The sequence below is a fragment of the Pleurodeles waltl genome, chromosome 6 (assembly GCF_031143425.1).
Source record: "Pleurodeles waltl isolate 20211129_DDA chromosome 6, aPleWal1.hap1.20221129, whole genome shotgun sequence".
NCBI classification, from domain to species: domain Eukaryota; kingdom Metazoa; phylum Chordata; class Amphibia; order Caudata; family Salamandridae; genus Pleurodeles; species Pleurodeles waltl.
The window spans coordinates 80235965-80520689 of NC_090445.1; the positions used below are offsets into that span (position 1 = coordinate 80235965).

At 51.2% G+C, this 284725-nt stretch overlaps 47 non-coding genes across 47 annotated transcripts; all 47 read left to right on the forward strand.

The window, feature by feature from the left end:
* Positions 1 to 29651: 29651 nt before the first annotated feature.
* On the forward strand, positions 29652 to 29724 carry TRNAK-CUU (transfer RNA lysine (anticodon CUU)). Its single transcript has one exon. It is a non-coding gene; the product is annotated as a tRNA-Lys (tRNA).
* Positions 29725 to 45314: 15590 nt separating this feature from the next.
* Positions 45315 to 45387, forward strand: TRNAK-CUU (transfer RNA lysine (anticodon CUU)). The gene has a single exon. It is a non-coding gene; the product is annotated as a tRNA-Lys (tRNA).
* A 1559-nt stretch (positions 45388 to 46946) lies between these two features.
* TRNAK-CUU (transfer RNA lysine (anticodon CUU)) lies at positions 46947 to 47019 on the forward strand. The gene has a single exon. It is a non-coding gene; the product is annotated as a tRNA-Lys (tRNA).
* Positions 47020 to 51020: 4001 nt separating this feature from the next.
* TRNAK-CUU (transfer RNA lysine (anticodon CUU)) lies at positions 51021 to 51093 on the forward strand. The gene has a single exon. It is a non-coding gene; the product is annotated as a tRNA-Lys (tRNA).
* Positions 51094 to 57515: 6422 nt separating this feature from the next.
* Positions 57516 to 57588, forward strand: TRNAK-UUU (transfer RNA lysine (anticodon UUU)). Its single transcript has one exon. It is a non-coding gene; the product is annotated as a tRNA-Lys (tRNA).
* Positions 57589 to 60777: 3189 nt separating this feature from the next.
* On the forward strand, positions 60778 to 60850 carry TRNAK-UUU (transfer RNA lysine (anticodon UUU)). The gene has a single exon. It is a non-coding gene; the product is annotated as a tRNA-Lys (tRNA).
* A 745-nt stretch (positions 60851 to 61595) lies between these two features.
* On the forward strand, positions 61596 to 61668 carry TRNAK-UUU (transfer RNA lysine (anticodon UUU)). Its single transcript has one exon. It is a non-coding gene; the product is annotated as a tRNA-Lys (tRNA).
* A 1558-nt stretch (positions 61669 to 63226) lies between these two features.
* Positions 63227 to 63299, forward strand: TRNAK-UUU (transfer RNA lysine (anticodon UUU)). The gene has a single exon. It is a non-coding gene; the product is annotated as a tRNA-Lys (tRNA).
* Positions 63300 to 68115: 4816 nt separating this feature from the next.
* On the forward strand, positions 68116 to 68188 carry TRNAK-CUU (transfer RNA lysine (anticodon CUU)). Its single transcript has one exon. It is a non-coding gene; the product is annotated as a tRNA-Lys (tRNA).
* A 741-nt stretch (positions 68189 to 68929) lies between these two features.
* Positions 68930 to 69002, forward strand: TRNAK-CUU (transfer RNA lysine (anticodon CUU)). The gene has a single exon. It is a non-coding gene; the product is annotated as a tRNA-Lys (tRNA).
* Positions 69003 to 69745: 743 nt separating this feature from the next.
* On the forward strand, positions 69746 to 69818 carry TRNAK-CUU (transfer RNA lysine (anticodon CUU)). Its single transcript has one exon. It is a non-coding gene; the product is annotated as a tRNA-Lys (tRNA).
* Positions 69819 to 73006: 3188 nt separating this feature from the next.
* Positions 73007 to 73079, forward strand: TRNAK-CUU (transfer RNA lysine (anticodon CUU)). The gene has a single exon. It is a non-coding gene; the product is annotated as a tRNA-Lys (tRNA).
* A 1558-nt stretch (positions 73080 to 74637) lies between these two features.
* On the forward strand, positions 74638 to 74710 carry TRNAK-CUU (transfer RNA lysine (anticodon CUU)). The gene has a single exon. It is a non-coding gene; the product is annotated as a tRNA-Lys (tRNA).
* A 741-nt stretch (positions 74711 to 75451) lies between these two features.
* Positions 75452 to 75524, forward strand: TRNAK-UUU (transfer RNA lysine (anticodon UUU)). Its single transcript has one exon. It is a non-coding gene; the product is annotated as a tRNA-Lys (tRNA).
* Positions 75525 to 78716: 3192 nt separating this feature from the next.
* Positions 78717 to 78789, forward strand: TRNAK-UUU (transfer RNA lysine (anticodon UUU)). The gene has a single exon. It is a non-coding gene; the product is annotated as a tRNA-Lys (tRNA).
* A 4814-nt stretch (positions 78790 to 83603) lies between these two features.
* On the forward strand, positions 83604 to 83676 carry TRNAK-CUU (transfer RNA lysine (anticodon CUU)). Its single transcript has one exon. It is a non-coding gene; the product is annotated as a tRNA-Lys (tRNA).
* A 741-nt stretch (positions 83677 to 84417) lies between these two features.
* Positions 84418 to 84490, forward strand: TRNAK-CUU (transfer RNA lysine (anticodon CUU)). Its single transcript has one exon. It is a non-coding gene; the product is annotated as a tRNA-Lys (tRNA).
* Positions 84491 to 85233: 743 nt separating this feature from the next.
* On the forward strand, positions 85234 to 85306 carry TRNAK-CUU (transfer RNA lysine (anticodon CUU)). Its single transcript has one exon. It is a non-coding gene; the product is annotated as a tRNA-Lys (tRNA).
* A 4109-nt stretch (positions 85307 to 89415) lies between these two features.
* Positions 89416 to 89488, forward strand: TRNAK-UUU (transfer RNA lysine (anticodon UUU)). The gene has a single exon. It is a non-coding gene; the product is annotated as a tRNA-Lys (tRNA).
* Positions 89489 to 92350: 2862 nt separating this feature from the next.
* Positions 92351 to 92423, forward strand: TRNAK-CUU (transfer RNA lysine (anticodon CUU)). Its single transcript has one exon. It is a non-coding gene; the product is annotated as a tRNA-Lys (tRNA).
* Positions 92424 to 95610: 3187 nt separating this feature from the next.
* Positions 95611 to 95683, forward strand: TRNAK-CUU (transfer RNA lysine (anticodon CUU)). Its single transcript has one exon. It is a non-coding gene; the product is annotated as a tRNA-Lys (tRNA).
* Positions 95684 to 97243: 1560 nt separating this feature from the next.
* TRNAK-CUU (transfer RNA lysine (anticodon CUU)) lies at positions 97244 to 97316 on the forward strand. The gene has a single exon. It is a non-coding gene; the product is annotated as a tRNA-Lys (tRNA).
* A 4005-nt stretch (positions 97317 to 101321) lies between these two features.
* TRNAE-CUC (transfer RNA glutamic acid (anticodon CUC)) lies at positions 101322 to 101394 on the forward strand. The gene has a single exon. It is a non-coding gene; the product is annotated as a tRNA-Glu (tRNA).
* Positions 101395 to 111089: 9695 nt separating this feature from the next.
* TRNAK-UUU (transfer RNA lysine (anticodon UUU)) lies at positions 111090 to 111169 on the forward strand. The gene has a single exon. It is a non-coding gene; the product is annotated as a tRNA-Lys (tRNA).
* A 3173-nt stretch (positions 111170 to 114342) lies between these two features.
* On the forward strand, positions 114343 to 114415 carry TRNAR-CCU (transfer RNA arginine (anticodon CCU)). Its single transcript has one exon. It is a non-coding gene; the product is annotated as a tRNA-Arg (tRNA).
* A 3187-nt stretch (positions 114416 to 117602) lies between these two features.
* TRNAK-UUU (transfer RNA lysine (anticodon UUU)) lies at positions 117603 to 117682 on the forward strand. The gene has a single exon. It is a non-coding gene; the product is annotated as a tRNA-Lys (tRNA).
* Positions 117683 to 119229: 1547 nt separating this feature from the next.
* TRNAK-UUU (transfer RNA lysine (anticodon UUU)) lies at positions 119230 to 119302 on the forward strand. The gene has a single exon. It is a non-coding gene; the product is annotated as a tRNA-Lys (tRNA).
* Positions 119303 to 120042: 740 nt separating this feature from the next.
* On the forward strand, positions 120043 to 120115 carry TRNAQ-CUG (transfer RNA glutamine (anticodon CUG)). Its single transcript has one exon. It is a non-coding gene; the product is annotated as a tRNA-Gln (tRNA).
* Positions 120116 to 127108: 6993 nt separating this feature from the next.
* Positions 127109 to 127181, forward strand: TRNAK-CUU (transfer RNA lysine (anticodon CUU)). The gene has a single exon. It is a non-coding gene; the product is annotated as a tRNA-Lys (tRNA).
* Positions 127182 to 128696: 1515 nt separating this feature from the next.
* Positions 128697 to 128769, forward strand: TRNAK-UUU (transfer RNA lysine (anticodon UUU)). Its single transcript has one exon. It is a non-coding gene; the product is annotated as a tRNA-Lys (tRNA).
* Positions 128770 to 133590: 4821 nt separating this feature from the next.
* On the forward strand, positions 133591 to 133663 carry TRNAR-CCU (transfer RNA arginine (anticodon CCU)). Its single transcript has one exon. It is a non-coding gene; the product is annotated as a tRNA-Arg (tRNA).
* Positions 133664 to 136032: 2369 nt separating this feature from the next.
* Positions 136033 to 136105, forward strand: TRNAK-CUU (transfer RNA lysine (anticodon CUU)). The gene has a single exon. It is a non-coding gene; the product is annotated as a tRNA-Lys (tRNA).
* Positions 136106 to 161269: 25164 nt separating this feature from the next.
* Positions 161270 to 161349, forward strand: TRNAK-UUU (transfer RNA lysine (anticodon UUU)). Its single transcript has one exon. It is a non-coding gene; the product is annotated as a tRNA-Lys (tRNA).
* A 3173-nt stretch (positions 161350 to 164522) lies between these two features.
* TRNAR-CCU (transfer RNA arginine (anticodon CCU)) lies at positions 164523 to 164595 on the forward strand. The gene has a single exon. It is a non-coding gene; the product is annotated as a tRNA-Arg (tRNA).
* Positions 164596 to 167782: 3187 nt separating this feature from the next.
* TRNAK-UUU (transfer RNA lysine (anticodon UUU)) lies at positions 167783 to 167862 on the forward strand. Its single transcript has one exon. It is a non-coding gene; the product is annotated as a tRNA-Lys (tRNA).
* Positions 167863 to 169409: 1547 nt separating this feature from the next.
* Positions 169410 to 169482, forward strand: TRNAK-UUU (transfer RNA lysine (anticodon UUU)). Its single transcript has one exon. It is a non-coding gene; the product is annotated as a tRNA-Lys (tRNA).
* A 740-nt stretch (positions 169483 to 170222) lies between these two features.
* Positions 170223 to 170295, forward strand: TRNAQ-CUG (transfer RNA glutamine (anticodon CUG)). Its single transcript has one exon. It is a non-coding gene; the product is annotated as a tRNA-Gln (tRNA).
* A 6993-nt stretch (positions 170296 to 177288) lies between these two features.
* TRNAK-CUU (transfer RNA lysine (anticodon CUU)) lies at positions 177289 to 177361 on the forward strand. Its single transcript has one exon. It is a non-coding gene; the product is annotated as a tRNA-Lys (tRNA).
* A 1515-nt stretch (positions 177362 to 178876) lies between these two features.
* On the forward strand, positions 178877 to 178949 carry TRNAK-UUU (transfer RNA lysine (anticodon UUU)). The gene has a single exon. It is a non-coding gene; the product is annotated as a tRNA-Lys (tRNA).
* Positions 178950 to 183770: 4821 nt separating this feature from the next.
* On the forward strand, positions 183771 to 183843 carry TRNAR-CCU (transfer RNA arginine (anticodon CCU)). The gene has a single exon. It is a non-coding gene; the product is annotated as a tRNA-Arg (tRNA).
* A 2369-nt stretch (positions 183844 to 186212) lies between these two features.
* Positions 186213 to 186285, forward strand: TRNAK-CUU (transfer RNA lysine (anticodon CUU)). Its single transcript has one exon. It is a non-coding gene; the product is annotated as a tRNA-Lys (tRNA).
* A 62098-nt stretch (positions 186286 to 248383) lies between these two features.
* TRNAS-ACU (transfer RNA serine (anticodon ACU)) lies at positions 248384 to 248456 on the forward strand. The gene has a single exon. It is a non-coding gene; the product is annotated as a tRNA-Ser (tRNA).
* A 7692-nt stretch (positions 248457 to 256148) lies between these two features.
* Positions 256149 to 256221, forward strand: TRNAK-CUU (transfer RNA lysine (anticodon CUU)). Its single transcript has one exon. It is a non-coding gene; the product is annotated as a tRNA-Lys (tRNA).
* Positions 256222 to 262715: 6494 nt separating this feature from the next.
* TRNAK-CUU (transfer RNA lysine (anticodon CUU)) lies at positions 262716 to 262788 on the forward strand. The gene has a single exon. It is a non-coding gene; the product is annotated as a tRNA-Lys (tRNA).
* Positions 262789 to 264347: 1559 nt separating this feature from the next.
* On the forward strand, positions 264348 to 264420 carry TRNAK-CUU (transfer RNA lysine (anticodon CUU)). The gene has a single exon. It is a non-coding gene; the product is annotated as a tRNA-Lys (tRNA).
* Positions 264421 to 267617: 3197 nt separating this feature from the next.
* On the forward strand, positions 267618 to 267690 carry TRNAK-CUU (transfer RNA lysine (anticodon CUU)). The gene has a single exon. It is a non-coding gene; the product is annotated as a tRNA-Lys (tRNA).
* Positions 267691 to 280126: 12436 nt separating this feature from the next.
* Positions 280127 to 280199, forward strand: TRNAK-UUU (transfer RNA lysine (anticodon UUU)). Its single transcript has one exon. It is a non-coding gene; the product is annotated as a tRNA-Lys (tRNA).
* Positions 280200 to 284725: the final 4526 nt, after the last annotated feature.

Consider the following 284725-nt stretch of genomic DNA (forward strand, 5'->3'; position numbering starts at 1 on the left):
CCACATTGGGCGTGATGCTTTTTAAAGGCTTCTCCATTTTCGGGTTTAACATTAACTCTCACCTTTTTCAGATATTTCGCTGAGGCTTAAAACTACACACACACACACACATCCTGCAGTTTGCCTCACGATTCCCACAGGACTCCACACAACGCAGCACTTCCCTTCCTGGGAGGCGCGCTGGGAGCGGTCCTAGGCCGAGCCTTTCCTGCGCCCTTTCCTAGCCTGAGCCGCCCGTGCTTACAGCGAGCTCGGAGTCCGCTGCAGTCCGTCCTGTCCCCCCACATCCTTTCAAAAAGAGGAGTTTAAGGTCTCATCCCCCCTGGTGTTATGATTAAAGTAGGTATGAAAACTACTTTACGTCGGCAGCGCTATTTGATCACGGGACTGGGGAAGATACTGCTCTTGAATGTGGCGCCTTACACCGCTCAGCCATTCCGGCAGCCTCCGAAACACGGCTCTGGAGGCTGACTGCCACCTCGCGAAACAGGGAGAGGTCACACTGTTCTCTACTGGACACTTAAGTATGTGCCCAGAGACAGGTTGAGAGGACAGATGCATGTATGTACCAGAGTGAGCTCCAGAGAGACTGAAGGGGACATAAGACTGGGGTAGAGCGAGAGATGGAGAAAGAGAAAGGTGCCTGTGTCGAGTCAGCAGCAGAGAAAATGAAACAAAGGGGCCTCCTGGGATAACCACACACTACTTCCTCACAAAGAACACACAGAGGGTGTGTGAAATGACATAGGCACAGCACCCTGGCTAGCTCAATCAGTAGAGCATGAGACTCTTAATCTCAGGGGTGTGGTTTCGAGCCCCACGTTGGGGGTGATGCTTTTCAAAGGCTTCTCCATTTTCGGGTTTAACTTTAACTCTCACCTTTTTCAGATATTTCGCTGAGGCTTGAATCTACACACACACACACACATCCTGCAGTTTGCCTCACGATTCCCACAGGACTCCACACAACGCAGCACTTCCCGCCCTGGGAGGCGCCGCTTGGAGCGGTCCTAGGCCGAGCCTTTCCTGCGCCCTTTCCTAGCCTGAGCCGCCCGTGCTTACAGCGAGCTCGGAGTCCGGTCCGGTCTGTCCTGCCACCCCCCCCCCCTCCCATCCTTTCAAAAAGGAGTAGTTTGAGGTCTCATCCCCGCTGGTGTTATGAATTAAGTAGACATGAAAACTACTTTATGTCAGCAGCGGGATTTGATCACGGGATTGGGGAAGATACTGCTCTTAAATGTGGCACCTTACACCGCTCGGCCATTACGGCAGCCTCCGGAACACGGCTCTGGAGGCTGACTGCCACCTCGCAAGACAGGGAGAGTTCACACTGTTCTCTACTGGCCATTTAAGTATGTGCCCAGAGAAAGGTTGAGAGGACAGATGCATGTATGTACCAGAGTGAGCTCCAGAGAGACTGATGAGGACATAAGACTGGGGTAGAGCGAGAGATGGAGAAAGAGAAAGGTGCCTGTGTCGAGTCAGCAGCAGAGAAAATGAAACAAAGGGGCCTCCTGGGATAACCACACACTACTTCCTCACAAAGAACACACAGAGGGTGTGTGAAATGACATAGGCACAGCAGTCTGGCTAGCTCAGTCGGTAGAGCATGGGACTCTTAATCTCAGGGTTGTGGGCTCGAGCCCCATGTTGGGCGCAATGCTTTTTAAAGGCTTCTCCATTTTCGGGTTTAACATTAACTCTCACCTTTTTCAGATATTTCGCTGAGGCTTAAAACTACACACACACACATCCTGCAGTTTGCCTCACGATTCCCACAGGACTCCACACAACGCAGCACTTCCCTCCCTGGGAGGCGCGCTGGGAGCGGTCCTAGACTGAGCCTTTCCTGCTCCCTTTCCTAGCCTGAGCCGCCTGTGCTTACAGCGAGCTCGGAGTCCGCTCTAGTCCGTCCTGTCACCCCCCATCCTTTCAAAAAGAGGAGTTTAAGGTCTCATCCCCGCTGGTGTTATGATTGAAGTAGGTATGAAACGTACTTTACGTCGGCAGCGCTATTTGATCACGGGACTGGGGAAGATACTGCTCTTGAATGTGGCGCCTTACACCGCTCGGCCATTCCGGCAGCCTCCAGAACACGGCTCTGGAGGCTGACTGCCACCTCGCGAAACAGGGAGAGTTCACACTGTTCTCTATTGGACATTTAAGTATGTGCCCTGAGAAAGGTTAAGATGACAGATGCATGTATGTACCAGAGTGAGCTCAAGAGAGACTGATGGGGACATAAGACTGGGGTAGAGCGAGAGATGGAGAAAGAGAAAGGTGCCTGATGGGGAGACTGATGGGGCATAAGACTAGGGTAGAGCGAGAGATGGAGAAAGAGAAAGGTGCCTGTGTCGAATCAGCAGCAGAGAAAATTAAACAAAGGGGCCTCCTGGGATAACCACACACTACTTCCTCACAAAGAACACATAGAGGGTGTGTCAAATGACATATGCACAGCAGCCTGGCTAGCTCAGTTGGTAGAGCATAAGGCTCTTAATCTCAGGGTTGTGGGCTCGAGCCCCATGTTTGGCGTGATGCTTTTTAAAGGCTTCTCCATTTTCGGGTTTTACATTAACTCTCACCTTTTTCAGATATTTCGCTGAGGCTTAAAACTACACACACACACACACATCCTGCAGTTTGCCTTACGATTCCCACAGGACTCCACACAACGCAGCACTTCCCGCCCTGGAAGGCGCCACTGGGAGCGGTCCTAGGCCGAGTCTTTCCTGCGCCCTTTCCTAGCCTGAGCCGCCCGTGCTTACAGCGAGTTCGGAGTCCGCTCCGGTCCGTCCTGTCCCCCCCCATCCTTTCAAAAAGAGGAGTTTAAGGTCTCATCCCCGCTGGTGTTATGATTAAAGTAGGTATGAAAACTACTTTATGTCGGTAGCAGGATTTGATCACAGGACTGGGCAAAACACTGCTCTTGAATGTGGCGCCATTTCACCGCTCGGCCATTCCGGCAGCCTCCGGAACACAGCTCTGGAGGCTGACTGCCACCTCGCGAAACAGGGAGAGTTCACACTGTTCTCTACTGGGCATTACGTATGTGCCCAGAGACAGGTTGAGATGACAGATGCATGTATGTACCAGAGTGAGCTCCAGAGAAACTGATGGGGACATAAGACTGGGGTAGAGCGAGAGATGGAGAAAGAGAAAGGTGCCTGTGTCGAATCAGCAGCAGACAAAATGAAACAAAGGGGCCTCCTGGGATAACCACACACTACTTCCTCACAAAGAACACACAGAGGGTGTGTGAAATTACTTAGGCACAGCAGTCTGGCTAGCTCAGTCGGTAGAGCATGGGACTCTTAATCTCAGGGTTGTGGGCTCGAGCCCAATGTTGGGCGCGGTGCTTTTTAAAGGCTTCTCCATTTTCGGGTTTAACATTAACTCTCACCTTTTTCAGATATTTCGCTGAGGCTTAAAACTACACACACACACATCCTGCAGTTTGCCTCACGATTCCCACAGGACTCCACACAACGCAGCACTTCCCTCCCTGGGAGGCGCGCTGGGAGCGGTCCTAGGCCGAGCCTTTCCTGCGCCCTTTCCTAGCCTGAGCCGCCCGTGCTTACAGCGAGCTCGGAGTCCGCTCCAGTCCCCCCTGTCCCCCCCCATCCTTTCAAAAAGAGGAGTTTAAGGTCTCATCCCCGCTGGTGTTATGATTAAAGTAGGTATGAAAAGTACTTTACGTCGGCAGCGCTATTTGATCACGGGACTGGGGAAGATACTGCTCTTGAATGTGGCGCCTTACACCGCTCGGCCATTCCGGCAGCCTCCGGAACACGTCTCTGGAGGCTGACTGCCACCTCGCGAAACAGGGAGAGTTCACACTGTTCTCTATTGGACATTTAAGTATGTGCCCTGAGAAAGGTTAAGATGACAGATGCATGTATGTACCAGAGTGAGCTCCAGAGAGACTGATGGGGCATAAGACTGGGGTAGAGCGAGAGATGGAGAAAGAGAAAGGTGCCTGTGTCGAATCAGCAGCAGAGAAAATGAAACAAAGGGGCCTCCTGGGATAACCACACACTACTTCCTCACAAAGAACACATAGAGGGTGTGTCAAATGACATAGGCACAGCAGCCTGGCTATCTCAGTTGGTAGAGCATGAGCCTCTTAATCTCAGGGTTGTGGGCTCAAGCCCCACGTTGGGCGTGATGCTTTTTAAAGGCTTCTCCATTTTCGGGTTTAACATTAACTCTCACCTTTTTCAGATATTTCGCTGAGGCTTAAAACTACACACACACACACACACACACAGGCACACACATCCTGCAGTTTGCTTTACGATTCCCGCAGGACTCCACACAACGCAGCACTTCCCGCCCTGGAAGGCGCCACTGGGAGCGGTCCTAGGCCGAGCCTTTCCTGCGCCCTTTCCTAGCCTGAGCCGCCCGTGCTTACAGCGAGTTCGGAGTCCGCTCCGGTCCGTCCTGTCCCCCCCCATCCTTTCAAAAAGAGGAGTTTAAGGTATCATCCCCACTGGTGTTATGATTAAAGTAGGTATGAAAACTACTTTATGTCAGCTGCAGAATTTGATCACAGGACTGGGCAAGATACTGCTCTTGAATGTGGCGCCTTACACCGCTCGGCCATTCCGGCAGCCTCCGGAACACACCTCTGGAGGCTGACTGCCACCTCGCGAAACAGGGAGAGTTCACACTGTTCTCTACTGGACATTTAAGTATGTGCCCAGAGACAGGTTGAGATGACAGATGCATGTATGTACCAGAGTGAGCTCCAGAGAGACTGATGGGGACATAAGACTGGGGTAGAGCGAGAGATGGAGAAAGAGAAAGGTGCCTGCGTCGAATCAGCAGCAGAGAAAATGAAACAAATGGGCCTCCTGAGATAACCACACACTACTTCCTCACAAAGAACACACAGAGGGTGTGTGAAATGACATAGGCACAGCAGCCTGGCTAGCTCAGTCGGTAGAGCATGAGACTCTTAATCTCAGGGTTGTGGGCTCGAGCCCCACGTTGGGCATGATGCTTTTTAAAGGCTTCTCCTTTTTCGGGTTTAACATTAACTCTCACCTTTTTCAGATATTTCGCTGAGGCTTAAAACTACACACACACACACACATCCTGCAGTTTGCCTCACGATTCCCACAGGACTCCACACAACGCAGCACTTCCCGCCCTGGGAGGTGCCGATGGGAGCGGTCCTAGGCCGAGCCTTTCCTGCGCCCTTTCCTAGCCTGAGCCACCAGTGCTTACAGCAAGTTAGGAGTCCGCTCCGGTCCGTCCTGTCCCCCCCCCATCCTTTCAAAAAGAGCAGTTTAAAGTCTCATCCCCGCTGGTGTTATGATTAAAGTAGGTATGAAAACTACTTCATGTCAGCAGCGGGATTTGATCACGGGACTGGGGAAGATACGGCTCTTGAATGTGGCACCTTTACACCGCTCGCCATTCCGGCAGCATCCAGAGCACGGCTCTGGAGGCTGACTGCCACCTCGGGAAACAGGGAGAGTTCACACTCTTCTCTACTGGTCATTTAAGTATGTGCCCAGAGACAGGTTGAGAGGACAGATGCATGTATGTACCAGAGTGAGCTCCAGAGAGACTGATGGGGACATAAGACTGGGGAAGAGCGAGAGATGGAGAAAGACAAAGGTGCCTGTGTCGAATCAGCAGCAGAGAAAATGAAACAAAGGGGCCTCCTGGGATAACCACACACTACTTCCTCACAAAGAACACACAGAGGGTGTGTGAAATGACATAGGCACAGCAGCCTGGCTAGCTCAGTCGGTAGAGCATGAGACTCCAAATCTCAGGGTTGTGGGCTGGAGCCCCACGTTGGGCGTGATGCTTTTCAAAGGCTTCTCCATTTTCGGGTTTAACATTAACTCTCACCTTTTTCAGATATTTCGCTGAGGCTTAAAACTACACACACACACATCCTGCAGTTTGCCTCACGATTCCCACAGGACTCCACACAATGCAGCACTTCCCGCCCTGGGAGGCGCCGCTGGGAGCGGTCCTAGGCCGAGCCTTTCCTGCGCCCTTTCCTAGCCTGAGCCGCCCGTGCTTACAGCGAGCTCGGAGTACGCTCCGGTCCGTCCTGTCCCCCCCATCCTTTCAAAAAGAGGAGTTTAAGGTCTCATCCCCGCTGGTGTTATGATTAAAGTAGGTATGAAAACTACTTTATGTCGGCAGCGGGATTTAATCACAGGACTGGGGAAGATACTGCTCTTGAATGTGGTGCCTTACACCGCTCGGCCATTGCGGCAGCCTCTGGAACACGGCTCTGGAAGCTGACTGCCACCTCGCAAAACAGGGAGAGTTCACACTGTTCTCTACTGGACATTTAAGTATGTGCCCAGAGACAGGTTGAGAGGACAGATGCATGTATGTACCAGAGTGAGCTCCAGAGAGACTGATGGGGACATAAGACTGGAGTAGAGCGAGAGATGGAGAAAGAGAAAGGTGCCTGTGTCGAGTCAGCAGCAGAGAAAATGAAACAAAGGGGCCTCCTGGGATAACCACACACTACTTCCTCACAAAGAACACACAGAGGGTGTGTGAAATGACATAAGCACAGCAGCCCGGCTAGCTCAGTTGGTAGAGCATGAGACTCTTAATCTCAGGGTCGAGGGTTCGACTCCCACGTTGGGTGTGATGATTTTTAAAGGCTACTCCATTTTTGAGTTTAACATTAACTCTCACCTTTTTCAGATATTTCGCTGAGGCTTAAAACTATCACACACACACACATCCTGCAGTTTACCTCACGATTCCCACAGGACTCCACACAACGCAGCACTTCCCGCCCTGGGAGGTTCCGCTAGGAGGGGTCCTAGGCCGAGCCTTTCCTGCGCCCTTTCCTAGCCTGAGCCGCCAGTGCTTACAGCGAGCTCGGAGTCCGCTCCGGTCCATCCTGTCCCCCCCCATCCTTTCAAAAAGAGGAGTTTAAAGTCTCATCCCCGCTGGTGTTATGATTAAAGTACGTATGAAAACTACTTTATGTCGGCAGCGGGATTTGATCAAGGGACTGGGGAAGATACTGTTCTTGAATGTGGCGCCTTACACCACTCGGCCATTCCGGCAGCCTATGGAACACCACTCTGGAGGTTGACTGCCACCTCGCGAAACAAAGGAGAGTTCACTTTGTTCTCTACTGGCCATTTAAGTATGTGCCCAGAGACAGGTTGAGAAGACAAATACATGTATGTACCAGAGTGAGCTCCAGAGAGACTGATGGGGACATAAGACTGGGGTAGAGCGAGAGATGGACACAGAAAAAGGTGCCTGTGTCGAGTCAGCAGCAGAGAAAATGAAACAAAGGGGCCTCCTGGGATAACCACACACTACTTCCTCACAAAGAACACACAGAGGGTGTGTGAAATGACATAGGCACAGCAGCCCGGCTAGCTCCGTCGGTAGAGCATGAGACTCCTAATATCAGGCTTGTGTGTTTGAGCCCCATGTTGGGCGTGATGCTTTTTAAAGGCTTCTCCATTTTTAGGTTTAACATTAACTCTCACCTTTTTCAGATATTTCGCTGAGGCTTAAAACTACACACACACACATCCTGCAGTTTGCCTCACGATTCCCACAGGACTCCACACAACGCAGCACTTCCCACCCTGGGAGGCGCCGCTGGGAGCGGTCCTAGGACGAGCCTTTCCTTCGCTCTTTCCTAGCCTGAGCCGCCCGTGCTTACAGCGAGCTCGGAGTCCGCTCCGGTCCGTCCTGTCCCCCCCTCATCCTTTCAAAAAGAGGAGTTTAAGGTCTCATCCCCGCTGGTGTTATGATTAAAGTAGGTATGAAAACTACTTTATGTCAGCACCGGGATTTGCTCACAGGACTGGGGAAGATACTGCTCTTGAAAGTGGCCCCTTACACCACTCGGCCATTCCGGCAGCCTCCGGAACACTTTTCTGGATGCTGACTGCCACCTCGCGAAACAGGGAGAGTTCACACTGTTCTCTACTGGACATTTAATTATGTGCCCAGAGACAGGTTGAGAGGACAGATGCATGTATGTACCAGAGTGAGCTCCAGAGAGACTGATGGGGACATAAGACTGGGGTAGAGCGAGAGATGGAGAAAGAGAAAGGTGCCTGTGTCGAGTCAGCAGCAGAGAAAATGAAAAAAGGGGCCTCCTGGGATAACCACACACTACTTCCTCACGAAGAATACACAGAGGGTGTGTGAAATGACATAGGCACAGCAGACCGGCTAGCTCAGTCGGTAGAACATGAGACTCTTAATCTCAGGGTCGTGGGTTTGAACCCCACGTTGGGTGTGATGCTTTTTAAAGGCTTCTCCATTTTCGGGTTTAACATTAACTCTCACCTTTTTCAGATATTTCGCTGAGGCTTAAAACTACACACACACACATCCTGCAGTTTGCCTCACGATTCCCACAGGACTCCACACAACGCAGCACTTCCCGCCCTGGGAGGCGCCACTGGGAGCGGTCCTAGGCCGAGCCTTACCTGCGCCCTTTCCTAGCCTGAGCCGCCCGTGCTTACAGCGAGCTCGGAGTCCGCTCCAGTCCGTCCTGTCCCCCCTCCCCCATCCTTTCAAAAAGAGGAGTTTAAGGTCTTATCCCTGCTAGTGTTATGATTAAAGTAGGTATGAAAACTACTTTATGTCAGCAGGGGGATTTGATTACAGGACTGAGGAAGATATTGCTCTTGAATGTGGCACTTCACACCGCTCGACCATTCCGGCAGCCTCAGGAACACGGCTCTGGAGGCTGACTGCCACCTCGCGAAACAGAGAGAGTTCACACTGTTCTCTACTGGACATTTAAGTATGTGCCCAGAGACAGGTTGAGAGGACAGATGCATGTATGTACCAGAGTGAGCTTCAGAGAGACTGATGGGGACATAAGACTGGGGTAGAGCGAGAGATGGAGAAAGAGAAAGGTGCCTGTGTCGAGTCAGCAGCAGAGAAAATGAAAAAAGGGGCCTCCTGGGATAACCACACACTACTTCCTCACAAAGAACACACAGAGGGTGTGTGAAATGACATAGGCACAGCAGACCGGATATCTCAGTCGGTAGAGCATGAGACTCTTAAACTCAGGGGCTTGGGTTTGAGCCCCACGTTGGGCGTGATGCTTTTTAAAGGCTTCTCCATTTTCGGGTTTAACATTAACTCTCACCTTTTTCAGATATTTCACTGACTCTTAAAACTACACACTCACACATCCTGCAGTTTGCCTCACGATTCCCACAGGACTCCACACAACGCAGCACTTCCCGCCCTGGGAGGCGCCGCTGGGAGCGGTGCTAGGCCGAGCCTTTCCTGCGCCCTTTCCAAGCCTGAACCGCACGTGCTTACAGCGAGCTCGGAGTCCACTCCGGTCTGTCCTGTCCCCCCCCATCCTTTCAAAAAGAGGAGTTTAAGGTCTTATCCCCGCTGGTGTTATGATTAAAGTAGGTATGAAAACTACTTTATGTCAGCAGCAGGATTTGACCTCGGGACTAGGGAAGATACTACTCTTGAATGTGGCGCCTTACACCGCTCGGCCATTCCGGCAGCCTCCGGAACACGGCTCTGGAGGCTGACTCCCACCTCGCGAAACAGGGAGAGTTCACACTGTTCTCTACTGGACATTTAAGCATGTGCCCAGAGACAGGTTGAAAGGACAGATGCATGTATGTACCAGAGTGAGCTCCCGAAAGACTGATGTGGACATAAGACTGGGGTAGAGCGAGAGATGGAGAAAGAGAAAGGTGCCTGTGTCCAGTCAGCAGCAGAGAAAATGAAACAAAGGGGCCTCCTGGGATAACCACACACTACTTCCTCACAAAGAACACACAGAGGGTATGTGAAATGACACAGGCACAGCAGGCCGGCTAGCTCAGTCGATAGAGCATGAGACTCTTAATCTCAGGGTCGTGGGTTTGAGCCCCACGTTGGACGTGATGCTTTTTAAAGGCTTCTCCATTTTCGGATTTAACATTAACTCTCACCTTTTTCAGATATTTCGCTGAGGCTTAAAACTACACACACACACACATCCTGCAGTTTGCCTCACGATTCCCACAGGAATCCACACAACGCAGCACTTCCCGCCCTGGGATGCGCCACTGGGAGCGGTCCTAGGCCAAGCCTTTCCTGCGCCCTTTCCTAGCCTGAGCCACCCGTGCTTACAGCGAGCTCGGAGTTCGCTCCGCTCTGTCCTGTCCCCCCCCATCCTTTCAAAAAGAGGAGTTTAAGGTCTCATCCCCGCTGGTGTTATGATTAAAGTAGGTATGAAAACTACTTTTTGTCAGCAGCAGGATTTGACTACGGGACTGGGGAAGATACTGCTCTTGAATGTGGCGCCTTACACCGCTCGGCCATTCCGGCAGCCTCCGGACACATCTCTGGAGGCTGACTGCCACCTCGCGAAACAGGGAGTGTTCACACTATTCTCTACTGGACATTTAAGTATGTTCCCAGAGTCAGGTTGAGAGGACAGATGCATTTATTCACCAGAGTGAGCTCCATAGAGACTGATGGGGACATAAGACTGGGGTAGAGCGAGAGATAGAGAAATAGAAAGGTGCCTGGGTTGAGTCAGCAGCAGAGAAAATGAAACAAAGGGGCCTCCTGGGATAACCACACACTACTTCCTCACAAAGAACACACAGAGGGTGTGTGAAATGACATAGGCACAGCAGCCCGGCTAGCTCAGTCGGTAGAGCATGCGACTCTTAATCTCAGGGTCGTGGGTTCGACCCCCCACGTTGGGCGTGATGCTTTTTAAAGGCTTCTCCATTTTCGGGTTTAACATTAACTCTCACCTTTTTCAGATATTTTGCTGAGGCTTAAAAATACACAAACACACATCCTGCAGTTTGCCTCACGATTCCCACAGGACTCCACACAACGCAGCACTTCCCGCCCTGGGAGGCGCCGCTGGGAGAGGTCCTAGGCCGAGCCTTTCCTGCGCCCTTTCCTAGCCTGAGCCGCCCATGCTTACAGCGAACTCGGAGTTCCCTCCGGTACGTCCTGTCCCCCCCCATCCTTTCAAAAAGAGGAGTTTAAGGTCTCATCCGAGCTGGTGTTATGATTAAAGTAGGTATGAAAACTACTTTATGTCAGCAGCGGGATTTGACCACGGGACTGGGGAAGATACTGCTCTTGAATGCGGCGCCTTAAACCGCTCGGCCATTCCGGCAGCCTGCGGATCACGCCTCTGGAGGCTGACTGCCACCTCGCGACACAGGGAGAGATCACACTGTTCTCTACTGGACATTTAAGTATGTGCCCAGAGACAGGTTGAGAGGACAGATGCATGTATGTACCAGAGTAAGCTCCAGAGAGACTGATGGGGAGATAAGACTGGGGTAGAGCGAGAGATGGAGAAAGAGAAAGGTGCCTGTGTCGAGTCAGCAGCAAAGAAAATTAAACAAAGGGGCCTCCTGGGATAACCACACACTACTTCCTCACAAAGAACACACAGAGGGTGTGTGAAATGACTTTGGAACAGCAGCCCGGCTAGCTCAGTCGGTAGAGCATGAGACTCTTACTCTCAGGGTTGTGGGTTCGAGCCCCACGTTGGGTGTGATGCTTTTTAAAGGCTTCTCCATTTTCGGGTTTAACATTAACTCTCACCTTTTTCAGATATTTCGCTGAGACTTAAAACTACACACACACACACATCCTGCAGTTTGCCTCACGATTCCCACAGGACTCCACACAACACAGCACTTCCCGCCCTGTGAGGCGCCGCTGGGAGTGGTCCTAGGCCGAGCCTTTCCTGCGCCCTTTCCTAGCCTGAGCCGCCCTTGCTTACAGCGAGCTCGGAGTCCGCTCCGGTCCGTCCTGTCCCCCCCCATCCTTTCAAAAAGAGGAGTTTAAGGTCTCATCTCCCCTGGTGTTATGATTAAAGTAGGTATGAAAACTACTTTATGTCAGCAGCGGGATTTGACCACGGGACTGGGGAAGATACTGCTCTTGAAGGTGGCACCTTACACCGCTCGGCCATTCCGGCAGCCTCCGGAACACGGCTCTGGAGGCTGACTGCCACCTCGCGATACAGGGAGAGTTCCCACTGTTCTCTACTGGACATTTAAGTATATGCCCAGAGACAGGTTGAGAGGACAGATGCATGTATGTACCAGAGTGAGCTCCAGAGAGACTGATGGGGACATAAGACTGGGGTAGAGCGAGAGATGGAGAAAGAGAAAGGTGCCTGTGTCGAGTCAGCAGCAGAGAAAATGAAACAAAGGGGCCTCCTGGGATAACCACACACTACTTCCTCACAAAGAACACAAAGAGGGTGTGTGAAATGACATAGGCACAGCAGCCCGGCTAGCTCAGTCGATAGCGCATGAGACTCTTAATCTCAGGGTCGTGGGTTCGAGCCCCATGTTGGGTGTGATGCTTTTTAAAGGCTTCTCCATTTTTGAGTTTAACATAAAATCTCACCTTTTTCAGATATTTCGCTGAGGCTTAAAAATACACAAACACACATCCTGCAGTTTGCCTCACGATTCACACAGGACTCCACACAACGCAGCACTTCCCGCCCTGGGAGGCGCCGCTGGGAGCGGTCCTAGGCCAAACCTTTCCTGCGCCCTTTCCTAGCCTGAGCCGCCCGTGCTTACAGCGAGCTCGGAGTCCGCTCCGGTCCGTCCTGTCCCCCCCCATCCTTTCAAAAAGAGGAGTTTAAGGTCTCATCCCGCTGGTGTTATGAATAAAGTAGGTATGAAAACTACTTTATGTCAGCAGCGGGATTTGACCACGGGACTGGGGAAGATACTGCTCTTGAATGTGGCGCCTTACACCGCTCAGCCATTCCGACAGCCTCCAGATATGGCTCTGGAGGCTGACTGCCACCTCGCGAAACAGGGGGAGTTCACACTGTTCTCTACTGGACATTTAAGTATGTGCCCAGAGACAGGTTGAGAGGACAGATGCATGTATGTACCACAGTGAGCTCCAGAGAGACTGAAGGGGACATAAGACTGGGGTAGAGCGAGAGATGGAGAAAGAGAAAGGTGCCTGTGTCGAGTCAGCAGCAGAGAAAATGAAACAAAGGGGCCTCCTGGGATAACCACACACTACTTCCTCACAAAGAACACAAAGAGGGTGTGTGAAATAACATAGGCACAGCAGCCCGGCTAGCTCAGTCGATAGCGCATGAGACTCTTAATCTCAGGGTCGTGGGTTTGAGCCCCACGTTGGGCGTGATGCTTTTTAAAGGCTTCTCCATTTTCGGGTTTAACATTAACTCTCACCTTTTTCAGATATTTCGCTGCGGCTTAAAACTACACACACATCCTGCGGTTTGCCTCACGATTCCTACAGGACTCCACACAACGCAGCACTTCCCGCCCTGGGAGGCGCCGCTGGGAGCGGTCCTAGGCCAAACCTTTCCTGCGCCCTTTCCTAGCCTGAGCCGCCCGTGCTTACAGCGAGCTCGGAGTCCGCTCTGGTCCGTCCTGTCCCCCCCATCCTTTAAAAAAGAGGAGTTTAAGGTCTCATCCCCGCTGGTGTTATGATTAAAGTAGGTATGAAAACTACTTTGTCAGCAGCGGGATTTGACCACGGGACTGGGGAAGATACTGCTTTTGAATGTGGCGCCTTACACCACTCGACCATTCCGGCAGCCTCCGGACACAACTCTGGAGGCTGACTGCCACCTCGCGAAACAGGGAGAGTTCACACTGTTCTCTACTGGCCATTTAAGTATGTGCCCAGAGACAGGTTGAGAGGACAGATGCATGTATGTACCAGAGTGAGCTCCAGAGAGACTGATGGGGACATAAGACTGGGGTAGAGCGGGAGATGGAGAAAGAGAAAGGTGCCTGTGTCGAATCAGCAGCAGAGAAAATGAAACAAAGGGGCCTCCTGGAATAACCACACTACTTCCTTACAAAGAACACACAGAGGGTGTGTGAAACGCCATAGGCACAACAGCCTGGCTAGCTCAGTTGGTAGAGCATGAGTCTCTTAATCTCAGGGTTGTGGGTTCGAGCCCCACGTTGGGTGTGATGCTTTTTAACGGCTTCTCCATTTTCGGGTTTAACATCAACTCTCACCTTTTTCAGATATTTTGCTGAGGCTTAAAACTACACACACACCCATCCTGCAGTTTGACTCACGATTCCCACAGGACTCCACACAACACAGCACTTCACGCCCTGGGAGGCGCCGCTGGGAGCGGTCCTAGGCCGAGCCTTTCCTGCGCCCTTTCCTAGCCTGAGCCGCCCGTGCTTACAGCGAGCTCGGAGTCCGCTCCGGTCTCTCCTGTCCCCCCCCCATCCTTTAAAAAAGAGGAGTTTAAGGTCTCATCCCTGCTGGTGTTATGATTAAAGTAGGTATGAAAACTACTTTTTGTCAGCAGCAGGATTTGACTACGGGACTGGGGAAGATACTGCTCTTGAATGTGGCGCCTTACACCGCTCGGCCATTCCGGCAGCCTCCGGAACACGGCTCTGGAGGCTGACTGCCACCTCGCGAAACAGGGAGAGTTCACACTATTCTCTACTGGACATTTAAGTATGTTCCCAGAGTCAGGTTGAGAGGACAGATACATGTATGCACCAAAGTGAGCTCCATAGAGACTGATGGGGACATAAGACTGGGGTAGAGCGAGAGATAGAGAAATAGAAAGGTGCCTGGGTTGAGTCAGCAGCAGAGAAAATAAAACAAAGGGGCCTCCTGGGATAACCACACACTACTTCCTCACAAAGAACACACAGAGGGTGTGTGAAATGACATAGACACAGCAGCCTGCCTATCTCAGTCAGTAGAGCATGAGACTCTTAATTTCAGGGTCGTGGGTTCGAGCCCCACGTTGGGCCTGATGCTTTTTAAAGGCTTCTCAATTTTCGGGTTTAACATTAACTCTCACCTTTTTCAGATATTTCGCTGAGGCTTAAAAATACACAAACACACATCCTGCAGTTTGCCTCACGATTCCCACAGGACTCCACACAACGCAGCACTTCCCGCCCTGGGAGGCGCCGCTGGGAGTGGTCCTATGCGAGCCTTTCCTGCGCCCTTTCCTAGCCTGATCCGCCCGTGCTTACAGCGAGCTCTGAGTCCGCTCCGGTCCGTCCTGTCCCCCCCCATCCTTAAAAAAAGAGGAGTTTAAGGTCTCATCCCTGCTGGTGTTATGATTAAAGTAGGTATGAAAACTACTTTGTCAGCAGCGGGATTTGACCACAGGACTGGGGAAGATACTGCTCTTGAATGTGGCACCTTACACCGCTCGACCATTCCGGCAGCCTCCGGACACAGCTCTGGAGGATGACTGCCACCTCGCGAAACAGGGAGAGTTCACACTGTTCTCTACTGGACATTTAAGTATGTGCCCAGAGACAGGTTGAGAGGACAGATGCATTTATTCACCAGAGTGAGCTCCAGAGAGACTGAAGGGGACATAAGATTGGGGTAGAGCGAGAGATGGAGAAAGAGAAAGGTGCCTGTGTCGAGTCAGCAGCAGAGAAAATGAAACAAAGGGGCCTCCTGGGATAACCACACACTACTTCCTCACAAAGAACACACAGAGGGTGTGTGAAATGACATAGGCACAGCAGCCCGGCTAGCTCAGTCGGTAGAGCATGAGACTCTTAATCTCAGGGTTGTGGATTCGAGCCCCACGTTGGGCGTGATGCTTTTTAAAGGCTTCTCCATTTTCGGGTTTAACATTAACTCTAACCTTTTTCAGATATTTTGCTGAGGCTTAAAAATACACAAACAGACATCCTGCAGTTTGCCTCACAATTCCCACAGGACTCCACACAACGCAGCACATCCCGCCCTGGGAGACGCCGCTGGGAGCGGTCCTAGGCCGAGCCTTTCCTGCGCCCTTTCCTAGCCTGAGCCGCCCGTGCTTACAGCGAACTCGGAGTCCGCTCCGGTACGTCCTGTCCCCCCCCATCCTTTCAAAAAGAGGAGTTTAAGGTCTCATCCGAGCTTTTGTTATGATTAAAGTAGGTATGAAAACTACTTTATGTCAGCAGCAGGATTTGACCACAGGACTGGGGAAGATACTGCTCCTGAATGTGGCGCCTTACACCTCTCGGCCATTCCGGCAGCCTCCGGAACACGGCTCTGGAGGCTGACTGCCACCTCGCGACACAGGGAGAGTTCCCACTGTTCTCTACTGGACATTTAAGTATATGCCCAGAGACAGGTTGAGAGGACAGATGCATGTATGTACCACAGTGAGCTCCAGAGAGACTGATGGGGACATAAGACTGGAGTAGAGCGAGAGATGGAGAAAGAGAAAGGTGCCTGGGTCGAGTCAGCAGCAGAGAAAATGAAACAAAGGGGCCTCCTGGGATAACCACACACTACTTCCTCACAAAAAACACACAGAGGGTGTGCGAAACGACATAGGCACAGCAGCCCGGCTAGCTCAGTCGGTAGAGCATGAGACTCTTAATCTCAGGGTCGTGGGTTCGGGCCCCACGTTGGGAGTGATGCTTTTTTAAAGCTTCTCCAATTTCGGGTTTAAGATTAACTCTCACCTTTTTCAGATATTTCGCTGAGGCTTAAAAATACACAAACACACATCCTGCAGTTTGCCTCACGATTCCCACAGGACTCCACACAACGCAGCACTTCCCGCCCTGGGAGGCGCCGCTGGGAGTGGTCCTAGGCCTTAGCCTTTCCTGCGCCCTTTCCTAGCCTGAGCCGCCCGTGCTTACAGCGAGCTCGGAGTCCGCTCCGGTCCGTCCTGTCCCCCCCCATCCTTAAAAAAAGAGGAGTTTAAGGTCTCATCCCCGCTGGTGTTATGATTAAAGTAGGTATGAAAACTACTTTGTTAGCAGCGGGATTTGACCACAGGACTGGGGAAGATACTGCTCTTGAATGTGGCGCCTTACACCGCGCGACCATTCCGGCAGCCTCCGGACACAGCTCTGGAGGCTGACTGCCACCTCGCGAAACAGGGAGAGTGTAGGAGGCTGGACTGGTTTGTAGTGAGTACCAAGGGGTACTTGCACCTTGCACCAGGCCCAGTTATCCCTTATTAGTGTATAGGGTGTCTAGCAGCTTAGGCTGATAGATAATGGTAGCTTAGCAGAGCAGCTTAGGCTGAACTAGGAGACGTGTGAAGCTACTACAGTACCACTTAGTGTCATATGCACAATATCATAAGAAAACACAATACACAGTTATACTAAAAATAAAGGTACTTTATTTTTATGACAATATGCCAAAGTATCTTAGAGTGTACCCTCAGTGAGAGGATAGGAAATATACACAAGATATATATACACAATAGCAAAAATATGCAGTATAGTCTTAGAAAACAGTGCAAACAATGTATAGTTACAATAGGATGCAATGGGGAAACATAGGGATAGGGGCAACACAAACCATATACTCCAAAAGTGGAATGCGAACCACGAATGGACCCCAAACCTATGTGACCTTGTAGAGGGTCGCTGGGACTATTAGAAAATAGTGAGAGTTAGAAAAATAACCCTCCCCAAGACCCTGAAAAGTGAGTGCAAAGTGCACCAAAGTTCCCCTAAGGACAAAATAGTTGTGTTAGAGGGAAAATGCAAGGAAAACACAAATCAGCAATGCAACAACGATGGATTCCTGACTGAGGGTACCTGTGGAACAAGGGGACCAAGTCCAAAAGTCACAAGCAGCTCGGAGATGGGCAGATGCCCAAGAAATGCCAGCGGTTGGTGCAAAGAAGCTCTTACTAGGCTGAAGAACTGTGAATACTGCAGGAACGACCAGGGCTAGAGACTTCCCCTTTGGAGGATGGATCTCCCACGCATTGGAGAGTCGTGCAGAAGTGTTTTCCCGCCAGATGGACGCCAACAAGCCTTGCTACACGCAAATCGTGCGTTCGGCGTTTTTGGACGCTGCTGGGGCCCAGGAGAGACCAGGAGGTCGCAAATTGGACCTGCAGAGAGAGGGGACGTCGAGCAAGACAAAGAGCCCTCACTGAAGCAGGTAGCACCCGGAGAAGTGCCAGAAACAGGCACTACGAGGATGCGTGAAACGGTGCTCGCCGAAGTTGCACAAAGGAGTCCCACGTCGCCGGAGACCAACTTAGAAAGTCGTGCTATGCAGGTTAGAGTGCCGTGGACCCAGGCTTGGCTGTGCACAAAGGATTTCCGCCGGAAGTGCACAGGGGCCGGAGTAGCTTGCAAAGTCGCGGTTCCCAGCAATGCAGCCCAGCGAGGTGAGGCAAGGACTTACCTCCACCAAACTTGGGCTGAAGAGTCACTGGACTGTGGGGGTCACTTGGACAGCGTTGCTGGATTCGAGGGACCTCGCTCGTCGTGCTGAGAGGAGACCCAAGGGACCGGAAATGCAGCTTTTTGGTGCCTGCGGTTGCAGGGGGAAGATTCCGTCGACCCACGGGAGATTTCTTCGGAGCTTCTGGTGCAGAGAGGAGGCAGGCTACCCCCACAGCATGCACAAGCAGGAAAACAGTCGAGAAGGCGGCAGGATCAGCGTTACAGAGTTGCAGTAGTCGTCTTTGCTACTATGTTGCAGGTTTGCAGGCTTCCAGCGCGGTCAGCGGTCGATTCCTTATCAGAAGGTGAAGAGGGAGATGCAGAGGAACTCGGCTGAGCTCATGCATTCGTTATCTGAAGTTTCCCCAGAGACAGAGACCCTAAATAGCCAGAAAAGAGGGTTTGGCTACCTAGGAGAGAGGAAAGGCTACTAACACCTGAAGGAGCCTATCACAAGGAGTCTCTGACGTCACCTGGTGGCACTGGCCACTCAGAGCAGTCCAGTGTGCCAGCAGCACCTCTGTTTCCAAGATGGCAGAGGTCTGGAGCACACTGGAGGAGCTCTGGACACCTCCCAGGGGAGGTGCAGGTCAGGGGAGTGGTCACTCCCCTTTCCTTTGTCCAGTTTCGCGCCAGAGCAGGGGCTAAGGGGTCCCTGAACCGGTGTAGACTGGCTTATGCAGAATTGGGCACATCTGTGCCCAACAAAGCATTTCCAGAGGCTGGGGGAGGCTACTCCTCCCCTGCCTTCACACCATTTTCCAAAGGGAGAGGGTGTCACACCCTCTCTCAGAGGAAGTTCTTTGTTCTGCCATCCTGGGCCAGGCCTGGCTGGACCCCAGGAGGGCAGCTGCCTGTCTGAGGGGTTGGTAGCAGCAGCAGCTGCAGTGAAACCCCAGGAAGGGCAGTCTGGCAGTACCAGGGTCTGTGCTACAGACCACTGGGATCATGGAATTGTACCAACAATGCCAGGATGGCATAGAGGGGTCAATTCCATGATCATAGACATGTTACATGGCCATATTCGGAGTTACCATGGTGAAGCTACATATAGGTAGTGACCTATATGTAGTGCACGCGTGTAATGGTGTCCCCGCACTCACAAAGTTCAGTGAATTGGCTCTGAACAATGTGGGGGCACCTTGGCTAGTGCCAGGGTGCCCTCACACTAAGTAACTTTGCACCTAACCTTTACCAGGTAAAGGTTAGACATATAGGTGACTTATAAGTTACTTAAGTGCAGTGTAAAATGGCTGTGAAATAACGTGGACGTTATTTCACTCAGGCTGCAGTGGCAGGCCTGTGTAAGAATTGTCAGAGCTCCCTATGGGTGGCAAAAGAAATGCTGCAGCCCATAGGGATCTCCTGGAACCCCAATACCCTGGGTACCTCAGTACCATATACTAGGGAATTATAAGGGTGTTCCAGTAAGCCAATGTAAATTGGTAAAATTGGTCACTAGCCTGTTAGTGACAATTTGAAAGTAATGAGAGAGCATAACCACTGAGGTTCTGGTTAGCAGAGCCTCAGTGAGACAGTTAGGCACCACACAGGGAACATATACATGCACACCTATGAGCACTGGGGCCCTGTGTGACAGGGTCCCAGTGACACATACATATAGGCCACAAACCTATGAGCACTGGGGTCCTGACCAGCAGGATCCCAGTGACACATAACAACCATACTGAAAACATGGTGTTTTCACTATGAGCACTGAGGCCTGGCTATCAGGATCCCAGTGAGACAGTGAAAACAGTGACAAACACCCTGACATACACTCACAAACAGGCCAAAAGTGGGGGTAACAAGGCTAGAAAGAGGCTACCTTCTCACACAACCCCCCCCCAAACGAAGGACAATAAGGCTAACCTTGGCCAGTTGAGACTTTATTGTCTAAGTGGTGATAAGTAGAGAGTAGCTCTGCAATAGACTGGTTACTCCCTTTATCATCCACTATATGGTTACTTCCCTGTGGGGATGTAAACCACCCTGTTTGAAGTTTTTTAGCTAAGTAACAATGTGAAGATGTATTTTCAGAGTTTCTATCAGTAAGTTTTAGTTTAGAGCAGTGGGAATTGTCCACTGAACCTATTTGTAGTGATGGAAATGCCAGACAGGGATGCTGTCTCAGAAAAGCCATAGCTGGGCAAAAACTTTGTCCATATGGCTGGAAGAGAGAACATGGATGCTGTTTCTCTTGGGTTGGAGCAGGGCAGGGATGCTGTCCTATCCGCTCCACACTAGGGCAGGGATGCTGTCCTAAGTGTTGTGAGGCAGTGCAGAGTTTCTGCACTAAAGTTTCTCTGGGAGGGTTGGAGGGATGCTCCTTGTTAACTAAAATGGTGCTCTTTTTGTCACCAATGTTAGTTATCCCACAGAGAGGTACTTCTACCTCAGGGAGTCCAGCTATGCCAGCTGATGATTCCCTTGGAACAGGTGCCACCCCAGGAGAGGTTTCTCCCACCACAGGAATGGTATCCTGAATGGTAGGGTGGTTAGGGGATACTGTGATACCCTTTTTACCTGTTGATGGAGAGGGATCCTGAGTTTTCAGGCCTTCTCTCCTTTGCTTTTTCATTTCAGTAGAAATGAGAGGGAACAATTCCTCAGGGATGCCCAGCATGGCTGCATGGGCATAAAACTCTACATCAGCCCAACCTGAGGCCTCTAGGTCATTACCTAAGAGACAGTCTACAGGTAAGCTAGGTGATACCACCACCTGCTTAGGGCCAGTAACTCCACCCCAACTAAACTGAATTATAGCTAAGGGAAGAAACTTAGTGGAGTTATGGACATCAATAATCTTATACTGTTGTCCAATGATGTGTTGTTCAGGAGGCACTAGGTTTTCAGTCACCAAAGTGAAACTGGCACCTGTGTCCCTGTAGGCCAAGGCCTCAACACCATTTATTGAAACTGTCTGCCTGTACTTATCCATTGTAAGGGGACAAGCAGCCAGTGTGGCAAGGCCAATGCCACTAGGTGTGACAGAAACTGTCTTGGGACTGATTACATCAGTTTCCACTATGGACCCATAAGTGAACCCAACTACACCCTTTGCTTGACTGTTGCCAGCAGTCCCACCACTAGTACCACTACTGCTAGGGGCACTAGAGCTTGATGTATTAGTGGTGGTAGGCTCAGGAGGTTTACCTGGACAGGACTTATCCCCTGGCCTATGGCCTCTGTTTTTACACACAAAGCACCAAGGCTTTTTAATGTGTGCAGGTTGGGAAGAAGAGGAAGAATTTGTTTTATCCCCACCCTCTGAAGAGTGTTTAAGATTTGAAGTGGGATCTTTGGTTTTACCCTTATCCCCATGCTTATCTTGAGATTTTTCACCATCTTTCTTCTTATTGCCATCTTTGTCACCCCCTGTATGAACTTTTCTGTTCACCCTTGTTCTGACCCATTTGTCTGCCTTCTTTCCCAATTCTTGGGGAGAGGTCAGATCAGAGTCTACCAGGTACTGGTGCAACAAATCAGACACACAATTATTAAGTATATGCTCTCTCAGGATTGTGTTATACAGGCTTTCATAATCAGTAACTTTACTGCCATGTAACCACCCCTCCAAGGCCTTCACTGAATGGTCAATGAAATCAACCCAGTCTTGTGAAGACTCCTTTTTGGTCTCTCTGAACTTTATCCTGTACTGTTCAGTGGTTAAGCCATAACCATCCAGGAGTGCATTCTTAAGAACTGTAAAATTATTGGCATCACTTTCTTTCACAGTAAGGAGTCTATCCCTACCCTTTCCAGTAAATGATAGCCATAGGATAGCAGCCCACTGCTTTTGAGGGACATCCTGTACAGCACAGGCCCTCTCAAGTGCAGCAAACCACTTGTTAATGTCATCCCCCTCCTTGTAAGGGGGAACTATCTTATGCAGATTCCTGGAATCATGCTCTTTTGCAGGATGACTATGGGGAATACTGCTGCTGCCACCATGGGTATCTAAACCCATCTTCTGTCTTTCCCTCTCTATTTCTAAAGACTGTCTATCCAAATCCAGCTGTTGCTTCTTGAGCTTCAGTCTGGTTTGCTCCACTCTCAATCTATTGAGCTCCCTTTCTAACAATCTGTCATCAGGGTGGGTGGGAGGGACATTTCTAGATACAGAGGTATGATGGGAATGAACAGAAGGAGACCTGTCCCTTACCAAGGGCACCCTAACAGCTTGGCTACCAGCATAATGTGAGAGCACATCATCAGTATGATGTGATTCAACCTCTGTACCAACTATGCTAGACTGTCTAGTAATGGGCAGGCTGAGAAGTTTCTTTCCTGAACCTTTTCCTGGGGGAGTCCCTGGATCAGATTGAGAACCATTAGCTACTTTTTCTACAGATTGGGCACTTATGGCCTTATCCTGTACTCTAAGCATATTAATTAACAGTTCTAAGGAAGGATTCTTCCCTACACTCAAACCTCTCTCTATGCAGAGACTCCTTGCTCCTTTCCAGCTAAGGTGATCATATGCAAGTTTGGACAGTTCAACTTTTTGGCCTGTGCCAGACATTTTTTAGAGAGAGTTAAAGTGATAGACAAAGAGAAAAAAGTTTTCAGAACTTTTTGGAAAGACAGAAAAAACTTTTTAAACTTTTAAGAACTTTTTGAAAGTTTAGAAGTACTTTTCAGCACTTAGAAAAGAGTGAAAAGAGGAAATGCAAAACTTTTTGGCTATGTGTATATACACTGACCTTGTTTTGTATATTTTTCTCTTATGAAAAGTACAATGACAAGAGTGGTAAGTAGTCTCAAAGCACTTATCCCACCGCTGCACAACCAATGTAGGAGGCTGGACTGGTTTGTAGTGAGTACCAAGGGGTACTTGCACCTTGCACCAGGCCCAGTTATCCCTTATTAGTGTATAGGGTGTCTAGCAGCTTAGGCTGATAGATAATGGTAGCTTAGCAGAGCAGCTTAGGCTGAACTAGGAGACGTGTGAAGCTACTACAGTACCACTTAGTGTCATATGCACAATATCATAAGAAAACACAATACACAGTTATACTAAAAATAAAGGTACTTTATTTTTATGACAATATGCCAAAGTATCTTAGAGTGTACCCTCAGTGAGAGGATATGAAATATACACAAGATATATATACACAATAGCAAAAATATGCAGTATAGTCTTAGAAAACAGTGCAAACAATGTATAGTTACAATAGGATGCAATGGGGAAACATAGGGATAGGGGCAACACAAACCATATACTCCAAAAGTGGAATGCGAACCACGAATGGACCCCAAACCTATGTGACCTTGTAGAGGGTCGCTGGGACTATTAGAAAATAGTGAGAGTTAGAAAAATAACCCTCCCCAAGACCCTGAAAAGTGAGTGCAAAGTGCACCAAAGTTCCCCTAAGGACAAAATAGTTGTGTTAGAGGGAAAATGCAAGGAAAACACAAATCAGCAATGCAACAACGATGGATTCCTGACTGAGGGTACCTGTGGAACAAGGGGACCAAGTCCAAAAGTCACAAGCAGCTCGGAGATGGGCAGATGCCCAAGAAATGCCAGCGGTTGGTGCAAAGAAGCTCTTACTAGGCTGAAGAACTGTGAATACTGCAGGAACGACCAGGGCTAGAGACTTCCCCTTTGGAGGATGGATCTCCCACGCATTGGAGAGTCGTGCAGAAGTGTTTTCCCGCCAGATGGACGCCAACAAGCCTTGCTACACGCAAATCGTGCGTTTGGCGTTTTTGGACGCTGCTGGGGCCCAGGAGAGACCAGGAGGTCGCAAATTGGACCTGCAGAGAGAGGGGACGTCGAGCAAGACAAAGAGCCCTCACTGAAGCAGGTAGCACCCGGAGAAGTGCCAGAAACAGGCACTACGAGGATGCGTGAAACGGTGCTCGCCGAAGTTGCACAAAGGAGTCCCACGTCGCCGGAGACCAACTTAGAAAGTCGTGCAATGCAGGTTAGAGTGCCGTGGACCCAGGCTTGGCTGTGCACAAAGGATTTCCGCCGGAAGTGCACAGGGGCCGGAGTAGCTTGCAAAGTCGCGGTTCCCAGCAATGCAGCCCAGCGAGGTGAGGCAAGGACTTACCTCCACCAAACTTGGGCTGAAGAGTCACTGGACTGTGGGGTCACTTGGACAGCGTCGCTGGATTCGAGGGACCTCGCTCGTCGTGCTGAGAGGAGACCCAAGGGACCGGAAATGCAGCTTTTTGGTGCCTGCGGTTGCAGGGGGAAGATTCCGTCGACCCACGGGAGATTTCTTCGGAGCTTCTGGTGCAGAGAGGAGGCAGGCTACCCCCACAGCATGCACAAGCAGGAAAACAGTCGAGAAGGCGGCAGGATCAGCGTTACAGAGTTGCAGTAGTCGTCTTTGCTACTATGTTGCAGGTTTGCAGGCTTCCAGCGCGGTCAGCGGTCGATTCCTTATCAGAAGGTGAAGAGGGAGATGCAGAGGAACTCGGCTGAGCTCATGCATTCGTTATCTGAAGTTTCCCCAGAGACAGAGACCCTAAATAGCCAGAAAAGAGGGTTTGGCTACCTAGGAGAGAGGAAAGGCTACTAACACCTGAAGGAGCCTATCACAAGGAGTCTCTGACGTCACCTGGTGGCACTGGCCACTCAGAGCAGTCCAGTGTGCCAGCAGCACCTCTGTTTCCAAGATGGCAGAGGTCTGGAGCACACTGGAGGAGCTCTGGACACCTCCCAGGGGAGGTGCAGGTCAGGGGAGTGGTCACTCCCCTTTCCTTTGTCCAGTTTCGCGCCAGAGCAGGGGCTAAGGGGTCCCTGAACCGGTGTAGACTGGCTTATGCAGAATTGGGCACATCTGTGCCCAACAAAGCATTTCCAGAGGCTGGGGGAGGCTACTCCTCCCCTGCCTTCACACCATTTTCCAAAGGGAGAGGGTGTCACACCCTCTCTCAGAGGAAGTTCTTTGTTCTGCCATCCTGGGCCAGGCCTGGCTGGACCCCAGGAGGGCAGCTGCCTGTCTGAGGGGTTGGTAGCAGCAGCAGCTGCAGTGAAACCCCAGGAAGGGCAGTCTGGCAGTACCAGGGTCTGTGCTACAGACCACTGGGATCATGGAATTGTACCAACAATGCCAGGATGGCATAGAGGGGTCAATTCCATGATCATAGACATGTTACATGGCCATATTCGGAGTTACCATGGTGAAGCTACATATAGGTAGTGACCTATATGTAGTGCACGCGTGTAATGGTGTCCCCGCACTCACAAAGTTCAGTGAATTGGCTCTGAACAATGTGGGGGCACCTTGGCTAGTGCCAGGGTGCCCTCACACTAAGTAACTTTGCACCTAACCTTTACCAGGTAAAGGTTAGACATATAGGTGACTTATAAGTTACTTAAGTGCAGTGTAAAATGGCTGTGAAATAACGTGGACGTTATTTCACTCAGGCTGCAGTGGCAGGCCTGTGTAAGAATTGTCAGAGCTCCCTATGGGTGGCAAAAGAAATGCTGCAGCCCATAGGGATCTCCTGGAACCCCAATACCCTGGGTACCTCAGTACCATATACTAGGGAATTATAAGGGTGTTCCAGTAAGCCAATGTAAATTGGTAAAATTGGTCACTAGCCTGTTAGTGACAATTTGAAAGTAATGAGAGAGCATAACCACTGAGGTTCTGGTTAGCAGAGCCTCAGTGAGACAGTTAGGCACCACACAGGGAACATATACATGCACACCTATGAGCACTGGGGCCCTGTGTGACAGGGTCCCAGTGACACATACATATAGGCCACAAACCTATGAGCACTGGGGTCCTGACCAGCAGGATCCCAGTGACACATAACAACCATACTGAAAACATGGTGTTTTCACTATGAGCACTGAGGCCTGGCTATCAGGATCCCAGTGAGACAGTGAAAACAGTGACAAACACCCTGACATACACTCACAAACAGGCCAAAAGTGGGGGTAACAAGGCTAGAAAGAGGCTACCTTCTCACAGAGAGTTCACACTGTTCTCTACTGGACATTTAAGTATGTGCCCAGAGACAGGTTGAGAGGACAGATGCATTTATTCACCAGAGTGAGCTCCAGAGAGACTGATGGGGACATAAGACTGGGGTAGAGCGAGAGATGGAGAAAGAGAAAGGTGCCTGTGTCGAGTCAGCAGCAGAGAAAATGAAACAAAGGGGCCTCCTGGGATAACCACACACTACTTCCTCACAAAGAACACACAGAGGGTGTGTGAAATGACTTAGGCACAGCAGCCCGGCTAGATCAGTCGGTAGAGCAAGAGACTCTTAATCTCAGGGTCGTGGGTTCAAGCCCCACGTTGGGCGTGATGCTTTTTAAAGGCTTCTCCATTTTCGGGTTTAACATTAACTGTCACCTTTTTCAGATATTTCGCTGAGGCTTAAAAATACACAAACACACATCCTGCAGTTTGCCTCACGATTCCCACAGGACTCCAAACAACGCAGCACTTCCCGCCCTGGGAGGCGCCGCTGGGAGCGGTCCTAGGCCGAGCCTTTCCTGCGCCCTTTCCTAGCCTGAGCCGCCCGTGCTTACAGCGAGCTCGGAGTCCGCTCCGGTACGTCCTGTCCCACCCCATCCTTTCAAAAAGAGGAGTTTAAGGTCTCATCCCCGCTGGTGTTATGATTAAAGTAGGTATGAAAACTACTATATGTCAGCAGCGGGATTTGACCACGGGACTGGGGAAGATACTGCTCTTGAATGTGGCGCCTTACACCGCTCGGCCATTCCGGCAGCCTGCGGATCACGCCTCTGGAGGCTGACTGCCACCTCGCGACACAGGGAGAGATCACACTGTTCTCTACTGGACATTTAAGTATGTGCCCAGAGACAGGTTGAGAGGACAGATGCATGTACTGTATGTACCAGAGTGAGCTCCAGAGAGACTGATGGGGAGATAAGACTGGGGTAGAGAGAGAGATGGAGAAAGAGAAAGGTGCCTGTGTCGAGTCAGCAGCAAAGAAAATGAAACAAAGGGGCCTCCTGGGATAACCACACACTACTTCCTCACAAAGAACACACAGAGGGTGTGTGAAATGACATTGGCACAGCAGCCCGGCTAGCTCAGTCGGTAGAGCATGTGACTCTTAATCTCAGGGTCGTGGGTTCGAGCCCCACAGTGGGTGTGATGCTTTTTAAAGGCTTCTCCATTTTCGGGTTTAACATTAACTCTCACCTTTTTCAGATATTTCGCTGAGACTTAAAACTACACACACACACACATCCTGCAGTTTGCCTCACGATTCCCACAGGACTCCACACAACGCACCACTTCCCGCCCTGTGAGGCGCCGCTGGGAGTGGTCCTAGGCCGAGCCTTTCCTGCGCCCTTTCCTAGCCTGAGCCGCCCGTGCTTACAGCGAGCTCGGAGTCCGCTCCGGTCCGTCCTGTCCCCCCCCATCCTTTCAAAAAGAGGAGTTTAAGGTCTCATCCGCCCTGGTGTTATGATTAAAGTAGGTATGAAAACTACTTTATGTCAGCAGCGGGATTTGACCACGGGACTTGGGAAAATACTGCTCTTGAAGGTGGCGCCTTACACCGCTCGGCCATTCCGGCAGCCTCCGGGACACCGCTCTGGAGGCTGACTGCCACCTCGCGACACAGAGAGAGTTCCCACTGTTCTCTACTGGACATTTAAGTATATGCCCAGAGACAGGTTGAGAGGACAGATGCATGTATGTACCAGAGTGAGCTCCAGAGAGACTGATGGGGACATAAGACTGGGGTAGAGCGAGAGATGGAGAAAGAGAAAGGTGCCTGTGTCGAGTCAGCAGCAGAGAAAATGAAACAAAGGGGCCTCCTGGGATAACCACACACTACTTCCTCAGAAAGAACACAAAGAGGGTGTGTGAAATGACATAGGCACAGCAGCCCGGCTAGCTCTGTTGGTAGCACATGAGACTCTTAATCTCAGGGTCGTGGGTTCGAGCCCCACATTGGGCGTGATGCTTTTTAAAGGCTTCTCCATTTTCGGGTTTAACATTAACTCTCACTTTTTCAGATATTTTGCTGAGGCTTAAAACTACACACACACATACACATCCTGCAGTTTGCCTCACGATTCCCACAGAACTCCACACAACTCAGCACTTCCCGCCCTGGGAGGCGCCGCTGGGAGCGGTCCTATGCGAGCCTTTCCTGCGCCCTTTCCTAGCCTGAGCCGCCCGTGCTTACAGCGAGCTCGGAGTCCGCTCCGGTCCGTCCTGTCCCCACCCATCCTTTCAAAAAGAGGAGATTAAAGTCTCATTCCCGCTGGTGTTATGATTAAAGTAGGTATGAAAACTACTTTATGTCAGCAGCAGGATTTGATCACAGGACTGGGGAATATACTGCTCTTGAATGTGGTGCCTTACACCGCTCGGCCATTCCGGCGACCTGCGGAACATGGCTTTGGAGGCTGACTGCCACCTCGCGACACAGGGAGAGTTCACACTGTTCTCTACTGGACATTTAAGTATGTGCCCAGAGACAGGTTGAGAGGACAGATGCATGTATGTACCAGAGCGAGCTCCAGAGAGACTGATGGGGACATAAGACTGGGGTAGAGCGAGAGATGGAGAAAGAGAAAGGTGCCTGTGTCGAGTCAGCAGCAGAGAAAATGAAACAAAGGGGCCTCCTGGGATAACCACACACTACTTCCTCGTAAAGAACACACAGAGGGTGTGTGAAATGACAGAGGCACAGCATCCTGGCTAGCTCAGTTGGTAGAGCATGAGACTCTTAATCTCAGGGTTGTGGGATTGAGCCCCACGTTGGGCGTGATGCTTTTTAAAGGCTTCTCCATTTTCGGGTTGAACATTAACTCTCACCTTTTTCAGATATTTTGCTGAGGCTTAAAACTACACACACACACATCCTGCAGTTTGCCTCACGATTCCCACAGGACTCCACACAACGCAGCACTTCCCGCCCTGGGTGGCGCCGCTGGGAGCGGTCCTAGGCCGAGCCTTTCCTGCGCCCTTTCCTAGCCTGAGCCGCCCGTGCTTACAGCGAGCTCGGAGTCCGCTCCGGTTCGTCCTGTCCCCCCCCATCCTTTCAAAAAGAGGAGTTTAAAGTCTCATCCCCGCTGGTGTTATGATTAAAGTAGGTATGAAAACTACTTTATGTCAGCATCAGGATTTGACCACGGGACTGGGGAAGATACTGCTCTTGAATGTGGCGCCTTACACCGCTCAGCCATTCCGGCAGCATGCAGAACACAGCTCTGGAGGCTGACTGCCACCTCGCGACACAGGGAGAGTTCACACTGTTCTCTACTGGACATTTAAGTATGTGCCCAGAGACAGGTTGAGAGGACAGATGCATGTATGTACCAGAGTGAGCTCCAGAGAGACTGATGGGGACAAAAGACTGGGGTAGAGCGAGAGACGGAGAAAGAGAAAGGTGCCTGTGTCGAGTCAACAGCAAAGACAATGAAACAAAGGGGCCTCCTGGGATAACCACACACTACTTCCTCACAAAGAACACACAGAGGGTGTGTGAAATAACATAGGCACGTCAGCCCGGCTGGCTCAGTCGGTAGAGCATGAGACTCTTAATCTCAGGGTCGTGGGTTCGAGCCCCACGTTGGGTGTGATGCTTTTTAAAGGCTTCTCCATTTTCGGGTTTAACATTAACTCTCACCTTTTTCAGATATTTCGCTGAGACTTAAAACTACAGACACACACACATCCTGCAGTTTGCCTCACGATTCCCACAGGACTCCACACAACGCAGCACTTCCCGTCCTGGGAGGCGCCGCTGGGAGCGGTCCTAGGCCAAGCCTTTCCTGCGCCCTTTCCTAGCTTGAGCCGCCCGTGCTTACAGCGAGCTCGGAGTCCGCTCCGGTCCGTCCTGTCCCCCCCATCCTTTAAAAAAGAGGAGTTTAAGGTCTCATCCCCGCTGGTGTTATGATTAAAGTAGGTATGAAAACTACTTTGTCAGCAGCGGGATTTGACCACAGGACTGGGGAAGATACTGCTCTTGAATGTGGCACCTTACACCGCTCAACCATTCCGGCAGCCTCCGAAACACCGCTCTGGAGGCTGACTGCCACCTCGCGAAACAGGGAGAGTTCACACTGTTCTCTACTGGACATTTAAGTATGTGCCCAGAGTCAGGTTGAGAGGACAGATGCATGTATGTACCAAAGTGAGCTCCAGAGAGACTGATGGGGACATAAGACTGGGATAGTGTAGGAGGCTGGACTGGCTTGTTGTGAGTACCAAGGGGTACTTGCACCTTGCACCAGGCCCAGTTATCACTTATTAGTGTATAGGGTGTCTAGCAGCTTAGGCTGATAGATAATGGTAGCTTAGCAGAGCAGCTTAGGCTGAACTAGGAGACGTGTGAAGCTACTACAGTACCACTTAGTGTCATATGCACAATATCATAAGAAAACACAATACACAGTTATACTAAAAATAAAGGTACTTTATTTTTATGACAATATGCCAAAGTATCTTAGAGTGTACCCTCAGTGAGAGGATAGGAAATATACACAAGATATATATACACAATAGCAAAAATATGCAGTATAGTCTTAGAAAACAGTGCAAACAATGTATAGTTACAATAGGATGCAATGGGGAAACATAGGGATAGGGGCAACACAAACCATATACTCCAAAAGTGGAATGTGAACCACGAATGGACCCCAAACCTATGTGACCTTGTAGAGGGTCGCTGGGACTATTAGAAAATAGTGAGAGTTAGAAAAATAACCCTCCCCAAGACCCTGAAAAGTGAGTGCAAAGTGCACTAAAGTTCCCCTAAGGACAAAGAAGTCGTGTTAGAGGAATAATGCAGGAAAGACACAAACCAGCAATGCAACAACTGTGGATTTCCAATCTAGGGTACCTGTGGAACAAGGGGACCAAGTCCAAAAGTCACAAGCAAGTCGGAGATGGGCAGATGCCCAGGAAATGCCAGCTGCGGGTGCAAAGAAGCTTCTACTGGACAGAAGAAGCTGAGGTTTCTGCAGGAACAAAAAGGGCTAGAGACTTCCCCTTTGGTGGACGGATCCCACTCGCCTTGGAAAGTCGTGCAGAAGTGTTTTCCCGCCGAAAGGACGCCAACAAGCCTTGCTAGTCGCATATCGTGCGTTTGGCGTTTTTGGACGCTGCTGGGGCCCAGGAGGGACCAGGAGGTCGCAAATTGGACCTGAAGAGAGAGGGGACGTCGCGCAAGACAAAGAGCCCTCACTGAAGCAGGTAGCACCCGGAGAAGTGCCAGAGACAGGCACTACAAGGATGCGTGAAACGGTGCTCGCCGAAGTTGCACAAAGGAGTCCCACGTCGCCGGAGACCAACTTAGAAAGTCGTGCAATGCAGGTTAGAGTGCCGTGGACCCAGGCTTGGCTGTGCACAAAGGATTTCCGCCGGAAGTGCACAGGGGCCGGAGTAGCTGCAAAGTCGCGGTTCCCAGCAATGCAGCCCAGCGGGGTGAGGCAAGGACTTACCTCCACCAAACTTGGACTGAAGAGTCACTGGACTGTGGGGGTCACTTGGACAGAGTCGCTGGATTCGAGGGACCTCGCTCGTCGTGCTGAGAGGAGACCCAAGGGACCGGTAATGCAGCTTTTTGGTGCCTGCGGTTGCAGGGGGAAGATTCCGTCGACCCACGGGAGATTTCTTCGGAGCTTCTGGTGCAGAGAGGAGGCAGACTACCCCCACAGCATGCACAAGCAGGAAAACAGTCGAGAAGGCGGCAGGATCAGCGTTACAGAGTTGCAGTAGTCGTCTTTGCTACTATGTTGCAGGTTTGCAGGCTTCCAGCGCGGTCAGCAGTCGATTCCTTATCAGAAGGTGAAGAGAGAGATGCAGAGGAACTCGGCTGAGCTCATGCATTCGTTATCTAAAGTTTCCCCAGAGACAGAGACCCTAAATAGCCAGAAAAGAGGGTTTGGCTACCTAGGAGAGAGGATAGGCTACTAACACCTGAAGGAGCCTATCAGCAGGAGTCTCTGACGTCACCTGGTGGCACTGGCCACTCAGAGCAGTCCAGTGTGCCAGCAGCACCTCTGTTTCCAAGATGGCAGAGGTCTGGAGCACACTGGAGGAGCTCTGGACACCTCCCAGGGGAGGTGCAGGTCAGGGGAGTGGTCACTCCCCTTTCCTTTGTCCAGTTTCGCGCCAGAGCAGGGGCTAAGGGGTCCCTGAACCGGTGTAGAGTGGCTTATGCAGAATTGGGCACCTCTGTGCCCAACAAAGCATTTCCAGAGGCCGGGGGAGGCTACTCCTCCCCTGCCTTCACACCATTTTCCAAAGGGACAGGGTGTCACACCCTCTCTCAGAGGAAGTTCTTTGTTCTGCCATCCTGGGCCAGGCCTGGCTGCACCCCAGGAGGGCATCTGCCTGTCTGAGGGGTTGGCAGCAGCAGCAGCTGCAGTGAAACCCCAGGAAGGGCAGTTTGGCAGTACCAGGGTCTGTGCTACAGACCACTGGGATCATGGGATTGTGCCAACTATGCCAGGATGGCATAGAGGGGGCAATTCCATGATCATAGACATGTTACATGGCCATATTCGGAGTTACCATTGTGAAGCTACATATAGGTAGTGACCTATATGTAGTGCATGCGTGTAATGGTGTCCCCGCACTCACAAAGTTCAGGGAATTGGCTCTGAACAATGTGGGGGCACCTTGGCTAGTGTCAGGGTGCCCTCACACTAAGTAACTTTGCACTTAACCTTTACCAGGTAAAGGTTAGACATATAGGTGACTTATAAGTTACTTAAGTGCAGTGTAAAATGGCTGTGAAATAACGTGGACGTTATTTCACTCAGGCTGCAGTGGCAGACCTGTGTAAGAATTGTCAGAGCTCCCTATGGGTGGCAAAAGAAATGCTGCAGCCCATAGGGATCTCCTGGAACCCCAATACCCTGGGTACCTCAGTACCATATACTAGGGAATTATAAGGGTGTTCCAGTAAGCCAATGTAAATTGGTAAAATTGGTCACTAGCCTGTTAGTGACAATTTGAATGAAATGAGAGAGCATAACCACTGAGGTTCTGGTTAGCAGAGCCTCAGTGAGACAGTTAGGCACCACACAGGGAACACATACATATAGGCCACAACCTTATGAGCACTGGGGTCCTGACTAGCAGGGTCCCAGTGACACATAACAAACATACTTAAAACATAGGGTCTTCACTATGAGCACTGGGCCCTGGCTAGCAGGATCCCAGTGAGACAGTGAAAACACCCTGACATACACTCACAAACAGGCCAAAAGTGGGGGTAACAAGGCTAGAAAGAGGCTACTTTCTCACACAACCCCCCCCCCAAACGAAGGACAATAAGGCTAACCTTGGCCAGTTGAGACTTTATTGTCTAAGTGGTGATAAGTAGAGAGTAGCTCTGCAATAGACTGGTTACTCCCTTTATCATCCACTATATGGTTACTTCCCTGTGGGGATGTAAACCACCCTGTTTGAAGTTTTTTAGCTAAGCAACAATGTAAAGATGTATTTTCAGAGTTTCTATCAGTAAGTTTTAGTTTAGAGCAGTGGGAATTGTCCACTGAACCTATTTGTAGTGATGGAAATGCCAGACAGGGATGCTGTCTCAGAAAAGCCATAGCTGGGCAAAAACTTTGTCCATATGGCTGGAAGAGAGAACAGGGATGCTGTTTCTCTTGGGTTGGAGCAGGGCAGGGATGCTGTCCTATGAGCTCCACACTAGGGCAGGGATGCTGTCCTAAGTGTTGTGAGGCAGTGCAGAGTTTCTGCACTAAAGTTTCTCTGGGAGGGTTGGAGAGATGCTCCATGTTAACTAAAACGGTGCTCTTTTTCTCACCAATGTTAGTTATCCCACAGAGAGGTACTTCTACCTCAGGGAGTACAGCTTTGCCAGCTGATGTTTCCCTTGGAACAGGTGCCACCCCAGGAGAGGTTTCTCCCACCACAGGAATGCTATCCTGAATGGTAGGGTGGTTAGGGGATACTGTGATACCCTTTTTACCTGTTGATGGAGAGGGATCCTGAGTTTTCAGGCCTTCTCTCCTTTGCTTTTTCATTTCAGTAGAAATGAGAGGGAACAATTCCTCAGGGATGCCCAGCATGGCTGCATGGGCATAAAACTCTACATCAGCCCAACCTGAGGCCTCTAGGTCATTACCTAAGAGACAGTCTACAGGTAAGCTAGGTGATACCACCACCTGCTTAGGGCCAGTAACTCCACCCCAACTAAACAGAATTATAGCTAAGGGAAGAAACTTAGTGGAGTTATGGACATCAATAATCTTATACTGTTGTCCAATGATGTGTTGATCAAGGTGCACTAGGTTTTCAGTCACCAAAGTGATACTGGCACCTGTGTCCCTGTAGGCCAAGGCCTCAACACCATTTATTGAAACTGTCTGCCTGTACTTATCCATTGTAAGGGGACAAGCAGCCAGTGTGGCAAGGCCAATGCCACTAGGTGTGACAGAAACTGTCTGGGGACTGACTACCCCAGTTTCTATGATGGACCCATAAGTGAACCCAACTACACCCTTTGCTTGACTGTTGCCAGCAGTCCCACCACTAGTACCACTACTGCTAGGGGCACTAGAGCTTGATGTATTAGTGGTGGTAGGCTCAGGGGGTTTACCTGGTCAGGACTTATCCCCTGGCCTATGGCCTCTATTTTTACACACAAAGCACCAAGGCTTTTTAAATTGTGTAGGTTGAGAAGAAGAGGAAGAATTTGTTTTATCCCCACCCTCTGGAGAGTGTTTAAGATTTGAAGTGGGATCTTTGGTTTTACCCTTATCCCCATGCTTATCTTGAGATTTTTCACCATCTTTCTTCTTATTGCCATCTTTGTCACCCCCTGTATGAACTTTTCTGTTCACCCTTGTTCTGACCCATTTGTCTGCCTTCTTTCCCAATTCTTGGGGAGAGGTCAGATCAGAGTCTACCAGGTACTGGTGCAACAAATCAGACACACAATTATTAAGAATATGCTCTCTCAGGATCAAGTTATACTGGCTGTCATAATCAGTAACTTTACTGCCATGTAACCACCCCTCCAAGGCTTTCACTGAATGGTCAATCTAATCAACCCAGTCTTGTGAAGGCTCCTTTTTGGTCTCTCTGAACTTTATCCTGTACTGTTCAGTGGTTAAGCCATAACCATCCAGGAGTGCATTCTTAAGAACTTGGAAATTATTAGCATCATTTTCTTTTACAGTAAGGAGCCTATCCCTACCTTTTCCACTAAATGATAGCCATAGGATAGCAGCCCACTGCCTTTGAGGGACATCCTGTACAACACAGGCCCTCTCAAGTGCAGCAAACCACTTGTTAATGTCATCCCCCTCCTTATAAGGGGGAACTATCTTGTGCAGATTCCTGGAATCATGCTCTTTTGCAGGATGACTATGGGGAATACTGCTGCTGCCACCATGGGTATCTAAACCCAACTTCTGTCTTTCCTTCTCTAATTCAAAAGACTGTCTATCCAAATCCAGCTGTTGCTTTTTAAGCTTCAGTCTGGTTTGTTCCACCCTCAACTTATTGAGTTCCCTCTCTAACATTCTGTCATCAGGGTTGGTGGGAGGGACATTCCTAGAAACAGAGGTATGATGGGAATGAACAGAAGGAGACCTATCCCTTACAGGAGCCACCCTAACAGCTTGGTTAACAGAAACATTACTACCAGTATGGTGAGAATAAATGCTTTTGCTATGATGTGAGACAACACTATTTGTATGGTGTGGCTCATCATCATTCCCAACTATGCTAGACTGTCTAGTAATGGGCAGGCTAGGGAGTTTCTTTCCTGAATCTTTTCCTGGGGGAGTCCCTGAATCAGATTGGGAACTATTAGGTACTTTTTCAATAGATGAGGCACCTATGGCCTTATCCTGTTCTCTAAGCATGTTAAGTAACAGTTCCAAGGAAGGATTTTTCCCTACACTCAAACCTCTCTCTATACAGAGACTCCTTGCTCTTTTCCAGCTAAGGTTGTCATATGCAAGTTTGGACAGATCAACATTTTGGCCTGTGCCAGACATTTTTTTAGAGAGAGTTAAAGTGATAGAAAAAGAGAAAAAAGTTTTCAGAACTTTTTGGAAAGACAGAAAAAAACTTTTTAAACTTTTAAGAACTTTTTGAAAGTTTAGAAGTACTTTTCAGCACTTAGAAAAGAGTGAAAAGAGGAAATGCAAAACTTTTTGGCTATGTGTATATACACTGACCTTGTTTTGTATATTTTTCTCTCATGAAAAGTACAATGACAAGAGTGGTAAGTAGTCTCAAGCACTTATCCCACCGCTGCACAACCAATGTAGGAGGCTGGACTGGCTTGTAGTGAGTACCAAGGGGTACTTGCACCTTGCACCAGGCCCAGTTATCCCTTATTAGTGTATAGGGTGTCTAGCAGCTTAGGCTGATAGATAATGGTAGCTTAGCAGAGCAGCTTAGGCTGAACTAGGAGACGTGTGAAGCTACTACAGTACCACTTAGTGTCATATGCACAATATCATAAGAAAACACAATACACAGTTATACTAAAAATAAAGGTACTTTATTTTTATGACAATATGCCAAAGTATCTTAGAGTGTACCCTCAGTGAGAGGATAGGAAATATACACAAGATATATATACACAATAGCAAAAATATGCAGTATAGTCTTAGAAAACAGTGCAAACAATGTATAGTTACAATAGGATGCAATGGGGAAACATAGGGATAGTGGCAACACAAACCATATACTCCAAAAGTGGAATGTGAACCACGAATGGACCCCAAACCTATGTGACCTTGTAGAGGGTCGCTGGGACTATTAGAAAATAGTGAGAGTTAGAAAAATAACCCTCCCCAAGACCCTGAAAAGTGAGTGCAAAGTGCACTAAAGTTCCCCTAAGGACAAAGAAGTTGTGTTAGAGGAATAATGCAGGAAAGACACAAACCAGCAATGCAACAACTGTGGATTTCCAATCTAGGGTACCTGTGGAACAAGGGGACCAAGTCCAAAAGTCACAAGCAAGTCGGAGATGGGCAGATGCCCAGGAAATGCCAGCTGCGGGTGCAAAGAAGCTTCTACTGGACAGAAGAAGCTGAGGTTTCTGCAGGAACGAAAAGGGCTAGAGACTTCCCCTTTGGTGGACGGATCCCTCTCTCCTTGGAGAGTCGTGCAGAAGTGTTTTCCCGCCGAAAGGATGCCAACAACAATTGCTAGTCGCAAATCGTGCGTTTGGCGTTTTTGGACGCTGCTGGGGCCCAGGAGGGACCGGGAGGTCGCAAATTGGACCTGAAGAGAGAGGGGACATCGAGCAAGAAAAAGAGCCCTCACTGAAGCAGGTAGCACCCGGAGAAGTGCCAGAAACAGGCACGACAAGGATGCGTGAAACGGTGCTTGCCGAAGTTGCACAAAGGAGTCTCACGTCGCCGGAGACCAACTTAGAAAGTCGTGCAATGCAGGTTAGAGTGCCGTGGACCCAGGCTTGGCTGTGCACAAAGGATTTCCGCCGGAAGTGCACAGGGGCCGGAGTAGCTGCAAAGTCGCAGTTCCTAGCAATGCAGCCCAGCGAGGTGAGGCAAGGACTTACCTCCACCAAACTTGGACTGAAGAGTCACTGGACTGTGGGGGTCACTTGGACAGAGTCGCTGGATTCGAGGGACCTCGCTCGTCGTGCTGAGAGGAGACCCAAGGGACCGGTAATGCAGCTTTTTGGTGCCTGCGGTTGCAGAGGGAAGATTCCGTCGACCCACGGGAGATTTCTTGAGAGCTTCTGGTGCAGAGAGGAGGCAGACTACCCCCACAGCATGCACAAGCAGGAAAACAGTCGAGAAGGCGGCAGGATCAGCGTTACAGAGTTGCAGTAGTCGTCTTTGCTACTATGTTGCAGGTTTGCAGGCTTCCAGCGCGGTCAGCAGTCGATTCCTTATCAGAAGGTGAAGAGAGAGATGCAGAGGAACTCGGCTGAGCTCATGCATTCGTTATCTAAAGTTTCCCCAGAGACAGAGACCCTAAATAGCCAGAAAAGAGGGTTTGGCTACCTAGGAGAGAGGATAGGCTACTAACACCTGAAGGAGCCTATCAGCAGGAGTCTCTGACGTCACCTGGTGGCACTGGCCACTCAGAGCAGTCCAGTGTGCCAGCAGCACCTCTGTTTCCAAGATGGCAGAGGTCTGGAGCACACTGGAGGAGCTCTGGACACCTCCCAGGGGAGGTGCAGGTCAGGGGAGTGGTCACTCCCCTTTCCTTTGTCCAGTTTTGCGCCAGAGCAGGGGCTAAGGGGTCCCTGAACCGGTGTAGAGTGGCTTATGCAGAATTGGGCACCTCTGTGCCCAACAAAGCATTTCCAGAGGCTGGGGGAGGCTACTCCTCCCCTGCCTTCACACCATTTTCCAAAGGGAGAGGGTGTCACACCCTCTCTCAGAGGAAGTTCTTTGTTCTGCCATCCTGGGCCAGGCCTGGCTGGACCCCAGGAGGGCAGCTGCCTGTCTGAGGGGTTGGCAGCAGCAGCAGCTGCAGTGAAACCCCAGGAAGGGCAGTTTGGCAGTACCAGGGTCTGTGCTACAGACCACTGGGATCATGGGATTGTGCCAACTATGCCAGGATGGCATAGAGGGGGCAATTCCATGATCATAGACATGTTACATGGCCATATTCGGAGTTACCATTGTGAAGCTACATATAGGTAGTGACCTATATGTAGTGCACGCGTGTAATGGTGTCCCCGCACTCACAAAGTTCAGGGAATTGGCTCTGAACAATGTGGGGGCACCTTAGCTAGTGTCAGGGTGCCCTCACACTAAGTAACTTTGCACCTAACCTTTACCAGGTAAAGGTTAGACATATAGGTGACTTATAAGTTACTTAAGTGCAGTGTAAAATGGCTGTGAAATAACGTGGACGTTATTTCACTCAGGCTGCAGTGGCAGGCCTGTGTAAGAATTGTCAGAGCTCCCTATGGGTGGCAAAAGAAATGCTGCAGCCCATAGGGATCTCCTGGAACCCCAATACCCTGGGTACCTCAGTACCATATACTAGGGAATTATAAGGGTGTTCCAGTAAGCCAATGTAAATTGGTAAAATTGGTCACTAGCCTGTTAGTGACAATTTGAATGAAATGAGAGAGCATAACCACTGAGGTTCTGGTTAGCAGAGCCTCAGTGAGACAGTTAGGCACCACACAGGGAACACATACATATAGCCCACAACCTTATGAGCACTGGGGTCCTGACTAGCAGGGTCCCAGTGACACATAACAAACATACTGAAAACATAGGGTCTTCACTATGAGCACTGGGCCCTGGCTAGCAGGATCCCAGTGAGACAGTGAAAACACCCTGACATACACTCACAAACAGGCCAAAAGTGGGGGTAATAAGGCTAGAAAGACGCTACTTTCTCACAGATAGAGCGAGAGATGGAGAAATAGAAAGGTGCCTGGGTCGAGTCAGCAGCAGAGAAAATGAAACAAAGGGGCCTCCTTGGATAACCACACACTACTTCCTCACAAAGAACACACAGAGGGTGTGTGAAATGATATAGGCACAGCAACCAGCCTAGCTCAGTCGGTAGAGCATGAGACTCTTCCTCAGGGTTGTAGGTTCGAGCCCCACGTTGGGTGTGATGCTTTTTAAAGGCTGCTCCATTTTCGGGTTGAACATGAATTCTCACCTTTTTCAGATATTTTGCTGAGGCTTAAAACTACACACACACACACACATCCTGCAGTTTGCCTCACGATTCCCACAGGACTCCACACAACTCAGCACTTCCCGCCCTGGGAGGCGCCGCTGGGAGCGGTCCTATGCGAGCCTTTCCTGCGCCCTTTCCTAGCCTGAGCCGCCCGTGCTTACAGCGAGCTCGGAGTCCGCTCCGGTCCGTCCTGTCCCCACCCATCCTTTCAAAAAGAGGAGATTAAAGACTCATCCCCGCTGGTGTTCTGATTAAAGTAGGTATGAAAACTACTTTATGTCAGCAGCGGGATTTGATCACAGGACTGGGGAAGATACTGCTCTTGAATGTGGTGCCTTACACCGCTCGGCCATTCCGGCAACCTGCGAAACATTGCTCTGGAGGCTGACTGCCACCTCGCGACACAGGGAGAGTTCACACTGTTCTCTACTGGACATTTAAGTATGTACCCAGAGACAGGTTGAGAGGACAGATGCATGTATGTACCAGAGTGAGCTCCAGAGAGACTGATGGGGACATAAGACTGGGGTAGAGCGAGAGACGGAGAAAGAGAAAGGTGCCTGTGTCGAGTCAGCAGCAAAGACAATGAAACAAAGGGGCCTCCTGGGATAACCACACACTACTTCCTCACAAAGAACACACAGAGGGTGTGTGAAATAACATAGGCACGTCAGCCTGGCTAGCTCAGTCGATAGAGCATGAGATTCTTAATCTCAGGGTCGTGGGTTTGAGCCCCACGTTGGGTGTGATGCTTTTTAAAGGCTTCACCATTTTCGGTTTTAACATTAACTCTCACCTTTTTCAGATATTTCACTGAGACTTAAAACTACACACACACACACATCCTGCAGTTTGCCTCACGATTCCCACACGACTCCACACAACGCAGCACTTCCCGCCCTGGGAGGTGCCGCTGGGAGTGGTCCTAGGCCGAGCCTTTCCTGCGCCCTTTCCTAGCCTGGGCCGCCCGTGCTTACAGCGAGCTCGGAGTCCGCTCCGGTCCGTCCTGTCCCCCCCCCATCCTTTCAAAAAGAGGAGTTTAAGGTCTCATTCCCCCTGGTGTTATGATTAAAGTAGGTATGAAAACTAATGTCAGCAGCGGGATTTGACCACAGGACTGGGGAAAATACTGCCCTTGAATGTGGCGCCTTACACCGCTTGGCCATTCCGGCAGCCTCTGGAACACGGCTCTGGAGGCTGACTGCCACCTCGCGACACAGGGAGAGTTCACACTGTTCTCTACTGGACATTTAAGTATATGCCCAGAGACAGGTTGAGAGGACAGAGGCATGTATGTACACAGTGAGCTCCAGAGAGACTGATGGGGACATAAGACTGGAGTAGAGCGAGAGATGGAGAAAGAGAAAGGTGCCTGGGTCGAGTCAGCAGCAGAGAAAATGAAACAAAGGGGCCTCCTGGGATAACCACACACTACTTCCTCACAAAGAACACACAGAGGGTGTGTGAAATGATATAGGCACAGCAGCCCGCCTAGCTCAGTCGGTAGAGCATGAGACTCTTAATCTCAGGGTTGTGTGTTCGAGCCCCACGTTGGGTGTGATGCTTTTTAAAGGCTTCTCCATTTTCGGGTTTAACATAAACTCTCACCTTTTTCAGATATTTTGCTGAGGCTTAAAAATACACAAACACACATCCTGCAGTTTGCCTCACGATTCCCACAGGACTCCACACAACGCAGCACTTCCCGTCCTGGGAGGCGCTGCTGGGAGCGGTCCTAGGCCAAGCCTTTCCTGCGCCCTTTCCTAGCTTGAGCCGCCCGTGCTTACAGCGAGCTCGGAGTCCGCTCCGGTCCGTCCTGTCCCCCCCATCCTTTAAAAAAGAGGAGTTTAAGGTCTCATCCCCGCTGGTGTTATGATTAAAGTAGGTATGAAAACTACTTTGTCAGCAGCAGGATTTGACCACAGGACTGGGGAAGATACTGCTCTTGAATGTGGCGCCTTACACCGCTCGACCATTCCGGCAGCCTCCAGACACAACTCTGGAGGCTGACTGCCACCTCGCGACACAGGGAGAGTTAACACTGTTCTCTACTGGACATTTAAGTATATGCCCAGAGACAGGTTGAGAGGACAGATGCATGTATGTACCACAGTGAGCTCCAGAGAGACTGATGGGGACATAAGACTGGAGTAGAGCGAGAGATGGAGAAAGAGAAAGGTGCCTGGGTCGAGTCAGCAGCAGAGAAAATGAAACAAAGGGGCCTCCTGGGATAACCACACACTACTTCCTCACAAAGAACACACAGAGGGTGTGTGAAATGATACAGGCACAGCAGCCCGCCTAGCTCAGTCTGTAGAGCACGAGACTCTTAATCTCAGGGTCGTGGGTTCGAGCCCCACGTTGGGTGTGATGCTTTTTAAAGGCTACTCCATTTTCGCGTTTAACATAAACTCTCACCTTTTTCAGATATTTCGCTGAGGCTTAAAAATACACAAACATACAGCCTGCAGTTTGCCTCACGATTCCCACAGGACTCCACACAACGCAGCACTTCCCGTCCTGGGAGGCGCCGCTGGGAGCGGTCCTAGGCCAAACCTTTCCTGCGCCCTTTCCTAGCTTGAGCCGACCGTGCTTACAGCGAGCTCGGAGTCCGCTCCGGTCCGTCCTGTCCCCCCCATCCTTTAAAAAAGAGGAGTTTAAGGTCTCATCCCCGCTGGTGTTATGATTAAAGTAGGTATGAAAACTACTTTGTCAGCAGCAGGATTTGACCACAGGACTGGGGAAGATACTGCTCTTGAATGTGGCGCCTTACACCGCTCGACCATTCCGGCAGCCTCCGGACACAACTCTGGAGGCTGACTGCCACCTCGCGAAACAGGGAGAGTTCACACTGTTCTCTACTGGACATTTAAGTATGTGCCCAGAGACAGGTTGAGAGGACAGATGCATGTATGTACCAGAGTGAGCTCCAGAGAGACTGAAGGGGACATAAGACTGGGGTAGAGCGAGAGATGGAGAAAGAGAAAGGTGCCTGTGTCGAGTCAGCAGCAGAGAAAATGAAACAAAGGGGCCTCCTGGGATAACCACACACTACTTCCTCACAAAGAACACACAGAGGGTGTGTGAAATGACATAGCCACAGCAGCCTGGCTAGCTTAGTCGGTAGAGCATAAGACTCTTAATCTCAGGGTTCATGGGTTCGAGCCCCACGTTGGGCGTGATGCTTTTTAAAGTCTTCTCCATTTTCGGGTTTAACATTAACTCTCACCTTATTCATATATTTCGCTGAGGCTTAAAAATACACAAACACACATCCTGCAGTTTGCCTCACGATTCCCACAGGACTCCACACAACGCAGCACTTCGCGCCCTGGGAGGCGCCGCTGGGAGCGGTCCTAGGCCGAGCCTTTCCTGCGCCCTTTCCTAGCTTGAGCCGCCAGTGCTTACAGCTAGGTCGGAGTCTGCTCCGGTACGTCCTGTCCCCCCCATCCTTTCAAAAAGAGGAGTTTAAGGTCTCATCCCCGCTGGTGTTATGATTAAAGTAGGTATGAAAAATACTTTGTCAGCAGTGGGATTTGACCACGGGACTGAGTAAGATACTGCTCTTGAATGTGGCGCCTTACACCGCTCGGCCATTCCGGCAGCCTCTGGACACAGCTCTGGAGGCTGACTGCCACCTCGCGAAACAGGGAGAGTTCACACTGTTCTCTACTGGACATTTAAGTATGTGCACAGAGACAGGTTGAGAGGACAGATGCATGTATGTACCAGAGTGAGCTCCAGAGAGACTGAAGGGGACATAAGACTGGGGTAGAGCGAGAGATGGAGAAAGAGAAAGGTGCCTGTGTCGAGTCAGCAGCAGAGAAAATGAAACAAAGGGGCCTCCTGGGATAACCACACACTACTTCCTCACAAAGAACACACAGAGGGTGTGTGAAATAACATTGGCACAGCAGCCTGACTAGCTCAGTCCGTGGAGCATGAGACTCTTAATCTCAGGGTCGTGGGTTCGAGCCCTACGTTGGGCGTGATGCTTTTTAAAGGCTTCCCCATTTTCGGGTTTAACATTAACTCTCACCTTTTTCAGATATTTTGCTGAGGCTTAAAACTACACACACACACACACATCCTGCAGTTTGCCTTACGATTCCCACAGGACTCCACACAACTCAGCACTTCCCGCCCTGGGAGGCGCCGCTGGGAGCGGTCTTATGCGAGCCTTTCCTGCGCCCTTTCCTAGCCTGAGCCGCCCTTGCTTACAGCGAGCTCGGAGACCGCTCCGGTCCATCCTGTCCCCACCCATCCTTTCAAAAAGAGGAGTTTAAAGTCTCATCCCCGCTGGTGTTATGATTAAAGTAGGTATGAAAACTACTTTATGTCAGCAGCGGGATTTGATCACAGGACTGGGGAAGATACTGCTCTTGAATGTGGCGCCTTACACCGCTCGGCCATTCCGGCTGCCTGCGGAACACGGCTCTGGAGGCTGACTGCCACCTCGCGACACAGGGAGAGTTGACACTGTTCTCTACTGGACATTTAAGTATGTGCCCAGAGACAGGTTGAGAGGACAGATGCATGTATGTACCAGAGTGAGCTCCAGAGAGACTGACGGGACATAAGACTGGGGTAGAGCGAGAGATGGAGAAAGAGAAAGGTGCCTGTGTCGAGTCAGCAGCAGAGAAAATGAAACAAAGGGGCCTCCTGGGATAACCACACACTACTTCCTCACAAAGAACACACAGAGGGTGTGCGAAAGGAGATAGGCACCGCAGCCCGGCTAGCTCAGTCGGTAGAACATGAGACACTTAATCTCAGGGTCGTGGGTTCGAGCCCCACGTTGGGAGTGATGCTTTTTTAAGGCTTCTCCAATTTCGGGTTTAACATTAACTCTCACCTTTTTCAGATATTTTGCTGAGGCTTAAAACTAACACACACACATCCTGCAGTTTGCCTCACGATTCCCACAGGACTCGACACAACGCAGCACTTCCCGCCAGGGTGGCGCCGCTGGGAGCGGTCCTAGGACGAGCCTTTCCTGCGCCCTTTCCTAGCCTGAGCCGCAGGTGCTTACAGCGAGCTCGGAGTCCGCTCCGGTCCGTCCGTCCCCCCCATCCTTTCAAAAAGAGGAGTTTAAAGTCTCATCCCCGCTGGTGTTATGATTAAAGTAGGTATGAAAACTACTTTATGTCAGCAGCGGGATTTGACCACGGGACTGGGGGAGATACTGCTCTTGAATGTGGCACCTTACACCGCTCTGCCATTCCGGCAGCCTGCGGAACACGGCTCTGGAGGCTGACTGCCACCTCGCAACACAGGGAGAGTTCACACTGTTCTCTACTGGACATTTAAGTATGTGCCCAGAGACAGGTTGAGAGGACAGATGCATGTATGTACCAGAGTGAGCTCCAGAGAGACTGATGGGGACATAAGACTGGGGTAGAGCGAGAGATGGAGAAAGAGAAAGGTGCCTGTGTCGAGTCAGCAGCAAAGAAAATGAAACAAAGGGGCCTCCTGGGATAACCACACACTACTTCTTCACAAAGAACACACAGAGGGTGTGTGAAATGACATAGGCACGTCAGCCCGGCTAGCTCAGTCGGTAGAGCATGAGACTCTTAATCTCAGGGTCGTGGGTTCGAGCCCCACGTTGGGTGTGATGCTTTTTAAAGGCTTCTCCATTTTCGGGTTTAACATTAACTCTCACCTTTTTCAGATATTTTGCTGAGAATTAAAACTACACACACACACACATCCTGCAGTTTGCCTCACGATTCCCACAGGACTCCACACAACGCAGCACTTCCCACCCTGGGAGGCGCCGCTGGGAGTGGTCCTAGGCCGAGCCTTTCCTGCGCCCTTTCCTAGCCTGAGCCGCCCGTGCTTACAGCGAGCTCGGAGTCCGCTCCGGTCCGTCCTGTCCCCCCCTCATCCTTTCAAAAAGAGGAGTTTAAGGTCTCATCCCCCCTGGTGTTATGATTAAAGTAGGTATGAAAGCTACTTTATGTCAGCAGTGGGATTTGACCACGGGACTAGGGAAGATACTGCTCTTGAATGTGGCGCCTTACACCGCTTGGCCATTCCGGCAGCCTTCAGAACACGGCTCTGGAGGCTGACTGCCACCTCGCGACACAGGGAGAGTTCACACTGTTCTCTACTGGACATTTAAGTATATCCCCAGAGACAGGTTGAGAGGACAGATGCATGTATGTACCACAGTGAGCTCCAGAGAGACTGATGGGGACATAAGACTGGAGTAGAGCGAGAGATGGAGAAAGAGAAAGGTGCCTGTGTCGAGTCAGCAGCAGAGAAAATGAAACAAAGGGGCCTCCTGGGATAACTACACACTACTTCCTCACAAAGCACACACAGAGGGTGTGTGAAATGACATAGACACAGCAGCCTGGCTAGCTCAGTCGGTAGTGCATGAGACTCTTAATCTCAGGGTCGTGGGTTCGAGCCCCACGTTGGGCGTGATGCTTTTTAAAGGATTCTCCATTTTCCGGTTTAACATTAACTCTCACCTTTTTCAGATATTTTTCTGAGGCTTAAAACTACACACACACACATCCTGTAGTTTGCCTCACGATTCCCACAGGACTCAACACAACGCAGCACTTCCCGCCCTGGGTGGCGCCGCTGGGAGCGGTCCTAGGCCGAGCCTTTCCTGCGCCCTTTCCTAGCCTGAGCCGCCCGTGCTTACAGCGAGCTCGGAGTCCGCTCCGGTCCGTCCTGTCCCCCCCCCATCCTTTCAAAAAGAGGAGTTTAAAGTCTCATCCCCGCTGGTGTTATGATTAAAGTAGGTATGAAAACTACTTTATGTCAGCAGCGGGATTTGACCATGGGACTGGGGAAGATACTGCTCTTGAATGTGGCACATTACACCGCTCGGCCATTACGGCAGCCTGCGGAACACGTCTCTGGAGGCTGACTGCCACCTCGCGACACAGGGAGAGTTCACACTGTTCTCTACTGGACATTTAAGTATGTGCCCAGAGACAGGTTGAGAGGACAGATGCATGTATGTACCAGAGTGAGCTCCAGAGAGACTGATGGGGACATAAGACTGTGGTAGAGCGAGAGATGGAGAAAGAGAAAGGTGCCTGTGTCGAGTCAGCAGCAAAGAAAATGAAACAAAGGGGCCTCCTGGGATAACCACACACTACTTCCTCACAAAGAACACACAGAGGGTGTGTGAAATGACATAGGCACGTCAGCCCGGCTAGCTCAGTTGGTAGAGCATGAGACTCTTAATCTCAGGGTCGTGGGTTCGAGCCCCACGTTGGGTGTGATGCTTTTTAAAGGCTTCTCCATTTTCGGGTTTAACATTAACTCTCACCTTTTTCAGATATTTCGCTGAGAATTAAAACTACACACACACACACATCCTGCAGTTTGCCTAACGATTCCCACAGGACTCCACACAACGCAGCCCTTCCCGCCCTGGGAGGCGCCGCTGGGAGTGGTCCTAGGCCGATCCTTTCCTGCGCCCTTTCCTAGCCTGAGCCGCCCGTGCTTACAGCGAGCTCGGAGTCCTCTCCGGTCCGTCCTGTCCCCCCCCCCATCCTTTCAAAAAGAGGAGTTTAAGGTCTCATCCCCCCTGGTGTTATGATGAAAGTAGGTATGAAAGCTACTTTATGTCAGCAGCGGGATTTGACCACGGCACTAGAGAAGATACAGCTCTTGAATGTGGCGCCTTACACCGCTCGGCCATTCCGGCAGCCTCCAGAGCACGGCTCTGGAGGATGACTGCCACCTCGCGAAACAGGGAGAGTTCACACTGTTCTCTACTGGACATTTAAGTATGTGCCCAGAGACAGGTTGAGAGGACAGATGCATGTATGTACCAGAGTGAGCTCCAGAGAGACTAAAGGGGACATAAGTCTGGGGTAGAGCGAGAGATGGAGAAAGAGAGAGGTGCCTGTGTCGAGTCAGCTGCAGAGAAAATGAAACAAAGGGGCCTCCTGGGATAACCACACACTACTTCCTCACAAAGAACACACAGAGGGTGTGTGAAATGACATAGGCACAGCAGCCTGGCTAGCTCAGTCGGTAGAGCATGAGACTCTTAATCTCAGGGTTGTGGGTTCGAGCCCCACGTTGGGTGTGATGCTTTTTAAAGGCTTCTCCATTTTCGGGTTTAACATTAACTCTCACCTTTTTCAGATATTTTGCTGAGGCTTTAAACTACACACACACACACATCCTGCAGTTTGCCTCACGATTCCCACAGGACTCCACACAACGCAGCACTTCCCGCCCTGGGAGGCGCCGCTGGGAGCGGTCCTATGCCGAGCCTTTCCTGCGCCCTTTCCTAGCCTGAGCCGCCCGTGCTTACAGCGAGCTCGGAGTCCGCTCCGGTCCGTCCTGTCCCCCCCATCCTTTCAAAAAGAGGAGTTTAAAGTCTCATCCCCGCCGGTGTTTTGATTAAGGTAGGTATGAAAACTACTTTATATTGGCAGCGGTATTTGATCACAGGACTGGGGAAAATACTGCTCTTGAATGTGGCACCTCACACCGCTCGGCCATTCGGGCAGCTTCCGAAACACGGCTCTGGAGGCTGACTGCCACCTCGCGAAACAGGGAGAGTTCACACTGTTCTCTACTGGACATTTAAGTATGTGCCCAGAGACAGGTTGAGAGGACAGATGCATGCATGTACCAGAGTGAGCTCCAGAGAGACTGATGGGGACATAAGACTAGGGTAGAGCGAGAGATGGAGAAAGAGAAAGGTGCCTGGGTCGAGTCAGCAGCAGAGAAAATGAAACAAAAGGGCCTCCTGGGATAACCACACACTACTTCCTCACAAAGAACACACAGAGGGTGTGTGAAATGACATAGGCACAGCAGCCCGGCTAGCTCAGTTGGTAGAGCATAAGACTCTTAATCTCAGGGTTGTGGGTTCGAGCCACATGTTGGCTTGATGCTTTTTAAAGGCTTCTCCCTTTTTGGGTTTAATATTAAATCTCACCTTTTTCAGATATTTTGCTGAGGCTTAAAAATACACAAACACACATCCTGCAGTTTGCCTCACGATTCCCCCAGGACTCCACACAACGCAGCACTTCCCGCCTGGGAGGCGCCGCTGGGAGCGGTCCTAGGCCGAGCCTGTCCTGCGCCCTTTCCTAGCCTGAGCCGCCCGTGCTTACAGCGAGCTCGGAGTCCGCTCCGGTCCGTCCTGTCCCCCCCCATCCTTTCAAAAAGAGGAGTTTAAGGTCTCATCCCCGCTGGTGTTATGAATAAAGTAGGTATGAAAACTACTTTATGTCAGCAGCGGGATTTGACCACAGGACTGGGGAAGATACTGCTCTTGAATGTGGCACCTTACACCGCTCGGCCATTCCGGCAGCCTCTGGATACGGCTCTGGAGGCTGACTGCCACCTCGCGAAACAGGGAGAGTTCACACTGTTCTCTACTGGACATTTAAGTATGTGCCCAGAGACAGGTTGAGACGACAGATGCATGTATGTACCACAGTGAGCTCCAGAGAGACTGAAGGGGACATAAGACTGGGGTAGAGCGAGAGATGGAGAAAGAGAAAGGTAACTGTGTCGAGTCAGCAGCAGAGAAAATGAAACAAAGGGGCCTCCTGGGATAACCACACACTACTTCCTTACAAAGAACACACAGAGGGTGTGTGAAATGACATAGGCATAGCAGGCCGGCTAGCTCAGTCGGTAGAGCATGAGACTCTTAATCTCAGGGTCGTGGGTTCGAGCCACACGTTGGGTGTGACGCTTTTTAAAGACTTCTCCATTTTCGGGTTTAACATTAACTCTCACCTTTTTCAGATATTTCGCTGCGGCTTACAACTACACACACACACACATCCTGCAGTTTGCCTCACGATTCCCACAGGACTCCCCCCAAAGCAGCACTTCCCGCTCTGGGAGGCGCCGCTGGGACCGGTCCTAGGCCAAGCCTTTCCTGCGCCCTTTCCTAGCCTGAGCCGCCCGTGCTTACAGCGAGCTCGGAGTCCGCTCCGCTCCGTCCTGTCCCCCCCAATCCTTTCAAAAAGAGGATTTTAAGGTCTCATCCCCGCTGGTGTTATGATTAAAGTAGGTATGAAAACTACTTTATGTTTGCAGCGGGATTTAATTACGGGACTGGGGAAGATACTGCTCTTGAATGTGGCGCCTTACACCGCTCGGCCATTCTGGCAGCCTCCGGAACACGGCTCTGGAGGCTGACTGCCCCCTTGCAAAACAGGGAGAGTTCACACTGTTCTCTACTAGACATTTAAGTATGTGCCCAGAGACAGGTTGAGAGGACAGATGCATGTATGTACCAGAGTGAGCTCCAGAGAGACTGATGGGGACATAAGACTGGGGTAGAGCGAGAGATGGAGAAAGAGAAAGGTGCCTGTGTCGAGTCAGCAGCAGAGAAAATGAAACAAGGGGGCCTCCTGGGATAACCACACACTACTTCCTCACAAAGAACACAAAGAGGGTGTGTGAAATGATATAGGCACAGCAGCCCGGCTAGTTCAGTCGGTAGCGCGAGACTCTTAATCTCAGGGTCGTGGGTTCAAGCCCCACGTTGGGCGTGATGCTTTTTAAAGGCTTCTCCATTTTCGGGTTTAAAATTAACTCTCACCTTTTTCAGATATTTCGCTGCGGCTTAAAACTACACACACACACACATCCTGCAGTTTGGATCACGATTCCCACAGGACTCCACACAACGCAGCACTTCCCGCCCTGGGAGGCGCCGCTGGGAGCGGTCCTAGGCCAAGCCTTTCCTGCGCCCTTTCCTAGCCTGAGCCGCCCTTGCTTACAGCGAGCTCGGAGTCCGCTCCGCTCCGTCCTGTCCAACCCCATCCTTTCAAAAAGAGGATTTTAAGGTCTCATCCCCGCTGGTGTTATGATTAAAGTAGGTATGAAAACTACTTTATGTTGGCAGCGGTATTTGATCACAGGACTGGGGAAGATACTGCTCTTGAATGTGGCGCCTCACACCTCTCGGCCATTCCGGCAGCCTCTGAAACACCCCTCTGGAGGCTAACTGCCACCTCGCGAAACAGGGAGAGTTCACACTGTTCTCTACTGGACATTTAAGTATGTGCCCAGAGTCAGGTTGAGAGGACAGATGCATGTATGTACCAAAGTGAGCTCCAGAGAGACTGATGGGGACATAAGACTGGGGTAGAGCGAGAGATGGAGAAAGAGAAAGGTGCCTGTGTCGAGTCAGCTGCAGAGAAAATGAAACAAAGGGGCCTCCTGGGATAACCACACACTACTTCCTCACAAAGAACACACAGAGGGTGTGTGAAATGACATAGGCACAGCAGCCCGGCTAGCTCAGTTGGTAGAGCATGAGACTCTTAATCTCAGGGTCGTGGGTTCGAGCCCCACGTTGGGTGTGATGCTTTTTAAAGGCTTCTCCATTTTCGGGTTTAACATTAACTCTCACCTTTTTCAGATATTTTGCTGAGGCTTTAAACTACACACACACACACACACATCCTGCAGTTTGCCTCACGATTCCCACAGGACTCCCCACACGCAGCACTTCCCGCCCTGGGAGGTGCCGCTGGGAGCGGTCCTATGCCGAGCCTTTCCTGCGCCCTTTCCTAGCCTGAGCTGCCCGTGCTTACAGCGAGCTCGGAGTCCGCTCCGGTCCGTCCTGTCCCCCCCATCCTTTCAAAACGAGGAGTTTAAAGTCTCATCCCCGCCGGTGTTTTGATTAAGGTAGGTATGAAAACTACTTTATATTGGCAGCGGTATTTGATCACAGGACTGGGGAAGATACTGCTCTTGAATGTGGCACCTCACACCGCTCGGCCATTCCGGCAGCTTCCGAAACGCGGCTCTGGAGGCTGACTGCTCCTCGCGAAACAGGGAGAGTTCACACTGTTCTCTTCTGGACATTTAAGTATGTGCCCAGAGTCAGGTTGAGAGGACAGATGCATGTATGTACCAAAGTGAGCTCCAGAGAGACTGATGGGGACATAAGACTGGGTTAGAGCGAGAGATGGAGAAAGAGAAAGGTGCCTGTGTCGAGTCAGCAGCAGAGAAAATGAAACAAAGGGGCCTCCTGGGATAACCACACTCTACTTCCTCACAAAGAACACACAGAGGGTGTGTGAAATGACACAGGCACAGCAGCGTGACTAGCTCAGTTGATTGAGCATGAGACTCTTAATCTCAGAGTCGTGGGTTCGAGCCCCATGTTGGGCGTGGTGCTTTTTAAAGGCTTCTCCATTTTCAGGTTTAACATTAACTCTCACCTTTTTCAGATATTTTCCTGATGCTTAAAACTACACACACACACACACATCCTGCAGTTTGCCTCACGATTCCCACAAGACTCCACACAACGCAGCACTTCCCGCCCTGGGAGGCGCCACTGGGAGCGGTCCTATGCCGAGCCTTTCCTGTGCCCTTTCCTATCCTGAGCCGCCCGTGCTTACAGTGAGCTCGGAGTCCGCTCCGGTCCGTCCTGTCCCCCCCATCCTTTCAAAAAGAGGAGTTTAAAGTCTCATCCCCGCTGGTGTTATGATTAAAGTAGGTATGAAAACTACTTTATGTTTGCAGCGGTATTTGATCACAGGACTGGGGAAGATACTGCTCTTGAATGTGGCGCCTCACACCGCTCGGACATTCCGGCAGCCTCCGAAACACGGCTCTGGAGGCTGACTGCCACCTCGCGAAACAGGGAGAGTTCACACTGTTCTCTACTGGACATTTAAGTATGTGCCCAGAGACAGGTTGAGAGGACAGATGCATGTATGTACCAGAGTGAGCTCCAGAGAGACTGATGGGGACATAAGACTGGGGTAGAGCGAGAGATGGAGAAAGAGAAAGGTGCCTGTGTCGAGTCAGCAGCAGAGAAAATGAAACAAGGGGGCCTCCTGGGATAACCACACACTACTTCCTCACAAAGAACACAAAGAGGGTGTGTGAAATGACATAGGCACAGCAACACGGCTAGCTCAGTCGGTAGCGCATGAGACTCTTAATCTCAGGGTTGTGGGTTCGAGCCCCACGTTGGGCGTGATGCTTTTTTAAGGCTTCTCCATTTTCGGGTTTAACATTAACTCTCACCTTTTTCAGATATTTTGCTGCGGCTTAAAACTACACACACACACACATCCTGCAGTTTGCCTCACGATTCCCACAGGACTCCACACAACGCAGCACTTCCCGGCCTGGGAGGCACCGCTGGGAGCGGTCCTAGGCCAAGCCTTTCCTGCGCCCTTTCCTAGCCTGAGCCGCCCTTGCTTACAGCGAGCTCGGAGTCCGCTCCGCTCCGTCCTGTCCCCCCCATCCTTTCAAAAAGAGGATTTTAAGGTCTCATCCCCGCTGGTGTTATGATTAAAGTAGGTATGAAAACTACTTTATGTTGGCAGCGGTATTTGATCACAGGACTGGGGAAGATACTGCTCTTGAATGTGGTGCCTCACACCTCTCGGCCATTCCGGCAGCCTCCGAAACACCACTCTGGAGGCTGACTGCCACCTCGCGAAACAGGGAGAGTTCACACTGTTCTCTACTGGACATTTAAGTATGTGCCCAGAGTCAGGTTGAGAGGACAGATGCATGTATGTACCAAAGTGAGCTCCAGAGAGACTGATGGGGACATAAGACTGGGGTAGAACGAAAGATGGAGAAAGAGAAAGGTGCCTGTGTCGAGTCAGCAGCAGAGAAAATGAAACAAAGGGGCCTCCTGGGATAACCACACACTACTTCCTCACAAAGAACACACAGAGGGTGTGTGAAATGATATAGTCACAGCAACCCGGCTAGCTCAGTGGGTAGTGCATGAGACTCTTAATCTGAGGGTTGTGGGTTCGAGCCTCATGTTGGGTGTGATGCTTTTTAAAGGCTTCTCCTTTTTCGGGTTTAACATTAACTCTCACCTTTTTCAGATATTTCGCTGAGGCTTAAAACTACACACACAAACATCCTGCAGTTTGCCTCACGATTCCCACAGGACTCCACACAACGCAGCACTTCCCGCTCTGGAAGGCGCCGCTGGGAGTGGTCCTAGGCCGAGCCTTTCCTGCGCCCTTTCCTAGCCTGAGCCGCCCGCGCTTACAGCGAGCTCGGAGCCCGCTCCGGTCCATCCTGTCCCCCCCAGCCTTTCAAAAAGAGGAGTTTAAGGTCTCATCCCCGCTGGTGTTATGATTAAAGTAGGTATGAAAACTACTTTATGTCAGCAGCGGGATTTGATCACGGGACTGGGGAAAATACTGCTCTTGAATGTGGGACCTTACACCGCTCGGCCATTCCGGCAGCCTCCGGAACACGGCTCTGGAGGCTGACTGCCACCTCGCGAAACAGGGAGAGTTCACACTGTTCTCTACTGGACATTTAAGTATGTGCCCAGAGACAGGTTGAGAGGACCGATGCATGTATGTACCAGAGTGAGCTCCAGAGAGACTGATGGGGACATAAGACTGGGGTAGAGCGAGAAAGAGAAAGGTGCCTGTGTCGAGTCAGCAGCAGAGAAAATGAAACAAAGGGGCCTCCTTGGATAACCACACACTACTTCCTCACAAAGAACACACAGAGGGTGTGTGAAATGACGCAGCAACAACAGCCTAGCTAGCTCAGTCAGTTGAGCATGAGACTCTTAATCTCAGGGTCGTGGGTTCGAGCCCCACGTTGGGCGTGATGCTTTTTAAAGGCTTCTCCATTTTCGGGTTTAACATTAACTCTCACCTTTTTCAGATATTTCGCTGAGGCTTAAAACTACACACACACACACATCCTGCAGTTTGCCTCACGATTCCCACAGGACTCCACACAACGCAGCACTTCCAACCCTGGGAGGCGCCGCTGGGAGCGATCCTAGGACGGGCCTTTCCTGCGCCCTTTCCTAGCCTGAGCCGCCCGTGCTTACAGCGAGCACGGAGTCCGCTCCGGTCCGTCCTGTCCCCCCCCATCCTTTCAAAAAGAGGAGTTTAAGGTCTCATCCCCACTGGTGTTATGATTAAAGTAGGTATGAAAACTACTTTATGTCGGCAGCAGGATTTGATCACAGGATTGGGTAAGATACTGCTCTTGAATGTGGCACCTTACACCGCTCGGCCATTCCGGCAGCCTACGGAACACGGCTCTGGAGGCTGACTGCCACCTCGCGAAACAGGGAGAGTTCACACTGTTCTCTACTGGACATTTAAGTATGTGCCCAGAGACAGGTTGAGAGGACAGATGCATGTATGTACCAGAGTGAGCTCCAGAGAGACTGATGGGGACATAAGACTGGGGTAGAGAGAGAAAGAGAAAGGTGCCTGTGTCGAGTCAGCAGCAGAGAAAATGAAACAAAGGGGCCTCCTTGGATAACCACACACTACTTCCTCACAAAGAACACACAGAGGGTGTGTGAAATGACATAGGCAATGCATCCCGGCTAGCTCAGTCGGTAGAGCATGAGACTCTTAATCTCAGGGTTGTGGGTTCGAGCCCCACGTAGGGCGTGATGCTTTTTTAAAGGCTTCTCCATTTTCGGGTTTAACACTAACTCTCACCTTTTTCAGATATTTAGCTGAGGCTTACAACTACACACACACACACATCCTGCAGTTTGCCTCACGATTCCCACAGGACTCTACACAACGCAGCACTTCCCGCCCTGGGAGGCGCCGCTGGGAGCGGTCCTAGGCCGAGCCATTCCTGTGCCCTTTCCTAGCCTGATCCGCCCGTGCTTACAGCGAGCTCGGAGTCCGCTCCGGTCCGTCCTGTCCCCCCCATCCTTTCAAAAAGAGGAGTTTAAGGTCTCATACCCGCTGGTGTTATTATTAAAGTAGGTATGAAAACTACTTTATGTCGACAGCAGGATTTGATCACAGGACTGGGGAAGATACTGCTCTTGAAGGTGGCACCTTACACCGCTTGGCGATTCCGGCAGCCTCCGGAACACGCCTCTGGAGGCTGACTGCCACCTCGCGAAACAGGGAGAGTTCACACTGTTCTCTACTGGACATTTAAGTATGTGCCCAGAGACAGGTTGAGAGGACAGATGCATGTATGTACCAGACTGAGCTCCAGAGAGACTGATGGGGACATAAGACTGGGGTAGAGCGAAAGATGGAGAAAGAGAAAGGTGCCTGTGTCGAGTCAGCAGCAGAGAAAATGAAACAAAGGGGCCTCCTGGGATAACCACACACTACTTCCTCACAAAGAACATACAGAGGGTGTGTGAAATGATATAAACACAGCAACCTGGCTAGCTCAGTGGGTTGCGCATGAGACTCTTAATCTCAGGGTTGTGGGTTAGAGCCCCATGATGGGCGTGATGCTTTTTAAAGGCTTCTCCTTTTTCGGGTTTAACATTAACTCTCACCTTTTTCAGATATTTCGCTGAGGCTTAAAACTACACACACAAACATCCTGCAGTTTGCCTCACGATTCCCACAGGACTCCACACAACGCAGCACTTCCCGCTCTGGAAGTCGCCGCTGGGAGTGGTCCTAGGCCGATACTTTCCTGCGCCCTTTCCTAGCCTGAGCCGCCCGTGCATACAGCGAGCTCGGAGTCCGCTCGGGTCCGTCCTGTCCCCTCCCATCCTTTCAAAAAGAGGAGTTTAAAGTCTCATCCCTGCTGGTGTTATGATTAAAGTAGGTATGAAAACTACTTTATGTCAGCAGCGGGATTTGATCACAGGACTGGGGAAGATACTGTTCTTGAATGTGGGACCTTACACCGCTCGGCCATTCCGGCAGCCTACGGAACACGGCTCTGGAGGCTGACTGCCACCTCGCGACACAGGGAGAGTTCACACTGTTCTCTACTGGACATTTAAGTATGTGCCCAGAGACAGGTTAAGAGGACAGATGCATGTATGTACCAGACTGAGCTCCAGAGAGACTGATGGAGACATAAGACTGGGGTAGAGCGAAAGATGGAGAAAGAGAAAGGTGCCTGTGTCGAGTCAGCAGCAGAGAAAATGAAACAAAGGGGCCTCCTGGGATAACCACACACTACTTCCTCACAAAGAACACACAGAGGGTGTGTGAAATGACATAGGCACAGCAGCCTGACTAGCTCAGTCGGTTGAGCATGAGACTCTTAATCTCAGGGTCGTGGGTTTGAGCCCCATGTTGGGCGTGATGCCTTTTAAAGGCTTCTCCATTTTCGGGTTTAACATTAACTCTCACCTTTTTCAGATATTTTCCTGATGCTTAAAACTACACACACACACACATCCTGCAGTTTACCTCACGATTCCCACAGGACTCCACACAACGCAGCACTTCCCGCCCTGGGAGGCGCCGCTGGGAGCGGTCCTATGCCGAGCCTTTCCTGCGCCCTTTCCTAGCCTGAGCCGCCCGTGCTTACAGCGAGCTCGGAGTCCGCTCCGGTCTGTCCTGTCCCCCCCCATCCTTTCAAAAAGAGGAGTTTAAAGTCTCATCCCTGCTGGTGTTATGATAAAAGTAGGTATGAAAACTACTTTGTGTCAGCAGCGGGATTTGATCACAGGACTGGGGAAGATACTGCTCTTGAATGTGGAGCCTTACACCGCTCGGCCATTCCGGCAGCCTCTGGAGCCTGACTGCCACCTCACAAAACAGTGAGAGTTCACACTGTTCTCTACTGGACATTCAAGTATGTGCCCAGAGACAGGTTGAGAGGACAGATGCATGTATGTACCAGAGTGAGCTCCAGAGAGACTGATGGGGACATAAGACTGGGGTAGAGCGAGAGATGGAGAAAGAGAAAGGTGCCTGTGTCGAGTCAGCAGCAGAGAAAATGAAACAAAGGGGCCTCCTGGGATAACCACACACTACTTCCTCACAAAGAACACACAGAGGGTTTGTGAAATACCAAAGACACAGCAGCCCGGCTAGCTCAGTCGGTAGAGCATGAGACTTTTAATCTCAGGGTCGTGGGTTCGAGCCCCACGTTGGGTGTGATGCTTTTTAAAGGCTTCTCCATTTTCGGGTTTAACACTAACTCTCACCTTTTTCAGATATTTCGCTGAGGCTTAAAACTACACAAACACACATCCTGCAGTTTGCCTCATGATTCCCACAGGACTGCGCACAACGCAGCACTTCCAGCCCTGGGAGGCGCAGCTGGTAGCGGTCCTAGGCCGAGCCTTTCCTGCGCCCTTTCCTAGCCTGAGCCGCCCGTGCTTACAGCGAGCTCGGAGTCCGCTCCGGTCCGTCCTGTCCCCCCCCATCCTTTCAAAAAGAGGAGTTTAAGGTCTCATCCCCAGTGGTGTTATGATTAAAGTAGGTATGAAAACTACTTTATTTCGGTAGCGGGATTTGATCACCGGACTGGGGAAGATACTGCTCTTGAATGTGGCGCCTTACACCGCTCAGCCATTCTGGCAGCCTCCGAAACATTCCTCTGGAGGCTGACTGCCACCTCGCGAAACAGGGAGAGGTCACACTGTTCTCTACTGGACATTTAAGTATGTGCCCAGAGACAGGTTGAGAGGACAGATGCATGTATTTACCAGAGTGAGCTCCAGAGAGACTGATGGGGACATAAGACTGGGGTAGAGCGAGAGATGGAGAAAGAGAAAGGTGCCTGTGTCGAGTCAGCAGCAGAGAAAATGAAACAAGGGGGCCTCCTGGGATAACCACACACTACTTCCTCACAAAGAACACACAGAGGGTGTGTGAAATGACATAGGCATAGCAGCCTGGCTAGCTCAGTCGGTAGAGCATGAGACTCTTAATCTCGGGGTCGTGGGTTTGAGCCCCACGTTCGGGGTGATGCTTTTTAAAGGCTTCTCCATTTTCGGGTTTAACATTAACTCTCACCTTTTTCAGATATTTCGCTGAGGCTTAAAACGACACACACACACACATCCTGCCGTTTGCCTCACGATTCCCACAGGACTCCACACAACGCAGCACTTCCCGCCCTGGGAGGCGCCGCTGGGAGCGGTCCTAGGCCCAGCCTTTCCTGCGCTCTTTCCTAGCCTGAGCCGCTAGTGCTTACAGCGAGCTCGGAGTCCGCTCCGGTCCGTCCTGTCCCCCCCCATCCTTTCAAAAAGAGGAGTTTAAGGTCTCATCCCCACTGGTGTTATGATTAAAGTATGTATGAAAACTACTTTATGTCGCCAGCGGGAATTGATCACGGGAGTGGGGAAGATACTGCTCTTGAATGTGGCGCCTTACACCGCTCGGAAATTCCGGCAACCTCCCGAACACGGCTCTGGAGGCTGACTGACACCTCGCGAAACAGGGAGAGTTCACACTGTTCTCTACTGGACATTCAAGTATGTGCCCAGAGACAGGTTGAGAGGACAGATGCATGTATGTACCAGAGTGAGCTCCAGAGAGACTGATGGGGACATAAGACTGGGGTAGAGCGAGAGATGGAGAAAGAGAAAGGTGCCTGTATCGAGTCAGCAGCAGAGAAAATGAAACAAAGGGGCCTCCTGGGATAACCACACACTACTTCCTCACAAAGAACACACAGAGGGTGTGTGAAATGACATAGGCTCAGCAGCCTGGCTAGCTACGTCGGTAGAGCATGAGACTCTTAATCTCAGGGTTGTGGGTTCGAGCCCCACGTTGGGCGTGACGCTTTTTAAAAGCTTGTCCATTTTCGGGTTTAACATTAACTCTCACCTTTTTCAGATATTTCGCGGAGGCTTAAAACGACACACACACACACATCCTGCAGTTTGATTCACGATTCCCACAGGACTCCACACAACGCAGAACTTCCCTCCCTGGGAGGCGCCGCTGGGAGCGGTCCTAGGCCCAGCCTTTCCTGCGCCCTTTCCTAGCCTGAGCCGCCCGTGCTTACAGCGAGCTCGGAGTCCGCTCCGGTCCGTCCTGTCCCCCCCCCATCCTTTCAAAAAGAGGAGTTTAAGGTCTCATCCCCACTGGTGTTATGATTAAAGTAGGTATGAAAACTACTTTATTTCTGTAGCGGGATTTGATCACGGGACTGGGGAAGATACTGCTCTTGAATGTGGCGCCTTACACCGCTCAGCCATTCCGGCAGCCTCCGAAACACGCCTCTGGAGGCTGACTGCCACCTCACGAAACAGGGAGAGGTCACACTGTTCTCTACTGGACATTTAAGTATGTGCCCAGAGACAGGTTTAGAGGACAGATGCATGGATGTACCAGAGTGAGCTCCAGAGAGACTGATGGAGACATAAAACTGGGGTAGAGCGAGAGATGGAGAAAGAGAAAGATGCCTGTGTCGAGTCAGCAGCAGAGAAAATGAAACAAAGGGGCCTCCTTGGATAACCACACACTACTTCCTCACAAAGAACACACAGAGGGTGTGTGAAAAGACATAGGCACAGTAGCCTGGCTAGCTCAGTTGGTAGAGCATTAGACTCTTAATCTCAGGGTTGTGGGTTTGAGCCCCATGTTGGGCGTGATGCTTTTTAAAGGCTTCTCCATTTTTGGGTTTAACATCAACTCTCACCTTTTTCAGATATTTCGTTGAGGCTTAAAACTACACACACACACATCCTGCAGTTTGCCTCACAATTCCCACAGGACTCCACACAACGCAGCACTTCACACCCTGGGAGGCGCCGCTGGGAGCGGTCCTAGGCCGAGCCTTTCCTGCGCCCTTTTCTAGCCTGAGCCGCCCGTGCTTACAGCGAGCTCGGAGTCTGCTCCGGTCCGTCCTGTCTCCCCCCCATCCTTTCAAAAAGAGGAGTTTAAGGTCTCAACCCCGCTGGTGTTATGATTAAAGTAGGTATGAAAACTACTTTATGTCGGCAGCGGGAATTGATAACGGGACTGGGGAAGATACTGCTCTTGAATGTGGCACCTTACACCGCTCGGCCATTCCGGCAGCCTCTGGAACATGTCTCTGGAAGCTGACTGCCACCTCACAAAACAGTGAGAGTTCACACTGTTCTCTACTGGACATTCAAGTATGTGCCCAGAGACAGGTTGAGAGGACAGATGCATGTATGTACCAGAGTGAGCTCCAGAGAGACTGATGGGGACATAAGACTGGGGTAGAGCGAGAGATGGAGAAAGAGAAAGGTGCCTGTGTCGAGTCAGCAGCAGAGAAAATGAAACAAAGGGGCCTCCTGGGATAACCACACACTACTTCCTCACAAAGAACACACAGAGGGTTTGTGAAATACCAAAAGCACAGCAGCCCGGCTAGCTCAGTCGGTAGAGCATGAGACTTTTAATCTCAGGGTCGTGGGTTCGAGCCCAATGTTGGGCGTGATGCTTTTTAAAGGCTTCTCCATTTTCGGGTTTAACATTAACTCTCACCTTTTTCAGATATATCGCTGAGGCTTAAAACGACACACACACACACACATCTTGCCGTTTGCCTCACGATTCCCACAGGACTCCACACAACGCAGCGCTTCCCGCCCTGGGAGGCGCCGCTGGGAGCGGTCCTATGCCGAGCCTTTCCTGCGCCCTTTCCTAGCCTGAGCCGCCCGTGCTTACAGCGAGCTCGGAGTCCGCTCCGGTCCGTCCTGTCCCCCCCCATCCTTTCAAAAAGAGGAGTTTAAAGTCTCATCCCTGCTGGTGTTATGATAAAAGTAGGTATGAAAACTACTTTGTGTCAGCAGCAGGATTTGATCACAGGACTGGGGAAGATACTGCTCTTGAATGTGGAGCCTTACACCGCTCGGCCATTCCGGCAGCCTCTGGAACATGGCTCTGGAAGCTGACTGCCACCTCACAAAACAGTGAGAGTTCACACTGTTCTCTACTGGACATTCAAGTATGTGCCCAGAGACAGGTTGAGAGGACAGATGCATGTATGTACCAGAGTGAGCTCCAGAGAGACTGATGGGGACATAAGACTGGGGAAGAGCGAGAGATGGAGAAAGAGAAAGGTGCCTGTGTCGAGTCAGCAGCAGAGAAAATGAAACAAAGGGGCCTCCTGGGATAACCACACACTACTTCCTCACAAAGAACACACAGAGGGTTTGTGAAATACCAAAGGCACAGCAGCCCGGCTAGCTCAGTCGGTAGAGCATGAGACTTTTAATCTCAGGGTCGTGGGTTCGAGCCCCACGTTGGGTGTGATGCTTTTTAAAGGCTTCTCCATTTTCGGGTTTAACACTAACTCTCACTTTTTTCAGATATTTCGCTGAGGCTTAAAACTACACAAACACACATCCTGCAGTTTGCCTCATGATTCCCACAGGACTGCGTACAACGCAGCACTTCCAGCCCTGGGAGGCGCAGCTGGTAGCGGTCCTAGGCCGAGCCTTTCCTGCGCCCTTTCCTAGCCTGAGCCGCCCGTGCTTACAGCGAGCTCGGAGTCCGCTCCGGTCCGTCCTGTCCCCCCCCATCCTTTCAAAAAGAGGAGTTTAAGGTCTCATCCCCAGTGGTGTTATGATTAAAGTAGGTATGAAAACTACTTTATTTCGGAAGCGGGATTTGATCACCGGACTGGGGAAGATACTGCTCTTGAATGTGGCGCCTTACACCGCTCAGCCATTCCGGCAGCCTCCGGACACATGCCTCTGGAGGCTGACTGCCACCTCGCGAAACAGGGAGAGGTCACACTGTTCTCTACTGGACACTTAAGTATGTGCCCAGAGACAGGTTGAGAGGACAGATGCATGTATGTACCAGAGTGAGCTCCAGAGAGACTGAAGGGGACATAAGACTGGGGTAGAGCGAGAGATGGAGAAAGAGAAAGGTGCCTGTGTCGAGACAGCAGCAGAGAAAATGAAACAAAGGGGCCTCCTGGGATAACCACACACTACTTCCTCACAAAGAACACACAGAGGGAGTGTGAAATGACATAGGCACAGCAGCCTGACTAGCTCAGTCGGTTGAGCATGAGACTCTTAATCTCAGGGTCGTGGGTTCGAGCCCCATGTTGGGCGTGATGCCTTTTAAAGGCTTCTCCATTTTCGGGTTTAACATTAACTCTCACCTTTTTCAGATATTTTCCTGATGCTTAAAACTACACACACACACACATCCTGCAGTTTGCCTCACGATTCCCACAGGACTCCACACAACGGAGCACTTCCCGCCCTGGGAGGCGCCGCTGGGAGCGGTCCTATGCCGAGCCTTTCCTGCGCCCTTTCCTAGCCTGAGCCGCCCGTGCTTACAGCGAGCTCGGAGTCCGCTCCGGTCCGTCCTGTCCCCCCCCATCCTTTCAAAAAGAGGAGTTTAAAGTCTCATCCCTGCTGGTGTTATGATAAAAGTAGGTATGAAAACTACTTTGTGTCAGCAGCGGGATTTGATCACAGGACTGGGGAAGATAGTGCTCTTGAATGTGGAGCCTTACACCGCTCGGCCATTCCGGCAGCCTCTGAAACATGGCTCTGGAAGCTGACTGCCACCTCACAAAACAGTGAGAGTTCACACTGTTCTCTACTGGACATTCAAGTATGTGCCCAGAGACAGGTTGAGAGGACAGATGCATGTATGTACCAGAGTGAGCTCCAGAGAGACTGATGGGGACATAAGACTGGGGTAGAGCGAGAGATGGAGAAAGAGAAAGGTGCCTGTGTCGAGTCAGCAGCAGAGAAAATGAAACAAAGGGGCCTCCTGGGATAACCACACACTACTTCCTCACAAAGAACACACAGAGGGTTTGTGAAATACCAAAGGCACAGCAGCCCGGCTAGCTCAGTCGGTAGAGCATGAGACTTTTAATCTCAGGGTCGTGGGTTCGAGCCCAATGTTGGGCGTGATGCTTTTTAAAGGCTTCTCCATTTTCGGGTTTAACATTAACTCTCACCTTTTTCAGATATTTCGCTGAGGCTTAAAACGACACACACACACACATCCTGCCGTTTGCCTCACGATTCCCACAGGACTCCACACAACGCAGCACTTCCCGCCCTGGGAGGCGCCGCTGGGAGCGGTCCTAGGCCCAGCCTTTCCTGCGCTCTTTCCTAGCCTGAGCCGCTCGTGCTTACAGCGAGCTCGGAGTCCGCTCCGGTCCGTCCTGCCCCCCCCATCCTTTCAAAAAGAGGAGTTTAAGGTCTCATCCCCACTGGTGTTATGATTAAAGTAGGTATGAAAACTACTTTATGTCGGCAGCGGGAATTGATCACGGGAGTGGGGAAGATACTGCTCTTGAATGTGGCGCCTTACACCGCTCGGAAATTCCGGCAGCCTCCCGAACACGGCTCTGGAGGCTGACTGCCACCTCGCGAAACAGGGAGAGTTCACACTGTTCTCTACTGGACATTCAAGTATGTGCCCAGAGACAGGTTGAGAGGACAGATGCATGTATGTACCAGAGTGAGCTCCAGAGAGACTGATGGGGACATAAGACTGGGGTAGAGCGAGAGATGGAGAAAGAGAAAGGTGCCTGTATCGAGTCAGCAGCAGAGAAAATGAAACAAAGGGGCCTCCTGGGATAACCACACACTACTTCCTCACAAAGAACACACAGAGGGTGTGTAAAATGACATAGGCACAGCAGCCTGGCTAGCTACATCGGTAGAGCATGAGACTCTTAATCTCAGGGTTGTGGGTTCGAGCCCCACATTGGGCGTGACGCTTTTTAAAAGCTTCTCCATTTTCGGGTTTAACATTAACTCTCACCTTTTTCAGATATTTCGCTGAGGCTTAAAACGACACACACACACACATCCTGCAGTTTGATTCACGATTCCCACAGGACTCCACACAACGCAGAACTTCCCTCCCTGGGAGGCGCCGCTGGGAGCGGTCCTAGGCCCAGCCTTTCCTGCGCCCTTTCCTAGCCTGAGCCGCCCGTGCTTACAGCGAGCTCGGAGTCCGCTCCGGTCCGTCCTGTCCCCCCCCATCCTTTCAAAAAGAGGAGTTTAAAGTCTCATCCCCCCAGGTGTTATGATTAAAGTAGGTATGAAAACTACTTTATGTCGGCAGCGGGATTTCATTACGGGACTGGGGAAGATACTGCTCTTGAATGTGGCAGCTTACACCACTCAGCCATTCCGGCAGCCTCCGGAACACGGCTCTGGAGGCTGACTTCCACCTCGCGAAACAGGGAGAGTTCACACTGTTTTCTACTGGACATTTAAGTATGTGCCCAGAGACAGGTTGAGAGGACAGATGCATGTATGTACCAGAGTGAGCTCCAGAGAGACTGATGGGGACATAAGACTGGGGTAGAGCGAGAGATGGAGAAAGAGAAAGGTGCCTGTGTCGAGTCAGCAGAAGAGAAAATGAAACAAAGGGGCCTCCTGGGATATCCACACACTACTTCCTCACAAAGAACACACAGAGGGTGTGTGAAATGAAATACGCACTGCAGCCCAGCTAGCTCAGTAGGTAGAGCATGAGGCTCTTAATCTCAGGGTTGTGCATTCGAGCCACACTTTGGTCGTGATGCTTTTTAAAGGCTTCTCCATTTTCGGGTTTAACATTAACTCTCACGTTTTTCAGATATTTTGCTGAGGCTTAAAACTACACACACACACATCCTGCAGTTTGCCTCACAATTCCCACAGGACTCCACACAACGCAGCACTTCCCACTCTGGGAGGCGCCGCTGGGAGCGGTCCTAGGCCGAGCCTTTCCTGCGCCCTTTCCTAGCCTGAGCCGCCCGTGCTTACAGCGAGCTCGGAGTCCGCTCCGGTCCGTCCCCCCCCCCCATCTTTTCAAAAAGAGGAGTTTAAGGTCTCATCCCCGCTGGTGTTATGATTAAAGTAGGTATGAAAACTACTTTATGTCGGCAGTGGGATTTGATCACAGGACTGGGGAAGATACTGCTCTTAAATGTGGCACCTTATACTGCTCGGCCATTCCGGCAGCCTCCAGGATATGGCTGTGGAAGCTGACTGCCACCTCGCGAAACAGGGAGAGTTCACACTGTTCTCTACTGGACATTTAAGTATGTGCCCAGAGACAGGTTGAGAGGACAGATGCATGTAAGTACCAGAGTGAGCTCCAGAGAGACCGATGGGGACATTAGACTGGGGTAGAGCGAGAGATGGAGAAAGAGAAAGGTGCCTGTGTCGAGTCAGCAGCAGAGAAAATGAAACAAAGGGGCCTCCTGGAATAACCACACACTACTTCCTCACAAAGAACACACAGAGGATGAGTGAAATGACATAGGCACAGCAGCCCGGCTAGCTCAGTCGCTAGAGCATGAGACTCTTAATCTCAGGGTCGTGGGTTCGAGCCCCACGTTGGGTGTGATTTCTTTTAAAGGCTTATCCATTTTGGGGTTTAACATTAACTCTCACCTTTTTCAGATATTTCGCTGAAGCTTAAAACTACACACACACACATCCTGCAGTTTGCCTCATGATTCCCACAGGACTCCACACAACGCAGCACTTCCCACCCTGGGAGGCGCCGCTGGGAGCGGTCCTAGGCCGAGCCTTTCCTGCGCCCTTTCCTAGCCTGAGCCGCCCGTGCTTACAGCGAGCTTGGAGTCCGCTCCGGTCCGTCCTGTCTCCCCCCCATCCTTTCAAAAAGAGGAGTTTAAGGTCTCAACCCCGCTGGTGTTATGATTAAAATAGGTATGAAAACTACTTTATGTCGGCAGCGGGAATTGATCACGGGACTGGGGAAGATACTGCTCTTGAATGTGGCGCCTTACACCGCTCGGAAATTCCGGCAGCCTCCCGAACACGGCTCTGGAGGCTGACTGCCACCTCGCGAAACAGGGAGAGTTCACACTGTTCTCTACTGGACATTGAAGTATGTGCCCAGAGACAGGTTGAGAGGACAGATGCATGTATGTACCAGAGTGAGCTCCAGAGAGACTGATGGGGACATAAGACTGGGGTAGAGCGAGAGATGGAAAAAGAGAAAGGTGCCTGTGTCGAATCAGCAGCAGAGAAAATGAAACAAAGGGTCCTCCTGGGATAACCACACACTACTTCCTCACAAAGAACACACAGAGGGTGTGTGAAATGACATAGGGACAGCAGCCCGGCTATCTCAGTCGGTAGAGCATGAGACTCTTAAGGTCAGGGTCGTGGGTTTGAGCCCCCTGTTGGGCGTGATGCTTTTTAAAGGCTTCTCCATTTTCGGGTTTAACATTAACTCTCACCTTTTTCAGATATTTTCCTGATGCTTAAAACTACACACACACACACATCCTGCAGTTTGCCTCACGATTCCCACAGGACTCCACACAACGGAGCACTTCCCGCCCTGGGAGGCGCCGCTGGGAGCGGTCCTAGGCCGAGCCTTTCCTGCGCCCTTTCCTAGCCTGAGCCGCCCGTGTTTACAGCGAGGTCGGAGTCCGCTCCGGTCCGTCCTGTCCCCCCCCATCCTTTCAAAAAGAGGAGTTTAAGGTCTCATCCCCGCTGGTGTTATGATTAAAGTTGGTATAAAAACTACTTTATGTCGACAGTGGGATTTGATCACGGGACTGGGGAAGATACTGCTCTTGAATGTGGCACCTTACACCGCTCGGCCATTCCGGCAGCCTCTGGAACATGGCTCTGGAAGCTGACTGCCACCTCGCAAAACAGGGAGAGTTCACACTGTTCTCTAATGGACATTCAAGTATGTGCCCAGAGACAGGTTGAGAGGACAGATGCATGGATGTACCAGAGTGAGCTCCAGAGAGTCTGATGGAGACATAAGACTGGGGTAGAGCGAGAGATGGAGAAAGAGAAAGATGCCTGTGTCGAGTCAGCAGCAGAGAAAATGAAACAAAGGGGCCTCCTGGGATAACCACACACTACTTCCTCACAAAGAACACACAGAGGGTGTGTGAAAAGACATAGGCACAGTAGCCTGGCTAGCTCAGTCGGTAGAGCATGAGACTCTTAATCTCAGGGTCGTGGGTCCGAGCCCCATGTTCGGCGTGATGCTTTTTAAAGGCTTCTCCATTTTCGGGTTTAACATCAACTCTCACCTTTTTCAGATATTTCGCTGAGGCTTAAAACGACACACACACACACATCCTGCCGTTTGCCTCACGATTCCCACAGGACTCCACACAACGCAGCACTTCCCGCCCTGGGAGGCGCCGCTGGGAGCGGTCCTAGGCCCAGCCTTTCCTGCGCTCTTTCCTAGCCTGAGCCGCTCGTGCTTACAGCGAGCTCGGAGTCCGCTCCGGTCCGTCCTGCCCCCCCCATCCTTTCAAAAAGAGGAGTTTAAGGTCTCATCCCCACTGGTGTTATGATTAAAGTAGGTATGAAAACTACTTTATGTCGGCAGCGGGAATTGATCACGGGAGTGGGGAAGATACTGCTCTTGAATGTGGCGCCTTACACCGCTCGGAAATTCCGGCAGCCTCCCGAACACGGCTCTGGAGGCTGACTGCCACCTCGCGAAACAGGGAGAGTTCACACTGTTCTCTACTGGACATTCAAGTATGTGCCCAGAGACAGGTTGAGAGGACAGATGCATGTATTTACCAGAGTGAGCTCCAGACAGACTGATGGGGACATAAGACTGGGGTAGAGCGAGAGATAGAGAAAGAGAAAGGTGCCTGTGTCGAGTCAGCAGCAGAGAAAATGAAACAAAGGGGCCTCCTGGGATAACCACACACTACTTCCTCACAAAGAACACACAGAGGGTGTGTGAAATGACATAGACATAGCAGCCTGGCTAGCTCAGTCGGTAGAGCATGAGACTCTTAATCTCAGGGTCGTGGGTTCGAGCCCCACATTGGGCATGATGCTTTTTAAAGGCTTCTCCATTTTCGGGTTTAAAATTAACTCTCACTTTTTTCAGATATTTCGCTGAGGCTTAAAACTACACAAACACACATCCTGCAGTTTGCCTCACGATTCCCACAGGACTCCACACAACGCAGCACTTCCCGCCCTGGGAGGCGCCACTGGGAGTGGTCCTAGGCTGAGCCTTTCCTGCGTCCTTTCCTAGCCTGAGCCGCCCGTGCTTACAGCGAGCTCGGAGTCCGCTCCGGTCCGTCCTGTCCCCCCCCATCCTTTCGAAAAGAGGAGTTTAATGTCTCATCCCCGCTGGGGTTATGATTAAAGTAGGTATAAAAACTGCTTTATGTCGTCAGCGGGATTTGATCACAGGACTGGGGAAGATACTGCTCTTGAATGTGGCGCCTTACACCGCTCGGCCATTCCGGCAGCCTTTGGAACACAGCTCTAGAGGCTGACTGCCACCTCGCGAAACAGGGAGAGTTCACACTGTTCTCTACTGGACATTTAAGTATGTGCCCAGAGACAGGTTGAGAGGACAGATGCGTGTATGTACCAGAGTGAGCTCCAGAGAGACTGATGGGGACGTAAGACTGGGGTAGAGCGAGAGATGGAGAAAGAGAAAGGTGCCTGTGTCGAGTCAGCAGCAGAGAAAATGACCCAAAGGGGCCTCCTGGGATAACCACACACTACTTCCTCACAAAGAACACACAGAGGATGTGTCAAATGACATAGACACACCAGCCCGGCTAGCTCAGTCGGTAGAGCATGAGACTCTTAATCTCATGGTCGTGGGTTCGAGCCCCACGTTGAGCGTGATGCTTTTTAAAGGCTTATCCATTTTTGGGTTTAACATTAACTCTCACCTTTTTCAGATATTTTGCTGAGGCTTAAAGCTACACACACACACACACATCCTGCAGTTTCCCTCACGATTCCCACAGGACTCCACACAACGCAGCACTTCCCACCCTGGGAGGCACCGCTGGGAGCGGTCCTAGGCCGAGCCATTCCTGCGCCCTTTCCTAGCCTGAGCCGGCCGTGCTTACAGCGAGCTCGGAGTCCGCTCCGGTCCGTCCTGTCCCCCCCATCCTTTCAAAAAGAGGAGTTTAAGGTCTAATCCCCGCTGGTGTTATGATTAAAGTAGGTATGAAAACTACTTTATGTCGGCAGCGGGAATTGATTACGGGATTGGGGAAGATACTGCTCTTGAATGTGGCGCCTTACACCGCTCGGAAATTCCGGCAGCCTCCCAAACACGGCTCTGGAGGCTGACTGCCACCTCGCGAAACAGGGAGAGTTCACCTGTTCTCTACTGGACATTCAAGTATGTGCCCAGAGACAGGTTGAGAGGACAGATGCATGTATGTACCAGAGTGAGCTCCAGAGAGACTGATGGGGACATAAGACTGGGGTAGAGCGAGAGATGGAGAAAGAGAAAGATGCCTGTGTCGAGTCAGCCTCAGAGAAAATGAAACAAAGGGGCCTCCTGGGATAACCACACACTACTTCCTCACAAAGAACACACAGAGGGTGTGTGAAATGACATAGGCACAGCAGCCCGGCTCGCTCAGTTGGTAGAGCATGAGACTCTTAATCTCAGGGTCGTGGGTTCGAGCCCCACGTTGGGCGTGATGCTTTTTAAAGGCTTCTCCATTTTCGGGTTTAACATTAACTCTCACCTTTTTCAGATATTTCGCTGAGGCATAAAACTACACAAACACACATCCTGCAGTTTGCCTCACGATTCCCACAGGACTCCACACAACGCAGCACTTCCAGCCCTGGGAGGCGCCGCTGGGAGCGGTCCTAGGCCGAGCCTTTCCTGCGCCCTTTCCTAGCCTGAGCCGCCCGTGCTTACAGCGAGGTCGGAGTCCACTCCGGTCCGTCCTGTCCCCCACCCATCCTTTCAAAAAGAGGAGTTTAATGTCTCATCCCCGCTGGTGTTATGATTAAAGTAGGTATGAAAACTACTTTATGTCGGCAGCGGGATTTTATCACAGGACTGGGGAAGATACTGCTCTTGAATGCGGCGGCTTACACCGCTCAGCCATTCCGGCAGCCTCCAAAACACGGCTCTGGAGGCTGACTGCCACCTCGCGAAACAGGGAGAGTTCACACTGTTCTCTACTGGACATTTAAGTATGTGCCCAGAGACAGGTTGAGACGACAGATGCATGTATGTACTAGAGTGAGCTCCAGAGAGACTGATGGGGACATAAGACTGGAGTAGAGCGAGAGATGGAGAAAGAGAAAGGTGCCTGTATCGAGTCAGCAGCAGAGAAAATGAAACCTAGGGGCCTCCTGGGATAACCACACACTACTTCCTCACAAAGAACACACAGAGGGTGTGTGAAACGACATAGCCACAGCAGCCCGGCTAGCTCAGTCGGTAGAGCATGAGACTCTTAATCTCAGGGTTGTGGGTTTGAGCCCCACGTTGGGCGTGATGCTTTTTAAAGGCTTCTCCATTTTCGGGTTTAACATTAACTCTCACCTTTTTTAGATATATTTCGCTGGGGCTTAAAACTACACACACACACATCCTGCAGTTTGCCTCACGATTCCCACAGGACTCCACACAACGCAGCACTTCCTGCCCTGGGAGGCGCCGCTGGGAGCGGTCCTAGGCTGAGCCTTTCCTGCGTCCTTTCCTAGCCTGAGCCGCCCGTGCTTACAGCGAGCTCGGAGTCCGCTTCGGTCCGTCCTGTCCCCCCCATCCTTTCAAAAAGAGGAGTTTAAGGTCTAATCCCCGCTGGTGTTATGATTAAAGTATGTATGAAAACTACTTTATGTCAACAGCGGGATTTGATCAGGGTACTGGGGAAGATACTGCTCTTGAACGTGGCACCTTACACCGCTCGGCCATTCCAGCAGCCTACGGAACACGGCTCTGGAGGCTGACTGCCTCCTCGCGAAACAGGGAGAGTTCACACTGTTCTCTACTGGACATTTAAGTATGTGCCCAGAGACAGGTTGAGAGGACAGATGCATGTATGTACCAGAGTAAGCTCCAGAGAGACTGACGGGGACATAAGACTGGGGTAGAGCGAGAGATGGAGAAAGAGAAAGGTGCCTGTGTCGAGTCAGCAGCAGAGAAAATGAAACAAAGGGGCCTCCTGGGATAACCACACACTAATCCTCACAAAGAACACACAGAGGGTGTGTGAAATGACATAGGCACAGCAGCCCGGCTAGCTCAGTTGGTAGAGCATGAGACTCTTAATCTCAGAGTCGTGGGTTTGAGCCCCATGTTGGGCGTGATGCTTTTTAAAGGCTTCTCCATTTTCGGGTTTAACATTAACTCTCTCCTTTTCAGATATTTCGCTGAGGCTTAAAACTAAACACACACACATCCTGCAGTTTGCCTCACAATTCCCACAGGACTCCACACAACGCAGCACTTCCTGCCCTGGGAGGCGCCGCTGGGAGCTGTCCTAGGCCGAGCCTTTCCTGCACCCTTTCCTAGCCTGAGCCGCCCGTACTTACAGCGAGCTCGGAGTCCGATCCGGTCCGTCCTGTCCCCCCCCCCCATCCTTTAAAAAAGAGGAGTTTAAGGTCTCATCCCCTCTGGTGTTATGATTAAAGTAGGTATGAAAACTACTTTATGTCAGCAGCAGGATTTGATCATGGTACTGGGGAAGATACTGCTCTTGAATGTGGCGCCTTACACCGCTCGGCCATTCCGGCAGCCTACGGAACACGGCTCTGGAGGCTGACTGCCACCTCGCGAAACAGGGAGAGTTCACACTGTTCTCTACTGGACATTTAAGTATGTGCCCAGAGACAGGTTGAGACGACAGATGCATGTATGTACCAGAGTGAGCTCCAGAGAGACTGATGGGGACATAAGACTGGAGTAGAGCGAGAGATGGAGAAAGAGAAAGGTGCCTGTGTCGAGTCAGCAGCAGAGAAAATGAAACAAAGGGGCTTCCTGGGATAACCACACACTACTTCCTCACAAAGAACACACAGAGGGTGTGTGAAATGACATAGGCATAGCAGCCTGGCTAGCTCAGTCGGTAGAGCATGAGACTCTTAATCTCGGGGTCGTGGGTTTGAGCCCCACGTTCGGGGTGATGCTTTTTAAAGGCTTCTCCATTTTCGGGTTTAACATTAACTCTCACCTTTTTCAGATATTTCGCTGAGGCTTAAAACGACACACACACACACATCCTGCCGTTTGCCTCACGATTCCCACAGGACTCCACACAACGCAGCACTTCCCGCCCTGGGAGGCGCCGCTGGGAGCGGTCCTAGGCCCAGCCTTTCCTGCGCTCTTTCCTAGCCTGAGCCGCTAGTGCTTACAGCGAGCTCGGAGTCCGCTCCGGTCCGTCCTGTCCCCCCCCATCCTTTCAAAAAGAGGAGTTTAAGGTCTCATCCCCACTGGTGTTATGATTAAAGTAGGTATGAAAACTACTTTATGTCGCCAGCGGGAATTGATCACGGGAGTGGGGAAGATACTGCTCTTGAATGTGGCGCCTTACACCGCTCGGAAATTCCGGCAACCTCCCGAACACCGCTCTGGAGGCTGACTGCCACCTCGCGAAACAGGGAGAGTTCACACTGTTCTCTACTGGACATTCAAGTATGTGCCCAGAGACAGGTTGAGAGGACAGATGCATGTATGTACCAGAGTGAGCTCCAGAGAGACTGATGGGGACATAAGACTGGGGTAGAGCGAGAGATGGAGAAAGAGAAAGGTGCCTGTGTCGAGTCAGCAGCAGAGAAAATGAAACAAAGGGGCCTCCTGGGATATCCACACACTACTTCCTCACAAAGAACACACAGAGGGTGTGTGAAAAGACATAGGCACAGTAGCCTGGCTAGCTCAGTTGGTAGAGCATGAGACTCTTAATCTCAGGGTCGTGGGTTCGAGCCCCATGTTGGGCGTGATGCCTTTTAAAGGCTTCTCCATTTTCGGGTTTAACATTAACTCTCACCTTTTTCAGATATTTTCCTGATGCTTAAAACTACACACACACACACATCCTGCAGTTTGCCTCACGATTCCCACAGGACTCCACACAACGGAGCACTTCCCGCCCTGGGAGGCGCCGCTGGGAGCGGTCCTAGGCCGAGCCTTTCCTGCGCCCTTTCCTAGCCTGAGCCGCCCGTGTTTACAGCGAGGTCGGAGTCCGCTCCGGTCCGTCCTGTCCCCCCCCATCCTTTCAAAAAGAGGAGTTTAAGGTCTCATCCCCGCTGGTGTTATGATTAAAGTTGGTATAAAAACTACTTTATGTCGGCAGTGGGATTTGATAACGGGACTGGGGAAGATACTGCTCTTGAATGTGGCACCTTACACCGCTCGGCCATTCCGGCAGCCTCTGGAACATGGCTCTGGAAGCTGACTGCCACCTCGCAAAACAGGGAGAGTTCACACTGTTCTCTAATGGACATTCAAGTATGTGCCCAGAGACAGGTTGAGAGGACAGATGCATGGATGTACCAGAGTGAGCTCCAGAGAGTCTGATGGAGACATAAGACTGGGGTAGAGCGAGAGATGGAGAAAGAGAAAGATGCCTGTGTCGAGTCAGCAGCAGAGAAAATGAAACAAAGGGGCCTCCTGGGATACCCACACACTACTTCCTCACAAAGAACACACAGAGGGTGTGTGAAAAGACATAGGCACAGTAGCCTGGCTAGCTCAGTCGGTAGAGCATGAGACTCTTAATCTCAGGGTCGTGGGTCCGAGCCCCATGTTCGGCGTGATGCTTTTTAAAGGCTTCTCCATTTTCGGGTTTAACATCAACTCTCACCTTTTTCAGATATTTCGCTGAGGCTTAAAACTACACACACACACATCCTGCAGTTTGCCTCACAATTCCCACAGGACTCCACACAACGCAGCACTTCCCACCCTGGGAGGCGCCGCTGGGAGCGATCCTAGGCCGACCCTTTCCTGCGCCCTTTTCTAGCCTGAGCCGCCCGTGCTTACAGCGAGCTCGGAGTCCGCTCCGGTCCGTCACCCCCCCCCCCCATCCTTTCAAAAAGAGGAGTTTAAGGTCTCATCCCCACTGGTGTTATGATTTAAGTAGGTATGAAAACTACTTTATGTCGGCAGCGGGATTTGATCACGGGACCGGGGAAAATACTGCTCTTGAATGTGGCGCCTTACACCGCTCAGCCATTCCGGCAGCCGCTGAAACACAGCTCTGGAGGCTGACTGCCACCTCGCGAAACAGGGAGAGGTCACACTGTTCTCTACTGGATATTTAAGTATGTGCCCAGAGACAGGTTGAGAGGACAGATGCATGTATTTACCAGAGTGAGCTCCAGACAGACTGATGGGGACATAAGACTGGGGTAGAGCGAGAGATAGAGAAAGAGAAAGGTGCCTGTGTCGAGTCAGCAGCAGAGAAAATGAAACAAAGGGGCCTCCTGGGATAACCACACACTACTTCCTCACAAAGAACACACAGAGGGTGTGTGAAATGACATAGACATAGCAGCCTGGCTAGCTCAGTCGGTAGAGCATGAGACTCTTAATCTCAGGGTCGTGGGTTCGAGCCCCACATTGGGCATGATGCTTTTTAAAGGCTTCTCCATTTTCGGGTTTAACATTAACTCTCACCTTTTTCAGATATTTCGTTGAGGCTTAAAACTACACACACACACATCCTGCAGTTTGCCTCACAATTCCCACAGGACTCCACACAACGCAGCACTTCACACCCTGGGAGGCGCCGCTGGGAGCGGTCCTAGGCCGAGCCTTTCCTGCGCCCTTTTCTAGCCTGAGCCACCCGTGCTTACAGCGAGCTCGGAGTCTGCTCCGGTCCGTCCTGTCTCCCCCCCATCCTTTCAAAAAGAGGAGTTTAAGGTCTCAACCCCGCTGGTGTTATGATTAAAGTAATGTGAAAACTTCTTAATGTCAGCAGCGGGAATTGATCACGGGACTGGGGAAGATACTGCTCTTGAATGTGGCACCTTACACCGCTCGGCCATTCCGGCAGCCTCTGGAACATGGCTCTGGAAGCTGACTGCCACCTCACAAAACAGTGAGAGTTCACACTGTTCTCTACTGGACATTCAAGTATGTGCCCAGAGACAGGTTGAGAGGACAGATGCATGTATGTACCAGAGTGAGCTCCAGAGAGACTGATGGGGACATAAGACTGGGGTAGAGCGAGAGATGGAGAAAGAGAAAGGTGCCTGTGTCGAGTCAGCAGCAGAGAAAATGAAACAAAGGGGCCTCCTGGGATAACCACACACTACTTCCTCACAAAGAACACACAGAGGGTTTGTGAAATACCAAAGGCACAGCAGCCCGGCTAGCTCAGTCGGTAGAGCATGAGACTTTTAATCTCAGGGTCGTGGGTTCGAGCCCAATGTTGGGCGTGATGCTTTTTAAAGGCTTCTCCATTTTCGGGTTTAACATTAACTCTCACCTTTTTCAGATATATCGCTGAGGCTTAAAACGACACACACACACACATCTTGCCGTTTGCCTCACGATTCCCACAGGACTCCACACAACGCAGCACTTCCCGCCCTGGGAGGCGCCGCTGGGAGCGGTCCTAGGCCAAGCCTTCCTGCGCCCTTTCCTTGCCTGAGCCGCCCGTGCTTACAGCGAGCTCGGAGTCCGCTCCGGTCCGTCCTGTCCCCCCCCCCATCCTTTCAAAAAGAGGAGTTTAAGGTCTCATCCCCGCTGGTGTTATGATTAAAGTAGATATGAAAACTACTTTATGTCAGCAGCGGGATTTGACCACGGGACTGGGGAAGATACTGCTCTAGAATGTGGCACCTTACACCGCTCGGCCATTCCGGCAGCCTCCGGACACATCTCTGGAGGCTGACTGCCACCTCGCGAAACAGGGAGAGTTCACACTGTTCTCTACTGGACACTTAAGTATGTGCCCAGAGACAGGTTGAGAGGACAGATGCATGTATGTACCAGAGTGAGCTCCAGAGAGACTGAAGGGGACATAAGACTGGGGTAGAGCGAGAGATGGAGAAAGAGAAAGGTGCCTGTGTCGAGACAGCAGCAGAGAAAATGAAACAAAGGGGCCTCCTGGGATAACCACACACTACTTCCTCACAAAGAACACACAGAGGGTGTGTGAAATGACATAGGCACAGCAGCCTGACTAGCTCAGTCGGTTGAGCATGAGACTCTTAATCTCAGGGTCGTGGGTTCGAGCCCCATGTTGGGCGTGATTCCTTTTAAAGGCTTCTCCATTTTCGGGTTTAACATTAACTCTCACCTTTTTCAGATATTTTCCTGATGCTTAAAACTACACACACACACACATCCTGCAGTTTGCCTCACGATTCCCACAGGACTCCACACAACGGAGCACTTCCCGCCCTGGGAGGCGCCGCTGGGAGCGGTCCTATGCCGAGCCTTTCCTGCGCCCTTTCCTAGCCTGAGCCGCCCGTGCTTACAGCGAGCTCGGAGTCCGCTCCGGTCCGTCCTGTCCCCCCCCATTCCTTTCAAAAAGAGGAGTTTAAAGTCTCATCCCTGCTGGTGTTATGATAAAAGTAGGTATGAAAACTACTTTGTGTCAGCAGCGGGATTTGATCACAGGACTGGGGAAGATACTGCTCTTGAATGTGGAGCCTTACACCGCTCGGCCATTCCGGCAGACTCTGCAACATGGCTCTGGAAGCTGACTGCCACCTCACAAAACAGTGAGAGTTCACACTGTTCTCTACTGGACATTCAAGTATGTGCCCAGAGACAGGTTGAGAGGACAGATGCATTTATTCACCAGAGTGAGCTCCAGAGAGACTGAAGGGGACATAAGATTGGGGTAGAGCGAGAGATGGAGAAAGAGAAAGGTGCCTGTGTCGAGTCAGCAGCAGAGAAAATGAAACAAAGGGGCCTCCTGGGATAACCACACACTACTTCCTCACAAAGAACACATAGAGGGTGTGTGAATTGACATAGGCACAGCAGCCTGGCTAGCTACGTCGGTAGAGCATGAGACTCTTAATCTCAGGGTTGTGGGTTCGAGCCCCACGTTGGGCGTGATGCTTTTTAAAAGCTTCTCCATTTTCGGGTTTAACATTAACTCTCACCTTTTTCAGATATTTCGTGGAGGCTTAAAACGACACACACACACACATCCTGCAGTTTGATTCACGATTCCCACAGGACTCCACACAACGCAGAACTTCCCTCCCTGGGAGGCGCCGCTGGGAGCGGTCCTAGGCCCAGCCTTTCCTGCGCCCTTTCCTAGCCTGAGCCGCCCGTGCTTACAGCGAGCTCGGAGTCCGCTCCGGTCTGTCCTGTCCCCCCCCCATCCTTTCAAAAAGAGGAGTTTAAGGTCTCATCCCCACTGGTGTTATGATTAAAGTAGGTATGAAAACTACTTTATTTCTGTAGCGGGATTTGATCACAGGACTGGGGAAGATACTGCTCTTGAATGTGGCGCCTTACACCGCTCAGCCATTCCGGCAGCCTCCGAAATACGCCTCTGGAGGCTGACTGCCACCTCACGAAACAGTGAGAGGTCACACTGTTCTCTACTGGACATTTAAGTATGTGCCCAGAGACAGGTTGAGAGGACAGATGCATGGATGTACCAGAGTGAGCTCCAGAGAGACTGATGGAGACATAAGACTGGGGTAGAGCGAGAGATGGAGAAAGAGAAAGATGCCTGTGTCGAGTCAGCAGCAGAGAAAATGAAACAAAGGGGCCTCCTGGGATAACCACACACTACTTCCTCACAAAGAACACACAGAGGGTGTGTGAAAAGATATAGGCACAGTAGCCTGGCTAGCTCAGTTGGTAGAGCATTAGACTCTTAATCTCAGGGTTGTGGGTTTGAGCCCCATGTTGGGCGTGATGCTTTTTAAAGGATTCTCCATTCTTGGGTTTAACATCAACTCTCACCTTTTTCAGATATTTCGCTGAGGCTTAAAACTACACACACACACATCCTGCAGTTTGCCTCACAATTCCCTCAGGACTCCACACAACGCAGCACTTCACACCCTGGGAGGCGCCGCTGGGAGCGGTCCTAGGCCGAGCCTTTCCTGCGCCCTTTTCTAGCCTGAGCCGCCCGTGCTTACAGTGAGCTCGGAGTCTGCTCCGGTCCGTCCTGTCTCCCCCCCATCCTTTCAAAAAGAGGAGTTTAAGGTCTCAACCCCGCTGGTGTTATGATTAAAGTAGGTATGAAAACTACTTTATGTCGGCAGCGGGAATTGATCACGGGACTGGGGAAGATACTGCTCTTGAATGGGGCACCTTACACCGCTCAGCCATTTCGGCAGCCTCTGGAACATGGCTCTGGAAGCTGACTGCCACCTCACAAAACAGTGAGAGTTCACACTGTTCTCTACTGGACATTCAAGTATGTGCCCAGAGACAGGTTGAGAGGACAGATGCATGTATGTACCAGAGTGAGCTCCAGAGAGACTGATGGGGACATAAGACTGGGGTAGAGCGAGAGATGGAGAAAGAGAAAGGTGCCTGTGTCGAGTCAGCAGCAGAGAAAATGAAACAAAGGGGCCTCCTGGGATAACCACACACTACTTCCTCACAAAGAACACACAGAGGGTTTGTGAAATACCAAAGGCACAGCAGCCCGGCTAGCTCAGTCGGTAGAGCATGAGACTTTTAATCTCAGGGTCGTGGGTTCGAGCCCAATGTTGGGCGTGATGCTTTTTAAAGGCTTCTCCATTTTCGGGTTTAACATTAACTCTCACCTTTTTCAGATATTTCGCTGAGGCTTAAAACGACACACACACACACATCCTGCCGTTTGCCTCACGATTCCCACAGGACTCCACACAACGCAGCACTTCCCGCCCTGGGAGGCGCCGCTGGGAGCGGTCCTAGGCCCAGCCTTTCCTGCGCTCTTTCCTAGCCTGAGCCGCTCGTGCTTACAGCGAGCTCGGAGTCCGCTCCGGTCCGTTCTGCCCCCCCCATCCTTTCAAAAAGAGGAGTTTAAGGTCTCATCCCCACTGGTGTTATGATTAAAGTAGGTATGAAAACTACTTTATGTCGGCAGCGGGAATTGATCACGGGAGTGGGGAAGATACTGCTCTTGAATGTGGCGCCTTACACCGCTCGGAAATTCCGGCAGCCTCCCGAACACGGCTCTGGAGGCTGACTGCCACCTCGCGAAACAGGGAGAGTTCACACTGTTCTCTACTGGACATTCAAGTATGTGCCCAGAGACAGGTTGAGAGGACAGATGCATGTATGTACCAGAGTGAGCTCCAGAGAGACTGATGGGGACATAAGACTGGGGTAGAGCGAGAGATGGAGAAAGAGAAAGGTGCCTGTATCGAGTCAGCAGCAGAGAAAATGAAACAAAGGGGCCTCCTGGGATAACCACACACTACTTCCTCACAAAGAACACACAGAGGGTGTGTGAAATGACATAGGCACAGCAGCCTGGCTAGCTACGTCGGTAGAGCATGAGACTCTTAATCTCAGGGTTATGGGGTCGAGCCCCACATTGGGCGTGACGCTTTTTAAAAGCTTCTCCATTTTCGGGTTTAACATTAACTCTCACCTTTTTCAGATATTTCGCTGAGGCTTAAAACGACACACACACACATCCTGCAGTTTGATTCACGATTCCCACAGGACTCCACACAACGCAGAACTTCCCTCCCTGGGAGGCGCCGCTGGGAGCGGTCCTAGGCCCAGCCTTTCCTGCGCCCTTTCCTAGCCTGAGCCGCCCGTGCTTACAGCGAGCTCGGAGTCCGCTCCGGTCCATCCTGTCCCCCCCATCCTTTCAAAAAGAGGAGTTTAAAGTCTCATCCCCGCAGGTGTTATGATTAAAGTAGGTATGAAAACTACTTTATGTCGGCAGTGGGATTTCATTACGGGACTGGGGAAGATACTGCTCTTGAATGTGGCAGCTTACACCGCTCAGCCATTCCGGCAGCCTCCGGAACACGGCTCTGGAGGCTGACTTCCACCTCGCGAAACAGGGAGAGTTCACACTGTTCTCTACTGGACATTTAAGTATGTGCCCAGAGACAGGTTGAGAGGACAGATGCATGTATGTACCAGAGTGAGCTCCAGAGAGACTGATGGGGACATAAGACTGGGGTAGAGCGAGAGATGGAGAAAGAGAAAGGTGCCTGTGTCGAGTCAGCAGCAGAGAAAATGAAACAAAGGGGCCTCCTGGGATATCCACACACTACTTCCTCACAAAGAGCACACAGAGGGTGTGTGAAATGAAATACGCACTGCAGCCCAGCTAGCTCAGTAGGTAGAGCATGAGGCTCTTAATCTCAGGGTTGTGCATTCGAGCCACACTTTGGTCGTGATGCTTTTTAAAGACTTCTCCATTTTCGGGTTTAACATTAACTCTCACGTTTTTCAGATATTTCGCTGAGGCTTAAAACTACACACACACACATCCTGCAGTTTGCCTCACAATTCCCACAGGACTCCACACAACGCAGCACTTCCCGCTCTGGGAGGCGCCGCTGGGAGCGGTCCTAGGCCGAGCCTTTCCTGCGCCCTTTCCTAGCCTGAGCCGCCCGTGCTTACAGCGAGCTCGGAGTCCGCTACGGTCCGTCCTGTCCCCCCCATCTTTTCAAAAAGAGGAGTTTAAGGTCTCATCCCCGCTGGTGTTATGATTAAAGTAGGTATGAAAACTACTTTATGTCGGCAGCGGGATTTGATCACGGGACTGGGGAAGATACTGCTCTTAAATGTGGCACCTTACACTGCTCGGCCATTCCGGCAGCCTCCAGGATATGGCTGTGGAAGCTGACTGCCACCTCGCGAAACAGGGAGAGTTCACACTGTTCTCTACTGGACATTTAAGTATGTGCCCAGAGACAGGTTGAGAGGACAGATGCATGTAAGTACCAGAGTGAGCTCCAGAGAGACCGATGGGGACATAAGACTGGGGTAGAGCGAGAGATGGAGAAAGAGAAAGGTGCCTGTGTCGAGTCAGCAGCAGAGAAAATGAAACAAAGGGGCCTCCTGGAATAACCACACACTACTTCCTCACAAAGAACACACAGAGGATGAGTGAAATGACATAGGCACAGCAGCCCGGCTAGCTCAGTCCCTAGAGCATGAGACTCTTAATCTCAGGGTCGTGGGTTCGAGCCCCACTTTGGGTGTGATTTCTTTTAAAGGCTTATCCATTTTGGGGTTTAACATTAACTCTCACCTTTTTCAGATATTTCGCTGAGGCTTAAAACTACACACACACACATCCTGCAGTTTGCCTCACAATTCCCACAGGACTCCACACAACGCAGCACTTCCCACCCTGGGAGGCGCCGCTGGGAGCGATCCTAGGCTGAGCCTTTCCTGCGCCCTTTCCTAGCCTGAGCCGCCCGTGCTTACAGCGAGCTCGGAGTCCGCTCCGGTCCGTCCTGTCTCCCCCCCATCCTTTCAAAAAGAGGAGTTTAAGGTCTCAACCCCGCTGGTGTTATGATTAAAATAGGTATGAAAACTACTTTAAGTCGGCAGCGGGAATTGATCACGGGACTGGGGAAGATACTGCTCTTGAATGTGGCGCCTTACACCGCTCGGAAATTCCGGCAGCCTCCCGAACACGGCTCTGGAGGCTGACTGCCACCTCGCGAAACAGGGAGAGTTCACACTGTTCTCTACTGGACATTCAAGTATGTGCCCAGAGACAGGTTGAGAGGACAGATGCATGTATGTACCAGAGTGAGCTCCAGAGAGACTGATGGGGACATAAGACTGGGGTAGAGCGAGAGATGGAAAAAGAGAAAGGTGCCTGTGTCGAATCAGCAGCAGAGAAAATGAAACAAAGGGTCCTCCTGGGATAACCACACACTACTTCCTCACAAAGAACACGCAGAGGGTGTGTGAAATGACATAGGGACAGCAGACCGGCTAGCTCAGTCGGTAGAGCATGAGACTCTTAAGGTCAGGGTCGTGGGTTTGAGCCCCCTGTTGGGCGTGATGCTTTTTAAAGGCTTCTCCATTTTCGGGTTTAACATTAACTCTCACCTTTTTCAGATATTTCGCTGAGGCTTAAAACTACACACACACACACATCCTGCCGTTTGCCTCACGATTCCCACAGGACTCTACACAATGCAGCACTTCCCGCCCTGGGAGGCGCCGCTGGGAGCGGTCCTAGGCCGAGCCTTTCCTGCGCCCTTTCCTAGCCTGAGCCGCCCGTGTTTACAGCGAGGTCGGAGTCCGCTCCGGTCCGTCCTGTCCCCCCCCATCCTTTCAAAAAGAGGAGTTTAAGGTCTCATCCCCGCTGGTGTTATGATTAAAGTTGGTATAAAAACTACTTTATGTCGGCAGTGGGATTTGATCACGGGACTGGGGAAGATACTGCTCTTGAATGTGGCACCTTACACCGCTCGGCCATTCCGGCAGCCTATGGAACATGGCTCTGGAAGCTGACTGCCACCTCGCAAAACAGGGAGAGTTCACACTGTTCTCTAATGGACATTCAAGTATGTGCCCAGAGACAGGTTGAGAGGACAGATGCATGGATGTACCAGAGTGAGCTCCAGAGAGTCTGATGGAGACATAAGACTGGGGTAGAGCGAGAGATGGAGAAAGAGAAAGATGCCTGTGTCGAGTCAGCAGCAGAGAAAATGAAACAAAGGGGCCTCCTGGGATACCCACACACTACTTCCTCACAAAGAACACACAGAGGGTGTGTGAAAAGACATAGGCACAGTAGCCTGGCTAGCTCAGTCGGTAGAGCATGAGACTCTTAATCTCAGGGTCGTGGGTCCGAGCCCCATGTTCGGCGTGATGCTTTTTAAAGGCTTCTCCATTTTCGGGTTTAACATCAACTCTCACCTTTTTCAGATATTTCGCTGAGGCTTAAAACTACACACACACACATCCTGCAGTTTGCCTCACAATTCCCACAGGACTCCACACAACGCAGCACTTCCCACCCTGGGAGGCGCCGCTGGGAGCGATCCTAGGCCGACCCTTTCCTGCGCCCTTTTCTAGCCTGAGCCGCCCGTGCTTACAGCGAGCTCGGAGTCCGCTCCGGTCCGTCCTGTCCCCCCCCCATCCTTTCAAAAAGAGGAGTTTAAGGTCTCATCCCCACTGGTGTTATGATTTAAGTAGGTATGAAAACTACTTTATGTCGGCAGCGGGATTTGATCACGGGACCGGGGAAAATACTGCTCTTGAATGTGGCGCCTTACACCGCTCAGCCATTCCGGCAGCCGCTGAAACACAGCTCTGGAGGCTGACTGCCACCTCGCGAAACAGGGAGAGGTCACACTGTTCTCTACTGGACATTTAAGTATGTGCCCAGAGACAGGTTGAGAGGACAGATGCATGTATTTACCAGAGTGAGCTCCAGACAGACTGATGGGGACATAAGACTGGGGTAGAGCGAGAGATAGAGAAAGAGAAAGGTGCCTGTGTCGAGTCAGCAGCAGAGAAAGTGAAACAAAGGGGCCTCCTGGGATAACCACACACTTCTTCCTCACAAAGAACACACAGAGGGTGTGTGAAATGACATAGACATAGCAGCCTGGCTAGCTCAGTCGGTAGAGCATGAGACTCTTAATCTCAGGGTCGTGGGTTCGAGCCCCACATTGGGCATGATGCTTTTTAAAGGCTTCTCCATTTTCGGGTTTAAAATTAACTCTCACTTTTTTCAGATATTTCGCTGAGGCTTAAAACTACACAAACACACATCCTGCAGTTTGCCTCACGATTCCCACAGGACTCCACACAACGCAGCACTTCCCGCCCTGGGAGGCGCCACTGGGAGTGGTCCTAGGCTGAGCCTTTCCTGCGTCCTTTCCTAGCCTGAGCCGCCCGTGCTTACAGCGAGCTCGGAGTCCGCTCCGGTCCGTCCTGTCCCCCCCCATCCTTTCAAAAAGAGGAGTTTAAGGTCTCATCCCCGCTGGTGTTATGATTAAAGTAGGTATAAAAACTGCTTTATGTCGTCAGCGGGATTTGATCACAGGACTGGGGAAGATACTGCTCTTGAATGTGGCACCTTACACCGCTCGGCCATTCCGGCAGCCTTTGGAGCACAGCTCTGGAGGCTGACTGCCACCTCGCGAAACAGGGAGAGTTCACACTGTTCTCTACTGGACATTTAAGTATGTGCCCAGAGACAGGTTGAGAGGACAGATGCGTGTATGTACCAGAGTGAGCTCCAGAGAGACTGATGGGGACGTAAGACTGGGGTAGAGCGAGAGATGGAGAAAGAGAAAGGTGCCTGTGTCGAGTCAGCAGCAGAGAAAATGAACCAAAGGGGCCTCCTGGGATATCCACACACTACTTCCTCACAAAGAACACACAGAGGATGTGTGAAATGACATAGACATACCAGCCCGGCTAGCTCAGTCGGTAGAGCATGAGACTCTTAATCTCATGGTCGTGGGTTCGAGCCCCACGTTGAGCGTGATGCTTTTTAAAGGCTTATCCATTTTTGGGTTTAACATTAACTCTCACCTTTTTCAGATATTTCGCTGAGGCTTAAAGCTACACACACACACACACATCCTGCAGTTTCCCTCACGATTCCCACAGGACTCCACACAACGCAGCACTTCCCACCCTGGGAGGCACCGCTGGGAGCGGTCCTAGGCCGAGCCATTCCTGCGCCCTTTCCTAGCCTGAGCCGCCCGTGCTTACAGCGAGCTCGGAGTCCGCTCCGGTCCGTCCTGTCCCCCCCATCCTTTCAAAAAGAGGAGTTTAAGGTCTAATCCCCGCTGGTGTTATGATTAAAGTAGGTATGAAAACTACTTTATGTCGGCAGCGGGAATTGATTACGGGATTGGGGAAGATACTGCTCTTGAATGTGGCGCCTTACACCGCTCGGAAATTCCGGCAGCCTCCCAAACACGGCTCTGGAGGCTGACTGCCACCTCGCGAAACAGGGAGAGTTCACGTGTTCTCTACTGGACATTCAAGTATGTGCCCAGAGACAGGTTGAGAGGACAGATGCATGTATGTACCAGAGTGAGCTCCAGAGAGACTGATGGGGACATAAGACTGGGGTAGAGCGAGAGATGGAGAAAGAGAAAGATGCCTGTGTCGAGTCAGCCTCAGAGAAAATGAAACAAAGGGGCCTCCTGGGATAACCACACACTACTTCCTCACAAAGAACACACAGAGGGTGTGTGAAATGACATAGGCACAGCAGCCCGGCTCGCTCAGTTGGTAGAGCATGAGACTCTTAATCTCAGGGTCGTGGGTTCGAGCCCCACGTTGGGCGTGATGCTTTTTAAAGGCTTCTCCATTTTCGGGTTTAACATTAACTCTCACCTTTTTCAGATATTTCGCTGAGGCATAAAACTACACAAACACACATCCTGCAGTTTGCCTCACGATTCCCACAGGACTCCACACAACGCAGCACTTCCAGCCCTGGGAGGCGCCGCTGGGAGCGGTCCTAGGCCGAGCCTTTCCTGTGCCCTTTCCTAGCCTGAGCCGCCCGTGGTTACAGCGAGGTCGCAGTCCGCTCCGGTCCGTCCTGTCCCCCACCCATCCTTTCAAAAAGAGGAGTTTAATGTCTCATCCCCGCTGGTGTTATGATTAAAGTAGGTATGAAAACTACTTTATGTCGGCAGCGGGATTTTATCACAGGACTGGGGAAGATACTGCTCTTGAATGCGGCGGCTTACACCGCTCAGCCATTCCGGCAGCCTCCAAAACACGGCTCTGGAGGCTGACTGCCACCTCGCGAAACAGGGAGAGTTCACACTGTTCTCTACTGGACATTTAAGTATGTGCCCAGAGACAGGTTGAGACGACAGATGCATGTATGTACTAGAGTGAGCTCCAGAGAGACTGATGGGGACATAAGACTGGAGTAGAGCGAGAGATGGAGAAAGAGAAAGGTGCCTGTATCGAGTCAGCAGCAGAGAAAATGAAACCTAGGGGCCTCCTGGGATAACCACACACTACTTCCTCACAAAGAACACACAGAGGGTGTGTGAAATGACATAGGCACAGCAGCCCGGCTAGCTCAGTCGGTAGAGCATGAGACTCTTAATCTCAGGGTTGTGGGTTTGAGCCCCACGTTGGGCGTGATGCTTTTTAAAGGCTTCTCCATTTTCGGGTTTAACATTAACTCTCACCTTTTTTAGATATATTTCGCTGGGGCTTAAAACTACACACACACACATCCTGCAGTTTGCCTCACGATTCCCACAGGACTCCACACAATGCAGCACTTCCTGCCCTGGGAGGCGCCGCTGGGAGCGGTCCTAGGCTGAGCCTTTCCTGCGTCCTTTCCTAGCCTGAGCCGCCCGTGCTTACAGCGAGCTCGGAGTCCGCTTCGGTCCGTCCTGTCCCCCCCATCCTTTCAAAAAGAGGAGTTTAAGGTCTAATCCCCGCTGGTGTTATGATTAAAGTATGTATGAAAACTACTTTATGTCAACAGCGGGATTTGATCACGGTACTGGGGAAGATACTGCTCTTGAACGTGGCGCCTTACACCGCTCGGCCATTCCAGCAGCCTACGGAACACGGCTCTGGAGGCTGACTGCCTCCTCGCGAAACAGGGAGAGTTCACACTGTTCTCTACTGGACATTTAAGTATGTGCCCAGAGACAGGTTGAGCCTACGGAACACGTCTCTGGAGGCTGACTGCCACCTCGCGAAACAGGGAGAGTTCACACTGTTCTCTACTGGACATTTAAGTATGTGCCCAGAGACAGGTTGAGACGACAGATGCATGTATGTACCAGAGTGAGCTCCAGAGAGACTGATGGGGACATAAGACTGGAGTAGAGCGAGAGATGGAGAAAGAGAAAGAGAAAGGTGCCTGTGTCGAGTCAGCAGCAGAGAAAATGAAACAAAGGGGCTTCCTGGGATAACCACACACTACTTCCTCACAAAGAACACACAGAGGGTGTGTGAAATGACATAGGCATAGCAGCCTGGCTAGCTCAGTCGGTAGAGCATGAGACTCTTAATCTCGGGGTCGTGGGTTTGAGCCCCACGTTCGGGGTGATGCTTTTTAAAGGCTTCTCCATTTTCGGGTTTAACATTAACTCTCACCTTTTTCAGATATTTCGCTGAGGCTTAAAACGACACACACACACACATCCTGCCGTTTGCCTCACGATTCCCACAGGACTCCACACAACGCAGCACTTCCCGCCCTGGGAGGCGCCGCTGGGAGCGGTCCTAGGCCCAGCCTTTCCTGCGCTCTTTCCTAGCCTGAGCCGCTAGTGCTTACAGCGAGCTCGGAGTCCGCTCCGGTCCGTCCTGTCCCCCCCCATCCTTTCAAAAAGAGGAGTTTAAGGTCTCATCCCCACTGGTGTTATGATTAAAGTAGGTATGAAAACTACTTTATGTCGCCAGCGGGAATTGATCACGGGAGTGGGGAAGATACTGCTCTTGAATGTGGCGCCTTACACCGCTCGGAAATTCCGGCAACCTCCCGAACACCGCTCTGGAGGCTGACTGCCACCTCGCGAAACAGGGAGAGTTCACACTGTTCTCTACTGGACATTCAAGTATGTGCCCAGAGACAGGTTGAGAGGACAGATGCATGTATGTACCAGAGTGAGCTCCAGAGAGACTGATGGGGACATAAGACTGGGGTAGAGCGAGAGATGGAGAAAGAGAAAGGTGCCTGTATCGAGTCAGCAGCAGAGAAAATGAAACAAAGGGGCCTCCTGGGATAACCACACACTACTTCCTCACAAAGAACACACAGAGGGTGTGTGAAATGACATAGGCACAGCAGCCTGGCTAGCTACGTCGGTAGAGCATGAGACTCTTAATCTCAGGGTTGTGGGTTCGAGCCCCACGTTGGGCGTGACGCTTTTTAAAAGCTTCTCCATTTTCGGGTTTAACATTAACTCTCACCTTTTTCAGATATTTCGCGGAGGCTTAAAACGACACACACATCCTGCAGTTTGATTCACGATTCCCACAGGACTCCACACAACGCAGAACTTCCCTCCCTGGGAGGCGCCGCTGGGAGCGGTCCTAGGCCCAGCCTTTCCTGCGCCCTTTCCTAGCCTGAGCCGCCCGTGCTTACAGCGAGCTCGGAGTCCGCTCCGGTCCGTCCTGTCCCCCCCCCCATCCTTTCAAAAAGAGGAGTTTAAGGTCTCATCCCCACTGGTGTTATGATTAAAGTAGGTATGAAAACTACTTTATTTCTGTAGCGGGATTTGATCACGGGACTGGGGAAGATACTGCTCTTGAATGTGGCGCCTTACACCGCTCAGCCATTCCGGCAGCCTCCGAAACACGCCTCTGGAGGCTGACTGCCACCTCAAGAAACAGGGAGAGGTCACACTGTTCTCTACTGGACATTTAAGTATGTGCCCAGAGACAGGTTTAGAGGACAGATGCATGGATGTACCAGAGTGAGCTCCAGAGAGACTGATGGAGACATAAAACTGGGGTAGAGCGAGAGATGGAGAAAGAGAAAGATGCCTGTGTTGAGTCAGCAGCAGAGAAAATGAAACAAAGGGGCCTCCTTGGATAACCACACACTACTTCCTCACAAAGAACACACAGAGGGTGTGTGAAAAGACATAGGCACAGTAGCCTGGCTAGCTCAGTTGGTAGAGCATTAGACTCTTAATCTCAGGGTTGTGGTTTTGAGCCCCATGTTGGGCGTGATGCTTTTTAAAGGCTTCTCCATTTTTGGGTTTAACATCAACTCTCACCTTTTTCAGATATTTCGTTGAGGCTTAAAACTACACACACACACATCCTGCAGTTTGCCTCACAATTCCCACAGGACTCCACACAACGCAGCACTTCACACCCTGGGAGGCGCCGCTGGGAGCGGTCCTAGGCCGAGCCTTTCCTGCGCCCTTTTCAGGCCTGAGCCGCCCGTGCATACAGCGAGCTCGGAGTCTGCTCCGGTCCGTCCTGTCTCCCCCCCATCCTTTCAAAAAGAGGAGTTTAAGGTCTCAACCCCGCTGGTGTTATGATTAAAGTAAGTATGAAAACTACTTTATGTCGGCAGCGGGAATTGATCACGGGACAGGGGAAGATACTGCTCTTGAATGTGGCACCTTACACCGCTCGGCCATTCCGGCAGCCTCTGGAACATGGCTCTGGAAGCTGACTGCCACCTCACAAAACAGTGAGAGTTCACACTGTTCTCTACTGGACATTCAAGTATGTGCCCAGAGACAGGTTGAGAGGACAGATGCATGTATGTACCAGAGTGAGCTCCAGAGAGACTGATGGGGACATAAGACTGGGGTAGAGCGAGAGATGGAGAAAGAGAAAGGTGCCTGTGTCGAGTCAGCAGCAGAGAAAATGAAACAAAGGGGCCTCCTGGGATAACCACACACTAATCCTCACAAAGAACACACAGAGGGTGTGTGAAATGACATAGGCACAGCAGCCCGGCTAGCTCAGTCGGTAGAGCATGAGACTTTTAATCTCAGGGTCGTGGGTTCGAGCCCAATGTTGGGCGTGATGCTTTTTAAAGGCTTCTCCATTTTCGGGTTTAACATTAACTCTCACCTTTTTCAGATATATCGCTGAGGCTTAAAACGACACACACACACACATCTTGCCGTTTGCCTCACGATTCCCACAGGACTCCACACAACGCAGCACTTCCCGCCCTGGGAGGCGCCGCTGGGAGCGGTCCTAGGCCAAGCCTTCCTGCGCCCTTTCCTTGCCTGAGCCGCCCGTGCTTACAGCGAGCTCGGAGTCCGCTCCGGTCCGTCCTGTCCCCCCCCCCATCCTTTCAAAAAGAGGAGTTTAAGGTCTCATCCCCGCTGGTGTTATGATTAAAGTAGGTATGAAAACTACTTTATGTCAGCAGCGGGATTTGACCACGGGACTGGGGAAGATACTGCTCTAGAATGTGGCGCCTTACACCGCTCGGCCATTCCGGCAGCCTCCGGACACATCTCTGGAGGCTGACTGCCACCTCGCGAAACAGGGAGAGTTCACACTGTTCTCTACTGGACACTTAAGTATGTGCCCAGAGACAGGTTGAGAGGACAGATGCATGTATGTACCAGAGTGAGCTCCAGAGAGACTGAAGGGGACATAAGACTGGGGTAGAGCGAGAGATGGAGAAAGAGAAAGGTGCCTGTGTCGAGACAGCAGCAGAGAAAATGAAACAAAGGGGCCTCCTGGGATAACCACACACTACTTCCTCACAAAGAACACACAGAGAGTGTGTGAAATGACATAGGCACAGCAGCCTGACTAGCTCAGTCGGTTGAGCATGAGACTCTTAATCTCAGGGTCGTGGGTTCGAGCCCCATGATGGGCGTGATGCCTTTTAAAGGCTTCTCCATTTTCGGGTTTAACATTAACTCTCACCTTTTTCAGATATTTTCCTGATGCTTAAAACTACACACACACACACATCCTGCAGTTTGCCTCACGATTCCCACAGGACTCCACACAACGGAGCACTTCCCGCCCTGGGAGGCGCCGCTGGGAGCGGTCCTATGCCGAGCCTTTCCTGCGCCCTTTCCTAGCCTGAGCCGCCCGTGCTTACAGCGAGCTCGGAGTCCGCTCCGGTCCGTCCTGTCCCCCCCCATCCTTTCAAAAAGAGGAGTTTAAAGTCTCATCCCTGCTGGTGTTATGATAAAAGTAGGTATGAAAACTACTTTGTGTCAGCAGCGGGATTTGCTCACAGAACTGGGGAAGATACTGCTCTTGAATGTGGAGCCTTACACCGCTCGGCCATTCCGGCAGCCTCTGGAACATGGCTCTGGAAGCTGACTGCCACCTCACAAAACAGTGAGAGTTCACACTGTTCTCTACTGGACATTCAAGTATGTGCCCAGAGACAGGTTGAGAGGACAGATGCATGTATGTACCAGAGTGAGCTCCAGAGAGACTGATGGGGACATAAGACTGGGGTAGAGCGAGAGATGGAGAAAGAGAAAGGTGCCTGTGTCGAGTCAGCAGCAGAGAAAATGAAACAATGAGACTTTTAATCTCAGGGTCGTGGGTTCGAGCCCAATGTTGGGCGTGATGCTTTTTAAAGGCTTCTCCATTTTCGGGTTTAACATTAACTCTCACCTTTTTCAGATATTTCGCTGAGGCTTAAAACGACACACACACACACATCCTGCCGTTTGCCTCACGATTCCCACAGGACTCCACACAACGCAGCACTTCCCGCCCTGGGAGGCGCCGCTGGGAGCGGTCCTAGGCCCAGCCTTTCCTGCGCTCTTTCCTAGCCTGAGCCGCTCGTGCTTACAGCGAGCTCGGAGTCCGCTCCGGTCCGTCCTGCCCCCCCCATCCTTTCAAAAAGAGGAGGTTAAGGTCTCATCCCCACTGGTGTTATGATTAAAGTAGGTATGAAAACTACTTTATGTCGGCAGCGGGAATTGATCACGGGAGTGGGGAAGATACTGCTCTTGAATGTGGCGCCTTACACCGCTCGGAAATTCCGGCAGCCTCCCGAACACGGCTCTGGAGGCTGACTGCCTCACACTACTTCCTCACAAAGAACACACAGAGGATGCGTGAAATGACATAGGCACAGCAGCCCGGCTAGCTCAGTCGGTAGAGCTTGAGACTCTTAATCTCAGGGTCCTGGGTTCGAGCCCCACGTTGGGGGTGATGCTTTTTAAAGGCTTCTCCATTTTCGGGTTTAACATTAACTCTCACATTTTTCAGATATTTCGCTGAGGCTTAAAACTACACAAACACACACCCTGCAGTTTGCCTCACGATTCCCACAGGACTCCACACAACGCAGCACTTCCCACCCTGGGAGGTGCCGCTGGTAGCGGTCCTAGGCCGATCCTTTCCTGCGCCCTTTCCTAGCTTGAGCTGCCCGTGCTTACAGCGAGCTCGGAGTCCGCTCCGGTCCGTCCTGTCTCCCCACATCCTTTCAAAAAGAGGAGTTTAAGGTCTCATCCCCGCTGGTGTTATGATTAAAGTAGGTATGAAAACTACTTTATGTCGGCAGCGGGAATTGATCACGGGACTGGGGAAGATACTGCTCTAGAATGTGGAGCATTACACCGCTCAGAAATTCCGGCAGCCTCCCGAACACAGCTCTGGAGGCTGACTGCCACCTCGCGAAACAGGGAGAGTTCACACTGTTCTCTACTAGACATTCAAGTATGTGCCCAGAGACAGGTTGAGAGGACAGATGCATGTATGTACCAGAGTGAGCTCCAGAGAGACTGATGGGGACATAAGACTGGGGTAGAGCGAGAGATGGAGAAAGAGAAAGGTGCCTGTGTCGAGTCAGCAGCAGAGAAAATGAAACAAAGGGGCCTCCTGGGATAACCACACACTACTTCCTCACAAAGAACACACAGAGGTTGTGCGAAACACCATAGGCACAGCAGCCCGGCTAGCTCAGTCGGTAGAGCATGAGACTCTTAATCTCAGGGTCGTGGGTTCGAGCCCCACGTTGGGCGTGATGCTTTTTAAAGGCTTCTCCATTTTCGGGTTTAACATTAACTCCTACCTTTTTCAGATATTTCGCTGAGGCTTAAAACGACACACACACACACATCCTGCCGTTTGCCTCACGATTCCCACAGGACTCCACACAACGCAGCACTTCCATCCCTGGGAGGCGCCGCTGGGAGCGGTCCTAGGCCCAGCCTTTCCTGCGCCCTCTCCTAGCCTGAGCCGCCAGTGCTTACAGCGAGCTCGGAGTCTGCTCCGGTCCGTCCTGTCCCCCCCCATCCTTTCAAAAAGAGGAGTTTAAGGTCTCATCCCCGCTGGTGTTATGATTAAAGTAGGTATGAAAACTACTTTATGTCAGCAGTGGGATTTGATCACGGGACTGGGGACGATACTGCTCTAGAATGTGGCACCTTGCACCGCTCGCCAATTCCGGCAGCCAGCGGAACATGGCTCTGGAGGCTGACTGCCACCTCGCGAAACAGGGAGAGTTCACACTGTTCTCTACTGGACATTTAAGTATGTGCCCAGAGACAGTTTGAGAGGACAGATGCATGTATGTACCAGAGTGAGCTCCAGAGAGACTGATGGGGACATAAGACTGGGGTAGAGCGAGAGATGGAGAAAGAGAAAGGTGCCTGTGTCGAGTCAGCAGTAGAGAAAATGAAACAAAGGGGCCTCCTGGGATAACCACACACTACTTCCTCACAAAGAACACACAGAGGATGCGTGAAATGACATAGGCACAGCAGCCCGGCTAGCTCAGTCGGTTGAGCTTGAGAGTCTTAATCTCAGGGTCCTGGGTTCGAGCCCCACGTTGGGGGTGATGCTTTTTAAAGGCTTCTCCATTTTCGGGTTTAACATTAACTCTCACCTTTTTCAGATATTTCGCTGAGGCTTAAAACTACACACACACACACCCTGCAGTTTGCCTCACGATTCCCACAGGACTCCACACAACGCAGCACTTCCCACCCTGGGAGGTGCCGCTGGTTGCGGTCCTAGGCTGAGCCTTTCCTGCGCCCTTTCCTAGCTTGAGCTGCCCGTGCTTACAGCGAGCTCGGAGTCCGCTCCGGTCCGTCCTGTCTCCCCACATCCTTTCAAAAAGAGGAGTTTAAGGTCTCATCCCCGCTGGTGTTATGACTAAAGTAGGTATGAAAACTACTTTATGTCAGCAGTAGGATTTGATCACGGGACTGGGGACGATAATGCTCTAGAATGTGGCACCTTACACCGCTCGGCCATTCCGGCAGCCAGCGGAACACGGCTCTGGAGGCTGACTGCCACCTCGCGAAACAGGGAGAGTTCACACTGTTCTCTACTGGACATTTAAGTATGTGCCCAGAGACAGGTTGAGAGGACAGATGCATGTATGTACCAGAGTGAGCTCCAGAGAGACTGATGGGGACATAAGACTGGGGTAGAGCGAGAGATGGAGAAAGAGAAAGGTGCCTGTGTCGAGTCAGCAGCAGAGAAAATGAAACAAAGGGGCCTCCTGGGATAACCACACACTACTACCTCACAAAGAACACACAGAGGATGTGTGAAATGACATAGGCACACCAGCCGGCTAGCTCAGTCGGTAGAGCATGAGACTCTTAATCTCAGGGTCGTGGGTTCGAGCCCCACGTTGGGCGTGATGCTTTTTAAAGGCTTATCCATTTTGGGGTTTAACATTAACTCTCACCTTTTTCAGATATTTCGCTGAGGCTTAAAACTACACACACACACACACATCCTGCAGTTTGCCTCACGATTCCCACAGGACTCCACACAACGCAGCACTTCCCACCCTGGGAGGCGCCGCTGGGAGCGGTCCTAGGCCGAGCCTTTCCTGCGCCCTTTCCTAGCCTGAGCCGCCCGTGCTTACAGCGAGCTCGGAGTCCGCTCCGGTCCGTCCTGTCCCCCCCATCCTTTCAAAAAGAGGAGTTTAAGGTCTAATCCCCGCTGGTGTTATGATTAAAGTAGGTATGAAAACTACTTTATGTCAGCAGCGGGATTTGATCATGGTACTGGGGAAGATACTGCTCTTGAATGTGGCACCTTACACCGCTCGGCCATTCCGGCAGCCTACGGAACACAGTTCTGGAGGCTGACTGTCACCTCGCGAAACAGGGAGAGTTCACACTGTTCTCTACTGGACATTTAAGTATGTGCCCAGAGACAGGTTGAGAGGACAGATGCATGTATGTACCAGAGTGAGCTGCAGAGAGAGTGACGGGGACATAAGACTGGGGTAGAGCGAGAGATGGAGAAATAGAAAGGTGCCTGTGTCAAGTCAGCAGCAGAGAAAATGAAACAAAGGGGCCTCCTGGGATAACCACACACTAATTCCTCACAAAGAACACACAGAGGGTGTGTGAAATAACATAAGCACAGTAACCTGGCTAGCTCAGTCGGTAGAGCATGAGAATCTTATTCTCAGGATTGTGGGTTCGGGCCCCATGTTGGGCGTAATGCTTTTTAAAGGCTTCTCCATTTTCGGGTTTAACATTAACTCTCACCTTTTTCAGATATTTCGCTGAGGCTTCAAACTACACACACACACATCCTGCAGTTTGCCTCACAATTCCCACAGGACTCCACTCAACGCAGCACTTCCCGCCCTGGGAGGCGCCGCTGGGAGCGGTCCTAGGCCCAGCCTTTCCTGCGCCCTTTCCTAGCCTGAGCTGCCCGTACTTACAGCAAGCTCGGAGTCCGCTCCGGTCCGTCCTGTCCCCCCCCATCCTTTAAAAAAGAGTAGTTTAAGGTCTCATCCCCGCTGGTGTTATGATTAAAGTAGGTATGAAAACTACTTTATGTCAGCAGCGGGATTTGATCATGGTACTGGGGAAAATACTGCTCTTGAATGTGGCGCATTACACCGCTCGGCCATTCCGGCAGCCTACAGAACATGGCTCTGGAGGCTGACTGCCACCTCGCGAAACAGGGTGAGTTCACACTGTTCTCTACTGGACATTTAAGTATGTGCCCAGAGACAGGTTGAGACGACAGATGCATGTATGTACCAGAGTGAGCTCCAGAGAGACTGATGGGGACATAAGACTGGAGTAGAGCGAGAGATGGAGAAAGAGAAAGGTGCCTGTGTCGAGTCAGCAGCAGAGAAAATGAAACAAAGGGGCCTCCTGGGATAACCACACACTACTTCCTCACAAAGAACACACAGAGGGTGTGTGAAATTACATAGGCACAGCAGCCTGGCTAGCTCAGTCGGTAGAGCATGAGACTCTTAATCTCAGGGTCGTGGGTTCGAGCCCCACGTTGGGCGTGATACTTTTTAAAGGCTTCTCCATTTTCGGGTTTAACATTAACTCTCACCTTTTTCAGATATATTTCGCTGAGGCTTAAAACTACACACACACACACACATCCTGCAGTTTGCCTCACGATTCCCACAGGACTCCACACAACGCAGCACTTCCCGCCCTGGGAGACGCCGCTGGGAGCGGTCCTAGGCCGAGCCTTTCCTGCGCCCTTTCCTAGCCTGAGCCGCCCTTGCTTACAGCGAGCTCGGTGTCCGCTCCGGTCCGTCCTGTCCCCCCCATCCTTTCAAAAAGAGGAGTTTAAGGTCTAATCCCCACTGGTGTTATAGTTAAAGTAGGTATGAAAACTAATTTATGTCGGCAGCAGGATTTGATAATGGTACTGGGGAACATACTGCTCTTGAACGTGGCACCTTACACCGCTCGGCCATTCCGGCAGCCTTCTTAACACAGCTCTGGAGGCTGACTGCCACCTCGCGAAACAGGGAGAGTTCACACTGTTCTCTACTGGACATTTAAGTATGTGCCCAGAGACAGGTTGAGAGGACAGATGCATGTATGTACCAGAGTGAGCTCCAGAGAGACTGATGGGGAGATAAGACTGGGGTAGAGCGAGAGATGGAGAAAGAGAAAGGTGCCTGTGTCGAGTCAGCAGTAGAGAAAATGAAACAAAGGGGCCTCCTGGGATAACCACACACTACTTCCTCACAAAGAACACACAGAGGATGCGTGAAATGACATAGGCACAGCAGCCCGGCTAGCTCAGTCGGTAGAGCTTGAGACTCTTAATCTCAGGGTCCTGGGTTCGAGCCCCACGTTGGGGGTGATGCTTTTTAAAGGCTTCTCCATTTTCGGGTTTAACATTAACTCTCACATTTTTCAGATATTTCGCTGAGGCTTAAAACTACACAAACACACACCCTGCAGTTTGCCTCACGATTCCCACAGGACTCCACACAACGCAGCACTTCCCACCCTGGGAGGTGCCGCTGGTAGCGGTCCTAGGCCGATCCTTTCCTGCGCCCTTTCCTAGCTTGAGCTGCCCGTGCTTACAGCGAGCTCGGAGTCCGCTCCGGTCCGTCCTGTCTCCCCACATCCTTTCAAAAAGAGGAGTTTAAGGTCTCATCCCCGCTGGTGTTATGATTAAAGTAGGTATGAAAACTACTTTATGTCGGCAGCGGGAATTGATCACGGGACTGGGGAAGATACTGCTCTAGAATGTGGAGCATTACACCGCTCGGAAATTCCGGCAGCCTCCCGAACACAGCTCTGGAGGCTGACTGCCACCTCGCGAAACAGGGAGAGTTCACACTGTTCTCTACTAGATATTCAAGTATGTGCCCAGAGACAGGTTGAGAGGACAGATGCATGTATGTACCAGAGTGAGCTCCAGAGAGACTGATGGGGACATAAGACTGGGGTAGAGCGAGAGATGGAGAAAGAGAAAGGTGCCTGTGTCGAGTCAGCAGCAGAGAAAATGAAACAAAGGGGCCTCCTGGGATAACCACACACTACTTCCTCACAAAGAACACACAGAGGTTGTGCGAAACACCATAGGCACAGCAGCCCGGCTAGCTCAGTCGGTAGAGCATGAGACTCTTAATCTCAGGGTCGTGGGTTCGAGCCCCACGTTGGGCGTGATGCTTTTTAAAGGCTTCTCCATTTTCGGGTTTAACATTAACTCCTACCTTTTTCAGATATTTCGCTGAGGCTTAAAACGACACACACACACACATCCTGCCGTTTGCCTCACGATTCCCACAGGACTCCACACAACGCAGCACTTCCATCCCTGGGAGGCGCCGCTGGGAGCGGTCCTAGGCCCAGCCTTTCCTGCGCCCTCTCCTAGCCTGAGCCGCCCGTGCTTACAGCGAGCTCGGAGTCTGCTCCGGTCCGTCCTGTCCCCCCCCATCCTTTCAAAAAGAGGAGTTTAAGGTCTCATCCCCGCTGGTGTTATGATTAAAGTAGGTATGAAAACTACTTTATGTCAGCAGTGGGATTTGATCACGGGACTGGGGACGATACTGCTCTAGAATGTGGCACCTTGCACCGCTCGCCAATTCCGGCAGCCAGCGGAACATGGCTCTGGAGGCTGACTGCCACCTCGCGAAACAGGGAGAGTTCACACTGTTCTCTACTGGACATTTAAGTATGTGCCCAGAGACAGTTTGAGAGGACAGATGCATGTATGTACCAGAGTGAGCTCCAGAGAGACTGATGGGGACATAAGACTGGGGTAGAGCGAGAGATGGAGAAAGAGAAAGGTGCCTGTGTCGAGTCAGCAGTAGAGAAAATGAAACAAAGGGGCCTCCTGGGATAACCACACACTACTTCCTCACAAAGAACACACAGAGGATGCGTGAAATGACATAGGCACAGCAGCCCGGCTAGCTCAGTCGGTAGAGCTTGAGAGTCTTAATCTCAGGGTCCTGGGTTCGAGCCCCACGTTGGGGGTGATGCTTTTTAAAGGCTTCTCCATTTTCGGGTTTAACATTAACTCTCACCTTTTTCAGATATTTCGCTGAGGCTTAAAACTACACACACACACACCCTGCAGTTTGCCTCACGATTCCCACAGGACTCCACACAACGCAGCACTTCCCACCCTGGGAGGTGCCGCTGGTTGCGGTCCTAGGCTGAGCCTTTCCTGCGCCCTTTCCTAGCTTGAGCTGCCCGTGCTTACAGCGAGCTCGGAGTCCGCTCCGGTCCGTCCTGTCTCCCCACATCCTTTCAAAAAGAGGAGTTTAAGGTCTCATCCCCGCTGGTGTTATGACTAAAGTAGGTATGAAAACTACTTTATGTCAGCAGTAGGATTTGATCACGGGACTGGGGACGATAATGCTCTAGAATGTGGCACCTTACACCGCTCGGCCATTCCGGCAGCCAGCGGAACACGGCTCTGGAGGCTGACTACCACCTCGCGAAACAGGGAGAGTTCACACTGTTCTCTACTGGACATTTAAGTATGTGCCCAGAGACAGGTTGAGAGGACAGATGCATGTATGTACCAGAGTGAGCTCCAGAGAGACTGATGGGGACATAAGACTGGGGTAGAGCGAGAGATGGAGAAAGAGAAAGGTGCCTGTGTCGAGTCAGCAGCAGAGAAAATGAAACAAAGGGGCCTCCTGGGATAACCACACACTACTACCTCACAAAGAACACACAGAGGATGTGTGAAATGACATAGCCACACCTGCCCGGCTAGCTTTGTCGGTTGAGCATGAGACTCTTAATCTCAGGGTCGTGGGTTTGAGCCCCACGTTGGGCGTGATGCTTTTTAAAGGCTTATCCATTTTGGGGTTTAACATTAACTCTCACCTTTTTCAGATATTTCGCTGAGGCTTAAAACTACACACACACACACACATCCTGCAGTTTGCCTCACGATTCCCACAGGACTCCACACAACGCAGCACTTCCCACCCTGTGAGGCGCCGCTGGGAGCGGTCCTAGGCCGAGCCTTTCCTGCGCCCTTTCCTAGCCTGAGCCGCCCGTGCTTACAGCGAGCTCGGAGTCCGCTCCGGTCCGTCCTGTCCCCCCCATCCTTTCAAAAAGAGGAGTTTAAGGTCTAATCCCCGCTGGTGTTATGATTAAAGTAGGTATGAAAACTACTTTATGTCAGCAGCGGGATTTGATCATGGTACTGGGGAAGATACTGCTCTTGAATGTGGCACCTTACACCGCTCGGCCATTCCGGCAGCCTACGGAACACAGTTCTGGAGGCTGACTGTCACCTCGCGAAACAGGGAGAGTTCACACTGTTCTCTACTGGACATTTAAGTATGTGCCCAGAGACAGGTTGAGAGGACAGATGCATGTATGTACCAGAGTGAGCTGTAGAGAGAGTGACGGGGACATAAGACTGGGGTAGAGCGAGAGATGGAGAAATAGAAAGGTGCCTGTGTCAAGTCAGCAGCAGAGAAAATGAAACAAAGGGGCCTCCTGGGATAACCACACACTAATTCCTCACAAAGAACACACAGAGGGTGTGTGAAATAACATAAGCACAGTAACCTGGCTAGCTCAGTCGGTAGAGCATGAGAATCGTATTCTCAGGATTGTGGGTTCGGGCCCCATGTTGGGCGTAATGCTTTTTAAAGGCTTCTCCATTTTCGGGTTTAACATTAACTCTCACCTTTTTCAGATATTTCGCTGAGGCTTCAAACTACACACACACACACATCCTGCAGTTTGCCTCACAATTCCCACAGGACTCCACACAACGCAGCACTTCCCGCCCTGGGAGGCGCCGCTGGGAGCGGTCCTAGGCCCAGCCTTTCCTGCGCCCTTTCCTAGCCTGAGCTGCCCGTACTTACAGCAAGCTCGGAGTCCGCTCCGGTCCGTCCTGTCCCCCCCCATCCTTTAAAAAAGAGTAGTTTAAGGTCTCATCCCCGCTGGTGTTATGATTAAAGTAGGTATGAAAACTACTTTATGTCAGCAGCGGGATTTGATCATGGTACTGGGGAAAATACTGCTCTTGAATGTGGCGCATAACACCGCTCGGCCATTCCGGCAGCCTACGGAACACGGCTCTGGAGGCTGACTGCCACCTCGCGAAACAGGGTGAGTTCACACTGTTCTCTACTGGACATTTAAGTATGTGCCCAGAGACAGGTTGAGACGACAGATGCATGTATGTACCAGAGTGAGCTCCAGAGAGACTGATGGGGACATAAGACTGGAGTAGAGCGAGAGATGGAGAAAGAGAAAGGTGCCTGTGTCGAGTCCGCAGCAGAGAAAATGAAACAAAGGGGCCTCCTGGGATAACCACACACTACTTCCTCACAAAGAACACACAGAGTGTGTGTGAAATGACATAGGCAAAGCAACCCGGCTAGCTCAGTCGGAAGAGCATGAGACTCTTAATCTCAGGGTTGTGGGTTCGAGCCCCACGTTAGGCGTGATGCTTTTTAAAGGCTTCTCCATTTTCAGGATTAACATTAACTCTCACCTTTTTCAGATATTTCGCTGAGGCTTAAAACTACACACACACACATCCTGCAGTTTGCCTCACGATTCCCACAGGACTCCACACAACGCAGCACTTCCCGCCCTGGGAGGCGCCGCTGGGAGCGGTCCTAGGCTGAGCCTTTCCTGCGCCCTTTCCTAGCCTGAGCCGCCCGTGCTTACAGCGAGCTCGGAGTCCGCTCCGGTCCGTCCTTTCCCCCCCTCATCCTTTCAAAAAGAGGAGTTTAAGGTCTCATCCCCGCTGGTGTTATGATTAAAGTAGGTATGAAAACTACTTTATGTCGGCAGCAGGATTTGATCACGGGACTGGGGAAGATAGTGCTCTTGAATATGGCACCTTACACCGCACAGCCATTCCGGCAGCCTCCGGAACACGGCTCTGGAGGCTGACTGCCACCTCGCTAAACAGGGAGAGTTCACACTGTTCTCTACTGGACATTTAAGTATGTGCCCAGAGACAGGTTGAGAGGACAGATGCATGTATGTACCAGAGTGAGCTCCAGAGAGACTGATGGGGACATAAGACTGGGGTAGAGCGAGAGATGGAGAAAGAGAAAGGTGCCTGTGTCGAGTCAGCAGCAGAGAAAATGAAACAAAGGGGCCTCCTGGGATAACCACACACTACTTCCTCACAGAGAACACACAGAGGGTGTGTGAAACAACCCAGGCACAGCAGCCTGGCTAGCTCAGTCGGTAGAGCATAAGACTCTCAATCTCAGGGTTGTGGGTTTGAGCCCCATGTTGGGCGTGATTCTTTTTAAAGGCTTATCCATTTTCGGGTTTAACATTAACTCTCACCTTTTTCAGATATTTCGCTGAGGCTTAAAACTACACACACACACATATCCTGCAGTTTGCCTCACGATTCCCACAGGACTCCACACAACGCAGCACTTCCCGCCCTGGGAGGCGCCGCTGGGAGCGGTCCTAGGCTGAGCTTTTCCTGCGCCCTTTCCTAGCCTGAGCAGCCCGTGCTTACAGCGAGCTCGGAGTCCACTCCGGTCCGTCCTGTTCCCCCCCCCATCCTTTCAAAAAGAGGAGTTTAAGGTCTCATCCCCGCTGCTGTTATGATTAAAGTAGGTATGAAAACTACTTTATGTCGGCAGCAGGATTTGATCACGGGACTGGGGAAGATACTGCTCTTGAAAGTGGCACCTTACACCGCTCGGCCATTCCGGCAGCCTCCAGAACACGACGCTGGAAGCTGACTGCCACCTCGCGAAACAGGGAGAGTTCACACTGTTCTCTACTGGACATTTAAGTATGTGCCCAGAGACAGGTTGAGAGGACAGATGCATGTATGTACCAGAGTGAGCTCCAGAGAGACTGATGGGGACATAAGACTGGGGTAGAGCGAGAGATGGAGAAAGAGAAAGGTGCCTGTGTCGAGTCAGCAGCAGAGAAAATGAAACAAAGGGGCCTCCTTGGATAACCACACACTACTTCCTCACAAAGAACACACAGAGGATGTGTGAAATGACAGAGGCACAGTAGCCCGGCTAGCTCAGTCGGTAGAGCATGAGACTCTTAATCTCAGGGTCATGTGTTCGAGCCCCATGTTGGGCGTGATGCTTTTTAAAGGCTTATCCATTTTCGGGTTTAACATTAACTCTCACCTTTTTCAGATATTTCGCTGAGGCTTAAAACTATACACACAAACATTCTGCAGTTTGCCTCACGATTCCCACAGGACTCCACAAACGCAGCACTTCCCACCCTGGGAGGCGCCGCTGGTAGCGGTCCTAGGCCGAGCCTTTCCTGCGCCCTTTCCTAGCCTGAGCCGCCCGTGCTTACAGCTAGGTCGGAGTCCGCTCCGGTCAGTCCTGTCCCCCCCCCCATCCTTTCAAAAAGTGGAGTTTAAGGTCTCATCCCCGCTGGTGTTATGATTAAAGTAGGTATGAAAACTACTTTAAGTCGGCAGCAGGATTTGATCACAGGACTGGGGAAGATACTGCTCTTGAATGTGGCAGCTTACACCGCTCAGCCATTCCGGCAGCCTCCAAAATGCGGCTCTGGAGGCTGACTGCCACCTCGCGAAACAGGGAGAGTTCACACTGTTCTCTACTGGACATTCAAGTATGTGCCCAGAGACAGGTTGAGAGGACAGATGCATGTATGTACCAGAGTGAGCTCCAGAGAGACTGATGGGGACATAAGACTGGGGTAGAGCGAGAGATGGAGAAAGGTGCCTGTGTCGAGTCAGCAGCAGAGAAAATGAAACAAAGGGGCCTCTTGGGATAACCACACACTACTTCCTCACAAAGAACACACATAGGTTGTGTGAAATATGACAGACACAGCAGCCCGGTTAGCTCAGTCGGTAGAGCATGAGACTCTTAATCTCAGGGTCGTGGGTTCGAGCCCCAAGTTGGGTGTGATGATTTTTAAAGGCTTTTCCATTTTCAGGTTTAACATTAACTCTCACCTTTTTCAGATATTTTTCTGAGGCTTAAAACGAGACACACACACACATCCTGCCGTTTGCCTCACGATTCCCACAGGACTCCACACAACGTAGCACTTCCAGCCCTGGGAGGCGCCGCTGAGAGCGGTCCTAGGCCAAGCCTTTCCTGCGCCCTTTCCTAGCCTGAGCCGCCCGTGCTTACAGCGAGCTCGGAGTCCGATCCGGTCCGTCCTGTCCCCCCCCATCCTTTCAAAAAGTGGAGTTTAAGGTCTCATCCCCGCTGTTGTTATGATTAAAGTAGGTATGAAAACTACTTTATGTCAGCAGCGGGATTTGATCACGGGACTGGGGACGATACGGCTCTAGAATGTGGCACCTTACACCGCTCGGCCATTCCGGCAGCCTGCGGAGCACTGCTCTGGAGGCTGACTGCCACCTCGCAAAACAGGGAGAGTTCACACTGTTCTCTACTGGACATTTAAGTATGTGCCCAGAGACAGGTTGAGAGGACAGATGCATGTATGTACCAGAGTGAGCTCCAGAGAGACTGATGGGGACATAAGACTGGGGTAGAGCGAGAGATGGAGAAAGAGAAAGGTGCCTGTGTCGAGTCAGCAGCAGAGAAAATGAAACAAAGGGGCCTCCTGGGATAACCACACACTACTTCCTCAGAAAGAACACACAGAGGATGTGTGAAATTACATAGGCACAGCAGCCCGGTTAGCTCAGTCGGTAGAGCATGAGACTCTTAATCTCAGGGTCGTGGGTTTGAACCCCACGTTGGGCGTGATGCTTTTTAAAGGCTTATCCATTTTCGGGTTTAACATTAACTCTCACCTTTTTCAGATATTTCGCTGAGGCTTAAAACTACACACACACACACACATCCTGCAGTTTGCCTCACGATTCCCACAGGACTCCAAACAACGCAGCAGTTCCCACCCTGGGAGGCGCCGCTGGGAGCGGTCCTAGGCCGAGCCTTTCCTACGCCCTTTCCTAGCCTGAGCCGCCTGTGCTTACAGCGAGCTGGGAGTCCGCTCCGGTCCATCCTATCTCCCCCCCATCCTTTCAAAAAGAGGAGTTTAAGGTCTCAACCCCGCTGGTGTTATGATTAAAGTAGGTATGAAAACTAATTTATGTCGGCAGCGGGAATTGATTACGGGACTGGGGAAGATACTGCTCTTGAATGTGGCGCCTTACACCGCTCGGAAATTCCGGCAGCCTCCCGAACACGGCTCTGGAGGCTGACTGCCTCCTCGCGAAACAGGGAGAGTTCACACTGTTCTCTACTGGACATTTAAGTATGTGCCCAGAGACAGGTTGAGAGGACAGATGCATATATGTACCAGAGTGAGCTCCAGAGAGACTGATGGGGACATAAGACTGGGGTAGAGCGAGAGATGGAGAAAGAGAAAGGTGCCTGTGTTGAGTCAGCAGCAGAGAAAATGAAACAAAGGGGCCTCCTGGGATAACCACACACTACTTCCTCACAAAGAACACACAGAGGGTGTGTGAAATGATATAGGCACAGGAGCCCGGCTATCTCAGTCAGTAGAGCATGAGACTCTTAATCTCAGGGTCGTGGGTTCGAGCCCCACATTGGGCGTGATGCTTTTTAAAGGCTTCTCCATTTTCGGGTTTAACATTAACTCTCACCTTTTTCAGATATTTCGCTGAGGCATAAAACTACACAAACACACATCCTGCAGTTTGCCTCACGATTCCCACAGGACTCCACACAACGCAGCACTTCCAGCCCTGGGAGGCGCCGCTGGGAGCGGTCCTAGGCTGACCATTTCCTGCGCCCTTTCCTAGCCTGAGCCGCCCGTGCTTACAGCGAGGTCGGAGTCCGCTCCGGTCCGTCCTGTCCCCCCCCCATCCTTTCAAAAAGAGGAGTTTAAGGTCTCAACCCTGCTGGTGTTATGATTAAAGTAGGTATGAAAACTACTTTATGTCAGCAGCGGGATTTGATCACAGGATTGGGGAAGATGCTGCTCTTGAATGTGGCGTCTTACACCGCTCAGCCATTCCGGCAGCCTCCAAAACACGGCTCTGGAGGCTGACTGCCACCTCGCGAAACAGGGAGAGTTCACACTGTTCTCTACTGGACATTCAAGTATGTGCCCAGAGACAGGTTGAGAGGACAGATGCATGTATGTACCAGAGTGAGCTCCAGAGAGACTGATGGGGACATAAGACTGGGGTAGAGCGAGAGATGGAGAAAGGTGCCTGTGTCGAGTCAGCAGCAGAGAAAATGAAACAAAGGGGCCTCTTGGGATAACCACACACTACTTCCTCACAAAGAACACACAGAGGTTGTGTGAAATACCACAGACACAGCAGCCCGGTTAGCTCAGTTGGTAGAGCATGGGACTCTTAATCTCAGGGTCGTGGGTTCGAGCCCCACGTTGGGCGTGATGATTTTTAAAGGCTTTTCCATTTTCGGGTTTAACATTAACTCTCTCCTTTTTCAGATATTTCGCTGAGGCTTAAAACGAGACACACACACACATCCTGCCGTTTGCCTCACGATTCCCACAGGACTCCACACAACGCAGCACTTCCAGCCCTGGGAGGCGCCGCTGAGAGCGGTCCTAGGCCAAGCCTTTCCTGCGCCCTTTCCTAGCCTGAGCCGCCCATGCTTACAGCGAGCTCGGAGTCCGCTCCGGTCCGTCCTGTCCCCCCCCATCCTTTCAAAAAGTGGAGTTTAAGGTCTCATCCCCGCTGGTGTTATGATTAAAGTAGGTATGAAAACTACTTTATGTCAGCAGTGGGATTTGATCACGGGACTGGCGACAATACGGCTCTAGAATGTGGCACCTTACACCGCTCAGCCATTCCGGCAGCCTGCGGATCACTGCTCTGGAGGCTGACTGCCACCTCGCAAAACAGGGAGAGTTCACACTGTTCTCTACTGGACATTTAAGTATGTGCCCAGAGACAGGTTGAGAGGACAGATGCATGTATGTACCAGAGTGAGCTCCAGAGAGACTGATGGGGACATAAGACTGGGGTAGAGCAAGAGATGGAGAAAGAGAAAGGTGCCTGTGTCGAGTCAGCAGCAGAGAAAATGAAACAAAGGGGCCTCCTGGGATAACCACACACTACTTCCTCACACAGAACACACAGAGGATGTGTGAAATTACATAGGCACAGCAGCCCGGCTAGCTTAGTCGGTAAAGCATGAGACTCTTAATCTCAGGGTCGTGGGTTTGAGCCGCATGTTGGGCGTGATGCTTTTTAAAGGCTTATCCATTTTCGGGTTTAACATTAACTCTCACCTTTTTCAGATATTTCGCTGAGGCTTAAAACTACACACACACACAGACATCCAGCAGTTTGCCTCACGATTCCCACAGGACTCCACACAACGCAGCAGTTCCCACCCTGGGAGGCGCCGCTGGGAGCTGTCCTAGGCCGAGCCTCTCCTACGCCCTTTCCTAGCCTGAGCCGCCTGTGCTTACAGCGAGCTGGGAGTCCGCTCCGGTCCGTCCTATCTCCCCCCCATCCTTTCAAAAAGAGGAGTTTAAGGTCTCAACCCCGCTGGTGTTATGATTAAAGTAGGTATGAAAACTAATTTATGTCGGCAGCGGGAATTGATTACGGGACTGGGGAAGATTCTGCTCTTGAATGTGGCACCTTACACCGCTCGGAAATTCCGGCAGCCTCCCGAACATGGCTCTGGAGGCTGACTGCCACCTCGCGAAACAGGGAGAGTTCACACTGTTCTCTACTGGACATTCAAGTATGTGCCCAGAGACAGGTTGAGAGGACAGATGCATGTATGTACCAGAGTGAGCTCCAGAGAGACTGATGGGGACATAAGACTGGGGTAGAGCGAGGGATGGAGAAAGGTGCCTGTGTCGAGTCAGCAGCAGAGAAAATGAAACAAAGGGGCCTCTTGGGATAACCACACACTACTTCCTCACAAAGAACACACATAGGTTGTGTGAAATACCACAGGCACAGCAGCCCGGCTAGCTCAGTCAGTAGAGCATGAGACTCTTAATCTCAGGGTCGTGGGTTCGAGCCCCACATTGGGCGTGATGCTTTTTAAAGGCTTCTCCATTTTCGGGTTTAACATTAACTCTCACCTTTTTCAGATATTTCGCTGAGGCATAAAACTACACAAACACACATCCTGCAGTTTGCCTCACGATTCCCACAGGACTCCACACAACGCAGCACTTCCAGCCCTGGGAGGCGCCGCTGGGAGCGGTCCTAGGCTGACCATTTCCTGCGCCATTTCCTAGCCTGAGCCGCCCGTGCTTACAGCGAGGTCGGAGTCCGCTCCGGTCCGTCCTGTCCCCCCCCCATCCTTTCAAAAAGAGGAGTTTAAGGTCTCATCCCTGCTGGTGTTATGATTAAAGTAGGTATGAAAACTACTTTATGTCGGCAGCGGGATTTGATCACAGGATTGGGGAAGATGCTGCTCTTGAATGTGGCGTCTTACACCGCTCAGCCATTCCGGCAGCCTCCAAAACACGGCTCTGGAGGCTGACTGCCACCTCGCGAAACAGGGAGAGTTCACACTGTTCTCTACTGGACATTCAAGTATGTGCCCAGAGACAGGTTGAGAGGACAGATGCATGTATGTACCAGAGTGAGCTCCAGAGAGACTGATGGGGACATAAGACTGGGGTAGAGCGAGAGATGGAGAAAGGTGCCTGTGTCGAGTCAGCAGCAGAGAAAATGAAACAAAGGGGCCTCTTGGGATAACCACACACTACTTCCTCACAAAGAACACACAGAGGTTGTGTGAAATACCACAGACACAGCAGCCTGGTTAGCTCAGTCGGTAGAGCATGAGACTCTTAATCTCAGGGTCGTGGGTTCGAGCCCCACGTTGGGCGTGATGATTTTTAAAGGCTTTTCCATTTTCGGGTTTAACATTAACTCTCACCTTTTTCAGATATTTCGCTGAGGCTTAAAACGAGACACACACACACATCCTGCCGTTTGCCTCACGATTCCCACAGGACTCCACACAACGCAGCACTTCCAGCCCTGGGAGGCGCCGCTGAGAGCGGTCCTAGGCCAATCCTTTCCTGCGCCCTTTCCTAGCCTGAGCCGCCCATGCTTACAGCGAGCTCGGAGTCCGCTCCGGTCCGTCCTGTCCCCCCCCATCCTTTCAAAAAGTGGAGTTTAAGGTCTCATCCCCGTTGGTGTTATGATTAAAGTAGGTATGAAAACTACTTTATGTCAGCAGTGGGATTTGATCACGGGACTGGGGACGATACGGCTCTAGAATGTGGCACCTTACACCGCTCGGCCATTCCGGTAGCCTGTGGAACACTGCTCTGGAGGCTGACTGCCACCTCGCAAAACAGGGAGAGTTCACACTGTTCTCTACTGGACATTTAAGTATGTGCCCAGAGACAGGTTGAGAGGACAGATGCATGTATGTACCAGAGTGAGCTCCAGAGAGACTGATGGGGACATAAGACTGGGGTAGAGCGAGAGATGGAGAAAGAGAAAGGTGCCTGTGTCGAGTCAGCAGCAGAGAAAATGAAACAAAGGGGCCTCCTGGGATAACCACACACTACTTCCTCACAAAGAACACACAGAGGATGTGTGAAATTACATAGGCACAGCAGCCCGGCTAGCTTAGTCGGTAGAGCATGAGACTCTTAATCTCAGGGTCGTGGGTTTGAGCCCCACGTTGGGCGTGATGCTTTTTAAAGGCTTATCCATTTTCGGGTTTAACATTAACTCTCACCTTTTTCAGATATTTCGCTGAGGCTTAAAACTACACACACACACACACATCCTGCAGTTTGCCTCACGATTCCCACAGGACTCCACACAACGCAGCAGTTCCCACCCTGGGAGGCGCCGCTGTGAGCTGTCCTAGGCCGAGCCTCTCCTACGCCCTTTCCTAGCCTGAGCCGCCCGTGCTTACAGCGAGCTGGGAGTCCGCTCCGGTCCGTCCTATCTCCCCCCCATCCTTTCAAAAAGAGGAGTTTAAGGTCTCAACCCCGCTGGTGTTATGATTAAAGTAGGTATGAAAACTAATTTATGTCGGCAGCGGGAATTGGTTACGGGACTGGGGAAGATTCTGCTCTTGAATGTGGCACCTTACACCGCTCGGAAATTCCGGCAGCCTCCCGAACATGGCTCTGGAGGCTGACTGCCACCTCGCGAAACAGGGAGAGTTCACACTGTTCTCTACTGGACATTCAAGTATGTGCCCAGAGACAGGTTGAGAGGACAGATGCATGTATGTACCAGAGTGAGCTCCAGAGAGACTGATGGGGACATAAGACTGGGGTAGAGCGAGAGATGGAGAAAGGTGCCTGTGTCGAGTCAGCAGCAGAGAAAATGAAACAAAGGGGCCTCTTGGGATAACCTCACACTACTTCCTCACAAAGAACACACAGAGGTTGTGTGAAATACCACAGGTACAGCAGCCCGGCTGGCTCAGTCGGTAGAGCATGAGACTCTTAATCTCAGGGTTGTGGGTTCGAGCCCCATGTTGGGTGTGATGATTTTTAAAGGCTTTTCCATTTTCGGGTTTAACATTAACTCTCACCTTTTTCAGATATTTTGCTGAGGCTTAAAACGAGACACACACACACATCCTGCCGTTTGCCTCACGATTCCCACAGGACTCCACACAACGCAGCACTTCCAGCCCTGGGAGGCGCCGCTGAGAGCGGTCCTAGGCCAAGCCTTTCCTGCGCCCTTTCATAGCCTGAGCCGCCCGTGCTTACAGCGAGATGGGAGTCCGCTCCGGTCCGTCCTGTCCCCCCCCATCCTTTCAAAAAGTGGAGTTTAAGGTCTCATCCCCTTTGGTGTTATGATTAAAGTAGGTATGAAAACTACTTTATGTCAGCAGCGGGATTTGATCACGGGACTGGGGAAGATACTTCTCTTGAATGTGGCGCCTTACACCGCTCAGCCATTCCGGCAGACTCCAGATATGGCTCTGGAGGCTGACTGCCACCTCGCGAAACAGGGGGAGTTCACACTGTTCTCTACTGGACATTTAAGTATGTGCCCAGAGACAGGTTGAGAGGACAGATGCATGTATGTACCACAGTGAGCTCCAGAGAGACTGATGGGGACATAAGACTGGGGTAGAGCGAGAGATGGAGAAAGAGAAAGGTGCCTGTGTCGAGTCAGCAGCAGAGAAAATGAAACAAAGGGGCCTCCTGGGATAACCACACACTACTTCCTCACAAAGAACACACAGAGGGTGTGTGAAATTACATAGGCACTGCATCCCGGCTAGCTCAGTCGGTAGCGAGTGAGACTCTTAATCTCAGGGTTGTGGGTTTGAGCCCCATGTTCGGTGTGATGCTTTTTAAAGGCTTCTCCATTTTCGGGTTTAAAATGAACTCTCACCTTTTTCAGATATTTTGCTGAGGCTTAAAACTACACACACACACACATCCTGCAGTTTGCCTCACGAGTCCCACAGGACTCCACACAACGCAGCACTTCCCGCCCTGGGAGGCGCCGCTGGGAGCGGTCCTAGGCCGAGCCTTTCCTGCGCCCTTTCCTAGCCTGAGCCGCCCGTGCTTACAGCAAGCTCGGAGTCCTCTCTGGTCCGTCCTGTCCCCCCCGTCCTTTCAAAAAGAGGACTTTAAAGTCTCAACCCTGCTGGTGTTATGATTAAAGTAGGTATGAAAACTACTTTATGTCAGCAGCGGGATTTGATCACAGGACTGGGGAAGATATTGCTCTTGAATGTGGCACCTTACACCGCTCGGCCATTCCGGCAGCCTGTGGAGCACAGCTCTGGAGGCTGACTGCCACCTCGTGACACAGGGAGAGTTCACACTGTTCTCTACTGGACATTTAAGTATGTGCCCAGAGACAGGTTGAGAGGACAGATGCATGTATGTACTAGAGTGAGCTCCATAGAGACTGATGGGGACATAAGACTGGGGTAGAGCGAGAGATGGAGAAAGAAAAAGGTGCCTGTGTCGAGTCAGCAGCACAGAAAATGAAACAAAGGGGCCTCCTGGGATAACCACTCACTACTTCCTCACAAAGAACACACAGAGGGTGTATGAAACAACATCGGCACTGCAGCCCGGCTAGCTCAGTCGGTAGAGCATGAGACTTTTAATCTCAGGGTCGTGGATTTGAGCCCCATGTTGGTTGTGATGCTTTTTAAAGGCTTCTCCATTTTCGGGTTCAACATTAACTCTAAGCTTTTTCAGATATTTCGCTGAGGCTTAAAACTACACACACACACATCCTGCAGTTTGCCTCACGATTCCCACAGGACTCCACACAACGCAGCACTTCCCGCCCTGGGAGACGCCGCTGGGAGCGGTCCTAGGCCGAGCCTTTCCTGCGCCCATTCCTAGCCTGAGCCGCCCGTGCTTACAGTGAGCTCGGAGTCCGCTCCGGTCCGTCCTGTTCCCCCCCATCCTATCAAACAGAGGAGTTTAAGGTCTCATCCCCGCTGGTGTTATGATTAAAGTAGGTATGAAAACTACTTTATGTCAGCAGCAGTATTTGATCACAGGACTGGGGAAGATACTGCTCTTGAATGTGGCACCTTACACCGCTCGGCCATTCCGGCAGCCTCCTGAACACGGCTCTGGAGGCTGACTGCCACCTCTCGAAACAGGGAGAGTTCACAATCTTCTCTACTGGACATTTAAGTATGTGCCCAGAGACAGGTTGAGAGGACAGATACATGTATGTACCAGAGTGAGCTTCAGAGAGACTGATGGGTACATAAGACTGGGGTAGAGCGAGAGATGGAGAAAGAGAAAGGTGCCTGTGTCGAGTCAGCAGCAGAGAAAATGAAACAAAGGAGCCTCCTGGGAAAACCACACACTACTTCCTCACAAAGAACACACAGAGGCTGTGTGAAATGACATGAGCACAGCAGCCTGACTAGCTCAGTCGGTAGAGCATGAGACTCTTAATCTCAGGGTCGTGGGTTCGAGCCCCACATTGGGCGTGATGCTTTTTAAAGGCTTCTCCATTTTCGGGTTTAACATTAACTCTCACCTTTTTCAGATATTTTGCTGAGGCTTAAAACTACACACACACACACACATCCTGCAGTTTGCCTCACGATTCCCACAGGACTCCACACAACGCAACACTTCCCGCCCTGGGAGGCGCCGCTGGGACCGGTCCTAGGCCGAGCCTTTCCTGCGCCCTTTCCTAGCCTGAGCCGCCCATGCTTACAGCGAGCTCGGAGTCCGCTCCGGTCCGTCCTGTCCCCCCCATCCTTTCAAAAAGAGGAGTTTAAGGTCTCATCCCCGCTGGTGTTATGATTAAAGTAGGTATGAAAACTACCTTATGTCGACAGTGGGATTTGATCACAGGACTGGGGACGATACTGCTCTAAAATGTGGCACCTTACACCGCTCGGCCATTCGGGAAGCCTCCTGAACACGGCTCTGGAGGCTGACTGCCACTTCGCGAAACAGGGAGTGTTCACACTGTTCTCTACTGGACATTTAAGTATGTGCCCAGAGACAGGTTGAGAGGACAGATGCATGTATGTACCAGAGTGAGCTCAAGAGAGACTGATGGGGACATAAGACTGGGGTAGAGCGAGAGATGGAGAAAGAGAAAGGTGCCTGTGTCGAGTCAGCAGCAGAGAAAATGAAACAAAGGGGCCTCCTGGGATAACCACACACTACTTCCTCACAAAGAACACACAGAGGATGTGTGAAATTACATAGGCACAGCAGCCCGGCTAGCTTAGTCGGTAAAGCATGAGACTCTTAATCTCAGGGTCGTGGGTTTGAGCCCCACGTTGGGCGTGATGCTTTTTAAAGGCTTATCCATTTTCGGGTTTAACATTAACTCTCACCTTTTTCAGATATTTCGCTGAGGCTTAAAACTACACACACACACAGACATCCAGCAGTTTGCCTCACGATTCCCACAGGACTCCACACAACGCAGCAGTTCCCACCCTGGGAGGCGCCGCTGGGAGCTGTCCTAGGCCGAGCCTCTCCTACGCCCTTTCCTAGCCTGAGCCGCCCGTGCTTACAGCGAGCTGGGAGTCCGCTCCGGTCCGTCCTATCTCCCCCCCATCCTTTCAAAAAGAGGAGTTTAAGGTCTCAACCCCGCTGGTGTTATGATTAAAGTAGGTATGAAAACTAATTTATGTCGGCAGCGGGAATTGATTACGGGACTGGGGAAGATTCTGCTCTTGAATGTGGCACCTTACACCGCTCGGAAATTCCGGCAGCCTCCCGAACATGGCTCTGGAGGCTGACTGCCACCTCGCGAAACAGGGAGAGTTCACACTGTTCTCTACTGGACATTCAAGTATGTGCCCAGAGACAGGTTGAGAGGACAGATGCATGTATGTACCAGAGTGAGCTCCAGAGAGACTGATGGGGACATAAAACTGGGGTAGAGCGAGGGATGGAGAAAGGTGCCTGTGTCGAGTCAGCAGCAGAGAAAATGAAACAAAGGGGCCTCTTGGGATAACCACACACTACTTCCTCACAAAGAACACACAGAGGTTGTGTGAAATACCACAGGCACAGCAGCCCGGCTAGCTCAGTCAGTAGAGCATGAGACTCTTAATCTCAGGGTCGTGGGTTCGAGCCCCACATTGGGCGTGATGCTTTTTAAAGGCTTCTCCATTTTCGGGTTTAACATTAACTCTCACCTTTTTCAGATATTTCGCTGAGGCATAAAACTACACAAACACACATCCTGCAGTTTGCCTCACGATTCCCACAGGACTCCACACAACGCAGCACTTCCAGCCCTGGGAGGCGCCGCTGGGAGCGGTCCTAGGCTGACCATTTCCTGCGCCCTTTCCTAGCCTGAGCCGCCCGTGCTTACAGCGAGGTTGGAGTCCGCTCCGGTCCGTCCTGTCACCCCCCCATCCTTTCAAAAAGAGGAGTTTAAGGTCTCATCCCTGCTGGTGTTATGATTAAAGTAGGTATGAAAACTACTTTATGTCGGCAGCAGGATTTGATCACAGGATTGGGGAAGATGCTGCTCTTAAATGTGGCGTCTTACACCGCTCAGCCATTCCGGCAGCCTCCAAAACACGGCTCTGGAGGCTGACTGCCACCTCGCGAAACAGGGAGAGTTCACACTGTTCTCTACTGGACATTCAAGTATGTGCCCAGAGACAGGTTGAGAGGACAGATGCATGTATGAACCAGAGTGAGCTCCAGAGAGACTGATGGGGACATAAGACTGGGGTAGAGCGAGAGATGGAGAAAGGTGCCTGTGTCGAGTCAGCAGCAGAGAAAATGAAACAAAGGGGCCTCTTGGGATAACCACACACTACTTCCTCACAAAGAACACACAGAGGTTGTGTGAAATACCATAGACACAGCAGCCTGGTTAGCTCAGTCGGTAGAGCATGAGACTCCTAATCTCAGGGTCGTGGGTTCGAGCCCCACGTTGGGCGTGATAATTTTTAAAGGCTTTTCCATTTTCGGGTTTAACATTAACTCTCACCTTTTTCAGATATTTCGCTGAGGCTTAAAACGAGACACACACACACATCCTGCTGTTTGCCTCACGATTCCCACAGGACTCCACACAACGCAGCACTTCCAGCCCTGGGAGGCGCCGCTGAGAGCGGTCCTAGGCCAATCCTTTCCTGCGCCCTTTCCTAGCCTGAGCCGCCCATGCTTACAGCGAGCTCGGAGTCCGCTCCGGTCCATCCTGTCCCCCCCCATCCTTTCAAAAAGTGGAGTTTAAGGTCTCATCCCCGCTGGTGTTATGATTAAAGTAGGTATGAAAACTACTTTATGTCAGCAGTGGGATTTGATCACGGGACTGGGGACGATAAAGCTCTAGAATGTGGCACCTTACACCGCTCGGCCATTCCGGTAGCCTGCGGAACACTACTCTGGAGGCTGACTGCCACCTCGCAAAACAGGGAGAGTTCACACTGTTCTCTACTGGACATTTAAGTATGTGCCCAGAGACAGGTTGAGAGGACAGATGCATGTATGTACCAGAGTGAGCTCCAGAGAGACTGATGGGGACATAAGACTGGGGTAGAGCGAGAGATGGAGAAAGAGAAAGGTGCCTGTGTCGAGTCAGCAGCAGAGAAAATGAAACAAAGGGGCCTCCTGGGATAACCACACACTACTTCCTCACAAAGAACACACAGAGGATGTGTGAAATTACATAGGCACAGCAGCCCGGCTAGCTTAGTCGGTAGAGCATGAGACTCTTAATCTCAGGGTCGTGGGTTTGAGCCCCACGTTGGGCGTGATGCTTTTTAAACGCTTATCCATTTTCGGGTTTAACATTAACTCTCACCTTTTTCAGATATTTCGCTGAGGCTTAAAACTACACACACACACACACATCCTGCAGTTTGCCTCACGATTCCCACAGGACTCCACACAACGCAGCAGTTCCCACCCTGGGAGGCGCCGCTGTGAGCTGTCCTAGGCCGAGCCTCTCCTACGCCCTTTCCTAGCCTGAGCCGCCCGTGCTTACAGCGAGCTGGGAGTCCGCTCCGGTCCGTCCTATCTCCCCCCATCCTTTCAAAAAGAGGAGTTTAAGGTCTCAACCCCGCTGGTGTTATGATTAAAGTAGGTATGAAAACTAATTTATGTCGGCAGCGGGAATTGATTACGGGACTGGGGAAGATTCTGCTCTTGAATGTGGCACCTTACACCGCTCGGAAATTCCGGCAGCCTCCCGAACATGGCTCTGGAGGCTGACTGCCACCTCGCGAAACAGGGAGAGTTCACACTGTTCTCTACTGGACATTCAAGTATGTGCCCAGAGACAGGTTGAGAGGACAGATGCATGTATGTACCAGAGTGAGCTCCAGAGAGACTGATGGGGACATAAGACTGGGGTAGAGCGAGAGATGGAGAAAGGTGCCTGTGTCGAGTCAGCAGCAGAGAAAATGAAACAAAGGGGCCTCTTGGGATAACCACACACTACTTCCTCACAAAGAACACACAGAGGTTGTGTGAAATACCACAGGCACAGCAGCCCGGCTGGCTCAGTCGGTAGAGCATGAGACTCTTAATCTCAGGGTTGTGGGTTCGAGCCCCATGTTGGGTGTGATGATTTTTAAAGGCTTTCCCATTTTCGGGTTTAACATTAACTCTCACCTTTTTCAGATATTTTGCTGAGGCTTAAAACGAGACACACACACACATCCTGCCGTTTGCCTCACGATTCCCACAGGACTCCACACAACGCAGCACTTCCAGCCCTGGGAGGCGCCGCTGAGAGCGGTCCTAGGCCAAGCCTTTCCTGCGCCCTTTCATAGCCTGAGCCGCCCGTGCTTACAGCGAGATCGGAGTCCGCTCCGGTCCGTCCTGTCCCCCCCCCATCCTTTCAAAAAGTGGAGTTTAAGGTCTCATCCCCTTTGGTGTTATGATTAAAGTAGGTATGAAAACTACTTTATGTCAGCAGCGGGATTTGATCACGGGACTGGGGATGATACAGCTCTAGAATGTGGCACCTTACACCGCTCGGCCATTCCGGCAGCCTGCGGAACACTGCTCTGGAGGCTGACTGCCACCTCGCAAAACAGGGAGAGTTCACACTGTTCTCTACTGGACATTTAAGTATGTGCCCAGAGACAGGTTGAGAGGACAGATGCATGTATGTACCAGAGTGAGCTCCAGAGAGACTGATGGGGACATAAGACTGGGGTAGAGCGAGAGATGGAGAAAGAGAAAGGTGCCTGTGTCGAGTCAGCAGCAGAGAAAATGAAACAAAGGGGCCTCCTGGGATAACCACACACTACTTCCTCACAAAGAACACACAGAGGGTGTGTGAAATTACATAGGCACTGCATCCCGGCTAGCTCAGTCAGTAGCGAGTGAGACTCTTAATCTCAGGGTCGTGGGTTTGAGCCCCATGTTGGGTGTGATGCTTTTTAAAGGCTTCTCCATTTTCGGGTTTAAAATGAACTCTCACCTTTTTCAGATATTTTGCTGAGGCTTAAAACTACACACACACACACATCCTGCAGTTTGCCTCACGAGTCCCACAGGACTCCACACAACGCAGCACTTCCCGCCCTGGGAGGCGCCGCTGGGAGCGGTCCTAGGCCGAGCCTTTCCTGCGCCCTTTCCTAGCCTAAGCCGCCCGTGCTTACAGCAAGCTCGGAGTCCTCTCTGGTCCGTCCTGTCCCCCCCGTCCTTTCAAAAAGAGGACTTTAAAGTCTCAACCCTGCTGGTGTTATGATTAAAGTAGGTATGAAAACTACTTTATGTCAGCAGCGGGATTTGATCACAGGACTGGGGAAGATATTGCTCTTGAATGTGGCACCTTACACCGCTCGGCCATTCCGGCAGCCTGTGGAGCACAGCTCTGGAGGCTGACTGCCACCTCGCGACACAGGGAGAGTTCACACTGTTCTCTACTGGACATTTAAGTATGTGCCCAGAGACAGGTTGAGAGGACAGATGCATGTATGTACTAGAGTGAGCTCCATAGAGACTGATGGGGACATAAGACTGGGGTAGAGCGAGAGATGGAGAAAGAGAAAGGTGCCTGTGTCGAGTCAGCAGCACAGAAAATGAAACAAAGGGGCCTCCTGGGATAACCACACACTACTTCCTCACAAAGAACACACAGAGGGTGTATGAAATAACATCGGCACTGCAGCCCGGCTAGCTCAGTCGGTAGAGCATGAGACTTTTAATCTCAGGGTCGTGGATTTGAGCCCCATGTTGGTTGTGATGCTTTTTAAAGGCTTCTCCATTTTCGGGTTCAACATTAACTCTAAGCTTTTTCAGATATTTCGCTGAGGCTTAAAACTACACACACACACATCCTGCAGTTTGCCTCACGATTCCCACAGGACTCCACACAACGCAGCACTTCCCGCCCTGGGAGACGCCGCTGGGAGCGGTCCTAGGCCGAGCCTTTCCTGCGCCCATTCCTAGCCTGAGCCGCCCGTGCTTACAGTGAGCTCGGAGTCCGCTCCGGTCCGTCCTGTTCCCCCCCATCCTATCAAACAGAGGAGTTTAAGGTCTCATCCCCGCTGGTGTTATGATTAAAGTAGGTATGAAAACTACTTTATGTCAGCAGCGGTATTTGATCACAGGACTGGGGAAGATACTGCTCTTGAATGTGGCACCTTACACCGCTCGGCCATTCCGGCAGTCTCCTGAACACGGCTCTGGAGGCTGACTGCCACCTCTCGAAACAGGGAGAGTTCACAATCTTCTCTACTGGACATTTAAGTATGTGCCCAGAGACAGGTTGAGAGGACAGATACATGTATGTACCAGAGTGAGCTTCAGAGAGACTGATGGGTACATAAGACTGGGGTAGAGCGAGAGATGGAGAAAGAGAAAGGTGCCTGTGTCGAGTCAGCAGCAGAGAAAATGAAACAAAGGGGCCTCCTGGGATAACCACACACTACTTCCTCACAAAGAACACACAGAGGGTGTGTGAAATGACATAGACACAGCAGCCTGGCTAGCTCAGTCGGTAGAGCATGAGACTCTTAATCTCAAGGGCGTGGGTTCGAGCCCCACGTTGTGTGTGTTGCTTTTTAAAGGCTTCTCCATTTTCGGGTTTAACATTAACTCTCACCTTTTTCAGATATATTTAGCTGAGTCTTAAAACTACAAACACACACATCCTGCAGTTTGCCTCATGATTCCCACAGGACTCCACACAACGCAGCACTTCCCGCCTGGGAGGCGCCACTGGGAGCGGTCCTAGGCCGAGCCTTTCCTGCGCCCTTTCCTAGCCTGAGCTGCCTGTGCTTACAGCGAGCTGGGAGTCTGCTCCGGTCCGTCCTGTCCCCACCATCCTTTCAAAAAGAGGAGTTAAGGTCTCATCCCCGCTGGTGTTATGATTAAAGTAGGTATGAAAACTACTTTATGTCGGCAGCACGATTTGATCACCGGACTGGGGAAGATACTGCTCTTGAATGTGGTGCCTTACACCGCTCAGCCATTTCGGCAGCCTTCAGAACACAGCTCTGGAGGCTGACTGCCACCTTGCAAAACAGGGAGAGTTCACACTGTTCTCTACTGGACATTTAAGTATGTGCCCAGAGACAGGTTGAGAGGAGAGATGCATGTATGTACCAGAATGAGCTCCAGAGAGACTGATGGGGACATGAGACTGGGGTAGAGCGAGAGATGGAGAAAGAGAAAGGTGCCTGTGTCTACTCAGCAGCAGAGAAAATGAAACAAAGGGGCCTCCTGGGATAACCACACACTACTTCCTCACAAAGAACACACATAGGGTGTGTGAAATGACATAGGCGCAGCAACCCGGCTAGCTAGGTCGGTAGAGCATGAGACTTTTAATCTCAGGGTCGTGGGTTAGAGCCCCATGTTGGGCGTGATGCTTTTTAAAGGCTTCTCCATTTTCGGGTTTAACATTAACTCTCACCTTTTTCAGCTATTTCGCTGAGGCTTAAAACTACACACACAAACATCCTGCAGTTTGCCACACAATTCCCACAGGACTCCACACAACGCAGAACTTCCCGCCCTGGGAGGCGCCGCTGGAAGCGGTCCTAGGTCGAGCCTTTCCTGCGCCCTTTCCTAGCCTGAGCCGCCCGTGCCTACAGCGAGCTCGGAGTCCGCTCCGGTCCGTCCTGTCCCCCCCCCATCCTTTCAAAAAGAGGAGTTTAAGGTCTCATCCCCTCTGGTGTTATGATTAAAGTAGGTATGAAAACTACTTTATGTTGGCAGCAGGATTGGATCACCGGACTGGGGAAGATACTGCTCTTAAATGTGGCGCCTTACACCGCTCGGCCATTCTGGCAGCCTCCGGAACACCGCTCTGGAAGCTGACTGCCACCTCGCGAAACAGGGAGAGTTCATACTGTTCTCTACTGGACATTTAAGTATGTGCCCAGAGACAGGTTGAGAGGACAGATGCATGTATGTACCAGAGTGAGCTCCAGATAGACTGATGGGGACATAAGACTGGGGTAGAGCGAGAGATGGAGAAAGAGAAAGGTGCCTGTGTCGAGTCAGCAGCAGAGAAAATGAAACAAAGGGGCCTCCTCGGATAACCACACACTAGTTCCTCACAAAGAACACACAGAGGGTGTGTGAAACGACAGGCACAGCAGCCGGGCTAGCTCAGTCGGTAGAGCACGAGACTCTGAATCTCAGGGTCGTGGGTTTGAGCCCCACGTTGGGTGTGATGCTTTTTAGAGGCTTATCCATTTTCGGGTTTAACATTAACTCTCACCTTTTTCAGATATTTCGCTGAGGCTTAAAACTACACACACACACATCCTGCAGTTTCCCTCACAATTGCCACAGGACTCCACACAACGCAGCACCTCCCACCCTGGGAGGCGCCGCTTGGAGCGGTCCTAGGCCGAGCCTTTCCTGCACCCTTTCCTAGCCTGAGCCGCCCGTGCTTACAGCGAGCTCGGAGTCCGCTCCGGTCCGTCCTGTCCCCCCATCCTTTCAAAAAGAGGAGTTTAAGGTCTTTTCCCCGCTGGTGTTATGATTAAAGTAGATATGAAAACTACTTTATGTCGCCAGCAGGATTTGATCACGGGACTGGGGAAAACACTGCATTTGAATGGGGTGCCTTACACTGCGCGGCCATTCCGGCAGCCTACGAAACACACCTCTGGAGGATGACTGCCACCACGCGACACACGGAGAGTTCACACTGTTCTCTACTGGACATTTAAGTATGTGCCCAGAGACAGGTTGAGAGGACAGATGCATGTATGTACCAGAGTGAGCTCCAGAGAGACTGATGGGGACATAAGACTGGGGTAGAGCGAGAGATGGAGAAAGAGAAAGGTGCCTGTGTCGAGTCAGCAGCAGAGAAAATGAAACAAAGGGGCCTCCTGGGATAACCACACACTACTTCCTCACAAAGAACACACAGAGGCTGTGTGAAATGCCATAGGCACAGCAGCGTGGCTAGTTCAGTCGGTAGAGCATGAGACTCTTAATCTCAGGGTCGTGGGTTCGAGCCCCACGTTGGGTGTGATCATTTTTAAAGGCTTCTCCATTTTCGGGTTTAACATTACCTCTCACCTTTTTCAGATATTTTGCTGAGGCTTAAAACTACACACACACACACATCCTGCAGTTTGCCTCACGAGTCCCACAGGACTCCACACAACGCAGCACTTCCCGCCCTGGGAGGCGCCGCTGGGAGCGGTCCTAGGCCAAGCCTTTCCTGCGCCCTTTCGTAGCCTGAGCCGCCTGTGCTTACAGCGAGCTTGTAGTCCGCTCCGCTCCGTCCTGTCCCCCCCCATCCTTTCAAAAAGAGGATTTTAAGGTCTAATCCCCGCTGGTGTTATGATTAAAGAAGGTATGAAAACTACTTTACGTTGGCAGCGGTATTTGATCACAGGACTGGGGAAGATACTGCTCTTGAATGCGGCGCCTCACACCGCTCGGCCATTCCGGCAGCCTCCCAAACACAGCTCTGGAGGCTGACTGCCACCTCGCGAAACAGGGAGAGTTCACACTGTTCTCTACTGGACATTTAAGTATGTGCCCAGAGACAGGTTGAGAGGACAGATGCATGTATGTACCAGAGTGAGCTCCAGAGAGACTGATGGGGACATAAGACTGGGGTAGAGCGAGAGATGGAGAAAGAGAAAGGTGCCTGGGTCGAGACAGCAGCAGAGAAAATGAAACAAAGGGGCCTCCTGGGATAACCACACACTACTTCCTCACAAAGAACACACAGAGGGTGTGTGAAATGACATAGGCTCAGCAGCCCGGCTAGCTCAGTTGGTAGAGCATGCGACTCTTAATCTCAGGGTCGTTGGCTCCAGCCCCACATTTGGCGTGATGCTTTTTAAAGGCTTCTCCCTTTTCGGGTTTAACATTAACTCTCACCTTTTTCAGATATTTCGCTGAGGCTTTAAAATACACAAACACACATCCTGCATTTTGCCTCACGATTCCCACAGGACTCCACACAACGCAGCACTTCCCGCCCTGGGGGTCGCCGCTGGGAGTGGTCCTAGGCCGAGCCTTTCCTGCGCCCTTTCCTAGCCTGAGCCGCCCGTGCTTACAGCAAGCTCGGAGTCCGCTCCAGTCCGTCCTGTCCCCCCCCATCCTTTCAAAAAGAGGACTTTAAAGTCTCATCCCTGCTGGTGCTATGATTAAAGTAGGTATGAAAACTACTTTATGTCAGCAGCGGGATTTGATCACAGGACTGGGGAAGATACTGCTCTTGAATGTGGCGCCTTACACCGCTCGGCCATTCCGGCAGCCTGCGAAATACGTCTCTGGGGCTGACTGCCACCTCGCGACACAGGGAGAGTTCACTCTGTTCTCTACTGGACATTTAAGTATGTGCCCAGAGACAGGTTGAGAGGACAGATGCATGTATGTACTAGAGTGAGCTCCAGAGAGACTGATGGGGACATAAGACTCGGGTAGAGCGAGAGATGGAGAAAGAGAAAGGTGCCTGTGTCGAGTCAGCAGCAGAGAAAATGAAACAAAGGGGCCTCCTGGGATAACCACACACTACTTCCTCACAAAGAACACACAGAGGGTGTATGAAATAACAGTGGCACAGCAGCCTGGCTAGCTCAGTCGGTAGAGCATGAGACTCTTAATCTCAGGGTTGTGGGTTTGAGCCCCACGTTGGTTGTGATGCTTTTTAAAGGCTTCTCCATTTTCGGGTTTAACATTAACTCTCACCTTTTTCTGATATTTCGCTGAGGCTTAAAACTACACACACACACATCCTGCAGTTTGCCTCACGATTCCCACTGGACTCCACACAACGCAGCACTTCCCGCCCTGGGAGGCGCCGCTGGGAGCGGTCCTAGGCCGAGCCTTTCCTGCGCCCTTTCCTAGCCTGAGCCGCCCGTGCTTACAGCGAGCTCGGAGTCCGCTCCGGTCCGTCCTGTCCCCCCCCATCCTATCAAAAAGAGGAGTTTAAGGTCTCATACCCGCTGGTGTTATGATTAAAGTAGGTATGAAAACTACTTTATGTCGGCAGCGGTATTTGATCACAGGACTGGGGAAGATACTGCTCTTGAATGTGGCACCTTACACCGCTCGGCCATTCCGGCAGCCTACGGAACACCGCTCTGGAGGTTGACTGCCACCTCTCGAAACAGGGAGAGTTCACAATCTTCCCTACTGGACATTTAAGTATGTGCCCAGAGACAGGTTGAGAGGACAGATACATGTATGTACCAGAGTGAGCTCCAGAGAGACTGATTGGGACATAAGACTGGGGTAGAGCGAGAGATGGAGAAAGAGAAAGGTGCCTGTGTCGAGTCAGCAGCAGAGAAAATGAAACAAAGGAGCCTCCTGGGATAACCACACACTACTTCCTCTCAAAGAACACACAGAGGCTGTGTGAAATGACATAGGCACAGCAGCCCAACTAGCTCAGTTGGTAGAGCATGAGACTCTTAATCTCAGTGTCGTGGGTTTAAGCCCCACGTTAGGCGTGATGCTTTTTAAAGGCTTCTCCATTTTCGGGTTTAACATTAACTCTCACCTTTTTCAGATATTTTGCTGAGGCTTAAAACTACACACACACACACACATCCTGCGGTTTGCCTCACGATTCCCACAGGAGTCCACACAACGCAACACTTCCCGCCCTTGGAGGCGCCGCTGGGAGCGGTCCTAGGCCGAGCCTTTCCTGCGCCCTTTCCTAGCCTGAGCCGCCCGTGCTTACAGCGAGCTCGGAGTCCGCTCCGGTCCGTCCTGTCCCCCCCCATCATTTCAAAAAGAGGAGTTTAAAGTCTCATCCCCGCTGGTGTTATGATTAAAGTAGGTATGAAAACTACTTTATGTCAGCAGCGGGATTTGATCACGGGACTGTGGAAGATACTACTCTTGAATGTGGCGCCTTACACCGCTCGGCCATTCCGGCAGCCTGCGGAACACGGTTCTGACTGCCACCTCGCGAAACAGGGAGAGTTCACACTGTTCTCTAGTGGACATTTAAGTATGTGCCCAGAGACAGGTTGTAGGAAAGTACCATCTTGCCTGGCATGTTACCCCCATTTTTCACTGTATATATGTTGTTTTAGTTGTATGTGTCACTGGGACCCTGGTAACCCAGGGCCCCAGTGCTCATAAGTGTGCCTGAATGTGTTACCTGTGTAGTGACTAACTGTCTCACTGAGGCTCTGCTAATCAGAACCTCAGTGGTTATGCTCTCTCATTTCTTTCCAAATTGTCACTAACAGGCTAGTGACCATTTTTACCAATTTACATTGGCTTACTGGAACACCCTTATAATTCCCTAGTATATGGTACTGAGGTACCCAGGGTATTGGGGTTCCAGGAGATCCCTATGGGCTGCAGCATTTCTTTTGCCACCCATAGGGATCTCTGACAATTCTTCCACAGGCCTGCCACTGCAGCCTGAGTGAAATAACGTCCACGTTATTTCACAGCCATTTTACACTGCACTTAAGTAACTTATAAGTCACCTATATGTCTAACCTTTACCTGGTAAAGGTTAGGTGCAAAGTTACTTAGTGTGAGGGCACCCTGGCACTAGCCAAGGTGCCCCCACATTGTTCAGAGCCAATTCCCTGAACTTTGTGAGTGCTGGGACACCATTACACGCGTGCACTACATATAGGTCACTACCTATATGTAGATTCACAATGGTAACTCTGAATATGGCCATGTAACATGACTATGATCATGGAATTGCCCCCTCTATGCCATCCTGGCATAGTTGGCACAATCCCATGATCCCAGTGGTCTATAGCACAGACCCTGGTACTGCCAAACTGCCCTTCCTGGGGTTTCACTGCAGCTGCTGCTGCTGCCAACCCCTCAGACAGGCATCTGCCCTCCTGGGGTCCAGCCAGGCCTGGCCCAGGATGGCAGAACAAAGAACTTCCTCTGAGAGAGGGTGTGAAACCCTCTCCCTTTGGAAAATGGTGTGAAGGCAGGGGAGGAGTAGCCTCCCCCAGCCTCTGGAAATGCTTTGTTGGGCACAGAGGTGCCCAATTCTGCATAAGCCAGTCTACACCGGTTCAGGGACCCCTTAGCCCCTGCTCTGGCGCGAAACTGGACAAAGGAAAGGGGAGTGACCACTCCCCTGACCTGCACCTCCCCTGGGAGGTGTCCAGAGCTCCTCCAGTGTGCTCCAGACCTCTGCCATCTTGGAAACAGAGGTGCTGCTGGCACACTGGACTGCTCTGAGTGGCCAGTGCCACCAGGTGACGTCAGAGACTCCTGCTGATAGGCTCCTTCAGGTGTTAGTAGCCTATCCTCTCTCCTAGGTAGCCAAACCCTCTTTTCTGGCTATTTAGGGTCTCTGTCTCTGGGGAAACTTCAGATAACGAATGCAAGAGCTCATCCGAGTTCCTCTGCATCTCTCTCTTCACCTTCTGATAAGGAATCGACTGCTGACCGCGCTGGAAGCCTGCAAACCTGCAACATAGTAGCAAAGACGACTACTGCAACTCTGTAACGCTGATCCTGCCGTCTTCTCGACTGTTTTCCTGCTTGTGCATGCTGTGGGGGTAGCCTGCCTCCTCTCTGCACCAGAAGCTCCGAAGAAATCTCCCGTTGGTCGACGGAATCTTCCCCCTGCAACCGCAGGCACCAAAAAGCTGCATTACCGGTCCCTTGGGTCTCCTCTCAGCACGACGAGCGAGGTCCCTCGAATCCAGCGACTCTGTCCAAGTGACCCCCACAGTCCAGTGACTCTTCAGTCCAAGTTTGGTGGAGGTAAGTCCTTGCCTCACCTCGCTGGGCTGCATTGCTGGGAACCGCGACTTTGCAGCTACTCCGGCCCCTGTGCACTTCCGGCGGAAATCCTTTGTGCACAACCAAGCCTGGGTCCACGGCACTCTAACCTGCATTGCACGACTTTCTAAGTTGGTCTCCGGCAACGTGGGACTCCTTTGTGCAACTTCGGCGAGCACCGTTTCACGCATCCTCGTAGTGCCTGTTTCTGGCACTTCTTTGGGTGCTACCGGCATCAGAGAGGGCTCTTTGTCTTGCTCGACGTCCCCTCTCTCTGCTGTTCCAACTTGCAACCTCCTGGTCCCTCCTGGGCCTCAGCAGCGTCCAAAAACACTAACCGCACGATTTGCAGCTAGCAAGGCTTGTTGGCGTTCTTTCGGCGGGAAAACACTTCTGCACGACTCTCCACGGCGAGAGGGATCCGTCCACCAAAGGGGAAGTCTCTAGCCCTTTTCGTTCCTGCAGAAACCTCAGCTTCTTCTGTCCAGTAGAAGCTCCTTTGCACCCGCAGCTGGCATTTCCTGGGCATTTGCCCATCTCCGACTTGCTTGTGACTTTTGGACTTGGTCCCCTTGTTCCACAGGTACCATAGATTGGAAATCCACAGTTGTTGCATTGCTGGTTTGTGTCTTTCCTGCATTATTCCTCTAACACGACTTCTTTGTCCTTAGGGGAACTTTAGTGCACTTTGCACTCACTTTTCAGGGTCTTGGGGAGGGTTATTTTTCTAACTCTCACTATTTTCTAATAGTCCTAGCGACCCTCTACAAGGTCACATAGGTTTGGGGTCCATTCGTGGTTCGCATTCCACTTTTGGAGTATATGGTTTGTGTTGCCCCTATCCGTATGTTTCCCCATTGCATCCTATTGTAACTATACATTGTTTGCACTGTTTTCTAAGACTATACTGCATATTTTTGCTATTGTGTATATATATCTTGTGTATATTTCCTGTCCTCTCACTGAGGGTACACTCTAAGATACTTTGGCATATTGTCATAAAAATAAAGTACCTTTATTTTTAGTATAACTGTGTATTGTGTTTCCTTATGATATTGTGCATATGACACTAAGTGGTACTGTAGTAGCTTCACACGTCTCCTAGTTCAGCCTAAGCTGCTCTGCTAAGCTACCATTATCTATCAGCCTAAGCTGCTAGACACCCTATACACTAATAAGGGATAACTGGGCCTGGTGCAAGGTGCAAGTACCCCTTGGTACTCACTACAAGCCAGTCCAGCCTCCTACACAGGTTGAGAGGACAGATGCATGTACGTACCAGAGTGAGCTCCAGAGAGACTGATGGGGACATAAGACTGTGGTAGAGCGAGAGATTGAGAAAGAGAAAGGTGCCTGTGTCGAGTCAGCAGCAGAGAAAATGAAACAAAGGAGCCTCCTGGGATAACCACACACTACTTCCTCACAAAGAACACACAGAGGCTGTGTGATATGCCATAGGCACAGCAGCCTGACTAGCTCAGTCGGTAGAGCATGAGACTCTTAATCTCAGGGTTGTGGGTTCGAGCCCCACGTTGGGCGTGATGCTTTTTAAAGGCTTCTCCATTTTCAGGTTTAACATTAACTCTCACCTTTTTCAGATATTTTGCTGAGGCTTTAAACTACACACACACACACATCCTGCAGTTTGCCTCACGATTCCCACAGGACTCCACACAACGCAGCACTTCCCGCCCTGGAAGGCGCCGCTGGGAGCGGTCCTAGGCCAAGCCTTTCCTGCGCCCTTTCCTAGCCTGAGCCGCCCGTGCTTACAGCGAGCTCGGAGTCCACTGCGCTCCGTCCTGTCCCCCCCATCCTTTCAAAAAGAGGATTTTAAGGTCTCATCCCCACTGGTGTTATGATTAAAGTAGGTATGAAAACTACTTTATGTTGGCAGCGGTATTTGATCACAGGACTGGGGAAGATACTGCTCTTGAATGTGGCCCTGGAGGCTGACTGCCACATCTCGAAACAGGGAGAGTTCACACTGTTCTCTACTGGACATTTAAGTATGTGCCCAGAGACAGGTTGAGAGGACAGATGCATGTATGTACCAGAGTGAGCTCCAGAGAGACTGATGGGGACATAAGACTGGGGTAGAGCGGGAGATGTAGAAAGAGAAAGGTGCCTGTGTCGAGTCAGCAGCAGAGAAAATTAAACAAAGGGGCCTCCTGGGATAACCACACACTACTTCCTTACAAACAACACACAGAGGGTGTGTGAAATGAGATAGGCACAGCAGCCCGGCTAGCTCAGTGGGTAGAGCATGAGACTCTTAATCTCAGGGTTGTTGGATCGAGCCCCACGTTGGGCGTGATGCTTTTTAAAGGCTTCTCCATTTTCGGGTTGAACATTAACTCTCACCTTTTTCAGATATGTTGCTGAGGCTTAAAACTACACACACACACATCCTGCAGTTTGCTTCACGATTCCCACAGGACTCCACACAACGCAGCACTTCCCGCCCTGGGTGGCGCCGCTGGGAGCGGTCCTAGGCCGAGCCTTTCCTGCGCCCTTTCCTAGCCTGAGCCGCCCGTGCTTACAGCGAGCTCGGAGTCCGCTCCGGTCCGTCCTGTCCCCCCCCCCATCCTTTCAAAAAGAGGAGTTTAAAGTCTCATCCCCGCTGGTGTTATGATTAAAGTAGGAATGAAAACTACTTTATGTCAGCATCGGGATTTGACCACGGGACTGGGGAAGATACTGCTTTTGAATGTGGTGCCTTACACCGCTCGGCCATTCCGGCAGCCTGCGGAACACAGCTCTGGAGGCTGACTGCCACCTCGCGACACAGGGAGAGTTCACACTTTTCTCTACTGGACATTTAAGTATGTGCCCAGAGACAGGTTGAGAGGACAGATGCATGTATGTACCAGAGTGAGCTCCAGAGAGACTGATGGGGACATAAGACTGGGGTAGAGCGAGAGACGGAGAAAGAGAAAGGTGCCTGTGTCGAGTCAGCAGCAAAGACAATGAAACAAAGGGGCCTCCTGGGATAACCACACACTACTTCCTCACAAAGAACACACAGAGGGTGTGTGAAATAACATAGGCACGTCAGCCCGGCTAGCTCAGTCGGTAGAGCATGAGACTTTTAATCTCAGGGTCGTGGGTTCGAGCCCCACGTTGGGTGTGATGCTTTTTAAAGGCTTCTCCATTTTCGGGTTTAACATTAACTCTCACCTTTTTCAGATATTTCGCTGAGACTTAAAACTACACACACACACACATCCTGCAGTTTGCCTCACGATTCCCACAGGACTCCACACAACGCAGCACTTCCCGCCCTGGGAGGCGCCGCTGGGAGTGTTCCTAGGCCGAGCCTTTCCTGCGCCCTTTCCTAGCCTGGGCCGCCCGTGCTTACAGCGAGCTCGGAGTCCGCTCCGGTCCGTCCTGTCCCCCCCCCATCCTTTCAAAAAGAGGAGTTTAAGGTCTCATCCCCCCTGGTGTTATGATTAAAGTAGGTATGAAAACTACTTAATGTCAGCAGTGGGATTTGACCACAGGACTGGGGAAGATACTGCCCTTGAATGTGGCGCCTTACACCGCTCAGCCATTCCGGCAGCCTCCGGAACACGGCTCTGGAGGCTGACTGCCACCTTGCGACACAGGGAGAGTTCACACTGTTCTCTACTGGACATTTAAGTATATGCCAAGAGACAGGTTGAGAGGACAGATGCATGTATGTACCACAGTGAGCTCCAGAGAGACTGATGGGGACATAAGACTGGAGTAGAGCGAGAGATGGAGAAAGAGAAAGGTGCCTGGGTCGAGTCAGCAGCAGAGAAAATGAAACAAAGGGGCCTCCTGGGATAACCACACACTACACACTACTTCCTCACAAAGAACACACAGAGGGTGTGTGAAATGATATAGGTACAGCAGCCCGCCTAGCTCAGTCGGTAGAGCATGAGACTCTTAATCTCAGTGTCGTGGGTTCGAGCCCCACGTTGGGTGTGATGCTTTTCAAAGGCTTCTCCATTTTCAGGTTTAACATAAACTCTCACCTTTTTCAGATATTTCGCTGAGGCTTAAAACTACACACACACACATCCTGCAGTTTGCTTCACGATTCCCACAGGACTCCACACAACGCAGCACTTCCCGCCCTGGGTGGCGCCGCTGGGAGCGGTCCTAGGCCGAGCCTTTCCTGCGCCCTTTCGTAGCCTGAGCTGCCCGTTCTTACAGCGAGCTCGGAGTCCGCTCCGGTCCGTCCTGCCCCCCCCCCCATCCTTTCAAAAAGAGGAGTTTAAAGTCTCATCCCCGCTGGTGTTATGATTAAAGTAGGTATGAAAACTACTTTATGTCAGCAGCGGGATTTGACCACAGGACTGGGGAAGATATTGCTCTTGAATGTGGCGCCTTACACCGCTCGGCCATTCCGGCAGCCTCCGGAGCACGGCTCTGGAGGCTGACTGCCACCTCGCGAAACAGGGAGAGTTCACACTGTTCTCTACTGGACATTTAAGCATGTGCCCAGAGACAGGTTGATGCATGTATGTACCTGAGTGAGCTCCCGAAAGACTGATGTGGACATAAGACTGGGGTAGAGCGAGAGACGGAGAAAGAGAAAGGTGCCTGTGTCGAGTCAGCAGCAAAGACAATGAAACAAAGGGGCCTCCTGGGATAACCACACACTACTTTCTCACAAAGAACACACAGAGGGTTTGTAAAATGACATAAGCACAGCAGGCTGGCTAACTCAGTCGGTAGAGCATGAGACTCTTAATCTCAGGGTCGTGGGTTCGAACCCCACGTTGGGCGTGATGCTTTTTAAAGGCTTCTACATTTTTGGGTTTAACATTAACTCTCACCTTTTTCAGATATTTTGCTGCGGCTTAAAACTACACACACACACAGATCCTGCAGTTTGCCTCACGATTCCCACAGGACTCCACACAACGCAGCACTTCCCGCCCTGGGAGGCGCCGCCGGGAGCGGTCCTAGGCCAAGCCTTTCCTGCGCCCTTTCCTAGCCAGAGCCGCCCGTGCTTACAGCGAGCTCGGAGTCCGCTCCGCTCCGTCCTGTCCCCCCCCATCCTTTCAAAAAGAGGATTTTAAGGTCTCATCCCCGCTGGTGTTATGATTAAAGTAGGTATGAAAACGACTTTATGTTGGCAGCGGTATTTGATCACAGGACTGGGGAAGATACTGTTCTTGAATGTGGCGCCTCACACCGCTCGGCCATTCCGGCAGCCTCCGAAACACCGCTCTGGAGGCTGACTGCCACCTCGCGAAACAGGGAGAGTTCACACTGTTCTCTACTGGACATTTAAGTATGTGCCCAGAGTCAGGTTGAGAGGACAGATGCATGTATGTACCAAAGTGAGCTCCAGAGAGACTGATGGGGACATAAGACTGGGATAGAGCGAGAGATGGAGAAATAGAAAGGTGCCTGGGTCGAGTCAGCAGCAGAGAAAATGAAACAAAGGGGCCTCCTGGGATAATCACACACTACTTCCTCACAAAGAACACACAGAGGGTGTGTGAAATGATATAGGTACAGCAGCCCGCCTAGCTCAGTCGGTAGAGCATGAGACTCTTAATCTCAGGGTTGTGGGTTCGAGCCCCATGCTGGGTGTGATGCTTTTTAAAGGCTTCTCCATTTTCGGGTTTAACATAAACTCTCACCTTTTTCAGCTATTTTGCTGAGGCTTAAAACTACACACACACACACACATCCTGCAGTTTGCCTCACGATTCCCACAGGACTCCACACAACTCAGCACTTCCCGCCCTGGGAGGCGCCGCTGGGAGCGGTCCTATGCGAGCCTTTCCTGCGCCCTTTCCTAGCCTGAGCCACCCGTGCTTACAGCGAGCTCGGAGTCCGCTCCGGTCCGTCCTGTCCCCACCCATCCTTTCAAAAAGAGGAGATTAAAGTCTCATCCCCGCTGGTGTTATGATTAAAGTAGGTATGAAAACTACTTTATGTCAGCAGCAGGATTTGATCACAGGACTGGGGAAGATACTGCTCTTGAATGTGGCGCCTCACACCGCTCGGCCATTCCGGCAGCCTCCAAAACACCGCTCTGGAGACTGACTGCCACCTCGCGAAACAGGGAGAGTTCACACTGTTCTCTACTGGACATTTAAGTATGTGCCCACAGTCAGGTTGAGAGGACATATGCATGTATGTACCAAAGTGAGCTCCAGAGAGACTGATGGGGACATAAGACTGGAATAGAGCGAGAGATGGAGAAATAGAAAGGTGCCTGGGTCGAGTCAGCAGCAGAGAAAATGAAACAAAGGGCCCTCCTGGGATAACCACACACTACTTCCTCACAAAGAACACACAGAGGGTGTGTGAAATGATATAGGCACAGGAGCCCGCCTAGCTCAGTCGGTAGAGCATGAGACTCTTAATTTCAGGGTTGTGGGTTTGAGCCCCATGTGGGTGTGATGCTTTTTAAAGGCTTCTCCATTTTCGGGTTTAACATAAACTCTCACCTTTTTCAGATATTTTGCTGAGGCTTAAAACTACACACACACACACACATGCTGCAGTTTGGCTCACGATTCCCACCGGACTCCACACAACTCAGCGCTTCCCGCCCTGGGAGGCGCCGCTGGGAGCGGTCCTATGCGAGCCTTTCCTGCGCCCTTTCCTAGCCTGAGCCACCCGTGCTTACAGCGAGCTCGGAGTCCGCTCCGGTCCGTCCTGTCCCCACCCATCCTTTCAAAAAGAGGAGATTAAAGTCTCATCCCCGCTGGTGTTATGATTAAAGTAGGTATGAAAACTACTTTATGTCAGCAGCAGGATTTGATCACAGGACTGGGGAAGATACTGCTCTTGAATGTGGTGCCTTACACCGCTCGGCCATTCCGGCGACCTGTGGAACATGGCTCTGAAGGCTGACTGCCACCTCGCGACACAGGGAGAGTTCACACTGTTCTCTACTGGACATTTAAGTATGTGCCCAGAGACAGGTTGAGAGGACAGATGCATGTATGTACCAGAGTGAGCTCCAGAGAGACTGATGGGGACATAAGACTGTGGTAGAGCGAGAGATGGAGAAAGAGAAAGGTGCCTGTGTCGAGTCAGCAGCAAAGAAAATGAAACAAAGGGGCCTCCTGGGATAACTACACACTACTTCCTCACAAAGAACACACAGAGGGTGTGTGAAATGATATAGGCACGTCAGCCCGGCTAGCTCAGTCGGTAGAGCATGAGACTCTTAATCTCAGGGTCGTGGGTTTGAGCCCCACGTTGGGTGTGATGCTTTTTAAAGGCTTCTCCATTTTCGGGTTGAACATTAACTCTCACCTTTTTCAGATATTTTTCTGAGGCTTAAAACTACACACACACACATCCTGCAGTTTGCCTCACGATTCCCACAGGACTCCACACAACGCAGCACTTCCCGCCCTCGGAGGCGCCGCTGGGAGCGGTCCTATGCCAAGCCTTTCCGGCGCCCTTTCCTAGCCTGAGCTGCCCGTGCTTACAGCGAGCTCGGAGTCCGCTCCGCTCCGTCCTGTCCCCCCCCATCCTTTCAAAAAGAGGATTTTAAGGTCTCATCCCCGCTGGTGTTATGATTAAAGTAGGTATGAACACTACTTTATGTTGGCAGCGGTATTTGATCACAGGACTGGGGAAGATACTGCTCTTGAATGTGGCACCTCACACCACTCGGCCATTCCGGCAACTTGCGAAACATGGTTCTGGAGGCTGACTGCTACCTCGCGAAACAGGGAGAGTTCCCACTGTTCTCTACTGGACATTTAAGTATGTGCCCAGAGACAGGTTGAGAGGACAGATGCATGTATGTACCAGAGTGAGCTCCAGAGAGACTGAAGGGGACATAAGACTGGGGTAGAGCGAGAGATCGAGAAAGAGAAAGGTGCCTGTGTCGAGTCAGCAGCAGAGAAAATGAAACAAAGGGGCCTCCTGGGATAACCACACACTACTTCCTCACAAAGAACACACAGAGGGTGTGTGAAATGACATAGGCACAGCAGCCTGACTAGCTTTGTCGGTAGAGCATGAGATTCCTAATCTCAGGGGCGTGGGTTTGAGCCCCATGTTGGGCGTGATGCTTTTTAAAGGCTTCTCCATTTTCGGGTTTAACATTAACTCTCACCTTTTTCAGATATTTTGCTGAGGCTTAAAACTACACACAAACACACACACATCCTGCAGTTTGCCTCACGATTCCCACAGGACTCCACACAACGCAGCACTTCCCGCCCTCGGAGGCGCCGCTGTGATCGGTCCTATGCCGAGCCTTTCCTGCGCCCTTTCCTAGCCTGAGCTGCCCGTGCTTACAGCGAGCTCGGAGTCTGCTCCGGTCCGTCCTTCCACCCCATCCTTTCAAAAAGAGGAGTTTAAAGTCTCATCCCCGCTGGTGTTATGATTAAAGTAGGTATGAAGACTACTTTATGTCAGCAGCAGGATTTGACCACGGGACTGGGGAAGATACTGCTTTTGAATGTGGCGCCTTACACCGCTCGGCCATTCAGGCAGCCTCCGGAACACAGCTCTGGAGGATGACTGCCACCTCGCGAAACAGTGAGAGTTCTCACTGTTCTCTACTGGACATTTAAGTATGTGCCCAGAGACAGGTTGAGAGGACAGATGCATGTATGTACCAGAGTGAGCTCCAGAGAGACTGAAGGGGACATAAGTCTGGGGTAGAGCGAGAGATGGAGAAAGAGAAAGGTGCCTGGGTCGAGTCAGCAGCAGAGAAAATGAAACAAAGGGGCCTCCTGGGATAACCACACACTACTTCCTCACAAAGAACACACAGAGGGTGTGTGAAATGACATAGGCACAGCAGCCCGGCTAGCTCAGTCGGTAGAGCATGAGATTCTTAATCTCAGGGTTGAGGGTTCGAGACCCATGTAGGGCATGATGCTTTTTAAAGGCTTCTCCCTTTTTGGGTTTAACATTAAATCTCACCTTTTTCAGATATTTCGCTGAGGCTTAAAAATACACAAACACACATCCTGCAGTTTGCCTCACGATTCCCCCAGGACTCCACACAACAAAGCACTTCCCGCCTGGGAGGCGCCGCTGGGAGCGGTCCTAGGCCGAGCCTGTCCTGCGCCCTTTCCTAGCCTGAGCCGCCCGTGCTTACAGCGAGCTCGGAGTCCGCTCCGGTCCGTCCTGTCCCCCCCCATCCTTTCAAAAAGAGGAGTTTAAGGTCTCATCCCCACTGGTGTTATGAATAAAGTAGGTATGAAAACTACTTTATGTCAGCAGCGGGATTTGACCACGGGACTGGGGAAGATACTGCTCTTGAATGTGGCACCTTACACCGCTCGGCCATTACGGCAGCCTGCGGAACACGTCTCTGGAGGCTGACTGCCACCTCGCGACACAGGGAGAGTTCACACTGTTCTCTACTGGACATTTAAGTATGTGCCCAGAGACAGGTTGAGAGGACAGATGCATGTATGTACCAGAGTGAGCTCCAGAGAGACTGATGGGGACATAAGACTGTGGTAGAGCGAGAGATGGAGAAAGAGAAAGGTGCCTGTGTCGAGTCAGCAGCAAAGAAAATGAAAAAAAGGGGCCTCCTGGGATAACCACACACTAATTCCTCACAAAGCACACACAGAGGGTGTGTGAAATGACATAAACACAGCAGCCCGGCTAGCTCAGTCGGTAGCGCATGAGACTCTTAATCTCAGGGTCGTGGGTTCAAGCCCCACGTTGGGCGTGATGCTTTTTAAAGGCTTCTCCATTTTAGGGTTTAACATTAACTCCCACCTTTTTCAGATATTTCGCTGAGGCTTAAAACTACACACACACACACATCCTGCAGTTTACTTCACGATTCCCACAGGACTCCACACAACGCAGCACTTCCCACCCTGGGAGGCGCCGCTTGGAGCGGTCCTAGGCCGAGCCTTTCCTGTGCCCTTTTCTAGCCTGAGCCGCCCGTGCTTACAGCGAGCTCGGAGTCCGCTCCGGTCCGTCCTGTCTCCCCCCCATCCTTTCAAAAAGAGAAGTTTATGGTCTTAACCCCGCCGGTGTTATGATTAAAGTGGGTATGAAAACTACTTTATGTCGGCAGCGGGAATTGATCACGGGACTGGGGAAGATACTGCTCTTGAATGTGGCGCCTTACACTGCTCGGAAATTCCGGCAGCCTCCCGAACACGGCTCTGGAGGCTGACTGCCACCTCGCGAAACAGGGAGAGTTCACACTGTTCTCTACTGGACATTCAAGTATGTGCCCAGAGACAGGTTGAGAGGACAGATGCATGTATGTACCAGAGTGAGCTCCAGAGAGACTGATGGGGACATAAGACTGGGGTAGAGCGAGAGATGGAGAAAGGTGCCTGTGTCGAGTCAGCAGCAGAGAAAATGAAACAAAGGGGCCTCTTGGGATAACCACACACTACTTCCTCCAAAAGAACACACAGAGGTTGTGTGAAATACCACAGGCACAGCAGCCCGGCTAGCTCAGTTGGTAGAGCATGAGACTCTTAATCTCAGGGTCGTGGGTTCGAGCCCCACGTTGGGCGTGATGCTTTTTAAAGGCTTCTCCATTTTCAGGTTTAACATTAACTCTCACCTTTTTCAGATATTTCGCTGAGGCTTAAAACGACACACACACACACATCCTGCCGTTTGCCTCACGATTCCCACAGGACTCCACACAACGCAGCACTTCCAGCCCTGGGAGGCGCTGCTGGGAGCGGTCCTAGGCCCAGCCTTTCCTGCGCCCTTTCCTAGCCTGAGCCGCCCGTGCTTACAGCGAGCTCGGAGTCTGCTCCGGTCCGTCCTGTCCCCCCCCCATCCTTTCAAAAAGAGGAGTTAAAGGTCTCATCCCCGCTGGTGTTATGATTAAAGTAGGTATGAAAACTACTTTATGTCAGCAGCGGGATTTGATCACGGGACTGGGGACGATACAGCTCTAGAATGTGGCAGCTTACACCGCTCGGCCATTCCGGCAGCCTGCGGAACACTGCTCTGGAGGCTGACTGCCAACTCGCAAAACAGGGAGAGTTCACACTGTTCTCTACAGTACATTTAGGTATGTGCCCAGAGACAGGTTGAGAGGACAGATGCATGTATTTACCAGAGTGAGCTCCAGAGAGACTGATGGGGACATAAGACTGGAGTAGAGCGAGAGATGGAGAAAGAGAAAGGTGCCTGTATCGAGTCAGCAGCAGAGAAAATGAAACCAAGGGGCCTCCTGGGATAACCACACACTACTTCCTCACAAAGAACACACAGAGGATGTGTGAAATGACATAGGCACAGCAGCCAGCTAGCTCAGTCGGTAGAGCATAAGACTCTTAATCTCAGGGTCGTGGGTTTGAGCCCCACGTTGGGCTTGATGCTTTTTAAAGGCTTATCCATTTTCGGGTTTAACATTAACTCTCACCTTTTTCAGATATATTTCGCTGAGGCTTAAAACTACACACACACACACATCCTGCAGTTTGCCTCACGATTCCCACAGGACTCCACACAACGCAGCACTTCCCGCCCTGGGAGGCGCCGCTGGGAGCGGTCCTAGGCCGAGCCTTTCCTGCGCCCTTTCCTAGCCTGAGCCGCCCGTGCTTACAGCGAGCTCGGTGTCCGCTCCGGACCGTCCTGTCCCCCCCATCCTTTCAAAAAGAGGAGTTTAAGGTCTAATCCCCGCTGGTGTTATAATTAAAGTAGGTATGAAAACTAATTTATGTCGGCAGCAGGATTTGATCATGGTACTGGGGAAGATACTGCTCTTGAATGTGGAGCCTTACACCGCTCGGCCATTCCGGCAGCCTACGTAACACGGCTCTGGAGGCTGACTGCCACCTCGCGAAACAGGGAGAGTTCACACTGTTCTCTGCTGGACATTTAAGTATGTGCCCAGAGACAGGTTGAGAGGACAGATGCATGTATGTACCAGAGTGAGCTCCAGAGAGACTGATGGGGACAGAAGACTGGTTTAGAGCGAGAGATGGAGAAAGAGAAAGGTGCCTGTGTCGAGTCAGCAGCAGAGAAAATTTACCAAAGGGGCCTCCTGGGATAACCACACACTACTTCCTCACAAAGAACACACAGAGGGTGTGTGAAATGACATAGGCACAGCAGCCGGGCTAGCTCAGTTGGTAGAGCATGAAACACTTAAGCTCAGGGTCGTGGGTTTGAGCCCCCCATTGGGCGTGATGCTTTTTAAAGGCTTCTCCATTTTCGGGTTTAACATTAACTCTCACCTTTTTGCGATATTTCGCTGAGGCTTAAAACTACACACACACACATATCCTGCCGTTTGCCTCACGATTCCCACAGGACTCCACACAACGCAGCACTTCCCGCCCTGGGATGCGCCGCTGGGAGCGGTCCTAGGCCGAGCCTTTCCTGCGCCCTTTCCTAGCCATAGCCGCCCGTGCTTACAGCGAGCTCGGAGTCCGCTCCGGTAAGTCCTGTCCCCCCCCCATCCTTTCAAAAAGAGGAGTTTAAGGTCTCATCCCCGCTGGTGTTATGATTAAAGTAGGTATGAAAACTACTTTATGTCGGCAGCAGGATTTGATCACAGGACTGGGGAAGATACTGTTCTTTATGTGGCACCTTACACCGCTCGGCCATTCTGGCAGCCTCCAGAACACGCCTCTGGAGGCTGACTGCCACCTCGCGAAACAGCGAGAGTTCACACTGTTCTCTACTGGACATTTAAGTATGTGCCCAGAGACAGGTTGAGAGGACAGATGCATGTATGTACCAGAGTGAGCTCCAGAGAGACTGATGGGGACATAAGACTGGGGTAGAGCGAGAGATGGAGAAAGAGAAAGGTGCCTGTGTCGAGTCAGCAGCAGAGAAAATGAAACAAAGGGGCCTCCTGGGATAACCACACACTACTTCCTCACAAAGAACACACAGAGGGTGTGTGAAATGACAGAGGCACAGCAGCTGGCTACCTCAGTTGGTAGAACATAAGACTCTTAATCTCAGGGTCGTGGGTTTGAGCCCCATGTTGGGCGTGATGCTTTTTAAAGGCTTCTCCATTTTCGGGTTTAACATTAACTCTCACCTTTTTCACATATTTTGCTGAGGCTTAAAACTACACACACACACATCCTGCAGTTTGCCTCATGATTCCCACAGGACTCCACACAACGCAGCACTTCCCGCCCTGGGAGGCGCAGCTGGGAGCAGTCCTAGGCCGAGCCTTTCCTGCGCCCTTTCCTAGCCTGAGCTGCCCGTGCTTACAGCGAGGTCGGAGTCCGCTCCGGTCCGTCCTGTCCCTCCCCCCCCATCCTTTCAAAAAGAGGAGTTTAAGGTCTCATCCCTGTTGGTGTTATGATTAAAGTAGGTATGAACACTGCTTTATGTCAGCAGCGGGATTTGATTACAGGACTGGGTAAGATACTGCTCTTGCATGTGGCACCTTACACCGCTCAGCCATTCCGGCAGCCTCTGGAACACGCCTCTGGAGGCTGACTGCCACCTCGCGAAACTGGGAGAGTTCACACTGTTCTCTACTGGACATTTAAGTATGTGCCCAGAGACAGGTTGAGAGGACAGATGCATATATGTACCAGAGTGAGCTCCAGAGAGACTGATGGGGACATAAGACTGGGGTAGAGCGAGAGATGGAGAAAGAGAAAGGTGCCTGTGTCGAGTCAGCAGCAGAGAAAATGAAACAAAGAGGCCTCCTGGGATAACCACACACTACTTCCTCACAAAGAACACACAGAGGGTGTGTGTAGGAGGCTGCACTGGCTTGTAGTGAGTACCAAGGGGTACTTGCACCTTGCACCAGGCCCAGTTATCCCTTATTAGTGTATAGGGTGTCTAGCAGCTTAGGCTGATAGATAATGGTAGCTTAGCAGAGCAGCTTAGGCTGAACTAGGAGACGTGTGAAGCTACTACAGTACCACTTAGTGTCATATGCACAATATCATAAGAAAACACAATACACAGTTATACTAAAAATAAAGGTACTTTATTTTTATGACAATATGCCAAAGTATCTTAGAGTGTACCCTCAGTGAGAGGATAGGAAATATACACAAGATATATATACACAATAGCAAAAATATGCAGTATAGTCTTAGAAAACAGTGCAAACAATGTATAGTTACAATAGGATGCAATGGGGAAACATATGGATAGGGGCAACACAAACCATATACTCCAAAAGTGGAATGCGAACCACGAATGGACCCCAAACCTATGTGACCTTGTAGAGGGTCGCTGGGACTATTAGAAAATAGTGAGAGTTAGAAAAATAACCCTCCCCAAGACCCTGAAAAGTGAGTGCAAAGTGCACTAAAGTTCCCCTAAGGACAAAATAGTCGTGTTAGAGGAATAATGCAGGAAAGACACAAACCAGCAATGCAACAACTGTGGATTTCCAATCTAGGGTACCTGTGGAACAAGGGGACCAAGTCCAAAAGTCACAAGCAAGTCGGAGATGGGCAGATGCCCAGGAAATGCCAGCTGCAGGTGCAAAGAAGCTTCGACTGGACAGAAGAAGCTGAGGTTTCTGCAGGAACGAAAAGGGCTAGAGACTTCCCCTTTGGTGGACGGATCCCTCTCGCCTTGGAGAGTCGTGCAGAAGTGTTTTCCCGCCGGAAGGACGCCAACAAGCCTTGCTACACGCAAATCGTGCGTTTGGCGTTTTTGGATGCTGCTGGGGCCCAGGAGGGACCAGGAGGTCGCAAATTGGACCTGAAGAGGGAGGGGACGTCGAGCAAGACAAAGAGCTCTCATTGAAGCAGGTAGCACCCGGAGAAGTGCCAGAAACAGGCACTACGAGGATGCGTGAAACGGTGCTCGCCGAAGTTGCACAAAGGAGTCCCACGTCGCCGGAGACCAACTTAGAAAGTCGTGCAATGCAGGTTAGAGTGCCGTGGACCCAGGCTTGGCTGTGCACAAAGGATTTCCGCCGGAAGTGCACAGGGGCCGGAGTAGCTGCAAAGTCGCGGTTCCCAGCAATGCAGCCCAGCGAGGTGAGGCAAGGACTTACCTCCACCAAACTTGGGCTGAAGAGTCACTGGACTGTGGGGGTCACTTGGACAGAGTCGCTGGATTCGAGGGACCTCGCTCGTTGTGCTGAGAGGAGACCCAAGGGACCGGTAATGCAGCTTTTTGGTGCCTGCGGTTGCAGGGGGAAGATTCCGTCGACCCACGGGAGATTTCTTCGGAGCTTCTGGTGCAGAGAGGAGGCAGGCTACCCCCACAGCATGCACAAGCAGGAAAACAGTCGAGAAGGCGGCAGGATCAGCGTTACAGAGTTGCAGTAGTCGTCTTTGCTACTATGTTGCAGGTTTGCAGGCTTCCAGCGCGGTCAGCGGTCGTTTCCTTATCAGAAGGTGAAGAGGGAGATGCAGAGGAACTCGGATGAGCTCTTGCATTCGTTATCTAAAGTTTCCCCAGAGACAGAGACCCTAAATAGCCAGAAAAGAGGGTTTGGCTACTTAGGAGAGTGGATAGGCTACTAACACCTGAAGGAGCCTATCACAAGGAGTCTCTGACGTCACCTGGTGGCACTGGCCACTCAGAGCAGTCCAGTGTGCCAGCAGCACCTCTGTTTCCAAGATGGCAGAGGTCTGGAGCACACTGGAGGAGCTCTGGACACCTCCCAGGGGAGGTGCAGGTCAGGGGAGTGGTCACTCCCCTTTCCTTTGTCCAGTTTCGCGCCAGAGCAGGGGCTAAGGGGTCCCTGAACCGGTGTAGACTGGCTTATGCAGAATTGGGCACATCTTTGCCCAACAAAGCATTTCCAGAGGCTGGGGGAGGCTACTCCTCCCCTGCCTTCACACCATTTTCCAAAGGGAGAGGGTGTCACACCCTCTCTCAGAGGAAGTTCTTTGTTCTGCCATCCTGGGCCAGGCCTGGCTGGACCCCAGGAGGGCAGATGCCTGTCTGAGGGGTTGGCAGCAGCAGCAGCTGCAGTGAAACCCCAGGAAGGGCAGTTTGGCAGTACCAGGGTCTGTGCTACAGACCACTGGGATCATGGGATTGTGCCAACTATGCCAGGATGGCATAGAGGGGGCAATTCCATGATCATAGACATGTTACATGGCCATATTCGGAGTTACCATTGTGAAGCTACATATAGGTAGTGACCTATATGTAGTGCACGCGTGTAATGGTGTCCCCGCACTCACAAAGTTCAGGGAATTGGCCCTGAACAATGTGGGGGCACCTTGGCTAGTGCCAGGGTGCCCTCACACTAAGTAACTTTGCACCTAACCTTTACCAGGTAAAGGTTAGACATATAGGTGACTTATAAGTTACGTAAGTGCAGTGTAAAATGGCTGTGAAATAACGTGGACGTTATTTCACTCAGGCTGCAGTGGCAGGCCTGTGTAAGAATTGTCAGAGCTCCCTATGAGTGGCAAAAGAAATGCTGCAGCCCATAGGGATCTCCTGGAACCCCAATACCCTGGGTACCTCAGTACCATATACTAGGGAATTATAAGGGTGTTCCAGTAAGCCAATGTAAATTGGTAAAATTGGTCACTAGCCTGTTAGTGACAATTTGAAAGTAATGAGAGAGCATAACCACTGAGGTTCTGGTTAGCAGAGCCTCAGTGAGACAGTTAGGCACCACACAGGGAACATATACATGCACACCTATGAGCACTGGGGCCCTGTGTGACAGGGTCCCAGTGACACATACATATAGGCCACAAACCTATGAGCACAGGGGTCCTGACCAGCAGGATCCCAGTGACACATAACAAACATACTGAAAACATAGTGTTTTCACTATGAGCACTGAGGCCTGGCTATCAGGATCCCAGTGAGACAGTGAAAACAGTGACAAACATCCTGACATACACTCACAAACAGGCCAAAAGTGGGGGTAACAAGGCTAGAAAGAGGCTACTTTCTCACAGTGTGTGAAATGACAAAGGCACAACAGCCCGGCTAGCTCAGTCAGTAGAGCATGAGACTCTTAGTCTCAGGGTCGTGGGTTCCAGCCCCACATTGGGTGTGATGCTTTTTAAAGGCTTCTCCATTTTCGGGTTTAACATTAACTCTCACCTTTTTCAGATATTTCCCTGAGGCTTGAAACTACACACAGACACATCCTGCAGTTTGCCTCACGATTCCCACAGGACTCCACACAACACAGCACTTCCCGCCCTGGGAGGCGCCGCTGGGAGCGGTCCTAGGCTGAGCCTTTCCTGCGCCCTTTCCTAGCCTGAGCCACCCGTGCTTACAGCGAGCTCGCAGTCCGCTCCGGTCCGTCCTGTCCCCCCCCATCCTTTCAAAAAGAAGAGTTTAAGGTCTCATCCCCGCTGGTGTTATGATTAAAGTAGGTATGAAAACTACTTTATGTCAGCAGCAGGATTTGATCACGGGATTGGGGAAGATACTGCTCTTGAATGTGGCACCTTACAGCGCTTGGCCATTCCGGCAGCCTCCGGAACGCGGCTCTGGAGGCTGACTGCCACCTCGCGAAACAGGGAGAGTTCACACTGTTCTCTACTGGACATTTAAGTATGTGCCCAGAGACAAGTTGAGAGAACAGATGCATGTATGTACCAGAGTGAGCTCCAGAGAGACTGATGGGGACATAAGACTGGGGTAGAGCGAGAGATGGAGAAAGAGAAAGGTGCATGTGTCGAGTCAGCAGCAGAGAAAATGAAACAAAGGGGCCTCCTGGGATAACCACACACTACTTCCTCACAAAGAACACACAGAGGGTGTGTGAAATGACAAAGGCACAGCAGCCTGGCTAGCTCAGTCAGTAGAGCATGAGACTCTTAGTCTCAGGGTCGTGGGTTCGAGCCCCATGTTGGGTGTGATGCTTTTTAAAGGCTTCTCCATTTTCGTGTTTAACATTAACTCTCACCTTTTTCAGATATTTCGCTGAGGCTTGAATCTACACACACACACACATCCTGCAGTTTGCCTCACGATTCCCACAGGACTCCACACAACGGAGCACTTCCCGCCCTGGGAGGCGCCGCTGGGAACGGTCCTAGGCCGAGACTTTCCTGCGCCCTTTCCTAGCCTGAGCCGCCCGTGCTTACAGCGAGCTCGGAGTCCGCTTTGGTCCGTCCTGTCCCCCCCATCCTTTCAAAAAGAGGAGTTTAAGGTCTCATCCCCGCTGGTGTTATGATTAAAGTAGGTATGAAAACTATTTTTTGTCAGCAGCGGGATTTGATCACAGGACTGGGGAAGATACTGCTCTTGAATGTGGCACCTTACACTGTTCGGCCATTCTGGCAGCCTCCAGAACACGCCTCTGGAGGCTGACTGCCACCTCGCGAAACAGCGAGAGTTCACACTGTTCTCTACTGGACATTTAAGTATGTGCCCAGAGACAGGTTGAGAGGACAGATGCATGTATGTACCAGAGTGAGCTCCAGAGAGACTGTTGGGGACATAAGACTGGGGTAGAGCGAGAGATGGAGAAAGAGAAAGGTGCCTGTGTCGAGTCAGCAGCAGAGAAAATTAAACAAAGGGGCCTCCTGGGATAACCACACACTACTTCCTTACAAAGAACACACAGAGGGTGTGTGAAATGACAGAGGCACAGCAGCTGGCTAGCTCAGTTGGTAGAACATGAGACTCTTAATCTCAGGGTTGTGGGTTTGAGCCCCATGTTGGGCGTGATGCTTTTTAAAGGCTTCTCCATTTTCGCGTTTAACATTAACTCTCACCTTTTTTAGATATTTCACGGAGGCTTAAAACTACACACACACACATCCTGCAGTTTGCCTCACGATTCCCACAGGACTCCACACAACGCAGCACTTCCCGCCCTGGGAGGCGCAGCTGGGAGCAGTCCTAGGCCGAGCCTTTCCTGCGCCCTTTCCTAGCCTGAGCCGCCCGTGCTTACAGCGAGGTCGGAGTCCGCTCCGGTCCGTCCTGTCCCTCCCCCCCATCCTTTCAAAAAGAGGAGCTTAAGGTCTCATCCCCGCTGGTGTTATGATTAAAGTAGGTATGAACACTGCTTTATGTCAGCAGCGGGATTTGATTACAGGACTGGGTAAGATACTGCTCTTGCATGTGGCGCCTTACACCGCTCAGCCATTCCGGCAGCCTGCGGAACATTCCTCTGGAGGCTGACTGCCACCTTGCGAAACAGGGAGAGTTCACACTGTTCTCTACTGGACATTTAAGTATGTGCCCAGAGACAGGTTGAGAGGACAGATGCATGTATGTACCAGAGTGAGCTCCAGAGAGACTGATGGGGACATAAGACTGGGGTAGAGCGAGAGATGGAGAAAGAGGAAGGTGCTTGTGTCGAGTCAGCAGCAGAGAAAATGAAACAAAGGGGCCTCCTGGGATAACCACACACTACTTCCTCACAAAGAACACACAGAGGGTGTGTGAAAGGACATAGGCACAGCAGCCCGGCTAGCTCAGTTGGTAGAGCATGAGACTCTTAATCTCAGGGTTGTGGGTTCAAGCCCCACGTTGGGTGTGATGCTTTTAAAAGGCTTCTCCATTTTCGGGTTTAACATTAACTCTCACCTTTTTCAAATATTTCGCTGACGCTTAAAACTACACACACACACATCCTGCAGTTTGCCTCACGATTCCCACAGGACTCCACGCAACGCAGCACTTCCCGCCCTGGGAGGCGCCGCTGGGAGCGTGTAGGAGGCTGGACTGGCTTGTAGTGAGTACCAAGGGGTACTTGCACCTTGCACCAGGCCCAGTTATCCCTTATTAGTGTATAGGGTGTCTAGCAGCATAGGCTGATGGATAATGGTAGCTTAGCAGAGCAGCTTAGGCTGAACTAGGAGACGAGTGAAGCTCCTACAGTACCACTAGTGTCACTTGCACAATATCATAAGAAAACACAATACACAGTTATACTAAAAATAAAGGTATTTTATTTTTATGACAATATGCCAAAGTATCTCAGAGTGTACCCTCAGTGAGAGGATAGGAAATATACACAAGATATATGTACACAATACCAAAAATATGCAGTATAGTCTTAGAAAACAGTGCAAACAATGTATAGTTACAATAGGATGCAATGGGGACACATAGGGATAGGGGCAACACAAACCATATACTCCAAAAGTGGAATGCGAACCACGAATGGACCCCAAACCTATGTGACCTTGTAGAGGGTCGCTGGGACTATTAGAAAATAGTGAGAGTTAGAAAAATAACCCTCCCCAAGACCCTGAAAAGTGAGTGCAAAGTGCACTAAAGTTCCCCAAAGGACAAAGAAGTCGTGATAGGGGAATAATGCAGGAAAGACACAAACCAGCAATGCAACAACGGTGGATTTACAATCTAGGGTAGCTGTGGAACAAGGGGACCAAGTCCAAAAGTCACAAGCAAGTCGGAGATGGGCAGATGCCCAGGAAATGCCAGCTGTGGGTGCAAAGAAGCTTCTACTGGACAGAAGAAGCTGAGGTTTCTGCAAGAACGCAAAGGGATAGAGACTTCCCCTTTGGAGGACGGATTCCTCTCGCCTTGGAGAGTCGTGCAAAAGTAATTTCCCACCAAAAGACTGCCAACAAGGCTTGCTTGCTGCAAATCGTGCGGTAAGCGTTTTTGGGTGGTGCTGTGGCCCAGGAGGGACCAGGATGTCGCAAAATGCGACTGGTGAGAGAAGAGACGTCGTTCAAGACAAGGAGCTCTCTCAGCAGCAGGTAGCACCCAGAGAAGTGCCAGAAACAGGCACTACAAGGATGCGTGAAACGGTGCTCGCTGAAGTTGCACAAAGGAGTCCCACGTCGCCGGAGACCAACTTAGAAAGTCATGCAATGCAGGTTAGAGTGCCGTGGACCCAGGCTTGGCTGTGCAAAAAGGATTTCCGCCGGGAGTGCACAGACGCCGGAGTAGTTGCAAAAGACGCGGTTTCTAACAATGCAGTCTGGCGTGGGGAGGCAAGGACTTACCTCCACCAAACTTGGACTGAAGAGTCACTGGACTGTGGGAGTCACTTGGACAGAGTTGCTGGATTCAAGGGACCTCGCTCATTGTGCTGAGAGGAGACCCAAGGGACCGGTAATGCAGCTTTTTGGTGCCTGCGGTTGCAGGGGGAAGATTCTGTCGACCCACGGGAGATTTCTTCTGAACTTCTAGTGCAGAGAGGAGGCAGACTACCCCCACAGCATGCACCACCAGGAAAACAGTCGAGAAGGCGGCAGGATCAGCGTTACAGAGTTGCAGTAGTAGTCTTTGCTACTATGTTGCAGTTTTGCAGGCTTCCAGCGCGGTCAGCAGTCGATTCCTTGGCAGAAGGTGAAGAGAGAGATGCAGAGGAACTCTGATGAGCTCTTGCATTCGTTATCTAAACTTTCCCCAGAGACAGAGACCCTAAATAGCCAGAAAAGAGGGTTTGGCTACCTAGGAGAGAGGATAGGCTAGCAACACCTGAAGGAGCCTACCAGAAGGAGTCTCTGACGTCACCTGGTGGCACTGGCCACTCAGAGCAGTCCAGTGTGCTGGCAGCACCTCTGTTTCCAAGATGGCAGAGGTCTGGAGCACACTGGAGGAGCTCTGGACACCTCCCAGGGGAGGTGCAGGTCAGGAGAGTGGTCACTCCCCTTTCCTTTGTCCAGTTTCGCGCCAGAGCAGGGCTAAGGGGTCCCCTGAACCGGTGTAGACTGGCTTATGCAGAATTGGGCACATCTGTGCCCATGAAAGCATTTCCAGAGGCTGGGGGAGGCTACTCCTCCCCTGCCTTCACACCATTTTCCAAAGGGAGAGGGTGTACCACCCTCTCTCAGAGGAAGTCCTTTGTTCTGCCATCCTGGGACAAGCCTGGCTTGATGCCCGAGGGGCAGAAACCTGTCTCAGGGGTTGGCAGCAGCGGCAGCTGCAGTGAAACCCCAGGAAAGGCAGTTTGGCAGTACCAGGGTTTGTGCTACAGACCACTAGGATCATGGAATTGTGCCAACTATGCCAGGATGGCATAGAGGGGGCAATTCCATGATCATAGACATGTTACATGGCCATATTCGGAGTTACCATTGTGAAGCTACTTATAGGTAGTGACCTATATGTAGTACACGCGTGTAATGGTGTCCCCGCACTCACAAAGTCCGGGGAATTGGCCCTGAACAATGTGGGGGCACCTTGGCTAGTGCCAGGGTGCCGTCACACTAAGTAACTTTGCACCTAACCTTTATTAGGTAAAGGTTAGATATATAGGTGACTTATAAGTTACATAAGTGCAGTGAAAATGGCTGTGAAATGATGTGTGCATTATTTCAATCAGGCTGCAGTGGCAGGCCTGTGTAAGAATTGTCAGAGCTCCCTATGGGTGGCAAAAGAAATGCTGCAGCCCATAGGGATCTCCTGGAACCCCAATACCCTGGGTACCTCTGTACCATATACTAGGGAATTATAAGGGTGTTCCAGTATGCCAATGTGAATTGGTGAAATTGGTCACTAGCCTGTTAGTGACAATTTGTAAAGAGAGAGCATAACCACTGAGGTTCTGGTTAGCAGAGCCTCAGTGAGACAGTTAGGCATCACACAGGGAACACATACATATAGGTCACAAACTTATGAGCACTGGGGTCCTGGCTAGCAGGGTCCCAGTGACACATAACAAACATACTGAAAACATAGGGTTTTCACTATGAGCACTGGGTCCTGGCTGGCAGGACCCCAGTGAGACAGTGAAAACACCCTGACATACACTCACAAACAGGCCAAAAGTGGGGGTAATAAGGCTAGAAAGAGGCTACCTTCTCACACAACCCCACCCCCCCAAACGAAGGACAATAAGGCTAACCTTGGCCAGTTGAGACTTTATTGTCTAAGTGGTGATAAGTAGAGAGTAGCTCTGCAATAGACTGGTTACTCCCTTTATCATCCACTATATGGTTACTTCCCTGTGAGGATGTAAACCACCCTGTTTGAAGTTTTTTAGCTAAGCAACAATGTGAAGATGTATTTTCATAGTTTCTATCAGTAAGGTTTAGTTTAGAGCAGTGGGAATTGTCCACTGAACCTATTTGTAATGATGGAAATGCCAGACAGGGATGCTGTCTCAATAACGCCATTGCTGGGCAAAAACTTTGTCCATATGGCTGGAAGAGAGAACAGGGATGCTGTTTCTCTTGAGTTGGAGCAGGGCAGGGATGCTGTCCTATGAGCTCCACACTAGGGCAGGGATGCTGTCCTAAGTGTTGTGAGGCAGTTCAGATTTTCTGCACTAAAGTTTCTCTGGGAGGGTTGGAGGGATGCTCCATGTTAACTAAAATGGTGCTCTTTTTCTCACCAATGTTAGTTATCCCACAGAGAGGTACTTCTCCCTCAGGGAGTACAGTTTTGCCAACTGATGATTCCCTTGGAACAGGTGCCACCCCAGGAGAGGTTTCTCCCACCACAGGAATGGTGTCCTGAATGGTAGGGTTGTTAGGGAATACTGTGATACCCTTTTTACCTGTTGATGGAGAGGGATCCTGAGTTTTCAGGCCTTCTCTCCTTTGCTTTTTCATTTCAGTAGAAATGAGAGGGAACAATTCCTCAGGGATGCCCAGCATGGCTGCATGGGCATAAAACTCTACATCAGCCCAACCTGAGGCCTCTAGGTCATTACCTAAGAGACAGTCTACAGGTAAGCTAGGTGATACCACCACCTGCTTAGGGCCAGTAACTCCACCCCAACTAAACTGAATTATAGCTAAGGGAAGAAACTTAGTGGCGTTATGGACATCTATAATTTTAAACTGTTGTCCAATGATGTGTTGATCATTGTGCACTAGGTTTTCAGTCACCAAAGTGATACTGGCACCTGTGTCCCTGTAGGCCAAGGCCTCAACACCATTTATTGAAACTGTCTGCCTGTACTTATCCATTGTAAGGGGACAAGCAGCCAGTGTGGCAAGGCCAATGCCACTAGGTGTGACAGAAACTGTCTTGGGAGTGACTACCCCAGTTTCTACTATGGACCCATAAGTGAACCCAACTACACCCTTAACTTGACTGTTGCCAGCAGTCCCACCACTAGTACCACTACTGCTAGGGGCACTAGAGCTTGATGTATTAGTGGTGGTAGGCTCAGGGGGTTTACCTTGACAGGACTTATCCCCTGGCCTATGGCCTCTATTTTTACACACAAAGCACCAAGTCTTTTTAAATTGTGTAGGTTGAGAAGAAGAGGAAGAATTTGTTTTTTCTCCACCCCCTGAAGAGTGTTTAAGATTAGAAGTGGGATCTTTGGTTTTACCCTTATCCCCATGCTTATCTTGAGATTTTTCACCATCTTTCTTCTTATTGTTCTCTTTGTCACCCCCTGTATGAACTTTTCTGTTCACCCTTGTTCTGACCCATTTGTCTGCCTTCTTTCCCAATTGTTGGGGAGAGGTCAGATCAGAGTCTACCAGGTACTGGTGCAACAAATCAGACACACAATTATTAAGAATATGCTCTCTCAGGATCAAGTTATACAGGCTGTCATAATCAGTAACTTTACTGCCATGTAACCACCCCTCCAAGGCCTTCACTGAATGGTCAACAAAATCAACCCAGTCTTGTGAAGACTCCTTTTTGGTCTCTCTGAACTTTATCCTGTATTGTTCAGTGGTTACGCCATAACCATCCAGGAGTGCATTCTTAAGAACTGTAAAATTATTGGCATCACTTTCTTTCACAGTAAGGAGCCTACCCCTACCTTTTCCACTAAATGATAGCCATAGGATAGCAGCCCACTGCCTTTGAGGGACATCCTGTACAACACAGGCCCTCTCAAGTGCAGCAAACCACTTGTTAATGTCATCCCCCTCCTTGTAAGGGGGAACTATCTTGTGCAGATTCCTTGAATCATGCTCTCTTGCAGGATGACTATGGGGAATACTGCTGCTGCCACCATGGGTTTCTAAACCCAATTTCTGTCTCTCCTTCTCTACTTCTAAGGTCTGTCTATCCAAATCCAGCTGTTGCTTCTTGAGCTTCAGTCTGGTTTGTTCCACTCTCAATCTATTGAGCTCCCTTTCTAACAATCTGTCTTCAGGGTGGGTGGGAGGGACATTCCTAGACACAGAAGTATGGTGAGAATGGACAGAAGGAGACCTGTCCCTTACAGAAGGCACCCTAACAGCTTGGCTAACAGAAACATCAGTTCTACTGTGGTGAGAAACAATGCTCTTGCTATGATGTGAGACAACACTATCTGTATGGTGTGACTCTACATCAGTACCAACTATGCTAGACTGTCTAGTAATGGGCAGGCTGAGAAGTTTCGTTCCTGAATCTTTTCCTGGGGGAGTCCCTGGATCAGATTGGGAACCATTAGCTACTTTTTCAACAGATGGGGCACTTTTAGCCTTATCTTGTTCTCTAAGCATGTTAAGTAACAATTCCAAGGAAGGATTCTTCCATACACTCAAACCTCTTTCTATACAAAGACTCCTTCCTCCTTTCCAGCTAAGGTGGTCATATGCAAGTTTGGACAGATCAACATTTTGGTCTGTGCCAGACATTTTAGAAAGAGTTTAAGTGATAGAAAAAGTGAAGAAAAAGGTTTTCAGAACTTTTAGAAAGAGAAAAAAAACTTTTTAAACTTTTAAAGAACTTTTTAGAAAGTTAGAAGTACTTTTCAGCACTTAGAAAAGAGTGAAAAGAGGAAATGCAAAACTTTTAGCAATGTGTACACACGCTGAACTTGTTTTGTATATTTTTCTCTTATGAAAAGTACAATGACAAGAGTGGTAAGTAGTCTCAAAGCACTTATCCCACCGCTGCACAACCAATGTAGGAGGCTGGACTGGCTTGTAGTGAGTACCAAGGGGTACTTGCACCTTGCACCAGGCCCAGTTATCCCTTATTAGTGTATAGGGTGTCTAGCAGCATAGGCTGATAGATAATGGTAGCTTTGCAGAGCAGCTTAGGCTGAACTAGGAGACGAGTGAAGCTCCTACAGTACCACTAGTGTCACTTGCACAATATCATAAGAAAACACAATACACAGTTATACTAAAAATAAAGGTACTTTATTTTTATGACAATATGCCAAAGTATCTCAGAGTGTACCCTCAGTGAGAGGATAGGAAATATACACAAGATATATGTACACAATACCAAAAATATGCAGTATAGTCTTAGACAACAGTGCAAACAATGTATAGTTACAATAGGATGCAATGGGGACACATAGGGATAGGGGCAACACAAACCATATACTCCAAATGTGGAATGCGAACCACGAATGGACCCCAAACCTATGTGACCTTGTAGAGGGTCGCTGGGACTATTAGAAAATAGTGAGAGTTAGAAAAATAACCCTCCCCAAGACCCTGAAAAGTGAGTGCAAAGTGCACTAAAGTTCCCCAAAGGACAAAGAAGTCGTGATAGGGGAATAATGCAGGAAAGACACAAACCAGCAATGCAACAACGGTGGATTTCCAATCTAGGGTGCCTGTGGAACAAGGGGACCAAGTCCAAAAGTCACAAGCAAGTCGGAGATGGGCAGATGCCCAGGAAATGCCAGCTGTGGGTGCAAAGAAGCTTCTACTGGACAGAAGAAGCTGAGGTTTCTGCAGGAACGCAAAGGGCTAGAGACTTCCCCTTTAGAGGACGGATCCCTCTCGCCTTGGAAAGTCGTACAAAAGTGATTTCCCGCCAAAAGACTGCCAACAAGCCTTGCTAGCTGCAAATCGTGCGGTAAGCGTTTTTGGGTGCTGCTGTGGCCCAGGAGAGATCAGGATGTCGCAAATTGCGTCAGGAGAGAGAGGGGACGTCGAGCAAGACAAGGAGCCCTCTAAGCAGCAGGTAGCACCCAGAAAAGTGCCAGAAATAGGCACTACAAGGATGCGTGAAACGGTGCTCACCGAAGTTGCACAAAGGAGACCCACGTCACCGGAGACCAACTTAGAAAGTCGTGCAATGCAGGTTAGAGTGCAGTGGACCCAGGCTTGGCTGTGCACAAAGGATTTCTGCCGGAAGTGCACGGAAGCCGGAGTAGTTGCAAAAGACGCAGTTTTCCAACAATGCAGTCTGACGTGGGGAGGCAAGGACTTACCTCCACCAAACTTGGACTGAAGAGTCACTGGACTGTGGGAGTCACTTGGACAGAGTTTCTGGATTCAAGGGACCTCGCTCGTCATGCTGAGAGGAGACCCAAGGGACCGGTAATGCAGCTTTTTGGTGCCTGCGGTTGCAGGGGGAAGATTCCGTCGACCCACAGGAGATTTCTTAGGAACTTCTAGTGCAGAGAGGAGGCAGACTACCCCCACAGCATGCACCACCAGGAAAACAGTCGAGAAGGCGGCAGGATCAGCGTTACAGAGTTGCAGTAGTCGTCTTTGCTACTATGTTGCAGTTTTGCAGGCTTCCAGCGCGGTCAGCAGTCGATTCCTTGGCAGAAGGTGAAGAGAGAGATGCAGAGGAGCTCCGATGAGCTCTTGCATTCGTTATCTAAAGTTTCCCCAGAGACAGAGACCCTAAATAGCCAGAAAAGAGGGTTTGGCTACCTAGGAGAGAGGATAGGCTAGCAACACCTGAAGGAGCCTATCAGAAGGAGTCTCTGACGTCACCTGGTGGCACTGGCCACTCAGAGCAGTCCAGTGTGCTGGCAGCACCTCTGTTTCCAAGATGGCAGAGGTCTGGAGCACACTGGAGGAGCTCTGGACACCTCCCAGGGGAGGTGCAGGTCAGGGGAGTGGTCACTCCCCTTTCCTTTGTCCAGTTTCGCGCCAGAGCAGGGCTAAGGGGTCCCCTGAACCGGTGTAGACTGGCTTATGCAGAATTGGGCACATCTGTGCCCATGAAAGCATTTGCAGAGGCTGGGGGAGGCTACTCCTCCCCTGCCTTCACACCATTTTCCAAAGGGAGAGGGTGTACCACCCTCTCTCAGAGGAATTCCTTTGTTCTGCCATCCTGGGACAAGCCTGGCTTGACCCCAGGGGGGCAGAAACCTGTCTGAGGGGTTGGCAGCAGCAGCAGCTGCAGTGAAACCCCAGGAAAGGCAGTTTGGCAGTACCAGGGTTTGTGCTACAGACTACTGGGATCATGGGATTGTGCCAACTATGCCAGGATGGCATAGAGGGGGCAATTCCATGATCATAGACATGTTACATGGCCATATTCGGAGTTACCATTGTGAAGCTACATATAGGTAGTGACCTATATGTAGTGCACGCGTGTAATGGTGTCCCCGCACTCACAAAGTCCGGGGAATTGGCCCTGAACAATGTGGGGGCACCTTGGCTAGTGCCAAGGTGCCCTCACACTAAGTAACTTTGCACCTAACCTTTACTAGGTAAAGGTTAGACATATAGGTGACTTATAAGTTACATAAGTGCAGTGAAAATGGCTGTGAAATAATGTGTGCATTATTTCACTCAGGCTGCAGTGGCAGGCCTGTGTAAGAATTGTCAGAGCTCCCTATGGGTGGCAAAAAAAATGCTGCAGCCCATAGGGATCTCCTGGAACCCCAATACCCTGGGTACCTCAGTACCATATACTAGGGAATTATAAGGGTGTTCCAGTATGCCAATGTGAATTGGTGAAATTGGTCACTAGCCTGTTAGTGACGATTTGTAAAGAGAGAGCATAACCACTGAGGTTCTGGTTAGCAGAGCCTCAGTGAGACAGTTAGGCATCACACAGGGAACACATACATATAGGTCACAAACTTATGAGCACTGGGGTCCTGGCTAGCAGGGTCCCAGTGACACATAACAAACATACTGAAAACATAGGGTTTTCACTATGAGCACTGGGTCCTGGCTGGCAGGACCCCAGTGAGACAGTGAAAACACCCTGACATACACTCACAAACAGGCCAAAAGTGGGGGTAATAAGGCTAGAAAGAGGCTACCTTCTCACAGAGCGGTCCTAGGCCGAGCCTTTCCTGAGCCCTTTCCTAGCCTGAGCCGCCCGTGCTTACAGCGAGCTCGGAGTCCGCTCCGGTCCATCCTGTCCTCCCCCATCCTTTCAAAAAGAGGATTTTAAGGTCTCATCCCCGCTGGTGTTATGATTAAAGTAGGTATGAAAACTACTTTATGTCGGAAGCAGGATTTGATCACGGGAATGGGGAAGATACTGCTCTTGAATGTGGCGCCTTACAACGCTCGGCCAATCCAGCAGCCCGCGGCAGGCCTCTGGAACACGGCTCTGGAGGCCGACTGCCACCTCGTGACACAGGGAGAGTTCACACTGTTCTCTACTGGACACTTATCACAACACCCTCAGCAGCACGGGCCTCCTCAACAGACATCAGGGAGACGCTGCTGCAAGACGGGCATCGAAGGACCAAATGTTTAACAATAAACACCAGCACTTCAACCTTCTACATCACACACCCAACCCCAATGCTTTTACAGCACATACCACGGCTTGCTCATTCAAGGACGCGTCAGAAAAGGCATATCACATCAGGAACTAGAAAAATCATTGTCAAATTTACACATCTCTCCATCTAGAGCAGGTGTCAGACCCTAAACGCCACAGAGCCCAAGGCTGCCGCTTAATATTACACAACTGCCCTTACTAATCCACCCTGCCCCTTCAAACCCGGCACCAGACCTTTCTGACATAAACGTCATTCATGGCAAATTCACTGCCAGGAACACAGTGGCAGCTCGTCCTTATGGACTTCAGTTTGGGCTCCACTCTTTGTAGTCTGTCAATTTTTTTATTACACTAATAGTGAAAAATAATATATTATTCACTATTAGTGTAATAAAAATGGAGTACAGTTAGCTGGGATATGCCTGTCCATGGCAGCTGAGGTAAGTAAAAAATGCTTGTAAATGTCTATTGTGTGCATGCTTGCGGGTGAGAGGGTATTTATGTGAGAGAGAATGTATGCAAGTGTCAATTTGTATGTTTTTATAAGTATGTGTGTGTGAGTGAAAGTGGAGGTCAAAGGTCGTGTGATGTCACTTCTGCTCCCCCCGGCATTTCGGTGAATTGACGTTCATGAACATAAACCAATGATTTAATATCATTTCACTGACATCTCCAGTGAGATATTCTAGTTCAGACATCTGGAACCCAGATCTCTTGGAACAGGCATCTGGCACTGAAGTCACAGTAAGAGCACAGCCGTTGGCATCTGCTGTACCAGACATTTATGCCACAGGCATCGCCTCTTTTTAGCAGAGATAGCAGCATGTAAATGTTTCACAACAGACATCTTGAGCATACTTCCCGAAACAGCTATCAGCAATGCCAGGTTCTCTATCTCACATTCACAATTGAGAAGAATGTCACCGACTTACGGTATAAACTGTCCCCTAAGCCACATCTAAAGGGACTGTTCCCAGAAGGTTCATCAATAGTGAGATATTTTCGATTACAAATCAAATGTTGCAGTAAAGACATCGCTAATGGCGTCTGCCATGAGAGCCCGATGGCAACGCATCCTGGGTCAGACATACTTCATGGAGCTCTAGAAGAGACACCTAGATTTAAACGCCTCAGGGTAGACACATACAGCACACAAGACAAAACAACTATTACATATGTAATATTGTCACCGGCCATGTAGTATAGAGGATTCTTGCAAAGACATCAGGGGTTAAATGTCACACAACAGATGTTAGCACGTCAGACCGTATTAAGTAAACTTACAAGGGGAGGCGAGTAGGTCGATGAACCTTTTGACTAACGCTTGAGATGTTCCCACCATAAAGAAACAATACCAACACTGATCAATCACCAATTTGTCAATTTCAACAATAATCAATAACATTAGTAATCATTAAAAGTCAGTAATTGACACACCATGACCTCGCAGTCATGAATAACCACACCTTTATTTAAAAGTTAGGATGTTTATTTCCCTATATTAACAATGCTAATGTCATGGAGGTTGTCCTCCTCAGGCCAAAACAAAAAAGATAATGACCAGGCATTGTTTTCCTGTTATTTAGAGACATTGTTCTTTTTCACTTTCATTGTCAGAAAGCCTGTAAACTTCCCTTCCGATGATGCTGGGTATAATTATATAGCAAAGGTGTGGGTAATTGTTATTACAGATTTATTGTGTGATAATATAAGATTTTTTTCCAGCCATTACAGGGGTGAAACTCTTCAGTTATCAGTATTGGGGATATTTACCGGCCTATGCTGAGAAAATGTGTGGCCTATTTCTAAACACTGTGTGGGTAAAACTGTCCTCCTCTCGGGTGATGAATGCTTTACTTATTTTCATACCATCCCTGATGTAATGTACAGTTTGTACCCAGTCACTACACAGGTATAACCAGGTAGATCTCAGGATGGTGAAGCTTTGGTTACATTCCCTCTCTCCGTAGCCAGATCAGTGTAGCAATGTAAGGGTGTTTTGAAGTCAGATTATGTAATCCAAAACTAACTTAAATAAAAAGGTTTTTGTAGAATCTTGGGTTGTCCTTATATTGATTGACTGTCTTTGAGGAACTGTTTTCAAAAAGGTCTAATATATCCTAGAGACTGTGCAGTGAGGCAAAGTGTATAGGGGGATAGCGCAACAATGCATCCAGTGCAATAGGACTAAGGTGGGGTGATGGAGCACCCTTATCTTCCCTTCGAGAGGGTCCCCTCGGTTATTGTTACAGCACCGGCTCCTGGGAAGCATTTCATACCTTTTCAAGGCGAATTATTGGATGTGAAAAGCTGCAGAGCCAACGCAAACTAGACTCTAGGAAATTCAGGCATGGAAAATATAGATTTCTAAAAGTAACTTTTCCTCCATTTCTATTAAAAATCTGACCCCACCATTGAATTGGATTTTTATTAACTATTAAAATAGTTGTTTAAATTTTTTGGTAACTAGTTCCATCCCCAAAATATAGTATTAGTATTTTAATCTGTACTCTGGTTTTCTAAATAGGACAGCTAGGCATCCCACAGTGGAAAATAGTTTGTGGGTGCTAATCACTGTAAGGACATGTTAACATTAAAGTTCTACATGCCCTATGGTTAAATACCATGTTCCCTGTCTAGCGGACTACCACACCTACATTGGGATGAGTTATTAATATTTAAAAGGGAGGTTTTTACTTATTGAGAGGGTTTATTTTGACTGATTGAATGGCATCTTCCATATGCTACAGTCAGGCTATAATGATGAGCCTGAAGCCAGGTTTGCACTGTGACTGTAGTGGATGTCACAATATGTGCTGCATAGCACTAGTGACATTTAACTTCCATGTCTTTGGTACACTTTGTACCATATACCAGGACCTTATTGGCAAGTTAACTATGCCATTAACAAGTATGCCAATTCAACCATGTTCAAAGGGGGAGCACAGGCACTTTACTACTTAATAGCAGGGGTAACCAGCACAGAGTTCTAAAACCAGCAAAAATATAGGGTCCATTGTAGTGACTATGCAGAAAAGGCAGATATTCTACAGTTCACATCTATATTGTATCTCTCTGCATGTCGCCAGTTTGCCCTGCATCAGTCTGCGCCAGTGATACTTCATATCAGTGCTGCGGCTGTCTGCATTGTACGAGTCTACCCTGCAGGTTCCTCTGATACTTCACATCAGTGCTGTAGTTATCTGCATTGCACAAGTCTGCCCTGTGCCAGTCTGTATCTTGACACTTAACATCAGTCCTGTACCTCTCTGCATTGCACCAGTCTGACCTGCACCAATCTACCCCTTTAATACTTCTACACATCCTGTGTGCAGCACTTTGCATTACACCAGTCTATACCTGCAATGCTTCTTGACTACCCTGATGTAGCTCTTTGCATTGTGCCAGTCTGCCCTGTGCAAGTCTGTACCTGCGGTGCTTCTTGACTACCGTGGTGTTCAAGTCTGTACCTGTGATGCCCTGGGAGGCGCCGCTGGGAGCAGTCCTAGGCCGAGCCTTTCCTGCGCCCTTTCCTAGCCTGAGCCGCCCGTGCTTACAGCGAGCTCGGAGTCCGCTCCGGTCCGTGCTGTCCTCCCCCATCCTTTCAAAAAGATTAGTTTAAGGTCTCATCCCCGCTGGTGTTATGATTAAAGTAGGTATGAAAACTACTTTATCTTGGCAGTGGGATTTGATCACAGGACTGGGGAAGATACTGCTCTTGAATGTGGCACCTTACACCGCTCGGCCATTCCGGCAGCCACTGGAACACTGCTCTGGAGGCTGACTGCCACCTCGCGAAACAGGGAGAGTTCATGCTGTTCTCTACTGGACATTTAAGTATGTGCCCAGAGACAGGTTGAGAGGACAGATGCATGTATGTACCAGAGTGAGCTCCAGAGAGACTGATGGGGACATAAGACTGGGGTAGAGCGAGAGATGGAGAAAGAGAAAGGTGCCTGTGTCGAGTCAGCAGCAGAGAAAATGAAACAAAGGGGCCTCCTGGGATAACCACACACTACTTCCTCACAAAGAACACACAGAGGATGTGTGAAATTACATAGGCACAGCAGCCCGGCTAGCTTAGTCGGTAGAGCATGAGACTCTTAATCTCAGGGTCGTGGGTTTGAGCCCCACGTTGGGCGTGATGCTTTTTAAAGGCTTATCCATTTTCGGGTTTAACATTAACTCTCACCTTTTTCAGATATTTCGCTGAGGCTTAAAACTACACACACACACACACATCCTGCAGTTTGCCTCACGATTCCCACAGGACTCCACACAACGCAGCAGTTCCCACCCTGGGAGGCGCCGCTGTGAGCTGTCCTAGGCCGAGCCTCTCCTACGCCCTTTCCTAGCCTGAGCCGCCCGTGCTTACAGCGAGCTGGGAGTCCGCTCCGGTCCGTCCTATCTCCCCCCCATCCTTTCAAAAAGAGGAGTTTAAGGTCTCAACCCCGCTGGTGTTATGATTAAAGTAGGTATGAAAACTAATTTATGTCGGCAGCGGGAATTGGTTACGGGACTGGGGAAGATTCTGCTCTTGAATGTGGCACCTTACACCGCTCGGAAATTCCGGCAGCCTCCCGAACATGGCTCTGGAGGCTGACTGCCACCTCGCGAAACAGGGAGAGTTCACACTGTTCTCTACTGGACATTCAAGTATGTGCCCAGAGACAGGTTGAGAGGACAGATGCATGTATGTACCAGAGTGAGCTCCAGAGAGACTGATGGGGACATAAGACTGGGGTAGAGCGAGAGATGGAGAAAGGTGCCTGTGTCGAGTCAGCAGCAGAGAAAATGAAACAAAGGGGCCTCTTGGGATAACCTCACACTACTTCCTCACAAAGAACACACAGAGGTTGTGTGAAATACCACAGGTACAGCAGCCCGGCTGGCTCAGTCGGTAGAGCATGAGACTCTTAATCTCAGGGTTGTGGGTTCGAGCCCCATGTTGGGTGTGATGATTTTTAAAGGCTTTTCCATTTTCGGGTTTAACATTAACTCTCACCTTTTTCAGATATTTTGCTGAGGCTTAAAACGAGACACACACACACATCCTGCCGTTTGCCTCACGATTCCCACAGGACTCCACACAACGCAGCACTTCCAGCCCTGGGAGGCGCCGCTGAGAGCGGTCCTAGGCCAAGCCTTTCCTGCGCCCTTTCATAGCCTGAGCCGCCCGTGCTTACAGCGAGATGGGAGTCCGCTCCGGTCCGTCCTGTCCCCCCCCATCCTTTCAAAAAGTGGAGTTTAAGGTCTCATCCCCTTTGGTGTTATGATTAAAGTAGGTATGAAAACTACTTTATGTCAGCAGCGGGATTTGATCACGGGACTGGGGAAGATACTTCTCTTGAATGTGGCGCCTTACACCGCTCAGCCATTCCGGCAGACTCCAGATATGGCTCTGGAGGCTGACTGCCACCTCGCGAAACAGGGGGAGTTCACACTGTTCTCTACTGGACATTTAAGTATGTGCCCAGAGACAGGTTGAGAGGACAGATGCATGTATGTACCACAGTGAGCTCCAGAGAGACTGATGGGGACATAAGACTGGGGTAGAGCGAGAGATGGAGAAAGAGAAAGGTGCCTGTGTCGAGTCAGCAGCAGAGAAAATGAAACAAAGGGGCCTCCTGGGATAACCACACACTACTTCCTCACAAAGAACACACAGAGGGTGTGTGAAATTACATAGGCACTGCATCCCGGCTAGCTCAGTCGGTAGCGAGTGAGACTCTTAATCTCAGGGTTGTGGGTTTGAGCCCCATGTTCGGTGTGATGCTTTTTAAAGGCTTCTCCATTTTCGGGTTTAAAATGAACTCTCACCTTTTTCAGATATTTTGCTGAGGCTTAAAACTACACACACACACACATCCTGCAGTTTGCCTCACGAGTCCCACAGGACTCCACACAACGCAGCACTTCCCGCCCTGGGAGGCGCCGCTGGGAGCGGTCCTAGGCCGAGCCTTTCCTGCGCCCTTTCCTAGCCTGAGCCGCCCGTGCTTACAGCAAGCTCGGAGTCCTCTCTGGTCCGTCCTGTCCCCCCCGTCCTTTCAAAAAGAGGACTTTAAAGTCTCAACCCTGCTGGTGTTATGATTAAAGTAGGTATGAAAACTACTTTATGTCAGCAGCGGGATTTGATCACAGGACTGGGGAAGATATTGCTCTTGAATGTGGCACCTTACACCGCTCGGCCATTCCGGCAGCCTGTGGAGCACAGCTCTGGAGGCTGACTGCCACCTCGTGACACAGGGAGAGTTCACACTGTTCTCTACTGGACATTTAAGTATGTGCCCAGAGACAGGTTGAGAGGACAGATGCATGTATGTACTAGAGTGAGCTCCATAGAGACTGATGGGGACATAAGACTGGGGTAGAGCGAGAGATGGAGAAAGAAAAAGGTGCCTGTGTCGAGTCAGCAGCACAGAAAATGAAACAAAGGGGCCTCCTGGGATAACCACTCACTACTTCCTCACAAAGAACACACAGAGGGTGTATGAAACAACATCGGCACTGCAGCCCGGCTAGCTCAGTCGGTAGAGCATGAGACTTTTAATCTCAGGGTCGTGGATTTGAGCCCCATGTTGGTTGTGATGCTTTTTAAAGGCTTCTCCATTTTCGGGTTCAACATTAACTCTAAGCTTTTTCAGATATTTCGCTGAGGCTTAAAACTACACACACACACATCCTGCAGTTTGCCTCACGATTCCCACAGGACTCCACACAACGCAGCACTTCCCGCCCTGGGAGACGCCGCTGGGAGCGGTCCTAGGCCGAGCCTTTCCTGCGCCCATTCCTAGCCTGAGCCGCCCGTGCTTACAGTGAGCTCGGAGTCCGCTCCGGTCCGTCCTGTTCCCCCCCATCCTATCAAACAGAGGAGTTTAAGGTCTCATCCCCGCTGGTGTTATGATTAAAGTAGGTATGAAAACTACTTTATGTCAGCAGCAGTATTTGATCACAGGACTGGGGAAGATACTGCTCTTGAATGTGGCACCTTACACCGCTCGGCCATTCCGGCAGCCTCCTGAACACGGCTCTGGAGGCTGACTGCCACCTCTCGAAACAGGGAGAGTTCACAATCTTCTCTACTGGACATTTAAGTATGTGCCCAGAGACAGGTTGAGAGGACAGATACATGTATGTACCAGAGTGAGCTTCAGAGAGACTGATGGGTACATAAGACTGGGGTAGAGCGAGAGATGGAGAAAGAGAAAGGTGCCTGTGTCGAGTCAGCAGCAGAGAAAATGAAACAAAGGAGCCTCCTGGGAAAACCACACACTACTTCCTCACAAAGAACACACAGAGGCTGTGTGAAATGACATGAGCACAGCAGCCTGACTAGCTCAGTCGGTAGAGCATGAGACTCTTAATCTCAGGGTCGTGGGTTCGAGCCCCACATTGGGCGTGATGCTTTTTAAAGGCTTCTCCATTTTCGGGTTTAACATTAACTCTCACCTTTTTCAGATATTTTGCTGAGGCTTAAAACTACACACACACACACACATCCTGCAGTTTGCCTCACGATTCCCACAGGACTCCACACAACGCAACACTTCCCGCCCTGGGAGGCGCCGCTGGGACCGGTCCTAGGCCGAGCCTTTCCTGCGCCCTTTCCTAGCCTGAGCCGCCCATGCTTACAGCGAGCTCGGAGTCCGCTCCGGTCCGTCCTGTCCCCCCCATCCTTTCAAAAAGAGGAGTTTAAGGTCTCATCCCCGCTGGTGTTATGATTAAAGTAGGTATGAAAACTACCTTATGTCGACAGTGGGATTTGATCACAGGACTGGGGACGATACTGCTCTAAAATGTGGCACCTTACACCGCTCGGCCATTCGGGAAGCCTCCTGAACACGGCTCTGGAGGCTGACTGCCACTTCGCGAAACAGGGAGTGTTCACACTGTTCTCTACTGGACATTTAAGTATGTGCCCAGAGACAGGTTGAGAGGACAGATGCATGTATGTACCAGAGTGAGCTCAAGAGAGACTGATGGGGACATAAGACTGGGGTAGAGCGAGAGATGGAGAAAGAGAAAGGTGCCTGTGTCGAGTCAGCAGCAGAGAAAATGAAACAAAGGGGCCTCCTGGGATAACCACACACTACTTCCTCACAAAGAACACACAGAGGATGTGTGAAATTACATAGGCACAGCAGCCCGGCTAGCTTAGTCGGTAAAGCATGAGACTCTTAATCTCAGGGTCGTGGGTTTGAGCCCCACGTTGGGCGTGATGCTTTTTAAAGGCTTATCCATTTTCGGGTTTAACATTAACTCTCACCTTTTTCAGATATTTCGCTGAGGCTTAAAACTACACACACACACAGACATCCAGCAGTTTGCCTCACGATTCCCACAGGACTCCACACAACGCAGCAGTTCCCACCCTGGGAGGCGCCGCTGGGAGCTGTCCTAGGCCGAGCCTCTCCTACGCCCTTTCCTAGCCTGAGCCGCCCGTGCTTACAGCGAGCTGGGAGTCCGCTCCGGTCCGTCCTATCTCCCCCCCATCCTTTCAAAAAGAGGAGTTTAAGGTCTCAACCCCGCTGGTGTTATGATTAAAGTAGGTATGAAAACTAATTTATGTCGGCAGCGGGAATTGATTACGGGACTGGGGAAGATTCTGCTCTTGAATGTGGCACCTTACACCGCTCGGAAATTCCGGCAGCCTCCCGAACATGGCTCTGGAGGCTGACTGCCACCTCGCGAAACAGGGAGAGTTCACACTGTTCTCTACTGGACATTCAAGTATGTGCCCAGAGACAGGTTGAGAGGACAGATGCATGTATGTACCAGAGTGAGCTCCAGAGAGACTGATGGGGACATAAAACTGGGGTAGAGCGAGGGATGGAGAAAGGTGCCTGTGTCGAGTCAGCAGCAGAGAAAATGAAACAAAGGGGCCTCTTGGGATAACCACACACTACTTCCTCACAAAGAACACACAGAGGTTGTGTGAAATACCACAGGCACAGCAGCCCGGCTAGCTCAGTCAGTAGAGCATGAGACTCTTAATCTCAGGGTCGTGGGTTCGAGCCCCACATTGGGCGTGATGCTTTTTAAAGGCTTCTCCATTTTCGGGTTTAACATTAACTCTCACCTTTTTCAGATATTTCGCTGAGGCATAAAACTACACAAACACACATCCTGCAGTTTGCCTCACGATTCCCACAGGACTCCACACAACGCAGCACTTCCAGCCCTGGGAGGCGCCGCTGGGAGCGGTCCTAGGCTGACCATTTCCTGCGCCCTTTCCTAGCCTGAGCCGCCCGTGCTTACAGCGAGGTTGGAGTCCGCTCCGGTCCGTCCTGTCACCCCCCCATCCTTTCAAAAAGAGGAGTTTAAGGTCTCATCCCTGCTGGTGTTATGATTAAAGTAGGTATGAAAACTACTTTATGTCGGCAGCAGGATTTGATCACAGGATTGGGGAAGATGCTGCTCTTAAATGTGGCGTCTTACACCGCTCAGCCATTCCGGCAGCCTCCAAAACACGGCTCTGGAGGCTGACTGCCACCTCGCGAAACAGGGAGAGTTCACACTGTTCTCTACTGGACATTCAAGTATGTGCCCAGAGACAGGTTGAGAGGACAGATGCATGTATGAACCAGAGTGAGCTCCAGAGAGACTGATGGGGACATAAGACTGGGGTAGAGCGAGAGATGGAGAAAGGTGCCTGTGTCGAGTCAGCAGCAGAGAAAATGAAACAAAGGGGCCTCTTGGGATAACCACACACTACTTCCTCACAAAGAACACACAGAGGTTGTGTGAAATACCATAGACACAGCAGCCTGGTTAGCTCAGTCGGTAGAGCATGAGACTCCTAATCTCAGGGTCGTGGGTTCGAGCCCCACGTTGGGCGTGATAATTTTTAAAGGCTTTTCCATTTTCGGGTTTAACATTAACTCTCACCTTTTTCAGATATTTCGCTGAGGCTTAAAACGAGACACACACACACATCCTGCTGTTTGCCTCACGATTCCCACAGGACTCCACACAACGCAGCACTTCCAGCCCTGGGAGGCGCCGCTGAGAGCGGTCCTAGGCCAATCCTTTCCTGCGCCCTTTCCTAGCCTGAGCCGCCCATGCTTACAGCGAGCTCGGAGTCCGCTCCGGTCCATCCTGTCCCCCCCCATCCTTTCAAAAAGTGGAGTTTAAGGTCTCATCCCCGCTGGTGTTATGATTAAAGTAGGTATGAAAACTACTTTATGTCAGCAGTGGGATTTGATCACGGGACTGGGGACGATAAAGCTCTAGAATGTGGCACCTTACACCGCTCGGCCATTCCGGTAGCCTGCGGAACACTACTCTGGAGGCTGACTGCCACCTCGCAAAACAGGGAGAGTTCACACTGTTCTCTACTGGACATTTAAGTATGTGCCCAGAGACAGGTTGAGAGGACAGATGCATGTATGTACCAGAGTGAGCTCCAGAGAGACTGATGGGGACATAAGACTGGGGTAGAGCGAGAGATGGAGAAAGAGAAAGGTGCCTGTGTCGAGTCAGCAGCAGAGAAAATGAAACAAAGGGGCCTCCTGGGATAACCACACACTACTTCCTCACAAAGAACACACAGAGGATGTGTGAAATTACATAGGCACAGCAGCCCGGCTAGCTTAGTCGGTAGAGCATGAGACTCTTAATCTCAGGGTCGTGGGTTTGAGCCCCACGTTGGGCGTGATGCTTTTTAAACGCTTATCCATTTTCGGGTTTAACATTAACTCTCACCTTTTTCAGATATTTCGCTGAGGCTTAAAACTACACACACACACACACATCCTGCAGTTTGCCTCACGATTCCCACAGGACTCCACACAACGCAGCAGTTCCCACCCTGGGAGGCGCCGCTGTGAGCTGTCCTAGGCCGAGCCTCTCCTACGCCCTTTCCTAGCCTGAGCCGCCCGTGCTTACAGCGAGCTGGGAGTCCGCTCCGGTCCGTCCTATCTCCCCCCATCCTTTCAAAAAGAGGAGTTTAAGGTCTCAACCCCGCTGGTGTTATGATTAAAGTAGGTATGAAAACTAATTTATGTCGGCAGCGGGAATTGATTACGGGACTGGGGAAGATTCTGCTCTTGAATGTGGCACCTTACACCGCTCGGAAATTCCGGCAGCCTCCCGAACATGGCTCTGGAGGCTGACTGCCACCTCGCGAAACAGGGAGAGTTCACACTGTTCTCTACTGGACATTCAAGTATGTGCCCAGAGACAGGTTGAGAGGACAGATGCATGTATGTACCAGAGTGAGCTCCAGAGAGACTGATGGGGACATAAGACTGGGGTAGAGCGAGAGATGGAGAAAGGTGCCTGTGTCGAGTCAGCAGCAGAGAAAATGAAACAAAGGGGCCTCTTGGGATAACCACACACTACTTCCTCACAAAGAACACACAGAGGTTGTGTGAAATACCACAGGCACAGCAGCCCGGCTGGCTCAGTCGGTAGAGCATGAGACTCTTAATCTCAGGGTTGTGGGTTCGAGCCCCATGTTGGGTGTGATGATTTTTAAAGGCTTTCCCATTTTCGGGTTTAACATTAACTCTCACCTTTTTCAGATATTTTGCTGAGGCTTAAAACGAGACACACACACACATCCTGCCGTTTGCCTCACGATTCCCACAGGACTCCACACAACGCAGCACTTCCAGCCCTGGGAGGCGCCGCTGAGAGCGGTCCTAGGCCAAGCCTTTCCTGCGCCCTTTCATAGCCTGAGCCGCCCGTGCTTACAGCGAGATCGGAGTCCGCTCCGGTCCGTCCTGTCCCCCCCCCATCCTTTCAAAAAGTGGAGTTTAAGGTCTCATCCCCTTTGGTGTTATGATTAAAGTAGGTATGAAAACTACTTTATGTCAGCAGCGGGATTTGATCACGGGACTGGGGATGATACAGCTCTAGAATGTGGCACCTTACACCGCTCGGCCATTCCGGCAGCCTGCGGAACACTGCTCTGGAGGCTGACTGCCACCTCGCAAAACAGGGAGAGTTCACACTGTTCTCTACTGGACATTTAAGTATGTGCCCAGAGACAGGTTGAGAGGACAGATGCATGTATGTACCAGAGTGAGCTCCAGAGAGACTGATGGGGACATAAGACTGGGGTAGAGCGAGAGATGGAGAAAGAGAAAGGTGCCTGTGTCGAGTCAGCAGCAGAGAAAATGAAACAAAGGGGCCTCCTGGGATAACCACACACTACTTCCTCACAAAGAACACACAGAGGGTGTGTGAAATTACATAGGCACTGCATCCCGGCTAGCTCAGTCAGTAGCGAGTGAGACTCTTAATCTCAGGGTCGTGGGTTTGAGCCCCATGTTGGGTGTGATGCTTTTTAAAGGCTTCTCCATTTTCGGGTTTAAAATGAACTCTCACCTTTTTCAGATATTTTGCTGAGGCTTAAAACTACACACACACACACATCCTGCAGTTTGCCTCACGAGTCCCACAGGACTCCACACAACGCAGCACTTCCCGCCCTGGGAGGCGCCGCTGGGAGCGGTCCTAGGCCGAGCCTTTCCTGCGCCCTTTCCTAGCCTAAGCCGCCCGTGCTTACAGCAAGCTCGGAGTCCTCTCTGGTCCGTCCTGTCCCCCCCGTCCTTTCAAAAAGAGGACTTTAAAGTCTCAACCCTGCTGGTGTTATGATTAAAGTAGGTATGAAAACTACTTTATGTCAGCAGCGGGATTTGATCACAGGACTGGGGAAGATATTGCTCTTGAATGTGGCACCTTACACCGCTCGGCCATTCCGGCAGCCTGTGGAGCACAGCTCTGGAGGCTGACTGCCACCTCGCGACACAGGGAGAGTTCACACTGTTCTCTACTGGACATTTAAGTATGTGCCCAGAGACAGGTTGAGAGGACAGATGCATGTATGTACTAGAGTGAGCTCCATAGAGACTGATGGGGACATAAGACTGGGGTAGAGCGAGAGATGGAGAAAGAGAAAGGTGCCTGTGTCGAGTCAGCAGCACAGAAAATGAAACAAAGGGGCCTCCTGGGATAACCACACACTACTTCCTCACAAAGAACACACAGAGGGTGTATGAAATAACATCGGCACTGCAGCCCGGCTAGCTCAGTCGGTAGAGCATGAGACTTTTAATCTCAGGGTCGTGGATTTGAGCCCCATGTTGGTTGTGATGCTTTTTAAAGGCTTCTCCATTTTCGGGTTCAACATTAACTCTAAGCTTTTTCAGATATTTCGCTGAGGCTTAAAACTACACACACACACATCCTGCAGTTTGCCTCACGATTCCCACAGGACTCCACACAACGCAGCACTTCCCGCCCTGGGAGACGCCGCTGGGAGCGGTCCTAGGCCGAGCCTTTCCTGCGCCCATTCCTAGCCTGAGCCGCCCGTGCTTACAGTGAGCTCGGAGTCCGCTCCGGTCCGTCCTGTTCCCCCCCATCCTATCAAACAGAGGAGTTTAAGGTCTCATCCCCGCTGGTGTTATGATTAAAGTAGGTATGAAAACTACTTTATGTCAGCAGCGGTATTTGATCACAGGACTGGGGAAGATACTGCTCTTGAATGTGGCACCTTACACCGCTCGGCCATTCCGGCAGTCTCCTGAACACGGCTCTGGAGGCTGACTGCCACCTCTCGAAACAGGGAGAGTTCACAATCTTCTCTACTGGACATTTAAGTATGTGCCCAGAGACAGGTTGAGAGGACAGATACATGTATGTACCAGAGTGAGCTTCAGAGAGACTGATGGGTACATAAGACTGGGGTAGAGCGAGAGATGGAGAAAGAGAAAGGTGCCTGTGTCGAGTCAGCAGCAGAGAAAATGAAACAAAGGGGCCTCCTGGGATAACCACACACTACTTCCTCACAAAGAACACACAGAGGGTGTGTGAAATGACATAGACACAGCAGCCTGGCTAGCTCAGTCGGTAGAGCATGAGACTCTTAATCTCAAGGGCGTGGGTTCGAGCCCCACGTTGTGTGTGTTGCTTTTTAAAGGCTTCTCCATTTTCGGGTTTAACATTAACTCTCACCTTTTTCAGATATATTTAGCTGAGTCTTAAAACTACAAACACACACATCCTGCAGTTTGCCTCATGATTCCCACAGGACTCCACACAACGCAGCACTTCCCGCCTGGGAGGCGCCACTGGGAGCGGTCCTAGGCCGAGCCTTTCCTGCGCCCTTTCCTAGCCTGAGCTGCCTGTGCTTACAGCGAGCTGGGAGTCTGCTCCGGTCCGTCCTGTCCCCACCATCCTTTCAAAAAGAGGAGTTAAGGTCTCATCCCCGCTGGTGTTATGATTAAAGTAGGTATGAAAACTACTTTATGTCGGCAGCACGATTTGATCACCGGACTGGGGAAGATACTGCTCTTGAATGTGGTGCCTTACACCGCTCAGCCATTTCGGCAGCCTTCAGAACACAGCTCTGGAGGCTGACTGCCACCTTGCAAAACAGGGAGAGTTCACACTGTTCTCTACTGGACATTTAAGTATGTGCCCAGAGACAGGTTGAGAGGAGAGATGCATGTATGTACCAGAATGAGCTCCAGAGAGACTGATGGGGACATGAGACTGGGGTAGAGCGAGAGATGGAGAAAGAGAAAGGTGCCTGTGTCTACTCAGCAGCAGAGAAAATGAAACAAAGGGGCCTCCTGGGATAACCACACACTACTTCCTCACAAAGAACACACATAGGGTGTGTGAAATGACATAGGCGCAGCAACCCGGCTAGCTAGGTCGGTAGAGCATGAGACTTTTAATCTCAGGGTCGTGGGTTAGAGCCCCATGTTGGGCGTGATGCTTTTTAAAGGCTTCTCCATTTTCGGGTTTAACATTAACTCTCACCTTTTTCAGCTATTTCGCTGAGGCTTAAAACTACACACACAAACATCCTGCAGTTTGCCACACAATTCCCACAGGACTCCACACAACGCAGAACTTCCCGCCCTGGGAGGCGCCGCTGGAAGCGGTCCTAGGTCGAGCCTTTCCTGCGCCCTTTCCTAGCCTGAGCCGCCCGTGCCTACAGCGAGCTCGGAGTCCGCTCCGGTCCGTCCTGTCCCCCCCCCATCCTTTCAAAAAGAGGAGTTTAAGGTCTCATCCCCTCTGGTGTTATGATTAAAGTAGGTATGAAAACTACTTTATGTTGGCAGCAGGATTGGATCACCGGACTGGGGAAGATACTGCTCTTAAATGTGGCGCCTTACACCGCTCGGCCATTCTGGCAGCCTCCGGAACACCGCTCTGGAAGCTGACTGCCACCTCGCGAAACAGGGAGAGTTCATACTGTTCTCTACTGGACATTTAAGTATGTGCCCAGAGACAGGTTGAGAGGACAGATGCATGTATGTACCAGAGTGAGCTCCAGATAGACTGATGGGGACATAAGACTGGGGTAGAGCGAGAGATGGAGAAAGAGAAAGGTGCCTGTGTCGAGTCAGCAGCAGAGAAAATGAAACAAAGGGGCCTCCTCGGATAACCACACACTAGTTCCTCACAAAGAACACACAGAGGGTGTGTGAAACGACAGGCACAGCAGCCGGGCTAGCTCAGTCGGTAGAGCACGAGACTCTGAATCTCAGGGTCGTGGGTTTGAGCCCCACGTTGGGTGTGATGCTTTTTAGAGGCTTATCCATTTTCGGGTTTAACATTAACTCTCACCTTTTTCAGATATTTCGCTGAGGCTTAAAACTACACACACACACATCCTGCAGTTTCCCTCACAATTGCCACAGGACTCCACACAACGCAGCACCTCCCACCCTGGGAGGCGCCGCTTGGAGCGGTCCTAGGCCGAGCCTTTCCTGCACCCTTTCCTAGCCTGAGCCGCCCGTGCTTACAGCGAGCTCGGAGTCCGCTCCGGTCCGTCCTGTCCCCCCATCCTTTCAAAAAGAGGAGTTTAAGGTCTTTTCCCCGCTGGTGTTATGATTAAAGTAGATATGAAAACTACTTTATGTCGCCAGCAGGATTTGATCACGGGACTGGGGAAAACACTGCATTTGAATGGGGTGCCTTACACTGCGCGGCCATTCCGGCAGCCTACGAAACACACCTCTGGAGGATGACTGCCACCACGCGACACACGGAGAGTTCACACTGTTCTCTACTGGACATTTAAGTATGTGCCCAGAGACAGGTTGAGAGGACAGATGCATGTATGTACCAGAGTGAGCTCCAGAGAGACTGATGGGGACATAAGACTGGGGTAGAGCGAGAGATGGAGAAAGAGAAAGGTGCCTGTGTCGAGTCAGCAGCAGAGAAAATGAAACAAAGGGGCCTCCTGGGATAACCACACACTACTTCCTCACAAAGAACACACAGAGGCTGTGTGAAATGCCATAGGCACAGCAGCGTGGCTAGTTCAGTCGGTAGAGCATGAGACTCTTAATCTCAGGGTCGTGGGTTCGAGCCCCACGTTGGGTGTGATCATTTTTAAAGGCTTCTCCATTTTCGGGTTTAACATTACCTCTCACCTTTTTCAGATATTTTGCTGAGGCTTAAAACTACACACACACACACATCCTGCAGTTTGCCTCACGAGTCCCACAGGACTCCACACAACGCAGCACTTCCCGCCCTGGGAGGCGCCGCTGGGAGCGGTCCTAGGCCAAGCCTTTCCTGCGCCCTTTCGTAGCCTGAGCCGCCTGTGCTTACAGCGAGCTTGTAGTCCGCTCCGCTCCGTCCTGTCCCCCCCCATCCTTTCAAAAAGAGGATTTTAAGGTCTAATCCCCGCTGGTGTTATGATTAAAGAAGGTATGAAAACTACTTTACGTTGGCAGCGGTATTTGATCACAGGACTGGGGAAGATACTGCTCTTGAATGCGGCGCCTCACACCGCTCGGCCATTCCGGCAGCCTCCCAAACACAGCTCTGGAGGCTGACTGCCACCTCGCGAAACAGGGAGAGTTCACACTGTTCTCTACTGGACATTTAAGTATGTGCCCAGAGACAGGTTGAGAGGACAGATGCATGTATGTACCAGAGTGAGCTCCAGAGAGACTGATGGGGACATAAGACTGGGGTAGAGCGAGAGATGGAGAAAGAGAAAGGTGCCTGGGTCGAGACAGCAGCAGAGAAAATGAAACAAAGGGGCCTCCTGGGATAACCACACACTACTTCCTCACAAAGAACACACAGAGGGTGTGTGAAATGACATAGGCTCAGCAGCCCGGCTAGCTCAGTTGGTAGAGCATGCGACTCTTAATCTCAGGGTCGTTGGCTCCAGCCCCACATTTGGCGTGATGCTTTTTAAAGGCTTCTCCCTTTTCGGGTTTAACATTAACTCTCACCTTTTTCAGATATTTCGCTGAGGCTTTAAAATACACAAACACACATCCTGCATTTTGCCTCACGATTCCCACAGGACTCCACACAACGCAGCACTTCCCGCCCTGGGGGTCGCCGCTGGGAGTGGTCCTAGGCCGAGCCTTTCCTGCGCCCTTTCCTAGCCTGAGCCGCCCGTGCTTACAGCAAGCTCGGAGTCCGCTCCAGTCCGTCCTGTCCCCCCCCATCCTTTCAAAAAGAGGACTTTAAAGTCTCATCCCTGCTGGTGCTATGATTAAAGTAGGTATGAAAACTACTTTATGTCAGCAGCGGGATTTGATCACAGGACTGGGGAAGATACTGCTCTTGAATGTGGCGCCTTACACCGCTCGGCCATTCCGGCAGCCTGCGAAATACGTCTCTGGGGCTGACTGCCACCTCGCGACACAGGGAGAGTTCACTCTGTTCTCTACTGGACATTTAAGTATGTGCCCAGAGACAGGTTGAGAGGACAGATGCATGTATGTACTAGAGTGAGCTCCAGAGAGACTGATGGGGACATAAGACTCGGGTAGAGCGAGAGATGGAGAAAGAGAAAGGTGCCTGTGTCGAGTCAGCAGCAGAGAAAATGAAACAAAGGGGCCTCCTGGGATAACCACACACTACTTCCTCACAAAGAACACACAGAGGGTGTATGAAATAACAGTGGCACAGCAGCCTGGCTAGCTCAGTCGGTAGAGCATGAGACTCTTAATCTCAGGGTTGTGGGTTTGAGCCCCACGTTGGTTGTGATGCTTTTTAAAGGCTTCTCCATTTTCGGGTTTAACATTAACTCTCACCTTTTTCTGATATTTCGCTGAGGCTTAAAACTACACACACACACATCCTGCAGTTTGCCTCACGATTCCCACTGGACTCCACACAACGCAGCACTTCCCGCCCTGGGAGGCGCCGCTGGGAGCGGTCCTAGGCCGAGCCTTTCCTGCGCCCTTTCCTAGCCTGAGCCGCCCGTGCTTACAGCGAGCTCGGAGTCCGCTCCGGTCCGTCCTGTCCCCCCCCATCCTATCAAAAAGAGGAGTTTAAGGTCTCATACCCGCTGGTGTTATGATTAAAGTAGGTATGAAAACTACTTTATGTCGGCAGCGGTATTTGATCACAGGACTGGGGAAGATACTGCTCTTGAATGTGGCACCTTACACCGCTCGGCCATTCCGGCAGCCTACGGAACACCGCTCTGGAGGTTGACTGCCACCTCTCGAAACAGGGAGAGTTCACAATCTTCCCTACTGGACATTTAAGTATGTGCCCAGAGACAGGTTGAGAGGACAGATACATGTATGTACCAGAGTGAGCTCCAGAGAGACTGATTGGGACATAAGACTGGGGTAGAGCGAGAGATGGAGAAAGAGAAAGGTGCCTGTGTCGAGTCAGCAGCAGAGAAAATGAAACAAAGGAGCCTCCTGGGATAACCACACACTACTTCCTCTCAAAGAACACACAGAGGCTGTGTGAAATGACATAGGCACAGCAGCCCAACTAGCTCAGTTGGTAGAGCATGAGACTCTTAATCTCAGTGTCGTGGGTTTAAGCCCCACGTTAGGCGTGATGCTTTTTAAAGGCTTCTCCATTTTCGGGTTTAACATTAACTCTCACCTTTTTCAGATATTTTGCTGAGGCTTAAAACTACACACACACACACACATCCTGCGGTTTGCCTCACGATTCCCACAGGAGTCCACACAACGCAACACTTCCCGCCCTTGGAGGCGCCGCTGGGAGCGGTCCTAGGCCGAGCCTTTCCTGCGCCCTTTCCTAGCCTGAGCCGCCCGTGCTTACAGCGAGCTCGGAGTCCGCTCCGGTCCGTCCTGTCCCCCCCCATCATTTCAAAAAGAGGAGTTTAAAGTCTCATCCCCGCTGGTGTTATGATTAAAGTAGGTATGAAAACTACTTTATGTCAGCAGCGGGATTTGATCACGGGACTGTGGAAGATACTACTCTTGAATGTGGCGCCTTACACCGCTCGGCCATTCCGGCAGCCTGCGGAACACGGTTCTGACTGCCACCTCGCGAAACAGGGAGAGTTCACACTGTTCTCTAGTGGACATTTAAGTATGTGCCCAGAGACAGGTTGTAGGAAAGTACCATCTTGCCTGGCATGTTACCCCCATTTTTCACTGTATATATGTTGTTTTAGTTGTATGTGTCACTGGGACCCTGGTAACCCAGGGCCCCAGTGCTCATAAGTGTGCCTGAATGTGTTACCTGTGTAGTGACTAACTGTCTCACTGAGGCTCTGCTAATCAGAACCTCAGTGGTTATGCTCTCTCATTTCTTTCCAAATTGTCACTAACAGGCTAGTGACCATTTTTACCAATTTACATTGGCTTACTGGAACACCCTTATAATTCCCTAGTATATGGTACTGAGGTACCCAGGGTATTGGGGTTCCAGGAGATCCCTATGGGCTGCAGCATTTCTTTTGCCACCCATAGGGATCTCTGACAATTCTTCCACAGGCCTGCCACTGCAGCCTGAGTGAAATAACGTCCACGTTATTTCACAGCCATTTTACACTGCACTTAAGTAACTTATAAGTCACCTATATGTCTAACCTTTACCTGGTAAAGGTTAGGTGCAAAGTTACTTAGTGTGAGGGCACCCTGGCACTAGCCAAGGTGCCCCCACATTGTTCAGAGCCAATTCCCTGAACTTTGTGAGTGCTGGGACACCATTACACGCGTGCACTACATATAGGTCACTACCTATATGTAGATTCACAATGGTAACTCTGAATATGGCCATGTAACATGACTATGATCATGGAATTGCCCCCTCTATGCCATCCTGGCATAGTTGGCACAATCCCATGATCCCAGTGGTCTATAGCACAGACCCTGGTACTGCCAAACTGCCCTTCCTGGGGTTTCACTGCAGCTGCTGCTGCTGCCAACCCCTCAGACAGGCATCTGCCCTCCTGGGGTCCAGCCAGGCCTGGCCCAGGATGGCAGAACAAAGAACTTCCTCTGAGAGAGGGTGTGAAACCCTCTCCCTTTGGAAAATGGTGTGAAGGCAGGGGAGGAGTAGCCTCCCCCAGCCTCTGGAAATGCTTTGTTGGGCACAGAGGTGCCCAATTCTGCATAAGCCAGTCTACACCGGTTCAGGGACCCCTTAGCCCCTGCTCTGGCGCGAAACTGGACAAAGGAAAGGGGAGTGACCACTCCCCTGACCTGCACCTCCCCTGGGAGGTGTCCAGAGCTCCTCCAGTGTGCTCCAGACCTCTGCCATCTTGGAAACAGAGGTGCTGCTGGCACACTGGACTGCTCTGAGTGGCCAGTGCCACCAGGTGACGTCAGAGACTCCTGCTGATAGGCTCCTTCAGGTGTTAGTAGCCTATCCTCTCTCCTAGGTAGCCAAACCCTCTTTTCTGGCTATTTAGGGTCTCTGTCTCTGGGGAAACTTCAGATAACGAATGCAAGAGCTCATCCGAGTTCCTCTGCATCTCTCTCTTCACCTTCTGATAAGGAATCGACTGCTGACCGCGCTGGAAGCCTGCAAACCTGCAACATAGTAGCAAAGACGACTACTGCAACTCTGTAACGCTGATCCTGCCGTCTTCTCGACTGTTTTCCTGCTTGTGCATGCTGTGGGGGTAGCCTGCCTCCTCTCTGCACCAGAAGCTCCGAAGAAATCTCCCGTTGGTCGACGGAATCTTCCCCCTGCAACCGCAGGCACCAAAAAGCTGCATTACCGGTCCCTTGGGTCTCCTCTCAGCACGACGAGCGAGGTCCCTCGAATCCAGCGACTCTGTCCAAGTGACCCCCACAGTCCAGTGACTCTTCAGTCCAAGTTTGGTGGAGGTAAGTCCTTGCCTCACCTCGCTGGGCTGCATTGCTGGGAACCGCGACTTTGCAGCTACTCCGGCCCCTGTGCACTTCCGGCGGAAATCCTTTGTGCACAACCAAGCCTGGGTCCACGGCACTCTAACCTGCATTGCACGACTTTCTAAGTTGGTCTCCGGCAACGTGGGACTCCTTTGTGCAACTTCGGCGAGCACCGTTTCACGCATCCTCGTAGTGCCTGTTTCTGGCACTTCTTTGGGTGCTACCGGCATCAGAGAGGGCTCTTTGTCTTGCTCGACGTCCCCTCTCTCTGCTGTTCCAACTTGCAACCTCCTGGTCCCTCCTGGGCCTCAGCAGCGTCCAAAAACACTAACCGCACGATTTGCAGCTAGCAAGGCTTGTTGGCGTTCTTTCGGCGGGAAAACACTTCTGCACGACTCTCCACGGCGAGAGGGATCCGTCCACCAAAGGGGAAGTCTCTAGCCCTTTTCGTTCCTGCAGAAACCTCAGCTTCTTCTGTCCAGTAGAAGCTCCTTTGCACCCGCAGCTGGCATTTCCTGGGCATTTGCCCATCTCCGACTTGCTTGTGACTTTTGGACTTGGTCCCCTTGTTCCACAGGTACCATAGATTGGAAATCCACAGTTGTTGCATTGCTGGTTTGTGTCTTTCCTGCATTATTCCTCTAACACGACTTCTTTGTCCTTAGGGGAACTTTAGTGCACTTTGCACTCACTTTTCAGGGTCTTGGGGAGGGTTATTTTTCTAACTCTCACTATTTTCTAATAGTCCTAGCGACCCTCTACAAGGTCACATAGGTTTGGGGTCCATTCGTGGTTCGCATTCCACTTTTGGAGTATATGGTTTGTGTTGCCCCTATCCGTATGTTTCCCCATTGCATCCTATTGTAACTATACATTGTTTGCACTGTTTTCTAAGACTATACTGCATATTTTTGCTATTGTGTATATATATCTTGTGTATATTTCCTGTCCTCTCACTGAGGGTACACTCTAAGATACTTTGGCATATTGTCATAAAAATAAAGTACCTTTATTTTTAGTATAACTGTGTATTGTGTTTCCTTATGATATTGTGCATATGACACTAAGTGGTACTGTAGTAGCTTCACACGTCTCCTAGTTCAGCCTAAGCTGCTCTGCTAAGCTACCATTATCTATCAGCCTAAGCTGCTAGACACCCTATACACTAATAAGGGATAACTGGGCCTGGTGCAAGGTGCAAGTACCCCTTGGTACTCACTACAAGCCAGTCCAGCCTCCTACACAGGTTGAGAGGACAGATGCATGTACGTACCAGAGTGAGCTCCAGAGAGACTGATGGGGACATAAGACTGTGGTAGAGCGAGAGATTGAGAAAGAGAAAGGTGCCTGTGTCGAGTCAGCAGCAGAGAAAATGAAACAAAGGAGCCTCCTGGGATAACCACACACTACTTCCTCACAAAGAACACACAGAGGCTGTGTGATATGCCATAGGCACAGCAGCCTGACTAGCTCAGTCGGTAGAGCATGAGACTCTTAATCTCAGGGTTGTGGGTTCGAGCCCCACGTTGGGCGTGATGCTTTTTAAAGGCTTCTCCATTTTCAGGTTTAACATTAACTCTCACCTTTTTCAGATATTTTGCTGAGGCTTTAAACTACACACACACACACATCCTGCAGTTTGCCTCACGATTCCCACAGGACTCCACACAACGCAGCACTTCCCGCCCTGGAAGGCGCCGCTGGGAGCGGTCCTAGGCCAAGCCTTTCCTGCGCCCTTTCCTAGCCTGAGCCGCCCGTGCTTACAGCGAGCTCGGAGTCCACTGCGCTCCGTCCTGTCCCCCCCATCCTTTCAAAAAGAGGATTTTAAGGTCTCATCCCCACTGGTGTTATGATTAAAGTAGGTATGAAAACTACTTTATGTTGGCAGCGGTATTTGATCACAGGACTGGGGAAGATACTGCTCTTGAATGTGGCCCTGGAGGCTGACTGCCACATCTCGAAACAGGGAGAGTTCACACTGTTCTCTACTGGACATTTAAGTATGTGCCCAGAGACAGGTTGAGAGGACAGATGCATGTATGTACCAGAGTGAGCTCCAGAGAGACTGATGGGGACATAAGACTGGGGTAGAGCGGGAGATGTAGAAAGAGAAAGGTGCCTGTGTCGAGTCAGCAGCAGAGAAAATTAAACAAAGGGGCCTCCTGGGATAACCACACACTACTTCCTTACAAACAACACACAGAGGGTGTGTGAAATGAGATAGGCACAGCAGCCCGGCTAGCTCAGTGGGTAGAGCATGAGACTCTTAATCTCAGGGTTGTTGGATCGAGCCCCACGTTGGGCGTGATGCTTTTTAAAGGCTTCTCCATTTTCGGGTTGAACATTAACTCTCACCTTTTTCAGATATGTTGCTGAGGCTTAAAACTACACACACACACATCCTGCAGTTTGCTTCACGATTCCCACAGGACTCCACACAACGCAGCACTTCCCGCCCTGGGTGGCGCCGCTGGGAGCGGTCCTAGGCCGAGCCTTTCCTGCGCCCTTTCCTAGCCTGAGCCGCCCGTGCTTACAGCGAGCTCGGAGTCCGCTCCGGTCCGTCCTGTCCCCCCCCCCATCCTTTCAAAAAGAGGAGTTTAAAGTCTCATCCCCGCTGGTGTTATGATTAAAGTAGGAATGAAAACTACTTTATGTCAGCATCGGGATTTGACCACGGGACTGGGGAAGATACTGCTTTTGAATGTGGTGCCTTACACCGCTCGGCCATTCCGGCAGCCTGCGGAACACAGCTCTGGAGGCTGACTGCCACCTCGCGACACAGGGAGAGTTCACACTTTTCTCTACTGGACATTTAAGTATGTGCCCAGAGACAGGTTGAGAGGACAGATGCATGTATGTACCAGAGTGAGCTCCAGAGAGACTGATGGGGACATAAGACTGGGGTAGAGCGAGAGACGGAGAAAGAGAAAGGTGCCTGTGTCGAGTCAGCAGCAAAGACAATGAAACAAAGGGGCCTCCTGGGATAACCACACACTACTTCCTCACAAAGAACACACAGAGGGTGTGTGAAATAACATAGGCACGTCAGCCCGGCTAGCTCAGTCGGTAGAGCATGAGACTTTTAATCTCAGGGTCGTGGGTTCGAGCCCCACGTTGGGTGTGATGCTTTTTAAAGGCTTCTCCATTTTCGGGTTTAACATTAACTCTCACCTTTTTCAGATATTTCGCTGAGACTTAAAACTACACACACACACACATCCTGCAGTTTGCCTCACGATTCCCACAGGACTCCACACAACGCAGCACTTCCCGCCCTGGGAGGCGCCGCTGGGAGTGTTCCTAGGCCGAGCCTTTCCTGCGCCCTTTCCTAGCCTGGGCCGCCCGTGCTTACAGCGAGCTCGGAGTCCGCTCCGGTCCGTCCTGTCCCCCCCCCATCCTTTCAAAAAGAGGAGTTTAAGGTCTCATCCCCCCTGGTGTTATGATTAAAGTAGGTATGAAAACTACTTAATGTCAGCAGTGGGATTTGACCACAGGACTGGGGAAGATACTGCCCTTGAATGTGGCGCCTTACACCGCTCAGCCATTCCGGCAGCCTCCGGAACACGGCTCTGGAGGCTGACTGCCACCTTGCGACACAGGGAGAGTTCACACTGTTCTCTACTGGACATTTAAGTATATGCCAAGAGACAGGTTGAGAGGACAGATGCATGTATGTACCACAGTGAGCTCCAGAGAGACTGATGGGGACATAAGACTGGAGTAGAGCGAGAGATGGAGAAAGAGAAAGGTGCCTGGGTCGAGTCAGCAGCAGAGAAAATGAAACAAAGGGGCCTCCTGGGATAACCACACACTACACACTACTTCCTCACAAAGAACACACAGAGGGTGTGTGAAATGATATAGGTACAGCAGCCCGCCTAGCTCAGTCGGTAGAGCATGAGACTCTTAATCTCAGTGTCGTGGGTTCGAGCCCCACGTTGGGTGTGATGCTTTTCAAAGGCTTCTCCATTTTCAGGTTTAACATAAACTCTCACCTTTTTCAGATATTTCGCTGAGGCTTAAAACTACACACACACACATCCTGCAGTTTGCTTCACGATTCCCACAGGACTCCACACAACGCAGCACTTCCCGCCCTGGGTGGCGCCGCTGGGAGCGGTCCTAGGCCGAGCCTTTCCTGCGCCCTTTCGTAGCCTGAGCTGCCCGTTCTTACAGCGAGCTCGGAGTCCGCTCCGGTCCGTCCTGCCCCCCCCCCCATCCTTTCAAAAAGAGGAGTTTAAAGTCTCATCCCCGCTGGTGTTATGATTAAAGTAGGTATGAAAACTACTTTATGTCAGCAGCGGGATTTGACCACAGGACTGGGGAAGATATTGCTCTTGAATGTGGCGCCTTACACCGCTCGGCCATTCCGGCAGCCTCCGGAGCACGGCTCTGGAGGCTGACTGCCACCTCGCGAAACAGGGAGAGTTCACACTGTTCTCTACTGGACATTTAAGCATGTGCCCAGAGACAGGTTGATGCATGTATGTACCTGAGTGAGCTCCCGAAAGACTGATGTGGACATAAGACTGGGGTAGAGCGAGAGACGGAGAAAGAGAAAGGTGCCTGTGTCGAGTCAGCAGCAAAGACAATGAAACAAAGGGGCCTCCTGGGATAACCACACACTACTTTCTCACAAAGAACACACAGAGGGTTTGTAAAATGACATAAGCACAGCAGGCTGGCTAACTCAGTCGGTAGAGCATGAGACTCTTAATCTCAGGGTCGTGGGTTCGAACCCCACGTTGGGCGTGATGCTTTTTAAAGGCTTCTACATTTTTGGGTTTAACATTAACTCTCACCTTTTTCAGATATTTTGCTGCGGCTTAAAACTACACACACACACAGATCCTGCAGTTTGCCTCACGATTCCCACAGGACTCCACACAACGCAGCACTTCCCGCCCTGGGAGGCGCCGCCGGGAGCGGTCCTAGGCCAAGCCTTTCCTGCGCCCTTTCCTAGCCAGAGCCGCCCGTGCTTACAGCGAGCTCGGAGTCCGCTCCGCTCCGTCCTGTCCCCCCCCATCCTTTCAAAAAGAGGATTTTAAGGTCTCATCCCCGCTGGTGTTATGATTAAAGTAGGTATGAAAACGACTTTATGTTGGCAGCGGTATTTGATCACAGGACTGGGGAAGATACTGTTCTTGAATGTGGCGCCTCACACCGCTCGGCCATTCCGGCAGCCTCCGAAACACCGCTCTGGAGGCTGACTGCCACCTCGCGAAACAGGGAGAGTTCACACTGTTCTCTACTGGACATTTAAGTATGTGCCCAGAGTCAGGTTGAGAGGACAGATGCATGTATGTACCAAAGTGAGCTCCAGAGAGACTGATGGGGACATAAGACTGGGATAGAGCGAGAGATGGAGAAATAGAAAGGTGCCTGGGTCGAGTCAGCAGCAGAGAAAATGAAACAAAGGGGCCTCCTGGGATAATCACACACTACTTCCTCACAAAGAACACACAGAGGGTGTGTGAAATGATATAGGTACAGCAGCCCGCCTAGCTCAGTCGGTAGAGCATGAGACTCTTAATCTCAGGGTTGTGGGTTCGAGCCCCATGCTGGGTGTGATGCTTTTTAAAGGCTTCTCCATTTTCGGGTTTAACATAAACTCTCACCTTTTTCAGCTATTTTGCTGAGGCTTAAAACTACACACACACACACACATCCTGCAGTTTGCCTCACGATTCCCACAGGACTCCACACAACTCAGCACTTCCCGCCCTGGGAGGCGCCGCTGGGAGCGGTCCTATGCGAGCCTTTCCTGCGCCCTTTCCTAGCCTGAGCCACCCGTGCTTACAGCGAGCTCGGAGTCCGCTCCGGTCCGTCCTGTCCCCACCCATCCTTTCAAAAAGAGGAGATTAAAGTCTCATCCCCGCTGGTGTTATGATTAAAGTAGGTATGAAAACTACTTTATGTCAGCAGCAGGATTTGATCACAGGACTGGGGAAGATACTGCTCTTGAATGTGGCGCCTCACACCGCTCGGCCATTCCGGCAGCCTCCAAAACACCGCTCTGGAGACTGACTGCCACCTCGCGAAACAGGGAGAGTTCACACTGTTCTCTACTGGACATTTAAGTATGTGCCCACAGTCAGGTTGAGAGGACATATGCATGTATGTACCAAAGTGAGCTCCAGAGAGACTGATGGGGACATAAGACTGGAATAGAGCGAGAGATGGAGAAATAGAAAGGTGCCTGGGTCGAGTCAGCAGCAGAGAAAATGAAACAAAGGGCCCTCCTGGGATAACCACACACTACTTCCTCACAAAGAACACACAGAGGGTGTGTGAAATGATATAGGCACAGGAGCCCGCCTAGCTCAGTCGGTAGAGCATGAGACTCTTAATTTCAGGGTTGTGGGTTTGAGCCCCATGTGGGTGTGATGCTTTTTAAAGGCTTCTCCATTTTCGGGTTTAACATAAACTCTCACCTTTTTCAGATATTTTGCTGAGGCTTAAAACTACACACACACACACACATGCTGCAGTTTGGCTCACGATTCCCACCGGACTCCACACAACTCAGCGCTTCCCGCCCTGGGAGGCGCCGCTGGGAGCGGTCCTATGCGAGCCTTTCCTGCGCCCTTTCCTAGCCTGAGCCACCCGTGCTTACAGCGAGCTCGGAGTCCGCTCCGGTCCGTCCTGTCCCCACCCATCCTTTCAAAAAGAGGAGATTAAAGTCTCATCCCCGCTGGTGTTATGATTAAAGTAGGTATGAAAACTACTTTATGTCAGCAGCAGGATTTGATCACAGGACTGGGGAAGATACTGCTCTTGAATGTGGTGCCTTACACCGCTCGGCCATTCCGGCGACCTGTGGAACATGGCTCTGAAGGCTGACTGCCACCTCGCGACACAGGGAGAGTTCACACTGTTCTCTACTGGACATTTAAGTATGTGCCCAGAGACAGGTTGAGAGGACAGATGCATGTATGTACCAGAGTGAGCTCCAGAGAGACTGATGGGGACATAAGACTGTGGTAGAGCGAGAGATGGAGAAAGAGAAAGGTGCCTGTGTCGAGTCAGCAGCAAAGAAAATGAAACAAAGGGGCCTCCTGGGATAACTACACACTACTTCCTCACAAAGAACACACAGAGGGTGTGTGAAATGATATAGGCACGTCAGCCCGGCTAGCTCAGTCGGTAGAGCATGAGACTCTTAATCTCAGGGTCGTGGGTTTGAGCCCCACGTTGGGTGTGATGCTTTTTAAAGGCTTCTCCATTTTCGGGTTGAACATTAACTCTCACCTTTTTCAGATATTTTTCTGAGGCTTAAAACTACACACACACACATCCTGCAGTTTGCCTCACGATTCCCACAGGACTCCACACAACGCAGCACTTCCCGCCCTCGGAGGCGCCGCTGGGAGCGGTCCTATGCCAAGCCTTTCCGGCGCCCTTTCCTAGCCTGAGCTGCCCGTGCTTACAGCGAGCTCGGAGTCCGCTCCGCTCCGTCCTGTCCCCCCCCATCCTTTCAAAAAGAGGATTTTAAGGTCTCATCCCCGCTGGTGTTATGATTAAAGTAGGTATGAACACTACTTTATGTTGGCAGCGGTATTTGATCACAGGACTGGGGAAGATACTGCTCTTGAATGTGGCACCTCACACCACTCGGCCATTCCGGCAACTTGCGAAACATGGTTCTGGAGGCTGACTGCTACCTCGCGAAACAGGGAGAGTTCCCACTGTTCTCTACTGGACATTTAAGTATGTGCCCAGAGACAGGTTGAGAGGACAGATGCATGTATGTACCAGAGTGAGCTCCAGAGAGACTGAAGGGGACATAAGACTGGGGTAGAGCGAGAGATCGAGAAAGAGAAAGGTGCCTGTGTCGAGTCAGCAGCAGAGAAAATGAAACAAAGGGGCCTCCTGGGATAACCACACACTACTTCCTCACAAAGAACACACAGAGGGTGTGTGAAATGACATAGGCACAGCAGCCTGACTAGCTTTGTCGGTAGAGCATGAGATTCCTAATCTCAGGGGCGTGGGTTTGAGCCCCATGTTGGGCGTGATGCTTTTTAAAGGCTTCTCCATTTTCGGGTTTAACATTAACTCTCACCTTTTTCAGATATTTTGCTGAGGCTTAAAACTACACACAAACACACACACATCCTGCAGTTTGCCTCACGATTCCCACAGGACTCCACACAACGCAGCACTTCCCGCCCTCGGAGGCGCCGCTGTGATCGGTCCTATGCCGAGCCTTTCCTGCGCCCTTTCCTAGCCTGAGCTGCCCGTGCTTACAGCGAGCTCGGAGTCTGCTCCGGTCCGTCCTTCCACCCCATCCTTTCAAAAAGAGGAGTTTAAAGTCTCATCCCCGCTGGTGTTATGATTAAAGTAGGTATGAAGACTACTTTATGTCAGCAGCAGGATTTGACCACGGGACTGGGGAAGATACTGCTTTTGAATGTGGCGCCTTACACCGCTCGGCCATTCAGGCAGCCTCCGGAACACAGCTCTGGAGGATGACTGCCACCTCGCGAAACAGTGAGAGTTCTCACTGTTCTCTACTGGACATTTAAGTATGTGCCCAGAGACAGGTTGAGAGGACAGATGCATGTATGTACCAGAGTGAGCTCCAGAGAGACTGAAGGGGACATAAGTCTGGGGTAGAGCGAGAGATGGAGAAAGAGAAAGGTGCCTGGGTCGAGTCAGCAGCAGAGAAAATGAAACAAAGGGGCCTCCTGGGATAACCACACACTACTTCCTCACAAAGAACACACAGAGGGTGTGTGAAATGACATAGGCACAGCAGCCCGGCTAGCTCAGTCGGTAGAGCATGAGATTCTTAATCTCAGGGTTGAGGGTTCGAGACCCATGTAGGGCATGATGCTTTTTAAAGGCTTCTCCCTTTTTGGGTTTAACATTAAATCTCACCTTTTTCAGATATTTCGCTGAGGCTTAAAAATACACAAACACACATCCTGCAGTTTGCCTCACGATTCCCCCAGGACTCCACACAACAAAGCACTTCCCGCCTGGGAGGCGCCGCTGGGAGCGGTCCTAGGCCGAGCCTGTCCTGCGCCCTTTCCTAGCCTGAGCCGCCCGTGCTTACAGCGAGCTCGGAGTCCGCTCCGGTCCGTCCTGTCCCCCCCCATCCTTTCAAAAAGAGGAGTTTAAGGTCTCATCCCCACTGGTGTTATGAATAAAGTAGGTATGAAAACTACTTTATGTCAGCAGCGGGATTTGACCACGGGACTGGGGAAGATACTGCTCTTGAATGTGGCACCTTACACCGCTCGGCCATTACGGCAGCCTGCGGAACACGTCTCTGGAGGCTGACTGCCACCTCGCGACACAGGGAGAGTTCACACTGTTCTCTACTGGACATTTAAGTATGTGCCCAGAGACAGGTTGAGAGGACAGATGCATGTATGTACCAGAGTGAGCTCCAGAGAGACTGATGGGGACATAAGACTGTGGTAGAGCGAGAGATGGAGAAAGAGAAAGGTGCCTGTGTCGAGTCAGCAGCAAAGAAAATGAAAAAAAGGGGCCTCCTGGGATAACCACACACTAATTCCTCACAAAGCACACACAGAGGGTGTGTGAAATGACATAAACACAGCAGCCCGGCTAGCTCAGTCGGTAGCGCATGAGACTCTTAATCTCAGGGTCGTGGGTTCAAGCCCCACGTTGGGCGTGATGCTTTTTAAAGGCTTCTCCATTTTAGGGTTTAACATTAACTCCCACCTTTTTCAGATATTTCGCTGAGGCTTAAAACTACACACACACACACATCCTGCAGTTTACTTCACGATTCCCACAGGACTCCACACAACGCAGCACTTCCCACCCTGGGAGGCGCCGCTTGGAGCGGTCCTAGGCCGAGCCTTTCCTGTGCCCTTTTCTAGCCTGAGCCGCCCGTGCTTACAGCGAGCTCGGAGTCCGCTCCGGTCCGTCCTGTCTCCCCCCCATCCTTTCAAAAAGAGAAGTTTATGGTCTTAACCCCGCCGGTGTTATGATTAAAGTGGGTATGAAAACTACTTTATGTCGGCAGCGGGAATTGATCACGGGACTGGGGAAGATACTGCTCTTGAATGTGGCGCCTTACACTGCTCGGAAATTCCGGCAGCCTCCCGAACACGGCTCTGGAGGCTGACTGCCACCTCGCGAAACAGGGAGAGTTCACACTGTTCTCTACTGGACATTCAAGTATGTGCCCAGAGACAGGTTGAGAGGACAGATGCATGTATGTACCAGAGTGAGCTCCAGAGAGACTGATGGGGACATAAGACTGGGGTAGAGCGAGAGATGGAGAAAGGTGCCTGTGTCGAGTCAGCAGCAGAGAAAATGAAACAAAGGGGCCTCTTGGGATAACCACACACTACTTCCTCCAAAAGAACACACAGAGGTTGTGTGAAATACCACAGGCACAGCAGCCCGGCTAGCTCAGTTGGTAGAGCATGAGACTCTTAATCTCAGGGTCGTGGGTTCGAGCCCCACGTTGGGCGTGATGCTTTTTAAAGGCTTCTCCATTTTCAGGTTTAACATTAACTCTCACCTTTTTCAGATATTTCGCTGAGGCTTAAAACGACACACACACACACATCCTGCCGTTTGCCTCACGATTCCCACAGGACTCCACACAACGCAGCACTTCCAGCCCTGGGAGGCGCTGCTGGGAGCGGTCCTAGGCCCAGCCTTTCCTGCGCCCTTTCCTAGCCTGAGCCGCCCGTGCTTACAGCGAGCTCGGAGTCTGCTCCGGTCCGTCCTGTCCCCCCCCCATCCTTTCAAAAAGAGGAGTTAAAGGTCTCATCCCCGCTGGTGTTATGATTAAAGTAGGTATGAAAACTACTTTATGTCAGCAGCGGGATTTGATCACGGGACTGGGGACGATACAGCTCTAGAATGTGGCAGCTTACACCGCTCGGCCATTCCGGCAGCCTGCGGAACACTGCTCTGGAGGCTGACTGCCAACTCGCAAAACAGGGAGAGTTCACACTGTTCTCTACAGTACATTTAGGTATGTGCCCAGAGACAGGTTGAGAGGACAGATGCATGTATTTACCAGAGTGAGCTCCAGAGAGACTGATGGGGACATAAGACTGGAGTAGAGCGAGAGATGGAGAAAGAGAAAGGTGCCTGTATCGAGTCAGCAGCAGAGAAAATGAAACCAAGGGGCCTCCTGGGATAACCACACACTACTTCCTCACAAAGAACACACAGAGGATGTGTGAAATGACATAGGCACAGCAGCCAGCTAGCTCAGTCGGTAGAGCATAAGACTCTTAATCTCAGGGTCGTGGGTTTGAGCCCCACGTTGGGCTTGATGCTTTTTAAAGGCTTATCCATTTTCGGGTTTAACATTAACTCTCACCTTTTTCAGATATATTTCGCTGAGGCTTAAAACTACACACACACACACATCCTGCAGTTTGCCTCACGATTCCCACAGGACTCCACACAACGCAGCACTTCCCGCCCTGGGAGGCGCCGCTGGGAGCGGTCCTAGGCCGAGCCTTTCCTGCGCCCTTTCCTAGCCTGAGCCGCCCGTGCTTACAGCGAGCTCGGTGTCCGCTCCGGACCGTCCTGTCCCCCCCATCCTTTCAAAAAGAGGAGTTTAAGGTCTAATCCCCGCTGGTGTTATAATTAAAGTAGGTATGAAAACTAATTTATGTCGGCAGCAGGATTTGATCATGGTACTGGGGAAGATACTGCTCTTGAATGTGGAGCCTTACACCGCTCGGCCATTCCGGCAGCCTACGTAACACGGCTCTGGAGGCTGACTGCCACCTCGCGAAACAGGGAGAGTTCACACTGTTCTCTGCTGGACATTTAAGTATGTGCCCAGAGACAGGTTGAGAGGACAGATGCATGTATGTACCAGAGTGAGCTCCAGAGAGACTGATGGGGACAGAAGACTGGTTTAGAGCGAGAGATGGAGAAAGAGAAAGGTGCCTGTGTCGAGTCAGCAGCAGAGAAAATTTACCAAAGGGGCCTCCTGGGATAACCACACACTACTTCCTCACAAAGAACACACAGAGGGTGTGTGAAATGACATAGGCACAGCAGCCGGGCTAGCTCAGTTGGTAGAGCATGAAACACTTAAGCTCAGGGTCGTGGGTTTGAGCCCCCCATTGGGCGTGATGCTTTTTAAAGGCTTCTCCATTTTCGGGTTTAACATTAACTCTCACCTTTTTGCGATATTTCGCTGAGGCTTAAAACTACACACACACACATATCCTGCCGTTTGCCTCACGATTCCCACAGGACTCCACACAACGCAGCACTTCCCGCCCTGGGATGCGCCGCTGGGAGCGGTCCTAGGCCGAGCCTTTCCTGCGCCCTTTCCTAGCCATAGCCGCCCGTGCTTACAGCGAGCTCGGAGTCCGCTCCGGTAAGTCCTGTCCCCCCCCCATCCTTTCAAAAAGAGGAGTTTAAGGTCTCATCCCCGCTGGTGTTATGATTAAAGTAGGTATGAAAACTACTTTATGTCGGCAGCAGGATTTGATCACAGGACTGGGGAAGATACTGTTCTTTATGTGGCACCTTACACCGCTCGGCCATTCTGGCAGCCTCCAGAACACGCCTCTGGAGGCTGACTGCCACCTCGCGAAACAGCGAGAGTTCACACTGTTCTCTACTGGACATTTAAGTATGTGCCCAGAGACAGGTTGAGAGGACAGATGCATGTATGTACCAGAGTGAGCTCCAGAGAGACTGATGGGGACATAAGACTGGGGTAGAGCGAGAGATGGAGAAAGAGAAAGGTGCCTGTGTCGAGTCAGCAGCAGAGAAAATGAAACAAAGGGGCCTCCTGGGATAACCACACACTACTTCCTCACAAAGAACACACAGAGGGTGTGTGAAATGACAGAGGCACAGCAGCTGGCTACCTCAGTTGGTAGAACATAAGACTCTTAATCTCAGGGTCGTGGGTTTGAGCCCCATGTTGGGCGTGATGCTTTTTAAAGGCTTCTCCATTTTCGGGTTTAACATTAACTCTCACCTTTTTCACATATTTTGCTGAGGCTTAAAACTACACACACACACATCCTGCAGTTTGCCTCATGATTCCCACAGGACTCCACACAACGCAGCACTTCCCGCCCTGGGAGGCGCAGCTGGGAGCAGTCCTAGGCCGAGCCTTTCCTGCGCCCTTTCCTAGCCTGAGCTGCCCGTGCTTACAGCGAGGTCGGAGTCCGCTCCGGTCCGTCCTGTCCCTCCCCCCCCATCCTTTCAAAAAGAGGAGTTTAAGGTCTCATCCCTGTTGGTGTTATGATTAAAGTAGGTATGAACACTGCTTTATGTCAGCAGCGGGATTTGATTACAGGACTGGGTAAGATACTGCTCTTGCATGTGGCACCTTACACCGCTCAGCCATTCCGGCAGCCTCTGGAACACGCCTCTGGAGGCTGACTGCCACCTCGCGAAACTGGGAGAGTTCACACTGTTCTCTACTGGACATTTAAGTATGTGCCCAGAGACAGGTTGAGAGGACAGATGCATATATGTACCAGAGTGAGCTCCAGAGAGACTGATGGGGACATAAGACTGGGGTAGAGCGAGAGATGGAGAAAGAGAAAGGTGCCTGTGTCGAGTCAGCAGCAGAGAAAATGAAACAAAGAGGCCTCCTGGGATAACCACACACTACTTCCTCACAAAGAACACACAGAGGGTGTGTGTAGGAGGCTGCACTGGCTTGTAGTGAGTACCAAGGGGTACTTGCACCTTGCACCAGGCCCAGTTATCCCTTATTAGTGTATAGGGTGTCTAGCAGCTTAGGCTGATAGATAATGGTAGCTTAGCAGAGCAGCTTAGGCTGAACTAGGAGACGTGTGAAGCTACTACAGTACCACTTAGTGTCATATGCACAATATCATAAGAAAACACAATACACAGTTATACTAAAAATAAAGGTACTTTATTTTTATGACAATATGCCAAAGTATCTTAGAGTGTACCCTCAGTGAGAGGATAGGAAATATACACAAGATATATATACACAATAGCAAAAATATGCAGTATAGTCTTAGAAAACAGTGCAAACAATGTATAGTTACAATAGGATGCAATGGGGAAACATATGGATAGGGGCAACACAAACCATATACTCCAAAAGTGGAATGCGAACCACGAATGGACCCCAAACCTATGTGACCTTGTAGAGGGTCGCTGGGACTATTAGAAAATAGTGAGAGTTAGAAAAATAACCCTCCCCAAGACCCTGAAAAGTGAGTGCAAAGTGCACTAAAGTTCCCCTAAGGACAAAATAGTCGTGTTAGAGGAATAATGCAGGAAAGACACAAACCAGCAATGCAACAACTGTGGATTTCCAATCTAGGGTACCTGTGGAACAAGGGGACCAAGTCCAAAAGTCACAAGCAAGTCGGAGATGGGCAGATGCCCAGGAAATGCCAGCTGCAGGTGCAAAGAAGCTTCGACTGGACAGAAGAAGCTGAGGTTTCTGCAGGAACGAAAAGGGCTAGAGACTTCCCCTTTGGTGGACGGATCCCTCTCGCCTTGGAGAGTCGTGCAGAAGTGTTTTCCCGCCGGAAGGACGCCAACAAGCCTTGCTACACGCAAATCGTGCGTTTGGCGTTTTTGGATGCTGCTGGGGCCCAGGAGGGACCAGGAGGTCGCAAATTGGACCTGAAGAGGGAGGGGACGTCGAGCAAGACAAAGAGCTCTCATTGAAGCAGGTAGCACCCGGAGAAGTGCCAGAAACAGGCACTACGAGGATGCGTGAAACGGTGCTCGCCGAAGTTGCACAAAGGAGTCCCACGTCGCCGGAGACCAACTTAGAAAGTCGTGCAATGCAGGTTAGAGTGCCGTGGACCCAGGCTTGGCTGTGCACAAAGGATTTCCGCCGGAAGTGCACAGGGGCCGGAGTAGCTGCAAAGTCGCGGTTCCCAGCAATGCAGCCCAGCGAGGTGAGGCAAGGACTTACCTCCACCAAACTTGGGCTGAAGAGTCACTGGACTGTGGGGGTCACTTGGACAGAGTCGCTGGATTCGAGGGACCTCGCTCGTTGTGCTGAGAGGAGACCCAAGGGACCGGTAATGCAGCTTTTTGGTGCCTGCGGTTGCAGGGGGAAGATTCCGTCGACCCACGGGAGATTTCTTCGGAGCTTCTGGTGCAGAGAGGAGGCAGGCTACCCCCACAGCATGCACAAGCAGGAAAACAGTCGAGAAGGCGGCAGGATCAGCGTTACAGAGTTGCAGTAGTCGTCTTTGCTACTATGTTGCAGGTTTGCAGGCTTCCAGCGCGGTCAGCGGTCGTTTCCTTATCAGAAGGTGAAGAGGGAGATGCAGAGGAACTCGGATGAGCTCTTGCATTCGTTATCTAAAGTTTCCCCAGAGACAGAGACCCTAAATAGCCAGAAAAGAGGGTTTGGCTACTTAGGAGAGTGGATAGGCTACTAACACCTGAAGGAGCCTATCACAAGGAGTCTCTGACGTCACCTGGTGGCACTGGCCACTCAGAGCAGTCCAGTGTGCCAGCAGCACCTCTGTTTCCAAGATGGCAGAGGTCTGGAGCACACTGGAGGAGCTCTGGACACCTCCCAGGGGAGGTGCAGGTCAGGGGAGTGGTCACTCCCCTTTCCTTTGTCCAGTTTCGCGCCAGAGCAGGGGCTAAGGGGTCCCTGAACCGGTGTAGACTGGCTTATGCAGAATTGGGCACATCTTTGCCCAACAAAGCATTTCCAGAGGCTGGGGGAGGCTACTCCTCCCCTGCCTTCACACCATTTTCCAAAGGGAGAGGGTGTCACACCCTCTCTCAGAGGAAGTTCTTTGTTCTGCCATCCTGGGCCAGGCCTGGCTGGACCCCAGGAGGGCAGATGCCTGTCTGAGGGGTTGGCAGCAGCAGCAGCTGCAGTGAAACCCCAGGAAGGGCAGTTTGGCAGTACCAGGGTCTGTGCTACAGACCACTGGGATCATGGGATTGTGCCAACTATGCCAGGATGGCATAGAGGGGGCAATTCCATGATCATAGACATGTTACATGGCCATATTCGGAGTTACCATTGTGAAGCTACATATAGGTAGTGACCTATATGTAGTGCACGCGTGTAATGGTGTCCCCGCACTCACAAAGTTCAGGGAATTGGCCCTGAACAATGTGGGGGCACCTTGGCTAGTGCCAGGGTGCCCTCACACTAAGTAACTTTGCACCTAACCTTTACCAGGTAAAGGTTAGACATATAGGTGACTTATAAGTTACGTAAGTGCAGTGTAAAATGGCTGTGAAATAACGTGGACGTTATTTCACTCAGGCTGCAGTGGCAGGCCTGTGTAAGAATTGTCAGAGCTCCCTATGAGTGGCAAAAGAAATGCTGCAGCCCATAGGGATCTCCTGGAACCCCAATACCCTGGGTACCTCAGTACCATATACTAGGGAATTATAAGGGTGTTCCAGTAAGCCAATGTAAATTGGTAAAATTGGTCACTAGCCTGTTAGTGACAATTTGAAAGTAATGAGAGAGCATAACCACTGAGGTTCTGGTTAGCAGAGCCTCAGTGAGACAGTTAGGCACCACACAGGGAACATATACATGCACACCTATGAGCACTGGGGCCCTGTGTGACAGGGTCCCAGTGACACATACATATAGGCCACAAACCTATGAGCACAGGGGTCCTGACCAGCAGGATCCCAGTGACACATAACAAACATACTGAAAACATAGTGTTTTCACTATGAGCACTGAGGCCTGGCTATCAGGATCCCAGTGAGACAGTGAAAACAGTGACAAACATCCTGACATACACTCACAAACAGGCCAAAAGTGGGGGTAACAAGGCTAGAAAGAGGCTACTTTCTCACAGTGTGTGAAATGACAAAGGCACAACAGCCCGGCTAGCTCAGTCAGTAGAGCATGAGACTCTTAGTCTCAGGGTCGTGGGTTCCAGCCCCACATTGGGTGTGATGCTTTTTAAAGGCTTCTCCATTTTCGGGTTTAACATTAACTCTCACCTTTTTCAGATATTTCCCTGAGGCTTGAAACTACACACAGACACATCCTGCAGTTTGCCTCACGATTCCCACAGGACTCCACACAACACAGCACTTCCCGCCCTGGGAGGCGCCGCTGGGAGCGGTCCTAGGCTGAGCCTTTCCTGCGCCCTTTCCTAGCCTGAGCCACCCGTGCTTACAGCGAGCTCGCAGTCCGCTCCGGTCCGTCCTGTCCCCCCCCATCCTTTCAAAAAGAAGAGTTTAAGGTCTCATCCCCGCTGGTGTTATGATTAAAGTAGGTATGAAAACTACTTTATGTCAGCAGCAGGATTTGATCACGGGATTGGGGAAGATACTGCTCTTGAATGTGGCACCTTACAGCGCTTGGCCATTCCGGCAGCCTCCGGAACGCGGCTCTGGAGGCTGACTGCCACCTCGCGAAACAGGGAGAGTTCACACTGTTCTCTACTGGACATTTAAGTATGTGCCCAGAGACAAGTTGAGAGAACAGATGCATGTATGTACCAGAGTGAGCTCCAGAGAGACTGATGGGGACATAAGACTGGGGTAGAGCGAGAGATGGAGAAAGAGAAAGGTGCATGTGTCGAGTCAGCAGCAGAGAAAATGAAACAAAGGGGCCTCCTGGGATAACCACACACTACTTCCTCACAAAGAACACACAGAGGGTGTGTGAAATGACAAAGGCACAGCAGCCTGGCTAGCTCAGTCAGTAGAGCATGAGACTCTTAGTCTCAGGGTCGTGGGTTCGAGCCCCATGTTGGGTGTGATGCTTTTTAAAGGCTTCTCCATTTTCGTGTTTAACATTAACTCTCACCTTTTTCAGATATTTCGCTGAGGCTTGAATCTACACACACACACACATCCTGCAGTTTGCCTCACGATTCCCACAGGACTCCACACAACGGAGCACTTCCCGCCCTGGGAGGCGCCGCTGGGAACGGTCCTAGGCCGAGACTTTCCTGCGCCCTTTCCTAGCCTGAGCCGCCCGTGCTTACAGCGAGCTCGGAGTCCGCTTTGGTCCGTCCTGTCCCCCCCATCCTTTCAAAAAGAGGAGTTTAAGGTCTCATCCCCGCTGGTGTTATGATTAAAGTAGGTATGAAAACTATTTTTTGTCAGCAGCGGGATTTGATCACAGGACTGGGGAAGATACTGCTCTTGAATGTGGCACCTTACACTGTTCGGCCATTCTGGCAGCCTCCAGAACACGCCTCTGGAGGCTGACTGCCACCTCGCGAAACAGCGAGAGTTCACACTGTTCTCTACTGGACATTTAAGTATGTGCCCAGAGACAGGTTGAGAGGACAGATGCATGTATGTACCAGAGTGAGCTCCAGAGAGACTGTTGGGGACATAAGACTGGGGTAGAGCGAGAGATGGAGAAAGAGAAAGGTGCCTGTGTCGAGTCAGCAGCAGAGAAAATTAAACAAAGGGGCCTCCTGGGATAACCACACACTACTTCCTTACAAAGAACACACAGAGGGTGTGTGAAATGACAGAGGCACAGCAGCTGGCTAGCTCAGTTGGTAGAACATGAGACTCTTAATCTCAGGGTTGTGGGTTTGAGCCCCATGTTGGGCGTGATGCTTTTTAAAGGCTTCTCCATTTTCGCGTTTAACATTAACTCTCACCTTTTTTAGATATTTCACGGAGGCTTAAAACTACACACACACACATCCTGCAGTTTGCCTCACGATTCCCACAGGACTCCACACAACGCAGCACTTCCCGCCCTGGGAGGCGCAGCTGGGAGCAGTCCTAGGCCGAGCCTTTCCTGCGCCCTTTCCTAGCCTGAGCCGCCCGTGCTTACAGCGAGGTCGGAGTCCGCTCCGGTCCGTCCTGTCCCTCCCCCCCATCCTTTCAAAAAGAGGAGCTTAAGGTCTCATCCCCGCTGGTGTTATGATTAAAGTAGGTATGAACACTGCTTTATGTCAGCAGCGGGATTTGATTACAGGACTGGGTAAGATACTGCTCTTGCATGTGGCGCCTTACACCGCTCAGCCATTCCGGCAGCCTGCGGAACATTCCTCTGGAGGCTGACTGCCACCTTGCGAAACAGGGAGAGTTCACACTGTTCTCTACTGGACATTTAAGTATGTGCCCAGAGACAGGTTGAGAGGACAGATGCATGTATGTACCAGAGTGAGCTCCAGAGAGACTGATGGGGACATAAGACTGGGGTAGAGCGAGAGATGGAGAAAGAGGAAGGTGCTTGTGTCGAGTCAGCAGCAGAGAAAATGAAACAAAGGGGCCTCCTGGGATAACCACACACTACTTCCTCACAAAGAACACACAGAGGGTGTGTGAAAGGACATAGGCACAGCAGCCCGGCTAGCTCAGTTGGTAGAGCATGAGACTCTTAATCTCAGGGTTGTGGGTTCAAGCCCCACGTTGGGTGTGATGCTTTTAAAAGGCTTCTCCATTTTCGGGTTTAACATTAACTCTCACCTTTTTCAAATATTTCGCTGACGCTTAAAACTACACACACACACATCCTGCAGTTTGCCTCACGATTCCCACAGGACTCCACGCAACGCAGCACTTCCCGCCCTGGGAGGCGCCGCTGGGAGCGTGTAGGAGGCTGGACTGGCTTGTAGTGAGTACCAAGGGGTACTTGCACCTTGCACCAGGCCCAGTTATCCCTTATTAGTGTATAGGGTGTCTAGCAGCATAGGCTGATGGATAATGGTAGCTTAGCAGAGCAGCTTAGGCTGAACTAGGAGACGAGTGAAGCTCCTACAGTACCACTAGTGTCACTTGCACAATATCATAAGAAAACACAATACACAGTTATACTAAAAATAAAGGTATTTTATTTTTATGACAATATGCCAAAGTATCTCAGAGTGTACCCTCAGTGAGAGGATAGGAAATATACACAAGATATATGTACACAATACCAAAAATATGCAGTATAGTCTTAGAAAACAGTGCAAACAATGTATAGTTACAATAGGATGCAATGGGGACACATAGGGATAGGGGCAACACAAACCATATACTCCAAAAGTGGAATGCGAACCACGAATGGACCCCAAACCTATGTGACCTTGTAGAGGGTCGCTGGGACTATTAGAAAATAGTGAGAGTTAGAAAAATAACCCTCCCCAAGACCCTGAAAAGTGAGTGCAAAGTGCACTAAAGTTCCCCAAAGGACAAAGAAGTCGTGATAGGGGAATAATGCAGGAAAGACACAAACCAGCAATGCAACAACGGTGGATTTACAATCTAGGGTAGCTGTGGAACAAGGGGACCAAGTCCAAAAGTCACAAGCAAGTCGGAGATGGGCAGATGCCCAGGAAATGCCAGCTGTGGGTGCAAAGAAGCTTCTACTGGACAGAAGAAGCTGAGGTTTCTGCAAGAACGCAAAGGGATAGAGACTTCCCCTTTGGAGGACGGATTCCTCTCGCCTTGGAGAGTCGTGCAAAAGTAATTTCCCACCAAAAGACTGCCAACAAGGCTTGCTTGCTGCAAATCGTGCGGTAAGCGTTTTTGGGTGGTGCTGTGGCCCAGGAGGGACCAGGATGTCGCAAAATGCGACTGGTGAGAGAAGAGACGTCGTTCAAGACAAGGAGCTCTCTCAGCAGCAGGTAGCACCCAGAGAAGTGCCAGAAACAGGCACTACAAGGATGCGTGAAACGGTGCTCGCTGAAGTTGCACAAAGGAGTCCCACGTCGCCGGAGACCAACTTAGAAAGTCATGCAATGCAGGTTAGAGTGCCGTGGACCCAGGCTTGGCTGTGCAAAAAGGATTTCCGCCGGGAGTGCACAGACGCCGGAGTAGTTGCAAAAGACGCGGTTTCTAACAATGCAGTCTGGCGTGGGGAGGCAAGGACTTACCTCCACCAAACTTGGACTGAAGAGTCACTGGACTGTGGGAGTCACTTGGACAGAGTTGCTGGATTCAAGGGACCTCGCTCATTGTGCTGAGAGGAGACCCAAGGGACCGGTAATGCAGCTTTTTGGTGCCTGCGGTTGCAGGGGGAAGATTCTGTCGACCCACGGGAGATTTCTTCTGAACTTCTAGTGCAGAGAGGAGGCAGACTACCCCCACAGCATGCACCACCAGGAAAACAGTCGAGAAGGCGGCAGGATCAGCGTTACAGAGTTGCAGTAGTAGTCTTTGCTACTATGTTGCAGTTTTGCAGGCTTCCAGCGCGGTCAGCAGTCGATTCCTTGGCAGAAGGTGAAGAGAGAGATGCAGAGGAACTCTGATGAGCTCTTGCATTCGTTATCTAAACTTTCCCCAGAGACAGAGACCCTAAATAGCCAGAAAAGAGGGTTTGGCTACCTAGGAGAGAGGATAGGCTAGCAACACCTGAAGGAGCCTACCAGAAGGAGTCTCTGACGTCACCTGGTGGCACTGGCCACTCAGAGCAGTCCAGTGTGCTGGCAGCACCTCTGTTTCCAAGATGGCAGAGGTCTGGAGCACACTGGAGGAGCTCTGGACACCTCCCAGGGGAGGTGCAGGTCAGGAGAGTGGTCACTCCCCTTTCCTTTGTCCAGTTTCGCGCCAGAGCAGGGCTAAGGGGTCCCCTGAACCGGTGTAGACTGGCTTATGCAGAATTGGGCACATCTGTGCCCATGAAAGCATTTCCAGAGGCTGGGGGAGGCTACTCCTCCCCTGCCTTCACACCATTTTCCAAAGGGAGAGGGTGTACCACCCTCTCTCAGAGGAAGTCCTTTGTTCTGCCATCCTGGGACAAGCCTGGCTTGATGCCCGAGGGGCAGAAACCTGTCTCAGGGGTTGGCAGCAGCGGCAGCTGCAGTGAAACCCCAGGAAAGGCAGTTTGGCAGTACCAGGGTTTGTGCTACAGACCACTAGGATCATGGAATTGTGCCAACTATGCCAGGATGGCATAGAGGGGGCAATTCCATGATCATAGACATGTTACATGGCCATATTCGGAGTTACCATTGTGAAGCTACTTATAGGTAGTGACCTATATGTAGTACACGCGTGTAATGGTGTCCCCGCACTCACAAAGTCCGGGGAATTGGCCCTGAACAATGTGGGGGCACCTTGGCTAGTGCCAGGGTGCCGTCACACTAAGTAACTTTGCACCTAACCTTTATTAGGTAAAGGTTAGATATATAGGTGACTTATAAGTTACATAAGTGCAGTGAAAATGGCTGTGAAATGATGTGTGCATTATTTCAATCAGGCTGCAGTGGCAGGCCTGTGTAAGAATTGTCAGAGCTCCCTATGGGTGGCAAAAGAAATGCTGCAGCCCATAGGGATCTCCTGGAACCCCAATACCCTGGGTACCTCTGTACCATATACTAGGGAATTATAAGGGTGTTCCAGTATGCCAATGTGAATTGGTGAAATTGGTCACTAGCCTGTTAGTGACAATTTGTAAAGAGAGAGCATAACCACTGAGGTTCTGGTTAGCAGAGCCTCAGTGAGACAGTTAGGCATCACACAGGGAACACATACATATAGGTCACAAACTTATGAGCACTGGGGTCCTGGCTAGCAGGGTCCCAGTGACACATAACAAACATACTGAAAACATAGGGTTTTCACTATGAGCACTGGGTCCTGGCTGGCAGGACCCCAGTGAGACAGTGAAAACACCCTGACATACACTCACAAACAGGCCAAAAGTGGGGGTAATAAGGCTAGAAAGAGGCTACCTTCTCACACAACCCCACCCCCCCAAACGAAGGACAATAAGGCTAACCTTGGCCAGTTGAGACTTTATTGTCTAAGTGGTGATAAGTAGAGAGTAGCTCTGCAATAGACTGGTTACTCCCTTTATCATCCACTATATGGTTACTTCCCTGTGAGGATGTAAACCACCCTGTTTGAAGTTTTTTAGCTAAGCAACAATGTGAAGATGTATTTTCATAGTTTCTATCAGTAAGGTTTAGTTTAGAGCAGTGGGAATTGTCCACTGAACCTATTTGTAATGATGGAAATGCCAGACAGGGATGCTGTCTCAATAACGCCATTGCTGGGCAAAAACTTTGTCCATATGGCTGGAAGAGAGAACAGGGATGCTGTTTCTCTTGAGTTGGAGCAGGGCAGGGATGCTGTCCTATGAGCTCCACACTAGGGCAGGGATGCTGTCCTAAGTGTTGTGAGGCAGTTCAGATTTTCTGCACTAAAGTTTCTCTGGGAGGGTTGGAGGGATGCTCCATGTTAACTAAAATGGTGCTCTTTTTCTCACCAATGTTAGTTATCCCACAGAGAGGTACTTCTCCCTCAGGGAGTACAGTTTTGCCAACTGATGATTCCCTTGGAACAGGTGCCACCCCAGGAGAGGTTTCTCCCACCACAGGAATGGTGTCCTGAATGGTAGGGTTGTTAGGGAATACTGTGATACCCTTTTTACCTGTTGATGGAGAGGGATCCTGAGTTTTCAGGCCTTCTCTCCTTTGCTTTTTCATTTCAGTAGAAATGAGAGGGAACAATTCCTCAGGGATGCCCAGCATGGCTGCATGGGCATAAAACTCTACATCAGCCCAACCTGAGGCCTCTAGGTCATTACCTAAGAGACAGTCTACAGGTAAGCTAGGTGATACCACCACCTGCTTAGGGCCAGTAACTCCACCCCAACTAAACTGAATTATAGCTAAGGGAAGAAACTTAGTGGCGTTATGGACATCTATAATTTTAAACTGTTGTCCAATGATGTGTTGATCATTGTGCACTAGGTTTTCAGTCACCAAAGTGATACTGGCACCTGTGTCCCTGTAGGCCAAGGCCTCAACACCATTTATTGAAACTGTCTGCCTGTACTTATCCATTGTAAGGGGACAAGCAGCCAGTGTGGCAAGGCCAATGCCACTAGGTGTGACAGAAACTGTCTTGGGAGTGACTACCCCAGTTTCTACTATGGACCCATAAGTGAACCCAACTACACCCTTAACTTGACTGTTGCCAGCAGTCCCACCACTAGTACCACTACTGCTAGGGGCACTAGAGCTTGATGTATTAGTGGTGGTAGGCTCAGGGGGTTTACCTTGACAGGACTTATCCCCTGGCCTATGGCCTCTATTTTTACACACAAAGCACCAAGTCTTTTTAAATTGTGTAGGTTGAGAAGAAGAGGAAGAATTTGTTTTTTCTCCACCCCCTGAAGAGTGTTTAAGATTAGAAGTGGGATCTTTGGTTTTACCCTTATCCCCATGCTTATCTTGAGATTTTTCACCATCTTTCTTCTTATTGTTCTCTTTGTCACCCCCTGTATGAACTTTTCTGTTCACCCTTGTTCTGACCCATTTGTCTGCCTTCTTTCCCAATTGTTGGGGAGAGGTCAGATCAGAGTCTACCAGGTACTGGTGCAACAAATCAGACACACAATTATTAAGAATATGCTCTCTCAGGATCAAGTTATACAGGCTGTCATAATCAGTAACTTTACTGCCATGTAACCACCCCTCCAAGGCCTTCACTGAATGGTCAACAAAATCAACCCAGTCTTGTGAAGACTCCTTTTTGGTCTCTCTGAACTTTATCCTGTATTGTTCAGTGGTTACGCCATAACCATCCAGGAGTGCATTCTTAAGAACTGTAAAATTATTGGCATCACTTTCTTTCACAGTAAGGAGCCTACCCCTACCTTTTCCACTAAATGATAGCCATAGGATAGCAGCCCACTGCCTTTGAGGGACATCCTGTACAACACAGGCCCTCTCAAGTGCAGCAAACCACTTGTTAATGTCATCCCCCTCCTTGTAAGGGGGAACTATCTTGTGCAGATTCCTTGAATCATGCTCTCTTGCAGGATGACTATGGGGAATACTGCTGCTGCCACCATGGGTTTCTAAACCCAATTTCTGTCTCTCCTTCTCTACTTCTAAGGTCTGTCTATCCAAATCCAGCTGTTGCTTCTTGAGCTTCAGTCTGGTTTGTTCCACTCTCAATCTATTGAGCTCCCTTTCTAACAATCTGTCTTCAGGGTGGGTGGGAGGGACATTCCTAGACACAGAAGTATGGTGAGAATGGACAGAAGGAGACCTGTCCCTTACAGAAGGCACCCTAACAGCTTGGCTAACAGAAACATCAGTTCTACTGTGGTGAGAAACAATGCTCTTGCTATGATGTGAGACAACACTATCTGTATGGTGTGACTCTACATCAGTACCAACTATGCTAGACTGTCTAGTAATGGGCAGGCTGAGAAGTTTCGTTCCTGAATCTTTTCCTGGGGGAGTCCCTGGATCAGATTGGGAACCATTAGCTACTTTTTCAACAGATGGGGCACTTTTAGCCTTATCTTGTTCTCTAAGCATGTTAAGTAACAATTCCAAGGAAGGATTCTTCCATACACTCAAACCTCTTTCTATACAAAGACTCCTTCCTCCTTTCCAGCTAAGGTGGTCATATGCAAGTTTGGACAGATCAACATTTTGGTCTGTGCCAGACATTTTAGAAAGAGTTTAAGTGATAGAAAAAGTGAAGAAAAAGGTTTTCAGAACTTTTAGAAAGAGAAAAAAAACTTTTTAAACTTTTAAAGAACTTTTTAGAAAGTTAGAAGTACTTTTCAGCACTTAGAAAAGAGTGAAAAGAGGAAATGCAAAACTTTTAGCAATGTGTACACACGCTGAACTTGTTTTGTATATTTTTCTCTTATGAAAAGTACAATGACAAGAGTGGTAAGTAGTCTCAAAGCACTTATCCCACCGCTGCACAACCAATGTAGGAGGCTGGACTGGCTTGTAGTGAGTACCAAGGGGTACTTGCACCTTGCACCAGGCCCAGTTATCCCTTATTAGTGTATAGGGTGTCTAGCAGCATAGGCTGATAGATAATGGTAGCTTTGCAGAGCAGCTTAGGCTGAACTAGGAGACGAGTGAAGCTCCTACAGTACCACTAGTGTCACTTGCACAATATCATAAGAAAACACAATACACAGTTATACTAAAAATAAAGGTACTTTATTTTTATGACAATATGCCAAAGTATCTCAGAGTGTACCCTCAGTGAGAGGATAGGAAATATACACAAGATATATGTACACAATACCAAAAATATGCAGTATAGTCTTAGACAACAGTGCAAACAATGTATAGTTACAATAGGATGCAATGGGGACACATAGGGATAGGGGCAACACAAACCATATACTCCAAATGTGGAATGCGAACCACGAATGGACCCCAAACCTATGTGACCTTGTAGAGGGTCGCTGGGACTATTAGAAAATAGTGAGAGTTAGAAAAATAACCCTCCCCAAGACCCTGAAAAGTGAGTGCAAAGTGCACTAAAGTTCCCCAAAGGACAAAGAAGTCGTGATAGGGGAATAATGCAGGAAAGACACAAACCAGCAATGCAACAACGGTGGATTTCCAATCTAGGGTGCCTGTGGAACAAGGGGACCAAGTCCAAAAGTCACAAGCAAGTCGGAGATGGGCAGATGCCCAGGAAATGCCAGCTGTGGGTGCAAAGAAGCTTCTACTGGACAGAAGAAGCTGAGGTTTCTGCAGGAACGCAAAGGGCTAGAGACTTCCCCTTTAGAGGACGGATCCCTCTCGCCTTGGAAAGTCGTACAAAAGTGATTTCCCGCCAAAAGACTGCCAACAAGCCTTGCTAGCTGCAAATCGTGCGGTAAGCGTTTTTGGGTGCTGCTGTGGCCCAGGAGAGATCAGGATGTCGCAAATTGCGTCAGGAGAGAGAGGGGACGTCGAGCAAGACAAGGAGCCCTCTAAGCAGCAGGTAGCACCCAGAAAAGTGCCAGAAATAGGCACTACAAGGATGCGTGAAACGGTGCTCACCGAAGTTGCACAAAGGAGACCCACGTCACCGGAGACCAACTTAGAAAGTCGTGCAATGCAGGTTAGAGTGCAGTGGACCCAGGCTTGGCTGTGCACAAAGGATTTCTGCCGGAAGTGCACGGAAGCCGGAGTAGTTGCAAAAGACGCAGTTTTCCAACAATGCAGTCTGACGTGGGGAGGCAAGGACTTACCTCCACCAAACTTGGACTGAAGAGTCACTGGACTGTGGGAGTCACTTGGACAGAGTTTCTGGATTCAAGGGACCTCGCTCGTCATGCTGAGAGGAGACCCAAGGGACCGGTAATGCAGCTTTTTGGTGCCTGCGGTTGCAGGGGGAAGATTCCGTCGACCCACAGGAGATTTCTTAGGAACTTCTAGTGCAGAGAGGAGGCAGACTACCCCCACAGCATGCACCACCAGGAAAACAGTCGAGAAGGCGGCAGGATCAGCGTTACAGAGTTGCAGTAGTCGTCTTTGCTACTATGTTGCAGTTTTGCAGGCTTCCAGCGCGGTCAGCAGTCGATTCCTTGGCAGAAGGTGAAGAGAGAGATGCAGAGGAGCTCCGATGAGCTCTTGCATTCGTTATCTAAAGTTTCCCCAGAGACAGAGACCCTAAATAGCCAGAAAAGAGGGTTTGGCTACCTAGGAGAGAGGATAGGCTAGCAACACCTGAAGGAGCCTATCAGAAGGAGTCTCTGACGTCACCTGGTGGCACTGGCCACTCAGAGCAGTCCAGTGTGCTGGCAGCACCTCTGTTTCCAAGATGGCAGAGGTCTGGAGCACACTGGAGGAGCTCTGGACACCTCCCAGGGGAGGTGCAGGTCAGGGGAGTGGTCACTCCCCTTTCCTTTGTCCAGTTTCGCGCCAGAGCAGGGCTAAGGGGTCCCCTGAACCGGTGTAGACTGGCTTATGCAGAATTGGGCACATCTGTGCCCATGAAAGCATTTGCAGAGGCTGGGGGAGGCTACTCCTCCCCTGCCTTCACACCATTTTCCAAAGGGAGAGGGTGTACCACCCTCTCTCAGAGGAATTCCTTTGTTCTGCCATCCTGGGACAAGCCTGGCTTGACCCCAGGGGGGCAGAAACCTGTCTGAGGGGTTGGCAGCAGCAGCAGCTGCAGTGAAACCCCAGGAAAGGCAGTTTGGCAGTACCAGGGTTTGTGCTACAGACTACTGGGATCATGGGATTGTGCCAACTATGCCAGGATGGCATAGAGGGGGCAATTCCATGATCATAGACATGTTACATGGCCATATTCGGAGTTACCATTGTGAAGCTACATATAGGTAGTGACCTATATGTAGTGCACGCGTGTAATGGTGTCCCCGCACTCACAAAGTCCGGGGAATTGGCCCTGAACAATGTGGGGGCACCTTGGCTAGTGCCAAGGTGCCCTCACACTAAGTAACTTTGCACCTAACCTTTACTAGGTAAAGGTTAGACATATAGGTGACTTATAAGTTACATAAGTGCAGTGAAAATGGCTGTGAAATAATGTGTGCATTATTTCACTCAGGCTGCAGTGGCAGGCCTGTGTAAGAATTGTCAGAGCTCCCTATGGGTGGCAAAAAAAATGCTGCAGCCCATAGGGATCTCCTGGAACCCCAATACCCTGGGTACCTCAGTACCATATACTAGGGAATTATAAGGGTGTTCCAGTATGCCAATGTGAATTGGTGAAATTGGTCACTAGCCTGTTAGTGACGATTTGTAAAGAGAGAGCATAACCACTGAGGTTCTGGTTAGCAGAGCCTCAGTGAGACAGTTAGGCATCACACAGGGAACACATACATATAGGTCACAAACTTATGAGCACTGGGGTCCTGGCTAGCAGGGTCCCAGTGACACATAACAAACATACTGAAAACATAGGGTTTTCACTATGAGCACTGGGTCCTGGCTGGCAGGACCCCAGTGAGACAGTGAAAACACCCTGACATACACTCACAAACAGGCCAAAAGTGGGGGTAATAAGGCTAGAAAGAGGCTACCTTCTCACAGAGCGGTCCTAGGCCGAGCCTTTCCTGAGCCCTTTCCTAGCCTGAGCCGCCCGTGCTTACAGCGAGCTCGGAGTCCGCTCCGGTCCATCCTGTCCTCCCCCATCCTTTCAAAAAGAGGATTTTAAGGTCTCATCCCCGCTGGTGTTATGATTAAAGTAGGTATGAAAACTACTTTATGTCGGAAGCAGGATTTGATCACGGGAATGGGGAAGATACTGCTCTTGAATGTGGCGCCTTACAACGCTCGGCCAATCCAGCAGCCCGCGGCAGGCCTCTGGAACACGGCTCTGGAGGCCGACTGCCACCTCGTGACACAGGGAGAGTTCACACTGTTCTCTACTGGACACTTATCACAACACCCTCAGCAGCACGGGCCTCCTCAACAGACATCAGGGAGACGCTGCTGCAAGACGGGCATCGAAGGACCAAATGTTTAACAATAAACACCAGCACTTCAACCTTCTACATCACACACCCAACCCCAATGCTTTTACAGCACATACCACGGCTTGCTCATTCAAGGACGCGTCAGAAAAGGCATATCACATCAGGAACTAGAAAAATCATTGTCAAATTTACACATCTCTCCATCTAGAGCAGGTGTCAGACCCTAAACGCCACAGAGCCCAAGGCTGCCGCTTAATATTACACAACTGCCCTTACTAATCCACCCTGCCCCTTCAAACCCGGCACCAGACCTTTCTGACATAAACGTCATTCATGGCAAATTCACTGCCAGGAACACAGTGGCAGCTCGTCCTTATGGACTTCAGTTTGGGCTCCACTCTTTGTAGTCTGTCAATTTTTTTATTACACTAATAGTGAAAAATAATATATTATTCACTATTAGTGTAATAAAAATGGAGTACAGTTAGCTGGGATATGCCTGTCCATGGCAGCTGAGGTAAGTAAAAAATGCTTGTAAATGTCTATTGTGTGCATGCTTGCGGGTGAGAGGGTATTTATGTGAGAGAGAATGTATGCAAGTGTCAATTTGTATGTTTTTATAAGTATGTGTGTGTGAGTGAAAGTGGAGGTCAAAGGTCGTGTGATGTCACTTCTGCTCCCCCCGGCATTTCGGTGAATTGACGTTCATGAACATAAACCAATGATTTAATATCATTTCACTGACATCTCCAGTGAGATATTCTAGTTCAGACATCTGGAACCCAGATCTCTTGGAACAGGCATCTGGCACTGAAGTCACAGTAAGAGCACAGCCGTTGGCATCTGCTGTACCAGACATTTATGCCACAGGCATCGCCTCTTTTTAGCAGAGATAGCAGCATGTAAATGTTTCACAACAGACATCTTGAGCATACTTCCCGAAACAGCTATCAGCAATGCCAGGTTCTCTATCTCACATTCACAATTGAGAAGAATGTCACCGACTTACGGTATAAACTGTCCCCTAAGCCACATCTAAAGGGACTGTTCCCAGAAGGTTCATCAATAGTGAGATATTTTCGATTACAAATCAAATGTTGCAGTAAAGACATCGCTAATGGCGTCTGCCATGAGAGCCCGATGGCAACGCATCCTGGGTCAGACATACTTCATGGAGCTCTAGAAGAGACACCTAGATTTAAACGCCTCAGGGTAGACACATACAGCACACAAGACAAAACAACTATTACATATGTAATATTGTCACCGGCCATGTAGTATAGAGGATTCTTGCAAAGACATCAGGGGTTAAATGTCACACAACAGATGTTAGCACGTCAGACCGTATTAAGTAAACTTACAAGGGGAGGCGAGTAGGTCGATGAACCTTTTGACTAACGCTTGAGATGTTCCCACCATAAAGAAACAATACCAACACTGATCAATCACCAATTTGTCAATTTCAACAATAATCAATAACATTAGTAATCATTAAAAGTCAGTAATTGACACACCATGACCTCGCAGTCATGAATAACCACACCTTTATTTAAAAGTTAGGATGTTTATTTCCCTATATTAACAATGCTAATGTCATGGAGGTTGTCCTCCTCAGGCCAAAACAAAAAAGATAATGACCAGGCATTGTTTTCCTGTTATTTAGAGACATTGTTCTTTTTCACTTTCATTGTCAGAAAGCCTGTAAACTTCCCTTCCGATGATGCTGGGTATAATTATATAGCAAAGGTGTGGGTAATTGTTATTACAGATTTATTGTGTGATAATATAAGATTTTTTTCCAGCCATTACAGGGGTGAAACTCTTCAGTTATCAGTATTGGGGATATTTACCGGCCTATGCTGAGAAAATGTGTGGCCTATTTCTAAACACTGTGTGGGTAAAACTGTCCTCCTCTCGGGTGATGAATGCTTTACTTATTTTCATACCATCCCTGATGTAATGTACAGTTTGTACCCAGTCACTACACAGGTATAACCAGGTAGATCTCAGGATGGTGAAGCTTTGGTTACATTCCCTCTCTCCGTAGCCAGATCAGTGTAGCAATGTAAGGGTGTTTTGAAGTCAGATTATGTAATCCAAAACTAACTTAAATAAAAAGGTTTTTGTAGAATCTTGGGTTGTCCTTATATTGATTGACTGTCTTTGAGGAACTGTTTTCAAAAAGGTCTAATATATCCTAGAGACTGTGCAGTGAGGCAAAGTGTATAGGGGGATAGCGCAACAATGCATCCAGTGCAATAGGACTAAGGTGGGGTGATGGAGCACCCTTATCTTCCCTTCGAGAGGGTCCCCTCGGTTATTGTTACAGCACCGGCTCCTGGGAAGCATTTCATACCTTTTCAAGGCGAATTATTGGATGTGAAAAGCTGCAGAGCCAACGCAAACTAGACTCTAGGAAATTCAGGCATGGAAAATATAGATTTCTAAAAGTAACTTTTCCTCCATTTCTATTAAAAATCTGACCCCACCATTGAATTGGATTTTTATTAACTATTAAAATAGTTGTTTAAATTTTTTGGTAACTAGTTCCATCCCCAAAATATAGTATTAGTATTTTAATCTGTACTCTGGTTTTCTAAATAGGACAGCTAGGCATCCCACAGTGGAAAATAGTTTGTGGGTGCTAATCACTGTAAGGACATGTTAACATTAAAGTTCTACATGCCCTATGGTTAAATACCATGTTCCCTGTCTAGCGGACTACCACACCTACATTGGGATGAGTTATTAATATTTAAAAGGGAGGTTTTTACTTATTGAGAGGGTTTATTTTGACTGATTGAATGGCATCTTCCATATGCTACAGTCAGGCTATAATGATGAGCCTGAAGCCAGGTTTGCACTGTGACTGTAGTGGATGTCACAATATGTGCTGCATAGCACTAGTGACATTTAACTTCCATGTCTTTGGTACACTTTGTACCATATACCAGGACCTTATTGGCAAGTTAACTATGCCATTAACAAGTATGCCAATTCAACCATGTTCAAAGGGGGAGCACAGGCACTTTACTACTTAATAGCAGGGGTAACCAGCACAGAGTTCTAAAACCAGCAAAAATATAGGGTCCATTGTAGTGACTATGCAGAAAAGGCAGATATTCTACAGTTCACATCTATATTGTATCTCTCTGCATGTCGCCAGTTTGCCCTGCATCAGTCTGCGCCAGTGATACTTCATATCAGTGCTGCGGCTGTCTGCATTGTACGAGTCTACCCTGCAGGTTCCTCTGATACTTCACATCAGTGCTGTAGTTATCTGCATTGCACAAGTCTGCCCTGTGCCAGTCTGTATCTTGACACTTAACATCAGTCCTGTACCTCTCTGCATTGCACCAGTCTGACCTGCACCAATCTACCCCTTTAATACTTCTACACATCCTGTGTGCAGCACTTTGCATTACACCAGTCTATACCTGCAATGCTTCTTGACTACCCTGATGTAGCTCTTTGCATTGTGCCAGTCTGCCCTGTGCAAGTCTGTACCTGCGGTGCTTCTTGACTACCGTGGTGTTCAAGTCTGTACCTGTGATGCCCTGGGAGGCGCCGCTGGGAGCAGTCCTAGGCCGAGCCTTTCCTGCGCCCTTTCCTAGCCTGAGCCGCCCGTGCTTACAGCGAGCTCGGAGTCCGCTCCGGTCCGTGCTGTCCTCCCCCATCCTTTCAAAAAGATTAGTTTAAGGTCTCATCCCCGCTGGTGTTATGATTAAAGTAGGTATGAAAACTACTTTATCTTGGCAGTGGGATTTGATCACAGGACTGGGGAAGATACTGCTCTTGAATGTGGCACCTTACACCGCTCGGCCATTCCGGCAGCCACTGGAACACTGCTCTGGAGGCTGACTGCCACCTCGCGAAACAGGGAGAGTTCATGCTGTTCTCTACTGGACATTTAAGTATGTGCCCAGAGACAGGTTGAGAGGACAGATGCATGTATGTACCAGAGTGAGCTCCAGAGAGACTGATGGGGACATAAGACTGGGGTAGAGCGAGAGATGGAGAAAGAGAAAGGTGCCTGTGTCGAGTCAGCAGCAGAGAAAATGAAACAAAGGGGCCTCCTGGGATAACCACACACTACTTCCTCACAAAGAACACACAGAGGGTGTGTGAAATGACATAGGCACAGCAGCCCGGCTTGCTCAATTGGTAGAGCATGAGACTCTTAATCTCAGGGTCGTGGGTTCGAGCCCCACGTTGGGTGTGATGCTTTTTAAAGGCTTCTCCATTTTCGGGTTTAACATTAACTCTCACCTTTTTCAGATATTTCGCTGAGGCTTAAAACTAAACATACACACATACTGCAGTTTGCCTCACGATTCCCACAGGACTTCACACAACGCAGCACTTCCCCCCCTGGGAGGCGCCGCTAGGAGCGGTCCTAGGCCGAGCCTTTCCTGTGCCCTTTCCTAGCCTGAGCCGCCCGTGCTTACAGCGAGCTCGGAGTCCGCTCCAGTCCGTCCTGTCCCCCCCCCCATCCTTTCAAAAAGAGGAGTTTAAGTTCTCATCCCCGCTGGTGTTATGTGTTAGACCTGACAGCCTTAGGGTGGTCACCCCTAACTTTTTGCCTGCCTCCCTCCACTTTTTGGACACTGTTTTTGCTGGCTTTTACACTCTGCGCACTTCTGCACACTCTGCCATTGCTAACCAGTGCTAAAGTGCATATGCTCTCTCCCTTAAAACATGGTAACCTTGAATCATACCTGATTGGACTATTAATTTACTTATAAGTCCCTAGTAATGTGCACTCTATGTGCATAGGGCCGGTAGATTAAATGCTACTAGTGGGCCTGCAGCACTGGTTGTGCCACCCACTTAAGTAACCCCTTTTCCTTGTCTCAGGCCTGCCATTGCAAGGCCTGGGTGTGCAGTTTCACTGTCACCTGGACTTGGCATTTAAAAGTACTTGCCAAGCCTAAACCTCCCCTTTCTCCACATATAAGTCACCTCTAATGTGTGCCCTAGGTAACCCCTAGAGCAGGGTGCTGTGTGGGTGAAAGGCAGGACATGTACCTGTGTAGTTTACATGTCCTGGTAGTGTAAAACTCCTAAATTCGTTTTTGCACTACTGTGAGGCCTGCTCCCTTCATAGGCTAACATTGGGGCTGCCCTTATACAGTATTAAAGTGGTAGCTGCTGATCTGAAAGGAGTAGGAAGGTCATATTTAGTATGGCCAGAATGGTTTATATATAATATCCTGCTGACTGGTGAAGTTGGATTTAATATTACTATTCTAGAAATGCCTGTGTTAGAAAGTGAGCATTTCTTTGCACTTAAATCTTTCTGTGCCTTACAATCCACGTCTGGCTGGACTTAGTTGACAGCTCCTTGTGCATTCACTCAGACACACCTCAAACACAGGGTACTCAGCCTCACTTGCATACATCTGCATTTTGAATGGGTCTTCCTGGGCTGGGAGGGTGGAGGGCCTGCTCTCACACAAAGGACTGCCACACCCCCTACTGGGACCCTGGCAGACAGGATTGAACTGAAAGGGGACCTGGTGCACTTCTTAGCCACTCTTTGAAGTCTCCCCCACTTCAAAGGCACATTTGGGTATAAAAAAAGGGCCTCTGCCCTACCTCATCAGACACTTGCTGGAGAAGAAACCTGAACCAGAAACTACATCCTGCCAAGAAGAACTGCCTGGCTGCTCAAAGGACTCACCTGTCTGCTTTCTACAAAGGACTGCTGCCTTGCTGTTGGCCTGCTGCCTTGCTGAACTCTTGTCTGGCTGTGAAAGTGCTCTCCAAGGGCTTGGATAGAGCTTGCCTCCTGTTCCCTGAAGTCTCAGGACCAAAAAGACTTCTCTTTTTCACTTGGATGCTCCGTGCGCCGAAATTTCGACGCACAGCTTGTTCCGCGGCGACAAAAACGCCGCACACCGACGCTGATCGACGCGACGCCTTCAGGACGACCAGAACTTCGATGCACGGCTTCGCAAGGACAACGCTGCCCGGCCTCTAGAGGAGAAATCGACGCGACGTCTGCCGTGAGATCGTAATTTCGACGCGCAGCCCCGCAGAACGACGCGCAGCCGAAAAACAAGCAGGAAAATCCACGCACAGACCCGGGACATCTGGTAATCCCCGCGATCCACAGAAAGAGACTGTCCGCGCGCCAGAAAACGACGCACGACTTTCCCGTGTGAAAAATAACGACGCAAGTCCGTGTGTGCTGAGGAGAAATCGACGCACACACCCTTTTTCCACGTATCTCTTCTTCTGTGGCCCTCTGAGGAGATTTTCCACTCCAAACCAGGTACTTTGTGCGTGAAATAGACTTTGTTTGCTTTTTAAAGACTTAAGACATTTTATATCACTTTCCAGTGATATCTCTACAAATTTACATTAAACTTTATTTCGTTTTGACCTTCAATTATCCTGATAAATATTATATATTTTTCTAAACACTGTGTGGTGTATTTTTGTGGTGCTATATGGTGGTATTGTATGATTTATTGCACAAATACTTTACACATTGCCTTCTAAGTTAAGCCTGACTGCTCGTGCCAAGCTACCAGAGGGTGGGCACAGGATAATCTTGGATTGTGTGTGACTTACCCTGACTAGAGTGAGGGCTTTTGCTTGGACAGGGGGTAACCTGACTGCCAACCAAAAACCCAATTTCTAAGATTGGTGATCAGCGGTGAGGATAGGACTTGTATTTGTGCAGTGACATACCTTAGCTAAGTATTTCACTACCTACCCACAGTTGAAGGTCAACTTGATTTTTATCTCTTTTTGCAAATTCGTTTTTTCCTGACAATTTTCAAAAACTAAATCCTCACTCAACATGTCTCTGACTGGGTCTCAGATAGGAGACTTTGACCTAGTCCTGTTGGATACATATACGTTAAAACAACTAAAATGATTCTGCAGGGCAATGAGGGTACCCACCCAAGAGGCCTCCAAAAAGGAGGACTTTCAAGTGGCGCTGAGGGCCTGGGCAGAAGCCCATTTAGAAGAGGATGATGAGGAAGAGGAGCCAGAAAATGGCCCCTCAGAGAATTTGTCACTATCTGTGGATGGTGTTACCACTGCAATTGTGCCCCCTTCCAGACCAGGGAGCAGTGTCTCTGTGCAAAGCCTGACCGCAGAGGAAAGGAGAGAGGAAAGGGAGTTCCAATTGCAAATGGCAAAACTGAAAATTGAGGCTCAACAGGAGGAAAGAAGGGCAGAGAGAGAAGCCAAGCAAGCTGAGGCTGAAAGAGCAGCCAAACAGATTGAAGCTGAAAGAGCTGAAGCTGCAGCTGAGAGAGCCTTGGCTGAAAAGAAACTGTTATTGGCTCATGAACTGAGTCTCAAGGAGCTGGATCTCAAGGCAAAGCAGTCTGAATCCAGCAATAATGGTGGCAGCATACTGACAGGACCTGCTGAACAAAAGAAGGTTCGTATACCCAAAAATGTGGTGCCCAGTTTTGTGGTGGGAGATGACATAGATAAATGGTTAGCTGCTATGAAGTTGCACTAAGGGCTCATGAGGTTCCTGAAGGGCAATGGGGGGTAGCTATGTGGGGTTATGTACCGCCATTGGGGAGGGACACACTTCTCACATTGGATCAACCTGATCAAAACACATACCCACTTCAGAAAGCCACTTTACTTGCCAAGTTTGGGCTGACCCCTGAGGGATACCGTCAGAGGTTCAGGGACAGCACCAAACAAACCACACAAACATGGGTAGATTTCTTTGACTTCTCCAGTAAGGCACTGAATGGATGGGTGCGGGGCAACAAAGTAGATGATTATAAAGGTTTATATGACTTGATTCTGAGAGAGCATATGCTTAATACTACTTATACAGAGTTGCGCCAGCACTTAGTGGATAGTAAGCTGACTGATCCCAGGAAGCTTGCTGAGGAGACGGACCTCTGGGTTAGCACCAGAGTGTCCAAGAAGGTACCTGGGGGGGACACTCACAAAGGGGGTCAGGGTTCCCAACAGAAGAAAGAGGGGGGAGATAAACTTACAGATAAGGAACTCTCCAAAGGCCCCCAAAAGAATTCCCAGGGAGGGGGTGGCAACCCTTCCTTTTCCAGATTTGGGAAAAAGCCAGGGACATATGATAGGTCAGGAAAATCCAACCCCAAATGCATGGAGTGTTACCAGTACGGTCACTATAAAGGCGACCCCCAGTGCTCCAGGAGAGCACCGTCCACTACCGGACAGACACCTGGGTTGACTAGTGTAGCGCTCGGGGGGAGATGGACCCAGATAGCTTTGGGGAACAGGTAGAGATTTCCCTAGTGTCCCTGGGAGAAGGAGAAATGGTGCCCAAAGCCCACATGCCCCAAAATACTTCCAAGTACAGGCAGTGGGTCACCATTGATGGGCAGAAGGTGGAGGCTCTGCGTGACACAGGAGCCAGTATGACTACTATCAAGAGTCAGCTGGTGTCAACAGAGCAGATAGTCCCTAATACATTCCACCAGGTCATAGTCGCTGACAATCGTGAGAGTCACCTACCGGTGGCTCTGGTTCCCTTTGAGTGGGGGGGGGGTCTCTGGTACTCTGAAAGTAGCTGTGAGTCCTGCCATGCCTGTAGATTGTCTGTTAGGCAATGATCTTGAGCATACTGCTTGGAAAGAAGTAGAGCTCAGGTCTCACCTGGAGATGTTAGGATTACCTGAGTGGGTCTGCATGACCACACGGTCCATGGCTGACCGCGAGGGAAGTCAAGGGCGTCTGGAGCCTGGAGCAATGGCCCAGAAAGCTGCCAAGAGGAGGGGCAAGGGGCGCGGGAAACCGGCCCAAGAAGTTCCCGCAGTGGCTGACGGGGCTCCTGAGGAGGAGGCTCCCGAGCCAACTGGGGAAGACATTGCCACCCTAGGTGACTTACCTGAGCTTGCTGGCTGGCAAGCTGAGGGTGGACCCACCAGGGAGAAATTCTGCAAAGCTCAGAAAGAATGTCCCACTCTGGAAGGTCTGAGGAAACAAGCCTCAGACAAGGCGGCAGGTGAAGCCTCTGGCGATCACCACATATATTGGGAGAATGATCTCCTCTACAGTGAGCCTAAGGTTCCGGCCTTTGGGGCAGCGCGTACGCTGGTGGTCCCCCAGTGTTACCGAACCTTCCTACTGGGTCTGGCTCACGACATTCCCCTGGCAGGACATTTGGGGCAAGGCAAGACCTTTGACAGGCTTGTCACCCACTTTTATTGGCCCAGAATGAGGACAAACTCAGATAAGTTCTGCAGATCTTGTCCTACCTGCCAGGCCAGTGGTAAAGCAGGAAAAAGGGTTAAAACCCCCCTGATTCCACTTCCTGTCGTTGGCATCCCCTTTGAAAGGGTGGGCATCGACATTGTTGGTCCATTGGACCCCAAAACTGCCTTAGGCAACAGGTTTATCCTGGTTTTGGTGGACCATGCCACCCGTTACCCAGAGGCAATCCCTCTGAGGACCGTAACTGCACCGGTGGTGACCAGAACTCTGATGGGGATATTTACCCGTGTGGGATTCCCCAAGGAGATAGTGTCTGACAGAGGCACTAACTTCATGTCTGCATACATGAAGTCTCTGTGGGATGCGTGTGGTGTAACCTACAAGTTCACCACACCCTATCACCCCCAGTCTAATGGTCTTGTGGAGAGATTCAACAAGACCTTGAAAGGCATGATTGGTGGCCTCCCTGAGGCCATGAGGCGTAAGTGGGACGTCCTCTTACCATGCCTTCTCTTTGCTTACAGAGAGGTCCCCCAGAGGGGGGTAGGGTTCAGTCTCTTTGAGCTTCTCTATGGGTACCCTGTCAGGGGACCCTTAAGCATTGTCAAGGAGGGGTTGGAGAAAGCTCCAAAGGCACCCCCTCAGGACGTGGTCAGCTACATGTTGGCCCTCTGCAACCAGATGACCCGCTTCTGGAAAGAGGCCCAAAGTAACCTTGAGGCCAGTCAAGAGGTAATGAAACGCTGGTATGACCAGAAGGCCGCCCTGGTAGAGTTTCAACCTGGAGACAAAGTGTGGGTAATGGAGCCAGTAGAGCCTAGAGCTCTCCAGGACCGCTGGTCTGGCCCATTTGAAGTAAAGGAGCGGAAAGGGGAGGCCACTTACCTAGTGGACCTCCAAACCCCTAGGAATCCCCTAAGGGTGCTCCATGTTAACCGACTAAAAGCTCATTTTGAAAGGTCTGAGATCAACATGCTTCTGGTCACAGATGAAGGAATGGAAGAGGAGAGTGAACCTCTCCCCGACCTCCTCTCTGCCCAAGAAGGTGATTGGTCAGTGAACGGGGTCATTCTTTCTGACTTCCTGACTCTAAACCAGAAAGGAGACTGCTATGAGCTGTTGGAGCAGTTCTCCCCCCTGTTCTCCCTTACTCCTGGACTGACCCACCTCTGTGTTCATGACATTGACACCAGTGACAGTCTCCCTGTGAAGAACAAAATTTACAGGTTATCGGATAAGGTGAAGGCCAGCATCAAGGAGGAGGTCTCCAAGATGTTAGCTCTAAGGGTTATCGAGAAATCCAGTAGTCCCTGGGCCAGCCCAGTGGTGTTGGTCCCTAAGGCTACTGCCCCAGGTGCAAAGCCAGAACTCCGGTTCTGTGTGGACTACCGGGGTCCCAACTCAGTCACACGGACTGATGCTCACCCCATCCCCCGAGCTGATGAGCTCGTTGACAGGCTGGGCGCTGCCAAGTTCCTGAGTACGTTTGATCTTACTTCAGGGTACTGGCAGATCGCCCTGACTGAGGGGGCTAAAGAAAGATCCGCATTTTCAACCCCTGATGGCCATTACCAGTTCCGGGTGATGCCGTTTGGATTGAAAAATGCCCCGCTACCTTCCAACGGTTGGTTAACGGGGTCCTAGCTGGCAAGGATGCCTTCTGTGCAGCCTACCTGGATGACATAGCTGTCTACAGTTCCAGCTGGGAGGAACACCTGCTCCACCTCAAGGATGTGCTTCAGGCCCTGCAACAGGCAGGCCTGACCATCAAGGCTAGTAAGTGCCAGATTGGGCAGGGTTCCGTGGTGTACTTGGGACACCTAGTGGGTGGTGGCAAGGTGCAGCCACTCCAGGCCAAGATTGAAACTATCAAGGCCTGGCAACCACCTAGAACTCAGACTGAGGTGAGAGCCTTTTTAGGCCTCACAGGATACTACCGCAGATTTGTCAAGGGCTATGGTACCATTGTGTCACCCATGACAGAACTCACTTCCAAGAAACAACCTAGGTTGGTGAATTAGACAGAGGCTTGTCAGAAAGCCTTTGACTCCCTGAAGGAAGCCATGTGCACGGCCCCGTGCTCAACGCCCCTGACTACTCCCAGGAATTTATCGTGCAGACAGACGCTTCAGAGCATGGCATAGGGGCAGTCCTAGCACAGCTAAATGAGGAGGGCCTAGACCAACCAGTAGTCTTTATTAGCAGAAGGCTATTAACACGGGAACAGAGGTGGAGTGCTATTGAGAGAGAAGCTTTTGCTGTGGTCTGGGCACTGAAGAAGCTAAGAGCCTACCTGTTTGGGACTCACTTCCGGGTTCAGACAGACCACAGGCCCCTCAGATGGCTCATGCAGATGAGGGGTGAGAATCCAAAACTCTTGAGGTGGTTTATTTCCCTACAGGGGATGGACTTTACAGTGGAACATCGCCCAGGGGTTGACCACGCCAATGCTGATGGTCTCTCCAAATACTTCCGCCTTAGCGATGAGAGCTCCCAGGAGGTCGGGTAGCTCTCCCCACTTTCAGCTGGGGGGGACACATGTTAGACCTGACAGCCTTAGGGTGGTCACCCCTAACTTTTTGCCTGCCTCCCTCCACTTTTTGGACACTGTTTTTGCTGGCTTTTAGACTCTTCGCACTTTACCACTGCTAACCAGTGCTAAAGAGCATATGCTCTCTCCCTTAAAACATGGTAACCTTGAATCATACCTGATTGGACTATTAATTTACTTATAAGTCCCTAGTAATGTGCACTCTATGTGCATAGGGCCGGTAGATTAAATGCTACTAGTGGGCCTGCAGCACTGGTTGTGCCACCCACTTAAGTAGTCCCTTTTCCTTGTCTCAGGCCTGCCATTGCAAGGCCTGGGTGTGCAGTTTCACTGTCACCTCGACTTGGCATTTAAAAGTACTTCCCAAGCCTAAACCTCCCCTTTCTCCACATATAAGTCACCTCTAATGTGTGCCCTAGGTAACCCCTAGAGCAGGGTGCTGTGTGGGTGAAAGGCAGGACATGTACCTGTGTAGTTTACATGTCCTGGTAGTGTAAAACTCCTAAATTAGTTTTTGCACTACTGTGAGGCCTGCTCCCTTCATAGGCTAACATTTGGGCTGCCCTCATACAGTATTGAAGTGGTAGCTGCTGATCTGAAAGGAGTAGGAAGGTCATATTTAGTATGGCCAGAATGGTAATAAAAAATCCTGCTTACTGGTGAAGTTGGATTTAATATTACTATTCTAGAAATGCCACTGTTAGAAAGTGAGCATTTCTTTGCACTTAAATCTTTCTGTGCCTTACAATCCACGTCTGGCTGGGCTTAGTTGACAGCTCCTTGTGCATTCACTCAGACACACCCCAAACACAGGGTACTCAGCCTCACTTGCATACATCTGCATTTTGAATGGGTGTTCCTTGGCTGAGAGGGTGGAGGGCCTGCTCTCACACAAAGGACTGCCACACCCCCTACTGGGACCCTGGCAGACAGGATTGAACTGAAAGGAGACCTGGTGCACTTCTTAGCCACTCTTTGAAGTCTCCCCCACTTCAAAGGCACATTTGGGTATAAAACAGGGCCTCTGCCCTACCTCATCAGACACTTGCTGGAGAAGAAACCTGAACCAGAAACTACATCCTGCCAAGAAGAACTGCCTGGCTGCTCAAAGGACTCACCTGTCTGCTTTCTACAAAGGACTGCTGCCTTGCTGTTGGCCTGCTGCCTTGGTGAACTCTTGTCTGGCTGTGAAAGTGGATAGAGCTTGCCTCCTGTTCCCTGAAGTCTCAGGATCAAAAAGACTTCTCTTTTTCACTTGGACGCTCCATGCGCCGAAAATTTCGACGCACAGCTTGTTCCGCTACGAGAAAAACGCCGCACACCGACGCTGATCGACGCGACACCTTCGGGACGACCGGAACTGCGACGCACGGCTTCGCAAGGACAACGCCGCCCGACCTCTAGAGGAGAAATCGACGCGACGCCTGCCGTGAGATCGTAATTTCGACGCGCAGCCCCGCAGAACGACGCGCAACCGGAAAACAAGGAGGAAAATCCACGCACAGACCCGGGACATCTGGTAATCCCCACGATCCACAGAAAGAGACTGTCCGCGCACCAGAAAACGACGCACGACTTCCCCGCGTGAAAAATAACGACGCAAGTCCGTGTGTGCTGAGGAGAAATCGACGCACACACCCTTTTTCCACGTATCTCTTCTTCTGTGGCCCTCTGAGGAGATTTTCCACTCCAAACCAGGTACTTTGTGCATGAAAGAGACTTTGGTGGTCATTCTGACCTCGGCGGTAAAAGGTGCTTACCGCCGGTCAGAAGACTGCCATAACACCGCCGTGGTCGCGGTAAACCGCCACAGTCATTCTGACCCGCAACTGGCAAGCCGCCAAAAACCCGACATCAACAAAAGTCCGCCACAGCAACGGCCAGCGAAAAACCGGCGATGACCAAACCTCCACCGTCACGCCAACAGAAATACGCCCATGCCATTCTGACCCACAAATCCCCGCAGCGGTCTTTCAACCGCGGTATTCCATTGGCGGTACACACCGCCGCGCTCAAAATACACACACCTTTTCAAAACACTACCACATTGGACAATTCAAAATACACACACCTGAGACACATACACACACCACTCCCACACACCCAATTAAATATAAAACACACACCCACATCACCCACAAACCCTTACGACCACAATTGCGACTGAAGGACAGAGAGAGACAGCACAGCATAGAGTAGACCATCACACAGAGGCAAATCACAACATCACCCACACAATTTCCACGCACAAAACATCATACACCACCACACTCACCACACTCTACAACACATACACCACCCCTCACCTCCTCCACACCACCCCATGGCACCCCAAAGACACCCCAGGTTCTCTGACGCCGAACTCAGGGTCATGGTGGAGGAAATAGTTTGTGCAGAGCCCCAGCTCTTCGGGGCACAGGTGCAGCACACCACCATTGCCAGGAAGATGGAGCTATGGAGCAGAATAGTGGACAGGGTCAACGCTGTGGGACAGCATCCACGAAATCGGGACGACATCAGGAAGCGGTGGAACGACCTACGGGGGAAGGTGCGTTCCATGGTATCAAGGCACAACATCGCGGTACAGCGGACTGGCGGCGGACCCCCGCCTACTCCCCCAGAATTCACAGCATGGGAGGAGGAAGTCTTGCACATCCTGCATTCTGAGGGCCTCGCAGGAGTAGGCGGAGGAATGGACTCTGGTAAGTCAAATCTTCACTACTTCATTCCCCCCACCCCACCTGCATGCCAAATCATACCCCCACCCTCACCCCCACCCCCATCACACCAACTCCTTGCAAATGGCTCACCATCACAACCCACCCATCCCAAAACCTAGCCCTGCATGCCTCCCCAAAGCATGGACACCCATCACCAAAGCATGCCCACTGCACATACCCATCTCCCCCACAAGCCACCGTCACAAAAGCCCCCACAAGGGAATGCCAGCACTGGGGTACACGGCCACCCACCCATTACACGAAATGGCACACACAGAAGCAATAACCATACTCTTATACCCCTGCAGGACCCGAACGCCACCACACCGCCCAGGAGGGTCCAGAGATGTCCATCCCACCCCCAGAAGAGGCCCCCAGTGATGACAGAAGCTCTGTCTCCCTGGACCCAGATGACCAGCCCGGCCCATCGGGGACCTCGGGACAGTCGGTTCCCCACAGACAGCCACAGGCTACAGCAGACCTAACCCCCTCTGGGAACACCAGCACAGCTCCCACCCAGCGGGCCCATGCCTCTGTCTCCAGGACACGTCAATCAGCGGTGTGTCCACCACTACAGGGCACCCAGGTTGACCCACCACCCCAACAACAACAGGGACCTGGGGGCAGTGGTAGTGGGCACACGGTCCAAGGGACAGAGGCCCAGGGAAACAGGGGAACTGGGAGGGCTGCTGTGCGACAGGGGGGGGACAGGCCCAGGGAACCGACTCTCCAAGAAGCCCTCTCCTCCATCATGGGAGCATACCACCGCTCCCAGGAGACGATGGCTACGGTACTGGCCAGGTTCCAGGAGATCCAGGTACTGCAGGAGGAACAGTACATGGGGTTCAGAGAGGAACTGAGAAACATTAGTTCCGCAATGGGGACCATCGTCGTGGCCCTTAACCAGATAGTCACCACATTGCAGGGCCATGTGGCACCACAAAGGGCCCCTGTCACTAGCCTGGACCAGGAACAGCCTACCACCTCCGCCGGCGCTAGTGTACAGGAGGCCCCCACACAACGACAGGCCACCAGAACCCCACCTCCTGCAGAAGAAGAACCACCCCGCAAGCGGTACCTGAGATCTCACAAGAAGACAGAGTAGGATGCCAAGACCCCCGCCAGCAAACGATACCCCCTGATGTCATCCCACTGTCCCACATTGTCACCCTGTCCAAACTTAAACTGCCCCTGCTCCATCCTTCCACAGGCATATGGACAATGCACCTGTGAGACTGAAAACTGGACTCTGCCATGGACATTACTCCACCATCACCCATCACCGTTTTTCAATCATGTCCCTAAATTTAGCACTTTAATAAAATCACTTATTGCACTTTAAAAATCTGGAGTCTGCTTGTATTTTGAACAAATGTATCAGACATAACGGTGCCAAAATGTTCAGTTACATTGTGATGACAACATACCACTGTCACACAGCTGTAGTCCATGGGCAAACAAAGCAGAGGTCACGCAGTGGGGCCCACAGCTCTGAAAACGGAAGGGAAAGTCACAACTCAGTTAACAGGAACTGGGGGGAAACACAGACAGTAGAGAGGCAGGAGACTTTAAGTAAATGTAAAATGGCGGGGTTGATTCGTACCTGTGTGCTACTGAAAATACTGTTGTATCACTGTGTCCCTGTTGTCTGTGTCGTCCCCGTCGTCTTCCTCCTCTTCACTCTCCACAGGCTCCACAGCTGCTACAACACCACCATCTGGACCATCCTCCTGCAGGAAAGGCACCTGGCGTCGCAAAGCCAGGTTGTGAAGCATACAGCAGGCCACGATGATATGGCACACCTTCTTTGGTGAGTACATTAGGGATCCACCTGTCATATGCAGGCACCTAAACCTGGCCTTCAGGAGGCCGAAGGTCCACTCGATCACCCTCCTAGTACGCCCATGGGCCTCATTGTACTGTTCCTCTGCCCTTGTCCTGGGATTCCTCACTGGGGTCAGTAACCACGACAGGTTGGGGTAACCAGAGTCACCAATTAGCCACACACGGTGTCTCTGTAGCTGTTCCATCACGTAAGGGATGCTGCTATTTCGCATGATGTACGCGTCATGCACTGACCCAGGGAACTTGGCATTTACATAGGAGATGTACTGGTCAGCCAAACAGACCACCTGGACATTCATCGAATGATAACTTTTTCTGTTCCTGTACACCTGCTCACTTTCACTGGGGGGAACCAAAGCCACATGGGTCCCATCAATGGCACCAATGATGTTGGGGATATGGCCAAGGGCATAGAAATCACCCTTCACTGTAGCCAAATCGCCCACCTCAGGGAAAACAATGTATCTCCGCATGTATTTCATCAGGGCAAACAACACTCTGGACAAAACCTTAGAAAACATAGGCTGAGACATCCCTGATGATATGGCCACTGTTGTTTGGAATGATCCACTTGCCAAAAAATGGAGTACTGACAGAACCTGCACCAGAGGGGGAATCCCTGTGGGTTGGCGAATGGGGGACATCAGGTCTGGCTCCAGCTGGGCACACAGTTCCGGTATAGTGGCTCGGTCAAGTCTGTATGTCAGTATGACATGTCTTTCTTCCATTGTCGACAGGTCCACCAGCGGTCTGTACACGGGAACATTCCTCTGTCTCCTCGCAAGTCCCAGCGGACGGTGCCTAGGAAGGACAACATGGAGCACAGAGTCAAGCAACCCACAGGTACGTAACCACAGCTTGCACAGAACACGATTCGCTATGCATTGAATGGCTTGTATGAGTGGCAATGCAAGGCCTAGGCCTGTGGGACGCAGTACAAATTAAGCCATGTGGGCCCTTGAAATGGCGGCTGCCTGACCTGTAAAGTGTGACAACGGGATGTGAGGTCAATGCGCTGGCGTGGCACACCGTGGCGGTAGACGCTCGAAGACCACGGCGCAAAACAGCATTGGTTAACATCGAACCCTATGGGTCTCAGGAGCCAATGACGATGTGCGCCGGCGGTCGCGGTACGCATCGCCGCGGTACGCACCGCCGCGGGCGTGACCGCCATCTTCTATCTGCTTAATCACTCGAAACCTGATCATCCACAGGAGAGGACCTATACTGCAAGTGCTGCTGTGACCTCGGTCTGGAAGATACAATGGCTGCTGCGACTGGGCAAAGGGCCCCTGCCTTCACATCTGAGGAATTGGAGAAACTTGTTGATGGGGTCCTCCCCCAGTATGCGCTACTCTACGGTCCTCCAGACCAACAGGTAAGTAAACTGGGACCATGCTTTGGGGGCAATGCCTGTGTTGAGTGGGGTGGATGAAAGATGGTGGGGAGGGGAGCGAATGAGGCATGCATCGCACAACAGATGAGAGCATGTGCCATATGGCAAGGTTGGGGAGAGGGGGCCACTCACATCGACCATGCAGAAAATGATGATTTTTTTTCCCCACCCTGTCCATGTCACATAGGTCAGCGCCCATCAGAAGATCGACATTTGGCGGGCCATCGCCAAGGACGTCAGGACCCTGGGGGTCCACAACAGACGGGGCACCCACTGCCACAAGAGGTGGGAGGACATCCGCTGCGGGAGCAGGAAGACCGCGGAGGCTCTGCTGGGGATGGCCTCCCAACGTAGGAGGGGTGGCTCCCGTCAATTGACCCCCCTGATGTCCCGGATCCTGGCGGTGGCCTACCCCGATTTGGATGGGCGCGTGAGGACATCACAGCAGACACAAGGGGGTGAGTACCAGCACATTCTGCTATGTTAGCGCACAGTGGAGGTGTCTGGGTGGGGGAGGAGGGCTGTGGGTATCTCTAGGCCAGGGCGACTTCTGTAGGCTGGTCCCCTCCGTAACGCATGGCCCTGTGCCCCCGCCCCCCCACCTCTGTAGGGTGCTAAGTACAGCTATCCATGGCCCTGGGTCACCTATGTGTGCAGTTGTCGTCCATAGGCTTGTAGGCCAAGTCACAATAATTGAGTAGTGTACACCGAGTGCGCGGTGTAGTGCAGGGGGCTTCTGTGTCTGTCCTCTCTGCCAACGGTGTCGCCAATGCATGCACTCAACATGTCATTTTTTCTCCCCCCCCTTTTTTGTGGTCTTCCTGTTCATGTGTGCATTAGCATCATCAGGCGGAGGAGAGGTGGCATCGGAGCATGAGGGAGCTGCATCTCACATGGCCCCGGAGGGCCATGCAACCGACTCCGAGTTCACCAGTGAGACGGAGGGCGAGGGGAGCTCCACAACAGGGACCCGTGGAGACGTCAGCGACACAGACACGTCCTCGGAAGGGAGCTCCCTTGTGGTGGCGGCAACATCCGTGCCCACCGCTACAACAGGTACAGCCGCCACCCCGCGCACCAGCTCTGCCCTCCAAGCAGCCCCTCAGCGTTCGCCCCATGCCCGCTCGGCCAGGAAGGCGGGCATCTCCTTCGCCCCAGGCACCTCAGGCCCTGCCCCAGTTACCCCTGCTGCCCTCAGTGAGGAGATCATTGACCTCCGCCAGACGCTCATTGTTGGGCAGTCTACCCTTCTGAATGCCATCCAGGGTGTAGAAAGGGAGGTGCACCGGAGCAATGCATACCTGGAGGGCATTCATTCGGGTCAGGCTGCCCATCAGCGATCGTTCAACGCTCTGGCCTCAGCACTGACGGCAACCATTGTCCCTGTCTCCTGCCTCCCCCCTCCAATTTCCTCATCCCAGTCCCACTCCCCTGTTCCTCTGCCTATCCCAGCCACACCTACAGACCAGCCTGCACACACATCAACACCCAAGGGCAGCTCATCCAGACATAAGCACCACAGATCACACATGCAACATCCACATACAGACATGCCAACAGCCACTGCCTCCTCTGTGTCCCCCTCCTCCTCGTCTCCCTCCTCCCTCCCTGTGACGTCTCCACTCACACCTGCATGCACGCCACCATCAGCCAGTACGTCCATCACCAGCACACCCACCAGAACACTCTGCACACGTGCAGTCACCACCCCCGCTGCCATTTACACGTCCCCTGTGTCCTCTCCCAGAGTGTCTGTCACCCCCTCTTCCAAACCACACAAACGCAGGCAGCCACCCACCCAACAGCCATCCACCTCACGACAGCCTCCGTCACAAGCACCTGCACCCAAAGACAGCACACTTGACTCTCCTACAACCACATCCTCTTCCTCCACTCCCATACCCACTGCACCTACCCTTCCCACTGCTCCTAAAAAGTTTTTCCTCTCCAAAATTAACCTCTTTGCATCACCTGACCCACCCCCTCCATCTCGTAAGAGTCCAAACAGCACCTCAGCCACCACAAGCCCTGCACCTACAAGGACCATAGTCCAGGGCTATTGGAGTCCACCAGCTTCTAGGGCAGCAACATCAGCCAGCAGCAAGAGGACAGGCAGCCCACCCCCCTGGGAAAAAAACTAAAAAAGGGAAGGGCCGGCGCGAGAGGCCAGAGACGGCAGCCCCCAAAGGCAATACCCTGGCACCGTCACCTGGCACATCCACAAAGGGAGGCAAGGGCCCCAGAGAATTGGCGAAGGAGGGCAAGGCAGCAGGCGAGCTGCCAGGAGTGCCCCACCAGCCCCATTTCGGGTGTGAAGGAGGACACCCACGGGCCCAGGACTCCAGCAGAGGAGGGCCCCGCAAGCGAAAGGTCGGATGGCGACTGAGCGGACAATATTGGCCCGATCTGGTTCCCTGGGAACACATGTCAAGCACCGCTGAACAGGGCCCCGCCGTGACAAGCACCGCTGAACAGGGCCCCACCGTGACAGGCACCGCCGAACTGGGCCCGCCGTGACAAGCACCGCTGAACAGGGCCCCGCCGTGACAAGCACCGCTGAACAGGGCCCCGCCGTGACAAGCACCGCTGAACAGGGCCCCGCCGTGACAAGCACCGCCGAACTGGGCCCCGCCGTGGCAAGCACCGCCGAACAGAGCCCCGCTGTGACAAGCACCGCTGAACAGGGCCCCGCTGTGGCAGGCACCACCGAACTGGGCCCCGCCGTGGCAAGCACCGCTCCGCTGGGCCCTTCATCTCAAGCACCGCTCCGCTGGGCCCTTCCTGTCAAGCACCGCTCCGCTGGGCCCTTCATCTCAAGAACCGCTCCGCTGGGCCCTTCATCTCAAGCACCGCTCCGCTGGGCCCTTCATTTCAAGCACCGCTGGCCCATTGGCAGGGCCGGATCTGTGTCGGCCAGGGCTTCACGAAGCACTCTGGGCACCATGCCTCCTCCAGAACCAGTGGAGTCTGTAATCCACTTGATGGACTGTGGCTTTGCACTCCCCAGGATGGTACAGTGGGCAAACCACCCAATGTAGAGACTTGTGAGACTGTGGCTTTGCACTCCCCAGGATGGTACAGTGGGCATGGAGGCCCCTCGTGGATCTGGCGTCGTGGACTGAACTGGCTGAGGTGCCCCCCTTCCATTCCCCCTGAGGTGCCTGTAGTTTTACTATCTGATGCCCCTGCAGTGTTCTCTCCAATGGCCCACGAACAATGGATGATAGCCAATATGGGCCGGACTTTTGACCTATGTACATATTGTTCATGATGTAATATATTTTATTTATATTTTCATATTTCACTTAACTTCAATTATGCTATAATATACTTCATTTTTAATCATCATTTTATTTTGTCTTTGCATTCTTCCGGGGAGGATGGGGGGTGTCACTCTGACTTGTTGCTCTGCATTGATGTGTGTGTTGTAGTGGGTGAGGGTGGGGGTGGGTGTGTGGCGTATGTGTGTCCCCGTAATTTTTTGCCTCCCCTGTGTCGTAGGTGCAGTACTCACTGTTGTCTTCTGCGCCGGCGTTCGTGCTCCTGGTAGAGGAGCAGGTAGACAATAGCTGGTAGGATGTGTAGTTCGGGTTCCATGCTGTCCAGATTCCTCGTGGGGTGTATGGAGGTGAGCGTTTTCCCGTTCGAAGTCTGTTTCCGCCGTGTTTTATCCAGGGGCGGAACAAACAAACAGCGCGGCGGTCCCCGCCAACAGCCAGGCGGCAGACAATGTACCGCCCACCCTATCACGACCCACCAATCCGCCACCTTTTCCGGGGCGGGAGCACCGCCGATAAAAACACGGCGGAAACAGACTACGAACGGGAAAACGCTCACCTCTACGCACTCCACGCGAGATTCCGGCAGTATGGAACCCGAGTTGCAGGTCATCCCCGCACTCCTATACCTGCTCCTGTACCAGGAGCACGCCCGGCGGCGCGGAAGACATCGGTGAGTACTGCACCTACGACACAGGGGAGGGAAAAGAGTACCGGCACACACCCACCCACCCACACCCACTACAACACACACATCAATGCATTCCCACAGATCACTGTCACAACCCACAAACCCCCCCCTCCGAAATAATGCAAAGACCAAAAGAAGAGATCATAAACGGGCAGATATATTGAAATATGGACACCAGTAATCCCAATAAATAAATAAACTATGTACAAAATATATACAGCTACTAAATGTAGTCCAACCACTGTCCGTGGACCACAGGGGTCCTGTGCAAAGGGGCAAGGCCCAGTCCCACGACAAGAACTCCACGGAGAGAACACTGCAGGGGCATCAGAAAGAAAATAGGACAGGCACCTCAGGGGGAAGGGAAGGGGGGGCACCTCAGCCACTTGAGTACACGACGCCAGATCCACGAGGGGACTCCATGACCACTGGCCCATCCTGGGGAGAGCAAAGCCACAGTCCATACAGTCCATACAGTGGGTGGCCTGCCCACTGGGCCATCCTGGGGAGAGCAAAGCCACAGTCCATACAGTCCATACAGTGGGTGGCCTGCCCACTGGGCCATCCTGGGGAGAGCAACGCCACAGTCCATACAGTCCATACAGTGGGTGGCCTGCCCACTGGGCCATCCTGGGGAGAGCAAAGCCACAGTCCAAACAGTCCATAACAGACTCCACTGCCACTGGAGGAGGCATGTTGGCCAGAGGACATCCTGCAGCCCTGCCCGAGACAGATCCTGCCCTGCCACGTCTGCCAAAGGGCCAGCGGTTCTTGCCTTGAAGGGCCCAGTTCAGCGCTTCTTGCCTTGAAGGGCCCAGTTCAGCGCTTCTTGCCTTGAAGGGCCCAGTTCAGCGGGTCTTGCCTTGAAGGGCCCAGTTCAGCGGTTCTTGAGACGGCGGTCCCCAGCGGAGCGGTGCTTGAGACGGCGGGGCCCAGTTCAGCGGTGCTTGAGACGGCGGGGCCCAGTTCAGCGGTTCTTGAGACGGCGGTCCCCAGCGGAGCGGTGCTGGAGACGGCGGGGCCCAGTTCAGCGGTTCTTGAGACGGCGGTCCCCAGCGGAGCTGTGCTGGAGACGGCGGGGCCCAGTTCAGCGGTGCTTGAGACGGCGGGGCCCAGTTCAGCGGTTCTTGAGACGGCGGGGCCCAGTTCAGCGGTGCTTGAGACGGCGGGGCCCAGTTCAGCGGTGCTTGAGACGGCGGGGCCCAGTTCAGCGGTTCTTGAGACGGCGGGGCCCAGTTCAGCGGTTCTTGAGACGGCGGTCCCCAGCGGAGCGGTGCTGGAGACGGCGGGGCCCAGTTCAGCGGTGCTTGAGACGGCGGGGCCCAGTTCAGCGGTGCTTGAGACGGCGGGGCCCAGTTCAGCAGTTCTTGAGACGGCGGGGCCCAGTTCAGCGGTTCTTGAGACGGCGGCCGGTCTATGGCCAACTGCTCATTGCCTGGTGGTGCCCTCCTGGGCAGCGGGGATGGTGCTCCTTCAATGCCCACCTGGGCTGTGGGTGGTGGGGCCCTCCTGGCCAGCTGGGCTGGGTCCTCCCTGGCCAGCGGCTATGGGGGTGGTGGGCTCCTCCTGGGCAGCAGGCCTGCAGCCTGACCTCTCCGACTTGCTGCCCTTGCCCTCCTTAGTCGGGAGTCTGTGGCCCTTTCCTCCCTTTGGAGCTGTGGCTGGTGACTGTGTCTGGGTGGTGTCCGGGGGGGATGTAGAAGCCGGGCTCCTGCGGCGCCCCTTCCGCCTTCTGCTCCTCTTCCCAGGGGGTGGGCTGGCTGTCCCCTTGCTGCTGGGCGAAGATCCAGACATGCGGGCTGGTGGGCTCCAATACCCCTGCACCCTTGTCAAGGGGGCTGCAGGGCAGGTGGTGGCTGAGGTGCTCTTCTTACCCCGACGAGAAGGAGGGGGGGGCTCAGGGTCAGGAAAGAAGTTAGCAGTGGCGAGGAAGAGTTTCTTGGGACAATGGAGAGTGGTAGGTACAGTGGGAATGGGAGTGGAGGGAGAGGATGTGGTTGTAGGTGAGTCACGTTTGCTGTCTTTGGGTGCAGGGGCAGGAGGGATAGGCTGTCGTGAGGTGGATGGCTGTTGGGTGGGTGGGTGTTTGCGTTTGTGTGGTGTGGAAGAGGGGGTGACAGACACAGTGGGAGAGGACACAGGGGACGTGTAAATGGCAGTGGGGGTGGTGACTGCACGTGTGCGGACTGGACTGGAGGGTGTGCTGGTGATGGAAACACTGGCTGATGGTGAGGTGAATGGAGGTGTGAGTGTAGACGTCACAGGGAGGGAGGAGGGATACGAGGAGGTGGGGGTCACAGAGGTGGTAGTGACTGTTGGCATGTCTGCATCGGAATGTTGCATGTGTGAATGTCTGCGTGATCTGTGGTGCTTATGTTTGGATGAGCTTCTCTTGGGTGTTGAGGTGTGTGCAGGCTGGTCTGATGGTGTGGGTGGGACAGGCAGAGGAACAGGAGACTGGGAGGAGGGAGTTAGTAGAGGGAGGCAGGAGACAGGGACAATGGCTGCCGTCAGTGCTGAGGCCAGAGCCTGGAACGATCGCTGATGGGCAGCCTGACCCGAATGAATGCCCTCCAGGTACGCATTGCTGCGATGAACCTCCCTCTCCACCCCCTGGATGGCATTCAAAAGGGTAGTCTGCCCAACAATGAGCGTCCTCACGAGGTCAATGAGCTCCGCACTGAGGGCAGCGGGGGTAACAGGGGCAGGGCCTGAGGTGCCTGGGGCAAAGGAGATGCCCGGCTTCCTGGCAGAGCGGGCACGGGGCGAACGCTGAGGGGCTGCTGGGAGGGCGGAGATGGTGCGCTGGGTGGCGGCTGTACCTGTAATGGCGGGGGGCACGGATGGTGCCACCCCCGCAAGGGAGCTCCCTTCCGAGGACGTGTCCGTGTCGCTGCAGGGTCCAGTCGTCCCCGTTGTGGAGCTCCCCTCGCCCTCCGTCTCACTGGTCCAGTCAGACTCTGTGGCATGGCCCTCCTGGGCCATGTGAGATGCAGCTCCCTCCTGCCCCGATGCCACTTCTCCTCCGCCTGATGATGCTGATGCACACAAGCACAGAAAGACAAACAAAAAGGGGGGGGAGAGAGAAATAAAGGGATATTGAGTACATGGATCTCCGGTACAGTTAGCGAACATGACAGACACAGATGCCCCCTGCACTAAGTTGCGCACTTGGGGTCCGCTACGCATTCCGTGGAACATGCCCTACACGCCTAGAGTTGACAACTGCACCCATGGATGACACGGCCCCTGGATGGCTGTACTGACACACTACTGAGGGTGGTGGCTGGGGACACAGGGGCTTACGGGGGTGCCCAGCCTACAGATATCGCCCTGGCCTAGGGGGACCCACAGCCCTCCTCCCCCACCCAGACACCTCCACTGCACGACAACAGAGTAGATAATGCTTGGACTCACCCCCTTGTGTCTGCTGTGCTGCCCTCACGCGCCCATCCAAATCAGGGTAGGCCACCGCCAGGATCCGGAACATCAGGGGGGTCAGTTGACGGCAGGCACCCCGCCTACGTTGGGAGGCCATCCCCAGCAGAGACTCAGCGGTCTTCTTGGTCCCGCGGCGGATGTCCTCCCACCTCTTGCGGCAGTGGGTGCCCCGTCGATGGTGGACCCCCAGGGTCCGGACTTCCTTGGCGATGGCACGCCAAATCCCGATCTTCTCATGGGCGCGGACCTATGTGACACGTACAGGGAGGGAGAAATACCACGTTCAAGTTTGTCTGCATTTTCGTTGCCAGTGGCCCAACGACCCCCATCCCCGCCAGGCCCCCCGCCATGCCCCCCGCCAGCCCCAACATGCCCCCCATCCCCGCCAGGCCCCCCGCCATGCCCCCCGCCAGCCCCAACATGCCCCCCATCCCCGCCAGGCCCCCCGCCAGGCCCCCCGCCAGGCCCAACATGCCCCCCATCCCCGCCAGGCCCCCCGCCATGCCCCCCGCCAGCCCCAACATGCCCCCCATCCCCGCCAGGCCCCCCGCCATGCCCCCCGCCAGGCCCAACATGCCCCCCATCCCCGCCATGCCCCCCGCCAGGCCCCCCGCCAGGCCCAACATGCCCCCCATCCCCGCCAGGCCCCCCGCCATGCCCCCCGCCAGCCCCAACATGCCCCCCATCCCCGCCAGGCCCCCCGCCATGCCCCCCGCCAGCCCCAACATGCCCCCCATCCCCGCCAGGCCCCCCGCCATGCCCCCCACCAGGCCCAACATGCCCCCCCATCCCCGCCAGGCCCCCCGCCAGGCCCCCAAGCCAGCCAGTGGCCCCAAATCCATATTGAATTAAACTCACTTGTTGGTCTGGAGGACCGTAGAGTAGCGCATACTGGGGGAGGACCCCATCCACAAGTTTCTCCAACTCCTCTCCAGTGAAGGCAGGGGCCCTTTCCCCAGTCGCAGCAGCCATTGTCCCTTCCAGACCGAGGTCACAGCAACACTTGCAGTATAGGTCCTCTCCTGTGAAAGTTCAAGTCGCAAGTGGTTAAGTAGATAGAAAATGGCGGTCACGTCCGCGGCGGTGCGTACCGCGGCGGTGCGTACCGCCACCGCCGGCGCCCTTTGCCATTGGCTCCTGAAACCCATAGGCTTCAATGTTAACCAATGCGGCTTCGCGCCGCGGTCTTCGACCGCTGACCGCCGCGGTGTGCCACGCCAGTGCATTGACCTCACATCCCATTGTCACACTTCACAGGTCAGGCAGCCGCCATTTCGAGGGTCCACATGGCTCAATTTCAACTGCGTCACACAGGCCTAGGCCTTGCATAGCCACTCAGACACGCCATTCACTGCATAGAGAATCGTTTACTGTGCTAGCTGTGAGTACGTACCTGTGGGTTGCTTGACTGTGTGCTCCATGTTGTCCTTCCTAGGCACCGTCCGCTGGGTTTGGCGAGGAGACGGATGAATCCTCGCGTGTACCGACCGCTGGTGGACCTGTCGACAATGGAAGAACGCCACATTATCCTGACCTACCGTCTTGACCGTGCCACTATACATGAACTGTGTACCCAGCTGGAGCCCGACCTGATGTCCCCCATCCGCCAACCCACAGGGATTCCCCCTCTGGTGCAGGTCCTGTCAGTACTCCATTTCTTGGCAAGTGGGTCATTTCAGACAACAGTGGGAATTGCTTCTGGGATGTCTCAGCCCATGTTTTCGAAGGTGTTATCCAGAGTGTTGTCTGCCCTGATGAAATACGTGAGGAGCTACATCATTTTCCCTGAGGTGGGCGAATTGGCTACAGTGAAGGGTGATTTCTACACCCTTGGACATATTCCCAACGTCATTGGTGCCATTGATGGGACCCATGTGGCTTTGGTTCCCCCAAGAGACAGGGAGCAGGTGTACAGGAACAGAAAAAGTTACCATTCCATGAACATCCAGGTGGTGTGTTTGGCTGACCAGTACATCTCGCATGTAAATGCCAAATTCCCAGGGTCAGTGCATGACGCCTACATCCTGAGGAATAGCAGCATCCCTTACGTGATGGAACAGCTAGAGAGACACCGTGTATGGCTATTGGGGGACTCTGGGTACCCCAACCTGTCGTGGCTACTGACCCCAGTAAGGAATCCCCGGACCAGGGCAGAGGAACGGTACAATGAGGCCCATGGGCGTACTAGGAGGGTGATCGAATGCACCTTTGGCCTCCTAAAGGCCAGGTTTAGGTGCCTGCATATGACAGGTGGATCCCTAATGTACTCACCTAAGAAGGTGTGTCACATCATCGTGGCCTGCTGCATGCTTCACAACCTGGCTTTGCGCCGCCAGGTGCCTTTCCTACAGGAGGATGGTCGAGACGGTGGTGTTGTGGCAACGGTGGAACCTGTGGAGAGTGACGAGGAGGAAGACGACGGGGCTGAAACAGACAACAGGGACAGAATCATTGAACAGTACTTCCAATAGGACACAGGTAACAATTCAAATATAATTTAGTAAATCTGAACTACTCTCCTGCATCTCTGCTGCCTGTCTATTTGCCCCAGTGTATGATGACTGAGTTGTGGCTTTTCCCTCCCTATTTCAGATCTGGGGTCCCCACTACGAGTCCTGTGCTTCGTTTCCCCATGGACTACAGCTTTGTGGCAGCTGTTTGTTGACTTCACTATGTACAAGGACATATTTGCACTGTCATGTCAATTACAATATTTTGAAATCACAGCCAGACTCCAGATAGTTTTGTGCAAAATAGGTGTTTATTTCAGTGCTCAAAATGGGATGGGTGGTTTCAAGTGGGTGGGGGCTATGGTGAAGGAATGTCCATGGCAGAGTCCAGAGTAACAGTCACACAGGTGCATTGTCCAGAGGCCTGTGGAGAGATGGAGCATGGGCAGTTCAAGGATGGACAGGGTGACAATGTGGGACAGTGGGATGACATCAGGTGGTATCCTTTGCTGGCGGGGGTCTTGACATCCTACTCTGTCTTCTTGCGAGATCTCAGGGCCCTCTTGCGGGGTGGTTCTTCTCCTGCGGGAGGTGGGGGTCTGGTGGGCTGCTGTTGTGCGGGGGCCTCCTGTCCACTAGCGCCGGCGGAGGTGGTTGGCTGTTCTTGGTCCAGGCTAGTGGCAGGGGCCCTTTGTTGTTGTTGAGTGTCCGTCCTGGTGTTGATGAGGTCCTGCAGCAGCCCTACCATGGTAACCAGGGTGGAGGTGAGGGCTCTGATGTCCTCCCTGTACCCCCGATAGTGTTCCTCCTGCAGTACCTGGATCTCCTGGAACCGGGCCAGTACCGTCGCCATCGTCTCCTGGGAGCGGTTGTATGCTCCCATGATGGTGGTGAGGGCCTCGTGGAGAGTGGGTTCCCTGGGCCCGTCCCCCCCCGTCGCGCAGCTGCCCTCCGAGTTGCCCTGTTTCCCTGGGCCTCTGCCCCCTGGCCGGTGTGCCCACTACCACTGCCCCCAGGTCCCTGTTGTTGTTGGGGTGGTGGGTTATCCTGGGTGCCCTGTAGTGGTAGACACACCGCAGATTGACGCGCCCTGGAGACAGAGGCATGGGCCCGCTGGGTGGGAGCTGTGCTGGTGTTCCCAGAGGGGTTTGGGTCTGTAGTGGCCTGTGCCTGTGTGAGGGGAACCGACTGTCCAGAGGTCCCCGATGGTCCGGGCTGGTCATCAGTGTCCAGGTCGACAGAGCTGCTGTCATCGCTGACGGCCTCTTGGGTGGGGGGTGTGGAGAATTCTGGGCCCTCCGCGGCGGTGTGTTGACGGTCGGGTCCTGCAGGGGTATAGAGGTATGGTTATAGTTTCAATGTGTGGCATATGGGTGTATCTGTGGGTTCCCGTGTCCCCAAGTGCTGGCATTCGTGTGTGGGGGCTTTGGTGAGGGTGGCTTGTGGGGGGGATGTGTATATGCATTGGGCATGCTTTGGTGATGGGTGTCCATGCTTAGTGGACGCATGCAGGCCTAGGTTTTGGGATGTGTGGGTTGTGATGGTGAGACATTGGCAGGGAATAGGTGTGCTGGGGGTGGGGGTGAGGATGGTGGTGGGGGTGAGGATGGTGGTGGGGGTGAGGGTGGGGGTGAGGATGGGGGTGGGGGTGAGGGTGGGGTTCGAGGATGGGGGTGAGGGTTGGGGTATGATTTGGCATGCAGGTGGGGGGGAAGCAGTAGTGAAGCTTCAACTTACCAGTATCCATTCCTCCGCCGACTCCTGCGAGGCCGTCAGGATGCAGGATGTTCAAGACTTCCTCCTCCCATGTTGTAAATTGTGGGGGTTGAGGTGGGGGTCCTCCACCAGTCTTCTGCACGGCGATGTTGTGCCTGGATACCATGGAACGCACCTTCCCCCGTAGGTCGTTCCATCGCTTCCTGATGTCTTCCCGATTTCTGGGGTGCTGTCCCACAGTGTTGACCCTGTCGACAATCCTCTGCCATAGCTCCGTCCTCCGGGCAATGCTGGTGTATTGGATCTGTGTGCCGAACAGCTGGGGCTCTACCCGAACGATTTCCTCCACCATGACCCTGAGTTCTTCGTCTGAGAAGCGGGGGTGTCTTTGGGGTGCCATGGGGTGGTGTGTATGATGTGTGGGGTGGAGTATGTGTAGTTAAGTGTGTTGAGTGTGGTGGTGTGTGTTGTTTTGTGTGTGGATATTGTGTGGGTGATGGTGTTGAGTGGCTGTGGCTGCTAGTTTGTGGATGGTGGTGTCTCGCTCTGGCCTTCTTTCTGAATTTTTGGTCGTAGGGGTTTGTGGGTGATGTGGGTGTGTGTTTTATATTGTATTGTGTGTGTGGGAGTGGTGTGTGTATGTGTATCAGGTGTGTGGAATTCAAATCGGCCAATGTGGCTGAGTTTTGTTAGTTTGTGTGTATTCTGACCGCGGCGGTGTGTCCCGCCAATGGAAAACCGCGTTTGAAAGACCGCCGCGTCGATTCGTGGGTCGTAATGGCATGGGCGTATTTCTGTTGGCGTGACGGTGGAGGTTTTGTCACCTCCACTTTTCCGCCGACCGCTGGTCTGGCGGTCTGTTGTGGCTGTCGGATTTTCGGAGGTTTGGCTGCTGCGGGTCAGAATGACCGTGGCGGGTTTCCGCGACCGCGGCGGGATTATGGAGGATTTCTGACCGGCGGTAGGCGCCTTTTACCGCCGAGGTCAGAATGACCACCTATATATTTTTCTAAACACTGTGTGGTGTTATATGGTGGTATTGTATGATTTATTGCACAAATACTTTACACATTGCATTCTAAGTTAAGCCTGACTGCTCGTGCCAAGCTACCAGAGGGTGGGCACAGGATAATCTTGGATTGTGTGTGACTTACCCTGACTAGAGTGAGGGCTTTGCTTGGACAGGGGGTAACCTGACTGCCAACCAAAAACCCCATTTCTAACATTATGATTAAAGTAGGTATGAAAACTACTTTATGTCTTCAGCGGGATTTGATCACAGGACTGGGGAAAATACTGCTCTTGAATGTGGCGCCTTACACCGCTCAGCCATTCAGGCAGCCCATGGCAGGCCTCTGGAACACGGCTCTGGAGGCTGACTGCCACCTCGCGAAACAGGGAGATTTCACACTGTTCTCTACTGGACATTTAAGTATGTACCCAGAGACAGGTTGAGAGGACAGATGCATGTATGTACCAAAGTGAGCTCCAGAGAGACTGATGGGGACATAAGACTGGGGTAGAGCGAGAGATGGAGAAAGAGAAAGGTGCCTGTGTCCAATCAGCAGCAGAGAAAATGAAACAAAAGGGCCTCCTGGGATAACCACACACTACTTCCTCACAAAGAACACACAGAGGGTGTGTGAAATGACATAGGTACAGCAGCCTTGCTAGCTCAGTCGGTAGAGCATGAGACTCTTAAACTCACGGTTGTGGGCTCGAGCCCCACGTTGGGCGTGATGCTTTTTAAAGGCTTCTCCATTTTCAGGTTTAACATTAACTCTCACCTTTTTCAGATATTTCGCTGAGGCTTAAAACTACACACACACACACACATCCTGCAGTTTGCCTCACGATTCCCACAGGACTCCACACAACGCAGCACTTCCCGCCCTGGGAGGCGCCGCTGGGAGCGGTCCTAGGCCGAGCCTTTCCTGCGCCCTTTCCTAGCCTGAGCCGCCCGTGCTTACAGCGAGCTCGGAGTACGCTCCGGTCCGTCCTGTCCCCCCCCATCCTTTCAAAAAGAGGAGTTTAAGGTCTCATCCCCACTGGTGTTATGATTAAAGTAGGTATGAAAACTACGTTATGTCGGCAGCAGGATTTAATCACGGGACTGGGGAAGATACTGCTCTTGAATGTGGCGCCTTACACCGCTCGGCCATTCCGGCAGCCTCCGGAATACGTCTCTGGAGGCTGACTGCCACCTCGCGAAACAGGGAGAGTTCACACTGTTCTCTACTGGACATTTAAGTATGTGCCCAGAGACAGGTTGAGAGGACAGATGCATGTATGTACCAGAGTGAGCTCCAGAGAGACTGATGGGGACATAAGACTGGGGTAGAGCAAGAGATGGAGAAAGAGAAAGGTGCCTGTGTTGAGTCAGCAGCAGAGAAAATGAAACAAAGGGGCCTCCTGGGATAACCACACACTACTTCCTCACAAAGAACACACAGAGGGTGTGTGAAATGACATAGGCACAGCAGCCCGGCTAGCTCAGTCGATAGAGCATGATACTCTTAATCTCAGGGTTGTGGGCTCGAGCCCCACGTTGGGCGTGATGCTTTTTAAAGGCTTCTCCATTTTCGGGTTTAATATTAACTCTCACCTTTTTCAGATATTTCGCTGAGGCTTAAAACTACACAAACACACACACACACATCCTGCAGTTTGCCTCACGATTCCCACAGGACTCTACACAACGCAACACTTCCCGCCCTGGGAGGCGCCACTGGGAGTGGTCCTAGGCCGAGCCTTTCCTGCGCCCTTTCCTAGCCTGAGCCGCCCGTGCTTACAGCGAGCTCGGAGTTCGCTCCGGTCCGTCCTGTCCCCCCACATCCTTTCAAAAAGAGGAGTTTAAGGTCTCATCCCCGCTGGTGTTATGATTAAAGTAGGTATGAAAACTACTTTAATGTCGGCAGCAGGATTTGATCACAGGACTGGGCAAGATACTGCTTTTGAATGTGGCGCCTTACACCGCTCGGCCATTCCGGCAGCCTCCGGAACGCGTCTCTGGAGGCTGACTGCCACCTCGCGAAACAGGGAGAGTTCACACTGTTCTCTACTGGACATTTAAGTATGTGCCCAGAAACAGGTTGAGAGGACAGATGCATGTATGTACCAGAGTGAGCTCCAGAGAGACTGATGGGGACATAAGACTGGGGTAGAGCAAGAGATGGAGAAAGAGAAAGGTGCCTGTGTTGAGTCAGCAGCAGAGAAAATGAAACAAAGGGGCCTCCTGGGATAACCACACACTACTTCCTCACAAAGAACACACAGAGGGTGGTGAAATGACATAGGCACAGCAGCCCGGCAAGCTCAGTTGATAGAGCATGATGCTCTTAATCTCAGGGTTGTGGGTTCGAGCCCCACATTGGGCGTGATGCTTTTTAAAGGCTTCTCCATTTTCGGGTTTAACATTAACTCTCACCTTGTAGGAGGCTGGACTGGCTTGTAGTGAGTACCAAGGGGTACTTGCACCTTGCACCAGGCCCAGTTATCCCTTATTAGTGTATAGGGTGTCTAGCAGCTTAGGCTGATAGATAATGGTAGCTTAGCAGAGCAGCTTAGGCTGAACTAGGAGACGAGTGAAGCTCCTACAGTACCACTTAGTGTCACTTGCACAATATCATAAGAAAACACAATACACGGATATACTAAAAATAAAGGTACCTTATTTTTATGACAATATGCCAAAGTAACTCAGTGAGTACCCTCAGTATGAGAATAGCAATTATACACAAGTTATATGTACACAATACCAAAAATATGCAGTATAGTCTTAGAAAACAGTGCAAACAATGTATAGTTACAATAGGATGCAATGGGGACACATAGGGATAGGGGCAACACAAACCATATACTCCAAAAGTGGAATGCGAACCACGAATGGACCCCAAACCTATGTGACCTTGTAGAGGGTCGCTGGGACTATTAGAAAATAGTAAGGGTTAGAAAAATAGCCCACCCCAAGACCCTGAAAAGTGAGTGCAAAGTGCACTAAAGTTCCCCAAAGGACAAAGAAGTCGTGATAGGGGAATTCTGCAGGAAAGACACAAACCAGCAATGCAACAACTATGGATTTCCAAACGAGGGTACTTGTGGAACAAGGGGACCAAGTCCAAAAGTCACAAGCAAGTCGGATATGGGCAGATGCCCAAGAAATGCCAATGGTGGATGCAAAGAAACTGCTACTGGACAGTAGAAACTTAGGATTCTGCAGGAACGACAAGGGCTAGAAACTTCCCCTTTGGAGGATGGATCCGCGACGCTGTGGAGAGTCGTGCAGAAGTGTTTTCCTGTGGAAATACAGCCAACAAGCCTTGCTAGCTGCAAATCGTGCGAAAAGGGTTTTTGGACGCTGCTGTGGCCCAGGAGGGACCAGGATGTCGCCAATTGCGTCTGGGGACAGAAGAGGCATCGAGCAAGACAAGGAGCCCTCTCAGCAGCAGGTAGCACCTGCAGAAGTGCCAGAAACAGGCACTACAAGGATGTGTGAAACGGTGCTCGCCGAAGTTGCACAAAGGAGTCCCACGTCGCCGGAGACCAACTTAGAAAGTCGTGCAATGCAGGTTAGAGTGCCGTGGACCCAGGCTTGGCTGTGCAAAAAGGATTTCCGCCGGAAGTGCACAGGGGCTGGACTAGCTGTAAAAGTCGCAGTTCCCAACAATGCAGTCTGGCGTGGGGAGGCAAGGACTTACCTCCACCAAACTTGGACTGAAGAGTCACTGGACTGTGGGAGTCACTTGGACAGAGTTGCTGGATTCAAGGGACCTCGCTCGTCGTGCTGAGAGGAGACCCAGGAGACCGGTAATGCAGTTCTTTGGTGCCTGCGGTTGCAGGGGGAAGATTCCGTCGACCCACGGGAGATTTCTTCGGAGCTTCTAGTGCAGAGAGGAGGCAGACTACCCCCACAGCATGCACCACCAGGAAAACAGTCGAGAAGGCGGCAGGATCAGCGTTACAGAGTTGCAGTAGTCGTCTTTGCTACTTTGTTGCAGTTTTGCAGGCTTCCAGCGCGGTCAGCAGTCGATTCCTTGGCAGAAGGTGAAGAGAGAGATGCAGAGGAACTCTGATGAGCTCTTGCATTCGTTATCTAAAGTTTCCCCAGAGACAGAGACCCTAAATAGCCAGAAAAGAGGGTTTGGCTACCTAGGAGAGAGGATAGGCTAGCAACACCTGAAGGAGCCTATCAGAAGGAGTCTCTGACGTCACCTGGTACCACTGGACACTCAGAGCAGTCCAGTGTGCCAGCAGCACCTCTGTTTCCAAGATGGCAGAGGTCTGGAGCACACTGGAGGAGCTCTGGACACCTCCCAGGGGTGGTGCAGGTCAGGGGAGTGGTCACTCCCCTTTCCTTTGTCCAGTTTCGCGCCAGAGCAGGGCTAAGGGGTCCCTGAACTGGTGTAGACTGGCTTATGCAGAATTGGGCACAAATGTGCCCAAGAAAGCATTTCCAGAGGCTGGGGTAGGCTACTCCTCCCCTGCCTTCACACCATTTTCCAAAGGGAGAGGGTGTAACACCCTCTCTCAGAAGTCCTTTGTTCTACCATCCTGGGACAAGCCTGGCTTGACCCCAGGAGGGCAGAAACCTGTCTGAGGGGTTGGCAGCAGCAGCAGCTGCAGTGAAACCCCAGAAAAGGCAGTTTGGCAGTACCCGGGTCTGAGCTACAGACCCGTGGGATCATGGGATTGTACCAACAATGCCAGGATGGCATAGAGGGGGCAATTCCATGATCTTAGACATGTTACATGGCCATATTCGGAGTTACCATTGTGAAGCTACACATAGGTAGTGACCTATGTGTAGTGCACTCATGTAATGGTGTCCCCGCACTCACAAAGTCCGGGGAATTGGCCCTGAATAATGTGGGGGCACCTTGGCTAGTGCCAGGGTGCCCACATACTAAGTAACTTTGCACCTAACCTTTACCAGGTAAAGGTTAGACATATAGGTGACTTATAAGTTACATAAGTGCAGTGAAAATGGCTGTGAAATAATGTGGGCATTATTTCACTCAGGCTGCAGTGGCAGGCCTGTGTAAGAATTGTCAGAGCCCCCTATGGGTGGCAAAAGAAATGCTGCAGCCCATAGGGATCTCCTGGAACCCCAATACCCTGGGTATCTCAGTACCATATACTAGGGAATTATAAGGGTGTTCCAGTATGCCAATGTAAATTGGTAAAATTGGTCACTAGCCTGTTAGTGACAATTTGGAAAGAGAGAGCATAACCACTGAGGTTCTGGTTAGCAGAGCCTCAGTGAGACAGTTGGGCATCACACAGGGAACACATACATCTAGGTCACAAATTTATGAGCACTGGGGTCCTGGCTAGCAGGGTCCCAGTGACACATAACAAACATACTGAAAACATAGGGTTTTCACTATGAGCACCGGGCCCTGGCTGGCAGGATCCCAGTGAGACAGTGAAAACACCCTGACATACACTCACAAACAGGCCAAAAGTGGGGGTAATAAGGCTAGAAAGAGGCTACTTTCTCACACAACCCCCCCCCCCAAACGAAGGACAATAAGGCTAACCTTGGCCAGTTGAGACTTTATTGTCTAAGTGGTGATAAGTAGAGAGTAGCTCTGCAATAGACTGGTTACTCCCTTTATCATCCACTATATGGTTACTTCCCTGTGGGGATGTAGATCACCCTGTTTGAAGTTTTTTAGCTAAGCAACAATGTGAAGATGTATTTTCAGAGTCTCCATCAGTAAGTTTTAGTTTAGAGCAGTGGGAATTGTCCACTGAACCTATTTGTAATGATGGAAATGCCAGACAGGGATGCTGTCTCAGTAAAGCCATAGCTGGGCAAAAACTTTGTCCATATGGCTGGAAGAGAGAACAGGGATGCTGCTTCTCTTTAGTTGGAGCAGGGCAGGGATGCTGTCCTATGAGCTCCACACTAGGGCAGGGTTGCTGTCCTAAGTGTTGTGAGGTAGTGCAGGGTTTCTGCACTAAAGTTTCTCTGGGAGGGTTGGAGGAATGCTCCAGGTTAACTAAAATGGTGCTCTTTTTTTCACCAATGTTAGTTATCCCACAGAGAGGTACTTCAACCTCAGGGAGTACAGTTTTGCCAACTGATGATTCCCTTGGAACAGGTGCCACCCCAAGAGAGGTTTCTCCCACCACAGGAATGGTATCCTGAATGGTATGGTGGTTAGGGGATACTGTGATACCCCTTTTACCTGTTGATGGAGAGGGATCCTGAGTTTTCAGGCCTTCTCTCCTTTGCTTTTTCATTTCAGTAGAAATGAGAGGGAACAATTCCTCAGGGATGCCCAGCATGGCTGCATGGGCATAAAACTCTACATCAGCCCAACCTGAGGCCTCTAGGTCATTACCTAAGAGACAGTCTACAGGTAAGCTAGGTGATACCACCTCCTGCTTAGGGCCAGTAACTCTACCCCAACTAAACTGAATTATAGCTAAGGGAAGAAACTTAGTGGAGTTATGGACATCAATAATCTTATACTGTTGTCCAATGATGTGTTGTTCAGGATGCACTAGGTTTTCAGTCACCAAAGTGATACTGGCACCTCTGTCCCTGTAGGCCAAGGCCTCAACACCATTTATTGAAACTGTCTGCCTGTACTTATCCATTGTAAGGGGACAAGCAGCCAGTGTGGCAAGGCCAATGCCACTAGGTGTGACAGAAACTGTCTTGGGACTGACTACCCCAGTTTCTACTATGGACCCATAAGTGAACCCAACTACACCCTTAACTTGACTGTTGCCAGCAGTCCCACCATTAGTACCACTACTGCTAGGGGCACTAGAGCGTGATGTATTAGTGGTGGTAGGCTCAGGGGGTTTACCTGGACAGGACTTATCCCCTGGCCTATGGCCTCTATTTTTACACACAAAGCACCAAGGCTTTTTAAATTGTGTAGGTTGAGAAGAAGAGGAAGAATTTGTTTTATCCCCACCCCCTGAAGAGTGTTTAAGATTTGAAGTGTTGGTTTTACCCTTATCCCCATGCTTATCTTGAGATTTTTCACCATCTTTCTTCTTATTGTTCTCTTTGTCACCCCCTGTATGAACTTTTCTGTTCACCCTTGTTCTGACCCATTTGTCTGCCTTCTTTCTCAATTCTTGGGGAGAGGTCAGATCAGAGTCCACCAAGTACTGGTGCAACAAATCAGACACACAATTATTAAGAATATGCTCTCTCAGGATCAAGTTATACAGGCTGTCATAATCAGCAACTTTACTGCCATGTAACCACCCCTCCAAGGCCTTCACTGAATGGTCAACAAAATCAACCCGGTCTTGTGAAGACTCCTTTTTGGTCTCTCTGAACGTTATCCTGTATTGTTCAGTGGTTAAGCCATAACCATCCAGGAGTGCATTCTTAAGAACTTTGTAATCATTGGCTTCACTTTCTTTCACAGTAAGGAGCCTATCCCTACCTTTTCCACTAAATGATAGCCATAGGATAGCAGCCCACTGCCTTTGAGGGACATCCTGTACAACACAGGCCCTCTCAAGTGCAGCAAACCACTTGTTAATGTCATCCCGCTCCTTATAAGGGGGAACTATCTTGTGCAGATTCCTTGAATCATGCTCTCTTGCAGGATGACTATGGGGAATACTGCTGCTGCCACCATGGGTTTCTAAACCCAACCTTTGTCTCTCCTTCTCTACTTCTAAGGTCTGTCTATCCAAATCCAGCTGTTGCTTCTTAAGCTTCAGTCTGGTTTGTTCCACTCTCAATCTATTGAGCTCCCTTTCTAACAATCTGTCATAAGGGTGGGTGGGAGGGACATTCCTAGACACAGAAGTATGGTGAGAATGGACAGAAGGAGACCTGTCCCTTACAGAAGGCGCCCTAACAGCATGGCTAACAGTGTAATGTGAGAGCACAACATCTGTATGGTGTGATTCCACCTCTGTACCAACTATGCTAGACTGTCTAGCAATGGGCAGGCTGAGAAGTTTCTTTCCTGAATCTTTTCCTGGGGGAGTCCCTGGATCAGATTGGGAACCATTTGCTGCTTTTTCAACAGATATGGCCCCTAAGTCCTTATCTTGTTCTCTAAGCATATTAAGCAACAATTCCAAAGAAGGATAATTCCCTACACTCAAACCTCTTTCTATGCAGAGACTCCTTGCTCCTTTCCAGCTAAGGTGATCATATGCAATCTTGGACAGATCAACATTTTGGCCTGTGCCAGACATTTTAGAAAGGGTTTAAGTGACAGAAAAAGTGAAGAAAAAGTTTTTCAGAACTTTTAGAAAGAGAAAAAAACTTTTAAAACTTTTTAAGAACTTTTTAGAAAGTTAGAAGTACTTTTCAGCACTTAGAAAAGAGTGAAAAGAGGAAATGCAAAACTTTTTAGCAATGTGTACACACACTGAACTTGTTTTGTATATTTTTCTCTTATGAAAAGTACAATGACAAGAGTGGTAAGTAGTCTCAAAGCACTTATCCCACCGCTGCCACCAATGTAGGAGGCTGGACTGGCTTGTAGTGAGTACCAAGGGGTACTTGTACCTTGCACCAGGCCCAGTTATCCCTTATTAGTGTATAGGGTGTCTAGCAGCTTAGGCTGATAGATAATGGTAGCTTAGCAGAGCAGCTTAGGCTGAACTAGGAGACGAGTGAAGCTCCTACAGTACCACTTAGTGTCACTTGCACAATATCATAAGAAAACACAATACACGGATATACTAAAAATAAAGGTACTTTATTTTTATGACAATATACCAAAGTATCTCAGTGAGTACCCTCAGTATGAGGATAGCAATTATACACAAGTTATATGTACACAATACCAAAAATATGCAGTATAGTCTTAGAAAACAGTGCAAACAATGTATAGTTACAATAGGATGCAATGGGGATACATAGGGATAGGGGCAACACAAACCATATACTCCAAAAGTGGAATGCGAACCACGAATGGACCCCAAACCTATGTGAACTTGTAGAGGGTCGCTGGGACTATTAGAAAATAGTAAGGGTTAGAAAAATAGCCCACCCCAAGACCCTGAAAAGTGAGTGCAAAGTGAACTAAAGTTCCCCAAAGGACAAAGAAGTCGTGATAGGGGAATTCTGCAGGAAAGACACAAACCAGCAATGCAACAACGATGGATTTCCAAACGAGGGTAGCTGTGGAACAAGGGGACCAAGTCCAAAAGTCACAAGCAAGTCGGAGATGGGCAGATGCCCAAGAAATGGCAACGGTGGATGCAAAGAAACTGCTACTGGACAGTAGAAACTTAGGATTCTGTAAATTAAAATTAGCACTTGTATAGCGCACTACTCACCCATTAGGGTCTCAAGGCGCTGTACTCATACCGCTATGGAACCCCTCCTGGCTTTTCCCTGTGAGGTGCCCACTCCTGAGCACCCCCAGGGTGAAGCCAGGCATCCAAGCGCTGTTGGGGCCGTTGTGGAGATTAAGCAAGCTAAATTAAGCAATTCTGCAGGAACGACAAGGGCTAGAAACTTCCCCTTTGGAAGATGGATCCCCCACGCCGTGGAGAGTTGTGCAGAAGTGTTTTCCTGTGGAAATACAGCCAACAAGCCTTGCTAGCTGCAAATCGTGCGAAAAGGGTTTTTGGATGCTGCTGTGGCCCAGGAGGGACCAGGATGTCGCCAATTGCGTCTGGGGACAGAGGAGGCGTCGAGCAAGACAAGGAGCCCTCTCAGCAGCAGTTAGCACCCGCAGAAGTGCCAGAAACAGGCACTACAAGGATGCGTGAAACGGTGCTTGCCGAAGTTGCACAAAGGAGTCCCACGTCGCTAGAGACCAACTTAGAAAGTCGTGCAATGCAGGTTAGAGTGCCGTGGACCCAGGCTTGGCTGTGCAAAAAGGATTTCCGCCGGAAGTGCACAGGGGCTGGAGTAGCTGCAAAAGTCACGGTTCCCAGCAATGCAGTCTGGCGTGGGGAGGCAAGGACTTACCTCCACCAAACTTTGACTGAAGAGTCACTGGACTGTGGGAGTCACTTGGACAGAGTTGCTGGATTCAAGGGACCTCGCTCGTCGTGCTGAGAGGAGACCCAGGAGACCGGTAATGCAGTTCTTTGGTGCCTACGGTTGCAGGGGGAAGATTCCGTCGACCCACGGGAGATTTCTTCGGAGCTTCTAGTGCAGAGAGGAGGCAGACTACCCCCACAGCATGCACCACCAGGAAAACAGTCGAGAAGGCGGCAGGATCAGCGTTACAGAGTTGCAGTAGTCGTCTTTGCTACTTTGTTGCAGTTTTGCAGGCTTCCAGCGCGGTCAGCAGTCGATTCCTTGGCAGAAGGTGAAGAGAGAGATTCAGAGGAACTCTGATGAGCTCTTGCATTCGTTATCTAAAGTTTCCCCAGAGACAGAGACCCTAAATAGCCAGAAAAGAGGGTTTGGCTACCTAGGAGAGAGGATAGGCTAGCAACACCAGAAGGAGCCTATCAGAAGGAGTCTCTGACGTCACCTTGTGGCACTGGCCACTCAGAACAGTCCAGTGTGCTAGCAGCACCTCTGTTTCCAAGATGGCAGAGGTCTGGAGCACACTGGAGGAGCTCTGGACACCTCCCAGGGGGGGTGCAGGTCAGGGGAGTGGTCACTCCCCTTTCCTTTGTCCAGTTTCGCGCCAGAGCAGGGCTAAGGGGTCCCTGAACCGGTGTAGACTGGCTTATGCAGAATTGGGCACAAATGTGCCCAAGAAAGCATTTCCAGAGGCTGGGGGAGGCTACTCCTCCCCTGCCTTCACACCATTTTCCAAAGGGAGAGGGTGTAACACCCTCTCTCAGAGGAAGTCCTTTGTTCTGCCATCCTGGGACAAGCCTGGCTTGACCCCATGAGGGCAGAAACCTGTCTGAGGAGTTGGCAGCAGCAGCAGCTGCAGTGAAACCCCAGAAAAGGCAGTTTGGCAGTACCCAGGTCTGAGCTACAGACCCGTGGGATCATGGGATTGTACCAACAATGCCAGGATGGCATAGAGGGGGCAATTCCATGATCTTAGACATGTTACATGGCCATATTCGGAGTTACCATTGTGAAGCTACACATAGGTAGTGACCTATGTGTAGTGCACGCATGTAATGGTGTCCCCGCACTCACAAAGTCCGGGGAATTGGCCCTGAACAATGTGGGGGCACCTTGGCTAGTGCCAGGGTGCCCACATACTAAGTAACTGTGCACCTAACCTTTACCAGGTAAAGGTTAGACATATAGGTGACTTATAAGTTACATAAGTGCAGTGAAAATGGCTGTGAAATAATGTGGGCATTATTTCACCCAGGCTGCAGTGGCAGGCCTGTGTAAGAATTGTCAGAGCTCCCTATGGGTGGCAAAAGAAATGCTGCAGCCCATAGGGATCTCCTGGAACCCTAATACCCTGGGTACCTCAGTACCATATACTAGGGAATTATAAGGGTGTTCCAGTACGCCAATGTAAATTGGTAAAATTGGTCACTAGCCTGTTAGTGACAATTTGGAAAGAGAGAGCATAACCACTGAGGTTCTGGTTAGCAGAGCCTCAGTGAGACAGTTAGGCATCACACAGGGAACACATACATCTAGGTCACAAACTTATGAGCACTGGGGTCCCTGGCTAGCAGGATCCCAGTGACACATAACAAACATACTGAAAACATAGGGTTTTCACTATGAGCACTGGGCCCTGGCTGGCAGGATCCCAGTGAGACAGTGAAAACACCCTGACATACACTCACAAACAGGCCAAAAGTGGGGGTAATAAGGCTAGAAAGAGGCTACTTTCTCACACACCTTTTTCAGATATTTCGCTGAGGCTTAAAACTACACACACACACACACATCCTGCAGTTTGCCTCACGATTCCCACAGGACTCCACACAACGCAGCACTTTCCGCCCTGGGAGGCGCCACTGGGAGCGGTCCTAGGCCGAGCCTTTACTGCGCCCTTTCCTAGCCTGAGCCGCCCGTGCTTACAGCGAGCTCGGAGTCCGCTCCGGTCCGTCCTGTCCCCCCCATCCTTTCAAAAAGAGGAGTTTAAAGTCTCAACCCCGCTGGTGTTATGATTAAAGTAGGTATGAAAACTACTTTATGTTGGCAGCGGGATTTGATCACGGGACAGGGGAAAATACTGCTCTTGAATGTGGCGCCTTACACCGCTCGGCCATTCCGGCAGCCTCTGGAACATGGCTCTGGAGGCTGACTGCCACCTCGCGAAACAGGGAGAGTTCACACTGTTCTCTACTGGACATTTAAGTATGTGCCCAGAGACAGGTTGAGAGGACAGATGCATGTATGTACCAGAGTGAGCTCCAGAGAGACTGATGGGGACATAAGACTGGGGTAGAGCGAGAGATGGAGAAAGAGAAAGGTGCCTGTGTCGAGTCAGCAGCAGAGAAAATGAAACAAAGGGGCCTCCTGGGATAACCACACATTACTTCCTCACAAAGAACACACAGAGGGTGTGTGAAATGACATAGGCCCAGCAGCCCGGCTAGCTTAGTCGGTAGAGCATGAGACTCTTAATCTCAGGGTCGTGGGTGTGAGCCCCCCTTTGGGTGCTATGCTTTTTAAAGGCTTCTCCATTTTCGAGTTTAACATTAACTCTCACCTTTTTCAGATATTTCGCTGAGGCTTAAAACTACACACACACACACACACACACACACATCCTGCAGTTTGCCTCACGATTCCCACAGGACTCCACACAACGCAGCACTTCCCCTCCTGGGAGTCGCCGCTGGGAGTGGTCCTAGGCCGAGCCTTTCCTGCGCCCTTTCCTAGCCTGAGCCGCCAGTGCTTACAGCGAGCTCGGTGTCCGCTCCGGTCCGTCCTGTCCCCCCCCATCCTTTCAATAAGAGGAGTTTAAACTCTCATCCCCGCTGGTGTTATGATTAAAGTAGGTATGAAAACTAAATTATGTCAGCAGCGGGATTTGATCACGGGACTGGGGAAGATACTGTTCTTGAATGTGGGGCCTCACACCACTCGGCCATTCCGGCAGCCTGTGGAACACTACTCTGGAGGTTGACTGCCACCTCGCGAAACAGGGAGAGTTCACACTGTTCTGTACTGGACATTTAAGTATGTGCCCAGAGACAGGTTGAGAGGACAAATGCATGTATGTACCAGAGTGAGCTCCCGAGAGACTGATGGGGACATAAGACTGGGGTAGAGCGAGAGATGGAGACAGAAAAAGGTGCCTGTGTCGAGTCAGCAGCAGAGAAAATGAAACAAAGGGGCCTCCTGGGATAACCACACACTACTTCCTCACAAAGAACACACAGAGGACGTGTGAAATGACATAGGCACAGCAGCCCGGCTAGCTCAGTCGGTAGAGCATGAGACTACTAATCTCAAGCTTGTGTGTTTGAGCCCCATGTTGGGCGTGATGCTTTTTAAAGGCTTCTCCATTTTCGGGTTTAACATTAACTCTCACCTTTTTCAGATATTTCGCTGAGGCTTAAAACTACACACACACACATCCTGCAGTTTGCCTCACGATTCCCACAGGACTCCACACAACGCAGCACTTCCCACCCTGGGAGGCGCCGCTCGGAGCGGTCCTATGCCGAGCCTTTCCTGCGCTCTTTCCTAGCCTGAGCCGCCCGTGCTTACAGCGAGCTCGGAGTCCGCTCCAGTCCGTCCTGTCCCCCCCCCATCCTTTCAAAAAGAGGAGTTTAAGGTCTCATCCCCGCTGGTGTTATGATTAAAGTAGGTGATGAAAACTACTTTATGTCAGCATCGGGATTTGATTACAGGACTGGGGAAAATACTGCTCTTGAAAGTGGCGCCTTACACCACTCGGCCATTCCGGCAGCCTCCGGAACACTTTTCTGGATGCTGACTGCCACCTCGCGAAACAGGGAGAGTTCACACTGTTCTCTACTGGACATTTAAGTATGTGCCCAGAGACAGATTGAGAGGACAGATGTATGTATGTACCAGAGTGAGCTCAAGAGAGACTGATGGGGACATAAGACTGGGGTAGAGCGAGAGATGGAGAAAGAGAAAGGTGCCTGTGTCGAGTCAGCAGCAGAGAAAATGAAACAAAGGGGCCTCCTGGGATAATCACACACTACTTCCTCACAAAGAACACACAGAGGGTGTGTGAAATGACACAGACACAGCAGCCCGGCTAGCTCAGTCGGTAGAGCATGAGACTCTTAATCTCAGGGTGGTGGGTTCGAGCACCACATTGGGCGTGGTGCTTTTTAAAGGCTTCTCCATTTTCGGGTTTAACATTAACTCTCACCTTTTTCAGATATTTCGCTAAGGCTTAAAACTACACACACACACACATCCTGCAGTTTGCCTCACGATTCCCACAGGACTCCACACAACGCAGCACTTCCCCTCCTGGGAGTCGCCGCTGGGAGTGGTCCTAGGCCGAGCCTTTCCTGCGCCCTTTCCTAGCCTGAGCCGCCAGTGCTTACAGCGAGCTCTGTGTCCGCTCCGGTCCGTCCTGTCCCCCCCCATCCTTTCAATAAGAGGAGTTTAAACTCTCATCCCCGCTGGTGTTATGATTAAAGTAGGTATGAAAACTAAATTATGTCGGTAGCGGGATTTGATCATGGGACTGGGGAAGATACTGTTCTTGAATGTGGCGCCTCACACCACTCGGCCATTCCGGCAGCCTGTGGAACACCACTCTGGAGGTTGACTGCCACCTCGCGAAACAGGGAGAGTTCACACTGTTCTGTCCTGGACATTTAAGTATGTGCCCAGAGACAGGTTGAGAGGACAAATGCATGTATGTACCAGAGTGAGCTCCCGAGAGACTGATGGGGACATAAGACTGGGGTAGAGCGAGAGATGGAGACAGAAAAAGGTGCCTGAGTCGAGTCAGCAGCAGAGAAAATGAAACAAAGGGGCCTCCTGGGATAACCACACACTACTTCCTCACAAAGAACACACAGAGGACGTGTGAAATGACATAGGCACAGCAGCCCGGCTAGCTCAGTCGGTAGAGCATGAGACTCCTAATCTCAGGCTTGTGTGTTTGAGCCCCATGTTGGGTGTGATGCTTTTTAAAGGCTTCTCCATTTTCGGGTTTAACATTAACTCTCACCTTTTTCAGATATTTCGCTGAGGCTTAAAACTACACAGACACACACATCCTGCAGTTTGCCTCACGATTCCCACAGGACTCCACACAACGCAGCACTTCCCACCCTGGGAGGCGCCGCTGGGAGCGGTCCTAGGCCGAGCCTTTCCTGCGCTCTTTCCTAGCCTGAGCCGCCCGTGCTTACAGCGAGCTCGGAGCCCGCTCCAGTCCGTCCTGTCCCCCCCCCATCCTTTCAAAAAGAGGAGTTCAAGGTCTCATCCCCGCTGGTGTTATGATTAAAGTAGGTATGAAAACTACTTTATGTCAGCATCGGGATTTGATCACAGGACTGGGGAAAATACTGCTCTTGAAAGTGGCGCCTTACACCACTCGGCCATTCCGGCAGCCTCCGGAACACTTTTCTGGATGCTGACTGCCACCTCGCGAAACAGGGAGAGTTCACACTGTTCTCTACTGGACATTTAAGTATGTGCCCAGAGACAGGTTGAGAGGACAGATGCATGTATGTACCAGAGTGAGCTCCAGAGAGACTGATGGGGACATAAGACTGGGATAGAGCGAGAGATGGAGAAAGAGAAAGGTGCCTGTGTCGAGTCAGCAGCAGAGAAAATGAAAAAAGGGGCCTCCTGGGATAACCACACACTACTTCCTCACAAAGAATACACAGAGGGTGTGTGAAATGATATAGGCACAGCAGACCGGCTAGCTCAGTCGGTAGAGCATGAGACTCTTAATCTCAGGGTCGTGGTTTCGAGCCCCACGTTGGGCGTGATGCTTTTTAAAGGCTTCTCCATTTTTGGGTTTAACATTAACTCTCACCTTTTTCAGATATTTCGCTGAGGCTTAAAACTACACACACACACATCCTGCAGTTTGCCTCACGATTCCCACAGGACTCCACACAACGCAGCACTTCCCGCCCTGGAAGGCGCCGCTGGGAGCGGTCCTAGGCTGAGCCTTACCTGCGCCCTTTCCTAGCCTGAGCCGCCCGTGCATACAGCGAGCTCGGAGTCCGCTCCGGTCCGTCCTGTCCCCCCCCCATCCTTTCAAAAAGAGGAGTTTAAAGTCTCATCCCCGCTGGTGTTATGATTAAAGTAGGTATGAAAACTACATTATGTCAGCAACAGGATTTGATCACAGGACTGGGGAAGATTCTGCTCTTGAATGTGGCGCCTTACACCGCTCGGCCATTCCGGCAGCCTCCGAAACACGGCTCTGGAGGCTGACTGCCACCTCGCGAAACAGGGAGAGTTCACACTGTTCTCTACTGGACATTTAAGTATGTGCCCAGAGACAGATTGAGAGGACAGATGTATGTATGTACCAGAGTGAGCTCAAGAGAGACTGATGGGGACATACAGTGTTGTAGCGTGGGGTGTGCAGGGGGGGCCGGCCGCACCGGGCGCAACATCTGGAGGGGGCGCGCTCGCACTTGCGAGTGCTAAATTCCACGGGTTAGGGGGCGCAAATTACTTATCTTGCCCCGGGTTCTGACAACCCATGCTACGCCACTGGGGACATAAGACTGGGGTAAAGAGAGAGATGGAGAAAGAGAAAGGTGCCTGTGTCGAGTCAGCAGCAAAGAAAATGAAACAAAGGGGCCTCCTGGGATAACCACACACTACTTCCTCACAAAGAACACACAGAGGGTGCGTGAAATGACACAGGCACAGCAGCTCAGTCGGTAGAGCATGAGACTCTTAATCTCAGGGTCGTGGGTTCGAGCTCCATGTTGGGCGTGATGCTTTTTAAAGGCTTCACCAATTTTCGGGTTTAACATTAACTCTCAGCTTTTTCAGATATTTCGCTGAGGCTTAAAACTACACACACACACACACATCCTGCAGTTTGCCTCACGATTCCCACAGGACTCCACGCAACGCAGCACTTCCCGCCCTGGGAGGCGCCGCTGGGAGTGGTCCTAGGCAGAGCCTTTCCTGCGCCCTTTCCTAGCCTGAGCCGCCCGTGCTTACAGCAAGCTCGGAGTCCGCTCCGGTCCGTCCTGTCCCCCCCCCCATCCTTTCAAAAAGAGGAGTTTAAGGTCTCATCCCCTCTGGTGTTATGATTAAAGTAGGTATGAAAACTACTTTATGTCGGCACCGGGATTTGATCACAGGACTGGGGAAAATACTGCTCTTGAATGTGGCACCTTACACCGCTTTGCCATTCCGGCAGCCTTCGGAACACTGCTCTGGAGGCTGACTGCCACCTCGCGAAACAGGGAGAGTTCACACTGTTCTCTACTGGACATTTAAGTATGTGTCCAGAGACAGGTTGAGAGGACAGATGCATGTATGTACTAGAGTGAGCTCCAGAGAGACTGATGGGGACATAAGACTGGGGTAGAGCGAGAGATGGAGAAAGAGAAAGGTGCCTGTGTCGAGTCAGCAGCAGAGAAAATGAAACAAAGGGGCCGCCTGGGTATAACCACACACTACTGCCCCACAAAGAACACACAGAGGGTGTATGAAATAACAGAGACATAGCAGCCTGGCTAGCTCAGTCGGTAGAGCATGAGACTCTTAATCTCAGGGTCGTGGGTTTGAGCCCCACGTTGGTTGTGATGCTTTTTAAATGCTTCTCCATTTTCGGGTTTAACATTAACTCTCACCTTTTTCTGATATTTCGCTGAGGCTTAAAACTACACACACACACACATCCTGCAGTTTGCCTCACGATTCCCACAGGACTCCACACAACGCGGCACTTCCCGCCCTGGGAGGCGCCGCTGGGAGCGGTCCTAGGCCGAGCCTTTCCTGCGCCCTTTCCTAGCCTGAGCCGCCCGTGCTTACAGCGAGCTCGGAGTCCGCTCCGGTCCGTCCTGTCCCCCCCATCCTATCAAAAAGAGGAGTTTAAGGTCTCATACCCGCTGGTGTTATGATTAAAGTAGGTATGAAAACTACTTTATGTCAGCAGCGGGATTTGATCACGGGACTGTGGAAGATACTACTCTTGAATGTGGCGCCTTACACCGCTCGGCCATTCCGGCAGCCTGTGGAACACGGTTCTGACTGCCACCTCGCGAAACAGGGAGAGTTCACACTGTTCTCTAGTGGACATTTAAGTATGTGCCCAGAGACAGGTTGTAGGAAAGTACCATCTTGCCTGGCATGTTACCCCCATTTTTCGCTGTATATATGTTGTTTTAGTTGTATGTGTCACTGGGACCCTGGTAACCCAGGGCCCCAGTGCTCATAAGTGTGCCTGAATGTGTTACGTCCACGTTATTTCACAGCCATTTTACACTGCACTTAAGTAACTTATAAGTCACCTATATGTCTAACCTTTACCTGGTAAAGGTTAGGTGCAAAGTTACTTAGTGTGAGGGCACCCTGGCACTAGCCAAGGTGCCCCCACATTGTTCAGAGCCAATTCCCTGAACTTTGTGAGTGTGGGGACACCATTACACGCGTGCACTACATATAGGTCACTACCTATATGTAGCTTCACAATGGTAACTCCGAATATGGCCATGTAACATGTCTATGATCATGGAATTGCCCCCTCTATGCCATCCTGGCATAGTTGGCACAATCCCATGATCCCAGTGGTCTGTAGCACAGACCCTGGTACTGCCAAACTGCCCTTCCTGGGGTTTCACTGCAGCTGCTGCTGCTGCCAACCCCTCAGACAGGCATCTGCCCTCCTGGGGTCCAGCCAGGCCTGGCCCAGGATGGCAGAACAAAGAACTTCCTCTGAGAGAGGGTGTGACACCCTCTCCCTTTGGAAAATGGTGTGAAGGCAGGGGAGGAGTAGCCTCCCCCAGCCTCTGGAAATGCTTTGTTGGGCACAGAGGTGCCCAATTCTGCATAAGCCAGTCTACACCGGTTCAGGGACCCCTTAGCCCCTGCTCTGGCGCGAAACTGGACAAAGGAAAGGGGAGTGACCACTCCCCTGACCTGCACCTCCCCTGGGAGGTGTCCAGAGCTCCTCCAGTGTGCTCCAGACCTCTGCCATCTTGGAAACAGAGGTGCTGCTGGCACACTGGACTGCTCTGAGTGGCCAGTGCCACCAGGTGACGTCAGAGACTCCTGCTGATAGGCTCCTTCAGGTGTTAGTAGCCTATCCTCTCTCTTAGGTAGCCAAACCCTCTTTTCTGGCTATTTAGGGTCTCTGTCTCTGGGGAAACTTCAGATAACGAATGCAAGAGCTCATCCGAGTTCCTCTGCATCTCTCTCTTCACCTTCTGATAAGGAATCGACTGCTGACCGCGCTGGAAGCCTGCAAACCTGCAACATAGTAGCAAAGACGACTACTGCAACTCTGTAACGCTGATCCTGCCGCCTTCTCGACTGTTTTCCTGCTTGTGCATGCTGTGGGGGTAGCCTGCCTCCTCTCTGCACCAGAAGCTCAGAAGAAATCTCCCGTGGGTCGACGGAATCTTCCCCCTGCAACCGCAGGCACCAAAAAGCTGCATTACCGGTCCCTTGGGTGTCCTCTCAGCATGACGAGCGAGGTCCCTCGAATCCAGTGACTCTGTCCAAGTGACCCCCACAGTCCAGTGACTCTTCAGTCCAAGTTTGGTGGAGGTAAGTCCTTGCCTCACCTCGCTGGGCTGCATTGCTGGGAACCGCGACTTTGCAGCTACTCCGGCCCCTGTGCACTTCCGGCGGAAATCCTTTGTGCACAGCCAAGCCTGGGTCCACGGCACTCTAACCTGCATTGCACGACTTTCTAAGTTGGTCTCCGGCAACGTGGGACTCCTTTGTGCAACTTCGGCGAGCACCGTTTCACGCATCCTCGTAGTGCCTGTTTCTGGCACTTCTCCGGGTGCTGCCGGCTTCAGAGAGGGCTGTTTGTCTTGCTCGACGTCCCCTCTCTCTGCTGGTCCAATTTGCGACCTCCTGGTCCCTCCTGGGCCTCAGCAGCGTCCAAAAACGCTAACCGCACGATTTGCAGCTAGCAAGGCTTGTTGGCATTCTTTCGGCGGGAAAACACTTCTGCACAACTCTCCACGGCGAGAGGGATCCGTCCACCAAAGGGGAAGTCTCTAGCCCTTTTCGTTCCTGCAGAAACCTCAGCTTCTTCTGTCCAGTAGAAGCTTCTTTGCACCCGCAGCTGGCATTTCCTGGGCATTTGCCCATCTCCGACTTGCTTGTGACTTTTGGACTTGGTCCCCTTGTTCCACAGGTACCCTAGATTGGAAATCCACAGTTGTTGCATTGCTGGTTTGTGTCTTTCCTGCATTATTCCTCTAACACGACTTCTTTGTCCTTAGGGGAACTTTAGTGCACTTTGCACTCACTTTTCAGGGTCTTAGGGAGGGTTATTTTTCTAACTCTCACTATTTTCTAATAGTCCCAGCGACCCTCTACAAGGTCACATAGGTTTGGGGTCCTTTCGTGGTTCGCATTCCACTTTTGGAGTATATGGTTTGTGTTGCCCCTATCCCTATGTTTCCCCATTGCATCCTATTGTAACTATACATTGTTTGCACTGTTTTCTAAGACTATACTGCATATTTTTGCTATTGTGTATATATATCTTGTGTATATTTCCTGTCCTCTCACTGAGGGTACACTCTAAGATACTTTGGCATATTGTCATAAAAATAAAGTACCTTAATTTTTAGTATAACTGTGTATTGTGTTTCCTTATGATATTGTGCATATGACACTAAGTGGTACTGTAGTAGCTTCACACGTCTCCTAGTTCAGCCTAAGCTGCTCTGCTAAGCTACCATTATCTATCAGCCTAAGCTGCTAGACACCCTATACACTAATAAGGGATAACTGGGCCTGGTGCAAGGTGCAAGTACCCCTTGGTACTCACTACAAGCCAGTCCAGCCTCCTACACAGGTTGAGAGGACAGATGCATGTACGTACCAGAGTGAGCTCCAGAGAGACTGATGGGGACATAAGACTGTGGTAGAGCGAGAGATTGAGAAAGAGAAAGGTGCCTGTGTCGAGTCAGCAGCAGAGAAAATGAAACAAAGGAGCCTCCTGGGATAACCACACACTACTTCCTCACAAAGAACACACAGAGGCTGTGTGATATGCCATAGGCACAGCAGCCTGACTAGCTCAGTCGGTAGAGCATGAGACTCTTAATCTCAGGGTTGTGGGTTCGAGCCCCACGTTGGGCGTGATGCTTTTTAAAGGCTTCTCCATTTTCAGGTTTAACATTAACTCTCACCTTTTTCAGATATTTTGCTGAGGCTTTAAACTACACACACACACACACATCCTGCAGTTTGCCTCACGATTCCCACAGGACTCCACACAACGCAGCACTTCCCGCCCTGGAAGGCGCCGCTGGGAGCGGTCCTAGGCCAAGCCTTTCCTGCGCCCTTTCCTAGCCTGAGCCGCCCGTGCTTACAGCGAGCTCGGAGTCCGCTCCGGTCTGTCCTGTTCCCCCCCCCATCCTTTCAAATAGAGGAGTTTAAGGTCTCATCCCTGCTGGTGTTATGATTAAAGTAGGTATGAAAACTACTTTATGTCAGCAGCGGGATTTGACCACAGGACTGGTGAAGATATTGCTCTTGAATGTGGCACCTTACACCGCTCGGCCATTCCGGCAGCCTCCGGAACACGGCTCTGGAGGCTGACTGCCACCTCGCGAAACAGGGAGAGTTCCCACTGTTCTCTACTGGACATTTAGGCATGTGCCCAGAGACAGGTTGAAAGGAGAGATGCATGTATGTACCTGAGTGAGCTCCCGAAAGACTGATGTGGACATAAGACTGGGGTAGAGCGAGAGATGGAGAAAGAGAAAGGTGCCTGTGTCGAGTCAGCAGCAGAGAAAATGAAACAAAGGGGCCTCCTGGGATAACCACACACTACTTTCTCACAAAGAACACACAGAGGGTGTGTAAAATGACATAAGCACAGCAGGCTGGCTAACTCAGTCGGTAGAGCATGAGACTCTTAATCTCAGGGTCGTGGGTTCGAGCCCCACGTTGGGCGTGATGCTTTTTAAAGGCTTCTCCATTTTCGGGTTTAACATTAACTCTCACCTTTTTCAGATATTTCGCTGAGGCTTAAAACTACACACAAACACACAACCTGCAGTTTGCCTCACGATTCCCACAGGACTCCACACAACGCAGCACTTCCCGCCCTGGGAGGCGCCGCTGGGAGCGGTCCTAGGCCAAGCCTTTCCTGCGCCCTTTCCTAGCCTGAGCCGCCCTTGCTTACAGCGAGCTCGGAGTCCGTTCCGGTCCGTCCTGTCCCCACCCATCCTTTCAAAAAGAGGAGATTAAAGTATCATCCCCGCTGGTGTTATGATTAAAGTAGGTATGAAAACTACTTTATGTCAGCAGCAGGATTTGATCACAGGACTGGAGAAGATACTGCTCTTGAATGTGGCGCCTCACACCGCTCGGCCATTCCGGCAGCCTCCGAAACACCGCTCTGGAGACTGACTGCCACCTCGCGAAACAGGGAGAGTTCACACTGTTCTCTACTGGACATTTAAGTATGTGCCCAGAGACAGGTTGAGAGGACAGATGCATGTATGTACCAGAGTGAGCTCCAGAGAGACTGATGGGGACATAAGACTGGGGTAGAGCGAGAGATGGAGAAAGAGAAAGGTGCCTGGGTCGAGTCAGCAGCAGAGAAAATGAAACAAAGGGGCCTCCTGGGATAACCACAAACTACTTCCTCGTAAAGAACACACAGAGGGTGTGTGAAATGACAGAGGCACAGCATCCCAGCTAGCTCAGTTGGTAGAGCATGAGACTCTTAATCTCAGGGTTGTGGGATCGAGCCACACGTTGGGCGTGATGCTTTTTAAAAGCTTCTCCATTTTCGGGTTGAACATTAACTCTCACCTTTTTCAGATATTTTGCTGAGGCTTAAAACTACACACACACACATCCTGCAGTTTGCTTCACGATTCCCACAGGACTCCACACAACGCAGCACTTCCCGCCCTGGGTGGCGCCGCTGGGAGCGGTCCTAGGCCGAGCCTTTCCTGCGCCCTTTTCTAGCCTGAGCCGCCCGTGCTTACAGCGAGCTCGGAGTCCGCTCCGGTCCGTCCTGTCCCCCCCCCATCCTTTCAAAAAGAGGAGTTTAAAGTCTCATCCCCGCTGGTGTTATGATTAAAGTAGGAATGAAAACTACTTTATGTCAGCATCAGGATTTGACCACGGGACTGGGGAAGATACTGCTCTTGAATGTGGCGCCTTACACCGCTCGGCCATTCCGGCAGCCTGCGGAGCACGGCTCTGGAGGCTGACTGCCACCTCGCGACACAGGGAGAGTTCACACTGTTCTCTACTGGACATTTAAGTATGTGCCCAGAGACAGGTTGAGAGGACAGATGCATGTATGTACCAGAGTGAGCTCCAGAGAGACTGATGGGGACATAAGACCGGGGTAGAGCGAGAGACGGAGAAAGAGAAAGGTGCCTGTGTCGAGTCAGCAGCAAAGACAATGAAACAAAGGGGCCTCCTGGGATAACCACACACTACTTCCTCACAAAGAACACACAGAGGGTGTGTGAAATAACATAGGCATGTTAGCCTGGCTAGCTCAGTCGGTAGAGCATGAGACTCTTAATCTCAGGGTCGTGGGTTCGAGCCCCACGTTTGGCGTGATGCTTTTTAAAGGCTTCCTCATTTTCGGGTTTAACATTAACTCTCACCATTTTCAGATATTTCGCTGAGGCTTAAAACTACACACACATCCTGCAGTTTGCCTCACGATTCCCACAGGACTCCACACAACGCAGCACTTCCCGCCCTGGAAGGCACCGCTGGGAGAGGTCCTAGTCCGAGCCTTTCCTGCGCCCTTTCCTAGCCTGAGCCGCCCGTGCTTACAGCGAGCTCGGAGTCCGCTCCGGTCCGTCCTGTTCCCCCCCCCCCATCCTTTCAAAAAGAGGAGTTTAAGGTCTCATCCCTGCTGGTGTTATGATTAAAGTAGGTATGAAAACTACTTTATGTCTGCAGCGGGATTTGATCACAGGACTGGGGAAGATACTGCTTTTGAATGTGGCACCTAACACCGCTCAGCCATTCCGGCAGCCTCCGGAAAGCAGCTCTGGAGGCTGACTGACACCTCGCGAAACAGGGAGAGTTCACACTGTTCTCTACTGGACATTTAAGTATGTGCCCAGAGACAGGTTGAGAGGACAGATGCATGTATGTACCAGAGTGAGCTACAGAGAGACTGATGAGGACATAAGACTGGGGTAGAGCGAGAGATGGAGAAAGAGAAAGGTGCCTGTGTCGAGTCAGCAGCAGAGAAAATGAAACAAAGGGGCCTCCTGGGATAACCACACACTACTTCCTCACAAAGAACACACAGAGGGTGTGTGAAATGACATAGGCACAGCAGCATGGCTAGCTCAGTCGGTAGAGCATGAGACTCTTAATCTCAGGGTCGTGGGTTCAAGCCCCACGTTGGGTGTGATGCTTCTTAAAGGCTTCTCCATTTTCGGGTTTAACATTAACTCTCACCTTTTTCAGATATTTTGCTGAGGCTTAAAACTACACACACACACACATCCTGCATTTTGCCTCACGATTCCCACAGGACTCCACACAACGCAGCACTTCCCGCCCTGGGAGGCGCCGCTGGGAGCGGTCCTAGGCCGAGCTTTTCCTGCGCCCTTTCCTAGCCTGAGCAGCCCGGGCTTACAGCGAGCTCTGAGTCCGCTCCGGTCCGTCCTGTCCACCTCCATCCTTTCAAAAAGAGGAGTTTTACGGTCTCATCCCCGCTGGTGTTATGATTAAAGTAGGTATGAAAACTACTTTATGTCTGCAGCGGGATTTGATCACAGGACTGGGGAAGATACTGCTCTTGAATGTGACACCTTACACCGCTCAGCCATTCCGGCAGCCTCCAGAAAACAGCTCTGGAGGCTGACTGCCACCTCGCGAAACAGGGAGAGTTCACACTCTTCTCTACTGGACATTTAAGTATCTGCCCAGAGACAGGTTGAGAGGACAGATGCATGTATGTACCAGAGCGAGCTCCAGAGAGACTGATGAGGACATAAGACTGGGGTAGAGCGAGAGATGGAGAAAGAGAAAGGTGCCTGTGTCGAGTCAGCAGCAGAGAAAATGAAACAAAGGGGCCTCCTGGGATAACCACACACTACTTCCTCACAAAGAACACACAGAGGGTGTGTGAAATGACATAGGCACCGCAGCCAGGCTAGCTCAGTCGGTAGAGCATGAGACTCTTAATCTCAGGGTCGTGGGTTCGAGCCCCACGTTGGGCGTGATCCTTTTTTAAAGGCTTCTCCATTTTCGGATTTAACATTAACTCTCACCTTTTTCAGATATTTTGCTGAGGCTTAAAACTACACACACACACATCCTGCAGTTTGCCTCACGATTCCCACAGGACTCCACACAACGCAGCACTTCCCGCCCTGGGAGGCGCCGCTGGGAGCGGTCCTAGGCCAAGCCTTTCCTGCGCCCTTTCCTAGCCTGAGCCGCCCGTGCTTACAGCGAGCTCGGAGTCCGCTCCGGTCCGTCCTGTTCCCCCCCCATCCTTTCAAAAAGAGGAGTTTAATGTCTCATCCCCGCTGGTGTTATGATTAAAGTAGGTATGAAAACTACTTTACTTCGGCAGCAGGATTTGATCTCGGGACTGGGGAAGATACTGCTCTTGAATGTGGCGCCTTACACAGCTCGGCCATTCCGGCAGCCTCCAGGACATGGCTCTGGAGGCTGACTGCCACCTCGCGAAACAGGGAGAGTTCACACTGTTCTCTACTGGACATTGAAGCATGTGCCCAGAGACAGGTTGAAAGGACAGATGAATGTATGTACCAGAGTGAGCTCCAGAAAGACTGATGGGGACATAAGACTGGGGTAGAGCGAGAGATGGAGAAAGAGAAAGGTGCCTGTGTCGAGTCAGCAGCAGAGAAAATGAAACAAAGGGGCCTCCTGGGATAACCACACACTACTTCCTAACAAAGAACACACAGACGGTGTGTGAAATGACATAGGCACAGCAGCCAGGCTAGCTCGGTCGGTAGAGCATGAGACTCTTCATCTCAGGGTTGTTGGTTCGAGCCCCAAGTTGGGCGTGATAATTTTTAAAGGCTTCTCCATGTTTCGGGTTTAACATTAACTCTCACCTTTTTCAGATATTTCGCTGAGGCTTAAAACTACACACACACACTTCCTGCAGTTTGCCTCACGATTCCCACAGGACTCCACACAACGCACCACTTCCCGCCCTGGGAGGCGCCACTGGGAGCGGTCCTAGGCCGAGCCTTTCCTGCGCCCTTTCCTAGCCTGAGCCGCCCGTGCTTACAGTGAGCTCGGAGTCCGCTCCGGTCCGTCCTGTCCCCCCCCCCCCCCATCCTATCAAAATGAGGAGTTTTACGGTCTCATCCCTGCTGGTGTTATGATTAAAGTAGGTATGAAAACTACTTTACTTCGGCAGCAGGATTTGATCTCGGGACTGGGGAAGATACTGCTCTTGAATGTGGCGCCTTACACAGCTCGGCCATTCCGGCAGCCTCCAGGACATGGCTCTGGAGGCTGACTGCCACCTCGCGAAACAGGGATAGTTCACACTCTTCTCTACTGGACATTTAAGCAAGTGCCCATAGACAGGTTGAGAGGACAGATGCATGTATGTACCAGAGTGAGCTCCAGAGAGACTGATGGGGACATAAGACTGGGGTAGAGCGAGAGATGGAGAAAGAGAAAGGTGCCTGTGTCGAGTCAGCAGCAGAGAAAATGAAACAAAGGGGCCTCTTGGGATAACCACACACTACTTCCTCACAAAGAACACACAGAGGGTGTGTGAAATAACATAGATACAGCACCCCGGCTATCTCAGTCGGTAGAGCATGAGACTCTTAATCTCAGGGTCGTGGGTTTGAGCCCCACGTTGGGTGTAATGCTTTTTAAAGGCTTCTCCATTTTCGGGTTTAACATTAACTCTCACCTTTTTCAGATATTTCGCTGAGGCTTAAAACTACACACACACACACACACACACACACACACACACACACACACATCCTGCAGTTTGCCTCACGATTCCCACAGGACTCCACACAAAGCAGCACTTCCCGCCCTGGGAGGCGCCGCTGAGAGTGGTCCTAGGCCGAGCCTTTCCTGCGCCCTTTCCTAGCCTGAGCCGCCCGTGCTTACAGCGAGCTCGGAGTCCGCTCCGGTCCGTCCTGTCCCCCCCCCCATCCTATCGAAATGAGGAGTTTTACGGTCTCATCCCCGATGGTGTTATGATTAAAGTAGGTATGAAAACTACTTTATGTCTGCAGCGGGATTTGATCACAGGACTGGGGAAGATACTGCTCTTGAATGTGACACCTTACACCGCTCAGCAATTCCGGCAGCCTCCGGAAAACGGCTCTGGAGGCTGACTGCCACCTCGCGAAACAGGGAGAGTTCACACTGTTCTCTACTGGACATTTAAGTATCTGCCCAGAGACAGGTTGAGAGGACAGATGCATGTATGTACCAGAGCGAGCTCCAGAGAGACTGATGAGGACATAAGACTGGGGTAGAGCGAGAGATGGAGAAAGAGAAAGGTGCCTGTGTCGAGTCAGCAGCAGAGAAAATGAAACAAAGGGGCCTCCTGGGATAACCACACACTACTTCCTCACAAAGAACACACAGAGGGTGTGTGAAATGACATAGGCACAGCAGCCCGGCTAGCTCAGTCGGTAGAGCATGAGACTCTTAATCTCAGGGTCGTGGGTTCGAGCCCCACGTTGGGCGTGATCCTTTTTTAAAGGCTTCTCCATTTTTGGATTTAACATTAACTCTCACCTTTTTCAGATATTTCGCTGAGGCTTAAAACTACACACACACACATCCTGCAGTTTGCCTCACGATTCCCACAGGACTCCACACAACGCAGCACTTCCCGCCCTGGGAGGCGCCGCTGGGAGCGGTCCTAGGCCAAGCCTTTCCTGCGCCCTTTCCTAGCCTGAGCCGCCCGTGCTTACAGTGAGCTCGGAGTCCGCTCCGGTCCGTCCTGTCCCCCCCCCATCCTATCAAAATGAGGAGTTATACGGTCTCATCCCCGCTGGTGTTATGATTAAAGTAGGTATGAAAACTACTTTATGTCTGCAGTGGGAATTGATCACAGGACTGGGGAAGATACTGCTCTTGAATGTGGCACCTTACACCGCTCAGCCATTCCGGCAGCCTCCGGAAAATGGCTCTGGAGGCTGACTGCCACCTCGCGAAACAGGGATAGTTCACACTCTTCTCTACTGGACATTTAAGCAAGTGCCCAGAGACAGGTTGAAAGGACAGATGCATGTATGTACCAGAGTGAGCTCCAGAAAGACTGATGGGGACATAAGAGTAGGGTAGAGCGAGAGATGGAGAAAGAGAAAGGTGCCTGTGTCGAGTCAGCAGCAGAGAAAATGAAACAAAGGGGCCTCCTGGGATAACCACACACTACTTCCTCACAAAGAACACACAGAGGGTGTGTTAATTGACATAGGCACAGCAGCCTGCTAGCTCAGTTGGTAGAGCATGAGACTCTTAATCTCAGGGTCGTGGGTTCGAGCCCCACGTTGGGCGTGATCCTTTTTTAAAGGCTTCTCCATTTTCGGATTTAACATTAACTCTCACCTTTTTCAGATATTTCGCTGAGGCTTAAAACTACACACACACACATCCTGCAGTTTGCCTCACGATTCCCACAGGACTCCACACAACGCAGCACTTCCCGCCCTGGGAGGCGCCGCTGGGAGCGGTCCTAGGCCGAGCCTTTCCTGCGCCCTTTCCTAGCCTGAGCCGCCCGTGCTTACAGCGAGCTCGGAGTCCGCTCCGGTCCGTCCTGTCAACCCCCATCCTTTCAAAAAGAGGAGTTTTACGGTCTCATCCCCGCTGGTGTTATGATTAAAGTAGGTATGAAAACTACTTTATGTCAGTAGCAGGATTTGATCACAGGACTGGGTAACATACCGCTCTTGAATGTGGCACCTTATACCGCTCAGCCATTCCAGCAGCCTCCGGAAAAGAGCTCTGGAGGCTGACTGCCACCTCGCGAAACAGGGAGAGTTCACACTGTTCTCTACTGGACATTTAAGTATGTGCCCAGAGACAGGTTGAGAGGACAGATGCATGTATGTACCAGAGTGAGCTCTAGAGAGACTGATGAGGACATAAGACTGGGGTAGAGCGAGAGATGGAGAAAGAGAAAGGTGCCTGTGTCGAGTCAGCAGCAGAGAAAATGAAACAAAGGGGCCTCCTGGGATAACCACACACTACTTCCTCACAAAGAACACACAGAGGGTGTGTAAAATGACATAGGCACAGCAGCCCGGCTAGCTCAGTCGGTAGAGCATGAGACTCTTAATCTCAGGGTCGTGGGTTCGAGCCCCACGTTGGGCGTGATGCTTTTTAAAGGCTTCTCCATTTTCGGGTTTAACATTAACTCTCACCTTTTTCAGATATTTCGCTGAGGCTTAAAACTACACACACTCACATCCTGCAGTTTGCCTCACGATTCCCAAAGGACTCCACACAACGCAGCACTTCCCGCCCTGGGAGGCGCCGCTGGGAGCGGTCCTAGGCCGAGCCTTTCCAGCGCCTTTCCTAGCCTGAGCCGCCCGTGCTTACAGCGAGCTCGGAGTCCGCTCCGGTCCGTCCTGTCCCCACCCCCATCCTTTCAAAAAGAGGAGTTTAAGGTCTCATCCCTGCTGGTGTTATGATAAAAGTAGGTATGAAAACGACTTTATGTCGGCAGCGGGATTTGATCACAGGACTGGAGAAGATACTGATCTTGAATGTGGCGCCATACACTGCTCAGTCATTCCAGCAACCTCCGGAACACGGCTCTAGAGGCTGACTGCCACCTCGCGAAACAGGGAGAGTTCACACTGTTCTCTACTGGACATTTAAGTATGTGCCCAGAGACAGGTTGAGAGGACAGATGCATGTATGTACCAGAGTGAGCTCCAGAGAGACTGATGAGGACATAAGACTGGGGTAGAGCGAGAGATGGAGAAAGAGAAAGGTGCCTGTGTCGAGTCAGCAGCAGAGAAAATGAAACAAAGGGGCCTTCTGGGATAACCACACACTACTTCCTCACAAAGAACACACAGAGGGTGTGTGAAATTATAGGCACAGCAGCCCGGCTAGCTCATCCTGTAGAGCATGAGACTCTTAATCTCAGGTTTGCGGGTTCCAGACCCACGTTGGCCGTGATGCTTTTTTAAGGCTTCTCCATTTTCGGGTTTAACATTAACTCTCACCTTTTTCAGATATTTCGCTGAGGCTTAAAACTACACACACACACACACATCCTGCAGTTTGCCTCACAATTCCCACAGGACTCCACACAACGAACAATTTCCCACCCTGGGAGGCGCCGCTGGCAGCGGTCCTATGCCGAGCCTTTCCTGCGCCCTTTCCTAGCCTGAGCCGCCCGTGCTTACAGCGAGCTCGGAGTCCGCTCTGGTCCGTCCTGTCCCCCCCCATCCTTTCAAAAAGAGGAGTTTAAGGTCTCATCCCCGCTGGTGTTATGATTAAAGTAGGTATGAAAACTACTTTATGTCAGCAGCGGGATTTGACCACAGGACTGGGGAAGATACTGCTCTTGAATGTGGCGCCTTAAACCACTCGACCATTCCGGCAGCCTCCAGAACACGGCTCTGGAGGCTGACTGCCACCTCGCGAAACAGGGAGAGTTCACACTGTTCTCTACTGGACATTTAAGCATGTGCCCAGAGACAGGTTGAGAGGACAGATGCATGTATGTACCAGAGTGAGCTCCAGAAAGACTGATGGGGACATAAGACTGGGATAGAGCGAGAGATGGAGAAAGAGAAAGGTGCCTGTGTCAAATCAGCAGCAGAGAAAATGAAACAAAGGGGCCTCCTGGGATAACCACACACTACTTCCTCACAAAGAACACACAGAGGGTGTGTGAAATGACATAGGCTCAGCAGCCCGGCTAGCTCAATCGGTAGAGCATGAGACTCTTAATCTCAGGGTTGTGGGATTGAGCCCCACATTGGGTGTGATGCTTTTTAAAGGCTTCTCCATTTTCGGGTTTAACATTAACTCTCACCTTTTTCAGATATTTTGCTGAGGCTTAAAACTACACACACACACATCCTGCAGTTTGCCTCACGAATCCCACAGGACTCCACACAACGCAGCACTTCCCGCCCTGGGAGGCACCGCTGGGAGCGGTCCTAGGCCGAGCCTTTCCTGCGCCCTTTTCTAGCCTGAGCCGCCCGTGCTTACAGCGAGCTCGGAGTCCGCTCCGGTCCATCCTGTCCACCCCCATCATTTCAAAATGAGGAGTTTTACGGTCTCATCCCGGCTGGTGTTATGATTAAAGTAGGTATGAAAAATACTTTATGTCTGCAGCGGGATTTGATCACAGGACTGGGGAAGATACTGCTTTTGAATGTGGCACCTTACACCGCTCAGCCATTCCGGCAGCCTCCGGAAAACAGCTCTGGAGGCTGACTGCCACCTCGCGAAACAGAGAGAGTTCACACTGTTCTCTACTGGACATTTAAGTATGTGCCCAGAGACAGGTTGAGAGGACAGATGCATGTATGTACCAGAGTGAGCTACAGAGAGACTGATGAGGACATAAGACTGGGGTAGAGCGAGAGATGGAGAAAGAGAAAGGTGCCTGTGTCGAGTCAGCAGCAGAGAAAATGAAACAAAGGGGCCTCCTGGGATAACCACACACTACTTCCTCACAAAGAACACACAGAGGGTGTGTGAAATGACATAGGCACAGCAGCCCGGCTCGCTCAGTCGGTAGAGCATGAGACTCTTAATCTCAGGGTCGTGGGTTCAAGCCCCACGTTGGGCGTGATGCTTTTTAAAGGCTTCTCCATTTTCGGGTTTAACATTAACTCTCACCTTTTTCAGATATTTTGCTGAGGCTTAAAACTACACACACACACATCCTGCAGTTTGCCTCACGATTCCCACAGGACTCCACACAACGCAGCACTTCCCGCCCTGGGAGGCGCCGCTGGGAGCGGTCCTAGGCCGAGCCTTTCCTGTGCCCTTTCCTAGCCTGAGCCGCCCGTGCTTACAGCGAACTCGGAGTCCGCTCCGGTCCGCTCCGGTCCGTCCTGTCCCCCCCCATCCTTTCAAAAAGAGGATTTTAAGGTCTCATCCCCGCTGGTGTTATGATTAAAGTAGGTATGAAAACTACTTTATGTCAGCAGCGGGATTTGACCACGGGACTGGGGAAGATACTGCTCTTGAATGTGGCGCCTTACACCGCTCGGCCATTCCGGCAGCCTCCGGAACACACCTCTCGAGGCTGACTGCCACCTCGCGAAACAGGGAGAGTTCACACTCTTCTCTACTGGACATTTAAGCATGTGCCCAGAGACAGGTTGAAAGGACAGATGCATGTATGTACCAGAGTGAGCTCCAGAGAGACTGATAAGGACATAAGCCTGGGGTAGAGCGAGAGATGGAGAAAGAGAAAGGTGCCTGTGTCGAGTCAGCAGCAGAGAAAATGAAACAAAGGGGCCTCCTGGGATAACCACACACTACTTCCTCACAAAGAGCACACAGAGGGTGTGTGAAATGACATAGATACAGCAGCCCGGCTAGCTCAGTCGGTAGAGCATGAGACTCTTAATCTCAGGGTCGTGGGTTCAAGCCCCACGTTGGGCTAGATGCTATTTAAAGGCTTCTCCATTTTCGGATTTAACATTAACTCTCACCTTTTTCAGATATTTCGCTGAGGCTTAAAACTACACACAAACACATCCTGCAGTTTGCCTCACGATTCCCACAGGACTCCACACAACGCAGCACTTCCCGCCCTGGGAGGCGCCGCTGGGAGCGGTCCTAGGCCGAGCCTTTTTCTGCGCCCTTTCCTAGCCTGAGCCGCCCGTGCTTACAGCGAGCTCGGAGTCTGCTCCGGTCCGTCCTGTCCCCCCCCCCGTCCTTTCAAAAAGAGGAGTTTAAGGTCTCATCCCCGCTGGTGTTATGATTAAAGTAGGTATGAAAACTACTTCATGTCAGCAGCAGGATTTGACCACGGGACTGGGGAAGATACTGCTCTTGAATGTGGCACCTTACACCACTCAGTCATTCCAGCAGCCTCCGGAACAAGACTCTGGAGGCTGACTGCCACCTCGCGAAACAGGGAGAGTTCACACTGTTCTCTACTGGACCTTTAAGCATGTGCCCAGAGACAGGTTGAGAGGACAGATGCATGTATGTACCAGAGTGAGCTCCAGAAAGACTGATGTGGACATAAGACTGGGGTAGAGCGAGAGATGGAGAAAGAGAAAGGTGCCTGTGTCGAGTCAGCAGCAGAGAAAATGAAACAAAGGGGCCTCCTGGGATAACCACACACTACTGCCTCACAAAGAACACACAGAGGGTGTGTGCGATAAGACAGGCACAGCAGCCCGGCTATCTCAGTCAGTAGCGCATGAGACTCTTAATCTCAGTGTCGTGGGTTCAAGCCCCACGTTGGGTGTGATGCTTTTTAAAGGCTTCTCCATTTTCGGGTTTAACATTAACTCTCACCTTTTTCAGATATTTTGCCTAGGCTTAAAACTACACACACACACATCCTGCAGTTTGCCTCACGAATTCCACAGGACTCCACACAACGCAGCACTTCACGCCCTGGGAGGTGCCGCTGGGAGCGGTCCTAGGCCGAGCCTTTCCTGGGCCCTTTTCTAGCCTGAGCCGCCCGTGCTTACAGCGAGCTCGGAGTCCGCTCCGGTCCGTCCTGTCCACCCCCTTCCTTTCAAAAAGAGGAGTTTAAGGTCTCATCCCCGCTGGTGTTATGATTAAAGTAGGTATGAAAACTTCTTTATGTCAGCAGCGGGATTTGACCACAGGACTGGAGAAGATACTGCTCTTGAATGTGGCACCTTACACCGCTCGGCCATTCCGGCAGCCTCCGGAACACGGCTCTCGAGGATGACTGCCACCTCGCGAAACAGGGAGAGTTCACACTGTTCTCTACTGGACATTCAAGTATGTGCCCAGAGACAGGTTGAGAGGACAGATGCATGTATGTATCAGAGTGAGCTCCAGAGAGACTGATGGGGACATAAGACTGGGGTAGAGCGAGAGATGGAGAAAGAGAAAGGTGCCTGTGTCGAGTCAGCAGCAGAGAAAATGAAACAAAGGGGCCTCCTGGGATAACCACACACTACTTCCTCACAAAGAACACACAGAGGGTGTGTGAAATGACATAGGCACCGCAGCCCGGCTAGCTCAGTCGGTATAGCATGAGACTCTTAATCTCAGGGTCGTGGGTTCAAGCCCACGTTGGGCGTGATGCTTTTTAAAGGCTTCTCCATTTTCGGGTTTAACATTAACTCTCACCTTTTTCAGATATTTCGCTGAGGCTTAAAACTACACACACACACATCCTGCAGTTTGCCTCACGATTCCCACAGGACTCCACACAACGCAGCACTTCCCGCCCTGGGAGGCGCCGCTCGGAGCAGTCCTAGGCCGAGCCTTTCCTGCGCCCTTTCCTAGCCTGAGCCGCCCTTGCTTACAGCGAGCTCGAAGTCCGCTCCGGTCCGTCCTGTCCCCCCCCATCCTTTCAAAAAGAGGAGTTTAAGGTCTCATCACTGCTGGTGTTATGATTAAAGTAGGTATGAAAACTACTTTATGTCGGCAGCGGGATTTAATTACGGGACTGGGGAAGATACTGCTCTTGAATGTGGCACCTTACACCGCTCGGCCATTCCGGCAGCCTCCGGAACACAGCTCTGGAGGCTGACTGCCCCCTCGCGAAACAGGGAGAGTTCACACTGTTCTCCACTGGACATTTAATTATGTGCCCAGAGACAGGTTGAGAGGACAGATGCATGTATGTATCAGAGTGAGCTCCAGAGAGACTGATGGGGACATAAGACTGGGGTAGAGCGAGAGATGGAGAAAGAGAAAGGTGCCTGTGTCGAGTCAGCAGCAGAGAAAATGAAACAAAGGGGCCTCCTTGGATAACCACACACTACTTCCTCACAAAGAACACACAGAGGGTGTGTGAAATTATTAAATGCACAGCAGCCCGGCTAGCTCATCCTGTAGAGCATGAGACTCTTAATCTCAGGGTTGTGGGTTCGAGCCCCACGTTGGCCGTGATGCTTTTTAAAGGCTTCTCCATTTTCGGGTTTAACATTAACTCTCACCTTTTTCAGATATTTCGCTGAGGCTTAAAACTACACACACACACACACACATCCTGCAGTTTGCCTCACGATTCCCACAGGACTCCACACAACGAACAACTTCCTACCCTGGGAGGCGCCGCTGGCAGCGGTCTTAGGCCGAGCCTTTCCTGCGCCCTTTCCTAGCCTGAGCCGCCCGTGCTTACAGCGAGCTCGGAGTCCGCTCCGGTCCGTCCTGTCCCCCCCATCCTTTCAAAAAGAGGAGTTTAAGGTCTCATCCCCGCTGGTGTTATGATTAAAGTAGGTATGAAAACTACTTTATGTCAGCAGCTGGATTTGACCACAGTACTGGGGAAGATACTGCTCTTGAATGTGGCGCCTTACACCGCTCGTCCATTCCGGCAGCCTCCGGAACACGGCTCTGGAGGCTGACTGCCACCTCGCGAAACAGGGAGAGTTCACACTGTTCTCTACTGGACATTTAAGCATGTCCCCAGAGACAGGTTGAGAGGACAGATGCATGTATGTACCAGAGTGAGCTCCAGAAAGACTGATGGGGACATAAGACTGGGGTAGAGCGAGAGATGGAGAAAGAGAAAGGTGCCTGTGTCGAGTCAGCAGCAGAGAAAATGAAACAAAGGGGCCTCCTGGGATAACCACACACTACTGCCTCACAAAGAACACACAGAGGGCGTGTAAAATAAGACAAGCACAGCAGCCCGGCTAGCTCAGTCGGTAGCACATGAGACTCTTAATCTCAGGGTCGTGGGTTCAAGCCCCACGTTGGGCTAGATGCTTTTTAAAGGCTTCTCCATTTTCGGGTTTAACATTAACTCTCACTTTTTTCAGATATTTCGCTGAGGCTTAAAACTACACACACACACATCCTGCAGTTTGCCTCACAATTCCCACAGGACTCCACACAACGCAGCACTTCCCGCCCTGGGAGGCGCCGCTGGGAGCGGTCCTAGGCCGAGCCTTTCCTGCGCCCTTTCCTAGCCTGAGCCGCCCGCGCTTACAGCGAGCTCGGAGTCCGCTCCGGTCCGTTCTGTCCCCCCCCCCCCATCCTTTCAAAAAGAGGAGTTTAAGGTCTCATCCCCGCTGGTGTTATGATTAAAGTAGGTATGAAAACTACTTCATGTCAGCAGCGGGATTTGACCACAGGACTGGGAAAGATACTGTTCTTAAATGTAGCACCTTACACCACTCGGCCATTCCGGCAGCCTCTGGAACACAGCTCTGGAGGCTGACTGCCACCTCGCGAAACAGGGAGAGTTCACACTCTTCTCTACTGGACATTTAAGCATGTGCCCAGAGACAGGTTGAGAGGACAGATGCATGTATGTACCAGAGTGAGCTCCAGAGAGACTGATGGGGACATAAGACTGGGGTAGAGCGAGAGATGGAGAAAGAGAAAGGTGCCTGTGTCGAGTCAGCAGCAGAGAAAATGAAACAAAGGGGCCTCCTGGGATAACCACACACTACTTCCTCACAAAGAACACACAGAGGGTGTGTGAAATGTCATAGGCACAGCAGCCCGGCTAGCTCAGTCAGTAGAGCATGAGACTCTTAATCTCAGGGTCGTGGGTTCGAACCCCACGTTGGGTGTGATGCTTTTTAAAGGCTTTTCCATTTTCGGGTTTAAGATTAACTCTCACCTTTTTCAGATATTTCGCTGAGGCTTAAAGCTACACACACACACATCCTGCAGTTTGCCTCACGATTCCCACAGGACTCCACACAACACAGCACTTCCCGCCCTGGGAGGCGCCGCTGGGAGCGGTCCTAGGCCGAGCCTTTCCTGCGCCCTTTCCTAGCCTGAGCCGCCCGTGCTTACAGCGAGCTCTGAGTCCGCTCCGGTCCGTCCTGTCCACCCCTTCAAAAAGAGGAGTTTTACGGTCTCATCCCCGCTGGTGTTATGATTAAGGTAGGTATGAAAACTACTTTATGTCGGTAGGGGGATTTGATCACAGGACTGGGGAAGATACTGCTCTTGAATGTGGCACCTTACACCGCTCAGTCATTCCAGCAGCCTCCGGAACAAGACTCTGGAGGCTGACTGCCACCTCGCGAAACAGGGAGAGTTCACACTGTTCTCTACTGGACATTTAAGCATGTGCCCAGAGACAGGTTGAGAGGACAGATGCATGTATGTACCAGAGTGAGCTCCAGAAAGACTGATGTGGACATAAGACTGGGGTAGAGCGAGAGATGGAGAAAGAGAAAGGTGCCTGTGTCGAGTCAGCAGCAGAGAAAATGAAACAAAGGGGCCTCCTGGGATAACCACACACTACTGCCTCACAAAGAACACACAGAGGGTGTGTGCGATAAGACAGGCACAGCACCCCGGCTATCTCAGTCAGTAGCGCATGAGACTCTTAATCTCAGTGTCGTGGGTTCAAGCCCCACGTTGGGTGTGATGCTTTTTAAAGGCTTCTCCATTTTCGGGTTTAACATTAACTCTCACCTTTTTCAGATATTTTGCCTAGGGTTAAAACTACACACACACACATCCTGCAGTTTGCCTCACGAATTCCACAGGACTCCACACAACGCAGCACTTCACGCCCTGGGAGGCGCCGCTGGGAGCGGTCCTAGGCCGAGCCTTTCCTGGGCCCTTTTCTAGCCTGAGCCGCCCGTGCTTACAGCGAGCTCGGAGTCCGCTCCTGTCCGTCCTGTCCACCCCCTTCCTTTCAAAAAGAGGAGTTTAAGGTCTCATCCCCGCTGGTGTTATGATTAAAGTAGGTATGAAAACTACTTTATGTCAGCAGCGGGATTTGACCACAGGACTGGGGAAGATACTGCTCTTGAATGTGGCACCTTACACCGCTCGGCCATTCCGGCAGCCTCCGGAACACGGCTCTCGAGGATGACTGCCACCTCGCGAAACAGGGAGAGTTCACACTCTTCTCTACTGGACATTTAAGCATGTGCCCAGAGACAGGTTGAAAGGACAGATGCATGTATGTACCAGAGTGAGCTCCAGAGAGACTGATGAGGACATAAGACTGGGGTAGAGCGAGAGATGGAGAAAGAGAAAGGTGCCTGTGTCGAGTCAGCAGCAGAGCAAATGAAACAAAGGGGCCTCCTGGGATAACCACACACTACTTCCTCACAAAGAACACACAGAGGGTGTGTGAAATGACATAGGCACCGCAGCCCGGCTAGCTCAGTCGGTATAGCATGAGACTCTTAATCTCAGGGTCGTGGGTTCAAGCCCACGTTGGGCGTGATGCTTTTTAAAGGCTTCTCCATTTTCGGGTTTAACATTAACTCTCACCTTTTTCAGATATTTCGCTGAGGCTTAAAACTACACACACACACATCCTGCAGTTTGCCTCACGATTCCCACAGGACTCCACACAACGCAGCACTTCCCGCCCTGGGAGGCGCCGCTGGGAGCAGTCCTAGGCCGAGCCTTTCCTGCGCCCTTTCCTAGCCTGAGCCGCCCTTGCTTACAGCGAGCTCGAAGTCCGCTCCGGTCCGTCCTGTCCCCCCCCATCCTTTCAAAAAGAGGAGTTTAAGGTCTCATCCCTGCTGGTGTTATGATTAAAGTAGGTATGAAAACTACTTTATGTCGGCAGCGGGATTTAATTACGGGACTGGGGAAGATACTGCTCTTGAATGTGGCGCCTTACACCGCTCGGCCATTCCGGCAGCCTCCGGAACACAGCTCTGGAGGCTGACTGCCCCCTCGCGAAACAGGGAGAGTTCACACTGTTCTCCACTGGACATTTAATTATGTGCCCAGAGACAGGTTGAGAGGACAGATGCATGTATGTATCAGAGTGAGCTCCAGAGAGACTGATGGGGACATAAGACTGGGGTAGAGCGAGAGATGGAGAAAGAGAAAGGTGCCTGTGTCGAGTCAGCAGCAGAGAAAATGAAACAAAGGGGCCTCCTTGGATAACCACACACTACTTCCTCACAAAGAACACACAGAGGGTGTGTGAAATTATTAAATGCACAGCAGCCCGGCTAGCTCATCCTGTAGAGCATGAGACTCTTAATCTCAGGGTTGTGGGTTCGAGCCCCACGTTGGCCGTGATGCTTTTTAAAGGCTTCTCCATTTTCGGGTTTAACATTAACTCTCACCTTTTTCAGATATTTCGCTGAGGCTTAAAACTACACACACACACACACACATCCTGCAGTTTGCCTCACGATTCCCACAGGACTCCACACAACGAACAACTTCCCACCCTGGGAGGCGCCGCTGGCAGCGGTCCTAGGCCGAGCCTTTCCTGCGCCCTTTCCTAGCCTGAGCCGCCCGTGCTTACAGCGAGCTCGGAGTCCGCTCCGGTCCGTCCTGTCCCCCCCCATCCTTTCAAAAAGAGGAGTTTAAGGTCTCATCCCGCTGGTGTTATGATTAAAGTAGGTATGAAAACTACTTTATGTCAGCAGCTGGATTTGACCACAGTACTGGGGAAGATACTGCTCTTGAATGTGGCGCCTTACACCGCTCGTCCATTCCGGCAGCCTCCGGAACACGGCTCTGGAGGCTGACTGCCACCTCGCGAAACAGGGAGAGTTCACACTGTTCTCTACTGGACATTTAAGCATGTGCCCAGAGACAGGTTGAGGGGACAGATGCATGTATGTACCAGAGTGAGCTCCAGAAAGACTGATGGGGACATAAGACTGGGGTAGAGCGAGAGATGGAGAAAGAGAAAGGTGCCTGTGTCGAGTCAGCAGCAGAGAAAATGAAACAAAGGGGCCTCCTGGGATAACCACACACTACTGCCTCACAAAGAACACACAGAGGGCGTGTAAAATAAGACAAGCACAGCAGCCCGGCTAGCTCAGTCGGTAGCACATGAGACTCTTAATCTCAGGGTCGTGGGTTCAAGCCCCACGTTGGGCTAGATGCTTTTTAAAGGCTTCTCCATTTTCGGGTTTAACATTAACTCTCACTTTTTTCAGATATTTCGCTGAGGCTTAAAACTACACACACACACATCCTGCAGTTTGCCTCACGATTCCCACAGGACTCCACACAACGCAGCACTTCCCGCCCTGGGAGGCGCCGCTGGGAGCGGTCCTAGGCCGAGCCTTTCCTGCGCCCTTTCCTAGCCTGAGCCGCCCGCGCTTACAGCGAGCTCGGAGTCCGCTCCGGTCCGTTCTGTCCCCCCCCCATCCTTTCAAAAAGAGGAGTTTAAGGTCTCATCCCCGCTGGTGTTATGATTAAAGTAGGTATGAAAACTACTTCATGTCAGCAGCGGGATTTGACCACAGGACTGGGGAAGATACTGCTCTTAAATGTAGCACCTTACACCACTCGGCCATTCCGGCAGCCTCTGGAACACGGCTCTGGAGGCTGACTGCCACCTCGCGAAACAGGGAGAGTTCACACTCTTCTCTACTGGACATTTAAGCATGTGCCCAGAGACAGGTTGAGAGGACAGATGCATGTATGTACCAGAGTGAGCTCCAGAGAGACTGATGGGGACATAAGACTGGGGTAGAGCGAGAGATGGAGAAAGAGATAGGTGCCTGTGTCGAGTCAGCAGCAGAGAAAATGAAACAAAGGGGCCTCCTGGGATAACCACACACTACTTCCTCACAAAGAACACACAGAGGGTGTGTGAAATGTCATAGGCACAGCAGCCCGGCTAGCTCAGTCGGTAGATCATGAGACTCTTAATCTCAGGGTCGTGGGTTCGAACCCCACGTTGGGCGTGATGCTTTTTAAAGGCTTTTCCATTTTCGGGTTTAAGATTAACTCTCACCTTTTTCAGATATTTCGCTGAGGCTTAAAGCTACACACACACACATCCTGCAGTTTGCCTCACGATTCCCACAGGACTCCACACAACACAGCACTTCCCGCCCTGGGAGGCGCCGCTGGGAGCGGTCCTAGGCTGAGCCTTTCCTGCGCCCTTTCCTAGCCTGAGCCGCCCGTGCTTACAGCGAGCTCTGAGTCCGCTCCGGTCCGTCCTGTCCACCCCTTCAAAAAGAGGAGTTTTACGGTCTCATCCCCGCTGGTGTTATGATTAAGGTAGGTATGAAAACTACTTTATGTCGGTAGGGGGATTTGATCACAGGACTGAGGAAGATACTGCTCTTGAATGTGGCACCTTACACCGCTCAGTCATTCCAGCAGCCTCCGGAACAAGACTCTGGAGGCTGACTGCCACCTCGCGAAACAGGGAGAGTTCACACTGTTCTCTACTGGACATTTAAGCATGTGCCCAGAGACAGGTTGAGAGGACAGATGCATGTATGTACCAGAGTGAGCTCCAGAAAGACTGATGTGGACATAAGACTGGGGTAGAGCGAGAGATGGAGAAAGAGAAAGGTGCCTGTGTCGAGTCAGCAGCAGAGAAAATGAAACAAAGGGGCCTCCTGGGATAACCACACACTACTGCCTCACAAAGAACACACAGAGGGTGTGTGAGATAAGACAGGCACAGCAGCCTGGCTATCTCAGTCAGTAGCGCATGAGACTCTTAATCTCAGTGTCGTGGGTTCAAGCCCCACGTTGGGTGTGATGCTTTTTAAAGGCTTCTCCATTTTCGGGTTTAACATTAACTCTCACCTTTTTCAGATATTTCGCTGAGGCTTAAAACTACACACACACACATCCTGCAGTTTGCCTCACGATTCCCACAGGACTCCACACAACGCAGCACTTCCCGCCCTGGGAGGCGCCGCTGGGAGCAGTCCTAGGCCGAGCCTTTCCTGCGCCCTTTCCTAGCCTGAGCCGCCCCTGCTTACAGCGAGATCGAAGTCCGCTCCGGTCCGTCCTGTCCCCCCCCATCCTTTCAAAAAGAGGAGTTTAAGGTCTCATCCCTGCTGGTGTTATGATTAAAGTAGGTATGAAAACTACTTTATGTCGGCAGCGGGATTTAATTACGGGACTGGGGAAGATACTGCTCTTGAATGTGGCGCCTTACACCGCTCGGCCATTCCGGCAGCCTGCGGAACACAGCTCTGGAGGCTGACTGCCCCCTCGCGAAACAGGGAGAGTTCACACTGTTCTCCACTGGACATTTAATTATGTGCCCAGAGACAGGTTGAGAGGACAGATGCATGTATGTATCAGAGTGAGCTCCAGAGAGACTGATGGGGACATAAGACTGGGGTAGAGCGAGAGATGGAGAAAGAGAAAGGTGCCTGTGTCGAGTCAGCAGCAGAGAAAATGAAACAAAGGGGCCTCCTTGGATAACCACACACTACTTCATCACAAAGAACACACAGAGGGTGTGTGAAATTATTAAATGCCCAGCAGCCTGGCTAGCTCATCCTGTAGAGCATGAGACTCTTAATCTCAGGGTTGTGGGTTCGAGCCCCACGTTGGCCGTGATGCTTTTTAAAGGCTTCTCCATTTTCGGGATTAACATTAACTCTCACCTTTTTCAGATATTTCGCTGAGGCTTAAAACTACACACACACACACACATCCTGCAGTTTGCCTCACGATTCCCACAGGACTCCACACAACGAACAACTTCCCACCCTGGGAGGCGCCGCTGGCAGCGGTCCTAGGCCGAGCCTTTCCTGCGCCCTTTCCTAGCCTGAGCCGCCCGTGCTTACAGCGAGCTCGGAGTCCGCTCCGGTCCGTCCTGTCCCCCCCCATCCTTTCAAAAAGAGGAGTTTAAGGTCTCATCCCCGCTGGTGTTATGATTAATGTAGGTATGAAAACTACTTTATGTCAGCAGCTGGATTTGACCACAGGACTGGGGAAGATACTGCTCTTGAATGTGGCGCCTTACACCGCTCGGCCATTCCGGCATCCTCCGGTGCACGGCTCTGGAGGCTGACTGCCACCTCGCGAAACAGGGAGAGTTCACACTGTTCTCTACTGGACATTTAAGCATGTGCCCAGAGACAGGTTGAGGGGACAGATGCATGTATGTACCAGAGTGAGCTCCAGACAGACTGATGGGGACATAAGACTGGGGTAGAGCGAGAGATGGAGAAAGAGAAAGGTGCCTGTGTCGAGTCATCAGCAGAGAAAATGAAACAAAGGGGCCTCCTGGGATAACCACACACTACTGCCTCACAAAGAACACACAGAGGGCGTGTAAAATAAAACAGGCACAGCAGCCCGGCTAGCTCAGTCGGTAGAACATGAGACTCTTAATCTCAGGGTCGTGGGTTTGAACCCCACGTTAGGCGTGATGCTTTTTAAAGGCTTCTCCATTTTCGGGTTTAACATTAACTCTCACCTTTTTCAGATATTTCGCTGAGGCTTAAAACTACACACACACACATCCTACAGTTTGCCTCACGATCCCCACAGGACTCCACACAACGCAGCACTTCCCGCCCTGGGAGGCGCCGCTGGGAGCGGTCCTAGGCCGAGCCTTTCCTGCGCCCTTTCCTAGCCTGAGCCGCCCGTGCTTACAGCGAGCTCGGAGTCCGCTCCGGTCCGTCCTGTCCCCCCCCATCCTTTCAAAAAGTGGAGTTTAAAGTCTCATCCCCACTGGTGTTATGATTTAACATTAACTCTCACCTATTTCAGATATTTTGCTGAGGCTTAAAACTACACACACACACACACACATCCTGCAGTTTGCCTCACGATTCCTACAGGACTCCACACAACGCAGCACTTCCCGTCCTGGGAGGCGCCGCTGGGAGCGGTCCTAGGCCGAGCCTTTCCTGCGCCCTTTCCTAGCCTGAGCCGCCCGTGCTTACAGCGAGCTCGGAGTCCGCTCCGGTCCGTCCTGTCCCCCCCCATCCTTTCAAAAAGAATAGTTTAAGGTCTCATCCCCGCTGGTGTTATGATTAAAGTAGGTATGAAAACTACTTTATGTCAGCAGCGGGATTTGACCACAGGACTGGGGAAGATACTGCTCTAGAATGTGGCGCCTTACACCACTCGGCCATTTCGACAGCCTCCAGAACACGGCTCTGGAGGCTGACTGCCACCTCGCGAAACAGGGAGAGCTCACACTGTTCTATACTGAACATTTAAGTATGTGCCCAGAGACAGGTTGAGAGGACAGATGCATGTATGTACCAGAGTGAGCTCAAGAGAGACTGATGGGGACATAAGACTGGGGTAGAGCGAGAGATGGAGAAAGAGAAAGGTGCCTGTGTCGAGTCAGCAGCTGAGAAAATGAAACAAAGGGGCCTCCTGGGATAACCCTCACTACTTCCTCACAAAGAACACACAGAGGGTGTGTGAAATGACATAGCCACAGCAGCCCGGCTAGCACAGTCGGTAGAGCATGAGACTCTTAATCTCAGGGTCGTGGGTTCGAACCCCACGTTAGGTGTGATCCATTTTAAAGGCTTCTCTATTTTCGGGTTTAACATTAACTCTCAGATATTTGGCTGAGGCTTAAAACTACACACACACACATCCTGCAGTTTGCCTCACGATTCCCACAGGACTCCACACAACGCAGCACTTACCGCCCTGGGAGGCGCCGCTGGGAGCGGTCCTAGGCCGAGCTTTTCCTGCGCCCTTTCCTAGCCTGAGCTGCCTGTGCTTAGAGCGAGCTTGAAGTCCGCTCCAGTCCGTCCTGTCCCCCCCCCCCATCCTTTCAAAAAGAGGAGTTTAAAGTCTCATCTCCGCTGGTGTTATGATTAAAATAGATATGAAAGCTACTTTCTGTCGGCAGCAGGGTTTGATCACAGGACAGGGGAAAACACTGCCCTTGAATGTGGCACCTTGCGCCACTCGGCCATTCCGGCAGCCTCCAGAACACGCCTCTGGAGGCTGACTGCCACCTCGCGAAACAGGGAGAGTTCACACTGTTCTCTATTGGACATTTAAGTATGTGCCCAGAGACAGGTTGATAGGACAGATGCATGTATGTATCAGAGTGAGCTCCAGAGAGACTGATGGGGACATAAGACTGGAGTAGAGCGAGAGATGGAGAAAGAGAAAGGTGCCTGTGTCGAATCAGCAGCAGAGAAAATGAAACAAAGGGACCTCCTGGGATAACCACACACTACTTCCTCACAAAGAACACACAGAGGGTATGTGAAATGACATCGGCACAGCAGCCCGGCTAGCTCAGTCGGTAGAGCATGAAACTTTTAATCTCAGGGTCGTGGGTTCGAGCCCCACGTTGGGTGTGATGCTTTTTAAAGGCTTCTCCGTTTTCGGGTTTAACATTAACTCTCACCTATTTCAGATATTTTGCTGAGGCTTAAAACTACACACACACACACACACACATCCTGCAGTTAGCCTCACGATTCCCACAGGACTCCACACAACGCAGCACTTCCCGTCCTGGGAGTCGCCGCTGGGAGCGGTCCTAGGCCGAGCCTTTCCTGCGCCCTTTCCTAGCCTGAGCCGCCCGTGCTTACAGCGAGCTCGGAGTCCGCTCCGGTTCGTCCTGTCCCCCCCCATCCTTTCAAAAAGAGGAGTTTAAAGTCTCATCCCCACTGGTGTTATGATTAAAGTAGGTATGAAAACTACTTTATGTGGGCAGCGGGATTTATTCACAGGACTGGGGAAGATACTGCTCTTGAATGTGGAGCCTTACACCGCTCGGCCATTCCGGCAGCCTGCGGAACACGGCTCTGGAGGCTGACTGCCACCTCGCGAAACAGGGAGAGTTCACACTGTTCTCTACTGGACATTTAAGTATGTGCCCAGAGACAGGTTGAGAGGACAGATGCATGTATGTACCAGAGTGAGCTCCAGAGAGACTGATGGGGACATAAGACTGGGGTAGAGCGAGAGATGGAGAAAGAGAAAGGTGCCTGTGTCGAGTCAGCAGCAGAGAAAATGAAACAAAGGGGCCTCCTGGGATAACCACACACTACTTCCTCACAAAGAACACACAGAGGGTGTGTGAAATGACATAAGCACAGCAGCCTGGCTAGCTCAGTCCGTAGAACATGAGACTCTTAATCTCAGGGTCGTGGGTTCGAGCTCCACGTTGGGTGCGATGCTTTTTAAAGGCTTCTCCATTTTCGGGTTTAACATTAACTCTCACCTATTTCAGATATTTTGCTGAGGCTTAAAACTACACACACACACACATCCTGCAGTTTGCCTCACGATTCCCACAGGACTCCACACAACGCAGCACTTCCCGTCCTGGGAGGCTCCGCTGGGAGCGGTCCTAGGCCGAGCCTTTCCTGCGCCCTTTCCTAGCTTGAGCCGCCCGTGCTTACAGCGAGATCTGAGTCCGCTCCGGTCCGTCCTGTCCCCCCCCCATCCTTTCAAAAAGAGGAGTTTAAAGTCTAATCCCCGCTGGTGTTATGATTAAAGTAGGTATGAAAACTACTTTATGTCGGCAGCGGGATTTCATCACGGGACTGGGGAGGATACTGCTCTTGAATGTGGCGCCTTACACCGCTCGGCCATTCCGGCAGCCCGCGGAACACGGCTCTGGAGGCTGACTGCCACCTCGCAAAACAGGGAGAGTTCACACTGTTCTCTACTGGACATTTAAGTATGTGCCCAGAGACAGGTTGAGAGGACAGATGCATGTATGTACCAGAGTGAGCTCCAGAGAGACTGATGGGGACATAAGACTGGGGTAGAGCGAGAGATGGAGAAAGAGAAAGGTGCCTGTGTCGAGTCAGCAGCAGAGAAAATGAAACAAAGGGGCCTCCTGGGATAACCACAACCTACTTCCTCACAAAGAACACACAGAGGGTGTGTGAAACGACATAGGCACAGCAGCCTGGCTAGCTCAGTCGGTAGAGCATGAGACTCTTAATCTCAGGGTCTTCGGTTCGAGCCCCAGATGGGGCGTGATACTTTTTAAAGGGTTTAACATTAACTCTCACCTTTTTCAGATATTTCGCTGAGGCTTAAAACTACACACACACACATCCTACAGTTTGCCTCACGATTCCCACAGGACTCCACACAACGCAGCACTTCCCGCCCTGGGAGGCGCCGCTGGGAGCGGTCCTAGGCCGAGCCTTTCCTGCGCCCTTTCCTAGCCTGAGCCGCCCGTGCTTACAGTGAGCTCAGAGTCCGCTCCGGTCCGTCCTGTCCCCCCCCCATTCCTTTCAAAAAGTGGAGTTTAAGGTCTCATCCCCGCTGGTGTTATGATTAAAGTAGGTATGAAAACGACTTTATGTCGGCAGCGGGATTTGATTACAGGACTGGGGAAGATACTGCTCTTGAATGTGGGGCCTTACACCACTCGGCCATTCCGGCAGCGCCCGGAACACGGCTCTGGAGGCGGACTGCCACCTCGCAAAACAGGGAGAGTTCACACTGTTCTCTACTGGACATTTAAGTATGTGCCCAGAGACAGGTTGAGAGAACAGATGCATGTATGTACCAGAGTGAGCTCCAGAGAGACTGATGGGGACATAAGACTGGGGTAGAGCGAGAGATGGAGAAAGAGAAAGGTGCCTGTGTCGAGTCAGCAGCAGAGAAAATGAAACAAAGGGGCCTCCTGGGATAACCACACACTACTTCCTCACAAAGAACACACAGAGGGTGTGTGAAATGACATAGGCACAGCATCCTGGCTAGCTTAGTCGGTAGAGCATGAGACTCTTAATCTCAGGGTTGTTGGTTCGAGCCCTTTTTTGGGCGTGTTGCTTTTTAAAGGCTTCTCCAATTTCGGGTTTAACATTAACTCTCACCTTTTTCAGATATTTCGCTGAGGCTTAAAACTACACACACACACATCCTGCAGTTTGCCTCACGATTCCCACAGGATTCCACACAACGCAGCACTTCCCGCCCTGGGAGGTGCCGCTGGGAGCGGTCCTAGGCCGAGCCTTTCCTGCGCCCTTTCCTAGCTTGAGCCGCCCGTGCTTACAGCGAGCTCGGAGTCCGCTCCGGTCCGTCCTGTCCCCCCCCATCCTTTCAAAAAGAGAAGTTTAAGGTCTCATCCCCGCTGGTGTTATGATTAAAGTAGGTATGAAAACTACTTTATGTCGGCAGCGGGATTTGACCACGGGACTGGGGAAGATACTGCTCTTGAATGTGGCACCTTACACCACTCGGCCATTCCGGCAGCCTCCAGAACACGGCTCTGGAGGCTGACTGCCACCTCGCGAAACAGGGAGAGTTCACACTGTTCTATACTGGACATTTAAGTATGTGCCCAGAGACAGGTTGAGAGGACAGATGCATGTATGTACCAGAGTGAGCTCCAGAGAGACTGATGGGGACATAAGACTGGGGTAGAGCGAGAGATGGAGAAAGAGAAAGGTGCCTGTGTCGAGTCAGCAGCAGAGAAAATGAAACAAAGGGGCCTCCTGGGATAACCACACACTACTTCCTCACAAAGAACACACAGAGGGTGTGTGAAATGACATAGGCACAGCAGCCCTGCTAGCTCAGTCGGTAGAGCATGAGACTCTTAATCTCAGGGTCGTGGGTTCGATCCCCACGTTAGGCGTGATGCTTTTTAAAGGCTTCTCCATTTTCGGCTTTAACATTAACTCTCACCTTTTTCAGATATTTCGCTGAGGCTTAAAACTACACACACATCCTGCAGTTTGCCACAGGACTCCACACAACGCAGCACTTCCCCCCCTGGGAGGCGCCGCTGGGAGCGGTCCTAGGCCGAGCCTTTCCTGCGCCCTTTCCTAGCCTGAGCTGCCTGTGCCTACAGCGAGCTCGGAGTCCGCTCCGGTCCGGCCTGTCCGCCCCCATCCTTTCAAAAAGATGAGTTTAAGGTCTGATCCCCGCTGGTGTTAAGATTAAAGTAGGTATGAAAACTACTTAATTTCGGCACCAGGATTTGATCACGGGACTGGGGAAGATAGCGCTCTTGAATGTGGTGCCTTACACCGCTCGGCCATTCCGGGAGCCCACGGCAGGTTTCTGGAACATGGCTCTGGAGGCTGACTGCCACCTCGTGAAACAGGGAGACTTCACAATCTTCTCTACTGGACATTTATCACAACACCCTCAGCAGCACGGTCCTCCTCAACAGACATCAGGGAGACGCTGCTGCAAGACGGGCATCGAAGGACCAAATGTTTAACAATAAACACCAGCACTTCAACCTTCTACATCACACACCCAACCCCAATGCTTTTACAGCACATACCACGGCTAGCTCATTCAAGGACGCGTCAGAAAAGGCATATCACTTCAGGAACTATAAAAATCATTGTCTAATTTACACATCTCTCCATCTAGAGCAGGTGTCAGACCCTAAAGGCCACAGAGCCCAAGGCTGCCGCTTAATATTACACAACTGCCCTTAATAATCCTCCCTTCCCCTTCAAACCCGGCACCAGACCTTTCTGGGACATAAACATAAACGTCATTCATGGCAAATTCACTGCCAGGAACACAGTGGCCGCTCGTCCTTATGGACTTCAGTTTGGGCTCCACTCTTTGTAGTCTGTCAGTTTTTTTATTACACTAATAGTGAAAAATAATATAGTATTCACTATTAGTGTAATAAAAATGGAGTACAGTTAGCTGGGATATGCCTGTCCATGGCAGCTGAGGTAAGTAAAAAATGCTTGTAAATGTCTATTGTGTGCATGCTTGCGGGTGAGAGGGTGTTTATGTGAGAGAGAATGTATGCAAGTGTCAATTTGTATGTTTTTATAAGTATGTGTGTGTGAGTGAAAGTGGAGGTCAAAGGTCGTGTGATGTCACTTCTGCTACCCCCGGCATACCGGTGAATTGACATTCATGAACATAAACCAAT